This window comes from Schistocerca serialis, chromosome 3 (assembly GCF_023864345.2).
Source record: "Schistocerca serialis cubense isolate TAMUIC-IGC-003099 chromosome 3, iqSchSeri2.2, whole genome shotgun sequence".
In the NCBI taxonomy this organism is placed as follows: Eukaryota; Metazoa; Arthropoda; class Insecta; order Orthoptera; family Acrididae; genus Schistocerca; species Schistocerca serialis.
This window is the reverse complement of record NC_064640.1, coordinates 809071365-809359722: the sequence shown is the minus strand read 5'-3', so window position 1 is coordinate 809359722 and position 288358 is coordinate 809071365. Positions and strand designations below refer to the sequence as shown.

Below are 288358 nucleotides of genomic sequence, written 5' to 3'. Positions count from 1 at the left end.
GTCAGAACCAATCTGAAGGCGTGGAAGTGCGTCCGCGTTACCATGTTGAGCTGTCTGACGATACACAATCTCGTACTGGTATTGAGTCAACAACAAAGCCCATATTTGCTATTTTTGGGCAGTACGGACAGGAACCGGTTTCGTCGGCTGAAACAAAGAGTGCAAAGGCTTGTGATCCGTAACTAAGTAGAATTTTCTGCCATGAAAATAGTGGTGGAATTTTGTGACGCCGTATACAAGAGCCAAAGCCTCTTTTTCAATTTGTGAAATGTAACACTGAGCTTTGGATAACACTTTTGATGCGAAAGCAATAGGTCTATCTTTATCACCAATTCTGTGCGAAAGCACTGCACCGATTCCATAAGTTGAAGCGTCAACTTGCAATACAAATGGTTTTTCAGGATCAAAGTGAACTAAGCATCGATCACTGAGCAATGCAGCTTTAAGTTTTTGAAAAGGTACTTGGCACTCATTTGTCTCAACAAAGGGGACATTCTTGCTGTCTCAACAAAGGGGACATTCTTGCGACGCAAGTGGTGCAATAGAGCTGCGATTTGTGCAGCATCCGGTATGGACTGAATATAATAGTTCATTTTTCCTAAAACTGACTGCAATTCTGTGATAGTACGAGGAACTAGCAAGTCTCGTATGGCTAACAAATGCGACTGCAAAGGATGCACACCTTGACTGTTTATGACATGACCAAGACACTGTAACTCTGTTTGCAGTCTACTCTTTAGTACTGCATCAGCAGGTAAAGCAAGTACATTTGCAATATGTTCTTCAGGTGTACGACCTGCTACTACAATATCGTCCAAATAGTTTGAACAGTTTGACACTTGTGCTGTCAGCTGTTCCAAACACCGTTGGAAAATGGCGGGTGCGGAAGCACTGCCAAAACGCAAACGGATATGTTTAAATAAGCCCAAGTGAGTATTCACTACACACACTTTTTGAGATTCTTCATCGAGCGGTATTCGAAGATACGAACCGCGCAAATCAATTCTTTAAAAATAGCGTCCAGTGCCTAATTTGTCCATAAGATCTTTTGGTCATGGAAATGGATAACTATCAATGACTGTTTGTGGGTTGACTGTAGACTTGAAGTCAACACAGAGGCGAATGCGACCTGAATGTTTGGGGAGTAAACCCAGTGGACTTGCCCACTGACTAGCCGGTATGGGCGCAATAACTCCGTTATCTTGCAATTCTTGAAGTTCAGCAGCGACTTTGTCACGTAATACAATGGGAACAGTTCTGGCCCGGCAAAATTTTGGCTGAGCATTGTCTTTCAGCGTAATATGTGCAATAAAATTGTTAGCTTTGTCTAAACCTTCAGAAAAATGTTCCGGGAATTCTTTGAGCAAGCTAGCTAGACTGTCTTTTGCATTGAATGCAGACGCTGACAACACATTGTCTTGAATGTTAAAGGCAAACAAGTCAAAAGAATCAAGACCAAATATGTTCCCACACTTGCTTGATTGTAGCACTGTAAATGTCACTGTTCGCATATGCGAGCGATACATGGGAGGCAAAGTACATGTTCCGAGAACGGGGATGTCTTGTCCATTAAAAGCCGTCAGTTGCATACTAGTTGAAGACAGGCGTGGGGAGCCTAACAGTTCATGTGTGTGACGATTGAGCAATGTGATGGAGGCATCCGTGTCCAACTAAAATTTCCCACATTTCCCACACATAAGTAAATGAACAAAAAGTTTGTTTGACTGACATAGCACTTGCGAAACTGCACGCTCGATGGTTGCAGACGTAGAATATACTGCATTAATGACATGGGCCTTATGATGAGATTTTTATTAGTGCGCTGAATGCTGATGTTTGTTCCTTTGCAAAAATATGGACTGCACATGTCCTTTCCTACCAGCAGCGTAACACTGAGCTTGTCGGGAGGTGCAATCTAGACGTTTGTGCCGTGTATACCAGCGAGGGCAAGACTTAATTGCCGGCCGTTGTGATCGAGCGGTTCTAGGCGCTTCAGTCCGGAACTACGCTGTTGCTACGGTCGCAGGTTCGAATCCTGCCTCGGGCATGGATATGTGTGATGTCCTTAGCTTATTTTGGTTTAAGCAGTTCTAAGTCTAGGGGACTAATGACTTCAGATGTTAAGTCACATAGTGCTTAGAGCCATTTGAGCGAAGACTTAATTTTGTTTGCCCGTGTAGCCGCCTGTTTCGCGAACTGCTGTCAAGGCGTGGACAAGTGTTGTTTACGTGGTGTGACTAGCGCACACCGCCGGTGCGGAATGGGGCGATCACAACTAAGGGACTCAACCCAACAAATAGCTGACTGCTGAAATGTATGAACCAACAAGGCACCGGAATCGTGTTGTTGTTGTGGTCTTCAGTCCTGAGACTGGTTTGATGCAGCTCTCCATGCTACTCTATCCTGTGCAAGCTTCTTCATGTCTGAGTAACTACTGCAGCCTACATCCTTCTGAATCTGCTTAGTGTATTCATCTCTGGGCCTTCCTTTACGATTTTTACACTCCATGCTGCCCTCCAATACTAAGTTGGTGATCCCTTGATGCCTCAGAACATGTCCTACCAACCGATCCCTTTTTCTTGTCAAGTTGTGCCACAAACTCCTCTTCTCCCCAATTCTGTTCAATACCTCCTCATTAGTTATTTGATCTACCCATCTAATATTCAGCATTCTTCTGTAGCACCACATTTCGAGAGCTTCTATTCTCTTCTTGTCCAAACTATATATCGTCCATGTTTCACTTCCATACATGGCTACACTCCATACAAATATTTTCAGAAACGACTTCCTGACACTTAAATCTATACTCGATGTTAACAAATTTCTCTTCTTCAGAAACGCTTTTCTTGCCATTGCAAGTCTACATTTTATATCCTCTCTGCTTCGACCATCATCCGTTATTTTGCTCCCCAAATAGCAAAACTCATTTACTACTTTAAGTGTCTCAAGTGTCTCATTTCCTAATCTAATTCCCTCAGCATCACCCGAGTTAACTCGACTACATTCCATTATCCTCGTTTTGCTTTTGTTGATGTTCATCTTCCTCCTCCTTTCAACACACTGTCCATTCCATTCAACTGCTCTTCCAAGTCCTTTGCTGTCTCTGACAGAATTACAATGTCATCGGCAAACTTTAAAGTTTTTATTCCTTCTGCATGGATTTTAATACCTACTCCGAATTTTTCTTTTGTTTCCTTTACTGCTTGCTCAATATACAGATTGAATAACATCGGGGAGAGGCTACAACCCTGTCTCACACCCTTCCCAACCACTGCTTCCCTTTCATGTCTCTCGACTCTTATAACTGCCATCTGCTTTCTGTACAAATTGTAAATAGCCTTTCGCTCCCTGTATTTTACCCCTGCCAACTTTAGAATTTGAAAGAGAGTATTCCAGTCAACATAGTCAAAAGCTTTATCTAAGTCTACAAATGCTAGAACGTAGGTTTGCCTTTCCTTAATCTTTCTTCTAAGACAAGTCGTAAGGTCAATATTGCCCCACGTGTTCCAATATTTCTACGGAATCCAAACTGATCTTCCCCGATATCGGCTTCTACCAGTTTTTCCATTCGTCTGTAAAGAATTCGCGTTAGTATTTTGCAACTGTGACTTATTAAATTGATAGTTCGGTAATTTTTACATCTGTCAACACCTGCTTTCTTTGGCATTGGAATTATTGGTTCAAATGGCTCTGAACACTATGGGACTCAACTTCTGAGGTCATTAGTCCCCTAGAACTTAGAACTAGTTAAACCTAACTAACCTAAGGACATCACACACATCCATGCCCGAGGCAGGATTCGAACCTGCGACCGTAGCGGTCTCGCGGTTCCAGACTGCTTCGCCTAGAATCGCACGGCCACTTCGGCCGGCTTGGAATTATTATATTCTTCTTGAAGTCTGAGGGTATTTCACCTGTCTCATACATCTTGCTCACCAGGTGGTAGAGTTTTGTTGAGACTGGCCCTCCCAAGGCTGTTAGTAGTTCTAATGGAATGTAGTCTACTCCTGGAGCCTTGTTTCGACTTAAGTCTTTCAGTGCTCTGTCAAACTCGTCACGCACTAACATATATCCCATTTCATCTTCATCTACATCCTCTTCCATTTCCATAATATTGTCTCCAAGTACATCGTCCTTGTATAGACCCTCTATATACTCCTTCCACCTTTCTGCTTTCCCTTCTTTGCTTAGAACTGGGTTTCCATCTAAGCTATTGATATTCATACAAGTGGTTCTCTTTTCTCCAAAGGTTTCTTTAACTTTCCTGTAGGCAGTATCTATCTTACCCCTAGTGAGATAAGCCTCTACATCCTTACATTTGTCCTCTAGCCATCCCTGCTTAGCCATTTTGCATTTCCTGTCGATCTCATTTTTGAGACGTTTGTTTTCCTTTTTGCCTCCTTCATTTACTGCATTTTTGTATTTTCTCCTTTCATCAATTAAATTCAATATTTCTTCTGCTACCCAAAGATTTCTACTGGCCCTTGATTTTTTACCTACTTGATCCTCTGCTGCCTTCACTATTTCATCCCTCAAAGCTACTCATTCTTCTTCTACTGTATTTCTTTCCCCCATTCCTGTCAATTGTTCCCTTATGCTCTCCCTAAAACTCTGTACAACCTCTGGTTGAGTCAGTTTATCCAGGTCCCATTTCCTTAAATTTCCACCTTTTTACAGTTTCTTCAGTTGTAATCTACAGTTGATATCCAATAGATTGTGGTCAGAGTCCACATCTGCCCCTGGAAATGTCTTACAATTTAAAACCTGGTCCCTAAATCTCTGTCTTACCATTATATAATCTATCTCATATCTTCTAGTATCTTCTACCGGAATCGTACTGTTCTAATATTTGCACTACGTGCTGAAATGATGGATCTAACTGTTTCAAAATTTGTTCTCTGACTTTGACATTAGGCACATTGTACACGATCGCATCACGCAACATAATGTCTGAATGTAAAGCACAGCAAGCACATTTAAATTTGTGTTTTCTTGTGATACCCTGCAAATCTGTTATGCACTCGCGATATATTTGTTCTGATCGTTTCTTTGCAATTAAAGAATTGATACCTAGCTGGTACCACATTCACATGTTGGTCATAATAGTTCGTTAGAGAGGCGATAACCTGTTCGTAATTAAGTTCACTCGCAGTTGCGCTCGCAAAAAGTTTGTTGCTGCGGCGGAACACTGCACTTCCTACTGTTGATAATAGATAGGAATTTGCACAGTACCTGGAACATTGTGGGCGAGTAAATGTGCCTCGAATTGGGACAACCACTCGAGCCGTTTTTCTTCTAGTTCACTAAACTTTCGAAAAGGTGATATAGCAGCTGCAGTCGGTGGTTCTAACGGGCGCGCAGCGTTGGCGAGTAGTTGTTGCACCGTGTTGAGAAGAGTCGAAATCTGAAACTGAAACAACTGCATTAGCTGTGCGGCATCTAAGGCTTGCGGCTGCGGCGCCTCAGCAGGGGCGGGTCAGGTGGGGGTGTCATATTGGAAGACACAAATGCAAAAAGTATATATGGCGAGCAAGGTAATGAATGACAAAATCAAAGAAATCTTCTGCAACGTGCACCTGAAAACACTGATTAGCAAAACTGACAAGAAACTGTTAAAATCAAAGCGAGCGCAACTGCAAAGTAAAGACAAAAGAGAATTAAGGCGTCTGCACATAAAAAAACCAAGTCCGTGGCCGACACGCACATAGTTCCGCGATAAGACTCGTTAGTCGTTGCTAATAGGGTGCCTACGGGATGCAGCGTTCTCGGAATGCTATACAACAGTGCAGTGAAATAACATTAGTAAGTTTATTTCCAGAAAGTTAATTGAGAATACTTAACTTGACTACAGCAAACGTCGCCAGCGAGAAACGACATGAGAACAATACAGTCTGACAGCGAAGCACTGAACACGTTGCAGACTCGGGCCGATCTAAACGGGCGAGTCTAGCAGGAGCTGCGTATATACACTACTGGCCATTAAAATTACTACACCACGAAGATGACGTGCTACAGACGCGAAATTTAACCGACAGGAAGAAGATGCTGTGATATGCAAATGATTAGCTTTTCAGAGCATTCACACAAGGTTGGCGCCGGTGGCGACACCTACAACGTGCAGACATGAGGAAAGTTTCCAACCGATTTCTCATACACAAACAGCAGTTGACCGGCGTTGCCTGGTGAAACGTTGTTGTGATGCCTCGTGTAAGGAAGTGAAGTGCATACAATCACGTTTCCGACTTTGATAAAGGTCGGATTGTAGCCTATCGCGATTGCGGTTTATCGTATCGCGACATTGCTACTCGCATTGGTCGAGATCCAATGACTATTAGCAGAATGTGGAATCGGTGGGTTCAGGAGGGTAATACAGTACGCCGTACTGGATTCCAACGGCCTCGTATCACTAGCAGTCGAGATGACAGGCATCTTATCCACGTGGCTGTAACGGCTCGTGCAGCCACGTCTCGATCCCTGAGTCAACAGATGGGGACGTTTGCAAGACAATAACCATCTGCACGAACAGTTCGACGACGTTTGCAGCAGCATGGAATATCAGCTCGGAGACCATGGCAGCGGTTACCCTTGACGCTGCAGCACGGACAGGAGCGCCTGCGATGGTGTACTCAACGACGAACCTGGTGCACGAATGGCAAAACTTCATTTCTTCGGATGAATCCAGTTTCTGTTTACACCATCATGATGGTCGAATCCGTGTTTGGCTACATCGCGGTGAACGCACATTGGAAGCGTGTATTCGTCATCGCCATACTGGCGTATCACCCGGCGTGATGGTATGGGGTGCCGTTGGTTACACGTCTCGTCTCGGTCACCTCTTGTTCGCATTGACGGCACTTTGAACAGTGGACGTTACATTTCAGCTGTGTTACGACTCCTGGCTCTACCCCTCATTCGATCCCTGCGAACCCTACTTTTCAGCAGGATAACGCACGACCGCATGTCGCAGGTCCTGTACGTGCCTTTCTGGATACAGAAAATGTTCGACTGCTGCCCTGGCCAGCACATTCTCCAGATCTCTCACCAATTGAAAACGTCTGGTCAATGATGGCTGAGCAACTGTCTCGTCACAATACGGCAGTCACTACTCTTGATGAACTGTGGTATCGTGTTGAAGCTGCATGGGCAGTTCTAGTTTAATATATTTTTCCAATGAATACCCGTTTATCATCTGCATTTCTTCATGGTGTAGCAATTTTAATGGCCAGTACTTGTTTCACGCCTGGTGCGGCGCTGTCCGATTCCTCGCACCATTGGCCGCACTTTCTTCACCGCCTTCTCTGCTCTTGCGTGCCACTACCTTCGTTCCAGTCTTTGTGGTTACGCTGGGACACCCTACACCATATTAGGCAGGTGTATCAGTTTCTTTGGCTCTTCAATGTGTATTCTGAGAACATGCAGAGCTACTAAATCGTTCAGTGATGTTGGCATCCTCCTGGTTAAAATGCTCCGAAGGTAAAATAGTTCTCCATTCAAATCACCACTTGGCGACCTCTTCAGGACGATGTTATCATATGGACACAGATGTACTAAGGAAGCAGGGTTAAGGTTTAATGTCCCATTGACGATGAGGTCATTGGAGACGCAGCACAGGCTGAAGTTGGGAAGGGAGTGAATGGAAAACGGCCATGTTCTTTTCAAAGGAACCATGCAAACCTGTGGACTACAGGAGCAGCTGTATGGACATTAAGATCTCAGATGGCAAAACAGGACTAGGTAAAGATGAGAAGGTCGATTGGTGGAAAGAGCATGCAGAATGGCTATATAAAGAGGAAAAACGTAATGACAACATTATACAAAGAGAAATTGGATGAAGATGAGATGGGTGATGCAATAGTATGGAATTAATTTGACAAAGGACTGAAACACATAAATCTAAACTAGGCTACTGGAGTAGACGACATTCCTTCAGAATTGAGTCTCGGAAGAACCAATTATGGTGAAACAGTCCTACCTGAAATGAGGGGTGTACGAGAGACGCGAGATACCCTCAGGCTTGAAGAAGAAAATACCAAAGAAGCAAATTACTATACCGTCAGCTTAATAACTCGTCGTTGTAAACGCGAATTATCTAAAGAACGTCTACTAGAAGCAGATCTGAGGAAATATCAGTTTGGTTGCCCCTATATGGGACGTTTCTTATTTATCCTCATCGAGATGTAATCACAATTTAAGGCTCATACCCTTCACTTGCTAAATGACACTGCAGCACTTTGATACAGTCAAGCTAAGGTTAGTTCTAATTGTAAATTTTGATGATTTATTCAAGTGAAAGAGATTCACAAATTGAGCAAGCCAATAACACGTTGGCCCACCTCTGGCCCTTATGCAAGCAGTTATTCGGCTTTTCATTGGTTGATAGAGTCGTTGAATGTGTTCCTGAGGGGTATTGTGCCAAATTCTGTCGATTTGGCGTGTTAGATCGTCAAAATTCCGAGCTGGTTGGAGAGCCTACCCCATAATGATCCGAACATTCTCAACAGAGGAGAGATTCAGCGACATTGCCGGCCAAGGTATAGTTTGGCAAGCATGAAGACTTGTAGTAGAAGCACTCGCCTTGTGGGGGTGGACATTTCTTAGCCGAAATGTACCCCCTGGCTTGAATTGCCATGTAGGGTAACAAACCGGGACATAAAATATTGTTGACATGTCCCTGTGCTGTAAGGATGCCACAGATGACAACCAAAGGTGTCCTGCTATGAAAAGAAATAGCATCCCAGACCATCACTCCTGGTTCTCAGGCTGTATGGCGGGCGACAGCGAGATTGGTATCCCACCACTGTGTGGCGCATCTCCAGGCACCTCTTCGCTGGTCATCGGTGCTAATTTGGAAGTGGGATTCATCACTGAAGACAATTCTACACCGGCCAATGTGATGCCAGGCCGAATCCGTGCCTGTAGACGCCCCAGACAGCGGTGGGATACCAACCTGACACAGGCCAACAATCAGGAGTGATATTCTGGGGTGCCATTTCATTTCATAGCGGAATCCCTTTGGTCTTCATCCACAGCACCTTTACAGCACATTGGTATGTCGACGATATTCTACACCCCAAATATGTTGTCCTTCATGGCAAGCCATCCTGGGGTTACATTTATTAGGCTAGGGCTCACTCACACACAGATACAGTGTCGACTGCTTGTCACTGTGCTTGCCAAACCCTATCTTGCCAGCAACGTCATCGGATCTCTCCAAAATTGAGACCATTTGGTGCATTCTGGGCAGGGTCCTGCAATCAGCTCATGATTTTGACGATCTAACGCGCCAGTTGGACGGAATTTGGCACATTATCCCACAGGAGGGCATCCAACAACTTTATAAATCAATGCCAAGCTGAATAACTGCTTGCATAAGAGTCAGAGGTGGACCAACAAGTTACTGACTTGCTCAATTTGTGAAGCTCTTCCTCTTGAATAAATCGTTGATTTTTTATGAAATTATAATCATTTGTTTGTCTGTACATGTACCTCACATCTGCCGATTTCGTCCCATTTGTATAATTCCTTCATGATGGGTCTTTTTTTATTCTTAGAGTGTGTTTTGACTTAGTTAATGAACATTTTCCCTTTAATTCTGAGTTATCAGGGATAAAATACAGAGAGGGAAAGGTTACCCTTAACTTGTATAGCAACCAGATTGCAGTTGTAAGACTTTAATGACAACAAAAGGAGGCAGAAATTGAGAAGGAAGTTCGGCAGAGTTGTTCCCTGTCGCAAAAGATTTGAAAGATTAATAGAATGGTATGCATAGTGTCTTGAAAAGAGGCTAGAGAATGAAAATAAAATAAGTTAACCAAGAGTAAAGGATAGTATATGAATTAAGTGAGAAGAAGCTGAGGGAATTAGATTAGGAAATGGTATTCTGAAGGTCGTGCGGTAGCGTTCTCGCTTCCCACACCCGGGTTCCCAGGTTCGATTCCCAGCGGGGTCAGGGATTTTCTCTGCCTCGTGATGACTGGGTGTTGTGTGATGTCCTTAGGTTAGTTGGGTTTAAGTAGTTCTAAGTTCTAGGGGACTGATGACCATAGATGTTAAGTCCCATAGTGCTCAGAGCCATTTTTTGGTATTCTGAAATTAGTATACTAGTTTTACTATTTGGACAGAAAATTAACTTGTGACAGTAGAAGTAAATAGAATATAAAATGTAGACTGGCAATAGTAATAATGTATTGCTAAAATAAGAAATATATTTAACATCTAATACAAATTTAAATTTTAGAAGCCGGCCGGAGTGGCCGAGCGGTTCTAGGCGCTACAGTCAGGAACCGCGCGACCGCTACGGTCGCAGGTTCGAATCCTGCCTCGGGCATGGATGTGTGTGATGTCCTTAGGTTAGTTAGGTTTAAGTAGTTCTAAGTTCTAGGGGACTGATGACCTCAGAAGTTAAGTCCCATAGTGCTCGGAGCCATTTGATTAAATTTTAGAAAGCCTTTATGAATTTATTTGTTTGGAGTGTAGCCCGATAGCAAAGTGAAATGTGGATGATAAACAGTTTTGACAAGAAGAGAATTGAAGTTTTTGAACTATGGAACTACTGAAGAATACTGAAAACTGGAGTTGTAGATTAAGTAACAAATGAAGAGGCAGTAGGAGAGCAAAGCACTCTTTGGATAAAATATGACCTTGAACTCCCTTCTGCACTCTACCTCTTCTCTCCACTCCCCTTCCCTATCCTCCCCTCTGTTTCCCTCCTTTCTGTTCCCCCTCCCTTTCCCCTCCTCCACCCCCTAATCAGATGTGTAACATACTATATACGGAGGCACCTGCAAAAATAAAAGTCCGAGCCCCCTAAAATAAAACGTATAACCCATCAGTAACTAGCTTAACTACATAATTGCAGCAGGTAGAAATAGCGATTTGATGCAATGTATTGTATAATCCCACATACGAGAGGAGTCGAAAAGTTTCTAGCCTAACGAATAAAGAAAGACAGAAATTTCATAATACTAATTTATTTTTCAATATAATATCCTTGTACATTAATACACTTGCGGGCACTTTCAGATAACTTCTGAAAACCATTCAAATAAAAGGTCTTCGATCTCGAATTCAACCAAGCGTTCACAGCATCAGTCACTGCATCATCACTGTCAAATCGTCGTCCTTTGAGGTCCTTTTTTAGGCATGGGAAAAGAAAAAAAGTCTGGTGGAGTCGAATCTGGAGAATATGGAGGATGACGTAGTAATTCGAACCCACAGTCACGCAGTTTCCAGTGTTGCGAGGGCTTTGTGCGCCGGTGCATTGCCCTAATGCAAAATAACTCGGCACGGCAACTTTCCGCGCCTTTTTTCTTTATCTATTCTCTCAAACGGCGCAGGAGGGTGCAATATATGATGCACTGATAGTTACGTCCTTTTCCAAGTAATCCACCTTGATTACCCCTCCTGCATCCCAGAAGACCGATGCCCTCACATTATTGGCTGATTTTTGCATCCGGAATTTATTTTGTGGTAGAACGAAGGATGTTTCCGTTGTGATTGTCACATACCTTGCAAGATAGCCGTCTTTATACGCTTCAGATTAACGGACGATTTCTTCATAACATCGCACACACTCTCATCTCTGATCTGCATTCAAGTCTTTCGGGACCCACCTAGATGAAACTTTCCGCATTCCCAAAATATCCACAACAATGTCATGAGAACGCTCATGGGAGATTCCAGATGTGGTAACAATGTGCTGCAACGTTATTCGACGATCCTGCAAAATCGTATCGTGAACTGCAGTCACTGTTTCATTAGTGTCAATGGTGACAGCCCTTCTGCTCCTTGGAGCATCTTCCACACTAGTTCTTCCACGTTTGAAGTCGGACACCCAGTTTTTCGCTATTGCATAAGACGGAGCTCTGTCCTTAAGTGTATTCCGCATGTCCTCCGCAAATTTCCTTGAGCTTGTTTCCCTTCAAATGAAGATATTCAATCACAGCATGGTTCTTGATTCTGTCTATATTCGCCATTTTACTTACACTTCGGTATACAACGCATCCTAGAGGCAAAACTAACGACGCTGTAGCCGCAAAATTTGACCTGCACACCTACAAACGGTCACCATAAATGTGGGTACTGTTGTTTGTGCCAGACATTACGGTACCTATCTCGGGCTAGAAACTTTTCGACCGCCCTTCGTAAGTGGGAGCGACGGTCAGCCTACTTAATTTAGATATGTACAGCCTCTTGGGGTGCCTGGAGTTACAATGGCTGCTCCATCAGGTTGTGCGTTGTAGTACATACTGAATTCCTTTGCATGTGCAGTTCTCCATCTCTGAGTGTTATAAGTATTTGGGACAGTAACTTACATTGTCAGTGGTCAACTCACTAATGACGCAAAATATCGTTGGGCTTGATGTGCCTGTTTTTTCTTTTGGGTCGTTGATGAAGTGCATTTCTTTTCACGACTTGGACTCACTACTGTGGTCCTACAGCTTGCAGCTTGAGAACACATTAGGCTAAGCAGAAATTTTCGTGGCACAAATGTCTGTTAAGCCATTGTCAGTACCCAAGTTTTGTCATCTCGTCAAATTCCCTTTGTTATGCATGTCCAAGTTTCGTTGTTCCCGCCCTATTCCCTTCACCATACGTGACAAGGTAAAGGCTGTGTTGCAGCAGTGGCAGGATCACGGCGTTGTTTCTCCTATTTCGTCGAGTCAGTGGGACACCCCTTTGGTGGTGATTCAGAAGCTCGAAAGTACTGTGCGGCTTTGTGGTGATTTTAAGAAATGTTCAAATTTGTGTGAATTCCTAAGGGACCAAACTGCTGAGCTCATCGATCCGTAGACCTACACATTACTTAAACTAACTTATGATAAGAACAACACACACACCCATGCCTGAGGAAGGACTCGAACCTCCGGCGGGAGGGGCCGCGCAATCCGTGACATGGCGCCGCAAACCTCGCGGCCACCCGTGCGACTGGTGATTTTTAACAGATGATCAGCAAGCAATGTGTTGGCATAGCTGTCAGGGAGGGAGTATATTTCCTGCATAAACTAGCGCGGTGCTGACCTGTAGTTGCGGCTGGATGCAGTTTCCCAGACTTTCTTGGTCTTCAGTATCTCTTTTGGACTTTTTCAGTTTAGGTCACAGACACTACTTGGGAGGAGCCAGAATGGCGATAAGTTTCTCTGGTCTGCGAATTGTCAATGGGCTTTAAGTCTCTCAGACAGCTTTTGTTCAAAATGGTTCAAATGGCTCTGAGCACTATCGGACTTAACATCAGAGGTCATCAGTCCTCTGGAACTTAGAACTACTTAAACCTAACTAACCTAAATGAAGCGCCGGCTCAGACAGCTTTGGTGCCCTGTTACTTATCTGGCTTCCTTTACACCTGGCAAGTCTTTAACCCTGGCCTGCGACGTATCCCAGTATGGAACTGCAGCCATCCTGTTCCGTCACATTCCAGACAGTACTGAACAGAAACAGCCCATTGCTTACCTCTTTCTCAGTAACTATTGTTATGACATTCATTGGCGCTCCACCATCCAGCATGCCAATGCTGATGTGCTATCACTGCTACTGTTGCTGCATGTGTCCCACTAGGGTATGACTTGTATGAAGGCATTGGTGGATGTCACATCTACTGGCTGGCGATTGATCATGATCCTGAACATCTTGTGGCTTGTGGGGCTTCTTCACAGAACCACGGCGCACCACTGCACCAGTTCTCTCCTTGGCTGATCCCAAAGCATCCTTGGGACATGGTGCATGTCGATTTCTCCAGCACCTTTCTGGCAAGATTTGGTTATTGGTGGTTGATGAATTGTCCAATCTCCCATACATAGCCAAGCTGTTCTCCATGTCATCCACTACTGCAGTTCATGCATTGTCAGTTATTTTTGTCATTAAGTTATCTCCCAGGACCCTGGTACACTATAATGGTCAGCAAATTGTGTTACTAGAGTTTGAGGACTTTTGCGTTTACTGTGATGTCCAGCATGTGAATACCACCCCGTCTGACCTAGGTTCTAACTTGGAGATGGAGCACTTCCTGCATACATTTAAGCCCCAAATAAAGAAGTCTGTTTTTGCTGTTTCCTGTGATGATGCATTATCGAGATTTCTGGCTACATACTGGGTGATGCTGTCCAGTGAGCGCAGTTTGGTGGAACATTTGCACAGGTGCCAGCCATGGGGTGTTCTGGATTTACTGCATCCTGAATCTTGTCCCACAGATCGCTGTGGACTACTGTCTTTCCTCCTGGGGCTGCCATTTGGGTCTGGTCCTTCGGTCAGCAGCAGGAATGGCTGCCAGGTGTCGTGGTGGGCCACAAAGGTCAGCAGTTGTTTGGGTGATGCTGGTAGGGAACAAGTTACCCGCCATGCAAACCAGCTATGCCCATGCCATGTTGGGACTTCACTGCCATGGTATGCTGGTCTGCCGGGCAGCAGGCTGGGTCATCATGTTGTTCTGGTTTATGTCTCCCACTTGTGGCGGCGTACTTCCCCATTCTGCCCCACCCTGCACTCTCCAGTACTTCTGTTGTCTGCAGCAGCGGCACCCAGTGGAGCCTGCATCTATGCCTGCCAATGTGCAGCCCATGGATTTTGAGCCACCCTTCTCCTCCTATACCCTTCCACCCCTCGTTGATGGAGGTGGCATTGTCTCCACTGCCATTGGTGGATCCCCCATTACTGCAGCCCCCATGCCTTTCTGCCTTTTCGGCTGAGCCATCAGCGTCAGCATTGTCCTCTTTGGTGCTTGGTCTGCCCCTGATTTCTCCAGAGACCTCTCCAGTTTCATGCTGAAGTTGCAGCACAGTCCTCGCATTTTTGGCCCTACATGGCCTTTTTAGGGAGGCGGGAGGCGAAGCCACCTGGGATATCGCACAGGGCACTGAGACACCTGGCAGTCATCAGAAAGTAAGCTCATGTAGTTCCGCAATTTGGGCAATGTCAGCTAAAGATGGGTCAGAAAAGGTCACGCCTAAGTCTTAACCATATGATGAGGACCCATCCAGGACAGTCATATTGTGAGTTAGCGAGTCTACATAAGAGGTAGCGCATTTGGGACATTCGAAACGACACTTGTGTGAGAGGGCCTGCAAATCAGTGATCCTGACCATATGTGACTTCCCAGGGCCCTTGTGGTGCTGGTTAACCTGCAACAACACTGCCACCACATGGGTTTGATAGCCAAAATACTGCATAAGCAACAGTCATAGCTATCAAAGGAAAGATTTTAGGCTAAGACGAGGAATTCAAATTTTCAAAAACTTTGTATAAACCTGCTCTGCTGGACAACTCCAAGGCGATCTTATCATCTTGATAGACTATACTTCTTACGTGGCAGTGCAGGAAGAATAGGTGCAGGTAATTCTCCCGCCTATCTGTCGACTCACGAAAACCAGCAAAATGCGTTGTAATTATTATTATTATTGTCATTGTTATTACTATTGTTATTATTATTATTATTATGTTATTGTTTATGGCTATCCATTATTGCTTCACATCATGCCCTAGTATTACACTGAATAAACCCGTATGCCGTATATTAAAGCACAAGGGCCAACCTTCTAAAAATTTGGCCTACTGAGCGATACTGGATACATGGAAAATATCAGTTACTGGTTCTACATGACTGACCCTTAACATAGACAAATGTAATGTATTGCGAATACATAGAAAGAAGGATCCTTTATTGTATGATTATATGATAGCGGAACAAACACTGGTAGCAGTTACTTCTGTAAAATATCTGGGATTATGCGTGCAGAACGATTTGAAGTGGAATGATCATATAAAATTAATTGTTGGTAAGGCGGGTACCAGGTTGAGATTCATTGGGAGAGTCCTTAGAAAATGTAGTCCATCAACAAAGGAGATGGCTTACAAAACACTCGCTCGACCTATACTTGAGTATTGCTCATCAGTGTGGGATCCGTAGCAGATCGGGTTGACGGAGGAGATAGAGAAGATCCAAAGAAGAGCGGCGCGTTTCGTCACAGGGTTATTTGGTAACCGTGATAGCGTTACGGAGATGTTTAACAAACTCAAGTGGCAGACTCTGCAAGAGAGGCGCTCTGCATCGCGGTGTAGCTTGCTCGCCAGGTTTCGAGAGGGTGCGTTTCTGGATGAGGTATCGAATATATTGCTTCCCCCTACTTATACCTCCCGAGGAGATCACGAATGTAAAATTAGAGAGATTCGAGCCCTCACGGAGGCTTTCAGACAGTCGTTCTTCCCGCGAACCATACGCGACTGGAACAGGAAAGGGAGGTAACGACAGTGGCACGTAAAGTGCCCTCCGCCACACACCGTTGGGTGGCTTGCGGAGTATAAATGTAGATGTAGAATAAGGACGGTATTAAAAGTTCCGGTACTCAAAGTTTTATTTACAATTAAGGTCGATTCTGCGATCCTTCTTGTCGAAAACTTCAATCATGGACCATGGAACAGGTCCTTCCAGATGTTAAGAAGAGCACTGGGTGCAGCCAACTGCAGGTGGTGACTCAAACTGTACCAATGATGTGTGTCGCTTGTGATCAGAAGAGATTCTTTCTGGTTTCGAGCGGCTATCAGAAATGGTAAAGACTGCCAGTCTTGCAAGCGAGGTGAAAGCACAGCTCGCCATTTGCAGCATAGTCGTCAGGACAGATTGCGGGCCTCTGGTACAGAGCCGAGTCGAGGGTCTGAATCAGAGGCTCATACGGTTCTACGACCATGTAGGCTGCAGATTCCTCGACTTGCACCATAGGGTTGTGGGGTTTCAGATCCCGCTAAATAGGTCAGGAGTCCATTACACGCAGCAGTCGGCTACACGGGTAGTGGGGATTGTGTGGAGTGGACTGGGCGGATTTTTAGGTTAGAGGGCCTTGGGGAAACACAGAAAGGGCTTCAGTCTCAGAGGATGCAGGTCGAATACAGGAACAACGTAGATCGAGGAACCAGCGGTATAACAGTTGTAAATTGTTGTAGCTGTGTTGGGAAAGTTTCAGAGCTCCAAGTGCTAATAGAAAGCACTAATGCTCAAATCGTTTTAGGCACCGAAAGCTGGCGAAAGCCAGAAATTAGTTCAGCCCTAATTTTTGCGACGCACCTAACGGTGTTCAGAAAGGATAGGCTAAATACAGTTGGCGGTGCCGTGTGTTGTGCTGTTAGAAGTAGTTTATCTTGTAGTGAAATCGAAGTAGATAGGTCCTCTGAGTTAGTACGAGTAGAAGTCATTCTTGGCAACCGGAATAAAATAATAATTGGATCCTTTTATCGACCTCCCAACTCAGATGATACAATTACTAAAAGATTAAAAAAAAGCTTGAGTCTAATTTCAAACATGTACCTGACTCATACAGTTATAATTGGTAGTGACTTCAATTTACCCTCGATATGTTTGCGAAAATACACGTTGAAATACGTAGGTTCGCGTAAAACATCATCCGAAATGTGTCAAACGCATTATCAGAAAATTATTTCGGGCAATAAGTTCACGATCCCAGTGGACTAATAAATGGTTGTGAAAACACACTTGACGTCTTAGCAACAAATAATCCTGACCTATTAACGAGCATCAAAATGGATACAGAGATTAGTGAACACAGGGTTGTCGTAGCGAGACTGAATACCATAACTTCCGAACCCACCAAAAATAAACGAAAAATATTGCTATTCAAAAAAGCAAGTAAAAATTCGCTTGGCGCCAACTTGAGAGACAATCTCCACTCCTTCCAAACTAGTGTCGACAGCAAGTGAGATATTAATTAACAAACGACGGAGCTCATCCCCCATGGTACTCAAAACAGGTCAGGACACTGTTGCGTAGACAACGTGAAATGCATGCAAATTTAAACGTTTACAAAAGTCCCAAGATTGATGATCTTTTACATAAGCTCGAAATTTAGCGCGGACTTCAATGCGAGATGCTTATATTAATTTCCACAACGAATTTTTTTCTCGAAACCTGGCAGAAAATCCAAAGAGATTCTGGTCGTATGTAAAGTATGCTAGCAGCAAGAGACAATGTCTCTTCTGCGCGATAGTAATGGAAGTACTATCGATGACAGTGCTGCTAAAGCAGAGTTACTGAACACAGCCTTCCAAAATTCTGTCACCTAAGAAGACGAAGTAAATATGATTCGAATCAAGAATGGCTGTCAAGGTGAGGAACTTAGAAGTAGATAACCTCGGTGTAGTGAAGCAACTTAAATCACTTGATGAAAGCTAGTCTTCCGGTCCATATTGTAGTCCTATTAGGCTCCTTTCAGAGTATATTGATACAATAGGTCTGTACTTAACAGTCGTATTCAGCCGCTAGCACCGAGCGAGGTGGCGCAGTGGTTAGCACACTGGACTCGCATTCGGGAGGACGACGGTTCAATCCCGTCTCCGGCCATCCTGATTTAGGTTTTCCGTGATTTACCTAAATCGCTTCAGGCAAATGCCGGGATGGTTCCTTTGAAAGGGCACGGCCGATTTCCTTCCCCATCCTTCCCTCACCCGAGCTTGCGCTCCGTCTCTAATGACCTCGTTGTCGACGGGACGTTAAACACTAATATCCTCCTCCTCCTCAGCCGCTAGCTCGACGAAAGATCCGTACCCAATGGCAGGAAAGTTGCACAGGTCACACCAATATTCAGGAAAGGCAATAGGAGTAATCCACTAAATTACAGGCCGATATCATTAACGTCTGTATGCAGCATGATCTTGGAATATATACTGTGATCGAACATTATGAATTACCTTGAAGGGAATGGTCTATTTACACACAGTCAACACGGATTTAGCAAACATCGTTCTTGTGAAACAAAAAAAAAAAAAAAAAAAAAAAGGTTCAAATGGCTCTGAGCACTATGAGACTAAACATCTGAGGTCATCAGTCCCCTAGAACTTAGAACTACTTAAACCTAACTAACCAAAGGACATCACACACATCCATGCCCGAGGCAGGATTCGAACCTGCGACCGTAGCGGTCACGCCGTTCTATACTGAAGCGCCCAGAACCGCACGGCCACACCGGCCGGCTCTTGTGAAACACAACTAACTTTTTACTCGCTCTAAGTGTTGAATGTTCTCGACAAAGGATTTCAAATTGATTTCGTATTTTTAGGCCTCCAGAAGCCTTTTGACTCCGTACCTCACATGCAGCTTGTAATGAAATTGCCTTGCTTATGGAATATCATCTTAGATATGCGGCTGCATTCGTGATTTCCTGTCAAAGAGGTAACGGTTTGTAGTAATTGATGGAAAGTCACCGAGTAAAACAGAAGTGATTTCTGGAGTCACCAAGGTAGTGTTATTGGCCCTCTGTTGTTACTTATCTATACAAATGATGTAGGAGACAATCTGAGCATCCGTCTTAGGTTGCTTGCAGATGATGTTGTCGTTATCGTCTAGTAAAGTCATCAGAAGATCAAAACCAATTGCAAAACGATTTAAATAAAATATCTGTATGGCGCGAAAATTTTGAAAAGTGTGAGGTCATCCACATGAGTGCTGAAAGGAATCTGCTAAACTACAGTTACACGATAAATCAATCAAACCTAAACGCCACAAATTTTAATAAATACCTAGGAATTACAATTATGGACAACTTAAATTTGAAAGAACACAAAGAAAATGTTGTGGGGAAGGTAAACCAAAGTTTGCGTTTTGCTGGCAGAGCACATAGAAGATGCAACAGGTTTACTACTAAAGAGGCTGCCCACACTATGCTTCTACGTCCTGTTTTGGAATACTGCTCCGCGGTATGGGATCCTTCCCACGTAGGATTAACGGAGGACATCGAAAAAGTTCAAAGAAGGGCAGCACGTTTTGTATTATCGAGAAACAGGGGAGAGAGCGTCACGGACACGTTACAGGATTTGGAGTGGACATCATTAAAACAAAGGCGTTTTTTGTTGCGGCGGAACCTTCTCACGAAATTTCAACCGCCAACTTTCTCCTCCGAATTCAAAAATATTTTATTGACGCTGACCTACATATGGATAAACAACCATCATTAGTAAAATAAGGGAAACGACGAACTTTTAAATGCCTACTGTGAAACTTTGAAGAAACTTAAGTGAGCCATTCAAAACAAACTTCGCGTTATGTTGACATCTGGTGTTGTGCTTTTGCATGACAACACTCGTCCCCACAGTGTCTGGGAAACTCTAGAGGTTCTGAAGCAATTGAAATGGGTTTTTTTTTATTATCCCCCATACACACCAGAGTTGGCGCCAAGTGATTTTCATCTCTTCGCTCACATGAACAAGTTGCTTGTGTCAAAGTACTTCGATAATGATGAACTTCAAAATGTTGTGAAAGATTGATTGTGCACCTAGCGGGCAAAAATTCATGAAGAAGGAATTTGTAATTTACTGTTACGCCATGACAAATGCTTAAATTTAAATAGTGACTAAGCTGGAAAATAGCAAAAAGCTGTAGTTTCAAGATGCATATAATAATTTTTTTTCCATGCCCACTTTTTATTTACAGCCAAGTGGACGTTACTTTTTGAACCGTCCTCACAGCATTAAGCATGTACGAATTCTTGCAGATAGGAAGGTTTCCGAAAGTCCTACTAATTTCATTAAGAGATTTCTTAGAAAAGTACACATGCATTTTGCTGTTCAAAAGCGATGTTTCTTGTGGTGTGCAAGCGCATAGTAAATTCCTGTAAGATCCTGTCAGCATGCTACTGGTCCCACCTAAAGACATATGAAGTATCAGCATTATATTATATATGCTTAGTGGCTGAGTACCAAGCATTGCTCAGGTATGTATTTATTGCACTCTTCTGTTAGTCCATCTCCTCCTTTCCTCTCTCTCTGTGCACCTCCTCTTCCCCCCCCCCCCACCTCTCTGTCCATCTACTCCTCCCCACTATCTGTCGACCTCCTCCACTTCCTCCTCTCTATCCCCTCCTGGCCCTCTGTCTGTCTCCTCCACAATCCTCTCTCTGTCCATCTCCTCTCCCCCCCTCTCCCTCTTCACCTCCTCTTTCCTTTCTCTGTTCATTTTCTCCTCTCCCTCTCTCTGTTCAACTTCTCCTACCTGCTCTATCTGCCTATCTTGTCCTTCCCCTTTCTCTGGTCACCTCCTCCTCTTTCCTTTCTCTGTCCATCTCCACCTCCAATTTTCTGTTCATTTCCTCTTTCCCCTCTTTCTGTTCATCTTCCCCTCCCCCTCTCTATCTGCCTATCACTTCATCCTCCTGTCTCTGTACGTCTCCTCCTCTTTCCTATCTCTGTTCATCTCCTTCTCTCTCCTCTCTCTGTCCATTCCCTCACCGCCTCTCTCTGTCCATCTCCTCTTTCACCTATCTGCATCCATCTCCTCCTTCCCCCTCTCTGTCTGTCCATCTGCTCCGCCCCCTTCTCCCTCCGCCTTATCACGCTCGTCCCAGTAGTAGGCTGGTGGTTCTTACCCCCACAGTACTTCTTTCCAGACCGTAACTGGACGTGTACTAAATTTGGTTGAAAGCGCTCCAGGGGTTTATGTTGAGCTTTTTACCTGTGACTTTGTCCATGCACGTACATATCAAATATATTTCACATAGTTCATATGTATTTGTACGAATATTTCACCTGTATCTCTAGCGAATTTCACCCTACAGTTTCATTTCCACACAGCTCAAAGTTTATGATGTTGCCTCTCCTGAAAAATTTGTTTTTACAATGACGTAATTTTGCAGGTACATTCAGTGGTACGTGTGGCTATTGTCTGCGAAATGTGTTGTGAATACCGTCAGTAATAAAGGATTAATAAATTAAACCGTCATGCATGATGCAGCAGTTTTTCTATTATCTCAGTAATTGAAGTCTTATCTCCTGAACTATGTGTCGTACAATTATATATTTTTGTAGGTACATTCAGCGACATATATGAATTTTGTCTGCGAATCGTGCCGTGAGGAGAGTTGGTAGTAAAGAAGTAATAAATTAAAAAGTCAAGCATAATGCACCAGTTTTTTTGCGCGTCTCAATATTTGACATCATATCTTGTGAATTATGTGTTGCAAAATGATATATTTTTGTAGGTACATTTAGCGGTATATGTGGATACTGTCTGCAAAAAATGTTGCAAACAGATTTACTAGCAAAGAAATAATAAATGTAAATGTCTGTAAGTGTTGTGTTGCCAGAAGAGCCAACACCGTGTTACTAGAGGAGGCCGAAATGCACGCGTTTTAGCTCACGCAGGCTGGCGTGAGGAGGGAAGTACTATACTGACGTGAGGTCTGGAACATGACATGGAATTAGAATTCAGAAAGCGGACGGAATTAGTTTGATACTTAACTTTAATCCATTAATGATGAACGTCGCTCTTGACGGTACATGATTCACAATATTATCTGTTCAGATACTGAATATGGCGCCTCACTAGGTCGCAGCAAATGACGTAGCTGAAGGCTATGCTAAACTGTCGTCTCTGCAAATGAGAACGTATGTAGACAGTGAACCATCGCTAGCAAAGTCAGCTGTACAACTGAGGCGAGTGCTAGGGAGTCTCTCTAGACCTGCCGTGTGGCGGCGCTCGATCTGCAATCACTGATAGTGGCGACACGCGGGTCCGACGTATACTAACGGACCGCGGCCGATTTAAAGGCTACCACCTAGCAAGTGTGGTATCTGGCGGTGACACCACAGTAAGAATGTGGCAGTTTTTCACACACCTCAGTGTTTGAAAAATGAAATGTGTGTGAATTCTTAAGGGACCAAACGGCTGAGGTCATGGGTCCCTAGACTTACACACTACTAGAGCTAATTTAAACTAACTTACGCTAAGAACAACTCACACACCCCATGCTCGAGGGAGGACTCGAACCTGCGGCAGGAGGGGCTCATCTCAGTGTGTATGATGTCATATCTCCTACCCTACGTGTCGTGCAGTAATATCATTTTTCTGGCGCATTCAGTGGTATATGCGAATGATGTCTGTAAAATGTGTCATGAATGTAATTAGTAGTAAAGGAGTAATAAATTAAAACGCCATGCTTCATGCAGCAGTTTTACTGCATGGACTGCAAAAATGTTGGACCATAAGTGATTAACTTTTTTTTTCCTTTCGTCATTTTGTGTTGATTGTCAGCGAATAATTTCTGTTAGGGGTTTGAAATTACGTTTAAGGTTTGTTGCAAGTTACTAAGTATTCTCATTCTCAAATACTGCAGCCGCGCGGGATAGCCGCGCGTTGTGAGGCGTCTTGCCACGGGTCACGCAGCTGCCCCCTCGAAGGTTCGAGTCCTCACTAGGGCATGGATGTGTGTGTGGTCCATAGCATGAGATAGTTTAAGTTAGATTAAGTAATGTGTAAGCCTAGGGACTGATGACCTCAACAGTTTGGTCCCATAGGAACTTACCACAAATTTCCGATTTTCAGACACTGGATGACTAAAATATGGGCATTCACACATCATGTGCTACACTGCTTTTTCACTCCAAACCCACCTCTTTGATAAGTCAGTGATTCTTACCCCCACAGCGATATTTTCCAGACGGTAAGTGATACATGTGCCAGGTTTGGTTGAAATTGGTCCAGTGGTTTAGGAGGAGATGTGGAACATGCATAAATACACACATACATATACACCCATGTTTATAATATGTATGGTTCTCGCATTGGTGCCTCAACGGCACCCTATACATGTTTATTATGCATTGGTGTCTCGCTGACACATAGCCAGCTGCGTCATGATTATTGTGAGTGGTAACCTTAAGTTAATTTTACTATACAGTGTAAGGCACTAACTATTGCCACCAAGAATAACTCTGAAAGTATGATAGGAGCTGAAAAGTTTGTGGGACAGAAGTTGCATGAGACAACGGGAGCCATAATATGATATTGGTTTTTTTATTGCTAGGTGGGGTCGCTTCAGAGATATGAAGGTCAACTTTGTTTTTTCAAATGTGATGCTATAGTTTGGTACATATTTTCAGATAGCGGCTATCGAGACGAATCCAATGATGTGCAACGGTAAGGTCTTTGAAGGTCAACGAAGGTCACAAAGGTGGCATGAACGTCCATTTACAGAAGGTGTTCGAAGTGATGACCATTGGTATCGCTGCAGTGCTGCAGGTCTTCTTATCATGGATTGAATGGTAGTCCTTATCACTTCCGCACTTCTCGAAGCACATGCTCGGACAATTCTCTCTCACATATCTTCAGATGTAGTTGGAACCTCTTGATAAACAATGTCTTTTACGAATCCCCACAAGTCCTTCTCAGACGCACAGCCGAAGGCCTTCCTAGAAAATGGCCGCACGGTTAGTGAGGTCTCCTTATTAGGGTGATTATATTATGCAGTTAAATGATTGTTATGCTATTTGGGTGGTTATCTGTGTTTAGGAGTGGGGATGGTGGGCGGGTATTGTTTGTTATGTACATTTCGCATCTTAATGCGGGTGACCTTGAACGGGACTTAGTCTCTGGCGAGCCTGTTGCAACGACACGATCTCTGGTTTTACTTAGATCGTGTTGCAGAATAATTCACTTCCGGTTGCGGTAGTGTGTTTACATTTTTCGGCGTGCATTGCAGCTGTAGCGGTTATAAGCTAAGTACTGACAAACTTATTTGTGCTCTGTAATACAGTTATTAAATTTAATAGTTTTCAACTGTGTTGCGTGCCGTTTGCGGCGAAATAATCGTTCGCTCGCTGTGTTTTAGAGAGTTTTCAGTGTGTTGAAGACGTTAGTAATTTTCGTGCTTTAGTTTTCTACTGACGTTTATTATTCTTTCTAGTGAAATATTTCAGTAAAATTTTCATATAGTGCTTTAACTTCGCTTAGTGTTACAGTGGTAGTTTTAATTTTTTGGTTGTAGCTAATAATTTTGTGAAGTTTTGCTGGTATTGGTATCGGCTGTGTTGTAGTAGTATTAATACAAGTAGCTGCTTTCTTAGTAGGCAGAGAATTTCGAGACCATTATTGCTAGTTCTTAAATAGTTCTACTGGTGTAACTGAACTTTGGTAACGTAGACGTATAGTTTTTTTTCAGTAACTGTGTAATTTACAATGAGTGAAAAGTGTGGGCTCTGTCGTAGGTTTGTGAGTAGTGGATTACGGTGTGGGATTTGTTCAAAGTATTTTCATTGGGGGGAATGCAGTGGGGAAGCCAGTGGTCATTTTAGGGAGATCCTCTCCTGGGAATGTAGAATCTGTAGTAGAAACAAATCAATAGAGGAGCAGGAGCGTAAGATATGTGCCCCTCAGGTGCAGTTACAATGTGCAAAGGAGGAACTAGATAGGTTGAGGAGGGTGAAGGGTGGTGGCAAATGGGAACTGGCAGTTGGCAAGAAGGTATCTAGGAGGAGGAGGTACTCAGACAGTTTTACTTTGCATACATGCAATAGATACGACCAACTGTCAGAGTTGAGTGGAGAGGAGCCTCGTGTAGCCGTAGATGTAGGTAACTTGCAGCAGTCCTCAGCAATTAGGAGGCCTAGGTTAGTTGCAAAGTCTAGCAGAAAGAAGGTTCTGCTGCTAGGTAGTTCCCACGGTAGAGGTGTGGGCCAGCAGTTGCAGGAAGTGTTGGGGAGTGAGTACCAGGTCACCAGCATTGTGAAGCCTAGTGCAGGGTTGGCTCAGGTGACTGAAAGCATAGGGGAGTTATGTAAGAATTTTACGAAAGAGGATCAGGTAATGATAGTGGGTGGAGCAGGGAACAGTCTCGATAGGGACGGGGAATATGATGTCAGTGGTGACTTGGTTAAGATAGCTACTCAAACTGGTGGTACTAATGTGCATTTCGTGCAACTGTTTCAACGTCATGATCGGTCTCACCTTAATGCGGCTGTTCGGCGCGTTAATGTGGGGCTGGGGAGGGCACTGATGGCGGAGGGCATGGATCACATCTCAGTGGTGCCAGTTTGGTCTATCAGTAGATGGGGTTCCACTAGGCATGGCCTGCACCTCAATAGGTATGGGAAGGGGAGGCTGGCAGGCTGGCTAAGCTTATAGGTGACAGTGTAGTGGGTGGTGGTGGTGGTAGTGGTATCACTCATGGAAAAATTCTTATAGTAGTTGGTGTTAGAGCTGCACCTTTGACTGAAGTCAGCTGATAGGTATAACTGCTGAAAGGAAGTGCCTCTAACTAAGGGCTCACCTCCAGAGGATGTAATGTTTCCAAGTAGAGAAGGAATTAGCATATTTCATCAAAATATGAGAGGTATTAGAGATAAAGTTAGTGAACTGCTAATAGATGTTAACTCTGAAATTATTGGTATATCAGAGCACCACTTAAATAATTTGATAATTCAGAGGCTTCCTTTACCAGGCTACAGATTAGCTGGCTGTTTCTCAAGGAGTTCCTTGCGGGGTAGGGGAGTGGCTCTGTACGTAAAAAACAGTATTTCATTTGAATCCATAGACGTATCACGACACTGCACTGAACAGATGTTTGAAAGTTGTGCAGCATTAGTTGAATTTAGTGAAACTAAACTTCTAATTGCTGTTGTTTATAGGTCCCCTAACTCCGACTTCAGAGCATTTTTGCTTATGCTAAAGAGGGTTCTTGATTCACTTTGTAGGAAGTACCAGAAAGTACACTCCTGGAAATTGAAATAAGAACACCGTGAATTCATTGTCCCAGGAAGGGGAAACTTTATTGACACATTCCTGGGGTCAGATACATCACATGATCACACTGACAGAACCACAGGCACATAGACACAGGCAACAGAGCATGCACAATGTCGGCACTAGTACAGTGTATATCCACCTTTCGCAGCAATGCAGGCTGCTATTCTCCCATGGAGACGATCGTAGAGGTGCTGGATGTAGTCCTGTGGAACAGCTTGCCATGCCATTTCCACCTGGCGCCTCAGTTGGACCAGCGTTCGTGCTGGACGTGCAGACCGCGTGAGACGACGCTTCATCCAGTCCCCAACATGCTCAATAGGGGACAGATCCGGAGATCACAGTAAGACTCAGTTTTTACAGTTCCTAACACACAATTCAACAAAACCTGACGTTTTAATCTCACAGAACGGGCATATGATTAGTGAAACTGAACAGTTCAAATTCCTAGGTGTTCAGATAGATAGTAAGCTGTCGTGGAAAGCCCACATTCAGGATCTTGTTCAAAGACTTAATACTGCCATTTTCACTATTCGAACGGTATCGAAAGAGAGTGATATTTCGACACGTAAATTAGTCTACTTTGCTTATTTTCATTCACTTATGTCGTATGGTGTTATGTTTTGGGGTAACTCTTCCTATTCTAGAAGAATATTTTTGGCTCAGAAACGGGCGGTTCGGGCAATAAGTGGTGTGAGTTCACGAACCTCTTGTCGACCTCTTTTCACGAGTCTGGGTATTTTGACATTGGCCTCTCAATATGTATATTCCTTATTGTCGTTTCTTGTTACCAATATTAGTTTATTTCCAACAATAAGCAGCTTTCACTCGGTTAATACTCGGCAGATATCAAACCTCCATTTGGATCGGACTTCCTTAACTCTTGTGCAAAAAGGTGTGCAGTATACTGCTGCATCCATTTTCAATAAGCTGCCACTCGAATTAAAAAATCTTAGCAGTAATCCACGCGCTTTCAAATCGAAACTGAAGAGTTTCCTCGTGGGTCACTCCTTCTATTCTGTCGAGGAGTTCCTTGAAAAATTAAGATGATTCTCATTGTATTGCAGATAGCGTTTGCTTAAAGTTATGGACTGGTTTTCTTTCAGGTTCATGAGCATTTATTTTTATCTGTTATTACTTTTTATGTTGTAAGTTCATGTACTGACACGTTCCATGACCTTGGAGATTTGCTCCTCAATTTGGTCCTACGGAACTTGACATTTAAATAAATAAATTAAAAAAAATCCAGAGGCGTCAAGTCTGGCGAACGAGCCGAGCCGACCACGACACATCTCCTCCGCGTTCAGTCCAACGATTTGGGAATTGTCTCTGAAGCTCATTTCTAGCCATCAGCAAAAAATGTGCCGGACACCCATCGTGTTGTTACCGAATTCTGTTCCTTGTTCCTAAAGGTATTTCTTCCAACAACAGACCTAATGTTCCTTGCAGGAATATGGTGTACTTCCTACCATTAAGCTTTCCTTCGATGAAATAGGGGCCTATAATTCTGTCCTCCATAATCCCACACCATACATTTACCGAACACGGTTTTTGGTGTGCAACGTGCTGCAGTCAACATGGATTTTCAGTTGCCCAATAATGCATGTTACGCAAATTAACATTTCCATGGTTCGTGAATGTAACCTCGTCTGTAAATAAAATCAAATTAATAAATGTATCATCCCTCTAAATCTGAAGTTGAGCCTATCGGCAGAATTCAGTGCGATGCATACAACCCGTACCAGTTAATTCTTGGTGGAGACTGATATGGTAAGGATCATGTTTATGGGGATGCAGAACACGAACAACACTACTCTGCCTCATGCCAGATTGCCTTGCGATTTGACGCGAATTAACACAAGGATCTCGAACCACAGTGGCAAGAGTACCAATTTCCGTTTCCTCGTTAGTAATTTTCCTTTGCCGGATATGTTTCCGATGCGTTGTTCTCAATTTATCATACACATATTTAAATGTACGACGTGTAGGGTGAGTACGTTGAGGATATTTTTCAGCGTATAGGTCTCTAGCTCTCACTGAATTTCGTTGGCAATCTCCGTAAATGAGAAGCATATCGACTTGTTCTTGGAAGGAATACATCATTTAAAAAAATGGCTCTGAGCACTATGGGACTTAACTTCTGAGGTCATCAGTCCCCTAGAACTTAGAACTACTTAAACCTAACTAACCTAAGGACATCACACACATCCATTCCCGAGGCGGAATTCGAACCTGCGTCCGTAGCGAATACATCATTCACATTCGCTTGATTCGACGATACTAGTCTTACCGTTCCTGTTAGTGTTGTATTGCGAAACCGTAGAATGATGTTTACATGTATGTGGCACGGAAGATGGACACGCCGTATTCGGCGAATACTTGCTATTTGCATGATATACAAGAGAGAATTGTCGGAGCATATGCTTCGGTAAGAGCCGAAGTGATAAGGAATACCACTCAATCCACCATAAGAAGATCGCAGCAATGCAGCGATACCAATCGTCATCACTTCGGACACCTTCTGTAAATGGACGTTCATGCCACCTTTGTGACCTTCGTTGACCTTCAAAGGCCTTACTGTTGCACATCATTGGATTCGTCTCGATAGCCGCTATCAGGAAATAAGTACCAAACTATGACATAACATTTAAAAAAAAACAAGGTTCACCTTCATATGTCTGACGTGACCCCACCTAGCAACAAAAAAAACATCATATTATGGCCCCCGTTGTCCCATGCAACATTTGTCCCACAAACTTTTCAGCTACTATCATACTTTCAGAGTTATTCTTGGTGCCCATAGTTAGTGACTCACCCGGTATAATGGAAGAATGTCTTGACATTTTTATAAGACATCAGCGTTATATACTGCAGAGGAGCTTCATCTACTATGAGGAAATAAGAGTACACACAATTATTTCAGTACAGTTAAACACTAACATTACAGTGAGAAAACATTATTTATATTTCAAGACAAGAATTCTTCTTTGCAGAAACTTAACGCTATTGGTAGTGGAGTCAGCCTTTGGCAACCTGTCACAAGGCTTTCAGTACTACCCATAAACAAGACGTTTCAAGTCATGAAAGCTAAAAAGTAACCACACCATATGGACATGCTGTACTTGTGGAACTGATCATGGAAAAAGTGTTTCTTCTCTCACGATTTTCCAAGACGAGTGAGGAGGAATCAGTATTCCTCAATAATGGAAATATGTTTTATAGTGGAAGAGTAAATGCGATGGAGACTACGGATTTTACCTTGTAGTAGTAAATGTTCCTGAATCATGAAAAAATGTGAAATACACATTTGGTGTTAAAACTTTTTATTTCTCTCTCCGTTCTAATTTTTTACACATCGCCTCCATTTCTCAATATGTAATCATCTTACTAAAACATTTTCTTCATGTCGCCTGGCTTTCTGCAGTCTTGACTCTTTCGAGTGTATACATAAGAAGCTTCGAAGGTAACACTCTCCCTAACAATGGATGTCTGAGTCACAGCTATTTTGAGTCAAATATTGTACGTCACTTGTAGTCTGTGCAGAATCGGTATACACCTGCATTCATCTTTTGAATCAGCACCGTCGTGCAGTGCAATACACTGGGCTTGTTCGCCCTACATTTTGAACATATGATGTGAGGCTAGCTTTCTTCGATGGCTGCTCGTTCACAATACTCTGTGTGATTTATCTGACATTCTGTAATATATAATGTTGCTAATACTCTCATGTGAACATACCCATTTGTTGGACATGTTGATGTTAAGTTAATTTCAGCTTAGATTCTCATAAGATCATTATTTCCAATGTGTTGAGGAAATATCATTGCATTTCAAGCTACTTGTTTGCAAGGGTACTGGAAGTGGAGCTTAATTTTTTGTGAACATCTGACTCGATACAGAAGACCAGAAGAGCACGAGTCACTGAATAGACAGTATCGTGTCAAAGACAGTTATGTCCATGGATTTCAGAAGAGTAATAAACGAGGTACTATTTGGCAAATGCTAGGCATTTGTATGAAGCATTATAGTATGTTTCGCAAAACAGGAGTTGCTTCGTTGACGTACATTCTTCTCCTATACATTATGACATGCAAATTTACAGTCTCAACGAAATAATTATAAACACAATGGAATGGAACATGGCAAGGACGGCATGTGTACATATTAAGGTCATTTACAGTGTACCTGCACTGCAGTAGCTCAAGCTTCAGGAATAACATTATTCCATTAATATTTTCCTGGTATTTGTAGGGCTAACACTTTAGTTGGTTGGTTGGTTTGAGGAAGGAGACCAGACAGCGAGGTCATCGGTCTCATCGGATTAGGGAAGGACGGGGAAGGAAGTCGGCCGTGCCCTTTGAAAGGAACCATCCTGGCATTTGCCTGGAGCGATTTAGGGAAATCACGGAAAACCTAAATCAGGATGGCCGGACGTGGGATTGAACCATCGTCCTCCCGAATGTGAGTCCAGTGTCTAACCACTGCGCCACCTTGCTCGGTCAACTAACACTTTAGTCATAAATCGAAGCGTAACATACAAACAAACACAATAAATAGTGTAATAAGATCAGACACATACTGCAAAACGTGGTAGCACATCCTATACAACAGTGACATACAAACACACAAAAGAGTGTAATAAGATCAGACATGTGCTGTAATACGTAATACCACCTCCTATACAACAACGTCTTGATTTCCTCATTAAATAATTAAAATGGCTCTGAGCACTATGGGACTCAACTTCTGAGGTCATTAGTCCCCTAGAACTTAGATCTAGTTAAACCTAACTAACCTAAGGACATCACAAACATCCATGCCCGAGGCAGGATTCGAACCTGCGACAGTAGCGGTCTTGCGGTTCCAGACTGCAGCGCCTTTAACCGCACGGCCACTTCGGCCGGCTAGACAGATAACAGTTGGCATTAGATCACACTTGTTAAATGCAGTGGTTTAAGCTTATTCTACATACTGGTTATTTCTCTTAAGACTTACGGAATAACATGCTGATAGGATTAAATCATAATTCATTAAGAGTCTTTATTTGATGGTATTGTGGCGAAAAATATGTCTGTCATGTTTCTTTAATATAACACTAACGCAATGGCATTGGCATACTCTTCATTTTTTAGTTTACACAAGACATTTGATTCGATCAATAGACGAAATGTCCATACGCATTTTCATATCAACGAGACCTGATGAGTTGAAGGCTTGCAAAAGGCACTTAGTCAGCGAGTCAACACTTTAGCAGTCATTGGTAGAGAAGAGTTTGCTTTTCACAATACAGACTGAGACGTGTAAAAATCCTAGTTCAGGATTGTTGCTACATAATTGGCGTGTATGCCAAACAAATACTCTACAGAGTCATACCTATCATTCAAATACCAGTGGCTCAAGTCTCTCTCTCGTGACTGCTGACACATGATGTAGACCACAGCACTCTGATGTTTAGTGCAAGAGAGTGTGCTGAAAAATAGTGCGACCTAATTTTTTATGTGAAAACTCTTAAGCTTTTTAAATAGAACAAACTTTATTAACTATCTACATCGTTATTCTTCATGTCCATATATTTATTTCTCAACATACGATGAGCACACCTCTCTCGGTGAGAGATCAGTTTGTTGATACCGTCACTGTAGAATTTTGGACTTTGTTGACGGAGCCACAACCTTACTTCTGCTTGTATTGCTTCATCATTATCAAAGTGAAGTCCTCAAAGGTGTTCTTTACGTTTTGGAAACAGATGAATATCGGAGGGGGTCAAGACGGTTTGTATGAACGATGATCAATGACAGTGAACCCAAGACGTTGGATTCTTGCAGATGTCGCAGCGCTTGTGTATGGTGTGGCGTTGTCATGCTGAAGGAGATAGTGCACCATGAGTGGAGGCACGTTTTCTGCTGTGAGAAACTCGATTGCCTCACGCTGTTTCTCACACACTGACATTGTTACATTACACACCACCATGTTACACACTACAATTTGAAACCCTCTAGTGACAGACTGTCACTAGACTGGCAATGGCAAGGAAAGCGTTTCTGAAGAAGAGAAATTTGTTAACATCGAGTATTGCTTTAAGTGTCAGGAAGTCGTTTCTGAAAGTATTTGTATGGAGTGTAGCCATGTATGGAAGTGAAACATGGACGATAAATAGTTTAGACAAGAAGAGAATAGAAGCTTCCGAAATGTGGTGCTACAGAAGAATGCTGACGATTAGATGGGTGGATCACATAACTAATGAGGAGGTATTGAACAGAATTGGGGAGAAGAGGAGTTTGTGGCACAACTTGACTAGAAGAAGGGATCGGTTGGTAGAGCATGTTCTGAGGCATCAAGGGATCACCAATTTAGTACTGGAGGGCAGTGTGGAGGGTAAAAATCATAAAGGGAGACCAAGAGATGAATACACTAAGCAGATTCAGAAGGATGTAGGTTGCAGTAAGTACTGGGAGATGAAGAAGCTTCCACAGGATAGAGTGGCATGGAGAGCTGCATTAAACCAGTCTCAGGACTGAACACCACAACAACAACAACAACTAGTGACAGAGGGTTGCAACGTCTATCAGCGAAGTAGGAAAGTCGACTGAGTAACATGCATCGCATTTAACACCTCAACTGATATTGAGAACAGATAAAAAATTCGGAAGCATTACTTTTCAGCACGCCCTCGTAAATACACGCAAAAATGGTTCAAATGGTTCTGAGCACTATGGGACTCAACTTCTGAGGTCATTAGTCCCCTAGAACTTAGAACTAGTTAAACCTAACTAACCTAAGGACATCACAAACATCCATGCCCGAGGCAGGATTCGAACCTGCGACCGTAGCGGTCTTGCGGTTCCAGACTGTAGCGCCTTTAACCGCACGGCCACTTCGGCCGGCTAAATACACGCAGAAGGCAGTGCAAAATGTGTTTACACACAGGAACAGTTTATTTGTTGAACTTGGAATGGGTATTTGTGTAACAAAATCAGCCACAATTATAGAAAACTGCAGAATGTGTCCAGTACTTTACTGCTAATTGTGTCGATTAAGTTAGAAAACTTGAAGGCAGTCATTAATTACGGTAATACTGGCTAGGATCTTTAGACAAGATAGCACTCAGCTACACACAATTTACCTAGATGATTAACTTTTTTGCAGAATGGACTGTGACAGCCGTCCGGGGTGGCCGAGCGGTTCTAGGCGCTACAGTCTGGAACCACGCGACCGCTACAGTCGCAGGTTCGAATCCTGCCTCGGGCAGGTTTAATAGGGGACTGAAGACCTTAGAAGTTAAGTCCCATAGTCCTCAGAGCCATTTGACTGTGACATCATCAAATTATGCCCACGCTGTAATATCAAAGTATCTTACTTCAATATTTACTACCATTTTGCAGAACATGCTATGACGTTATTAATTTTGTTCTGTGAAAGTGTCTTACCTCATAACATTTGCAGTCATTTTTTAACTCTGATGCTGATTGTCTTCTCACTGCAGCGTACTGACGATGAATGACAAGACTCACATAATATCAAAAAAATTAATTTGTTTTAACAAATACTCACAGCCTGATCCTCTTACTACGGAGCACAGACATATAATGGAGATCAAATTGCCTGAGAGCAGTGGAGCACTGCAGCCACTAGCAGAGAACAACAGCGCATGATTGGTAAATAATTCAGATAATTTTGAGCACAGGCTACAGTGTAACTGGTTCTCGCTTGAGAGCAGAGGACCGAGTGGGGCAGTGCAGAGGTTTGCACATTGGACTCACATTCAGGAGGATGACTGTTCAAACCTGTGTCCAGTGATCCTGATTTAGGTTTCCCGTGATTCCCCTAAATCGCTTAAGGCAAATGCCAGGATGCTTCCCTCTCCATCCGACCTTGTGTTCCGTTCCTAATGAACTCATTGTCGATGGGACGCTAAACACTAATTTCCTCCTGCCTCGAGAGCAGTGGGTTCTCCGCAGCGATTACTGGAGAGCACGATGGTGACGTCAGTGGAACACGACATTGACCTAATGTGCCATGCATGTAATGTGACGTTGATGTCAGCATGACATTGTCATTAACATTACTCTGATGTCAGTGTGATGTTGGTGTAACGTGAGCCTGATGATGTGAGCTAGGAGCAGACACTTAAAGTCAAGCAGTTAATTATTTATAATGTCCAGTTACATCCTATTGTACCTGTCTTTTCTACAGGAATGCACGCATTTACACAATTTGCAGAAGAGAGGTACATATCAGCATGGAAAGTTAAATTTTTGGACAGTTACATCTACATTTCTGGTTTATCCTATGAATTTGACAAATAAATTTCCAATTAATTATGGTCCTCCAACTACAGAGTACAAAGCTAGAAAGGACAGAAAATTTGCCTGTAAGCAGTCGAGCCCCCCCAGAGGTTGGCTCCGAGCATGATGGCATTTACACGGAGAGAAGTGGCGAGTGATCTTGAATATGACAAGAAGAATTGCCTCAGCGCATTGGAAGTGCAGTTCCTAGAATGCTGATACCAGAATGTGCTGACATCATCAGTTCCTGAAATGCTGACACCAAAAAGTGCTGACATTAGCTATTATATGCCCAGAACTGCGAGTGTTATTCTACTTACAATGACAATCATATGAAGTGTTCAAAATGTTGATCTTGTGCGTTGATACACCATATAAAGCGATTTAAGACAGACAATGCTACATGTTGAATTTGATTGGAGTTATTGCAGCACAAGCTCATGTTGTATGGAATTTCATATCTTTATGAGACATCTATGTTTCCTTGTCGATCTCTCGTGTTCCTTTTCCTTCTTTTTTCAGCCTCAGATAAAAGTACAGAGGTGTTAAAACTGATGAGTGTGCAGGTCATTTTGTGTTTCCTATATGACTTGTCCAGTGATCTCCAAATGTTCTGTTAAAAAGGTATTTTATGATTTGTATGGAATGGGCAGAACATCTGTCATGTTGGCACAACATTAATTGCCTTATGACTAGTGCTATGTCTTATAATAACTGTGGAAGCATATCTGTTGAGTATTGTAGGTACTTGGGAGTCCAGTCAACAAACCTGAGACCGGTTAATCCGCCCCTGAATAGCCTGCACCACACATTGACAAGCCGAGCTCATTGCTTACCCACTTCTCTCAGCCAGTGTGGATTTTTAACTGGCTAGTAGTTGTGAAGATTTATCTTCCCATGGTTTGCTAACGATGCTTCATTTGTAAACTATATATTGCATAGAAACGCTGCATCACTTTCCAGTTTCCGTGAACGTCATACTGAGCACTGTAACTGTTTTTGAAAGTCATTGCAATGAAACTGTTGTTGGAGTAGAGTGTAAAATGGATGAAATGTGTCTGAATGTAGTATTCACAATACACTCCTTTGTGTGATCCTACTTATGCGCTCAAGTTTCCTCGTGTGGGATACAAATACACACAGAATACATAAAACAGCTCACAGATTTATTTGCGTAACTTTATGCATGCGAAATCTGTTCAAAAAATTCCGGAACGTTCGTAAATGTGTTGTTGCGAAATGCGGTTAACAACGCCTGTGTTTAATGTGTAACTGCCAGAATTTTCATTATTGTATGCCTGTTAGATATTGTTCAGTGCTGTATTGAGTGCAACGTTGTGTCGTACAGTTTGCGAATTTCAACATGGTCGCGTTAGAAGAGCAACGCGTCCGCATTAAATTTTGGGTGAAACTCAAGAAAACCTTTACAGAGACGCACAAAATGATGCAGGAAGCCTACGGTGATGAGTGTTTAAGCCACACCCGGTGTTATGAATGATTCATATAGTTTAAAAATGGCCAGACGGAAGTTGAAGATGGCCCTCATCCAGGACGCCCTTCGACGTCTACCGACGTTCTTGTCAGAAACGTCACGAAATTGTGCGTGGCAACCGAAGACTGACTGGTTGAGAGATTGTAGAAGAGTGTAAAATTTCAGTTGGATCATGTCCTGAAATCCTATGAGAAGGAAATGGCCTGAAATGGGGAGAGACTATTCATGGTCCTTGCAACACGATAACGCACCAGCACACGCGTCCCTGTTGGTGCATGACTATAGCACAAAAAACGAAATCACTCCGCTCATCCTTCGTAGTCACCAGACCTACCCCCTGCGGACTTTTTTGTGGTCAAAGTTGTAAACGCCATTGACGCGACGAAGATTTGCAACGACAGACGTGACAAAAGAAAATTCGCAGATGGCGCTTCCCGTGATCCAGCAGGAGGCGTACCATGACTGCTTCCGGAATTGGAAACGGCTTTACGAGCGGTGTATCAATTGTCGAGGACAGTCTTTCGAAGGAGACCGTGTACAATAAGTAAAAGGTAAGCGTAGAAAAATTTTGTGGACAAAGTTCCGGAATTGTTTGAACCGACCTCGTAGTAGCGATTACAAACAGCATCCAGATTGGTAACCACATAGGTGCAGACTGCCCATCTTACATCTACATCTACGTACATAGTCCTCCAACCACCATACTGTGCATGCCGGAGAGTGTCTTGTGTCAGTATTAGTCATTCCCCTTCCTGTTCTCGCAAATGGAGCAAAGGAGAGACGAATGTCTGTCTGTGCTACTGTAAGAACCCTGATTTCTCTTGTCTTGAATTTGTCGATCTTATATGAGACGTTCCTTGGTGGCAGTAAAATCGTTCTGCTGTCTGTCACAGATGCGATTTTCTTACACTTCCTCAAGATTGTTTTGTGTAAAGAACTTTTTATTCCCTCCAGGGTTTCCTATTTGACTTCATGTAACACGTCCATAATATCAGCTCATTAACTGAATCTACCAGTAAAAAATCTAGAGGCACCCTGTGAATTGCTCCATTGTCTTCCTTTAATTTGACCTGGTGAGCAGTACTGAAAAATGGGTCACACAGGTGTTCTGCACGAGACATATTATATAGATGAGCTACACTTTCCTAGAATTATTTCAATAAACTAGAATGTACCATTCGCACTTTCTACAACTGACATTATGTGCTCGTTCCATTTCATGTCGCTTTGCGAGTTACACCTAGATATTTAATCAGCATGACTGTGTCAAGCATTACAACACTAATAAATACTGTATTCGAGCATTGAAGTGTTATTTTTCCTACATTTAGAGCATACTGTGATTCATCATATCTAATAGAAATTCTGTTCAAGTCATCCTGTAGCTTCCTACAGTTGCTCAACGACGAAACTTTCTCGTGTTCTACAGCATCATTAGCAACAGGCTCAAATACAAAGAGCAAGAACGGTCTTATCACATTTCCCTAGGGCATTCCTGTCGATGCCTTTGTCTCTGATAAGACTTGCATCTCAGAACAAAGTTCTGTGTTCTATTACTTAAAGAATATTAGAGCCATTCAAATACCTAAGAACCTATTCTATATGCTTGGACCTTCGTTAACGGTCTGCTTTGTGACACTGTGTCAAACTCTTTCCGGAAATCTGAGAATATGGCTTCTGCCTGTTGCTTGTAATCCATGGTTTGCAGAATATCATGAGAGAAAATAGCAAGCTGAGTTTCGCACGAGCGATGCTTTCTATATCCGAGCGGAGTTTTACATAAACGCTTTTCCCCATAAAGAAATTTATTACATTTGAACATAGAATATGCTCAAGAATTCGCAGGCAAACCAGCGTTAAGGATATTGGTCTGTTATTTTGTCGATATGTTCTTGTACCCTTCTTTTATATCAGAATCACCTGTGATTTTTCCATTTGCTTGGATCTTTATTCTGGACGAGAGTTTCACGATAAATGCAAGTTAAGTAAGGTGCAAATGCTGAGTAGTACTCTCAGCAGAACCGAAAAGGATTCCATTCAGACCTAGTGACTTATTATTTTTCAACTCTCTCCGTTGCTTTTCAACGTTAGGGATGTCTACTTTACACTGATCAGCCAGAACATTATGACCACCTACCTAAGTGCCGATATGTCCACATTTGGCAAGGATAACGGCGGCAACGCGTCGTGGCTTAGAAGCAGTGAGGCTTTGGCAGGTCGATGGAGAGAGTTGGCGCCACATCTGCACACACACAAGTCACCTAATTGCCGTAAAATTCCGGGGAGAGGATTGATGACCTCTGACGTCACGTTCAGACGTGTTTGACCGGATTCAGATCTGGCGATTTGGGGGGACGGGAGCAGGGGCAGCACATCAATTGAAACTCGCCACTGGATTCCTCGGACCATTCTAACACACTTCTGGCCTTGTGAAATGGCACATTATCTTATTAAAAAGTGCCACTATCGACAAGAACCATGGCCGTCATGAAGGGGTGTATGGGATCTGCAACCAGTGTACGATACTCCTTAGCCATCATGGCACCTTGCACGAGCTCCAAAACCCATGGATGCCCATGTGGATGTTCCCCAAAACATAATGAAGCCGCCACTAGCTTGTCTCTGTCCCATAGTACAGGTGTCAAGGACCTGTTCCCCTCGAAGACGATGGATTCACACCCTCCCATCGATATGATGAAGAAAGTATGGGGATTCAGCAGACCATGCAGTGCTCTGCCACTGCACTAACGCCCAATGCTGATGGTCAAGTGGCCATTGCAGTAATAGTTGCCGATGTCGTGGTGTTAACATTGGCCCGTGCATGGATCATCGGCTGCAGAGACCCCTCTTTATGAGTGTTTGGTGCGCTGTGTGTTCAGACATACTCATATTCTGCCCAGCATTAGAGTTTGATGTTAGTTCTGCCACATTTTGCCGCCTGTCTTGTTTTACCAGCCTGCCCAGCCTACGACGTCTGACATCTGTAATGAGAGTTGGGCACCCAACCCCATGATGCCTGGACATGGTTTCACCTTAGTTTCACCATATATTGAAGGCACTCACCCCAGTACTCTTCGAACATTTGACAAGTGGAATTTGCGAAATGCTTGTACCGAGCCTCTGGGCCATCACAATCTGCCCTCGGTCAAACTCAGATAGATCGTCTGCCTTCCCCATTCCACACGTGGGCAGCACACTCACTGATACTTACATACACCGTGTGTGTGTCTGACTAACAGTCATTCCTGGCCAGGTGATGTTTCTATCGCCTGGATGGGTTTATATCGATAGTAGGTCAGTGATCATAATGTTCTGACTGATCAATGTATGTCCTCCATACAGTAGTCAAATGGTAGTATGTCTGTACAGTCCTTCTGCATGAATGATTCTTTAAACCTTTAAACACGAGATTTTAAACGGCAGCTTTCCTTCACTGCGGGTGGTCTCTCGTAATACCAGGTAAATCTGTGCCCTGATGTTGCTGATTCCGCAAAGTTTAACTGTGGGGCATTGCACTACCACACCACTTCCTGCGAAATGAGAAAGAAATCATAATGGCAAGCGCATAAGATCGCTCATGGGTCCAAGTGGAATTGCACTCTTCATCCATATTGCATCATCACCGTTGCGCCCTTGTCTTCTGGGATCTATCATGATGCAGTGCCCATGTCTGGATGTGGCGTTGGTGCTGACTGAATTGGTAAGGATGAGAAGTGCTGTTGGGCCTGTGAAGCCATGGAATGTGATCCAGTAACATCAATGGCATTCAGGTATGCCACTTTAAATCGATCAATGGGCACGATTTTCTTTCTTCTTTTACATGGATTGTCAGTGCTCCATCAACCTGAATTATGGCCAGGAAGGGGCCTTAGTAAAACAGCTCCAATGCTTAACACACTCCAATCTAGCCACAGTCACTGTTACAGCCCCCCAGATGTCATACACCTTTTGGACTTCTTTGTGTGGCGCCTGCTTATAAATGAAGTATCAAGCAGAATACTGTCCATTTCAGAAATACTGTCGTCGATTTCAAAAGCATTATCATCAATTTTAGAACCAGACTCTTCAAGCAGCCTCAGATATTCATCAGTCAAACTGTCTCCCATTTTACGACATACTTTTGTGATCGAGACAACCACGGAAGCGCACAGCAACAACGATTATGCGGGAGGTTATTATGCCCATAATGTGTTTTTTAAGTCGTGTAGCACTTTGTGGAAGCACGAACATCCATTTAGCGGCTTTCAAAATTACTAAAAGAGCGAACAACTAACTCCACACCTTTACTGTTCGGAAATAATGCATCTAGAATTAACGCTTACGGAAGTCACATGCGGAAATTCTTCGTGCGTCGATTATTAGGGAAATCACAATGCGCCCATAGTTTCTGGGGGCAGCGACCAGAATGTGTTAATATAGTGTAACTCAGTGTAAGAAGACATGTTTCATCGCGGCCAGGTCTTTGAAAACAAACATGAGTTGTTCATTATGGTGCAAGGCAGGCGTTGGTTGCAAATCGTCCTCTGGAGGTTCGTTACAAATCTAGGTGCTGTACAGCCTGGTGTGACAGATTGGAGGAAGAACTCATGTGGTGACTACAGGGTCTCACCATACATGAGATCTACCACAGATGCCTGAAATTCCTCCTTCCATGCCATTAGAAGCTGCTTGATATGGTGTTGTTCTGCTGAACAATAGTACCATGATACAGAAGCTCTCTGCCTTCCATTGGTGACTCTGTTTCATATCACCTATTCTTGACAGCAGAAACATGCTATCTGGCCTAAGCTAAAGGCACAGTCCATAATTTCCACTGAATGATCTTGTAGTGGCCAAACTTCTGGTCACCTTGTGAACCTTTTAATCATTGTGAGGCAGTTTCAGGAGTTGCTGGGAAGAGGTAGTGGGCCAAATGGCTCCACATACAGATGTGCAAAATTATATTGGTGTTAACAAAGGTCCCAGTGGCACTTGTTCGTAACATGTCTCTTTGCCCTTCTGACAGGGGGCTGCATTCCTGGGTCCATGAATGGCAATCTTGCAGCACACCAGCTCACACAAAGCATTGTGGCATGTCATTGTAGAGCAGATGCCTATTTGATGCCTTTTGGCTTAGTCCGTGCAAGGACTAAGTTTTTGGCAGCATAGTGATGCAGGTACATACAAAGATAGCCAGCCTGTGGTTTTGTCACATGAAAGGGTGACATTGGTGCCTGGCGGTGGCAAGCAACATTCCTTGCAGCAGCTACGTCAGTTCTGCATTGTTGTTCTGTGCCATTATCAGCTCATTAAAATCTATTGTCTGAGATATGGCACCAACTCTGGGCAAGACATTAGCAATCACATTTTCTGCGCCTCTAATGTGGGTTGTGAAGTGGACAATTAAATTCAGGTGGTTAAGTTAGACTGGCAGGTAACTGCTCTGGGACAGAAAAATGTGAATATCAGCAGTTAATAGATGGTATGTATGGTGAAAATATGGCCTTCGGCTGTAAACAAGTAACTTTTTATGGCTTTATAGGTAACGGGGAACTGTGTATATGATAGACAAGAACACCATTTTTCAGGCGGTTATTTGGAGAAAAGCCCAAGGGTTCAAATGCTTTGTTCATACGATGTTGCAGAACCACACTGAAAGAACGAATTAAAGCATCTGAAAAAAATTGCCATGAGCAAACGGATGCGCAAGAAAAGCAACTTGTGTGAATCTCTCCTGACATCAGCTTGAGAGATATGGAAGTGTGGGGCCAGCTGGCAAGGACCATGTGGAGTGACATCTTGACACTCGCAGCCCGAGGTATAAGATGGCGATAGAAGTATACCATGCCTAGACATCCATACAGTTCTCACATTGTTGTTGTCACCAGATAATCTCCAAGGGCAGCAGATATCTTTAATCCGATGACGATCACTTCTATAGTGCCACTAACACATTTGGTGGAATCCAGTAGTTTTCTATAGTAGTCAAAAAGACGAGAAACTTCTCAGAGAAGATGTTTGTGTTCTTTTAGCGGAGATGATACTACCAGCATGCCATCATTGTAGGCAATACAGAAGTCTAGGCCCCGTAATACTTCATTAATAAACATTTGGAATGTGTGCAGCGTTGCACAATCTGTAAGACAGATAAGGGAGTTCAAAGGCTGAAAATGGTGTTGTAATAGCCGTTTTTATGTGTCCTTTGGGGCCACTGGGATTCGGTTTTAGTCCCTGACAAGATCCAGTGTGAAAATTACCAGATAACCGGAAAGGTGACATGTAGAAATCCAATGTTTCACTACAGGTAACAGTCGAGAATCGTAAGAGCATTAATTACTGGATGGGCGCCAACAAACAGGCTTCTTTGCTACCAACAGCAGTGGCAACATCTACTTGCTTTCTGACAGTTGTTCGGTGGCTGTGTGAATTATTGCAATGAGTACCGCTTTGGTGAATTGTAGCTTGTCAGGAGTAAGATGCCATGGTTGAGAGAAGACTGGAGGACCACTGTAATTTTTTTGTATTTTGTAATATTCCTTAAGACAGCAAATTAATTGTTGTAACATGAAATCAGTCCCACTTCTTTGTTTTCCCTAATCATTTCATTTCATTTCCTTTTCCTTCCATATACTTTAATTACATTTGTAATGTCCACCTGCTTAGCTGATTAACGGGCACGGCAGCACAGCGTGTTCAGTCAGACGGTTAACCGCCGTCTATAAATAAAAAACTGAGTTAATGGAACTACATGAACTTGAACAAGCTTCATGGGACGTTCGCCCCTAACAAATAGAACGAACAATCACGAAATCCTGGCCAACAATGCCATACGATCATTTCATTTCATTTTTCCGTTTGTAATCCGAAACTTTTTGATTTTCATGAGAAATCAGCTCTTAAAGACTGACAGAAACCCATCTATAGATACATTAAATTTGGCATTAATAACTGTCATGTTGTAAAAGCTCGTCTAGTCAGCTTCCTGTAAGGCTGTCTTGAAATATTCCGTTGCTTTTTTGGTAAGTACTGAAACTGTTTTCCACAATACCACTTCGTTGTAATCAGTAAAGTTATTTAGTATAGCTAGTTATTTAGTATAGCTAGTTATGCACTATGGACAGAGAATCCATTCCCTACTGGCTGAACACTTATATTATCACTGATTAAATGTATCATGTACAAATACGTTGCCTATTAGTTTACTGTTTTCCAGTGAAATTAACGAGGGATAATTAACAAGGGAACTACGGTTACAAGTGTTGAATAACGTTTCGAAGTCGTTTCTTGTTTAACCCTTCTAATACCGAGTATTTTTTGTTACACTGAGTACCATTGGGGTCTTTAGTGACCCCAACGGATTTTTTTTTATTAGGATAGTTTTAATAATGGTAGAATAAAATCACATTCCTTATTTTTTCCACAATCAAAAACATGATGTCAGTGACATTACATTAAATTAAAATGCATATTTTTTAAATTATTTATTTCTGTAAAATTTACAAACGATTCTAATGAATCTACAAACATTTTTGTTTAAATTCCGAATTGACATTTATGACGCATTACACTTACAGCAATAAATTGCAGAGTGGTTTTTACACACAGAACATCAACATTTTGAACATTTATCTGTGAATTTTCTGTGCTCAGACCTTTTACAAAACGGACACCTTCCTCTTTTTTTTGTCTGTACTGTTGATGGAAGTGATGAGGAAATAATTTTGTCTGGCTTTCTTCCGACGAGCTGCTATCCTAATTCTATGATAAATGCCCGTCTCTTGTAGTTGGTCGTTTCTGCCCAGTCTGGTGTAAGATGTAGCCATATGATAAAAGCATTCAGTGCACTGATATCAATCATGTTGTAAAATAATACCACTGGCCACCTTCTGCTCATCCTCTTTGTAGTGTACGTTCTAACCAGCTTGTCCATGGTATCTACTCCTGATTTTGTTTTATTATAATCCAGAATCATTACTGGCTTGCATTCTTGATCTCCACTTCCTTCCTTGAATGCATTGTACTGAGCAAAGTTACAACTTTTCCTTTTTTGGGCAATATGAAACAATTGAAGCATACTCTTGGAATCCAAAAATAGATGAATATTTGACTCGACCTTTGGTCTGAGTGAAAGCTTGTGGTACTCCTTTATTTTTTCTAATTGTTCCTAGGAGTGTGAGGTTGATTTTCAGAAGTTCTCTCGCCAAACTAAGGCTAGTGAAAAAATTCTCAGTTGTTACATTTCTGCCACTGTTTTCTAAGCCTTTCACCATATCTAAAGCAACTCTCTTGCCTTGACCAACTTCACGAGATTCATTCTCTTGTCGACCAGTGTAAATTTGGAGATTGAGAACTTAAGACGTTACACTATCACATACAGCCCATAATTTCAACCCATATTTTCCTGGTTTTGAAGGAATATGATGCTGAAATGGACATCTACCACGAAATGCCACAAGTTGTTCATCAATTGTTACGTTGCTGTGAGGAACATATGCTTCTTGAAATGTGTGTACCCACATTTCAAATATTTCTCTAATGGGAGCCAGCTTGTGAGGAGCTTGGTTGTGATGTCTCACATCTGCGTCATCAAATCGGATGCACCTTGAAATTTGCGTAAAGCGATTTCTAGCCATTGCTTCACTAAAAATGCGTCTACCATCCTCTTTGTTCTACAGATGTGTAACTGCTTCATTATGGGCCTTGTAAGCATCTGCTAGGGTCAAGACACCGATAAAGGACTTCAGTTCAATGGCATCTACTGGTTTCCATTTACTGCCATAAACAAGACTACCCTCTTTGTTAGTCCACTTTAGAATTACATCAACAATGTTTCTCCTAAGAAACAACTGAAAAGCTGATTCTATGGAGTCTACATTTTTCACTGCGAATTTTGTTGGACCTAGCTTTACAAGCATTATGTCCCATCTCTCTTCTCTTCCACAAGCTCTTCTCAACTCGTGTTTGTGCCACAATTCTTCTTTGTTTTAAGACATACACAAAATAAAAAATACGAAGGGTATATCTTGGCGCTAGACCCTAATGCACATTTACGAAAATACAATGTGTACTTACATATGTCAGAAATATGTGTTACTTCCTGTTCAGGCTGGACATTTGCGCTGTCCAAATCTTCTTCTGAACTTCCGTGTGATTCAGGAATATTCTCTTCTAAGACATCAATTTCTCCATCGCTGCATGAGACATCAGAAACTATATCGCTGATATCACTACTTGTTCTCCAGATAGAGGATTATCCTGCAGTAATATTTCAAGCACTTCGTCTTCGGAAAGGTGACGAGACTTTTTCACTAAATGCAAAACACACAATAGTAGTCTCCACTTATATGGAACAAATAACTGTCGGCTTATAAAGTACTGGCAAAAATCACACGTTACAACAATATTTACAAGAATAAAACAAAGGAAATATAGCAACAGTTAGGGATTCAATGCAGCATTATTACCCAATAATACCGCAAGAGAGAAATGGGGTCGCATTTAACCCCAATGGTATTCAGTGGTTCTCTCTTGATTTTCTTCAAAACTAAATATTTTCAAAAAGTTATATTAATATATTACGAACCCATTACTTAATTCAGGAAATGTCGGAATTTTTCGTAATTTTTAGGAATAGGAAATAAGGTATATTTTACAGAAAATTACGGCCTGGGGTCATTATAGACCCCATGGTATTAGGAGGGTTAAGAATCTTTCAGAGAATTAATACGAAAATTTGCACTATCATTTTTTTCTGTCTGTCTGTCTGTCACTCTACTTCCAGTAGAGATTTATATACTGTAATAATTATGCTATTGATCTAAGCAGAAACTACCGGTTTCAGCAGAGTTGAATTTCATGTTATTTTTTACATGCACAACAAATTTCATTTGCGTGTGACCTATTATCCGGACTTCTTTTACGGCAGTCTCTTTAGGTGAAGCAGAAAACGCTTACCTATAACATCTGAAATCAGAGTAGGCTACTTCTGTCATTTTGACGGTGCCCCCATTCCCCTTATCTTTTCAGCTACCAGTTCAGCTACTCTCCCTCCTCCTATCATCCTTACATTTTCGGCAATACAACATCTTTCACGTCGAATTGGCATTTACGCACTAGAAGTGATACCCATTAGTTCAGCCCTCACGCTTTGTGAAACGATTTGCAGTACTTGCTTCATGTGGGATTTCATTTGTGTCGCTGCATTTCTTCTCTGCCAATTGTTTTGACAGTAAAACTCGTCCAGCGCATTCCATCACAACAGACATCTCATTTCTTTAGGTGTTGATCATTTTTCCTCGTTCCTCTTGCAATTATTTCAGAGAAAATATAAGCAATTTTGTGTTGGCGCCGTCTTGCCTAGTACGATTGAAGTAAGTATCGATAAGTTATAAGATGACCGAGAGCCAAGTATTTGTACAGTGAGATTCGACCAAAGTCCAAACCACAAATACATCAAGAAACCAATGAAACATATCAAGCTGACTGACAGCATTAAAAAAAAATTCATTAGAATGTTTGTAGGTATGTTACCTTAGTTGTTTACTCAACCACAGAACATTTTACACTTGTTTTATTTAATTTGGGTATAAGCAACATTGACCATGCAACCAGCAGTAATCATTTTACAATTGTATTAGAAATGTTAATTTGGTACAACAAGAAAACAATTAAAAGTTAATAAACATGCGAGTATATAATACGGTAAGTTAAGGGTCTAGTAAATCCTTAAACTAATTTTACCCCATTTATTCAGATCTTCCCACGAATCACTGCACACATTGCGCTCAGTCCAACTACTTCTTCACAACTCACTGGACATATTGGACTCAGTGCAAAAGTACACTGGCAGAAAGTATAAAGAATAGAACTAATCATGTTTTTTTTCTCAAAGAATTTTGATTGAAATTGATTCAATGATTGAGCTCTTAAAAACTTTTGGAAACAGTACGTCGGCATGAAACACAGTTTTCTGAGTATTGGCTGAGAAACCGCTGCTGGCAAGAACTGTGACGTTTGCACAAACACAATCAGTTCGATGATGAATCGCTCCAAAATAATGAAAGCTTACAAAACAATATAGGATTACGGTCTGATACAAAACATGCTTATTGGTAACGGGCCCTTATAGCACGATATACAGTGAATTAGCAGTGTGCAAACTGACTGGTATTAATCGCAACCATCTCATGTATTTGTTTTACGGCACAGCTGCACATTAATTATAAAAAACGACTGCACTTTAGAAATGAGTTTCGCGCCACAGAAGTAACTGGCATTTGTTTAACTCCCATCGTTCAGTGTCCGACTGAGGTCGGAAGGAGGTACACGCGGGTTGTAGTCTTGGATGTTTATTTTGTGCTTATTTATATACGTCCATGTGTTTATTTCTATCATGTTGTATCATCCATATTGTTTCAATGTTAGATGGCAACATTTACGTTCAATCACGCCTTTTAGCTGGAAAATATGACGCATTCAATCATCTTGCGAAAACTCTCCGCCATTCCTCATGACGTAACCCATCTAGCGTCGTGTGAAGGTTTTTGTGAAAATTGTACTCAGGACGGTGGTGTATATTTGTTCCCAATAATGAAGACTCCAATATATGTATTATTTCTTATAATTAAGTGATGAACAAGTGTACTAGTGTTATTTTAATTATATTAGTAGAATGTTAAAGACGTGTAAGGAGTAATTTACAATTATTACAATGTCCTAAAGAAAGAAAACCATGGATTCAGTCCGAGCATTCAACGCAGAGGTTAGTTAAATTATGTAAATAGTTCTGAAGTGACGTATTTATTTGTTTTTATTGTTTGTACACTTCTTTCGAAATGTCCTGCCTCGTGTTGAAGCCCGATAGATTATACTCGGTTGCCAGTCAACACATCGTTAATTGCCCTTTCTCTGAATTCTGTTTCGTGTAAAAAGATGTTTTGTACTCTTTTAAATAGTAGAGTATTTGTTGCACCTTCAAATTCCTGTCTAATTGTTGAATTCAAATGTACGTAACGCTGATCCGTATTTCCATGTCTTGCCTCGTAAAACAAATTATCTGTAGTCTCATTGTGGCTCCGTTAATTTATATTTAAATAGTTGCATGTCGTATTTTTTATTCACCTTTGTATTTAATCACTTAAAATACCTAGTATAGAGCAGTTTCCATACAGGATACCGTACAGTGTCTATGAGATGGTGGAATACATGTACTGAAGTAATTCACCGCCATGGTTCCGCAAAGAAAAACAGACTAAAATAAAAGATAAAAAATTTATCTTTGCTTCCCGTGTGAAATGTATACTCTGTACTATTTCATGACCCCCCACGCATAAATTTCCCGCGTGGTTTTTGTTTTCAACAGCTGGTCAAGTGCAAAAATTCTTTGCAACGTGGAGTATTGTGCCCTATTATAATTACTAACCCCGCCCGGGCAAATTAAAGTATTTTTTTCAGTTGTCGTTGATGATTTTCGTATAAAGAAACGGTGATAGCGTACTGCATATTTTATACCTTGCCCAAGTATCATGGTTAACGTTTATTTAATTATTCCGTTGGTTAATCTTTATTTACTTACTGCATTAACATTTTTCATATATCATCTGTCTTGTGCTAATTAATACATTACGAATTTCTTCCCCCTTCTCACCTTTCGTTACCTTTTATAAATCTTCATTAGGCCTAAATGGTTTTCAATTGTGTGCTGTGCATGTCACTGCCCAGGAGAGTACTTTGAAATCACAATATATGTCCAAGACTGACTGTGTGTATTGGAGCAATGTAGAGTTTTGAATCGACACCAAAAGTCGGTCGCAGTAAAAGTTGAATCCTTTGCTTTGCCATGTTACTTCAGTTGTCTGTATTGATACTGTAAAATGTAGTATTGTAAATATTGACAAAAATCATGGTGTTCACTTTGTGCATTATGTCGTGAACTTAACAGGCACTTATTTAGCTTCTATAAGCATTACAGATTTTATTTCTACAATTTAACACACTTCTAAATACACATCATTGGTGTAGCGTAATGTTTAGAAGATACTTTTTCTGTGTAGAAGATACTTTTTCTTGCATTGATTAATGTTTTCTGGTATACACTACCCTCTCCCTTTTCATCAACTAAAATTCTCCTTTGAGTTTCTGGATGCAGCTTCTGTATGTGGAGACTAGTAGTAAATTATTCAGTGTTTTATTGCTCTTGGATCACCAAAACATTTGTACCAGTATCCTGTTCAGAGTTACAGGAATACCAATTGGAGAAAACCTGAAAATTTTGTGCTAATGTGAATAAACCTGCATGAATGCATGACTTTGTAGCGAATATGATTTACTGTTGTATTGAGGTCTTACACAAGCAGGAAATGTGGCAACTGTTACACAGATGTTAAAATATCAAACACTTCATGTATGGCAAATGAGGATAGTGTTCTTCGGCATTTGGTGGGATTATTGAGGTAAAATACTTTAGAAACTCATTGAGCTGTCTAACAGTGTTGTATCCATAGAACAGTGTGATACGGTAGAGATCAGCACTTAGTTGTAAGTGATATGATATGAACTACTATAATATTTAGCCTCTGCACAAACCCAGAAATGAGTAATATTGAAACAAGTGTTCCTGGAATTGAAATCCAATTTATTCAGAGCAAACAAGATACCATGCCCTGACAGAATTCAGATAGGTTTTTATACCTAGTAGACTGTTGAATTAACACATTGGCTTGTATTTGTTGAATAGCCCCATGTGATTGGAAAAAAGTGCATGGAATTATTATGTATAAAAATCGTTTTGAGACAATTTGGGCAGTTTTGCAGAGCAGTAATACTAAAATCAGTTTTGCATAATCTTGGAGCATATTCCTTGCTCAAAAATATCGTCAGCACTAGAGGAAAACAAGCATCTCAAAAAATCTCAGCATATGTTTGCAAAACCAGCTTTCTTGAAGCACTGCTTCCCCCCTCCCTCCCCCCCCTCCTCCCCACAAACACACACACACCCCATGTGTTGAAAATATTAGGTGGAGGCAAACATGTAGACTTTGTATTCTTAAATTTCTGATTGTTATTTGTCAGAGCGTTAAGTGTCTTAGGGCTAATAATACGAAATGGACTGAATATGAGGAATCAGTACTAGGGAAGAGAAGGGAAAGACTAATATTTTTGAGGATGGGGAAATTACAAATAAGTACTGCAACAATAAAGGAAACTGTATATGGCACCAATAGGAAATACTATACAAGATTAAAAACAACTTAAATTCTTAAGTACGTATATTGATGGATGCTCAGAATTGGAAAACAAACATATAGCCTCTTCCAGTCCAACTACTTTTGCTGTAAGAATAAATAAGACCACACACAAGAGGGTAGTGTGGCCATTACTCTAGCATTTGGAGTCGTTAACAGATACAATTGCCAGCAGACGACAAACTAATTGTGAGGCAGGCTTCTATGGTCATAAGATTCATTCAGCTCGCACAAAAAGTGTGTAACACAGATACTTAGGGTACGTCAATAGGAGTCTTTATAATAAAAGTTACACTTAAAACTGCTGGGTAAATATAACAAACAGTGATTTGAGGAAGACTGTTCATAGTTTTGCTTCCTCCATCGTACATTCCACAAAGGGACCATGGGAATAAGTTAAGAGAGAGTAGGACTCATACCAAAGTGTATGATGTCATTTTTCACCTCACTCCATGTGCAAATGGAAGGGAACAGGAAATCTGATACTGATACAAAATGCTTTATGCAATGCACTGAAAATTGAGTATGGAGTATATGTTCAGTAAGTGTACAAATGTGACTAGCCTCTCAAAACACAAAGCTTGTGTTTTCGATACTAAGTAACAGCTTTAATGTAGTAATCAGTTGGTAGATGAATGCTAATAATGGTGCTTTGTGTTAATAATCACACCTTTCAAATACTGACTCAGTAGCTGAGTGTTATTTGTAATAACTTTTATTCCACTACCATAGGTTAACTTGTGAGATAATGCATAGTTCCTAGAAGAGAAGAGAAAAGAAAATACAATGTTAACTTATATAGTTAATTTGCTTTTCATTATCCGTAGGCACACATTGATCTTACCTGGTTTTGAAAAATTGTCTTCACAGTACTGAACTACTGTGGAGCAAAATATTAACTTGTATGACCAATATATTAGTACTTAAAGATGGACACAGTCTGTTCTCTCTCCCCCCCCCTCCCCTCCCTCTCTCCACCCCCCCCCCTCTCTCTCTCTCTCTCTCTCTCTCTCTCTCTCTCTCTCTCTCTCTCTCTCTCTCTCTCTCTCTCTCTCTTTCTCTCTCTAATACCAGAGAAATTATCATTGACAAAAATTGCCAATTCCTGAGGACTTTCTATTGTTTTATCCCCATCTTTCACTTGTATGTTGTGTGCCCCGATAGCTGAGTGGTCAGCGTGACGGATTGCCATCCTACGGGCCTGGGTTCGATTCCCGGCTGGGTCGGAGATTTTCTCCGCTCAGGGACTGGGTGTTGTTTTTCATCCCCATCCGGAGTGCAGGTCGCCCAATGTGGCATCGAATGTAATAAGACCTGCACCAAGTTGTCTGGTCCTGCCCCGCAAGGGGCCTCCTGGTCAATGATGCCAAACACTCATTTCCATTTCATTTGTATGTTGTTATTCTTGTGTCTGCCTTTTTCAGTTTCTTGTTTTATGACCTCCCACACTACTTTGCCTTTATTTTCTGCATTATATATTAATTTTACATTGAATGATTTTTGCTTCAAGCAGTATCTTCCTGTATATTTTTTTATACTTATGATAGTTCTTGAGAACTGAGAAATTAAAATGTGTCTGAGGAGTTCTTAATATCCGCAATTATCCATCCATTTTCCTTAGCTGCAGCAGTAGAAATGGCTACTTTTGCAAATATCACCTCAAAAATTGATTTAAACAATGAGCAAAATTTAAGTTTTATTTATCTGAAAACCATGAATTTCTTTTGAAATTATAGTGCAGCCAACACTGTAGTTACTATATTTGTTGACTTATGATGGACCTTTACTACCTTTCAATATCTGCCACATACTTATCCAGTATCTTCACCATGCTTTTATTGCCAGTGATGCATGTTTCTTTTGGACACTTCAGCTGTTTCATGATTATGGTTTTAACAGATCCAGCCAACAAAAAGAAATTTTTCCTGCTTTACTTTACAATTATGCAAGCTTGGTAGTTAATAATTTATCTGTTGCTTTATAATTTTACTTCAAACTAAACGTGCTTTATACAGTAAGCATTTTTGTATTTGGAGGATTCATTGTTTATTTTAGAAGTAATATTCACATGAATGACAATGAATTGCGATCATTCAATTCCATAGAGCCGTTATGGGCAAAGTTTAAAAAGATTGTAAATCGTCCTGTGGACAAGTATTTGCCTAGTAAGTGGATTAATGATGGGGAAAAGACCCACTGTGGCTTAGCAACAAAATTTGATTTGGAAAATGCTGAGGAAGCAAAGATTGTTTGTAGACTCTTGTCAAAAGAGAACACGCACATGATAAGAGGCAAAGGTTAGTAGAAATTCAAGCATCTGTGAAAAAATCTAAGTGCAAAGCATACAACTTCCACCGTCATATCTTAGCAAAAGATCTGGCCTAGAACCTGAGAAAATTCTAGTCCTACGTAAAGTAGCTAAAGGGGTCTAAGGCTTCCATCCAATTACTCATTGACCGGTCTGGTGTGGCAGTTGAAGATAGCAAAACGAAAGCCAAAGTTTTAAATCCCGCATTCAAGAAATCAGTCACGCGTCATTTGACCATCACCCAGAGTCCCGTGTGAACAACATAGTAATAAGCGTCCCTGGCGTAGAGAAACAGTTGAAAACAAATAAGTCACCAGGACCCGGATGGAATCCCAATTTGCTTTTGCAAAGAGTACACTAAAGCATTGGGCCCTTAGTTTGCATTATCATGAATCTCTCGCCCAGCACTTCTTAAAGTCCCAAGTGACTGGAAGAAATGCAGGTGACTCCTGTGTACAAGAAGGGCAAGAGAATGGACCTGCAAAGATACATGCCAATATCCTTAACATTGGTTTGCTCCAGAATTCTAGAAAATAATCTGATGTCGAATATAATAAATTTCCTAGAGATTGAGAAGCTTATGTCCACAAATCAGCACGGTTTCAGAAAGCATCTCTCTTGTGAAACACAGCTTGTCCTTATCTCACATGATGGACTGTGAACTATGGATGAAGGGCAACAGGCTGATTAAATATTTCTTGATTTCCAAAAATCAGTTGACACGGTACCTCACTGCAGACTGCTAATGAATGTACAAGCATATGGAATAGGTCCCCCAATATGTGAGTGGCTCAGAGACTTCTTTGTTAATATAACCCAGTATGTTGCTGTTGATGGCAAAGGTATTGCCAGGACTGCCCTGGCGAAATGTGATAGGACTGCTCAAAAGCAAACCCGTAATGCTCTGATACAGTGTTAGTAGGTCCTGCTTGACAGAGTCACGTCATTTAAATATCTGGATGTAATGTTGAAGAGCGATATGAAATGGAATGAGCATGCCAGTGTTGAGGTAGGGAAGACAAATGGTCAACTACAGTTTATTGGGAGAATTTTTAGGATACTGTTCTTGAGTACTGCTCGAGTGTTTTGGATCTACACCTGGCTGGATTAAAGGAAGACATAGAAACAATTTAAAGGCGGGTTGTTAGATTTGTTACCAGGAGGTTCGAACAACATGCAGGTGTTACGTAGATGCTTTGTGATCTCAAATGGGAATCCCTGGAGGGAAGGCGACGTTCTTTTCGAACAGAAAAAGAGAAGACTGCATAGCTGTATAGGGTATCCTCCGCCACGCACCATACGGTGGCTTGCGGAATATGCATGTAATTTAGATATTCACACTGTTGTCCCTTTCCTTCCTTCCATTTATTCTCTATGAGTGATGCATGTCTCTTGAGTTAATATCTTGTAGATTGAAATTATTATTATGGTTGAGTTAGGTAATTTATTGTTAGCACTCTGTAGAGACTGTAAAAAATTTTTCTGTGGTTTAGACATTTATTGGGGAAAGAAAGTTCAGGTATCCACATACAGTTTTGCTTCTGTACAATTGACACCCACACTATAGTATTATGTATTCTCAGTTGGTATTGATAATGACCCCACACAAACTAATTTCCTGCCAGCATCTAGGGAACTACCCCCTCTAGTGTGCCACTTAACCATCCTGAAGATTTCTTGGTTACTGAATTTGGTTTTAAGGAGCTCATTTTATGTAGAATTCTCCTTTTTTTTCATATTTCTGTTGGGTCATTCAATGCCAATTTGGAACATTGTCTTGCTCGACCATCGTGGATTTCATTGAATTTTTGTGTGATCATTCGCACATGGCCCCAATAAACATTTGTAAACTTTCATGTTCGTCAAAGAAATACTCATTGAGATATAGTCACTTCTTTGACTCCATGCGCGACTTCGCGCAGACCGAGGATGAATTTCTAGTGAATATGAACTGTTATATCTCTGACAATGTTTTCTTGAAAAAAATAACATTTGATAATCTTGTATGGCATCATGCATTTTGTTGGAAATAATAATGGAAAGAATTTTACAGGTCATATTCAACCATAAAATTTTGGACAAAGTTGTTGAAAAAATATTAAAAGTTTGGCTTCTTATATCTCTGGAACTAAATGTATGACGCACGTGAAACTTGGCATGTAGTAACCAATCAACTCAAGGTTCTCAAATACAAAGTTCCATTTATGTACCACTTTCTCATACTGAATAAATGAAGTGCAGAGTTGAAGATCCTGTGAAAATGTAAAAAAATGCAATTTTTTCGACCTCATTTTCCCAAAAACTTGTGTACTGTAAGATTTTATAAACCGGGCTCATTAGAAAGACCATAGTTTTAACCGTCAAAACAAGTCACACGCTAACAATGCTAGATAGTGTACAACAAAGTTGGGCACGAAAATTCAGCACAGAAAAAACATAAACTTCGGATTCTTTTATCTTGTAGAGTAAATGCATGACGAACATGAAACCTAATATGCAATAGCTTGGCAGCACAAGGATGTGGCATACAAAACTTCATTCACCTTCTGTGTTCCAGTAATCTGTAAATTAGTCGAAAAGATGATCTTTGTGAAAAGGTGAAAATAGAGTGTATTCAGCACTTCATTTTACTAACACAGTTTTATGTTGAAGCTACAGAAAAGTCTTATTAGAAATGATGTGTTTTAACCCCCACCCCACCCCACCCCACCAGGTTTGATTTCCAACATGGGCTAACAGTGCTGTGTAAATTGAGGCAAACTAACCGGTAAAATCACACTGCTGATAAAGTTTTAACTTTGGCTTGTTATATCTCACTATTAAAGGCAGGATAAACATGAAACTCACAACAACTTAATATCGTAAAGTATTCCAATAAAAAACATCATTCACACATTGCTTTCTAAATTTCTACAAAATCAGTTCAAACTTGAAATTCGTAAATATTACAAAAATAGATCATATTCAATTTCGTCTTAGAAAATCTGTTTTTTTGTAATCAATTTCAGACCAATCAGAGTTGGAAAGTGTGTGTTTTCAAGCATTCAGAAAATCATACAAATTTGAGGGAGCCCGTCAAGCCATTCTACGTTATAGCAACCTGTCTCTGTGTGTCGTGGAATGTTTTTTTTTATTTATTTATTTTTTATTTTTAAAATAAGATATATAAATGAGGTACATGACAAATGACTTTGTAAGCAGGCAGATATCTCCACAAGGTTTTGGAACCTGAATTAAGAAACCAAATTACAGGCTTGGGAACCTGGATGAAGAAACCCACCAGTGGCTTGTATTGCACAGCTATTGGGCATGATCCCTGTGGCATTGGGGTTGTTGGTTTGTGTTATTGAACTGGTAGTGACAATGTCTCCATGGACTAATGTGATATAGTGATATATTACTTAACAATTTAAAAATAAAATCCACATGCAACAAAGCATGGACAACAGGTTGTTGCAATATAGCCTGTTTGCTTGATAAGAGTCCCTCAAATTTGTCCGTGATTTTCAGGTATTGTTAACCCACATTGAAAGGTAGAATGAGATTTTCTGATTGGTTGAAAACATACTCCTTCCAACTGTGATTAGTTTAAAATCATTAATGAAAAACAGATTTTCTAAAAGCAAATTGAATGTGACCTATCATTGTAATATTTACGAAAATCAAGTTTGCCGGCCATGGTGGTCTCGCGGTTCTAGGCACGCAGTCTGGAACTGCGCGACTGCTACGGTCACAGGTTCGAATCCTGCCTTGGGCATGGATGTGTGTGATGTTCTTAGGTTAGTTAGGTTTAAGTAGTTCTGAGTTCTAGGGGACTGATGACCACAGCTGTTAAGTCCCATAGTGCTCAGAGCCATTTGAACCATTTGAAAATCAAGTTTGGACTGACTTTGTAGAAATTTAGAAATCAGTACGTGAATGGTATTTTCTATTTGAAAACCTTATGTTACTAAGTTGTTGCCTACAAAGTTTCATGTTTATCATACCTTTAATCAACGAAATATAAGAAGCAAAAGTTAAAACTTTATCCACAGTGCAATACTTCTGGCTGGTTTGCTTCAATTTATGTAGCATTGCTAGTCCATGTTGGAAATTAAACCCTCTCTTTGGGGCTGAAGGCATGGATTAAAACATGTTGTTTCAAATGAGACTTGTTTTGAAGCTTTAATAGAAAATGGTATTTGTAAACGAGGTGTCGAATATACCCTATTTTTACGTTTTCACAAAAATCATCTTTAATTGTAAGTGAATGAAATTTTGTATACCACATCGTTATGCCGCCAAGTTATTGTGTATTAAGTTTAATGTTCAGGATGTGTTTACTCTACAAGATATAAGAATCTCAAGTTTACATTTTTTCCATGCTGGGATTTTTGTGCCCAACTTTGCTTTACACAATCTAGCATTTTTAGTACGCTTTGGATAATCAAATACACTATTTTGGTGGTTAAAACTATGGTCTTTCTAATAAGCTCAGTTTATAAAATTTCACAGGACATAGTTTTTTGGAAAAATCAAGTTGAAAATACAGTGTTTTTTTTTGTATTTTTCCAAAATCTTTCATTTTGCACTTCATTTATTCATTATGGGAAAGTAGTGCATACATGAAACTTTGTGCTTGCGAACCTTGTGTCATTCGCTTACTACATGCCAAGTTTCACTTGCATAATACCTTTAGTTCCTGAGATATAGGAAGCAAAACTCTGATATTTCTTCTGGCGATTTTGTCTAAAATTTTCTGGCTGAATATGGCTTGTAACTCTTTATAGTATTATTTTTAAGAGAGCGCATAAAGTTGTAAAAGGTGGCAAAATTTCGTTTCTTTCAACAAGTTACTGCCCGAGGGATAACAGCTCAAAGACTCCAGAAATTCATACATTGCTTCATCTTGTCTTCTCCAGTTTTTTCTGCCATCTTAGTCATTATCTCATCCAAGATCACAATGAAGAGGAGAGGTGGCAATGCACTGCCCTGTTTCCCACCAGTTGTTTGCTAGAACCAATCTGTCCTTCATTTCCCACTTTCACACAAGTCATACGTGGAGAGACATCTCTTCCACTACTCTGCTTGTTGTCTCTGTTTCCACTCCCTTCTTTTCTAGTCCCTGCTTCTTCTGCAGATGCTATCAAATGTTTTTTCTGTATCGAGAAAGGCCATCAGAAGGTCTTCCCCAGATTCATAATGGTGCTCTTGGAGCTGCCTCTCTGCAAATATATCAACAGTTCACTTGCCAGATCTGAAGTCGTGCTGTTCCTCCCTCAATCTGTTCTCGATTCTTGTTCAACTTCTGCCCTCCAGGGTCTTTTCATACACCTTGGCACTACCCTGTAGTTTCTTCTATCCTTCCTACTACCTTTCTTGAATATAGGGACAGTTGGTGCCCTCTTCCAATCTTCTCATTCCATACTACCATCATCACATGATACAGCTACTGTTTCCCAACCTCTCCTGCTGCCTTCACCATTTCGACACTTCGCCCATCCATACCTGGTTCTATTCCTCCTCTCATCTTGTGCGTTTCAGGTCCCCCTCCCCCCGAGTTTACTTCTACCTCCTCTAGTTTGTTATCCTCATCTCCAACTCTGTTTGGATTTAGCAGAATACTCCTTCCACAATATCTTCAGTGTCTCTCTGTTATTAAACTCCTTCCCATTTTTATTCATCATAGTTGCATCCTCTCTCAAACATCTCCTCTTACTTTTGACCATTCCATATATAGTGGTTTCTGACTTCCTCTGCTAGCTGCCTCAGTCTTCTTTGTCCATTCTTCCATCCACTTTCTTCTCTTCTCAGTGACCCTCTTACTTGCCTCTTTGTTCTTTTTCTTATACTCCTCTCTTGCTAATTTGGTACTTTCGTGGAACTACAGCATGAAGGTCTTGGTCTTCTTTCCCACTACCTGCTTGACTCTTTCATTCCGTCATGGTGTCTCCTTCTACAGTTTTCTGCCACTCATCCTTCTGCATACAGCTACTGCACTTTCTACCATAGCACTTTTAAATTGTCCCCATTCCTCTTTTCAGGTTTTTGTTCATCCTTTGGTAATCTTTCCCTTATAATCTCCTGATATTCTTCCTAGATTTCTTTTTTTCCTTCAGTTTCTGTACTCTAGTCATCATTTTCTGGTTATCTGTTGTCTATGATTCCTTCATGATTCTCATACTCTTCACCAGTAGCCAGGGGTACCAGCCATTAGCCGCAGACAGTAGTAGCTTTATATCCGTTACAGTCCTCTTCATTTCCCAGTCATAGAGCATGTAATCCACCAAATATTGTTGCCCTATATTCCTGCTGTACCTCATTACTTTGTGGATCTGTTTCTTCCAAAATCAGTGTTACTAAACCATTCCACTTGCAGAATTCCTTCTTCATTTCTACTTCCCCATCCTTCTGTTCCCAGTACATTTCATACCCCTGTCTTTCACTCCTTACACGTGCATTAAAGTCTCTGATGACTATTATCCTTTGTCCATTCACCTGCTTTTGCAGTTCTTCAGAGTTCTGCTTCTCTGGTGGAGGTATACAGCTCACTTGAGGTGGCTACATCTGAACCACCTGATGTCACTTCTGTGCCAGCCACTTAAATTAGGCAAAAAAAAAAAAAAAAACAGATACTTGGGGATGGGCACTAGCTAGTGGCTACAGGAGCCACAGACTGCCAGTTTCGGGGCTTCACTGCTGCCGCCGCCGCCGCCGCCACCACCACCACCACCACCACCACCACCACCACAATCATCATCATATCATCATTACCTGAAACTGATTCAGAGAAGCACTCACAATCATACAAATTCTCTAAGGAGAGGAAAGATAAGAAGTAGACTTCCAAGAAGAAGGAGATTCCAGTGGCCCCTACACCACCAGATCCCACATTTTCCACTCCTGTAGTCCAGGCGGAGAGTTCGGCAGCCCCTGAGTCCCCGGGTCGCACCACACAACGGAAGCCAGAACCTGTGTGTGTTGATGCCATAACCCCTCAACCAGTGGCAGCAGGTGACCCTGTGGCATAACCTGCCTCCTTGATCTCTTCATGGCCTCACAGTAGAGTGACAACCTTATTCTCCAGTGGAATTGTAGTAGTTTTTTTCATCATCTGGCTGCACTAAGACATATTTTAAGCATTTCCCTTGCCTTCTGCATTGCCCTTCAGGAAACTAGGTTTCCAGCAATGTGGACCCCAGCCCTTTGTGGATGCTAGGTCTATTTTAAGAATCGTGCTACATATGACAGGGTGGCGGGCAGTTTCTGCATGTATGCTCTGGACACTTTATATAGCACACTTGTGCTTCTTAATACATCTTTGGAAACTGTGGCTGTTCAGGTAAGGGCATTTAAGGATATTACTGTCTGCAGTTCTTACCTCTCTCCCAGTGGTGAAGTGTCTCAGAACATATTATTTGCATTGGTTTCTCAGCTTTCCCCACCTTTCTAGTTTTGGGTGATTTCAATGCCCATAGCCCTCTGTGGGGCGGAACCACGATCACTGGCTGTGGTCAAGACCTTAAAAACTTACTGGCAAAACTTGACCTTTGCCTCTTGAGTACTGGAGCCCACACACACTTCAGTGTGACACATGGAACTTTTCTGCCATTGACCTTTCCATCTGCAGTCCTTGTCTTCTCCTATCCATCCACTGGAGGTTCACGATGACCTGTGGTAGTGACCACTTTATGATCTTTCTGTTGCTCGTTCAATGTCACTCCCCTGGATGCCTGCCCAGAAAGGCTCTCAATAGTATTGACTGGGGTGCTTTCACCTCTGCTGTCACCCTTGGCAGCCCACCACATGGAGATATCAATAAGGCAATCCACAATACAATTACAGACATTCTTTCAGCAGCTGATTTAGTGATCCCCTGTTCCTTGGGCCCACCCCAACTTAAGACAGTACTTTGGTGGTCATCAGTAATCACAGAAGCCATTAGAGATCTTAAGGTGGGGCTCTCCAACACCACAAGTGTCACCTGTCAGTGGAGCACCTCATTGCCTGTAAGCAGCTCTGTGTCTGGATCCGTCACCGAATAAAACGACAGAAGCGAGAATGTTTCAAACATCGGGCTATGCACATCTCCTTCACAGGTTTGGGCCAAGATTGGACATCACTACAGATACCAGACACCTGCAGGTGTACCTCGTATTAGCTTGAATGGGCACTGTCTACACTGACTTAGATGCTGTCAGCAAACATTTTACTCTGCATTGTGCTCGAGCCTGTGTGTCTGAGAATTATCAACATGCCTTTTGTGTCCCAAAACAGTGTGTAGAGCGAAAGCAATTATCTTTTACTGGGCGCCATCTGGAGCCATATAATGCTCTGTTCAGCAAATGGGAATTTGTCAATGTCCTATCCCACTGCTCTGATACAGCCCCAGGAAGGACCACATTTACAACCAAATGACTAAGCACCTATCGCTGGATTGTCAGTGTCATACCCTTGCCATCTTTAACCGCATTTGGAGTGAGGGCGAGTTCCCATTGCAGTGGCGGAAAGCAGCATTGTCCCAGTACTGAAACCGGGTAAGCACCTTATAGGGATGGGTAGTTATCACCCAATTAGTCTCACCAATGGTCTCTGTGATATGGTGAGCTGACAGCTTTGTTGGATCCTCGAGTCTCGGTGTCTTGTGACTCCATCCCAGGGTGGTTTTTGCTGAGGCTATTCCACTACTGATAGTCTGGTTTACCTGGAGTCTGCCATCGAAACACCTTTCGCCTGACGTCAACAGCTTATAGCCTCCTTCTTTGACCTGCAAAAGGCTTATGACACCACATGGTTACACTGAATCCTATCTACCACACATGAATGGGGTCTCCAGATTCTGCTACCGATTTTTATCCAGAACTTCTTATCACACCGTACTTTCCGGGTTTGACTTGCCGCTTCCCACAGTATCATCCTGTATCCAAATCTCCTGCAGTGGCAACCTAGATCAGGGATTACAATCGCAATCTGCATTGAGTCCTTCCTCTCTGAGCTCCTTTTGTTCCCTCTACCACCTCTCCTCTTGGCCGACTCATGTACACCTCTGTGGCACATCCCTCACCCACAGCTTCATCTTGACCTATCACAAGGTCCGAAAGACTTAGTTCATCTTGAGGCCCTCCACCGCCAATTTTTCTCCATTTTTGGCACATCCCGGGGTTCGGAAGTAGTCTATACTGATAGGTTGGTGGTTGCTGGTCATGTACACTTTGCTTATACTCAGGTGGGACGTACTGAACTGCACTCCTTGCCGGATGGCTGTACTGTTTACACTATGGATTTGGTAGCCGTATTTCGTGTTCTTGAGCATATCCACTCCTGCACTGGTGAGCCCTTTCTCATCTGCAGCGATGCCTTGAGCAGTTCACAAGCTTTCAACCATTGTTACCCTCGCCATCCCTTGGTCATGGCTATCCTGGATTCTCTGTATGCCCTTGAACAGTGTGGACACTAAGTGACTTTCGTCTGTACCCTGGGCCGTCTTGGGATCCCGAGGAATGAACTTGCTGATAGCTTGGCCAAACTGGCTACCAGTGAGCCAACTCTTGAGATCAGTATTCCAGAAACAGACTTCTGGTCTACATTACACCATCAAGTATGAGGGATCTGGGATACAGAATGGCTCACTTTGACTTTACGGGTGATAAATGAGACTACACAGTCTTCTATGCAGGCCTCTTGCAAGAACTCTACCGTCCTTTGTGCACTCCGCATCAGCCGTACTTGGCTGACTCGTGGTAATCTCCTCCATCACGAGGACCCACTTCACTGTTGTTGTTGTTGTTCTTGTTTGTTGGTGGTCTACATTTTTCTGGACTGTCGAGATATAGCCACCCTGTGGCAAACACTTCAATCTTCCAGACTTGCTACTCCTGGTGTTAGGAGTCGATGCCTCAGCAGCTGACTTAGTTTTATGTTTTATTCATGAAGGGGGCTTTTACCAGTCTCTTTAAGGGAGTGCCACTTAACCTTATCGGCCCATTGAGGGGTTGGTAGAACACTTTGATGCCTCCTCTTCTCAGACTGGGCTGCTGCTGTCCAGGCTTCCTGGTCCACCCCGGCCCTCACACTGCCTGCTATTTTACTCTTCGCCCCCCCCCCCCCCCTCCTTTTCCCTTCTTGGATGATCTGTTCAACTTGTTCGTCTTACGTCTATCCATGCTTGGTACCTCTGTATGCTGCTTTCTGGGGGCTTCCGGCTGCTCCCTAGATGGGGCACCTTGCCTGTCTTTCTTCCCATATCCCCCCTTTCTTCTTCTTCTTCTTCTTCTTCTTCTTTTTTTTCCTAGCCTTTGTTGATCTGTGGTAGACCTTGGGGTTTTCTTCCCCTAGGCTTTTCACGGTGGGCCATCTCTGATATACAGTCATGTAGGGCTGATTACCTAGTAGTTTGGTCCCTTTAACCAACCAGCCAACCAATGAATGGTTAAAAGATATACTCGAGGCTCGTTTTGTCCCCCTTGGGTGACAAGAGTAAAGAAACCTTACTGAGAAGTACAAAGGAAACATTGTAACACAACTGATACTTTTTTTTTCCAGGAAATGCATATAGCATGCTGCAGTTGATAGCCTACCCCCCCACTCCCCCTCCCAATTCCTATAAAAAACTCAATCAGTCTGTATAGTCGGTGCAAATACTTGCATTTCAATGTGAGCGTATAACTTTCAGTTTGTGTGTTTTATCCAGCAGCATCAGAAAGAAACAGATTGTTGTTTACTTGTCCCCCTCACCCAGCATAAAAGATTCAGCTTTGAGAATAAATATGTGGAGTAACTATATCTCCACATAAAACGTATTTAAGCTATGTGAAAGATAAATACATGCTATAAAAGATAGTGAAAATGGGAGACAGGTTGAAAATCCCATTGGTATTGTCTAAGATTGAGCACAGGCTGGAATTGGAAAAGACTGGGTAATGAACTCAGCTGTGTCTTTTTTAAAAGAATCATTTTAACATTCATCCACTGCAGTTTAAGGAAACTGTGGAAAACAGAGTTGTGGAAGGCCTGACTGGAATTTTGAACCCTTTTTATCCTAAATCCAGTGCTGTAAGAAGTGCCATTCTCACTTTGTAAAGAAAGTGAATAATGAGAAAAATTAACCATCGTTTCCCAGTGAGATTAGGAAGCATAGAGTAGCAAATACACACATCAAAAAAAGTTTTGCATTGCCCCGGTTCCCAGAACTCCTGAAGGTAGACGTTGACGTGGATATTGTATCACAGACACAGTCCCTTTGACTGTTCAGAGATGTCACTAAACCCGTCCAAAGATGTAAAAACCACGCATGAGCAGTGCCTATTATACAGAGGGTGTCAGACAGCTGATCGGTCCCCCCCCCCCCCCCCCCCCCTTCGCCCCCCTTCCCCTGCGGGTCCGAGGGTTAGAATAGGCCCTAGGTATTCCTCCTGTCGTACGAGGCGACTAAAAGGAGTTTCACACGTTTTGGCCTTTATGTGAGGGTCCCCTGTACGGTTTGACCTTCATTCTTCAAAATTTTCCCGAAGAGCGAGCCAATTGGGGAAGGGTGCCTTACAAGGTGCATTGTACCCATTGTGGACTGAGATCCTTAGCCGATTTTCTCGTCGTCGCATTACAGTCCTGCCCATTCTCCATCTCTTGGGCAAGGACACCTTCCTGGGTGCATCTTCCACCATGCACTATGCAGTGCCGATTTCTGTGTTGACGATGACCATGGACTTCTTTGCACCTGATACCCAGCACGGTAGCCAGTCCATTGTGCTGGGGCGGCCATGTACCCTGTTGGTTGTAGCCCCCTGACAACACAGGCTCGCTCTACTGATGCCTGCGCTGTTAACTCCCCACATATGCCAAGGAGTGGATGCCTGTCTCCCTGGGGCATCGGGGCTCCCGGCAATGGCCATCCTGCCAGGTGGCCCTTGCCGTGGCTGGGTGGCACCCGTGGGGAGGGCCCTTGGTTGGTGTAGGTGGCATCAGGGTGGGTGACACGCAATGAAGCATGGCACATCTTCTCTTGCCGGTGGCCAACCACCAGCAGTCTCTAAGCGTTTGAGGGCTCACTGTAATGCAAACTTGTATGACCCCAAATCGTTCTCCTCCCTGGCCACACCATGGGAGGAACGAAAGGCTATGGATGACAGCGAGACATATTCGCCCTGGTATCTAGTCTGTACGAGAGCTGGTGGGGAATCTTTTGTGTCCATAAAGCCTCAGTTCGTTGTAGAGCATGTAGAGGACAAGTTCGGGGAGGTGGAGGGCTTGTCAAAAATGCGGTCTGGGTCAGTCTTGATAAAAACAGCAGCCTCTGCCCAGTCACAGGCATTACTCGCTTGTAAGAATCTGGGGGATGTTTCTGTTACTATCACACCACACAAGAGCTTAAATATGATCCAGGGCATTATCTTCCACAGCGACCTTCTTTTACAGTCCGATGATGAGCTGCGTGCCAACTTAGAGGAACGAGGTGTCCATTTCATCTGGCACATTCCCCGGGGTCCGAGGGATAATCAGGTTGCCACCAGTGCCTTCATCCTGGCCTTTGAGGGTGACACATTACCCGAGAAGGTGAAGGTGATGGTGTACCTCTGTGATGTTATGCCATATATCCCTCCCCTGATGCCGTGCTTCAGGTGTTGAACGTTTGGCCACATGTCTTCCCATTGTGCTTCCAGCCTCATATGTCGCGATTGTGATCATCCATCCCATCCCGATACTCCATGTGCCCTGCCTCCCATCTATGTCAACTGCCGAGAGCACCATCCCCCTTGCTTGCCGGACTGTAAGATTCTACAGAAGGAACGGAAAATAATGGAATACAAGACCCTGGACCGACTGACCTACACTGAGGCTAAACGGAAATTTGAACGGCTTCATCCCGTGCGTATGACGTCATCTTATGCCGCCATTGTCACTCCTGTTACAGGTCCATCTGCTGCACCACATAGTCAACTCTCAGAGCCGAAGGATCACACCTGCCTCTTTGATGGTGAGGGGCTCTTCCCTCCCTGTTGCTCCCACACTACCTACCTTGAGAGCAGCATCCCCTCAACCGTCAGGGACATCAGTCCCCACTTCTAAGCTGGAGAAGCGTAAGTCTTCTCCGGCTTCTCTCGGTAGGAAGGGATCCCTTGGTCCCAGGTTCCTAACAGTGGCAAACCAGACATCCGCCAGGGGCTGAAGGAGCCCCTGGTAGCTGGTTGTAGGGCTTCGCGGTCCTCTTCAGTCCCGGAGACTGAATCAAAGAAGCCCTCCCAGCAAAGGCAACCAAGGGAACAGCATGAGAAATCAAAATCAAAGACCCCTAATACCAAGGGAATTGTGGTGGCACCCACTTCACCGCTACCTACAAGCTCTGCATCTGAGGACGCGGTGGAGATTCTGGCATCTGCTGAGGACCTAGATTTCGCTAGTCCCTCAAACATGATGGACGTCGCTCCCGTCGGTACTCAGTCGGTGGCAGCAGGTGACCTAGCGGCGTAATCTGCCTCCTCGGTCCAGTCACACCTTCCTCGGCCGTGGACAATGTCATCCTCCAGTGGAACTGCAGCGGTTTTTTTCCATCATCTTGCTGAGCTCCAGGAAACATGGTTTTTGGTGATGTGAACCTCTGCCCTCCGTGGCTATCGGGGTTGTTATAAGAAACGGGCGGCTTAGGAGAGGGTATCTGGTGGCGTCTGCATCTATGTCCTTCACTCTCTTTACGGCGAGTCTGTACCTCTACAAACACCTTTAGAGGCTGTCGTTGTTTGGGTGTGGACGCCTCAGGCTGTAACTGTCTGCAGTCTCTATCTTCCACCGGATGGTGATGCCCCGCAGCATGTCCTGGCTGCGCTGATAGACCAATTGCCGCCACGTTTTTTTGTTACTGGGCGGCTTCAATGCCCATAACCGTTTGTGGGGTGGATCAGTGGCAACAGGCCAAGGCAGCATTGTTGAGCAAGTATTGTCACAGCTCGACCTTTCTCTTTTAAATACTGGTGCCTTCACACATTTCAGTGTGGCACATGGCACATACTCAGCCATCGACCTTTCGATCTGCAGCCCTAGCCTATTACCATATGTCCAATGTAGTGTGCATGATGACTTGTGCGGTAGTGACCACTTTCCGATCTTTCTGTCACTGCCACAGCATCACTCTCCTGGGTGCCCCAGCAGATGGGCTATGAATAAGACTGACTGGGACTTGTTCACCTCCATTGCCACTATCGAGCCTCTTACCAATGACGCAATTGATGTGGTGGTTCACTCGGTCACCACCGGCATCGTTACTGCCGCAGATTCTACCATTCCCTGTTCTTCTGGGTCCCTGCGATGGAGGACTGTGCCTTGGTGGTCGCCCGATATCGCTGAGGCGATTAAAGATTGCAGGCAGGCACTCCAGCATCACAAGCTGCATCCCTCGTTGGAACACTTCATCGCCTTTAAACGACTCTGTGCGTGAGCCCGCCACCTCATTCACCAACATAAGCAGGAGTGCTGGGAAAGGTATGTCTCCACCATTGGCCTCCGTACCTCTCCATCGCAGGTTTGGGCCAAGATCAGGCAACTCTATGGATATCGGACCCTCTTTAGCGTACCTGTGCTCTCACTGAATGGAGCGGTGTGTACTGACTCTGACACAATTGCAAACCGCTTAGCGGAGCATTTTGCTCAGAGTTCCGCTTCTGTGAATTACCCACTGGCCTTCTGCTCCTTGAAAGAGCGGTTGGAACATTGGAGCCTTTCATTTCACACGCGCCACCCTGAATCGTATAATGCTCCATTCAGTGAGTGGGAATTCCAAAGTGTCCTAGCTGCTTGTCCTGATACAGCTCCCGGGCCAGATCGCATCCACTGTCAGATGCTCAAACACCTCTCGGTGAACTGCCAGCGACGTCTCGTAGACCTTTTCAACCTTATCTGGGTTAAGGGTGGGTTCCCGTCGCAATGGCGGGGAAGAATCGTAATCCCTGTGTTGAAACCTGGCAAGAACGCACTGGAGGTTCACAGCTACCGCCTCATTAGCCTTACCAACGTTCTTTGCAAGTTGCTTGAACGCATGGTGAGCCAGAGGTTGAGTTGGCTACATGAGTTTTGGGGCCTTCTGATTCCGTCTCATGGTGGGTTCCGTAAGGGCCGCTCTGCAACCGATAATCTGGTGTGCCTGGAGTCTGCCATCTGTACAGCCTTTGCCCGCCGTCAGCATCTGGTCGCCGTCTTTTTTGACATGCGGAAGACATACAATACGACATAGCGACGTCACATCCTCTCTATGCTTCATGGTTGGGGTCTTTGTGGTCCGCTCCTGATTTTCATACAAAATTTTCTGTCACTTCGTTCCTTCCACGTGCAAGTTACGGCCTCCCATAGTTCCTCTTGAGTTCAGGAGAATGGGGTACTGCAAGGATCTGTCGTAAGTGTCTGCCTCTTTTTAATTGCAATTAATGGGCTCGCTGCGGCAGTGGGAACGCCTGTCTCAGCTTCCTTGTATACTAACGACTTCTGCCTATACTATAGCTCCACTGTCATTGCAGCTGTTGAACGGCAACTGCAGGGTGCTATCCCCAAGGCACAGTCTTGGGCTGTAGCGCATGGCTTCCAGTTTTCGGCTGCCAAGACCTGCATTATGCATTTCTCCTGGCGGTGCACTGTTCACCCTGAGCCATGGCTTTATCGTGACGGTAAACCTCTTGCTGTGGTGGAGACGCATCAGTTTTTGGGATTGGTTTTTGAAACCCGGTTGACTTGGTTCCCTCATATTCGGTAGCTTAAACAGACGTGCTGGCGGCACCTTAACGCACTCTGTTGCTTGCGCCACACCAGCTGGAGTGCCAATCGGTCTACCCTTCTACAGCTGTACCAGGCGTTAATTCAGTCCCGTCTAGATTATGGGAGCCTAGCTTACGGTTCGGCATCCCCTTCCATGTTGCAGTTGCTGGACCCCATCCTTCACAGCGGGATCCGACTCGCCACTGGGAGCTTTCCATAGAAGCCCTGTCAACAACATACTTGTGGAGGCAGGTGTCCCTTCATTGCGATTCCGCCGCCAACAATTACTGGCCGCTTATGCTACATATGTTTGTAGCTTGCCTGGGCATCCCAATTATCGTCTCCTGTTCCCTCAGCCGGTCGTCCATCTTCCGGAAGGGCGGCCCCAGTCAGGGTGTACAATTGCAGTTCGCGTCAGAGCTCTTCTCTCTGGGCTTGAGGTTTTCCCTCTTCCACCTCTATTCTGGGCCCCTCTGTGTATACCCCCATGGTGTGTGCCTCACCCATGCCTTCGGCTCTATTTGGCACAGGGCCTGAAGGACACAGTCCCTCCTGAGGCCCTCCGTCGCTGCTTCCTTTCAATCCTTGCCGTGTTTCAAGGCTCTGACATCTGTACTGACGTTTCGATGGTTGCTGGTCGTGTCGGTTATGGTCTTACTGTAGGGGATCATTATGAACAACACTCATTGCCGGCTGGCTGCAGTGTTTCCCCTGACGAGCTGATCGCCAACTCTTGCGCCCTGGAGTATATTCGCTCCTGTTCAGGTGAGACCTTCGTTATCTGTAGTGACTCTCTGAGTGGTTTACGAGCTATTGACCAGTGTTTCTCTCATTCTCGTCTGGGGATGGCTATCCAGGAGTCCCTCCATACTCTTGCCCGTTGCGTCCGCTCTGTGGTCTTTGTGTGGACCCCGTGTCATGTCAGCATCCCGGCAAATGAACATGTTGACACGCTGGCCAAACAGGCTGTCGGTGCACCAGCCTTGGAGATTGGTATTTCGGAGAGTGACCTCAGGTCAGTTTTGCAGCAGAAGGTACTTCACACCTGGGGTGGAGAATGGCACACTCTTCCTTCACCCAACAAACTTTGGGCCATCGAGGAGGCTACCGGTGTGTGGTGCTCCTCCTTGCGGGTCTCTCGCAAGGACTCTGTTGTCCTGTGCCGGCTGCGCATTGCCCACGCCTCGATGACACACAGCTATTTACTGCGCCGCAAGGACTCACCTTTATGTTGCTGCAGGTCAGTTTTGACGGTGGTCCACATCTTGTTGGACTGCCCGCTTTTACCTCCGCTCAGGCAGACGTTTGCGCTGCCTGATACGCTTCCTGCACTTATATCAGATGACGTTGCGATGGCAGATTTAGTTTTGAGTTATATTCGTGTAGGGGGTTTTTATCGCTTGATCTAATAAGTGTTTGGCCCTTTTTTTTGTGTTGAATGGCCATTGGCCTACGACTTAAGACTGGGGTTTTTAGTGCGTTTCTTGGTGGTCGGCTTTTCCTTTTTTGTTTCTATGGTCTGTCAACCACTGTTACACTCAGTGTGATTTTAATTCCTTTTTTCTGATCTCTGTCTGTGTCTTTCTTGTCCTGTGTCGTCTCTTGTCATCTCCATTGCTGGTTCTTATTCTTTGTGGGTGTTTCAAGTTCGTGGAAAAAGGGACTGTTGGCCCTAGTAGTCTGGTCACTTCAATTCCACAAACCAACCAACCAACCAGCTGATCGGTTCCAGTCATTCCACCAGGAAGGAGGTACACGGCTCGTGATGTATGTAGTTCAACCATGCCTAGATGGTCAATACGGTGGTCTGATCGCGTCCGCATTGTTACTTTGTGCCAGGGAGGGCTTTCAACAAGGGAAGTGAACCAAAGCGATGCTGTTTGGACATGGAGGAGATACAGAGAGACAGGAACTGTCAATGACATGCCTCACTCAGGTCACCCAAGGGCTACTACTGCAATAGGTGATCGCTTCATACGGATTATGGCTCGGAGGAACCCTGACAGCAACGCCACCATGTTGAATAATGCTTTTCATGCAGCTACAGGACACTGTGCAACTCAAACTGTGCGCAATAGGCTGTATGATGCGCAACTTCATTCCTGACGTCCATGGCGAGGTCTGTCTTTGCAACCACGACACCATGCAGCATGGTACAGACGGGCCCAACAACATGTCAAATGGATCACTCAGGATTGGCATCACATTCTCTTCGCCGATGAGTGTCGCATATGCCTTCAAGCAGACAATCGTCGGAGACATGTTTAGAGGCAACCCGGTCAGGCTGAATGCCTTAGACACACTGTCCAGCGAGTGCAGCAAGGTGGAGGTTCCCTGCTGTTTTGGGGTGGCATTATGTGGGGCTGACTTACGCTGCTGGTGGTCATGGAAGGTGCAGTATTGGCTGTACGCTACTTGAATGCCATCCTCCGACCGATAGTGTAACCATATCGGCAGCTTATTGGCGAGGCATTCGTCTTCATGGACTGGGAAAGATTGAAAAGGGCTGTTTATGGATGACGTGACCCACTAACCACTCTGAGGGATGTATGCCGAATTGCTATTGAGGGGTGGGACAATCTGGACCAACAGTGCCTTGATGAACTTGTATGTAGTATGCCATGATGAATCCAGGCATGCATCATTGCATGAGGATGTGCTACTGGGTATTAGGGGTACCGGTGTGTACAGCAATCTGGACCACCACCTCTGAAGGTCTCTCTGTATGGTGGTACGACATGCAGTGTGTGGTTTTCATGAGCAATAAAAAGGGCAGAAATGATGTTTATGTTGATCTTTATTCCAATTTTCTGTACATGTTCCAGAACTCTCGGAACCGAGGTGATGCAAAACTTTTATTTGGTGTGTGTATAAATGACTTAGCGTGGTGATTCTCCTGGAAAACTCTGAATTCTCAGGGAATTATGTTTTACCTGGAAGAATCAGGGAAATCTCAGGGAATTCTGCACTTTTACCCTAGCATTGAAACTGAATTTGATTGACTTACAAACCACAAATTTTAAAATACTTACTAATTCAAAGTGTGTTAATTATATGAGTATTATTTCATATAAATTATCAATGTTTGAAAACTGCAGTTAATCTGCTGCTTGTGGATGCCATATAGCTCAGAGCTGAGAAGAAACTAAAAGTCATTACTGTCATATGCTGGACCCCCACCCTCTGCCCCCCTCCCCATCGCTGCTCATGATTAATTTATCAGGAACTTCTTGACACTATCTTCCTTCTCGCATCTGGAATTCTCAGGGATTGTTTTCTTTCCCAAGTTCGTGTAGCCACTCTGGTATATAGTGAGGCCGTGGTACATGATGGGACACCTAGTAGATTCTATATTGATTACACAACAGAACTTGTAGCCAGCATTTGTTAAATGTTGCTGGAAAAACTAAAAAAGACACAATTATTGCCAGTTATGCATATATAAGTTTCATTCATATTGGTTTGTTATATAATTACTGAACTCATTTTTAATGACTGTGATGACTTTTGGGGACGAAAGAATTGTATTAGAGCCAACATGGATTTAGGAGCTGTAGCTGTAAGATTTTTAGCTCACCTATTTCATTCAACACACTAAGAAAACTGTAGAAAGTGACAAGATGTTTGCACGTTGTTACTCACCTTGCAGAAGGGCTGTGATTCACTTTTTCATAATTATTTTATAAACAAAATACAAAAGGAAAATCGCACTCGATACATGACTAAATTGAAGATTTTCTAACACTCAGTGTTCAGCATTCTTTTCTTGATTGCAGAACCTTCATTAATGTGAAAATAGTATTGAGCGTGCAACAAAAAAGTGTTGAAAGACTTTCACAATATATAATAATAATGTAATAGATGATGATTGTCTCTCTCTCTCTCTCTCTCTCTCTCTCTCTCTCTCTCTCTCTCTCTGAGCTGGTTTGGAACAATATTGCTGCACAGAGAAGTGGCATTGGCACATTATTGTTGCAAATGCCAGAAGCTGTACAGATTATCAGCAGTTCATCAAAGGGTGACATATGAATCTCAATATAAACAAATGTAATGTTATATTGAGCCATTGTCATTTACAGCAGATTAAGTTGGAGTGACCACATAACTTTAGTTGTTAGGAAAGGATACGCCACACTATGTTTCAGTACAATAAACTTCAAAAGAAGTTGCTTAAGTAATGTTTTTCTGACATACACTTCAGTATTGTTTCATTATCCGAGATCCTTAGCAAGCAGAAGTAATAGTATAGAGAGAAAAAGATTCAAAGGACTGTGTGATTCGTCCCAGATTTATCTTGTTAAAATGAAAATGTTACAGATATTCTCAACAAACATCAGGGCAGATGCTTAAAAAAGGACATTGTGTATCACCAAGGTGCTTACTCATAATATTCTCAGTTATAACCCTCTTTTTGATAAGACACAGTACTTCAGACATATACAGGGCACAGAAAAAAATCTTGGTACTTACATCATAGCAGCATAATGGGGAATCAAATCAAGCAAATTTGGTCAAATAGCTGTAGACCAGAACTTTGCAATAGTGCAGCTGCAGCCATAAAATGCCAGCCAGACAGTGACAAGTGCACAGTAGTGTGTCTGGTCAGAGGATAAGGTTGACCATGTTCAGTGTTATAGTCTTGTTTCAGTGAGCTGTTGTATTGTGTTTTGCTGCAGTTGCTGTGCTGCACTTCAGATGAAATTTCATTGCTGTTACCACTATTATGGCAAAAATTAATACATGCTGCCTGTAAATTTCATTATTAACAGCATTGTAACATACAGTATTTTATTTCAACACTCACTGTTTTGCTGTTTCTGTTGTGCAGTGCAACAAATTTTTGGAGTTATGGTGCTCCTAACATAGCTAATTTAATAGATATACACTATGTGATCAGAAGCATCCGGACACCTGGCTGGAAATGACTTACAAGTTTTTGGTGCCGTCCATCGGTAATGCTGGAATTCAATATGGTGTTGGTTTACCCTTAGCCTTGATGGCAGCTTCCACTCTCGCTGGCATACGTTGAATCAGGTGCTGGAAGGTTTCTTTGGAAATGGCAGCCCATTCTTCATGGAGTGCTGCACTGAGGAGAGGTCTCGATGTCGTTTGGTGACGCCTGGCATGAAGTCGGTCTTCCAAAACATCCGAAAGGTGTTCTATAGGATTCAGGTCAGGACTCTATGCATGCCAGTCCATTACAGGGATGTTTTTGTCATGTAGACACTCCTCCACAGGCCACGCATTATGAACAGATGCTCGATCGTGTTGAAAGATGCAGTTGCCATCCCCGAATTGCCCTTCAACAGTAGGAAGCAAGAAGGTGCCTAAAACATCAATGTAGACCTGTGCTGTGATAGTGCCATGCAAAACAACAAGGGATGCAAGCCTCCTCCATGAAAAATATGGCCACACCATAACACCACTGCCTCTGAATTTTACTGTTGGCACTACACACTCCAGGCAGATGATGTTCACCGGGCATTTTCCATATCCACACCCCTCCATCAGATCACCATATTGTGTACCGTGATTCGTCACTCCACACAATATTTTTCCAGTGTTCAATCGTCCAATGTTTATGCTCCTTACACCAAGCAAGGCGCCGTTTGGCATGTACCAGTGTGATATGTGGCTTATGAGCAGCCACTCTACCATAAAATCCAAGTTTTCTCACCTCCCGCCTATCTGTCATAGTACTTGCAGTGGATTCTGATGCAGATTGCAATTCGTGTGTGATGGTCTGGATAGATGTCTGCCTATTACACATTATGACCCTCTTCAACTGTCGGCAGTCTCTGTCAGTGAGTAGACGAGTTCGGCCTGTACGCTTTTGTACTGTACATATTCCTTCCCATTTCCCCTTCACTATCACATCGTAGGGATGTATAGGAGTGTGGAAATCTCGCCTACAGACGTATGACACAAGTGACACCTAATCACCCGACCGCGTTCGAAGTCCGTGAGTTCCACAGAGCACCTCATTCTGCTCTCTCATGATGTCTTATGACTACTGAGGTCGCTGACATGGAGGACTTGGCAGTAGGTGGCAGCACTATGCACCTAATATGAAAAACATATGTTTTTTGGGGGTGTCGGGATACTTTTGATCACATAGTGTACATCCCAGAAAAAATTGGATTTACTGTTACCAGCCTTGGCTACAAATCTGAAATTTTCCTGACTTTAACTGTTTGGTTTATGCAAATTAACCATTATCTGTGCTTCTTAGCATAACAGGCAAGTTACTTCCATACAGTGGGTGAAGAGGAATATTCAGTACTAGTCATTGGCATTGACCAGTGATGTAATGTCAGTGGCTGCTGTTACATCACCTTTTGGTGCCTACTTTCACAATTTGATTGTTAGTTGTTGAAGCTGATGTATGTGAAACCAGAGGAATCTGGTTGTGGTGACTGATTTGTAGCTTAGCCAATCCGAAAATATCGCCACTGGTATCGTATTATAGTCTCCATGTTGTTTACGATGTTTGTCATATGTTTCCTATGTCACTCGTAAGATGCTGAATAGTATGGAACATTCATCTTTATACCATACACTTGTTAATCTGCAGACAGCTGTTTTATGGCTGTAGCTCCAGAACAATACATTTCCAACTTATGCATGTTTTGGGAAATTTATTCTGTTTGGTGGCACCTGCCTTCTTCTGGTCATGCTGTAGTTTTTTGTGTTTTAATTCTGTAATGAATGTAATGCTAAAATTAAAGAAATTAGATCCCCAGAAGGCTCTAGCATTTTCCAGAGTCATAGAATAGTGTGATCATTTGTAAAATGCATTTCTATATGCGATTTTTACTCTTAGTTACCATAAATGTTAAAGAATGCACTTTGGGTGTATGGTATACATACAACAGTCATAATTAGTTAAATGTTTTGTTGATAATTTACACGTTTTTATCATAATGATGGAGAACAGTCAGTTCACATGCTACATACATATGATTTTTTGTGAATATGGCTGGCTGCTGGCCATTTTCAGGTTTTTAATAGCTCACTGACCATAGGTTAATAACAAATGTATTAGCCTTTAACACTTGTCATTTAACTACCAATTTTTATTTTTTAACCTACATTTACTATCACTTTTTAATTAAAAATTAATCTATGGGATAGAAGTTATCAAGAAGAAATTATTTTAGTCTAGATTTGAAATTTGTTTTGCTATCCATCAGACATTATAGATTGTTGGACAAACGATAATATTTTTGCCTTTGTATTAATCTCCTTTCTGAGACACTGATACCTTTAGTGGTGGGTAATAAATGTAACTTTTTTCCTTATGTTGTTGCAGCTGTGAACAACATTGTTCCTATCAGTTTGTCATCATTGACAGATTTCATTAGGGGATGGTCAAAAAGTATATGACTTTGATTTTGTAAATAAATCTTTATTCAGATAAAATTGTTTGTCATCAGTCACCTTCAAAGTAATCTCCTTCAGCTTCTACACACACCTTCCAATGTTGCTGCCACTGCTGGAAGCAATGCTGGAAAGTGCCTTTTTGTATGATGTGGAACTGCTCCATTGAATTCTGTGCATAATATCTTCCCTGTTAAAAAATCTGCTTCCTTTCACATTCTTTTTCAGTTTAGGGAAAAGCCAGAAGACACCCGGTGCTAGGTCAGGGAAAGAGCTAGGCTGGCAAGCTACAGGTGTGTTGTGTTCGGCCAAAAATAACCCCTGAATTAATTGAAAATGATGAGTGTGTTCCAGTGTATAGCCTGATCGAAGTGGTGACACTGATTTGCAGTTGAGTTTAAATCTGGGGAGTTTGGTGGCCTCGAGAGTGAGGCAAACTCATTGTGGTGGTGTTCGAACACATCGTGTACATTGCGAGCTGTGTGACATGTTACATAGTCCTGCTGGTACATGCCGGCATGCCAAGGAGAAACAAACTGCATGTAAGGGTGGACATGATCCCTTGTGTTGATCCAGTGCGCCTTCCGGAATGACGAAATCACCTAAGAAATGCCATGAAAACATTCCCTAGACCATAACGCTCCCTCCTTCCAGCTTTCATTCCTGATGAACAGCAGTCAGCATGTCATCATGGGTACATGAACCAGGTGCCTGCTGTGGAAGCCCATACACAGCTACACTCACCGAATGGTCCTTGTGGAGACACTGATGGCAGTTCCTTGGTTCATGTGGGTGGTCAGTTGCTCAACAGTTACATGTTGACTTGCCCTACACATCTATCATGCACTCTTGTCATCTATGGCCTGTAGTGCATTGCAGTTACCTCGTTGCCAGTTTTGCATGGTGCCATTTTGACATGTATGGTATATGTTACACATGATTATACACGAGCGGCCTACAAACTTAGCTGTTTCTGAAATGCTTCCACTGGCCCAAAAGCCAATGATCATGCCATTTTCAAGGTCAGCTAAATCACTCCGTTTCTGCACTACAAAAACGACTGCACTGTTTTCCGCGACCCCCCAGCACACTTTATATACCCTCTACTGCTAGTGTCACCTGCGTGTGGTTATTGCACGTTGACGTTGAACATAGTTGGTGCTCACATTAATGTGACTGGACCATGTTGAAGTAGAACTACCTTTATGAGGCTCTGCGTGTGAAGCTCATAGGCATCCAGACGAATAATACACTGAGATGACTCAAGTACATGGATAAGTTAATGGAGAAAGTTCAGTTCTGCTTGATTTGCATTTAGAAATCTCTCTTTGTGTTGACCTGCAGAAGTGATTTACTGGCACACATTTCAGACTTTGTCAGTACTGTCCTATTGCATAATTGTCAAGAGCAATACAGCTAAGGATAAAACTAGTATTTATTCTACAGGCTGTAGAAGCTTTGCCAGGGACCTTGCAATTCTTACACTAATGTGAGAATACATTTAATCCCTAATGGTCTTTGTTGTTATTATAAGTGTGAATTTAGGGTGAAGTGTAAAAGTCACATCCACAATACTAGAAGTAAAAATAATTTCCAAATAGACTGTGCACTTACATTTAGAGTTCAGAAATTAGTATTCTTTTCTGTTGTTAAACTCTTTTATGGGTTGCTGGCAGGCATCAGGCAGGGAATTATAACTGCTCCAATATTGAAAACTAAAGTAAAAGAAAATGTTATTTGCCACTCTTACTATTATTGGTTGGATTATTTGGACACTGGTAAGTAAATTCCAGTTTACATTAACATTCACCTTAAACATGTTTTTAACTTTTTCAGTGTATAGAAAGCTGGTAGTGTTCTCAGTAAAGTTATTATTTGCTTTGTTTGAAGTTTTAGATAGAAACACCAAGAGAAAGAGCTGTGTTTTTATTTTTTTATCTCTCTTTAATGTAGCTGCTTTTCTGTTGAGGTACAGTTTAATTAATCTAGAAGTTATTCTCATAATTACCAGTGTGAGTAGATTAACGTTATACAATCAAGGCTTTCACGACTCGATGTTTCAGCTGCTGAGAATTCTTCCAGGTTGTATGGCCGTGGTCCATGGAACTCTTCTATCCCTGACGTTTCGTCCAAAGCTACATTGGACATCTTCGGAAGTGCTCCTGGTTGTGCTGAGTCTTGCTGACTGACGACTCATATGTCGAAGAATGGCCCAAATACCGTGGAAAGTGGGTGTGTTCTGTATTTCACTTGATAGCAGTGATAAACCTTCGGACTAACTAAGAAAATAGGCCAAGCACTTTGTTCCGTTAAGAATAAACGCCCCCCCCCCCCCTTCCCCTTCTGTAAGTGGTGTATACAAGATTCTTTGTACATGTGGTAGGGTCTGCATTTGGAACTACAAAGAGAAGTGTGAATATAAGGTTGAAAGAACATAAAAGTCTTTGCCAACTAGGGAAAACAGTCAAGTCAGCTGTGGTGGAACATGCTCTTCAGTCAGGTGATCACTTAGTGAAGTTTTCAGAAACTGAACAAACTATTATCCACGTCAATATAGAGAAGCCATCGAAATCCACGTCAATATAGAGAAGCCATCAAAATATATAAACATGGGGATAATTTTAACAGAAAAGAAGAAGCTATGAAACTCAGCGATATATGGACAGTGGCGCTACAGAATCGATGACAAGTTTTTATCTTTGATGTACTATGATTGATATTTACATTTTATCCTTGACGAGGTTTATCTCTGCTATCACGTGAAATCCAAACCACAACCACTTTCCACGGTATTTAGGCTGTTCTTTGATGTCCAACTCGTCAGTCGGTAAGACTCGGCACAACCAGGAACACCTACAAAGATGTCCAACATAACTTTGGACGAAATGTCAGGGATAGAAGATTTCCATGGACCACAGCCATACAACCTGGAAGGATTCTCGGCAGATTAACGTTAGTTGTAATAAATCGTTGCTATAGTTTACAGAAGCTGCTAATTAACCTATAATTAGACTTGATGAACACTCTTGAAGGCTCTCTTTTATTATGGAATTTATAGAGCATAACGTAGAAATTAATAGGTGAAAACCAACCTTTCTTCCTTCCACATTGAGTGTGTTATAGCAAGCCCTTGTGTGGTTTACTTTCCATATTCTTACAATCAAAGTGTATTTGTAAAACGTGGTTTATAAACCATGTTTTACAAAATACTTTTACAAATACCTTCAACATCTTTGATTTTTTTATGTTATTTGGTCCATGCAAAATGTTCTCAGAATCCTTAGAGGAAAGGATTCCAGTCCCATTCTGAGTGTTCAGCTATAATTTCTTGTGATTTTCTAGAGTTAATATAAATACACACCGAAATTGTTTGTACAAAGCTTTATTAATTTCTCCTCCACCTTTGCCATGAGAGGCGTATACTGCCCTCTTAATGTATACATTTGATACAACATAAAAAACTAAAGATCATTGTTTGGAAATTTTAATCATCATCCATTTTCCAGGTAGTACTACCAGTGCTAGACAGAGGACCTTGTCCATTAAACATCTCAAATTTCCTATTGACTTACCAATTTTCACATGTAACACATGAGATATTATTTCCAAATACCTTGGTGGTGGTGGTGGTGGTGGTGGTGGTGGTGGTGGTGGTCTGCAACCAGAAGTTACTCTAAAAAGTAGTTACGCGATGTATAGATAAAACTTATTGAAGAGCTCTGTTATTCATTGATGAGCTTGGCTTATCATAACGTACAGGGCCCCAAGTTCAGTACCTGATTTTCCCAAAAATTGAGTTCTGATGAGGGCGCCCATTCTGCATTGCGATATTAACTTGAGGTGCTTCAGTGCAGATGCAGTGGATTCATTAACATGTTCAGGGCAGGAGGTATGGTACTGTATTTACTCGAATATAAGCCACACCTGGAAAATGAGACTCGAAATCAAGGAAAAAAGATTTTCCCAAATCTTAAGCCACACCTGAAATTTGAGACTTGAAATTCAAGTGGCGATAAAAGTTTTAGACTGCCCCTCCAAATTGAAACAAAGTTGGTCCATTGTAACGTGACACACAATTGAGGTCGAATGGTTTGAAGCTACAGTAGTTTGGTTTGAGTTATAAGCTTAACAGTTAAGCTTTATCAAGTAGCCATTGCTATGTGTCAGGCGGGCGCCCTTCCTTCTGCACGTGCTTCGTCTGGTTTGAATCGATTGCTTATTTTGCTTTGATCTGATAAGTGCTGTTCTCTTTGTTATAGGTGTTTACGTCACTCTAAGCTGAAAATGCATTATTGTACTGTGTCATGCATTGTTTGTCGCATTCTGATAATGAGTGTTTACGACCTGTCGCTGCTCGCGGCATGGCTTGCTTTTGTGCGCTCTACCGCAGCTTACAATTAAAAAAAAAAAAGAGAGAGAGAACTCTCCCCGAATTTCAATAGTAATCCTCTCCATGATGCACATCATCTCTCACTTGTAGCATTTGCCATTAGAGGTTGTGGAGTATCTCCTTAACACTCTCAAGCTCAAGAAGAAACATATTAGTCATCATTGGAGCTTCTCTGGTTCTTCTATTAACCCCTTAACATATTGATATTTGTTTCAAATTATGTGACAAAATATATTATTTTTTTATTAATGAGAAACATCGTACAATGAACAGCATTACATATAGATGTATAAAGATAGCTTTTAAAGTTCAAAATAATGAGTTACAAAGTTTTGAACATCACCGGTAATAAAATCTTGAGTATACTCGTGCGCTAGACTTTGACTATAATAGCCTGAAACTTGAAGTCAATTTTTTAGTTTATGTGTAGCTGTGAAGACTAACCTAACCATTTATTTCACAACAGTTTCCTGAAACCATTGTCTAAACGACAATGCAGGAGAGAACAGAAAGTGCGCATTTCGTTGTCTAGTATCCAAAGCTGCACACAATAAAGACAATATCTAGTGGCAACCACCTTAATCATAAAATGACAGCCGGTCTACAAATGTAGGACCAGATGCTATCTAGTGGCCGAACACATAACTATCAGTGCTGAAATGGTTATAAGCAAGGGTTTATTTTTTCAAAGCTCTGTTCTTAAGTTGTCCAAGTATACTCCGGATTTTAAGTTTCTGTCAAAATAATAAAAAAGACATAACTCTGGGTTTTGTGTTAAGGTAAGGGTCCCAGATTGATGATCTGTTCTCAAGTATAGGTTGAACAAGTGGTTTGTAAGCCACTTCGTTCTTGGATGAAATCCATTTCCATGAGATTCTTTCTATGAAACTGTCTAGCATTTGCTTTCCATATAATTTTTTTTATGTTGTCATTCCACCTTTATGTTACTTCGAATGGCTACTCATAGGTATTTTATAGTAGTTATCGTTTATAATGATTTCTCGCCAATAGTTGAAGTATATGGTAGTGGATTTCTTTGCATATTAATGCAAAATATGTTACATTTATTTATGTCCATGCTAAATGCCAGTCCCTTGCATCAATCATTGATCTCTTCTGCGGGTCCTCCTATAATTCACTTCAGTTTTCTGGCTTTGATACCTTGTTATAAGCAACTGCACAATCTGCAAACAGCAATATGGAGCTTCTTCAAACTACCTCTACATCTGTAGATTTTATCCTATTAAGAGTCACATGTTGATGTATCTGCAAGGAAGTCTTGAATTCAGTCACAAATCTGGGCCGATACTCAATAGGCTCATATTTTGTTCACTAAACAGCAATGCAGAACTGTATTAAGTCAAGGAAAACAGCAGCCACCTGGGACTCTGAAAGTCATAGTAGGGCCTAAGTCCTATCACATATGCAACAGTTTCGAATTCAGAGGCTCTCTGCCATCTTGTCGATAAACGGATATTTGCAGATGCATTGAGCTTCATTGACACAGGGTTTTCCATATTTTTGGCATGGCTTTTATCTGTTCATTGCTTAATGATAAATCATTAAACAGCGTATCTAGAAAGAATAAATGTCAAATTATGCTTTTGTGTCTTTCGTATCAACATGTAGAGTTTTCATAAGTTACTCACAAAATTACCATTTTGTAGCTTCTTTCTTAAGCTTTGTATTGTGTGGTTTGCTACATCACATAATGCTTTTGTGATATAGTAATGCAGCAGTGGTGGGGGCAGTATACAATCATCCAAGAGAGACCACTTTATGTATGTACCCAGTCTGGGGGTTGCTTTCTCAATTTGATTTATTTGAAAATAAAGGCAGCCATAGCATGACAGCAACACAAGGATCTTTGTAAGAAATATGCTGTTGGCATTTTTGGTTTTTAGAACAGCAATTTGCTGTAATGGAATCTTCGTCAAAGTCCCATACTCAGGTTTCATCCTTTCTCAATATTTAGTCGTGCCTTGCATTGATTTGTTGCTGACAACTCTAAAATTGGTTTGTTTGCAAATATAGCCATTATGCTTGTTTCACATTCAGGTAAGAAAATGAATAACATAATCTCATCTTTTGGAGGGAAGCAACTCTTGATTCACAGCTAAGAGGCTGGCTTGTAAGTGCAGTAAAACTCAGAACATCTAGTTTCTTATGCAAGTTGCTTTTTACACTGTCCTTCAACACTCTTACAATGGTAATCTGATCATTTAGGTAGAGGATACCAGATATATGGCATTGATAGTAGATAGAGATCCCTTACTAAAGGCCCATCTTCATGAACTGTTGCACAAACTGAATGCCACTATATTTACAGTTAAAATGTTTTCAACAGTTAGTGCCAGTGACAAACTAAAACTTGTTTATTTTGCATAATTTTATCATCTTGTGGTGGTGCAGTTCTTCTTACGTCTTTGAAAATAGGACAAGGAATTCCGCCTTATATAAGACACCTTTTCAGTTTCATTTTACCCAGACATGTTTCAGCACTTTTTGTGATATCTTCAGTAGGTTATTTTATTTTCTTAAATTACATGAACCTATTGGGTATTTATGTTGGTAGCTAATCTGCTACACAATCTACAACTTGTCATGGCTTTGATGTTGTAGTGTTTCCATTGAATAGTGACAAAACTCTTCCCATGTTTGAAAATTCATAGAAAGTGCATTATCAAACGACCATAAGTCACAGAAATCAGCGTATTCACCTCGCCAAAACATATGAGAAAACACTATATTATCAAAGCCATGACAAGTTTTACATTGTGTAGCAGACTAGTTATCAACATAAATACCCAATAGCTTCATGTAAGCTAAGAAAATAAAATAACCCACTGAAGCACAAAAAGTGCTGAAACATGTCTGGGTAAAACAAAACTGAAAAGGTGTCTCGCATAAGATGGAATTCCTCATCCTATTGGCATACTTTTATTCCTTGATGTGGTAGAGGATATCATCTTGTGGGCAATTCTGCTCAACCACAAAGAATAGTTTTAACCAGAAAGTGAGCAACCTAACCTCTATATAATAAGCTTAAACTGACACCACAATAAATCTTCTCACTTATGAGATTTGTGATTGACAGTAGGAACTTGGTTAACAAGGGCAGTGATAGCTATTCAGTTCGTCATAAGATGACGAATAGTTTTTGTCGTGAGCATATCTTTAAGTAAGGTTAAAACATTGCACAGCACTTTGCTGTATACAGTTTCAGTAGACAACTACAACAGATGAAGGCTGTTCGAGAAAAACTGCAGGTTTTTTAAATTGAAACTGAAAGCTTTTCTCTGAGCAGGTGACTTTTATTCCACCCAGGAATGCTTAAGTAAAGGTTAATTGTGATTTATTAATGAATTCACTAAAATGAATGGATTAGTGGACAAAAATTCTAAATATTTTAGTATCATTCCATGAAAGTATGGTTACTGTTAACTATTAAAATGAATTCAAAATTTAAAGAAAATGTTTATGTAAAGAAGATTCAGGCTTGTTTATGTAATCCAGTTACGCCAATTGGGGTTTTCCCCGTTAATTCCAAGTGAATACCGCTATAGTTCCTAACATTGGGCAAAGGCTGACATGTTTCCCTTTCATATCCCATAATTAAGTGTGAGGAAATGAGGTACATTCTTATGCTGTATGTTTATTATTATTATTATTTCATAGTCAGCATTTTGTTTTTATATTTCTATTTTAAACGATTCTGGGTATATTACATACCTTATGTGACTGACTAAATGAAAAATAAATGTTTTGGTAATTTGATTGTAATATCAGAATTTTATTCACTTTGCTTCTTTTCTTTCAACTAAGTGCATTTCGTTATTGTGAACATTAAAAATTATTGAAACCTATATGCCTGGAATCCCCCCCCCCCCCCCCCCCATTCACAAGCACATTCACTTTCACTAAAAGTGTTGACACACAACAAATAGTAAAGGGTGCAGTAGTCAGTCACAAATAATGTTTATTGCTTATCCAGTCTTCAGTCACTGTGTGGCCATGTTCACTGCTCAAAGAACCAATTACAATAAGTTAACTGTTAACTGAAAAACATTAGTCACCTTTTGTAGTTACACCTTGTTTGTTTTATGTAAATAAGTTTTTAAAAAAGTATAAAATAATAGCATGGGAGTTTACTAATTGTAAAGTAAAGTAAAGTTTTCAACACATCACACATGTAAAGAGGTCATTGTAGATTCATATGAAGAACACTGAATCCATCTGCATTGTAACTGTAAACAGCAATCTCAGTGCAAAATTGGCCTTTGACATGAATAGTCTATTTGGGACTGTGCATATAAAGTGGTTTTAAACTTTTAACTTGCATTTATTGATATGTATTTCTGATTGACACATTTAAAGCTTATACAACTCTACATTTAATGAGGCATGCACATTACCTTATTGTAACGGTTTCTTTTTATGTCTTTTTTAGCACAGATGATGGCCATACTGTGACCAAAATCTGTATATGCAATCAACGTCATTTGACTAACTACTTCCCTATGGAACCAAACATAGTTGACATATAAATATCCTTTGATGTCTGTTTCTTCTGTTGCAGCTGTCAGCTCTGTATGAGGTGAAACCACCTATATCAAAAGCCAAAATGACTAGCATAACTAAAGGAGCTATCAAAGCCATAAAATTCTACAAACATGTTGTTCAAAGTGTTGAAAAATTCATTCAGAAGGTATTTAGAATGATAATCAATCATGACCTTTTTTGCTTTATTTTGTTTTTCACATCTCTTATCAAGCTGATATATGTAGAAAGTACGCTCATTGAGTTAGAGTAATATTAATGTGTGGTTAATAATGAAGAACATGTTCTGTTAATTGCAATGGGACAACATTGACAGACTGATATACTTAGTAGTGAGGTATTTATTACTGAGATATTAAGTTTTATATTTAACTTTCCTAAAGTAATTTATGAAATCATGTTTTTCATGTCAGTACCATTTGCCCAGATAGGCACACTCAAGACACGTGTGGTCTCTATTTCATTATACGGTAAAAGTTAAATAACATTATTTTAAATGTGATACTATTTTTCACTGATGTAACTGAATTTTTTTTAGTGCCGGCCTGAGTATAAGGTTCCTGGACTATATGTTATTGATTCAATTGTTCGGCAGTCGAGGCATCAGTTTGGAGCTGACAAAGATGTTTTTGCTCCCAGATTTGCAAAAAATCTGCAAAATACTTTTGTACATCTTTTCAAGTGCCCACCAGAAGAAAAGGTTGGTTGTCAGCTATTACTTCATGGCTACTTTTAGGAGGGGGAGTAGTCCTCGAATTATTGTTATACTATTTGTGAATGTTGACTTTTTTGTTACAGAGCAAGATTGTCAGGGTGCTGAATTTGTGGCAGAAGAACTCAGTTTTCCAATCTGAGGTTATACAACCTCTTTTTGATCTTGCAGATCCAAATCATCCGATACACAAGGAGCAAGCGCAAGTAAACACCCCAAATAATGGCTCAATAACAACTATGAATAATGTTGGGAAAACACCACCTCAGTTAAACAGAACACCAAACAAGACTCCTTCATCAAATAATAAATCAACCGATAGCAGCACACCTTTGTGGACATCTCAAAGTGATTCAAGCAACAGTTCTTCACTTCAAGTTTCAAACCAAGCTGTTGACACTGCAAGTTTGAATAGCAATCAGGTGTGTGCAGAAGTGGTGAGTCCACAGACAATTGGCAGTTTTATGCTATTAGTTATATTTGGTAGTACACATACTTGCTATTTGAAAAGGAGCGAAGGAAGTATTGCTCTCACAGTTCAGTCCAAAATTATGACAGCTTAAAAGTTAGATGTGAAATGAACTATCTGCAGCTGGAAAAAAGCAAATCCCCATTCCCCATCATTTCCTTGTCTGGCAATTAACTTATGCTGCCTGTATCTGGATCAGAATAATTACATGATTGATAATGGAACCTGGTTAAGCATGAAGAAAGGCAATGTTGTAAGTTTGCTATTACTTGCTCGTGCAGTATAACTTGTGGTCACAGTTGTTTGGTTTAGTACTGAATACTGTCAAAAGCTTCCTTTTAACAAGCAGTTTTGCATAAAGGGATCCGACTCTTAGTAAAAACACAATTTTATTCTTATTTATGCACAACCATTTTTCACCACTGTTGTGGCATCTTCAGGGGTCATTTTTTTCTACTTTCATTACATAACGTCTTTCCTGTGATTTTATTATTGCTTTCCATTACAAGTCTAAGCTACGTGCAGCATAGACCTGTGCCTGCAAGTGGTAACCAGGTACAGGAAAGACTAAGTGTAATATAAGAAGTAGTAAATACACACTCACGGAAGATGTCACAACAGTTGGAAACGTGTTCTTGCAGAAATGCAGACCATGTTAATCATTATTTTCTGTGAACATTAGAACAGAGCATAAAAATTTAAGATGATGATGGAATTTCACTTTGTGGATTCATAATATCCTTATCACTTTTCTGCACATTTTTATTGATACCGTCAAGACATGTTGTTATACGAGGGCGGTTCAGAAAGTAACCTCCGATTGGTCACAGTGCGGGTTGTGGGGGGAGTAGCGACGCCATCTGTGCGTTCACGCACTCAACAGGTCAGTCGGCATCAAGCCGTGGTCGAGTGAATGTCGTACCTGCGCTAGTTTAGTTTTTGTGGCAGTTTGAAATGTGTGCTGCAATAGAAAACCCCGCCAAATGTGAAGTGCGTGCTGTCATAAGGTTTTTTACAGCCAAAGGATATTCTGCAGCAGCTATTCATCGTGAGCTTTGTGCCGTGTACGGACCAAGAGTTATGAGTGAAGGAGTTGTCCGTGAATGGGTACGTTTATTTAAAAGTGGACGAGAAAACGTTCATGATGAAGAGAGGAGTGGTAGACCATCATTGGTGACTGACGAACTCGTTCAGACAGTTGATGCAAAAGTTCGTGAAAATCGACGTTTCTCAATGTCGGAGTTGTCTACTGGTTTTCCACAGATTTCTAAGACTCTCTTGTACGAGATAGTGACAGCAAGATTGGGTTACCGTAAGTTCTGTGCATGATGGGTGCCCAAAATTCTTACCGACCACCACAAAACTCAAAGAATGGCCTCTGCATTAGATTTTCTGTCACGTTATGAGGACGAAGGAGAACCATTGTTAAACAGAATCGTGACCGGTGACGAAACCTGGATTAAGTACGTGAACCCTGAGACAAAAGAACAATCAAAGATGTGGGCACATTCAAATTCGCCTACCAAACCAAGAAAAGCCTCGCAAGATTTTTCTGCCAGAAAACTGATGGCAACGGTGTTTTGGGATGCCAAAAGGGTGTTGTTGGTTGAATTCATGGAACGTGGTACGACCATTAATCAAGACGGGTACTGTGAAACAATAAAAAAGTTACGACGGGCTATACAGAACAAACGCCGTGGTATGCTGACTTCCGGTATCGTTTTTTTGCACGATAACGCCCGTCCTCACTCTGCTCGCAGAACAACGGCCCTTCTTGAGTCCTTCAAGTGGGACGTTATCAACCATCCACCTTACAGCCCAGACCTGGCGCCAAGTGATTATCACCTCTTCATGCATTTGAAGAAATGGCTCGGGTCACAGCAGTTTGATGACGACGAAGAGCTCAAAGATGCAGTCACAGGCTGGCTCCAGGCACAAGCGGGTGATTTTTATGCAGAAGGAATTTCAAAGCTTGTGAAGAGATACGATAAGTGCCTCAATCGCTATGGAGACTATGTAGAAAAATAGTGCAAAGATGTAGTTGTAAGATGTATATATTAAAATATTTTTATTTAACTTGGTGTATTTTTTTAAATCAACCGGAGGTTACTTTCTGAATGGCCCTCGTATTAAATGAAGATACTGCACAAAGAGTCATCAGCTTGTGGTCTTGTGGTTAGTATTGCTGACTTGATCTCGGGGCCCTATGTTTGATTCCTGCTGGCTTGGTTGGGGATTCTTTGCACTTGTGTGCATGTTTTTTGTCTTCGTGATGGTGGTGGTGGTGATCATCGATGGGCAAGTTGCCAAAGTGGCATCAACTAAAAAGACTTGCACCTGATTGCCAAATACCCCAGAAGGGTGATTCCAGCTTCAAAAGCCTTAGGCACATTTCATTTCATTTCATTGCACAGAGAAACAAAGCACATGACAAAAACAAATTAGATCAAATACTGTGCAGGGGACCAATCCTGTTTTGTCAACTTTTGAGCAGCTCCCCTTTTTATTCTATTTTAAATGCAGTTTGCTTCCTTTTCTGTTATATCCTATTTTTCGTTTTGGGGGTACCACCCTGTTGAATAGTGGGCACTCTTTAGCACCTTGACAATAATGTATCAGTGATGGGATGGCTATAGTGTTGCATGCAGAGCCCCAAGAACACCCACTTAGTGTTTTACCTACTTCTCTCATTTTGTTTTTATTATTGGTAGTCCAGTTGATAAATCTGCCGACTAGAAGGCATTCTTTGTTCTGTAACTGCCTTCGTACTTCATCGGGTTGGCAGGGGTCAGATGCGGCAAGGGGTTTCTCTCATCAAGAATGAATCCTCGGAGACTCCTCATCTGCTGTGACCTATGTACTGGCTATGGCATCAGCTTTGCTTTAAAAGCCTCGATTTTACCGCTTCTGTGTGGTTTCATCATCAGAACGTGTTCCTTGTGGATGTCACTAACTCTTGATGAACTACTCGTAGATTGATTGGTTGATGAGCTTGCTGTTTAGACCCTTAACTCCCAGTGAACCAATCAACCAAATACTTTTGCAGCTGTAAGTATTTTCAGGAACTGACAGTGGCAACTGGCACCTGATATAGCATACTGTTATGACACTGTTCTACAGAACAGAAGGCATAGCCAAGTTCATTCTCTGATTGGCTGCTGCTGGGGTTCTACATCTATATCTACATATATATTCCGCTAGCCACCAAGCGGTATGTGGTGGAGGGCACAATCCGCGCCAAAGTCATATCCCCCCCCCCGTTCCACTTGTGGATCGCGTGAGGGAAAAATTACTGTCTGAACATTTCAGTATGCGCTCTAATTTCCCTTATCTTTGCACAATTAGAAAGTTGGTGGTAATAATATATGCTCTACATCCTTGGCGAAGATCGGATATCGGAATTTAGTGAGCAGCCCCTTCCATTTAGCAGGCCGTCTGTCTGTCACTTCAAACTATCTATAAGATTTGTAACACTCTTGTGATTGCTAAATGTACCAGTCAAGAATCTTGCTGCTCTTCTTTGGACCTTTTCAGTCTCTTGAATCAGACCCATCTAGTAAGGGTCCCGTACAGATGAACAATACTCTAAGACTGGACGAACTAACGTATTGTAAGCAATTTCCTTTGTTGAAGGACTGCATCACTTCAGGATTCTACCAATAAACCACAATCTAGATCTCGCCTTGCCCGTAAACTGTGTAATCTGATCATTCCATTTGAGATCATTTCGAGTAGTCACTCCCAGATACTTGACGGATGTTACCGCTTCCAAAGACTGGGCATTTTTGCCTTGTTATATGCAGTATGATACACTTACTAATATTGAGAGATAACTGCCAGTCATTACACCACACATTTGTTTTCTGCAAATCCTCATTGATTTGTTTACAACTTCCATGTGATACTACTTTCCTGTAGACTACAGCATCACTGGCAGACAGTCTAATGCCTTTGTTGGTACCATCAACCAGATAGTTTATGTAAATCGTAAAATGCAGTGGACCTATTACGTTGCCCTGGGGCACACCTAAAGTTACGCTTGTTTCTGTTGAAGTCACCCCATTGAGGACGACATACTGCTCTCTGTCTGTTAGAAAACTTTCTATCCAACCGCATAGAGTAAGCGACAGTGCAGAACTGAGTTGAACGCCTTTCGAAAGTCGAGAAATATGGCATCAGCCTGGGAGCCAGTATCTAGAACCTGTTGTATATCATGCACAAAGAGGGCCAGCTGTGTCATGCATGACCGCTGTTTCCTAAAACCATGCTGGTTTCTAAAGATGCGCTTCTCAGAGTCTAGAAGGGTCATTATGTCTGAACACAAAATATGTTCCATGATTGTACAACAAATCGATGTCAGTGAAATTGGCCAGTAATTATGTGCATCCGATTTTCTCCCCTTTTTATAGATTGCTATGACCTGGGCCTTCTTCAAGTCCCTTGGAACTTTTCGCTGTTCCAGTGATGTTTGATGGATGATGGATAAGCATGATGCTATATTTGTAACATAGTCAACATATAATCTTACGGGGATGCCGTCTGGGCCAGATGCCTTCCTGGCGTCTAAGGATCTTAACTTTTTTACAATCCCAGATAAACTAACCACTATGTCAGCCGTCCTTGTGTTTGTTCGATAAATGAAAGGGGGACTGGTGCTGCAGTTCTCTACCGTAAACGAGTTTTTGAAAGGTAGGTGTAGAATTTCGTCCTTCTGTTTATCATCATCTGTTACATTACCCGTAATGTCAGCAAGAGAAGGTATTGAATTATTTGTAGTGTTGATAGATTTTACATATGCCCAAAATTTTTTGGGGTTATTTTTAGAAACTGCAGAGAAAATATGGCTTTCAAATTCATTAAAAGAATCTCTCATTACCTTTTGACAGCTGCTTTCATTTTGCGTAATTTCTGTTTGTCAGCGGGGCAGTGACTACATTTAAAACGACTGTGCAAAATTCTCTGCTTTCTCAGCAACTTTCTAATATGTTTGTTGTACCAAGGTGAATCCTTTCCCTCCCCTATATTTTGCTAGGCACATACTTCTCTAACATGTGATGGACAATACCTTTAAATTCCGACCAAAGATGCTCGGTATCTTTGTGTCCTGCAGTGAAAGCTTGGAGCTGAGTATGAAAATATTCATTAATGACACTTTTATTTGCTCTCCCAATACCTTCTTCTAGATTAACTTCCTTAAAAAGATCAGGTCTGTTTGTCGCCAAGATATCTAATATGTTCCCATCCCGAGTTGGTTTTCTAACCAATTGCTCAAGGTTGTATGTTGTGAGCGTTCCCAGAATAACTTCACACGAGTCTTTGCTTCTGCCCCATGTGATGAACATGTAATTTTCCCAGTCAATGTATTCCAGATTAAAGTCTCCACCTATAACTAATGGATAATTTGGATATTTATTTCCTATGTACTCTAGACTTTCCCTGAAACATTCTGCGACATTTTTTGCGGATGCTGGTGGTCTATAAAACATCCTAATACAATGGTCACTCCTTGTCTGATTGACAGCTTTATCCAGACTATTTCACAGTCTGACCCAGTATCGATTCCAACTGCGTTTAAACAGCTTTTAACTGCAATGAACACATTATCTCCCGTAGCATCAGTCCTATCCTTCCTAAACATTGTCCAATCCGAGTTCAAAATTTCACTGCTATTCTTGTCTGGTTTCAGCCAGCTTTCGGTATCTAATACTATATTGGCATGGCTACAGTTTATTTCAGAGAGTAACTTGGGGAGCTTGTTACAGACACTTCGACAGTTTACTGACATGAGTTGTAGCATATTTAAATCCTCTGGAATGACCTGTTTAGGTGAACTAACAATTTTTACAGTTGGCAGACCCACATCAGTGTCATGAACTGGTAATTTTTCAGGCCAGCTGTTTGTTTCCCGTGGGGAGGAACCTAATCTAAAAACCCACAAGTACTGTGCTACCCAGGTAGCTGCTTCCTGTGTGTAGTGCACCCCTGATCTATAGAGGGGCATCCTACAACCTTCCATTCCAAAGCATAGATCGAGGAATCTACAACCATTTTTGTCACAGAGTCGATGTAGCCTCTGGTTTAGATTCTTCACTCGACTCCAAACCAGAGGACCGGACTCCAAACCAGAGGACCCCGGTCCACCCTGGATACGATGCTGCAGATCGTCACGCTTGACTTCCACTCCTCGGGAGATGGAGGCCACCTTCACCAATATAGCCAGTCGTAAGGACCCAAGAATTTCCTCAGAACACCGACGACAGGCATCGTTGGTGCCAACATGTACAACAATTTGCAGCTGGCTGCACCCTGCATGCTCGATAGCCGCTGGAAGAGCCTCTTCCACATTCTGGACAAGGCCCCCCAGCAAGCACACAGAGTGAACATTGGACATCTTTCCCACCCTAGTCATTATGTTCCTGAGGGGCTCCATGACCCGCCTAACATTGAAGCTCCGAATAACTAACAAACCCCTGTCCCCACATGCCTGTCCAGACCTTGCTGAAGGAGCGGCCACCATCGTGGCAGAAGGTGCATTCTGATCCGGCTCAGCCCCCCCCCCCCCCCAACCACCAAGCATCAGATAGCACACTGGATTTATTATCAAAGTGCATGGGATTTGGCAGGCGCCTGCGTCCCCCATGCAGCCTCAGCCTTTGCCTTGAGGCTCGAGACCTCGACACAGTCCACCACCCACACTGAGGTGAGAGTTGGCCGGCCGGCTCAGTCGCACCTGAGGTTGGCTCAGTGACACAGAGCTGTGACATCCCCCCCTGCACATCTAGTACAGCAGAGGCTGCCCCAGGCGCCTCATCCCCGTCACACCTCAAGGTGGCACTCTGGAGCTTGTTGACTGTGGCCAACAAAGCTTGCAGGTGCGTTTGGACTTTGGCCACCTACTCCTGCATCTGCAGACAAAAGACACAGTCCGTACCCATCCAGCTAATAACTGATTTACTATAAGAAACTTCAGGAAACCTCCTGCCACACAAGGTTAACAGGTACACTCTAGTTGGCAGAAAGGACACTCAACAATGAAAAACAATAAAAATGTATGGTAGAAGCTAGATCTGGTGCTTATTTTCCTGCTAGTGGCTGTCTAGTGAATACTAAAGAATAAGACAGTGACCTACAATAAACTGCTAGGGGCTGTCTAGTGAATATTATTAACAACTTAAACAGTAACCTATGGTAAGCTACACCTACTGATTATCCCTCGTATTTATAATGTAAACAAGTGTTTACGTACATACGAAAATGACCTAATAAAACTAATAACTGTCAATCACTTTTACCATACTGATCTACGTATAGTATGTAAAGTTCAGTGCTTGAGATACGTGATTGTGTAGTATTGTGTTGTCTTTGCACCCTACTATGTGGTGCAGTTTATTTCAGCTGCGTGGTATCAGTAGTACCAGCTGAGGGTAGGTAATCTTACAGAGCAAATTTCATATTCGCTCTATATGTTATTTACAGATCTTTTTAGGCAGATAAATCAGTAAGGAGAAATCTAATTCAGTTTGTGCAAATTTTGTACAATGTACACATTACAAGAGACACATGTATTAAGAAGTTTGTGGGTAAGCTGGTTCAAGGACATTGTGTGATCTTGTAAATGTTTAAAGTACAGAACAAAAGAACACAGGTAGCAGTCCAAATTTCTTAAGTATGTGGTCAACTTTTGTTATGTAAGAAATATTGGTTTTTAATTATTTTTTCAGAGTCTCCTTTACTTGGTTGACATCGCATTTTGTATACAGTAGTTCAAGAATGAAACAATGGAAAATCCAGGATGGAATGATGACAGAATTATGAAAAGGATAGTTGCTACTCACCATATAGTGGAGATGCTGAGTCACAGATAGGTGCAATAAAAAGACTATTAAACAAATAAACTTTCGGACAGAAAGGCCTTCATCGGAATCTCTCTCTCTCTCTCTCTCTCTCTCTCTCTCTCTCTGACACACACACACACACACACACACACACACACACACACACACACACACAAAATAATAATAAAAAAAACCGCAACCACAGTCTCTAGCTGCTGAGACCAGACTGCTAGCAGCAGCACATGATGATAGAAGCAACCTGGGTGGTGGGGGTAAAGAGGAAGCTGGGGTGAGTAGGGTGGAGGCCAGTAAAGTGCTGCTTGTGGGAGCATATGGGGATGAGGTGAGGAGGGGGTAGGGCAGCTAGTTCAAAAATGGGTGGTGTCTTGGTTTTAATGTAAGTTGGCATTCCTGTTGTTCTATTTTATACTACAGTTTTTTTTACCTGGTAATCATTTTGCAAGGAAGTTATCCCACCAACCATAGTTAGAGTGTTTCATTTTCTTATACACTGATGTTCAAGGTGTTTTGTAAATGCCAGCATCAGAGTGTTGTGATCGTTGTGGTTTGTATTGTGGCCAGGTCTCCCATATTAGTATGATGTGACTGAAATCTGAATTTACCTTCTCTCTTATGACCTTCGTAAAGTATGCTTTATCCAGTAACCCATAACATTTTAATATTATCCATTATGGATGGCTGACACTTTTATCAGTGACCTAGAAGATAGAGTTTTAAACTTCGACCAATCCATTATGGGTAAAATTGTTTATTGTAAATGTTGTGTAGCTGCAACTTTGTTACTCATTGACAATTATGAGGAAGATATACAAGAAATAGCAAAGCAGTTCAGCAATGCCAATAGAAACAGTAAGTTTACCGTGGAGCATGAAATTGACAGCAATTTGTAATTCCTCGATTTGAAAATTAAAGGCCAGTGTAATAAGCATGTGTTCACCGTTTATAGGAAACTGACAACAACTAACTGTTCCACCATACATAGGGCTCATAAAGAATGTTCCTTCGGTAGTTTAGTGGACAGGACAATCAACATGCCAATGAGCAGGAGGGGGCACCATTAAGACAGTAGTGGTCAATAACAGTTACAGTATAGGAATTGTTAATAAATTGCTGTGTAAAGGTAATAACAACGGAAAGAATAAACTTTGTGAAAAAAATGAAAAGGGTCACTATGCTGTGTTATGGAACAGATCAAACTTGGTGGAAGAATTGGAGATCACCATTTATAAAGAAACATGACAATATTGTGGGTGCATAATGTAATGAAAATGGAATGAGATTTCTTAATGTAAATAGTAATTTTGTAGAATTATTTCAAGGCAGATTCATAATTATAAATACACAATGCCTCTTCAACAAAATAGCTGGAAGCTGACAACCGTAGATGTAGGAAATGAGTAAAAGAAGGTGACCAATAGAAGAGAATTATGATTGAGCCAATAGCTGCGCTTACTTGGTAGTACTACAGGCATGTCAGTTCACAACAAACAACCCTTGGACCTCTGCATAAGCATGAAATGACATTCTTGGAGCCCAGAGCAGATCAGTAGGATGTGGCCTGATGCATTGCGCAGTGCCAAATGGGACAGCCACAGACAGAACTCATCAGTTTTATTATAAGAGGAGGATCTATAGTCCACTGTGTTTTGATTCCATTTTATTTTATGAATACCACAATTGTGTTGGTAGACATGTTAGGGTTTTAATGTCATGGGCAAAGTTTTGCAACCTGAGAGTATCGTGTCTTGAAACACATTATTGAGTAGTTTGTAGGGCAAAAATATGGGTAAATTATTACTGTAGACACAAAACATACTTTCTTCTGTGGTCTTTATATCAGACACTAATTTACAGAATGAAATTACAATGAAATCCAGACCATTAGCTGCTTACAGGCATTGATAAATATCAACAGGGCCAGTTGAAAATGTGTGCCCCGACCAGGACTCGAACCCGGGATCTCTTGCTTACATGGCAGACTCTCTATCCGACTGAGCCACCGAGCACACGGAGGATAGTGCGAGTGCAGGGACTTATCTCTGGCACAGTCCCTGTGAGACCCACATTTCCAACTTACAGCCCACACACTACACTTGCAGTGCCACTATTCTCATTACTAGTGGCAGCCAATCTACTGATTCCCATAAGTGTTTGAGCAGTGTGAGTGCATTCTCACTGAAAAAAATCATTGGCCGATAAGACTTACGTATATATGAAGATAGTACCTGTTCTTTCGGACATGTTCCCATTGATAATTATCAATGCCTGTAAGCAGCTAATGGTCTGGATTTAATTGTAATTTCATTCTTCGAGAGCTGCAAGACCATCTTCATATATAGATAAGGCACATGTCTGAACATGTCCGAAAGAACAGATACCATCTTCATATATAGATAAGGCTTACTGGCCAGTGATCTTCAGTTGGATGCACTCATGTTGCTCAAACACTTATGGGAATCGGTAGATTGACTGCTGCGAGTAATGAGTATAGTGGGCAGGGGCACTGCAAATGTAGTGTGTGGACAGTAAGCTGGAAATGTGGGTCTCACGGGGAGCATGCCAGAGAGAAGTCCCAGCAGTCGCACTATCCTCTGGCTCAGTCGGATAGACCATCTGCCATGTAAGCAGGAGATCTTGGGTTCGAGCCCTGGTCGGGTCACACATTTTCAACTGTCCCCATTGATATTTATCAACACATGTAAGCAGCTAATGGTCTGGGTTTTATTGTACTTTCATTCTTCCAGAGCTGCAAGATCACCAATGGTATCTGTTCTTTCAGACATGTCCGAAAGAACAGATACTGTCTTCATATATAATTTACAGAATGGCTGACACAAATTCTGCTATACAGTTGCCTTTTGATTAGTAGTATGGATTTCAAAGCAGATCAGTATCATGATTTCAGGCCAAGTGATGTTGATTGTTGGCAGCAGATCAGTGAGGAACGTGACTGAAAGTAAAATAAGAAGCTTTTTATGCCATGGTGGGAAGTGAAAATGAAAGAAAATGGCTGTGAGAAAAGGTAGTCATAGGGGGAAGCAGAAGTGATGTGTGCGGAAGTAAACAGTGTATAAAATTCCCGATGATATGTGTATTTTTTAAAGTATGGAGCACTTATTATCATTCTATAGCAATCAAGATTGCCGTCTGCTCAATTTGTTTTGTGTTATTTGTTTGTTTTTGCTGTGGCTGTCAGTGTTTACATGCTGACTGCGAGAGGCGATGTGTTCGGCATCAACAATTCTGTTTATTCTCTGACTTGATACTACTACATTCATTGATGGTAATTGCTTGTTTTGTTAAGGATCCATTACTCTTCAGAAGTGACATTTCTACATGGATGTAGATATTTTCTTTCTGTGTTATGCAGAATAAAGGTAATTTCCTTGGTGTGTGGAACTTAAATATTGTTTATAAGACAGGCTGAACATCATGATACCCATACAGTTAAGTTGTTCACACGGCCCTCACCTTAGCGTTCTGAAACTGATGCCTCCGACATGATTGGCCTGCATAAACAGCACAGAAAATGCAAGAATTTCCATAAAATCAAGTCAAAAGATGATAGATGAACCGACTGAGACAATTCCTTCAGTGTCCAAACTTGCCATGCGATTGCTGCCTTGCTGGCTGTACAACCCCACACTATGGTTTGCGCAAGTCAAGGCAAGTTTGCATTATGCTGGAATCTCCACAGATTACATGAAGTGTGCCTTAGAGGTCAGTCAACTGGATCACCATTTCACTGCAGAGGTTCAGGACCTGTGATTAACTCCTACAAAAAAAACTAGAGGCAGAACTGCTCTGCCTCACAAGAAGAATGCATATGCCAAGTTTTGACACAGGAAGGCGTCAGCGAGAGGAAACCACCAAAGTACCTGAGATTTTGAGAAGCAAAGTTAATACTGACGTTGTGCCAGACAACCTACTACTCATGTTCTGCAGCTGCCACCTCCACTGCAAGTCAAGGCTATTATAGCATCACAAGCTGAGGTGCCCTTAGACACAGTCATAGACCTGGCTGACAAAATACAAGAAGCCATGATACCCACTTCTATCCGTATAGTGACAGTGCCATGTAACAGTGTATCAGCATCATTTTTACACACATGGACAATGATTCTCTTACAGCCAAGGTCCATGTGTTAACGAAACGAATTGGTGAAATGTTGTCTCATTGTGACTCTAGAAATGATAGGGGACACTACCGCAAGAGGTCACTTACCTATTCCTCAACAAATTCTTCAACTCCTGGTGCAGAACAGCAGTCCATTTATTTGTATCACAAAAAATTTGGAAACCAGACTTGCAAGTGCACTTCACCTTGCACAGTGCCGTGGGATGTAATTGTATCTGCAGCCTATTGCCAGGCAGTCATGGCGCTTATTTATCAATGATTGAAGGTCGGGTTAGAGATTCTTGGTGGACACTGGATCACACTTGTGCATTGTACCTTGTTACATGGTTGGTGACGACAGACTTTGTTCTTCTTGTCTGTGGCAAATAGTTCTTCAATATCAACAATATAGTACGCAGCAGTTTGAGTTAGATTTTGGATTATGCTGTGCCTTAGCATGGGACTTTGATTGCTGACATCACAGAACTGATAACTAGAGCAGACTTCCTAGCATACTACCGCCTGCTGCCACACATAGCGAATGCAAAACTCGTTGATAGTGTTACCATCCTGACCGCTATGGGTTTCCGGTGCAGTGCAGCAATGCACACCGTTAAGTTTGTCCAAGTGGCAAGTGGTGCATAGCGTTGTTCACTGATGGACCACCTATCTCGTGTAGACCCAGCCAATTAGCTCCCAACCATTTGGACACTGCAAAGACAGAATTTGATTCCATGCTCAAGGAAAGCATTATTTGTCTGTTAATTAGTCCATAGTCAACTCCTCTCCATCTTTTGCCGAAGAAGTATGGTGCATGTCACCCGTGCAGAAACACAGGCACAGTACCGGACCATTCTATGTTACCCCTGTTGTAGGACTATAATTATGCTTTACATGGTGCAACTGTGTTCAGTGTGCTTGAGTGTGCTGAGGCTCAAATCTCACTGGCAGACGAGGACATTCGTAAAGCAACCATCATCACACAAATTGGTTTATTTGAGAGTCTTTTCATGACATTGAGCCTAGGTAATGCTGCAGTCATGACAACAGTTTATCGACCAAGTACTGCAGGGTCTACCATTTTGTTTCACCTATCTGGATGGCATCCATGTCTTTTTGGCCACTGTAGTGCATCACTAACAATGCTTAATCGACATTTTCAAACACTTGGAACAGAGTGGAGTGGTTCTGAACACTGCTGTGTGTGTGTGTGTGTGTGTGTGTGTGTGTGTGTGTGTGTGTGTGTGTGTGTGTGGCCAGTTGCAAATTAACTTTTTATGCCACTGGATTTCCTTTTCAGTCTCACTGGCATTACCAGAAAAAGTAGAAGCCAATTTGAAGATAACATGACCAAACAGTTAAAGAATTATTCCACTTTTTGTGTATGTCGAATTTTTATCGTCACTATTTGCCACATTCCACTGAAGTACAGGAGTTGCTGACTGCAGCACTTGCTGCTTCCAAAACCAAAGTAAATTCTCCAATTCAGCCGATAGATACAATGAGCTTTGCCTTTGAAGTGGCAAAACAGAGCATAGTGATTATAAACAGAGCATAGTGATTGTCATGCTCTTGGCACACCCTGAAGTGGATGCATCTCTTGTGTTATTGGTATGTGCGAGCCGGACTGCTGTCAGTGCAGCGTTGGAACAATTACACAGTGGCCCATGAAAGCCACTCGCTTTAATTTGCATAAGTTGTCACCATTGCAGCACAAGTGGAGCACATATGATCAGTAACTTCTCACTGTCTGTGAGGCAGTTGAGTACCTTTGCCCATAATTAGAAATCAGTGTGTTCACCAGCTTCACAGATCATAAGCCACTCACTTACTCCTTTTGACAAAACAACAATTGCTCCCCATATGAATAAAATCATTTGCAATTTATTGCCCACTTCAGTACCGATATCAAGCATATTTTGGGCATCAACAATGTGGTAGCTGATTGTCATTCTTGCGTCATCAATATATCAAGCACCATTCATTTCGCACAATTTGCCAAGGCACAACATACAGACAAGGGGCTCCAGAATCTCTTCAGTGACATATCATCAACCTTGGAGTTGCAACTAGTTGACATTCCTGGCAGAGATGTCAAGTTATACTCTCCTTTTTACCAACTACATTTCACAAGTGCACCTTTGACTGCTTGCATGACTTGTGCCACCCAGGAGTCAGACCATCATTTAATCTGGTCTTGAAATGATTTATTTGGCCTAAAATGCAAAACAACTGCTACAAATGGACTTGTGCGTGTTTCCAGTGTCAACACTTCTGTCACTTGCATTCATCAGTGGGAGACTTTTACGACACAACTTAGATAACTTCACGATTGCTGCATGTGCACATCGATGTTGTAGGTTCACTACCTTCATCAAATGGTCAACTTTACCTTCTAAAAATGATTGATCACTTCGCCTGCTGGCTGGAAGCAGTGCCAGTTGACAACATTTCAGCCGAAATGCTAGCCTACCTGCCTCTATGGCCGAGATCACTGATGCATGCTTGAATGGCACCTGACCCGGGGGTAGGCCGGTTTGAATCCTGGTGGTGGAAAAAATGATCGCTGCTGGTATTTGGTCAGTGAGGGGAGGAGAGGTGGTGGCGTAAAGTTCCTACTCACCATACTTTTGCCGGCCCGTGTGGCCGTGCGGTTAAAGGCGCTTCAGTCTGGAACCGCGTGACCGCTACAGTCGCAGGTTCGAATCCTGCCTCGAGCATGGATGTGTGTGTTGTCCTTAGGTTAGTTAGGTTTAACTAGTTCTAAGTTCTAGGCGACTGATGACCTCAGAAGTTAAGTCGCATAGTGCTCAGAGCCATTTGAACCATTTTCACCATACTTTTGCCAGTTCCTCATTTAAATACCAAACCTCTCCACAATGTCTCATTAAGTGAGGACATATGACACTGTTGATGGTGATCAGTCCATTGGATGGGGACATTAAGCTTGGCGGCCCCCTTCGTGCTATTAGCGAGGAGTAGGCTATGTGTTGGCACTGGGGTTCCCCCACTCCCTTCTCTCACCAACATCACTACACACACACACACACACACACACACACACACACACACACACACACACTACGTATTACAAATATTATGTAATTGAGCATATTGTAACTAAACAAATGCTAGTCTCTGCCTGTGCATAAAGTTGGATATTTCGTTTTGATTGCCCACTGCACATCACAACAGACTGCTGCTGACAATACGAATGTGATCTGTGTGCCCCAACTTGCCAAACTTCCTGGCAGTGTGCACACAAAACTACAAGTTATTATCTGGCAAGCAACAGAGTGATTGAATGTTGGCACCATTCCATAAAAGCAGCACTGATGTGTCATAAACTAATTGGATGACAGCTCTAGCAATAATTCTACTTGGTCTGTGGAACGCGTGCGTACAAGCCTGACTTGGATTCCTCATCAACAGACCTAGTCTACAGTGAAGTGCTACGGCTTCCTGGAGAATTTATTGACACAAAGTTCCTGCAGCCTTCTAACCAAGACAAGGCAGAATTTGTTCATCAATTGAGGGGTCATATAGCCAGCATTTGCCCTCGCAAAGCTTGGAAATGTGCATGCATGTTATGCTACATAGGGGTTGTGTTAAGCTCTCAGCACCTACCTTACACAGGTCTGTAGTGTCTCTGACAAAGAGGAGCACAAACACTGGACATAACAGTAAACAGCAAACCCTCTACAGTTTCCATTGACAGAGTCCAACCAGCGTCTGTGTTCCCAGATGCACTGCCAACTGATGCACCACAGAACCAGCCTCAGCAACAAGTACCGATACTCCCCAACCCAGATCTGCTTCCACAACACGCAGCAAGTTCCAGATGATGCACACACTTCCATGCAGTTTTTTTGGATGATGCTCCGCTTCCCCAAAGAGACTGTTGTAGCAGTCAGTTTTGCCGTCTGCTGCATTTGAGTTGTGTGTTTCTTTTTGCTGCAGCTGTTCAAAATGGTTCAAATGGCTCTGAGCACTATGGGACTTAACTTCTGAGGTCATCGGTGCCCTAGAACTTAGAACTACTTAAACCTATCTAACCTAAGGACATCACACACATCCATGCCCAAGGCAGGATTCGAACCTGCGACTGTAGCGGTCACGTGGTTCCAGACTGTAGCGCCTAGAACCGCTCGGCCACTCCGGCCGGCGCTGCAGCTGTCAAAGTGCTTATACGCCAACCGCTGCAGGTGTTGTATTCAGCATTGACAATTCCATTTATTCTCTGACTTGATAATACTACATTCAATGAAGTCAATAGCTTATTTAAATACAGATTCATTACTTTTCTGAAAAGGGTGTCACTACTCACATGTAAGACTTCTCTCAACTATTTTCTCCTAATGAGATATTTTTTGACTGTGTTATACTGAATAAAGATATTTTCCACAGTCTGAGGAAGCTATATTTCTGTCTCAGACAGGCTGGAATTGTGACATATAGTTAAGTTGTTCAGGCGGCCCTTGTCTTAGCCTTCCAAAAATTCTTTGTATCCATTGTGGATGACAAACTGCAGCTATAATGTATTAATATAATAAAATAAAAGACCAATAGCTGTATGTATTCATTGCAGAAAGTTCTCAGGTGTGGGCATGCTAAATCATTGTTACACCAGGTATTACTTTACAGCGTGTATTTGTATGTGCCAGTAAAAAGAAAACTTGTAACCAAGAAGCATTGTAGCGATAATTCAGCTGACTATGTACTGTTGAAAGAATTATGTATTGTCACTGCACAGTTAATTTGGAAAATTACTTACCTTCATTTGAGGTGAATCATTCCACGTTTTACTGAAATTAGTTAATTTCCTTGCTAGGCATGTTGAGCGAAATCTTTTTGGGTTTCTTGGCACGTCAATTCATATTTGTGTTTGTGACCCTTTTGAAAGCATATACTATCCTCCATTTTTTGGTAGAAAATAAAAAGAGAGTATATACATTCTGAAACATGTAAACAGAAAGGATAATGTTTGGGTTCAATTGCCTGCCATGCTGATGCAGTTAAAAGGTATCATATAAGGAGAATTTGTGTATAATACAATGAAAAATTTTAGAAACCCAAAAAATGCAGTTTTTGACATGAAAAAGTTCAATTTTTCACATAAGTGTAGTACTGAAATGGAGAAACATCAGTTGCTGAAGATACACTGTGAAACCATATTTGTAAATGTTTAAAATGGTACCAAAAGGAGATGCCAAAGTATTGCTACTGTCACCAAATGTCAATGAAAAGGAAGCGTAGGTGAATATAATTTTGGAGAGGATGTGTGCAATACTATTAGCTGAGAATGTAGCTAATACTGCGGACAGTTTTAATAGCAAATCTTTAACAAATCATTTACAGTTACCTCTTGTTTAGTACAGAAGTAACTGAGGTATGTGTTATGAAGAAAGATAACGTATGTTGTAGAAGCAACATTGAATAGTATTTAGGCCCAGAAACCACACATTGTTGACTGGAGCTCATTTCTTGGTCTTGCGCACTTTGTTGGTTTGTGGTAAGTGGAGGAAGAGGTGGCGGGGGAGGTAGGTTTGTTGTTCCACTTAAGGTAATTGTTGCTTTTTCTTTGGATTGAATCATTAGGTCTCTGGCAATGGAGCATGTGACCCGGCTCTTATACGACAGCTACAACACTTACAGTTGTTACTGCTACAACAACAACAACAACAGCAGCAGCAGGAGTCTGGTTCTCGATCTCAAACTGATCAGGTAAGTTTCCTTGTATGGTAACATTCAGTTCTCTTTTCTGTAATATTTCTGCACCACTAACTGAAAAATAAATTGAAATACATTTTTTCACATTTGGTTCTTGAGTGACTGTATGCTGTTTTATTTAGTTACTAACAGGAATCTTTTTTATTTCTGTAGGCTCTCCAATTACATATAATGTAGTATTAGAGTGAAATTTTTATCGTTCGTTTTGCATGTAGCTTTATACTATTACATTTTAACATTTACTTAATAGAAATTTTGTTTCACCTCAGTGGAGAATGTTATAAATGTTTAACAAGATTGTGAATGGTGTCATGAGTAAAACACCATATCTTGTGTGTATCCACTTTCAGTTTTGATGGTAATAATTTCCTCCTTGCTTTAATCACTTCTGGTTGCAAGTGACCAGACCACTTTGAGACTCAAGCGTAAGCTTATTGGTTCAAGGGTTTAATATGTTGTAGAGTAGCAGGCTCATATATTTTTAAGCCATGAATCTGCATGCCACATTTTTCTGCTTTAATATTTTAGGTAATTTAACTGAATTCTTGCTTTTTATCATAGTCTGTATAACAGACTGGAAACATAATTGTAGTATTTAAAAGATTTTAGTATATGTGCGTAAGACCAGTGGGACAATAGGACAACCAATTCTCGAAGACCAAAGAGAGAATGGTCTGCTTCCTCTTTGGGAAATGTAGTATTGTATTTTAGATTTTAGTACAGGTGCCCAAGGCCAGTCGCACATATGGACAACCAGTGTTTGAGGACCAGATAGAAAACAATCTACTTGCTCTTTGGGAAGTGTAGCATTGTATTTTAGAGTCTGTGTAATTACAAGATGGATGAAATGGCGTGGGAAAAGATATATTCCTTTGCATTAAGAAACAATATTCTTACATACCAAGTTACTGAAGAAATTATGAAACGTTATTTTTAATTCAGAAACTTCAGAGCACCACTAGACGTCCAGCATAAAAAATGTTTGTACTTAAAAATTATTATTAAGGGCCACATTATGAGCTCTTTTCAACAAGAGTGGTGTGATATGGAGGGACATCATGCACAAGCGGATGAGTAATTGGAGAAATGAATTATTACATGAAAAGAGTACCATGATTGAAAACATAATGAAAATAGTCAATGGTTGGCTAGAGAAAAAAGCTTGATATGAATTTACTGTAATACATGAAACAAAGTTTGTTCACCTTAAAGCATAGCTCTGCTCCCACATCAGTTTCTAATGCCATTTCTGGGGCTATACCACCTTCACATCTATAAAAAGGATGCGACTAGGGAAAAAATTGTTGAAACGTCTTATGAGTTAGGAGTGCCATATTATTTTTTAAAGTCTGCTACTGCTTTAACTTTATTTTCTCATTTGCTTTTCTGGGGATGGCCTTCATATTTTTAGAAAAAGAAAATACTTTACATATAGGAGATCTACCAGCATACATACCTTGAAGTGAAGAAAACTGTACAAAGCTTTGTAACTGCCAATTTTTACATCTCTGTTACACCAATATTGAAAGATTCAATCTTTAATTTAGTTGTAACAAAACCTACACTGATGTAGCATTAAGTACAGCGACTGTCAATTCATCTCTCCCCTTCAGAATTATGCCACTGAAGATAGTTACCAACCCTCATTCCAATGTGTGCTCCATGTCATGCATAAACAGAATACCTTGTGCCTACCTCTCTGTGTTCACTACCTCCCACAAACAAAATCTTGTCAAAATTGAAACTGAGTTGGAGGAAATGGGACCAAAAATGCTGATTTGACAACATATAACATAACAAATGTGAGCAACTAGAACAGAAATACAAATCGTGTTAGGCAGAGACAAAATCTCTAACTCAGCAAGGCCCTTGTGCTCCCTGCCGCCGCTGGATAAGCAGCTGCAGCAGCAAGTCGTATACTCCTAGGTCACTCATTTGTTACATAGTTTAATTCTTAATTTCTTTGCGTGTTTTTGGTACTTGCATTGCTTAATTCATAAATTTCGGGCGTATTATAGTATTTGAAAGTTGTAGCATCGCGTTTTAGTACCTGAATAGTGTAAATTCGTGTAGTCGTTTGTCTTCTGTTTTTGTTTTGAACGGCCAGTGTCGGTTGGTCACAGTTAGTGTGCTCCCTGCCGCTGTTGGATAAGCAGCTGCAGCAGCAAGTCGTATACTCCTAGCTCACTCATTTGTTACATAGTTTAATTCTTAATTTCTTTGCATGTTTTTGGTACTTGCATTGTTTAATTCGTAAATTTCGAGCGTATTATAGTATTTGAGAGTTGTAGCATCGCGTTTTAGTACCTGAATAGTGTAAATTCGCGTAGTCTCCTTCCGCCGCCAAGCAGTGTCAGCAGTGCGCAAGTAGCAGCATTACTGCATTTACTAGGCAATCTTGTATTTTAATAACCGTTTAAATTTTGTCTATTTGTTTGCGCTCTCTGTAGATTAGTTCATACGTTCTTTGCAAAACAGTTTTTAGCATGGATAGGGACTGCAACTGCTGTGTTTGGATGCAGGCTGAGTTGGCATCCCTTCGCTCCCAGCTTCAGGCAGTGTTGGCTTCGGTCACACAGATTGAGGCTGTTGCCAATGGGCATCACTGTGGGGGTCCGGATGGGGGTTTGTCGGGGACGGCCAGCTCGTCCCACGCATCCCCCGATCGGACTACGACTGTGGTTGCCCGGGATACTGCCCGCATTGAGGCTGATCCCTCACCTGTGGTAGAGTGGGAGGTCGTCTCAAGGTGTGGCAGGGGGCGAAAGACATTCCGGAGGGCTGAACGGAAGGCCTCTCCAGTTTGTATGACGCATCGGTTTCAGGCTCTGTCTCAGGCTGATACTGATCTTCGGCCTGACATGGCTGCTTGTCATGTTCCAGAGGTTGCCCCTCAGTCTGCAAGATCCGGGCGGTCGCAGAGGGTGGGCTTACTGGTAGTTGGGAGCTCCAACGTCAGGCGCGTAATGGGGCCCCTTAGGGAAATTGCAGCAAGAGAGGGGAAGAAAACCAATGTGCACTCCGTGTGCATACCGGGGGAGTCATTCCAGATGTGGAAAGGGTCCTTCCGGATGCCATGAAGGGTACAGGGTGCACCCATCTGCAGGTGGTCGCTCATGTCGGCACCAATGATGTGTGTCGCTATGGATCGGAGGAAATCCTCTCTGGCTTCCGGCGGCTATCTGATTTGGTGAAGACTGCCAGTCTCGCTAGCGGGATGAAAGCAGAGCTCACCATCTGCAGCATCGTCGACAGGACTGACTGCAGACCTTTGGTACAGAGCCGAGTGGAGGGTCTGAATCAGAGGCTGAGATGGTTCTGCGACCTTGTGGGCTGCAGATTCCTCGACTTGCGCCATAGGGTGGTGGGGTTTCGGGTTCCGCTGGATAGGTCAGGAGTCCACTACATGCAACAAGCGGCTACACGGGTAGCAGGGGTTGTGTGGCGTGGGCTGGGTGGTTTTTTAGGTTTGATGGCCTTGGGCAAGTACAGAAAGGGCAACAGCCTCAACGGGTGCGGGGCAAAGTCAGGACATGCGGGGACCAAGCAGCAATCGGAATTGTAATTGTCAACTGTCGAAGCTGCGTTTGTAAAGTACCAGAACTTCAAGCGCTGATAGAAAGCACCGAAGCTGAAATCGTTATAGGTACAGAAAGCTGGCTTAAGCCAGAGATAAATTCTGCTGAAATTTTTACAAAGGTACAGACGGTTTTTAGAAAGGATAGATTGCATGCAACTGGTGGTGGAGTGTTCGTCGCTGTTAGTAGTAGTTTATCCTGTAGTGAAGTAGAAATGGATAGTTCCTGTGAATTATTATGGGTGGAGGTTACACTCAACAACTGAGCTAGGTTAATAATTGGCTCCTTTTACCGACCTCCCGACTCAGCAGCATTAGTGGCAGAACAACTGAGAGAAAATTTGGAATACATTTCACATAAATTTTCTCAGCATGTTATAGTCTTAGGTGGAGATTTCAATTTACCAGATATAGACTGGGACACTCAGATGTTTAGGACAGGTGGTAGGGACAGAGCATCGAGTGACATTATACTGAGTGCACTATCCGAAAATTACCTCGAGCAATTAAACAGAGAACCGACTCGTGGAGATAACATCTTGGACCTACTGATAACAAACTGACCCGAACTTTTCGACTCTTTAAGTGCAGAACAGGGAATCAGTGATCATAAGGCCGTTGCAGCATCCCTGAATATGGAAGTTAATAGAAATATAAAAAAAGGGAGGAAGGTTTATCTGTTTAGCAAGAGTAATAGAAGGCAGATTTCAGACTACCTAACAGATCAAAACGAAAATTTCTGTTCCGACACTGACAATGTTGAGTGTTTATGGAAAAAATTTCAGGGCAATCGTAAAATGCGTTTTAGACAGGTACGTGCCGAGTAAAACTGTGAGGGACGGGAAAAACCCACCGTGGTACAACAACAAAGTTAGAAAACTACTGCGAAAGCAAAGAGAGCTTCACTCCAAGTTTAAACGCAGCCAAAACCTCTCAGACAAACAGAAGCTAAACGATGTCAAAGTTAGCGTAAGGAGGGCTATGCGTGAAGCGTTCAGTGAATTCGAAAGTAAAATTCTATGTACCGACTTGACAGAAAATCCTAGGAAGTTCTGGTCTTACGTTAAATCAGTAAGTGGCTCGAAACAGCATATCCAGACACTCCGGGACGATGATGGCATTGAAACAGAGGATGACACGCGTAAAGCTGAAATACTAAACACCTTTTTCCAAAGCTGTTTCACAGAGGAAGACCGCACTGCAATTCCTTCTCTAAATCCTCGCACAAACGAAAAAATGGCTGACATCGAAATAAGTGTCCAAGGAATAGAAAAGCAACTGGAATCACTCAATAGAGGAAAGTCCACTGGACCTGACGGGATACCAGTTCGATTCTACGTACGCGAAAGAACTTGCCCCCCTTCTAACAGCCGTGTACCGCAAGTCTCTAGAGGAACGGAGGGTTCCAAATGATTGGAAAAGAGCACAGGTAGTCCCAGTCTTCAAGAAGGGTCGTCGAGCAGTTGCGCAAAACTATAGACCTATATCTCTGACGTCGATCTGTTGTAGAATTTTAGAACATGTTTTTTGCTCGAGTATCATGTCGTTTTTGGAAACCCAGAATCTACTATGTAGGAATCAACATGGATTCCGGAAACAGCGATCGTGTGAGACCCAACTCGCTTTATTTGTTCATGAGACCCAGAAAATATTAGATACAGGCTCCCAGGTAGATGCTATTTTTCTTGACTTCCGGAAGGCGTTCAATACAGTTCCGCACTGTCGCCTGATAAACAAAGTAAGAGCCTACGGAATATCAGACCAGCTGTGTGGCTGGATTGAAGAGTTTTTAGCAAACAGAACACAGCATGTTGTTATCAATGGAGAGACGTCTACAGACGTTAAAGTAACCTCTGGCGTGCCACAGGGGAGTGTTATGGGACCATTGCTTTTCACAATATACATAAATGACCTAGTAGATAGTGTCGGAAGTTCCATGCGGTTTTTCGCGGATGATGCTGTAGTATACAGAGAAGTTGCAGCATTAGAAAATTGTAGCGAAATGCAGGAAGATCTGCAGCGGATAGGCACTTGGTGCAGGGAGTGACAACTGTCCCTTAACATAGACAAATGTAATGTATTGCGAATACATAGAAAGAAGGATCCTTTATTGTATGATTATATGATAACGGAACAAACACTGGTAGCAGTTACTTCTGTAAAACATCTGGGAGTATGCGTGCGGAACGATTTGAAGTGGAATGATCATATAAAATTAATTGTTGGTAAGGCGGGTACCAGGTTGAGATTCATTGGGAGAGTGCTTAGAAAATGTAGTCCATCAACAAAGGAGGTGCTTACAAAACTCTCGTTCGACCTATACTTGAGTATTGCTCATCAGTGTGGGATCCGTACCAGATCGGTTTGACGGAGGAGATAGAGAAGGTCCAAAGAAGAGCGGCGCGTTTCGTCACAGGGTTATTTGGTAACCGTGATAGCGTTACGGAGATGTTTAATAAACTCAAGTGGCAGACTCTGCAAGAGAGGCGCTCTGCATCGCGGTGTAGATTGCTCGCCAGGTTTCGAGAGGGTGCGTTTCTGGATGAGGTATCGAATATATTGCTTCCCCCTACTTATACCTCCCGAGGAGATCACGAATGTAAAATTAGAGAGATTAGAGCGCGCACGGAGGCTTTCAGGCAGTCGTTCTTCCCGCGAACCATACGCGACTGGAACAGGAAAGGGAGGTAATGACAGTGGCACGTAAAATGCCCTCTGCCACACACTTTTGGGTGGCTTGTGGAGTATAAATGTAGATGTAGATGTTGATGTAGAATCTCATGTCTTTCTTACTCATTATAGTCTCAGCACAAAGTTGGAAAGAAAAGGGGAAGTTGGAGCTCGATCATGAAATGCCTCACATGTTTATTTGGTATACAAATAGGTTAAAAGTTCACATGCTAAATTGTGTACAGAAGATAGATTTATTTACGTTCCCCTTAACAGTAACTGACTCAGCAAGGCCCTTCTCTTGTTTGTGATAAATGTATCTTTATTTTGGGGGTAATTGCAATAACCTAACCATTTATAAAATTTAACACTTTTCTCCTTAAACTTGTTATAACAATTTTGTAGGTAAACATACCAAGCAATGGAAAGCACTCTTAGTTACATTTACCACTACAATGTTAACTCTGTCACTTGAGAGATAAATAGTTAGATGCCAATAGCCTGCAGTTTTTTCCTTCCCTTCCTTTGTCTTCCTCTACTTCAGATGGTTGGAGAGAAAACCTATTTTATTTCTTATTTGTGTTATTCGCAAGTTCAGCTAGAACTCTAAAATGAAAAAAATCCGGAGTAAGAATAGTAGTTACTTGGGGCCTTGTTCTGTTGAATCTCCAGATTAATGTACAGCATTATTTGTGAATATTGCAACCCCCTGAAAGAATGGTCTCATTCGATCCAAACTGTGAAGATATGTGGAAGAGTGTACCAGCAATAAGTGTTCAAGATGACTGAGATCCAGTAGAACTCCCTCTAATATTATGTGGAAGGTCAGTGTTATGCCATTCTGTCATTTAAAAGATATCAAAGGGGAAATGAAGCAGCAAGTACCCTTATTCCTCTTTGACATCAAAGGCTACAGTCTCAGAGAATGAGGGAGTTAAAATGGGACAGTGATAAGCATGTGACAAACTGACATACCATAACATTTTTGGCTTATACAGGGCACATTCCTACACTCATATTTGCGGAACCAGCAGTGTAGTTGGGGTGGGTGTATATGTGTTGATTATATGCACAACACTGTTGGGGTGGATAGATGGTATGCATGCTGTTGCATCAGCATGCACTCTCTTCAATGCTGTTCCTGATATGCTGCACGTTTTGTTTTCAGATGGATCCCACTTTCACCTGTTCCACAGTGATAGGCACACAGGCGATAGACACTACTGTGTTGAATGCTATCGAGCAGTCTGGGTTGCTGGATAGTGTAGCAGAAAAATGCAAATGTGGTGGTTTGGCACGATGTTGTGTGTGTAATCTGTGTTATAAAATTCTTTTCAGTCATACACTCCTGGAAATGGAAAAAAGAACACATTGACACCGGTGTGTCAGACCCACCATACTTGCTCCGGACACTGCGAGAGGGCTGTACAAGCAATGATCACACGCACGGCACAGAGGACACACCAGGAACCGCGGTGTTGGCCGTCGAATGGCGCTAGCTGCGCAGCATTTGTGCACCGCCGCCGTCAGTGTCAGCCAGTTTGCCGTGGCATACGGAGCTCCATCGCAGTCTTTAACACTGGTAGCATGCCGCGACAGCGTGGACGTGAACCGTATGCGCAGTTGACGGACTTTGAGCGAGGGCATATAGTGGGCATGCGGGAGGCCGGATGGACGTACTGCCGAATTGCTCAACACGTGGGGCGTGAGGTCTCCACAGTACATCGATGTTGTCGCCAGTGGTCGGCGGAAGGTGCACGTGCCCGTCGACCTGGGACCGGACCGCAGCGACGCACGGATGCACGCCAAGACCATAGGATCCTACGCAGTGCCGTAGGGGACCGCACCGCCACTTCCCAGCAAATTAGGGACACTGTTGCTCCTGGGGTATCGGCGAGGACCATTCGCAACAGTCTCCATGAAGCTGTGCTACGGTCCCGCACACCGTTAGGCCGTCTTCCGCTCACGCCCCAACATCGTGCAGCCCACCTCCAGTGGTGTCGCGACAGGCGTGAATGGAGGGACGAATAGAGACGTGTCGTCTTCAGCGATGAGAGTCGCTTCTGCCTTGGTGCCAATGATGGTCGTATGCGTGTTTGGCGCCGTGCAGGTGAGCGCCACAATCAGGACTGCATACGACCGAGGCACACAGGGCCAACACCCGGCATCATGGTGTGGGGAGCGATCTCCTACACAGGCCGTACACCACTGGTGATCATCGAGGGGACACTGAATAGTGCACGGTACATCCAAACCGTCATCGAACCCATCGTTCTACCATTCCTAGACCGGCAAGGGAACTTGCTGTTCCAACAGGACAATGCACGTCCGCATGTATCCCTTGCCACCCAACGTGCTCTAGAAGGTGTAAGTCAACTACCCTGGCCAGCAAGATCTCCGGATCTGTCCCCCATTGAGCATGTTTGGGACTGGATGAAGCGTCGTCTCACGCGGTCTGCACGTCCAGCACGAATGCTGGTCCAACTGAGGCGCCAGGTGGAAATGGCATGGCAAGCCGTTCCACAGGACTACATCCAGCATCTCTACGATCGTCTCCATGGGAGAATAGCAGCCTGCATTGCTGCGAAAGGTGGATATACACTGTACTAGTGCCGACATTGTGCATGCTCTGTTGCCTGTGTCTATGTGCCTGTGGTTCTGTCAGTGTGATCATGTGATGTATCTGACCCCAGGAATGTGTCAATAAAGTTTCCCCTTCCTGGGACAATGAATTCACGGTGTTCTTATTTCAATTTCCAGGAGTGTATGTATCATACTTGACCTTATGTATTGTACTTGATTGTGTTGCCATTTTCTCGAACCTGCATTTTTTATAAACTATCGTTCTTTGTTAATAGTGAGATGTTGCCATTCTAGACACTGTCACTTTAATGTTATGAAGTTTTAAGTGGTTGAAATTTGTGATGGTAATATACATTCATGCAGCAGCTGGTACAACAGCAGACACAGCAGCTGCCCATACATCAAATACAACAGTCACAGCAACAGCAGCAGCAGTTGCTGCAGCAACAGCAACAGCCACAGCCACAGCTACAGCTACAGCAACAGCCACAGCTACAGCCACAGCAACAACAGCAGCAACAGCAACAGCAGCCGCAGCAGCAGCAACCACAAATACAGTCTCCATTGTCTCAACAAGTACAGCAACAGAATCAGCAGCACCAAACAACAGTGCAGTCAGTTGAAATGCAGGCTGTGCAAGTGCCGCAGCAGACGCAGGCTCAGTCTCAAACTCAAACTCAAACTCAGACTCACACAATATTATCTGCCGTTACTTCACAGCCATCAGCTACTGGACTTGACAGGTTTGGTACTTTGTATTTTTTTTAACTCGCAACAGTTTCGTTTGGAGTTATAGATTCAAACAATTAGCTGAACTCTAATTTCAGTTCCAGGTCGTTATTTCTTTTTTCTGTGGAAGCATCTAATTTTGACTTTTTAACAGGCATAACTGATATTATGGGTGATATACACTGACAAGCAGAAACTGTTTGCTGTTCTGTTTTGAAACTAGTCAACCACATATTGTGCAAGATGAATAATTGTCATCTCCTTACAGTTTTGGCTAACAAAAACTGCCTTCAGATAGTTATATTTGAAATTTATAAATCATGCTTGTAAGGAACTGAAGTAATTTTAATTTTTAATGAAGTGAAGCAGTGATTCAGTTACTTGTACCGTAAAGGAGTATTTACCGTCTAATAGAGATACTTTTACAGCATTTTATCAAACCCAGAACTCATACGGCAGCTTCAGAACATACAGCAGCAGATATCACTCCAACCAGTCAATCAAGAATCTGAGGATAACCTAAGGAAGTTACAAGAAATGAAACAGCAAGAAGAGGAATTTGACAAACATTTGAGTCAAACAGTGCAGGTAATTGTGAACAAAGATCATGAAAGCTGCACGCATTAGCAGTGTGTTGTCGTCCGCGAGTGTGTGCCGCAAAAGAGCAGTACTGTGAACTTCCGATAGAGCCTGTCACAGACGAGTGTCTATTTAAACCCTGCCGCGCTACGCTCTCGCTCAGTTATCATGTTATTACTGCTTAAATACATTTGCCTTATCTTATTGTGTTCAGTGTATGTTATGGTGATTGGCATACATGGCACAGTCTAATAAAGTTGTATTAACGTTCTTAGTTGTGTTGTGCGTGCAAGTTACAACACAAGTGAAGATGAGTGTGAGATTGTTGTCCGTGCGGTTTTCAATATCTGGTTAGTCCTCTGTTGCGCCTACAATATCTGACAGTACCACTGACGAGTTTTTACGCTGGCTGGTTGATCAGCAAGGGTTTCTTACTGCAGCGTTGCAGCATCTCTGTCATAAACAGTAGGTGTTCACCACAGCGTAACACAATCAAACCCAGGTATTCCAAATGGTTGCCTCTGTTTGGGTCAGTCTCAGTCTACATCACCCGCTGTCACCCCTTGCACCTCCTGTTCCTGTTTTGCCTGTCACTACGCCGGTCGTTTATCCCCACGGTTTCCAGCTTACGATGAATATGTTGAAGAATGGGAAGCCTACGAAAAACGGTTCCAGCAGCATTTTCACGCATTTGGATTGATTGACGGATCTTATGCCGAGCTTTCTATTTGTCTTGGTTGCTGCCTCGCATTTATCAGCTCCTTTGTCAACTGTTCCCCCTGCGGGATCCATCTTTACACTCTTTTGATAACATGTACGACCTACTTTCGAAGTACTAATGTAAACAGCCATTCGAGTTGATTTCTATTTATGCTGCAAGAAATTGGAACATACATATAAAACTTGGGCAGTTAAACTTCATGGTTTAAGCCGTCTTTGTCGCTGATGTACGTAAGGAGTTGTACGATGACTAAACGGTTCGTGATGCAATCATTTGGTTGGCCCCCAGTCATGAGGTTCGTTCAATGTGAAAACCCTTTCCTCTCCAACGTTCTGACTACTGTACAATCGTTTGGGATTTCTAGGGCTGCGGGTACTCAATTTGAATCGCAGTGTGAGGTTGCAGAAGTTGAACCCACTTTCCCCCGCCATTTGTCAGACGTTTCACAGGGGGACGATACGGTGGCAGTGGTTCGCACGTAAGTGAAACGTCTCGACAGCCGCCCCAACTCACTGCGGCGACCACACCTGCAGCAGTAGCACAGCAGGCCCAATAATGAACGACAGCGCAAGCGCTCCATGTGTTCCTCTTGTCCATCGCGTTTTGTCACTCATGATAGGTGAGATTGTTCTAAGCAGTGCACTGTTTGCCGCCAGTACTAGAAAACGGTCCTCATTGCTCCTGTTTGTAACGCAAAATTCCAACAGCCTATTGCAGACGCTGACGTGGATGTCAGTTGTGTATTGGCAATGTCCATTGCAAATAATAGTCTTTTTATTGATGTCAGGATTTATCAGAAGGTTTTGCAGATGTAAGTTGTACATGGACTTGGTTTCTCGCCCTTTACCACCAGTGTCATGTACATCAGTCACCTACAGTAAACAACTCATTCTGATATTGTGTAGTTTCTCGGCCCCAATCACATAGAATTCTGTGGTTCATCCACTGTCTTTTCTGGTGGTGAACAATGCATGCACCGGAAATTTGTTTGGTTTGGACACCCTTAACTTTCCAGGTTTACTATTTCTGAAGAAGTTAATCTCGTCTCTGATCAAGAGCCTTATACACAACTCAACTCTTTATGCTCTGAATTTCCTGCTCTGTTTTTTGTGGGCTTGGGTTTTGCCAATAATTTCAAAGCCCACATCACTATGAAACCTTCGGCCAGGTCCAGTTTCTTTCGGGCTCGCCCAGTGCCAATGGCACTCCATGACCAAGTCAAGGCAGAGCTCGACAGCCTCACGGCCTCTGGGGTTGACCAACTGATTAAATCCAGCAAATGGACTACTCTCTTAGTCATTGTCATTGTCAAGAAGCTGTCTGTGGTTTCAAAGTTTCTGTCAATGTACAGTCGATTGTTGACTTGTATTCTTTGGTGTGCCCTGATGAACTTTTTGCTAAGCTCACTGGTGCTCAGTATTTTTCCAAGATCATCCAAATTGAAGTCTGTGTTACAATCTGCACTTTGACTCTTAATGACCAATTGGTTCAATATTTAGTGTTAGTAACAGATGTGTCCTAGCATGAGCTGGGGGCGATATTAGCTCATAAATATTCTGATGGCTCCAAACGCGTATTGAATACACATCGAAGACACTTAATTCGGCTCAGACTAGATATTCACAAATAGAGAAATAAACCTTCGCCATTATTTATGCTTTTAAGAAGTTCCATGTTTTCCTGTGTGGTGTAAAATTCCATCTCGTCATGGATCACAATCCGTTTGTGTTGCTGTTTAACCCCTCAGCGTCATTGCCAGACAGCAGCGCATCTCCTTCAACATTAGGCACTATTCCTCTCTCAGTACAACTGCAAGATTCACTTCCGCCTCGTGGCTAAACATGCAAATGTTGACACGCTTGCCCATTTTCTGGTTGGTCCAGATCCATTTTTGATTGGGAGGAGCTACTCTGTTTCTGCGTTGACGAATGCGCTCGACAAACTGTCGATTGTTTTCCAATCACCAGTGCTTGGATGGTACAAGATAGTGGTACCGATCCGATTTTGCAGAAAGTGATACATTGCATACAACATGGCCTGATGTGCCTCCATCACGGGCTTCCGAACCTCTCCGTAACTACTATGTGTTTTGGCATCGTTTCTCTGTCATTTGATGGTGTTCTATTCTTTGATATGGACTATTGAAGTCCTCGTGTAGTGGTTTCTTTGGCTCTCTGTTTGGAGATCCTACAGTTGCTGCATTCTGATCACTGGGAGGTCTCACGCACCAAGGCATTAGCCCTTGGTCATGTTTTTTGGCGTGGTTTCTACAGCGACATCACTGGTTATGGTATGTTCTCAGTGCACATGCAGCAAGCTGCCCCGTGGCTAGCATTGTCTCTGTGACCCAACCTTCACAGACCGGAGACTGTCTCCACATCGATTTTACCAGCCCTTTGCTTAATGCGTATTGGTTAATAGTAATTGATGCATTCTCTCGATTCCCATATGTTGTTTTTTGCCTGTCAACTTCGGCCTCTACCACCGTGTAAGCCCTGTCAAAAAAAATTTTCCATTGGAGGTCTCTGATATCGGCCCTCAGTTTGTATCACAGGGGTTTTGTCTCCTTCTGCAGTTCCTGTGGGATTCACCACATTTTCGCCCCGGCCTTCCACCTGCAGTCCAATGTTGAGGCCAAAAGGTTAGTTAGAACATTCAAAATGCAAATGGAAAAAGTATGTGACTTGGTCACTGTTTGACGTGGCCTTGGATCAGTTTCTGTTTTCCTATTGGTTCACGCTGTTCTGCGAAGACAGCCTCACCAAACTGCTCCACGGGTGTCAACCCCGGGAACTCCTGCATCTCCTGTAGCCCAGCCAGGTACGCCAACGTGTGCAGCCATTGGCCCATTTCCAGCCCAGTGTGGCTGTCTGGGCATGCAGGTTTGGTTGTTGCCCAAAATGGATTCTCACCGTGATCTCCTGATGCTGCGGCCACCGTCTCTTGTGATGTCTGTACGGAGTAGGGCCTCTGTGCATGTGATTATGACCAGTTACGCCTGCGTGTGGACAAGGACGACCCTGGCTGGGACACTGATTTCGCCATGCCAGTCTGCGTCATTCAATGGATCACCTGATATGGCTCAGTCCCTGCCATGACATACAAGGGATCCCTTATCACTGGTGGATGAACCTGGTGCAGCATCTCCAGTACCGCAACCAGTAACGGTGCGGCTGCTGTCTACACTGGAACTGTGTTCTCCGCCTCAGCCTGCCAACTGTGGGGGCACCACCACCAGCAGGCCCTGGACATTATGTGGACATGAAGCTCACTCCACCAGCCATCCTACCATCTGGGTTGACGTTAGAAGGCAGACTGTGACACTACTCACACCACATGTACTCCCGACGATATGCCCCAGTAGCAGCATGTCGTCTCAGTCAGAGCCTTGTGGAGGAAGATGCCATGGACATCTCAAGAATTGGAGCTGTTCCTCAAGGGAAGAGGAATGGAGTATTTCTTGCATACTTGATAGCCGTGCACATTAGCAGCATGTTGTCATCCGTGAGAGTGCGCCGTGAAATGCAATATTGTGAACTTCCAATAGAGCCCACCACAGTCAAGTGCCTATTTAAACCCTGCCGCACTACGCTCACGCTAAGTTATATGTTATTACCGCTTGCATACATTTGGCTTACTTTATTGTGTTCAGTGTATGTTATGGTGATTGGTGTATATGCTACAGTCTAATAAAGTTGTACTAACTTTCTTGGTTGTGTTGTGTGTCCAAGTTATAACATTAACAAAAACAGTGAAATAACAATATGAATTTGGATAAATTGCTACCTACCACATAGAGGAGATGTTGAACATCATTCAGACACATTTGAAAGTAGACTGTTAGTGATTTTTAAAATAGATATCAGAGAAAGTCCTTTATCACTCTGACATACTTGCACGCACGCGCACAGGGCCACTGTTAAGTTTTGGAGCTGTGACGAGTACCAAGCTGAGATGAGGTAGGTAGTGGATCCAGAAGAGCTGAGGGGAGGTGGAGAGATAACGGGTTAAGGGTGGAGTAAGATGCTGCTGCACAGCCTGTAGGAATGAACTGAGGCATGGCTGGTACATGATGTTGGGCTGCTAGACTACAGCATTGGGAGTGGTGTGCTGGGGGGAGGGGTGGAGGGAAGTGAGACGAGAAGCATAGAGAGGGAAAAATATATACTGATAATCTGGGTGGGGCTAGTAGACATGTGAGGATGAAGTGGGAACAGGGAAGGGTAGGATGTGTGCATGCTTTATGTGGATGCAGTAAGACCTGGCTGCAGTTCGTGAACAGGTGAATGTGCTGTTACGTTTGGTCAGTCACCTTCAGGCTGCTGCCTCGGTGTGTAGTGGTGAAGGAGAACCTGGTGTGTTGCATGGGACATTTCAGGTGTCACTTGTTTTGCTCACGGGCTCAGCTCCTGAGGCACCTCCTAGCACGCACGATGCAGTGGATCTGCCCTCACAGCAGGGTAAAGTGGCGGGTGGTAACGCGTTCGCGTCGCTTGAAGTGGAGGGCCAATGTGGAGGCTGGCTGCCTGGTCTTGCCCATTCACCCTGTTAGTGGACAGTTGGCCGATCCTTCAGCAGGGTCTGAGCAGGCTCACAGGGGGAGGGGTTTACTGGTTATTGGGACTTTGAGTGTAATGCGTATTATGGAGCGCCTTAGGCAGATAGCGTTCAGGGCTGGAAAGAAAGTCAATGTGCACTTTGTATGTCTGCCAGGGGGGCCTCATCAAAGATGTGGAGATGGCCTTGTTGGTGACTATTGAGCGTGTAGGGTGCTGTCGTCTGCAATTTGTGGCTCACATCAGCACCAACGATACCTGTCGCATGGGTTCTGAGGCGATCCTCAGTTCGTACAGGTGGTTGATGGAGGTGGTGAAGACTGCTGGCCTCGTCCACGGGATGCAAGCAGAGCTCGCAATTTGCAGAATTGTTCCCAGAGTTTATTGGGGTCCTTTGGTTTGGAGCCAAGTGGAAGATCTTAACCAAAAACTTCGTCGACTCTGTGATGGACTTTCCTTGATAGGTCAGGAGTGCACTACACAAAGGAAGCAGCTACTTGGGTAGAAGAGTATTTGTGAAGTGCACATGAGGGTTTCTTAGGCTAGGCGGTAGTTTGCGTTGCTCATCAGCTGATTTACAGCAAGTGAAGTCAAATGGCATTCAGAATAAAGACACCAACTGTCACAATTTTATTTGTAAACTGTCAAAGTATTTGTAATATAGTTTCTGAATTTACTGCCCTCCAGGAAAGGTCTCGTGCTCGGATTATTCTTGGCACTGAGAGCTAGCTGAAACCCAAAGTGGAAAGCTCCGAGATATTTATCGAATCATGGAACATATATTGGAAAGACAGATTAAAGGCCATAGGAGGGGGTGTGTTTGCTGCAGTTGACAAAATCATTTTCTCTATTGAGGCCAAAGTTGGGTGTGACAGTGAAACTGTCTGGTCACATATAATAGGTGTAAGTGAAACTTAAGTTAATTTTTCAATGTTTTTACTGGCCACCCGATTCCACTGTGGCAGTTTTAGGGTCATTCAAAGAAAGTCTACCGTCAGTAGCGCGTAAATACTTAGATAATGCAATAGTAGTTGGTGACGACTTTAATCTACCGGTTATAGACTGGGATGTCTATGGATTTATTGTGGGTGGGGTGGGGGGTACAGATAGACAATCATGGGAAATACTTTTGAAAATGTTTTCTGAAAGTTGTCTAGAGCAGCTAGCTCAGCAATCCACATGCAATGGAAATATCTTAGACCTTGTAGCTACACATAGGCCAGATCTTAGCAACAATGTCAGTATAGAAATCGAGATTAGTGGTCATGATGTCATTATAGTGACTATGATTACAAAAGTTAATAAATCGGTCAAGAAGGTTAGGAGAGTGTTTCTGATAGATAGAGCGGATAAGAAGTTATTAACATCTTACTTAGACAGCATCACGTAGCACCAGTAAGACGGATGTAGAGGCATTATGGACAAAGTATAAGCAGATTGTAGATCCTGGTCTGGAGAGTTATGTGCCTAGTAAGTGGATAAAGGATGGAGAAGACCCACCATGGTTTAATAACAAAATTTGTAAGATGCTGAGGAAGCAGAGCCTGTTGCACTCTAGGTTCAAAAGGGGCTGCACAAATGATGACTAGCAAAGGTTAGTAGAGACTCGTGTGTCTGTGAAAAGATCTATGCGTGAAGCATACAACTGCTACCACCATGACACCTTGGTAAAAGACCTGGCAGGGAACCCAAGAAAATTCTGGTTGTGTGTAAAATTGCTAAGCGGGTCTAAGAGTTCCATTCAGTCCTTTGGTGACCAGACTGGTGTGGCAGTATGTTGTCTTTGACGGTGAGTATTCATCAGAGACAAGGGTATTGTTTGGAGTGCTCTAGAGAAGTGTGATAGGACCTCTGTTTTTCTCTATATAAATAAATAAGTTTAAAAACAAAGATGGTGGCAGGTCGATAGACACACAAACAAAATGAAAGCCGAAGTTTTAAATTTTATGTTCAAGAAATCGTTCACACAGGAGAACCATAAAAACATGCCATCATCACCATTGGACAGACTCCCGTGTGGACGACATAGGAATAAGCACACTTGGGGTAGAAAACAACTGAAAGATGTGAAAACAAACAAATTACCAGTTCTGAATGGAACCCCAGTTCGATTTTAAGAAGAGTACACTATGCCATTGGTCGCTTACTTAGCTTGCGTTTACCATTAATCTCTCGCCCAGAACCAAGTCTCAAGCGACTGTAAAAAGGTGCAGGTGACTCCAGTGTATAAGAAAGGTGAAAGAACAGGCAAGCATAATTACAGACCAGTATCTGTTTACTGCAGAATCCTTGAACACATTCTCAGTTCGGATATAATAAAGTTTCTTGAGGCTAAGCAGTTTATGTGCCCAAATCAGCATGGATTTAGAAAGCATCACTCTTGGACACTTGGCTTGCCTTTTTCTCACATGATACACTGAGAACGATGGGTGAAGGTAAACAGGTAGATTCCATATTTCTAGATTTCCAGAAAGTATTTAACATGGTGCCCCATTGCAGGCTGTTAACAGAGGTACGAGTATATGGAATAAGCTCACAGATATGTGAGTGGCTCAAAGACATCTTAAATAATAAAACCCAGTATGTTGTCCTCGACGGTGAGTATTCATCAGAGACAAGGGTATTGTCTGGAGTGCTCTAGAGAAGTGTGATAGGACCTCTGTTTTTCTCTATATAAATAAATAAGTTTAAAAACAAAGATGCTGGCAGGTCGATAGACACACAAACAAACAAAAACATACGCACAAAATCCAAGCTTTCGCAACCAACGGTTGCTTCGTCAGGAAAGAGGGAAGGAGAGGGAAAGACGAAAGGATGTGGGTTTTAAAGGAGAGGGTAAGGAGTCATTCCAATCCCGGGAGCGGAAAGACTTACCTTAGGGGGAAAAAAGGACAGGTATACACTCTATATAAATAAATAAGTTTAAAAACCAAGATGCTGGCAGGTCGATAGACACACAAACAAACACAAACATACACACAAAATCCAAGCTTTCGCAACCAACGGTTGTTTCGTCAGGAAAGAGGGAAGGAGAGGGAAAGACGAAAGGATGTGGGTTTTAAAGGAGAGGGTAAGGAGTCATTCCAATCCCGGGAGCGGAAAGACTTACCTTAGGGGGGAAAAAAGGACAGGTATACACGCGCGCGCGTGCACACACACACACACACACACACACACACACACACACACACACACACACACACACATATCCATCCGCTCATACACAGACACAAGCAGACATTTGTAAAGGCAAAGAGTTTGGGCAGAGATGTCAGTCGAGGTGGAAGTACAGAGTCAAAGATGATGTTGAAAGACAGGTGAGGTATGAGCGGCGGCAAATTGAAATTAGCGGCGGATAACGAGAAGAGAGGATATACTGAAGGGCAAGTTCCCATCTCCGGAGTTCTGACAGGTTGGTGTTAGTGGGAAGTATCCAGATAACCCGGACAGTGTAACACTGTGCCAAGATGTGCTGGCCATGCACCAAGGCATGTTTAGCCACAGGGTGATCCTCATTACCAACAAACACCCGCTAATTTCTAATTTCAATTTGCCGCCGCTCATACCTCACCTGTCTTTCAACATCATCTTTGCCTCTGTACTTCCACCTCGACTGACATCTCTGCCCAAACTCTTTGCCTTTACAAATGTCTGCTTGTGTTTGTGTATGAGCGGATGGATATGTGTGCGTGTGTGTGTGTGTGCGCGCGCGCGCGAGTGTATACCTGTCCTTTTTTCCCCCTAAGGTAAGTCTTTCCGCTCCCGGGATTGGAATGACTCCTTACCCTCTCCCTTAAAACCCACATCCTTTCGTCTTTCCCTCTCCTTCCCTCTTTCCTGACGAAGCAACCGTTGGTTGCGAAAGCTTGAATTTTGTGTGTATGTTTGTGTTTGTTTGTGTGTCTATCGACCTGCCAGCACTTTCGTTTGGTAAGTCACATCATCTTTTTTTTTAGATATATTTTTCCCACGTGGAATGTTTCCCTCTATTATATAAATAAATAAGTTGGCAGACAGGGTGGGCAGCAGTCTGTGGTTGTTTGCTGATGATGCAGTGGTGTATGGTAAGGTGTCGAAGTTGACTGACCATAGGAAGACACAAGATGACAGACAAAATTTGCAGTTGGTGTGATGAATGGCAGCTAGCACTAAATGTGGAAAAACTTAAATTAATGTGGATGAGTAGGAAAACGAAACCTGTAATTTACAATACAGTATTACTAGTGCCACGCTTGACACAGCTCGTTTAAATATGTGGGCATAATTTTGCAAAGCGATAGGAGATGGAATGAGCATGTGAGAACTGTGGTAGAGAAGGCAAATGGTTGACTTCAGTTTATTGGGTGAATTTTAGCAAAGAGTGGTTCACCTATAAAAGAGACCGCATATGGGATGCTGGTGTGACCTATTCTTGAGTACTTCTCGAGTGTTTGGGATGTGTACCTCGTCCAATTGAAGGAAGACATCAAAGCAATTCAGAGGAGGGGTGCTAGATTTGTTAACGGTAGGTTCGAACAAAACGTAAGTGTTATGGAGATATGTTGGGAACTCAAATGGGAATCCCTGGAGGGTAGGCAGCATTGTTTTTAGGAAACACTATTAAGAAAATTTAGAGAACCGGCATTTGAAGCTGACTGCCAAATAATTCTGCTCCTGCCAACATCCATCACACATAAGGACCATGAAGATAAAATACAAGAAATTAGGGCTCATACAGAGGCGTACAGACAGTCATTTTTCCATTGCTCAATTTGTGAGTGGGACATGAGGGGAAATGACAAGTAGTGGTACTGGGTACCCTCCGCCACGCACTGTATGTTGAACGTGTGAAATATCTATGTAGAAGTAGATGTGATGTAGATGAAGGGTATGTGGGCAAGTGAAGGTTTAGGCAAGGAGTCTTTTAGGGATCAGGGATACGTTACAGGAGAGTTTCCACATGCACATTTCAGAAATTCAGAGAAGGTGGTGTTCACAGGGACATAAGCTGTGATGCACCCTTTGAAGCCAAGCACAAGCACACCATGTTGAATGGCATATGCGGCAAGTCGTTGGCCACAGTTTGACATGTTTGCATATTTTGCTAAATCTTAAGTGAAATATGATACATGATCATTATTTTCTCCCCTTTAAAGATTTAAACTGCAGGTCCACATGTGAGACTCAATAGCACAGATGAAATAGTGAAAGAAAGAAAGAAAGAAAGAAACATGTTCAGGACACTTGCAACACTTTTGGTAATCATCTGCGTACTGGTGTTGCAAAGAAATGTGATTTTTTAAACAAACACAACTGTACTAGATGTATTTAAAAGAAATTGAAACACTAGGTGAAAAAAGTTAATATTGTTAGAGAAACTGCTAATAGAAAAAATAGCACATTTGTGTTATTTAAGGATAAGTACTGAATTAATTTAATAACATCCTTGGAACTATTCCCATTCTGTCAGGCCTGAATAAATTAATCTGCCTATGTGGAGATTACTTCACTCATCAATTCCCTCACAACATGGTGTAACATGCGAATTTTGCTATTGCTGCTTTTCATGTGCTACATCGTACAAACCATACATTGTCATGTCAGATACTAATGGTATGCTAGACTATATAAGTGCTAGAATAATTTGACAATTTTTGTATCAATTTATACATTTACTCCATTATGTGTTATGGATTACTGAGAAGCACGTAACTTTCAGGAGTCGAAATTCTTTGTACTGACAATAGACAGATATGAAAATGGGTTGGGGGGAGAGGAGATACTATCCTAGCTTTTGAAACCATTAGTTTCTTCCTCAGAGAGGAAAGGAGGATTGGTTGGGGAAGGCCAAATAGACATCAGGTTGAGTGAGATCTGCCTACCTGGAGGTTGAGGGGAGATAATCTAAAGGGTGAGACATCGGGGAAAGTAGAAGTTCAAAGGCAGTACATTAGCAAGCAATGTCCTGGTTTTATTCCAGATTTAATAGAAGGTGAAGTAAGGAGAAAAAAAAGTATCAAAAGAATGAGAAATGAAATGAATAGTGAAATTAATCCTTTCATGGTACAGACATGCTGTCTGCATTCCTTGCTGAGGGCGGCTTTAATTATGGCTGTCCTGCTTGCGAAATGCTGGTGCCTGTGCTGAGGAGCAACGTTCCAGCTTATATGAAATACATATCATCCAATTTTTCTAAAAACTATTTGCTGAAAAAAAAATATTTCTGCATATCTTTACAAAATTTTAAAGTGTTTGCAGAGGAAAAAACGCATTGCGTAAACTTTGAATGTGATTGATCTTAGCTCATACATTGCAGTGGATGACGTGTAGACAAGATATCAAAATTTTATACAAAATTGTGAGCAGAATGATATCTCATTTCATTCACAAGTTATTGGATTTTGTATCTGACAGACAGTTGCATGCAATGTACGCATTCACGTCCTTGCACATCACAAATCATGTGGTCATAACAATTTTTATATCTCATAATCATTCAAGATATTGAAGCAAGTTTTTGTTTTGTTTTGTTTTGCGTGTGTGTGTGTGTGTGTGTGTGTGTGTGTGTGTGTGTGTGTGTTTTATTCAAATGATAGGTCACAATGAGGCACAGATGTTGTATGACAAATACTTGAAACTTAGTGTTCACTGAGACATGGAAGTAACTCACCTGTAGTGGTGAGAGGTCAGTGGCTCAAGATGCATATGGATGTCCATAGCAGTGTAGGAAAACCCGAGCGGTGCAAGTCTACATGTCCACAACACCTGGGGAATGACGTAGCAGGATGTGTGTACACGTCCACAGCAGTGAAAGGGTTAAGAGTTAGGATGGAAGCGAGAAAGAAAATGAAAAAAAAAATGTAAAGAAAAAGTGGGGTTACAAAGATGAAAAACAAGAAGTAATTGAGTGAATAATTGAGAAAATAACTGAAGAAAATTATAATGAAAGGGAAAAGAAAGAAAAATTGGGAAAAAGGGAGTTATGGGGGGGGGGGGGGGGTGGTAGTAGTGATCAAGTTCAGGAGGGTGACAGTATATGAGGATATGTTGGAGAGCAGATTCCCATCTGTGAAGTTCAGGAGAGCTAGTAGTGGGTACCTTCAGTCAGGAGGGTAGAGCATGCACAACAACTGGGTAGTAGGTCTGGGATGACAATAAGTTTTTTTTAGATACTTCCAGGTGATTTCCAGGTGAAAGAGGAGTGGGATTGGATTTGAGGCTGATCAGAGCTTGATTAGCGTCATTTTTGTGTAATGGGAGGCTCCGTGTGAGGGGTTTGGAAGGTTTACCAGGCCTGAGATGTGTTTGACAGGGACTTTGAAACCTGCTACAATGAGGATTTTATTTCACACACACACACACACACACACACACACACACACACACACACACACACACACACACACGGTAGAAGTTGTGACATGGATGATTTAGTGTCTATGGCCAAGGCAGGTCACAATTAAAATGCACAGCTAGTAATAACAACTGTTTATTCTTAACTAAGAAATGGAACTTGGTACACTGTTTCTGTGGGTGAGTGTCCAAACTGAAAAGCCAATTTCTAATGTTGCCTTATAGGTGCTCACAATGATGAGGTCCAAGAATGCCGTAGTCGGCTTGGCTCTAAATGGTTCTAAGCACTATGGGACTTAACATCTGAGGTCATCTGTCCCCCATAGTCGGCAGTGAGCAGATTGGGTGATGGTGGATGATTAGCAATAAGGTCCCACAGGGCCGTAGGCTTGTGGGCAGTTGATAGAAAAGTCCCTTGTGTTGAGCTTCACTATGGCAGTGACACAGGTCCAATGTAATGAGGCACTCCATGGCGTTGACGGAAGTCCATTGATATGTTGAACAGCTGGTGTTCATGGCGGGGCAATGGCGAACATGATTCCATTTGATGGGCTGCAGATGCCGCCAGCCTTGAGCCCAGAGTCTGTTCTAAATACCCACCAATGGATGCATACTTGTGGGGCATTCATAGGGCATGTGATTTCCTGTAGGAAAGTGGTGCCTGTGACTGCAGCACTGTTTACTCCGATCTGTGCACTGCGTATCGGCATGGCTGGCACCACCCAATGCCGTGGAGGCTATGTGAAACTTGGTTGAAAGCAGCCTGATTTGTGTTGATGTATGCCATTTTTGTGCGATCTTAGGGGTTTGTGTTACTAGTGGGACAGGTCTGTGGCTACCTGCGGTACATGTATGTAAGAATGGTGGCTGCCCGGTGTGTATGGTATATGCGGGGGAGGGGGGGGGGGGGGGTTAGGGAGTTCTGTGTAGACAGATATGATCACCTTTTGAGGAGCCCACACTTTCTGGCATTCCTGCAGGTTGGTCTGTATGGAAAGAATAGAGTCATTAAGAATAGTTTTGTGTGTCGAGGTGCTCAAAAGCTAAGTTTCTTTGCCATGTACTCCCCTCAGTGGTGCAGCTTTTGTCTGCAGGGAGGGTGGTGATAAGAGTGCCTTTGGATCTCAGATGTCTCCGTACTCATTGTTTTTTGTCATACCTTTAAGGAAGGGTTGGAAAACTGAAAGAAGTGAGGAATTCCCGAAATCCTGGGGGGAGGAGGAGAATCCCAATGGGATTTGGGTTGAAACTGTTCGTCTCAGTTATTTGATTGTGGGTTAAAATTGTTTAGTGAAATGGTATTTCCAGTTGATGTTGGACCTAGATAACAGATCTTTGGCTCCTCTACTTCATGTTCCCATACAAGAGATGAGTCACCACCAACATTGTCTCATGCTCTTCTACATCTACATCTACATCCATAGTCCGCAAGCCACCTGACGGTGTGTGGCGGAGGGTACCTTGAGTACCTCTATCGGTTCTCCCTTCTATTCCATTCTCGTATTGTTCGTGGAAAGAAGGATTGTCGGTATGCCTCTGTGTGGGCTCTAATCTCTCTGATTTTATCCTCATGGTCTCTTCGCGAGATATACGTAGGAGGGAGCAATATACTGCTTGACTCTTCGGTGAAGGTATGTTCTCGAAACTTTGACAAAAGCCCGTACAGAGCTACTGAGCGTCTCTCCTGCAGAGTCTTCCACTGGAGTTTATCTATCATCTCCGTAACGCTTTCGCGATTACTAAATGATCCTGTAACGAAGCGCGCTGCTCTCCGTTGGATCTTCTCTATATCTTCTATCAACCCTACCTGGTACGGATCCCACACTGCTGAGCAGTATTCAAGCAGTGGGCGAACAAGCGTACTGTAACCTACTTCCTTTGTTTTCGGATTGCATTTCCTTAGGATTCTTCCAATAAATCTCAGTCTGGCATCTGCTTTACCGACGATCAACATTATATGATCATTCCATTTTAAATCACTCCTAATGCGTACTCCCAGATAATTTATGGTATTAACTGCTTCCAGTTGCTGACCTGCTATTTTGTAGCTAAATGATTTAGGATCTATCTTTCTGTGTATTCGCAGCACATTACACTTGTCGACATTGAGATTCAATTGCCATTCCCTGCACCATGCGTCAATTCGCTGCAGATCCTCCTGCATTTCAGTACAATTTTCCATTGTTACAACCTCTCGATACACCACAGCATCATCTGCAAAGAGCCTCAGTGAACTTCCGATGTCATCCACAAGGTCATTTATGTATATTGTGAATAGCAACGGTCCTATGACACTCCCCTGCGGCACACCTGAAATCACTCTTACTTTGGAAGACTTCTCTCCATTGAGAATGACATGCTGCGTCCTGTTATCTAGGAACTCCTCAATCCAATCACACAATTGGTCTGATAGTCCATATGCTCTTACTTTGTTCATTAAACGACTATGGGGAACTGTATCGAACGCCTTGCGGAAGTCAAGAAACACGGCATCTACCTGTGAACCCGTGTCTATGGCCCTCTGAGTCTCGTGGACAAATAGCGCGAGCTGGGTTTCACATGACCGTCTTTTTTGAAACCCATGCTGATTCCTACAGAGTAGATTTCTAGTCTCCAGTAAAGTCATTATACTCGAACACAATATGTGTTCCAAAATTCTACAACTGATTGACGTTAGAGATATAGGTCTATAGTTCTGCACATCTGCTCGATGTCCCTTCTTGAAAACGGGGATGACCTGTGCCCTTTTCCAATCCTTTGGAACGCTACACTCTTCTAGAGATCTACGGTACACCGCTGCAAGAAGGGGGGCAAGTTCCTTTGCGTACTCTTTGTAAAATTGAACTGGTATCCCATCAGGTCCAGAGGCCTTTCCTCTTTTGAGCGATTTTAATTGTTTCTCTATCCCTCTGTCGTCTATTTCGATATCTACCATTTTGTCATCTGTGCGACAATCTAGAGAAGGAACTACAGTGCAATCTTCCTCTGTGAAACAACTTTGGAAAAAGACATTTAGTATTTCGGCCTTTAGTCTGTCATCCTCTGTTTCAGTACCATTTTGGTCACAGAGTGTCTGGACATTTTGTTTTGATCCACCTACCGCTTTGACATAAGACCAAAATTTCTTAGGATTTTCTGCCAAGTCAGTACATAGAACTTTACTTTCGAATTCATTGAACGCCTCTCGCATAGCCCTCCTCACACTACATTTTGCTTCACGTAATTTTTGTTTGTCTGCAAGGCTTTGGCTATGTTTATGTTTGCTGTGAAGTTCCCTTTGCTTCCGCAGCAGTTTTCTAACTCGGTTGTTGTACCACGGTGGCTCTTTTCCATCTCTTACGATCTTGCTTGGCACATACTCATCTAACGCATTATGTACGACGGTTTTGAACTTTGTCCACTGATCCTCAACACTATCTGTACTTGAGACAAAACTTTTGTGTTGAGCCAACAGGTACTCTGAAATCTGCTTTTTGTCACTTTTTCTAAACAGAAAAATCTTCCTACCCTTTTTAATATTCCTATTTACGGCTGAAATCATCGATGCCGTAACCGCTTTATGATCGCTGATTCCCTGCTCTGCGTTAACTTTTTCAAATAGTTCGGGTCTGTTTGTCACCAGAAGGTCTAATATGTTATCGCCACGAGTCGGTTCTCTGTTTAACTGCTCAAGGTAGTTTTCAGATAAAGCACTTAAAAAAATTTCACTGGATTCTTTGTCCCTGCCACCCGTTATGAACGTCTGAGTCTCCCAGTCTATATCCGGCAAATTAAAATCTCCACCCAGAACTATAACATGGTGGGGAAATCTACTCGAAATATTTTCCAAATTATCCTTCAGGTGCTCAGCCACAACAGCTGCTGAGCCAGGGGGCCTATAGAGACATCCAATTACCATGTCTGAGCCTGCTTTAACCGTGACCTTCACCCAAATCATTTCACATTTCGGATCTCCGTCAATTTCCTTCGATACTATTGCACTTCTTATCGCTATAAACACGCCTCCCCCTTCACTGTCCAGCCTGTCTCTGCGGTATACATTCCAATCTGAGTTTAGGATTTCATTACTATTTACATCTGGTTTCAGCCAACTTTCTGTCCCTAGTACTATATGGACGTTGTGACCGTTTATTAATGAGAGCAGTTCTGGGACCTTTCTGTAGACGCTCCTGCAGTTTACTATTAGCACATTAATATTGTTATTCCCTGTTGCATTTTGCCTACTCCTACCTTGCTGCGTCTCAGGAGGCGTCTTGTCGGGCCTAGGGAGGGGATTCTCTAACCTAAAAAAAACCCCATGTGCACTCCACACGTACTTCGCTACCCTTGTAGCCGCTTCCTGCGTGTAGTGCACGCCTGACCTATTCAGGGGGACCCTACATTTCTCCACCCGATAGCGGAGGTCGAGAAATTTGCACCCCAGATCTCCGCAGAATCGTCTGAGTCTCTGGTTTAAGCCTTCCACTCGGCTCCAAACCAGAGGACCGCGATCACTGCTACAGGAAATAGATTTTAACCCAAGACATTGTGCACAGTCTGCTGATTAGAAGGTAAGTCACCATGTCTCTCCCTGTATTATCAGCTCACTGATCATATTCTGATAATGAAAATTTCTTACACTACATAGATATGATTTAACTGTCTAGGGTTTAAATGCCACCAAACTGACATGCTAAGTCACCTTGGCTGTGGTAGTGACTTTAATTTTTCGAGAAACAAACTTCTGAATGATTTTCTGAAAACAACATAAAAGTTTCAAATTTTTGAGTGTTTACTGAAATTTAGTAAAGGCTGTAGATGAGATCACAAATAAGCGAGAGAAGTAGCAGGAGTGCTTGTAGATTGCCCTTTAGCTACCCATATTCTAACAGAACCACAGAATAGACTCTTGTTACTTATTTTATGTAGGGTGAAGTGGGTATTATTATTTTGTCTTGTTTGGCGTACTGAGGACCACATGAAACATCTTCCTTTCGTTCTTTTTCTTTCCAGTAGTTTTTTATTGTTTCCTATGTTTTTCTTTTTTCTTCTGTCCATACTGCACTTTTTCTTTGTTTTCTTGGGGAAGCCTGTGAAACGTTTTACTTTTGCCCTGAACTTTTCATTTTCTCCTATTTATTCTTCCATTATTTCTATTTCCTCAGGTCTGCTGAGGATCCACGTCATTGATGTTTTTGAGTTTCTGTCAGAAAAGTAAAAAAATTGTTTTTGTTGTAATTTTTTTTTGTTCTTTTTTTTCACCTAGGCTTTTTAGGTATCCATAGAGTACAACTCTCCTCTTCCTCATTGTGTCCAATATTGGATTTATTCTTTTGTAAACTTCTTTATTACTCATTAATTTCCATTTTCTATTGTCATGTTTTGATCCCAAGATTTTCCTGATTATTTTCCTTTGCTTCTTTTCTATTTCACCAATTATGTGTCTGTATTTAACAAAAAGCATCCTGAAGCATAAGGGCATTCTTGTCTAATGATAGTGTTGTAGTTGTTGTAGTGCCTGAGTGTGGCATTTAAATAGATTTCGTGTTACATAGGTGTTTTGTTAATTGAAAAGCTACTTCCATTTTCGTTGTCCTTGCTAAGTTAGTTTCATTGTCCAAAGCATTTGGTTGTATTAGTTCACCTACATAATTAAATTTTGTGGCCTTCTTTATTCTGTCATTATCAGTTTTCATGTATTTTGGTGCCTCATTCACATCTGTCATTATTATTATTATTTTGTAGATTAGTTCTCTAAGGACCACAATCAGATGTTTTTCATAAATTCACTGCATCTATCATGTTGTTCATTTTGATAGCTGTCATGAAGAGGCTTTAGATCTGTCATCTTCAGGTCAGATACTCATTCTTCTTGATCGTTTTTAATATTTATGTATCAGCTTATTACTGTTCTACATGTTGAAGATGTAGTTCATCTATCTGCAGGCCTTCATTCTTTGTAGTTTACCATAAAACCAAACTCCATATTTTCATGTTGTATTTTGATTTTCTCTATTTTAGAATTACATTATTTTGCTATTTATGTGAAAGCACAAATGTTTATTGAAGTTTGGAAAGCTATTTCCAGTTTTCTGACTATTGATTTCGATGCTTCTATATCTATCCTAGTAGCTTCCATCCATGTGCTCAAGAACCATTCGCACATTTTATTGTTTTGTAAGTCCTTGATTCTGAATAATTCCAGTAACAGCTTCATTGTCAACTCTTATCGTTGTCACTGTGATCAGTTTATTAAGCCCAGTTGGGAGACATGTAGTCCAATGATTTCTACAGCTGCTTTACTATCGGCAATAATCTCAGCTGGTATTCTGGATACTGCAGCTGATGTTTGCTGTCAATTAGTACAGATAATCGGCACACCAGTGTAAAGACAAAACTCCTCTGGATGTGGGTAGTTGTGTACAAAGATCACCACTGTGATCAGTGTTACTATAACACACCAGAATCTCTGTGCTGGCATTGGTTTTGTTCATTATACTTTGATCAGAAATGCCCTACAGATACTGAAGGATTCCTTTGTCTTGGATTACGTTGTGAACTATTTGATTTTCTAGCTTTCTAGGTATTGTTATTACTGCATATGCTGTATTAGGTCAAGTTCCACATATCAGGAACACAAAAACTCCTGCTGCTTGCCTGTAAGGGAATCATTAGGTGACCCTTCTTCTGTATCACTGTCCTCAATGAGTTTAGTTTCTGTAGGCTTATGCTCACTCACAATAAAGCATTCCAAAATTTTCTTCGTGCAAGGAAACAGACCCATTTGTAGATATCCATCTTACATTTGATGAATTTTCAAGCCGAATTTAAATGACACTGGCTCTGAAGCAATTCTGAACTCTTTCATCAAATCACATATGAAGGGAACATTGTCCTATGCTGCCAATGTTAAAGTATCAAACTTTGTGACCAATTATCTTATAAAGTTTTCAAGACAACTACTTCCTATTTTTCACAATTAATGACTGTACTTTTTTAGATAAACTGAACTAGATTTATTACAAAAATTCTATATGAGGTGTGTTACAATATTTTCCACAAACACTTAATTCTCCAGGCAGAATTTTATAAATAAATGAACATAAAAACTAAACAAAATAGGATATTTTTATTATTTTAGTTCCCGTATGTTTTAAGTCTTATTCTTGACATGGTTTAAAAATTTCATTTATCTATGTACAGTGCTTTTTGAGGTAATGGGTCATTTACAGAAGAAAAATAAAAAGTAGTTCAGGGATGTTGTACAATTTTTTTTTTAATTACAGACATTTATACACACTACCAGCCCTGACTCTGTCATTCCAGAATTGTTTGGACAATATTCTGTGCCCTCTTCAGTGTTACAATCACCTAATGCTAGCCTTCTTCTTTACTGTCGTGTTTCCTTTGTCATTTACTGAACAGCAAACTCTGCTTGACACATGTGAAGCACATGTAGTTTTCACAGTCCTTTACGTGTGTTATGCCTTAACTTCTCCATAACCCCTGTGTTTTGCCAGAACTTCTCCAGAACCTTCAGTATTTCATAGTTCCCAGCGTTCATGTTATTACAGCAATAGACACTGCTAACTTCAGAGTCATGAAACCAACAATAACATTGTAAGCATGTGGCACTACACATTACTGAAGGAAACAATCACATTCTATGTCTTCCCATGCAAACATTTCTATAGTAGTTCTGGATTTGCTAAATCTGTGAATATAGGTTTGATTGCCACCATTACTGTCAAAGGAAGAGAATGTTTATGTATACATACATTTAGGTTACCAGAAAATTCGGCTTTCCTATACTTTATGCCAAACACTATGGAACATGGTCACTCCAGAAACATTATTCTTGTTATTTATGCTCCCTTCACTGCTTACACACAAGTTTTCTACAAATAAAGATGCAATTTCAATTCTCACATATCTGTTACCCACAAATTGGCATTTCTTTTGTGCTTAGTCATTATATAGAATAACAATATATGCAAGTAAACTGCAGAAATCACTGGATAGGACATTATTTTCTGACAAACACATGCCAGAAATGAAGGACTGATTAGTTTATTTGTAATGTCAACTACTGAGACATAACAGTGGCATGGAAACATGGCATTCTCAGCCTTCTAGGCTGTGTAGTTCCCAAAATACGATTTTTCAATTCTGAAAATGTATATGAGGTGGTGAAAATTGTCAGTCACATGTCAAATTTAAAAACATTATTTGAAGATCTTAAAATTGTCTGTCTTCAATGAATGATAAACGAAAATGTTCAGGAGATAAAGTACATCATGGAATAGAAAACAGGAAATGTAAAATTTCGTCAATTTTGACATACAGTCCCATCTTAATGTATTAAGTTCTTTCTCACTGTTACCTGCTATTAAGTCACTGTCACTGTAAGTGGGGGAAAGTGACTGGAGTGTTTGAGCTTCACAAAGTGACGAGGATCAGCTTCATTTCTTTCAAAACCTAGCTCAGTAATGTGGTTGTTGGATATTCTATTCCAAGAATCAGAAGCTTTTTTTAGTCCATATAAAATGTTCTGTAAATGATACACCTTATCAGAGCCATCATCTCAGGTTGTTTCACATCATCTTGGATTGTTTCACATAGATGGTCTGCTCCAAATCGCTACACAAAAAGTAGTAGACACATGTATTTGGGTAATATTAAAATGCTCATTTGTAGCCACAACTGCTAATGTGCAAATAGTGGCTGTACATGCCACTGTATTAAAATTCTAATCATAATTAACAGTTTTTTGTTGTGAAAAACCCTTAATTACCAATCTAGCCTTAAGTTTATCAACAGAACAATCAGTGTTCATTTCTGTTTTGTAAATCCATTTGCAAGGAATGGTTCTTTTCCCTGAAAGAACAGCTTCCAAAATTCAGCTCTGATCATCTTGCAGTGCATCTGTTTCTTGGTCGAGTGCTTCCTTCCAGTTGTCTTGTTTATCTAATCTCATGATTTTGTGAAATGTTTGTGGCTCTTCACAATCTTTTAAATCAGAAGTTATATAAACTTTGTGTGTTATTTGCTGTATGAGTGCTGACCAATCATGTAACTGTATTTCTGTTATTTATTGTCTTGTAGCATCATTGTCAGTTTTATTTTGCAATCTTCACGTTGAATGCCAGCTTCAGGGTTATCTTCAGTTGGAGTTTACCTGAAATTCTTGATAAGGAGTATCCATAGTTACTATAACAGGCACGCCTTTCTTCTGAAGTTGATGTCTTTTCCCGAGAATGATATCTCTTGATCCAATTAATTTATTTTTTGATGACATATGATAATCTTCCATGTCTTAATGAATCAAGATTTCTTTTCCAGCTTCCTGTTTTCTTTCTTATTTTCCATTAAACATGAGTGTAGCAAACAGATCCATTTATACTGTCTGACAAAAAAAGTGAAGCACTGAAAAGAGGAGGAGGAAATAAAATGAAACTTGATGGTTTGTACAGATGTTGTTGTTGTTGTTGTTGTTGTTGTTGTTCTTGTTCTTGTGGTCTTCAGTCCTGAGACTGGTTTGATGCAGCTCTCCATGCTACTCTATCCTGTGCAAGCTTCTTCATCTCCCAATACCTACTGCAGCCTACATCCTTCTGAATCTGCTTAGTGTACTCATCTCTTGGTCTCCCTCTACGATTTTTACCCTCCACGCTGCCCTCCAGTACTAAGCTGGTAATCCCTTGATGCCTCAGAACATGTCCTAACAACCGATCCCTTCTTCTAGTCAAGTTGTGCCACAAACTCCTCTTTTCCCCAATTCTATTCAATACCTCCTCATTAGTTATTTGATCTACCCATCTAATCTTCAGCATTCTTCTGCAGCACCACATTTCGAAAGCTTCTATTCTCTTTTTGTCTACACTATTTATCATCCACGTTTCACTTCCATACATGGCTACACTCCATACAAACACTGTCAGAAACGACTTCCTGACACTTAAATCTATACTCGATGTTAACAAATTTCTCTTCTTCAGAAACGCTTTCCTTGCCATTGCCAGTCTACATATTATATCCTCTCTACTTCGACCATCATCAGTTATTTTGCTCCCCAAATAGCAAAACTCCTTTACTACTTCAAGTGTCTCATTTCCTAATCTAATTCCCTCAGCATCACCCGACTTAATTCGACTACACTCCATTATCCTCGTTTTGAGTTTGTTGATGTTCATCTTATACCCTCCTTTCAGGACACTGTCCATTCTGTTCAACTGTTCTTCCAAGTCCTTTGCTGTTTCTGACAGAATTACAATGTCATCGGCGAACCTCAAAGTTTTTATTTCTTCTCCATCGATTTTAATACCTACTCCGAACTTGTCTTTTGTTTCCTTTAGTGCTTGCTCAATATAGAGATTGAATAGCATTGGGGAGAGGCTACAACCCTGTCTCACTCCCTTCCCAACCACTGCTTCCCTTTCATTTCCCTTGACTCTTATAACTGCCATTTGGTTTCTGTACAAATTGTAAACAGCCTTTCGCTCCTTGTATTTTACCCCTGCCACCTTCAGAATTTGAAAGAGAGTATTCCAGTCAACATTGTCAAAAGCTTTCTCTAAGTCTACAAATGCTAGAAATGTAGATTTTCCTTTCTGTAATCTATTTTCTAAGATAAGTCGTAGGGCAGTATTGCCTCATGTGTTCCAACATTTCTACGGAATCCAAATTGATCTTCCCTGAGGTCGGGTTCTACCAGTTCTTTTATTTGTCTGTAAAAAATTCGTGTTAGTATTTTGCAGCTGTGACTTATTAAACTGATAGTTCGGTAATTTTCACATCTGTCAACACCTGCTTTCTTTGGGATTGGAATTATTATATTCTTCTTGAAGTCTGAGGGAATTTCTCCTGTCTCATACATCTTGCTCACCAGATGGTAGAGTTTTGTCAGGACTGGCTCTCCCAAGACTGTCAGTAGTTCTAATGGAATGTTGTCTACTCCCGGGACCTTGTTTCGTCTTGAGTCTTTCACTGCTCTGTCAAACTCTTCACGCAGTATCATATCTCCCATTTCATCTTCATCTACCTCCTCTTCCATGTCCATGATATTGTCCTCAAGAACATCACCCCTGTATAGACCCTCTATATACTCCTTCCACCTTTCTGCTTTCCCTTCTTTGCTTAGAACTGGGTTTCCAACTGATTTACACCTCGTGAGATAAGCCTCTACATCCTTACATTTGTCCTCTAGCCATCCCTGCTTAGCCATTTTGCGCTTCCTGTCGATCTCATTTTTGAGATGTTTGTATTCCTTTTTGCCTGCTTCACTTACTGCATTTTCATATTTTCTCCTTTCATCAATTAAATTCAGTATCTCTTCTGTTACCCAAGGATTTCCACTAGCCCTCGTCTTTTTACCTACTTGATCCTCTGCTGCCTTCACTATTTCATTCCTCATAGCTACCCATTCTTCGTCTATTATATTTCTTTCCCCCATTCCTGTCAATTGTTCCCTTATGCTCTCCCTGAAACTCTGTACAACCTCTGGTTCTTTCAGTTTATCCAGGTCCCATCTCCTTAAATTCCCACCTTTTTGCAGCTTCTTCAGTTTTAATCTACAGTTCATAAGCAATAGATTGTGGTCAGAATCCACATCTGCCCCTGGAAATGTCTTACAATTTAAAACCTGGTTCCTAAATCTCTGTCGTACCATTATATAATCTATCTGAAACCTTTTAGTATCTCCAGGGTTCTTCCATGTATACAACCTTCTTTCATGATTCTTGAACCAAGTGTTAGCTATGATTAAGTTACGCTCTGTGCAAAATTCTACCAGGCGGCTTCCTCTTTCATTTCTTAGCCCCAATCCATATTCACCTATTACGTTTCCTTATCTTCCTTTTCCTACTGTCGAATTCCAGTCACCCATGACTATTAAATTTTCGTCTCCCTTCACTACCTGAATAATTTCTTTTATCTCATCATACATTTAATCAATTTGTTCATCATCTGCAGAGCTAGTTGGCATATAAACTTGTACTACTGTAGTAGGCGTGTGCTTCGTGTCTATCTTGGCCACAATAATGCGTTCACCATTCTGTTTGTAGTAGCTTACCCGCACTCTTATTTTTTTATTCATTATTAAACCTACTCCTGCATTACTCCTATTTGATTTTGTATTTATAACCTGACCAAAAGTCTTGTTCCTCCTGCCACCGAACTTCACTAATTCCCACTATATCTAACTTTAACCTATCCATTTCCCTTTTTAAATTTTCTAACCTACCTACCCGATTAAGGGATCTGACATTCCACGCTCCGATCCGTAGAACGCCAGTTTTCTTTCTCCTGGTAACGACGTCCTCCTAAGTAGTCCCCGCCCGGAGATCCAAATGGGGGACTACACTCCTGGAAATGGAAAAAAGAACACATTGACACCGGTGTGTCAGACCCACCATACTTGCTCCGGACACTGCGAGAGGGCTGTACAAGCAATGATCACACGCACGGCACAGCGGACACACCAGGAACCGCGGTGTTGGCCGTCGAATGGCGCTAGCTGCGCAGCATTTGTGCACCGCCGCCGTCAGTGTCAGCCAGTTTGCCGTGGCATACGGAGCTCCATCGCAGTCTTTAACACTGGTAGCATGCCGCGACAGCGTGGACATGAACCGTATGTGCAGTTGACGGACTTTGAGCGAGGGCGTATAGTGGGCATGCGGGAGGCCGGGTGGACGTACCGCCGAATTGCTCAACACGTGGGGCGTGAGGTCTCCACAGTACATCGATGTTGTCGCCAGTGGTCGGCGGAAGGTGCACGTGCCCGTCGACCTGGGACCGGACCGCAGCGACGCACGGATGCACGCCAAGACCGTAGGATCCTACGCAGTGCCGTAGGGGACCGCACCGCCACTTCCCAGCAAATTAGGGACACTGTTGCTCCTGGGGTATCGGCGAGGACCATTCGCAACCGTCTCCATGAAGCTGGGCTACGGTCCTGCACACCATTAGGCCGTCTTCCGCTCACGCCCCAACATCGTGCAGCCCGCCTCCAGTGGTGTCGCGACAGGCGTGAATGGAGGGACGAATAGAGACGTGTTGTCTTCAGCGATGAGAGTCGCTTCTGCCTTGGTGCCAATGATGGTCGTATGCGTGTTTGGCGCCGTGCAGGTGAGCGCCACAATCAGGACTGCATACGACCGAGGCACACAGGGCCAACACCCGGCATCATGGTGTGGGGAGCGATCTCCTACACTGGCCGTACACCACTGGTGATCGTCGAGGGGACACTGAATAGTGCACGGTACATCCAAACCGTCATCGAACCCATCGTTCTACCATTCCTAGACCAGCAAGGGAACTTGCTGTTCCAACAGGACAATGCACGTCCGCATGTATCCCGTGCCACCCAACGTGCTCTAGAAGGTGTAAGTCAACTACCCTGGCCAGCAAGATCTCCGGATCTGTCCCCCATTGAGCATGTTTGGGACTGGATGAAGCGTCGTCTCACGCGGTCTGCACGTCCAGCACAAACGCTGGTCCAACTGAGGCGCCAGGTGGAAATGGCATGGCAAGCCGTTCCACAGGACTACATCCAGCATCTCTACGATCGTCTCCATGGGAGAATAGCAGCCTGCATTGCTGCGAAAGGTGGATATACACTGTACTAGTGCCGACATTGTGCATGCTCTGTTGCCTGTGTTTATGTGCCTGTGGTTCTGTCAGTGTGATCATGTGATGTATCTGACCCCAGGAATGTGTCAATAAAGTTTCCCCTTCCTGGGACAATGAATTCACGGTGTTCTTATTTCAATTTCCAGGAGTGTATTTTACCTCCGGAATATTTTACCCAAGAGGACGCCATCATCATTTAATCATACAATAAAGCTGCATGCCATCAGGAAAAATTAATGGCTGTAGTTTCCCCTTGCTTTCAGCCGTTCACAGTACCAGCACAGCAAGGCCGTTTTGGTTAGTGTTACAAGGCCAGATCAGTAAATCATCCAGACTGTGGCCCCCGCAACTACTGAAAAGGCTGCTGCCCCTCTTCAGCAACCACATGCTCGTCTGGCCTCTCAACAGATACCCCTCCGTTGTGGTTGCACCTACGGTACGGCTCTCTGTATCGCTGAGGCACGCAAGCCTCCCCACCAACGGCAAGGTCCATGGTATCCACTGCGGCAAGGCCGTCTCCCTCAGAATTCGTATATTACTAATGAATCAAGCAGGTTCTCATTTGCAGATACTGAAATAGCAATCAGTCGAGGAAACCGACCGAACTTCCAATCGCATAAATTAGACACATCGCGAGTGCATAAATTACCCTAAATCTTCGCTGTCTTCACTTACAAGGGATATGTGATGTTATTCCAGTGATTACTATATTGAGTGAAATCTAGAAATAATATGGTAGTATGAGCCAACTTACCAAAATGACATTGCACTCAATCTGGCACGGATGAATGAATTGATTTGGTAAGCCATTGTATCCTCTCCTTAGGCAAACTTGCCCACAACTGTTGTAACTGGTACCTGATATTTTGGTACTGGCACTGGGATGTAGTTGATGCACGAGACAGTAATTCCTTAGTCCAGCTGCTGCTGGTCTCTGACCGATGGTGCAGCATAATACAGAATATAGCTGGAGTCCATTTTTTGTTGTTGGATGAAAGGCACAAATTTAAAGAGACTATGACATGCTTGGTGCACAATATGCCACTCCTCCCTTGTTGTGGTCAGATGTGGTTGACTGGAACCTTGACAATGACACAGATGTGCAGCATCTTCATGTCCTTCAAAAATGCTGTTCACACCTCTTAAATGCCATTCCAGGTCTGGTAAAAACAGAGAACTGACATCCAGCCGTGTCTTCAGATATTTCACGTTCCTTGTCAGGCAGTGTATATGCAAATGCTTTGCTCTAAATTTCTTAACATAACACAGTTTGTATGGAGATACCTAAGATACATTTGAAGAATCTGTTAGATTTAAAACGTGTGTTGTTGAATCCCATTTCAGAGAACAGACACTGGATGTTATCATGAGCATGGGTCATGGCTATAACGGTTTTGAGAAGAGTATGGCTTTCACAGTAGCCATTTTTCTGTTGAGTGTGGGGCATTGTCAAATGTCGAAGTGTGCTCTCTTTATGAAGAATTCCTCTAACCTTTTTTATCTAAATTTCCTGCTATTATCATTCAAAAGCACCTTAACAAATATTGGTCTTTGGTTCAGCTATAAATTTCCTCAAGTCACAAATAACCTTGTATCTTCTTCTGATCAAATAAACATTGAAATATTGTGTAATCATATTTAAAAAGTACAGAATAATGATATCTGGACCCAGAAATTTGAACTGGACCACAAACATATGAATATATAATTTCTCCTGGTTTTGTAGCTTTTTCTGTTCTGCCAAAAGGAATTGTATGAACTTTTCCATAAACACAACCTCCTAAGAAGCCCAGATCAGCATTGAGATTCAACTCCTTGTGAATAATTTATTTCACGTGATATTTATTTTGATGTCCAAATGTTTTGTTGATGCAACTGTAGTACATTATCTTGATTGGATGCATTCACTACAGCAAGAAAATGGGCTGTAATACTTTTCATACCTGGTTTGAATAAGCCATTTACTATCCCCACTAGTAAGATATTTGAGTCAATTTTGAAACTGTATTTTACTACTGATGTTACAAATTTAGTATCTGGATTTTTGTACTGTGCTGGATGAACAGAAAGCAAATGACTTTGAATCTTTGGCACATACTACTCGTCTCCCAGTGTCAGTTTCTACCATTTCTATTTACCTCTGCTTCAATATCCGGTTCTTTACCACTCACTTCATCAGTAAGCCCATCTGCGGACATAAATTGTTCAAATGGTTCAAAGTTCTGTTATTTCATTGGTAATGTGGCTTGTTGCTCCATTAGTTACTTACACATCTATATACTGTAAGCCACATTATGGTACCTGGCAAAAAGTTGTTTTGGTACCATTGTCATCCCCTCCCACTCACTTTTCCTTGTTCTGTTTTGAATGGTGTGTGAGAAAAATGACTGTCGATAAAAGTCTGTGTGAGCCCTAATTTTTCTTGCGATGGTCATTTTGCAAGGTGTATGTGTGAAGAGGTAATTTCCGTAATGTAAGAGTATTTTGTGAAGTATAAAATTTTGAAATTTGTGAAAAGCTGCACCACAGCTCAAAAACAATTTATCCACAATATTGTTACAAACATTTTTCGTGGAAGTTCTGGCAGTATCAGATTTTAAATTGAGGTTGAAGTTTTTAAAAATAGTAAGAAATTTAGTAAATACTATTGTATTCTATGCTTGTACACTAAGGTGAACACAGAGAAAAGTCAGTTTAGTAACACCAACAGTCAAATAATGAAATACTTTATTTAATAGAAAATCGAACTAATCTTTATCGCTCTTCACTGCTATGACTGGAGTAAGCGCACGTGGAAGAGTATATACAAATACAATTCACGATAGACAAGAAACAGCTGTAGGCACAGAGCAGCATATAATGATCAGTGTGTGTCTTGAATTCTGAATGTCTGAATATAGATCAACATTCCTTGTCCATAGGGCAAAAGTTAACACACTGTATAAATACAAGTCTGTTAACACTTTGAGCACTGCAGATGTGAAATTCCGCCGCACTCCACCTTTCTGCAGGAGCTGTGGACACCATTAGTTGCTGCAGTGATATTTCCCATGGGCACTGCAGATTGCATTCACCATCATGACCTGGCCAGTACCTGAGTCCTAATGATGGCATTTACCATCAGCCGGTTCTGCTACCTGTGGTCTTGCGGATGTCTATTGCCGCTCAGTGGTGTTTCCGTCGGATTTCACGGTTGCTGTTTGACATTCACGCTAGCTGGTTCGTGTGACCATCTGCATTCTGCTTCTGTGATGTTGTTTAGCTTTCTGCCTATTCCACAGGATTTTTAGAGTGCTGCCACTTTTTGAGTTCCACAAAGAAATGGCACATTGGCATGGTTGCACTGGCAAAGAGATACTGGAGATGCACACAAGCAGTGACAGTGACATTGGGTGTGGCATCTCCAGAGACTGTAGTGATGGTGATGGTTCTTCAGAAGAATCTCGTAATAATATGCGTCCATGTACTTCACCTAGTACAGTTCCACAAAGAAATGGCACGTTGGCATGGTTGTACTGGCGAAGAGATACTTTAGATACGCACAAGCAGTGACAGTAATATTGGATGTGGCATCTTCAAAGACAAATTTGATTGGCAAAAGCATGATTTCAGTTTGGCACTGCACGCATTTGATGACTTATCTTCAGGGCGTAATTGCCAACAAGCACTTGATTCAAGCGTGATATCCTTCTTCATGCTATTTCAATCAAAAAGTCTGGTGGAAGTTGTAACACTTGAAACAAACCAGTTTTACACTTTTGCCATGGAAAATATATCGGAATTAGTTCATTCTCGACTGTCCAACTGGGAAGATACTGGTTTTGAGACACTGTATTGCTTTATTGGTATTTGGCTTCTCGTGGCCTGTGGTTAAGAAGTTGAGGGTAAGGAATTATTGGTCCAAAAATGTACTACTGAGCACTCTAATTTTCAGCAAAGTTATGTTCCGTGACCATTTTATGTTACTTTTGAGAATGTTGCATTTTAGTGACAACTGTGCTAGTCATGGAGATGACAGTTTGTTTAAAATTAGGAAAATAATTGAAACAGTTTGTATGGTGTTCCACAGTGTGTTTAATCTGTACAAAAATTTCTGCAACAATTAAAGCCTATTATTGTTCAAAGGTCACTTATCTTTTAAACAATTCATTCCTCTGAAACGAAGTAGACTTGGAATCAAGAAATTCGTGTTGCGCGACTATAAAAGTGGATATGTCTCACATTGTATACATGGGCACAACAGTAGGAATTGAAGTCCGTAATTTGGGTGCATCCCGCTGTATAGTGGCGACACTAAAGGAGCCATACTGTGAACGTGGACATACACTGTATGTCAACAATTGGTATACAAGTCCAGACTTGTTCCTCTGGCTGCACAACCATAGAACAACAGCATGCAGAACTGTACATAGCAACAAACACAATTTGCCGAAGCTACAGAAGAAATTGAAACGGGGAGAAATTGAATTTATGTCAGCTGACACAATGCTTGCCATCAAGCTATGGGACAAGGAAGGAGTGTTGATATTGACTACCTGTAACACTATAGAAATGTATGCCATGGGAAAGAACATCAGGAAGACTGTCGAGAAAGTAATGAAGCCGCAATGTGTTGTCGACTACAATGCAAGTGTAGTCGCTGTGCGCTGACACACACAGACCGGATGCTTTAACAATAATGAACAAATATATAAAAAAAAAACAATTATTCGCGTCGATCGTTTCAATTGCGACTAATGAAAATCGTTAAAATCCTCAACAAAGAAAGAAGTGACGTTTAATTAGGTGGTGTAGAAACTTCAGTATTTCTTTATTGATTTCTTAAACAAAGGTTGTAGATCATCATCTGTTTCTACTGTATAAAAAGAATTCAGAAATGTTGACTTTTTGATTTTGAAGTTTTTCTGGAGGTAATTTATTGAGTTAGTGGCCCCAAAATATAGCAATTAGCTTAAAAAGTGTGTCTTGGCATTCAGTCTCTTCTGTCAAAAGTTGTTTGTGGGCAAATTACAGACGAATGTCAACGTTTGATCGTTACGGATTCTCCAGCGTTTACATCATAAGTTATGTACAAAAAACTGACAATTAAGTATCAGTATACTGATGACCTCAGAAGTTAATTCCCATAGTGCTCAGAGCCAGAAGTATCAGTATATCAAATGAAACTCAGATGTATACAGAAACCTTATGTGGTTCCCAAGAACTTCATGCAGAAGAAAGAAAGCCTTTGATGAGGAGTTAGCAGCATTGGCCGTCTCAGTGTACATTATATCAGCCGTGCAATTCATCTCCAGATTCAAAGCTATGGAATAAATATCCAGATACACTGTGTTTATTTGTAATGTCGGTGATCTCTCAGACTGCCAGACAATCGTGATCACACTGGCTCCTGAAATACTCAGCACAGGGCGAGGTCAGTCAAGCAGAGAGCTCAGGCAGACAGCAGTCTGCGAAGATGGCTATCAGCACAGACAAACGGATTAGGCGACCTCAAGAGCACGCTCGACAGGCCAGTCGCACATGCAACTGCGGCAGCCAAAGGGTTATAGCTCAGTAGAGTGCCAATGTGTTGACTCTGTGCTCTAGAGGCAGAATTAGAACACCAACTAGAGATTTTGCCGAAGCTGGAACTCACACAGAACTCTCTCTCCTGATCCTTGCAGTTATGTTTTTTAACACTCGCACCATAGTGGCGTCTGGCAGCTCCGGGAGGCACGGCTCTTGCCTCGTCCAGATTTGATCTGCCAATGATGCTACTTGGACTTGCAGCATCTTTGCAGTGGTTTACCTTGGTGCGGCATTATCCACTATCGGCAACACCGCAAGTAGGGTTTATTTTAAAAAAATCTCTGTTTGTTTTTAGAAAATAATTTTGTAATAAAGGCTAGTCACTTAAGTCTAAAGTAAGAATATAAGTTATTTGAGGGAGAGAGCTGAAGTTAAAAATATTAGCATAAAATAATTGAGACCATAGTCACAGCCCTATAAACATAAAGTCTCATAACAAAAAATTTAATTATTATTAACACCATAATAGTAATTTCGTGTGTTTGTAGGAACCATATGTTCACTTCTTATTTCACAAATTTGTAACTTCCATTACCAAGCGAGGTGGCATGGTGATTAGCACCCTGGACTCACATTCTGAAGAGTGACGTTTCAAACTCGTATCCCTAAATTGCTCTGGGCAAATGCCAGGATGGTTCATTTGAAAGGGAATGACTGATTTCCTTCCCCATCTTTGACACAATCCGAGCTTGTGCTCCATTTCTAATGACCTCGATGTTGATGGGATGCACACACACACACACACACACACACACACACACACACACACACACACACACACAGTAACAACAAATTTTGTGAAACAGGTTTCTATTACTACACAGTGTCATTTTTGAGATACATGAAGTTGTACATTATGTATGAGATCCAGAATAAAACTGCTCAGAGATGCAGCTGTTGCATCTGGTTGCTTCGTAAAACACCTAAATGTTTATTTTGAACACCTGTGTATGGTAATAGTATTACTCACAGTTAGGCGTGTCAGCAATTCACCTTGTAATCTCATCCTCCCACACATCACTCTTAAAATTCCCTGTCTTTGCACAAATTTTGCAAGCTTTGAGAGGCATAAGATATATGAAAGAATAACTATTTACTTATCTTCATTATCTCTGGTTGTTGTTGATGGCTCAGAGTCTTGTCTAGGGGTACATTCTTGCAGCTGAAATTTCGATTTTGTAGGTTCTTGATGACTAAATAACTGATAAAGATTTGTCTATATTATTCTTGAATTTTATTCTTTGTCACATCTTTCAACATCACACTGTTTTTACATTTTCCACATTCAAAACAACCAGTAATTACATTGTTGGTGACGAATTTAGAAAAGTCTACTTTCATCAGAGGCATGCTCACCACTACTTACATTCTGCAGTACTCAAATTATTCCAAAGAATTTACAAGGCAAAAGAGTTTACAAACTGTCTTTATCAAAGAATAAACTTCACCAAATTATAAATTATTTTATACATAAATCCAGAAATAAATTCAATAATCAGAGTTAGAGTGTACAATTAATAATATGAATTTTAAATATACCAGAAATTTTGTAATTTCTAATATTTTTGAAAGAAGAATAATTTTGACTGTTAGTACATATCGATTGTAACACATTAATTTCTTTTTTTATACATTTTAGTCTGAAATTCAATACACCGTATACAAAATCGCATGAATTCTTTTAGTGAAACAGCTGAGATAAGTTTAACCTATGCAAGAATCAGTAGTACACATGGTGTCAGTTATCTCTATAAAAAGAAAGGTGGTGATAGAGTAGGGTGATTCGTTGTAACCTTCAAGGGAAAAAGAAAGAAAGAAAAAAAAAAAGTTTATTAAGAATATAATCTGTCAGTACTTCATGACTCTTGGCTTATTGTTTCAGCAGCATCCATTTAACTAACTTCAAGTAATTCAGTAGAATGTTACAAGTAAACAAATGTACTGCTAATACTGATTGAAGAAGAAGAAGAAGAAGAAGAAGAAGGATCAGCATCAGCACTGTTACTGCTGCCAAGTACAAACTTACTATGCAGCCCCAAACAACGTTGCTAATGTATCATGGAAGTCCTGATTATATATGTAACCTCATATTAAGCATGCAAACAAAATTATGCACATTATCTACCAGAGGTTGGGCAATGACATTCTATCTTATCAAAAGAAGTTGAGCTGGAACATGCCACACTCCATGTGATTGTTTTTAATTATGGCAGTAAGGACCTTAGGAATAAGTGATACGTTATTTCTGTCAGTAGCGCAAGTGAAATGTTTGTAGATCTATTTACAGCCTTTATTTGTATAAAGATTTTCAGATTTCATCTGTATCCAATTACCATCTTTTGTTATTGGAGTCAGATTACATCACAACTGATATTACAGCAAGCAGCTCCATATTCAAATATGTGCAACATTGTCAACTTAAAGAATCACAGCTACTTTCAAGTTTGCTGGCATTTCATCTGCTATCCACTTTCAACATCAATCACATGAATTGCCTTTTTGTAGCAATTATATTATTTTCTCCTTCTGCATGAGATCAGTACAATATTTCTTCTGTATTTTTGTGTCCCTTGTGATGTAGATATATTTTTTTTTTTTATGAAGTCATTTCATAAGCTACCAGCTGTGTTGTCAGATTATCAACTGTTCTGTCACATAACCATCTAACTGGATTTTTAAAAAAAAAAAAAAAAAAAAAAAAAAAAGAGGCAGATTTATGTACTGATTTTTGTCAGGTATGTACCTTCTGCAACTACGTTTGGGTTTTACTAACTTACATTCAACATAATCAAATACTCTTGAAATAACCTCTCAAACAAACACTTGTTTTGTACCTCAGTGTGTTCCAATTAGATTCTTCTTTCAACTTACCTGATGTTTATGAGTCTTGCTGTATCCATTTCCATGCCACCACTGAAACTGCAGTTTTTTGACAGCGTATTTGTACTTAACAAATTGTTAACATCAAGTACTCCAAGACATATTTGACTGGGCCAAAAACCTACTGAGGTGTTTTTTTTGCAGAGAACATGTTTTCGTTTTGTGTATGGTAACACAGTGACACACATTCAGCAAAGTATAGTATAAAATGAAAACCAAGGCAAAGATACTAGCAGTGGAGAATCGAATAAACGAGATGCATGAAGTTTGAAATTGTACACAAGTTGTTAACATCTTTAAACATCAAGAAAGGACTTACATCGATTGTATCACAATTATTGTTATTGTTGTTACTGCTGTAATTGAGGACATTCTTGTACTTAGGTGCTTAGAAATCTGTATCTTTACTTTCAGAGCCACCCCTTCACTTCAGACTGTGATCCTAGAACGGCAGGTGACATTAAAACCACTACTCCGACTCCTTTTGAAAAAGTTGAAATAGAGCAGCACAAACCTGCATACACATATCCAGTTCTCAACATGTCTCATCCTCCACCAGGATTCATATCAGAAACCAGTAATGCTGCAACAACTGATAATCACAAAAGTCCACTGGAAGATGGTGAACATGCTGATTCTGAAGTGGAGTTTGTTGACAGAACTGTGTAAGTAAAAACATGTAAATATTTTTGCTCTGTTTTAAAATTTGTTCATGGGCTGCAATAGAACTACTTTTTCTCAGTACTTCATCTTGTTTTGTGAAAATGTAAGCTAAATTTCTATTGCAGATTTCTATTGCTGGTGTGTGAAGTAACTTTCCAGGTAGATGTAAGAGAAAATAGTAATACTTTTGTATTTGAAATTATTTTTAGTGCAGTGCTAAGCATACCCAATGAGCATTATGAGAGCCAAGGCATTTGTAATGGCTATAGAGGTGTCACACATCTGTAGAGATCAGAAAAAGAAAATGTAAACCTAATGTGAGATTGCTATATAAACATTTAGAAAAGGTCCCAAAATTACTCTCACTTAGTAACACTATTAACAAGTATACAATAGTTTGAACAGAAAGCTACCTGGGATTACAAATAAACTGCAGCAAAACCTTATATTCTGAGTGGAATATATTTCTGAGAGATAAATTGGACCCTAATTATGGTAATGTGCGTACGGCTGTAAAAACTCAGTAATGGGACAAATACAGAGTTAAATCCAAATAATCTGGCTGAATTCAAGTGAAAAAAGTGGAGCCAATAATAGTTACGTTTCTCTTGGCCATTCACATCACACATCGAAGCTGTGGAATTCTTTAGAGACAGCTTGTAATATATTATATAAATTGTCAAACCATTTTATAATAATAGGAAAGAGCCGCACGGGATTAGCCAAGCGGTCTACGGCGCTGCAGCCATGGACTGTGTGGCTGGTCGCGGTGGAGGTTCGAGTCCTCCCTTGGGCATGGGTGTGTGTGTGTTTGTCCTTAGGATAATTTAGGTTTAGTAGTGTGTAAGCTTAGGGACTGATGACCTTAGCAGTTAAGTCCCATAAGATTTCACACACATTTGCACAATAGGAGGAGAGAGATCAATTTGCTAGCTATATACAGAGATAAGCACCTGTTTAGAACAAGTGGAAGGCTAATAATTCAGGTTACTGTGTACTAAATTTCTTTCTCAAAAATATACTCTGGAAATTTTCAATACAAATGAGGGAGCAGCATTAGATCGATACAGATAGCAGTACTGTAGGTGCATCCATAATGCAGGGGTATACATGGAGAGGCTAATTTGTTTCCTGGAAGAGGGGCAGCAGCCTTTTCAGTAGTTTCAGCAGCAGTCTGGATGATTGACTGATCTGGCCTTGTAACATCAGCCATCGTGGCCTTGTGTGCTGGTGCTGGTACTGCAAATGGCTGAAACCTAGGGAGAACTACAGCCATTAGGACATGCAGCTGTACTTTACACTTAAATGAGAATGTGAAATGTTATATCCCTTAATCAGGTAGATAGGTTAGAAAATTTAAAAAGGGAAATGGAGAGATTGAAATTAGATGTAGTGAAGATCAGTTAAGTTTGATGGGAGGATGAACAGGACATTTGGTCAGGTGAGTACAGGGTTGTAAATATGAAATCAGATAGAGGTAATGCAGGAGTAGGTGTAACAATGAGTAAGAAAATAGGAATGCAGTTAAGCTGTGATGCAGCAGCATAGTGAACACTTATTATAGCCGAGATAGACACAAATGAAGCAGGTGAGAGGGCATACAAACGTTTAAAAATGAGAATGACAAAAGGTGCAAAATGGCCAAGCAGGTATGGCCACAGGACAAGTGTAAGTATAACTAGGGAAAAGATAGATACTGCCAAAAGGAAAATGAAAGAGGCCTTTCTAGCACAGAGAAGCAGCTGTATGAATATCAAGAGCTCAGATGGAAAATCAGTTCTAAGCAAAGAAGGGAAAGCTGAAAGAGGGAACCATTATACAGAGGTGCTAAAAGCAAATGAACTCGGAGACAATGTTACTGAAAGGGAAGAAGAAGTAGGCCTAGATAAAGATGAGATTAGAGTTATGACACTGTGAGAAGACTTTGACAGAGCTCTGAAAGGGCTAAGCCCAAACAAGTATAGTAGATGGCATTCCATCTGAAGTACTGATAGCATTGGGAGAGGCAGCCATAGCAAAAATATTCCATCTGATGTGCAAGAGGTATGAGACAGGTGAAGTACTCTCCTACCTCAGGAAGAATGTAATAACTATAGTTTCAAAGAAAGCAGGTGCTTACAGGTGTGATTGTTACTGAACTGTCTAACAAGTCATGGTTGCAAAAATACTAATACAAATTCTGTACAGAAGAAGGGAAAAACTGGTAGAAGCCAACTTCAGGGAAGATCAGTTCGGATTCCGGCAAAAAGTAGGAACATGCAAGACAATACTAACCCTGTGACTTCTCTTAAAGGGTAGGTTAAGGAAAGGCAAACCTACATTTTTAGCATTTGTAAACTTAGAGAGAGCTTTTGATAGTGTTGACTGGAATATGCTCTTTGAAGTTGTGAGGGTTACAGGTGTAAAATACATGGCGCAAAAGCCTATTTACAACTTGTACAGAAATCAGATGGCAATTATAAGAGTGGAGGGACACGAAAGGAAAGAAGTATTTGAGAAGGGAGTGAGACAGTGTTGTAGCCTATCCCTGATGTTATTCTGTCTGTACATTAAGCAAGCAGTGGAGGAGGCCAAAGAACAATTTGGAGTAGAAATTAAAGTGCAGGGAGAGGAAATGAAAACTTCGAGTTGTGCTGCTGATATAGTAATTATGCGAAAGATAGCAAAAGAACTGCATTTGAATGGAATGGATAGCATCTAAAAAGGAGGATATAAGAATAACATTAACAAACGCGAAACAAGGGTAGAGGAATGAAACAATTAAATCAGGTGATGCTGAGGAAAGTAAATTAGGAAATTAGACACTAAAAGCACACTGCACAACACACTTAATGAGTCATTTCTTTGAAACCCTGTATTTGTCTCCCATTGCAATGCAGCCCCTCCCCCCAGTTTGGCAACGCAATTGGTGCCACCCACACACCTTTGTCGAGCTCTTCAGAGACAGTCAGTCACTGATAATAGGGTGCCAGCATGACAATCATCCTGTTGGACAACCGCTAGATTTCACATTTGGCTAGCGGCTGCTAGTTCAGCAACATAGGGCCACTCAGATCAAGGGTGTTGAAATAGTTGTCTGTCACACCAGCACTTAATAATCAGTGACTACCTGTCTTTGTACAGGTACAGTTTTAAAGTGCTCATCAAAGGTGCGTGAGTGGCATTGAGGATGTTGCCAAACTGGTGGATCTCAGAGGGACCCTTTAACGTTTTAGTCACACATGTGTCAGTGTTGCACACCTCAGCCTCCTCCACGATCTCCACAGGGAGGGTGTGAAACAGGAGGGCTGAATAAGTATAAACACCCTTTGCTGTTTTAGTTCACATTCAAATGTTGTCAAATGGTTTTGAATGCCCCTAGTAATTCCACCCTGGGTGTGATCACTTGGCAGACCCATAACGTCCTTAGAGAAGGGTTGAATTGTCCAGGTGGGGGACGGGGGAGTTGTTGGGTGTTAGCAATGTCAGAGATTGTCAAGAATGTCATCTTTTTGCTCGTTTCACTGAGAACTGTGTGGGAATCAATGCCCCCTAGGAAAGGGGTGGCTTTATCGATGTCCTTTATGCGACCCTCTGAGGCCTTTTCATGTTGAAACTGAGCAGTGGTGTATCTGAAATGTTTTCCTCAGGCCACCAAAAAGAAAACTGTGGTTTCAATGCTGGGTGTTATAGTACTGACCTAAATCATAGAGGCACCAAAAGAAGGTGTGAAATGTGGGTAAGAGGGAATGTGATGACCTTCTTTTCGTGTGACATGTCCACAGTGGCATTGGGCAGAATTGTGGTGAATTTGGTGCCAGTGTGACATGATTAACCCATCTTACACCTCACTTGAACTTCTGAGCTCTGGCTTATTTTTTGCATGTGTTGAAACCCAACTTTTTGGAGCATTGTCACGTCTGAGGGTGATGTCACAGTACTGCGCTTTTGCGCCATTACAGAGGAATGTTGTAGGCAACCTTTGAGCCAAGTTTCGAACTTCTGTGTTACAGTCGGACAGAAGAGAGAAGAGATGGATTTTCAAAAAAGTGGCCCTATAATTGTGTCGCGCAGTGGAGTGTGTTTGTTGTGATTTGGGCAGTAAAATAACTGATGATGGCCAAAGTAGAGACGATATAAAAAGTAGAATAGCAATGAGAATAAAAGTGTTTCTGATGAAGAGAAATTTGCTAACATTGAATATAAATTTAAGAGACAGGAAGTCTTTTCTTGAAGACATTTGTCTGAGGTGTAGCCTTTTAGGGAAGTTCAATGTGGACGATAAGCAGTTCACACAAGAAGAGAATAGAAGCTTTTGAATTGTGGTGCTGCAGTAGAGTGCTGAAGATTAAATGGTTAGATCGTGTAATCAATGAAAAGATAGTGTATAGAATTGGGAGAAAAGAAATTTGTGGTGCAACTTGACTAGAAGAAGGGATTGGTTTATAAAAAGTATTGGGAGACATCAAGAAATTGTTAATTTATAATCAGAGGGAGGTGTGGGGGGGGGGGGGTAAAAATTTCAGAGAAAGACCAAGAGATGATTACATTAAGCAGGTTCTAACGGATGTGAGTTGCAATAGTTGTTCAAAGATGAAGAGGCTTACATGAACATAGTAGCAGGGAGAGCTGCATCAAACCAGTCTTTGTACTGAAGACCACAACAAACAACATGATACATAAGTAAGGATCCTTTTGGCACATTCAAAGCCAAATTTGTGCTGGCAAACCAAGCTGAATAACATAAGGGCAGGTAAGTGCAAAACATTCAGCAAATTTGAAAGCAAGATTTGACCTGCCAAACTATCAAGAAACCGTAGACATTTGGCTCTTATGTAAAATTGTGAATTGTCAAAGTTACCTGTTGGATTGCTTGTTGATCATGATGGCACCAAAGAGAAAGATCATAAAATGGATGGTGAAATACAAAATTCTGCCTCATGAAATTTATGTTTTGGCCTAATTCCCAGTCACTGATCACTGTGCAAATGCAAAAGTGACATACAGAAATAGATGAAAATTGGAAGAACAACAGGTATCTACAGAGTTGACAGCACACTCAGTACAGCTGGTCGCCCTATATGGGAATCACATTTTGATTTAGAAATACCATGCACCTTGTTGACACCAGCATCATTGTGCCCGTTGTTAAACGAGCAAGTCTCCTCACGATGAATTTCTGTTTCAGCATTGAAGTTGTATACTGAACTAAGTTTAAATAAAACTATCATTTGCAATTTGTCTGACAATGTAACCAACGACCTGCGCCAGCTTCACATGGGCAGCACTAAGTACCAATAGCCGGACAACTTGTCTGGTGTAGCGCTAATAAATTTTACTCACAAACCTACCTCGTGAATCACGCTGTATATTAGTGAAAACAATATAAAAATTGCTGCAGTAGTTCCTGAGATTAATCTTCACATACAAACAGAAAAATGTGGCAGGAGATTTTAATTTATAAAATATAGTGATGTACTTTCACGTCAGTTGTGTTGCAGTGCTTGATTTTTTAACTGATTCTGATTGACATTCTCTGTGGCCACACCCTTCCAGTTTTACGTGGGAAATGTAATGATACAGGATTCATTTCAGCATCATTTATGCTGTGACAGTGTCAGCAGTCTTGACAGCAATGAACCGTAGTCGGATTAGATATGCCACATTAAAGCTTTCTTTGTATGTCACTTACACACTATTTTAGTTCAAGTGGACACTTTAGGTTGTGTAATGTTATTAATTTTGTTTTAATGCTGATAGTGAAACTTTGCATCTACTTGTGGCAAGTGACACATTTTATTGAGATGTTATCAGCTACTGCTCAGTGTAGCAGATATTTGTTATTACATCTCCTTCTATATTTCACTACAGCTTCATTGTCAGCCTAACACCACAGTAAACAGAATATATATATATATATAACACACACACACACACACACAACCGAGCGAGGTGGCGCAGTGGTTCCACACTGGACTCGCATTCGGGAGGACGAAGGTTCAATCCCGCGTCCGGCCATCCTGATTTAGGTTTTCCGTGATTTCCCTAAATCATTCCAGGCAAATGCCGGGATGGTTCCTCTGAAAGGGCACGGCCGACTTCCTTCCCCATCCTTCCCTAATCCGATGAGACCGATGACCACGCTGTCTGGTCTCCTTCCCCAAGCAACCAACCAACCACACACACACACACACACACACACACACACACACACACAAACTGATATTTAAAGTGATCTCTGTTGAATCAGTTGTGTGTAATGTGAATATCAGCACCCCTTTGTATTTTCTTGGAGCACTCTTATAGTTACATTTGTTTCTGGTGATCTGCCTCCATGGTAATTTATTGGATTCTTTCAGTCAGTAAGTTCTCAGTACAGTAAATTTATTCAAGCTCATAGTTTTATTTATTCCTTATGAGAGAAACTAGGGTAGAATAGCATAAATTTTACGGTCTTTCTGATAATTTTATCATTGTATTACCTGTATTTGTTGTGGAATCTATGTAGATCATAGTAATTTAAGATGATGATGCAGTTATAGAGCCATAAAATTGTTGGCTATAGTGTTTATTCTGAGAGATGTGGATAGCTTAATGCCACTTCATTTTTTTTTTTTTTTTTTTTAAATTAAGGCCTTACTTTCTATTAAGTAAATTGCAGATGATTGTGACAGTAATCATTATAGTTCACGTGGGATGATTCTGAATTCCATTTAATTGATATAGAGACTGTTCAGTGATGATCTTGTTCCCCATGGCAGGATGTCATGTAGTATTTATAGATAATTGTGAAGTCTGTGTTTCCATCATGTAGTTTGTGTGAGTGAACCTAGCAAGAATGTGTGCTTAACATCTAGGTACTTACAATATCTTTTATTTTGTATTTATTTTTACTTGGGAGATGCAAGAAGTGGTGGGGCGAAAAAAAATGGTCGACCTATAGTTGACCTCGTGTAGGTGAAATGATGGGGCTACTTTTGCAGATTTGATTTCCTGAATTATTTTGGGAGGCTTTATGAAATGCAGAGAACTGAGTTTCTTACATTTTAACTGTACCGACTCACTGACTCTACAACAATTGGAAAATGCAGGTTGTAATAAACAATATTATGAAAAGGAAAGTTGCTACTCAGTGTAGTGCGGAGATGCTGAGTCGCAGATAGTCTCAGATACACAACAAAAAGACTGTCGTAAAATAAGCTTTCAGCCAGCAAGGCCTTCATCAAAAATAGATGACACACATGTGACTGCAGTCTCTGGCAACTGAAGACACTGTCATGTGTGTATGTGTGTGTGTGTGTGTGTGTGTGTGTGTGTGTGTGTGTGACTGACTGACTGACTGAAAGCTTATTTGTGACAGTCTTTTTGTTGTGTATCTGCGACTCAGCATCTCCGCAGTATGCTGAGTAGCAATTTTCCTTTTCATAATATTGTTCTACAACAATTGACAATTTTTTATAATTATCAAGTGCAAAAAAATGTGATGTGTACAAGGAGTGCTTAAGTTACAGGATTTTTGAGAGATAGATGGTACTCTATATATATTGGCAGTGTATACCATGTTTACCTGATTATAAGATCAGGTTTTTCTCTAAATTTGCCATGCAAAAAATGTAGGGTCATCTTACATTTGCAGATGAAGCTTTGGCAATTGAGGTCATGTGCTGATTTATTTTGAAGAATTTGGAAGGACTGAAAAGGTAACTAGGACACCAGCTTGGCAGAGAACTAGGGCAAATGTGAGGAGGGGAGGGATGAACAGATGAATTTCGTAATGCTGCCAACCATGTAACACATACCTCGGCTTTTTGTTAACATCTGTCATGTTTAAACTGCAGTTTACCTGAACCTACTTGCAGTCATAATTGAAATGACTTTAAAATTGGACAAATTCTCAACAATAGTGTGTGTTTCTGCAGGAGATGATAAAAGTCTAGGTAGGGGCCAGTGGCATACTTTCTTGCCCTGTGTAACACAGTTGTCACTGTGAGATATGATGGGAACAAAAGAGGATCTGTCAACTGCTGGGTCTATACAGCCAGTGAGAGAGCAGTGGGCAGATGATATGTTTGGAAACAAAGACGAAGTAATATTGTCACATTCTCACATCTGTAGAAGGTTTATCAAAATCGACTTTACAACTTCGAAAACTGATATTGATGTATTCAATTAACTTGTAGAAATGGTTTGGTGTCCATTTATAGCAAAATACATAAAGCTTTTTAACCTTTCACATAAACAGCTTCAGTGTGACTTTCATTGGTTATGCATCGCATATCCCATCTGAAGTTGATTTCTTGCGAGACTTGCTGCAGTATGACAGGCATGACTTGTTCAGTTGCGAGATAGTCTAGCTGTGAGCTCTGGTAGAGGAACTGGTAATGGTGGAAAAAACATGATATCTTCGATGAATCCCCAAAAGAAAAAGACAAGAGGTGTCAGGTCTGGTGAACATGGGGACCATGCAGTTGGCACATCTCGACCCATCCACTTTCCTAGAAAGCGGACATTTAGAAAATCCTGGATGTCGTCGGAGAGTTGATGTGATGGTGCACAATATTGCATAAGTTGTACACTGCGTTCTTGGTCACCAATGTCAGTCTGGAGGATTAAAAAGTTCTCCAGCATATCTAAGTACATAGTTATGTTGACAGTTTTGTCTTGGAAAAAGAACAATCCATTAACTTTGCTCTTACTTAATGCACAAAACACGTTCAATTTTGGGCTGTCATGTACCAGAGATTTCCATGGATTTTCACAGCACCATATCGTACAGTTGAGTGTATTAACTTTACCACTTAGGTGACAAGTTGACTCAGCACTATAGATAATTTTTCTATTGAAATCTTCATCCAACTGATGTAACATTTCCACACAAAAGTCCTTAAGAGTCATCCTATCTGTGTCATGTAGATCGTGCACCATTGTAAGCTTGCATGGTTTGAGATTCAACCATTTTCTTGGCACGCGTCAAACAGTCACATGTTGGGTGCTCAGCTCTCACAAAGCACACAGGGTTGATTTTATTGGACTTTTCACAAAGCTGTGTCTCACTTGCTCTACAATGTCGTCAGATGCATGGGGACAACCTGAGGATTTGTTATGACTTACTGAACATCCAGTTTTAATAAAACATGTACGTCACCCATAAATAGTAGGCCTACTGGGAGGATCTTTACCACACACTGTATGAAAATTATGTTGCACAGTTGTCGCAAACTTCCTCTTCAAACCAGAACACACAACGAGAATACTCGGGACCGGTAAAGGCAGTCATCTTTGCTGCTGCGGCCACTAGTGCTTGCGTTCGTGCAGTTCTATAGTAGCATACCACGGGAGTCAAAACTTGATCTATTTTCCTTGATGATGACATCAAGACTAAATGTGTAAGTCATTCATAATAAGTTTTTACTAATTTTCAGAGTTGTAAAGTCTTTTTTGATACATCGTGTACAGATGCAAAATCGCTAGGTGAAACTGTCATCCCATTGACAATGCATACCTGACACATTGCCAACCTGTGAGCATTAGACACACTCTTTCATGACTGGTAGTGGCCCCAGTGTAAGCTATAGCCCAGGAGACAAGTTAATGCTAACAAAAATGTGTTCATACAGAACACCTGAAACACAACACAACAAATAAAAGTGCAACAGCTGTACAGCACTGTTGATTTTCATGATTTATTACAGTATTATAGAAGTCTTGAGAATTCTGCCCATTCAACTGTAGGGAGAGCTGAGAGGATGAGTTACGGTATTGTTGTTATTCAATTTGCTTATATTTCCAGTGCTGCAAGAACTCTATAATTAATGTCAAATTACAGCTGTGACTTTTGAGAAATACGGATCTACAAGTTCACAGTTCGCCGCTAGTCCACACAGACAATATGACACTAATTTTAAGTTAATAATGGGTGATTCATGAAGCAGAAGCCAGAAGCAACTCTGTTACTGCCACAGATGCAGAATAAATGAAAGAGCACCAGACCTATGTACCGAACTTTAAGGTGACCAAAGCAGGCAAAGTTTCACAAACTGTACCAGCAGATTTTTCAGTATTTGCAAGAGAAATGCAATGAAGGTATCCTGGTTACTAGAGAAATTATCAGAATGAAGACCCTGGAGATCAAGAAGAATTTTCCAACTGCATGTGTTGCAGGATTCAAAGTGAGTACTAGCTGGTGCATAAGGATGATGAGAGTGCAGGGCTAACATTATGACGCAGAACAACACTAGCCCAGTGACTTCCCACGGCGTATGATGAAAAACCAGTTGTATATCAGTGTTGCATAATCAGTCTGAGGAAACTGTACGACCATTCGCTAGGCCATATGGTCAGTGCCAATCAGGTGCCCCCACGGCGTATGATGAAAAACCAGTTGTATATCAGTGTTGCATAATCAGTCTGAGGAAACTGTACGACCATTCGCTAGGCCATATGGTCAGTGCCAATCAGGTGCCTGTTTATTTTGATATGCTGTCAAATGTTGCTGCCACTGTGAACAGCATTAAATGTTCGTATAAGGTCTGGAAGTAAAGAGGACAGAATAACAGTAATGCTGGGTGTGCTAGCGGATGGAAGAAAGCTCTCCCCATATGTGATTCTTTGCAGGGAAAAGATAGCGAAAGTAAAACTGCCCGCAGAAGTTATCTTTAACTGCTGAAGAAAGTGTTGGATGACAAATGACCATTAAGATTGGTTGAAGGTGCCTTGGAACAGAATACCAGGGTCTTTGCTTAACAGAAGGAAAATGTTGGTGCTGAATTCTTTCAGGGGATACCTCACCCAGGAAGTTAAAGATCTGATAGCAAAGAACAACAAAGACCTGCCAATAATTCCTGGGGGCATAATCTCATAATTTGAGTAATGGATGTTGTCGTGAATAGACCTTTTCAGGCTCACCTGCAACAGCCTTACGATGAGTGGCTGCTTCAAGGAGACCGTCACCTCTCTCCAGGAGGGGAAGTTATAGAAAACTGTCAATATCCAGACTGGGCTGGTGGATCCTTACTGCTTGTGGTAGAATCTTGAGTGAATCTATTATGAAAGGATTCAAAAAGTGCTGCATATACGGTGCTCCGGATTGCTCATAAGATGACATACTGTGAGAGGAGTATCAGGAAGAAAGAAATGCCAGTAGGCTTAAGAGGAGGAGGAAGAGGAGGAGGTGGTGGTGGTGGTGGTAGTAAGCCATTTGTTTTTGTTTCTTATTGTATTATCAGAATGTACACAATCAATGAACAGCATTAATATAGAATAGTTATAATGTTAAAATTTTTAGCCACGTACTTTATACCAGTAAAACAATTTGTACCTTTGATTAGTTGGAATATGTTAAAAATAAAACTTTCTTCAGGATCCTTAAAAAAAAGGGGAGGGGGGTGTGGTCTTATATTCAGGGTCGTCTTATACTCTGGTAAACATGGTAAATCACTTTGCTTATTTCTGTAGTATTTTAGTGTCAAAAATGTTAATCATAAAATAGGTGTATTTCCAAGTGTGTGTGTGTGTGTGTGTGCCAATAACAGGCAACAGGAGAATGGGAACTCAGTGGAAATAATAAACCTCGATCGCAGCAGATCTGGCAGTCCATCAGTCAACTCAAAGAACTACAGGCGTAGGCACAGTCGCTCTCGGTCACGAGATCGTCGCCATGGTAGAAGATCCAGGTCGAAATCATCCGACAACAGAGCACGATCACAGTCAAGGCAAAGGAGGAGAAGGTATAGTGTGATAAAATTGTTTTTTTTCTATTTAGATAATATTCTGAGAAAATTTGTGATACTTAGCTTTTTAATAATAGGTCAAGGTCACGAGACAAAGAACGTGATCGAGAGAAGGACAAAGAACGAGAGAGGGAACGGGAGAAGGAGAGGGAGAGAAGAAAAAAAGGTCTGCCACCATGTAAGAAAGAACATTTGAGTGGTAAGAATTCATTTCATACATTGTGCATTTGTATGAATGGAAGTGTATTTAAAAATGTATTGTGAAAAAATTTTTGCTTTTCAGTTTGTAGCACAACTCTTTGGGTTGGACATTTGTCAAAGTTGGTTCATCAGGAAGAATTATCAGACACCTTTGGAGAATATGGTGATATAGTATCAATAGATTTGATACCACCTCGAGGTTGTGCCTTCATATGCATGAATCGACGACAGGATGCTTTTAGAGCACTACAAAAACTAAAAAATCACAAACTACAAGGAAAGGCTATTACAGTAAGAAAACTAATTCATCTTTTGTCACAATATAACTTTCATTTAAAGGCTGTGCTTACGTGTGTGGAGAATATTTGGCCAAAAACAGGTTTCCAAAGCTGTTTCAGAAAATCTCCATGTGTTTACATTATGAAGGAAGCAGAGAGTTTCAGTGTGTAAAAACCTTGACATTATCGTTTATATACAGGGTGAAGCGAAATTCGCGCACTCGGGCTTCGCAGCACGATTCTATACATGCCAGCGATAAAAAGAAGTGTCTCTCAAAATTTCGTCCGGCGAGTACATCCAGCAGAAAACGGACATTAAAGAGTGGCAGTCTGGCAACACTGTAACCACAGTATGGTAACTACCTCTGTCAGCACACATTACTTGTGCTGTACAGTTGGTGCAGTGGGTAGGGTTTTGGGTTAGCATGCAGGAGGTCAATGGTTCGATCCTGGTTTGAGGCATATGTTTTAATTTGGTAAATGTAGTGCAGGTGGTACGGTACTTGGCATCTTAATTGTCAACAATGACTACAGCGGGTCCTCTAGAAGACATTTGCAGTTCCAAACGGCAGTCATAGAAGGTGGAAGATTGGTCAGTTTTTAAAGCAGCCCTTTCCACATTGTGGGTGTGAATTTCTTCTCACCACTTCATTTACTAGATGCGAAACTTGTTTTCTTTGTATCGTTCTCCAATGGTACCATAAATTAATACTGAGTATTATTCCTGCCTCGTTCAGGTCCATTACATTTCGTTAGGGTCTTATGTTACCAGTAGGACTAACAGCATGCTTTGCGAATACTGTAAGTGGTTCCAACAAGAACAGGAAGCCAATGACAACTTCGTGAACACTGTAATATGGCCAGATGAAGCAGCATTCCCTCTTGAGGGTGTCTTCAGTTCGCACAATGCCTACCATTGGTGTGTGGTTAACCTGTACGTCACCTGCGACTGTGGATATCAAGTTTGCATTGGTATCAATGTCTGGGCCGGAATATTGAGTAACAGGTGTTTGGGCCATACATATTGCCTGACTAGTTGACTGCACGAAGATATCATTCATTCCTCTCAAACTATCTTCCTGATGCACTGGAAGATCTTCCACTACATGTTTGGCAGAGTATATGGTTGCAGCACGATGGTATGCCTCCACACACTTGAATTAATGTGCGACAGTATTTGGACAGAACATTTCCAGGGAAATGGTTTGGACGTGGAGGTCCAGTTGTATGACCACCGTGTTCACTTGACCTAAATCCCCTGGATTTCTTCATGTGAGGACACCTGAAGGAGCACGTATACTCTACTCCGCCAATGAATATGGAAGAATGGGTAGTGCTTGTTCATGCTGCTCTTTTTACTGTGGATGCAGATTTTCTGTGAAGGGTCCAGAGCTGCGGCAGATTGCAGAGCGGTTGGAGGTCGCTTTGGGAATCTGTTGTTCTGAGGACAAAGTACTCTATTGTGAAGGTCATGCGGTCATTAATTTGGACATTGTTACTGTCACCGCTTGCTAATGTGCGTCATCTGAGCGCTCATATTACCTGTAGTATAAATGACAAGTAGATGTGTTATTTTACTGTGCTGTCGTCTTTAGCGTCTTGAAATTGATAATGTTTTTGTAGTTATTTTGCCCTATGACAAGTCATTTGTTTCAACTGTCTCTTTCTTATTTGTCTAATCACATATTTGTTATGTTCAACATTACAAAATGTTGTAAATTTAGAATACATGTGACCTAAGGAATGGTGTATATTATAGTATGAAATGTCAGAATAAAATTTGCAAATAAGAAAAAAATGCGCCCCAACCCAGGGTCGAACCCTTGACCTGCATGCTAAACCGAAACTATCCACTGCACCAACTGCACAGCACGATTATTGTTTGCTGACAGAGGCTGTTAACATACAAATGGTTACAGCGTTGCCAGATTTCCACTTTTTAACGTCCGTTTTCGGCTGGATGTACTCGCTGAATGAAATTTTGTGAGAGACCTATTTTCATCACTGGCATGGAAGGAGTCACGCTGCGAAGCCGAGTGCGCGAATTTCGCTTCACCCTGTGTAGTAGACTTAGGGCGAATGAGATATTGTTACTGTAGATTTAATAGTAAGGCCTACGCCCGAACTTTGGGGAAAGTAATGCAAATGTCTGCTTCTTTTATATAGATAAAAATCCTTCATATCTTCTGAAAATATTTTTCTTAAATGAACATTATTTATTGAAGATGATTTGCAACAACAGTAATATATTTCAAAAAATTCATCACACAAAACTGTATTAATACTTTTTTATTACTACTACTGATTTTGGTAATATACCATCTTCTCAGTATCTGTATCAACCAAAAGAAAGCAAAGCCAACTACAGAAAAATATGGACATATATTGTTAGGTTAATGGCTGTATATAAAGTAGTACATACGAAAAAGATTAATAGTACTTATTTGTTACCACAATTTCTGCCATGGAAATCCTCATTTTCATATAAAATCTTCACAGTTGTCTATATAAAGAAAAGTAATAAATGCTATAAGCATAGAAAGGCATAGGACTCATTAGGACAGTGAGTTCAAAAAATTTAAAATTCTTGGTTCTTTAAATTGTTTGTGAAGCTAAATTCGCTACATACACTACACAGTAAACATTACACTGTCTTAAACCATGTAGTGAACACACTGTGATGTGATTTTCCAGATTGATTTGAAGGCAGAAACATTTTGTTCCAAGGATTCTAGCAATCTGTACTGTTGGTTATTTTGTTTTAGCACAGAGGGGGAGCTTAAGGGGGCAGATATCTTGTGATGTAGATGCAGAAGTATATGGATTTTGAGCTTCCAGCTACTTGTTTGGAAAGCTGAAGGAAGCTCACTACAGCAGACACAGTTAGTTTTTATTGCTGTCTCTTCTTGTAGTGTAATTTTGACAGTTAAGTTCTGTTGCCTTGAAGAAACTACAGTGTTCTTTTCTTTTGCTAACACTCTTCGCTCTCTTCTCTTGTGTTGGATAAGTGTCCTTCGATGACTCCTGCTTCATTTCAATAACAAATAGATACATCCGTCTTTAATTACCGAATATCATAATTATACCTGTTGAGCGTCTGTTATTGTTCTTAGGTCTTCAACCATCAGGTTGGTTATCAGCAGTTCACTATGTACAGGGTGTTTCAAAAATGACCGGTATATTTGAAACGGCAATAAAAACTAAACGAGCAGCGATAGAAATACACCGTTTGTTGCAATATGCTTGGGGCAACAGTACATTTTCAGGCGGACAAACTTTCGAAATTACAGTAGTTACAATTTTCAACAACAGATGGCGCTGCAAGTGATGTGAAAGATATAGAAGACAACGCAGTCTGTGGGTGCGCCATTCTGTACGTCGTCTTTCTGCTGTAAGCGTATGCTGTTCACAACGTGCAAGTGTGCTGTAGACAACATGGTTTATTCCTTAGAACAGAGGATTTTTCTGGTGTTGGAATTCCACCGCCTAGAACACAGTGTTGTTGCAACAAGACGAAGTTTTCAACGGAGGTTTAATGTAACCAAAGGACCGAAAAGCGATACAATAAAGGATCTGTTTGAAAAATTTCAACGGACTGGGAACGTGACGGATGAACGTGCTGGAAAGGTAGGGCGACCGCGTACGGCAACCACAGAGGGCAACGCGCAGCTAGTGCAGCAGGTGATCCAACAGCGGCCTCGGGTTTCCGTTCGCCGTGTTGCAGCTGCGGTCCAAATGATGCCAACGTCCACGTATCGTCACATGCGCCAGAGTTTACACCTCTATCCATACAAAATTCAAACGCGGCAACCCCTCAGCGCCGCTACCATTGCTGCACGAGAGACATTCGCTAACGATATAGTGCACAGGATTGATGACATGTGGGCAGCATTTGGTTTACTGACGAAGCTTATTTTTACCTGGACGGCTTCGTCAGTAAACAGAACTGGCGCATATGGGGAACCGAAAAGCCCCATGTTGCAGTCCCGTCGTCCCTGCATCCTCAAAAAGTACTGGTCTGGGCCGCCATTTCTTCCAAAGGAATCATTGGCCCATTTTTCAGATCCGAAACGATTACTGCATCACGCTATCTGGACATTCTTCGTGAATTTGTGGCGGTACAAACTGCCTTAGACGACACTGCGAACACCTCGTGGTTTATGCAAGATGGTGCCCGGCCACATCGCACAGCCGACGTCTTTAATTTCCTGAATGAATATTTTGATGATCGTGTGATTGCTTTGGGCTATCCGAAACATACAGGAGGCAGCGTGGATTGGCCTCCCTATTCGCCAGACATGAACCCCTGTGACTTCTTTCTGTGGGGACACTTGAAAGACCAGGTGTACCGCCAGAATCCAGAAACAATTGAACAGCTGAAGCAGTACATCTCATCTGCATGTGAAGCCATTCCGCCAGACACGTTGTCAAAGGTTTCGGGTAATTTCATTCAGAGACTACGCCATATTATTGCTACGCGTGGTGGATATGTGGAAAATATCGTACTACAGTTTTTCCCAGACCGCAGCGCCATCTGTTGTTGAAAATTGTAACTACTGTAATTTCGAAAGTTTGTCTGCCTGAAAATGTACTGTTGTCCCAAGCATATTGCAACAAACGGTGTATTTTTATCGCTGCTCGTTTAGTTTTTATTGCCGTTTCAAATATACCGGTCATTTTTGAAACACCCTGTATTTCTGTCTTTGACCTTCCTCTTGACAGCAGTGTAGGTGGTGCAGTTGGTATCCTACATGATCTAGTTGATGTATTCTAGTTTCAATCTTCCTCTCATACTTTTCCCTTTTACTCTCCTTTCAACAGTACTTTTAATGATACTATCATGTCTCATTAGTTGGCCAACTTAATAGTGCCTTCTGTGTTCACTTACCTTCGGGAGAAAAGGCTTCTCTTCATCCACTTTGCAGAGCACTTCTTCATTGGATATCTTGTCTACCCAGAAAATTTTGAGCATTCTGCGGTAGCGTCACATCATGAAGATTGTTATTTTACGTTTTCTGCTTCTCTGAGTGTCCATGTTTCACTTCCGTACAGCAGCACACTCCAAACAAACGTCTTTATTAGGTTTTTCCTAAGATTTTTGTCTTTGCTGCTGGACGTGGAAAGGTTTCTCCTCTTGTTAAAAGCAGCTTTTGCCTGGTTTGCAATATCCTTCCTTGACCTTCCATATTATGTATTTTTACTCCCTCTGTGAGCAGTGTCCAGTCACTCATTGTTGTGTGAGCACTGGGCAACTGTTTTGTCTGTTCACCACTAAGATTTTTGTTTTACCTGTATTTATTTTCATATTATAGGAAGAGCTGAGAGTGGTTTCCATCTGCGCCAGCACCATTTCTAATTGTTCTGCATATTCACTTAACACTGTGATATCACAGCAAATCTCAGCATGTTTCTTTCGGACCATGAATTTCAATTCCTCCTATGGCTCCCAGTTTCTCCATAGCTTCATCTGTTGCCCCCTGAATGTATCCATTGAACAAGACAGGAGAGAGTGAGCAACCCTGTTGTACACCCTGCTTAATAATAGTAGCTTCTTCTTGATGTTCTCCACACCTTATCTCACCCACCTCTTCTCTTCTGTCCTTGTACTTTATGCCAATCTCTCTCAGCTTTTTAAAAGGCTACGTGACCAGTCTACCCTATCAAATTCTGTTTCTAAGTCGATGAAGGCGATATGTGTATCTTGACCATCCTTTATTCTTTCCTCAAAAATTAATCAAGAGCTGAGTATTGCTTCTCTAGTGCGTACACCTCTTCTAAAGCTAAACTGGTTGTCCATTATCAATGCATCTATCTTGCCTTCTGTCTGCCATAAAATGATAGAGATCAAGATCTTCGAGGCATATATTACCGAACTGAGAGTCCTGTGTTGTACACATCTGTTTGCAGTGCTTTCGTTGCTACTCTTGATTTTCTTAGCATTCTCCAGTTCCAGATCTTCAGTATTTCCTGCATAGAGTTTTTCATGGTATTGTTTTCACCTTCTAAAATGCTTCTGGCTCTGTTAGAGAACATTATATACAGAGCCTTCTATTCCTGGAATAGTGTGATGTGCATGTGCAAATGTTCTGGACATGAAGGTTTTACAGGCAGCTGCCATTGATTCCAAGAGCAGATTGAATGTACTAGTAGGTGTGTTGGATAGACACAATGTGTTGGCAATAGAATGCATGCTTCTTTGTCTCAGTCAGCTGAAAACTCTTGTTGTGGTTCCATGTTCATATAAGTGTCTCTGAAGCTTTATAAGTACAAAAATTATTATTTATTTAACAGATGTGTGTTCTTCAACCTTACATTGTATTGCAACCTGTTCTGTGGTTTATTCTTTCCTAGTGCTGGACTGCAGTTCTTTCCATTCAGGCCTAGTTGTGCAAGGCATGTCCAGAAAGTGAGAGTACTGTGCCTTCTACACTCAAAGGGAATTTTTTCAACAGTTGCCAGTACTGTTCTCAAGGATAATGTGTTGGCAGTAGAATGCATTGTTGTTTGTCTCAGTCAACTGAAAACTCATGTTTCGGTCCCATGTTGAAAGAAGTGTGTCTGTTCTGAATCCCACCAGCTGTGAAGTGAAGAGCGTAATCCAGTCTCTTCTTGCAAAGGGAAATGTGCTGTTTCAGATTTTCAATGAAATTGGAACTGTTTATGGGTGTGGTGTGTTGAATCATACTGATATGTACAAGTGATATTGCGAGTTTAAAATTGGCAGAATGATTGTTCATTATGAGCAAAGGAGTGGGTGTCCGTCAATTATGACCGATGACATGAAATTTTTCCTAAATATATTGCCTTTTCAATTGACTTTAGACAAGATGAACACAATGTCTCTGCATTAAGTCATTACTGAAACATATGGTTTTCAAAAATTATGTGAGAATTGAATACCAAAACAATTTACCAATCAATACGAAATCAACAGTATTGTATCTTCAGGGATACTTCACAATCGGTTCAAACTGGAATATGAACAATTCCTTGACTACTGTTACTGGTGATGAAAAGTAGGCGATCCACTAGAGCCCTGAGGTGAAAAGACTATCCATGTATTGGCGACATCCCTCCTCTCTGTCAGTGCAAAATTCAAAACCCTTTTTTTGACCTTAAAAATCATGGCCTCAGTTTTATGGGACTGTAAAAAGGTTTCTCCTCTCTGAATTTTTTGCCCAGGGGAAACAGTTGATACTGTGCAGTACTGTGAAAGCTTAAAAGAACTTTGGAGTACAATACAGGACAAAACAAGGGGATGGTATCAAATGGATTGTGCATGTTGCGTGACAATGTACGTCCGCACGTAGCCAATAGTTGAGACATCATCAGCTACCCCATTCACAGCTCTGATCTGGCATCTTCAGGTGCCTGAAGTTGTTTCTATTGACACCGAGGTCCAGAGTACTGTCAAACAATTGGCCAAAGTGGTGAAGGGAGACTTTTTTAAAAAGGTATAAGAAATCTCATCCCTCAGCTCATGGATTGGGAATGAAGCTGACACTGTTGAAAAACAATATTTCATGTAAATTTGTAAGTTTTTCCTAAATATATTGTCTTTTCAATTTGTAAACAATTGCGTATTCGTAATATCTGGACAAGCCTCATACTCAGTTTTTGAACAGCTTCAGTGAAAGGAATGTAGTAGTCTAGCATGTAAGGCATATGGACTGCAGAACTGACACAAAGATGTTATTTAATATATACTGCTCAAGTCCAGTAATAATAAAACGATTGTGAAAGTTGGAACTAACATTCTGGGGATGAAGTTTTCCTTTAAAGAATGTATGATTAAGTTAGTGCAATTTTTCTGTACCAGATCAGATATTTGCCTCTCTCTCTTTTTTTAAAAAAACAGAGCGATTTACTCCAAAAAGTTTCTCAGTTTTAACCACAAAACTTGAAGGATTACAGAAAGTGTGGATTGTATACATTGTTGTACATGCTTTTTAACTCTTACTGTTATTCTGGCTTAATAGTCACAAATTTCCATTACCAGCATTCTTACAAGAAGAAAAATTGTGTCCTGGTATATAAGGGGAATATGCCAGGAACATGAGCTTATTAGCTGTGTAGAAATAATAAACATGAAAATGAAGAGTTTTGTTTTTCAGGTATCGTACATATGCATTTCATTTTTCTATGTAACCACACTTTAATTCAAAAGCTCTTTGCTTCACAACAATTCTTTTCAAACCCCCTGTTAAACATTTTCTTTTTGCATTCATACACTGATTTACATTTGTTGGCTCTTTAAAGTAACCTATTGGCACGAAACTGGCTATTAATGTAGATCCAATAAATAGAAATTAGCAAATAAAATGGTAGTTTTAGCGTAAACAAAGTCATTAACCATTGACTTAGAAGTGTGTTGCCTGGTATTTTTGTCAACATGGCACTGAAATGTTCAATTTCTTTTTCCTCAAACTGTTAAAATGTAATACATGTGTTGTGATGCTGGAAGAGATTGGTGATACTCACAGGGTACATGATCATTGTGAAAACAAAATTATGCTGGCGCATGCAATTGTGAAGGATTGTAATTTCAGAGTAACCATTGTTAATTGAGTGTATTTTGTTTCATTTTTCAAATTGTTTAAAAAAGTGCTTGCAATGTGAGGGATCTATAAAGCCTTCCAGAAACCCACAAAAGGCACATTATACACTGAAGAGCCAAAGAAACTGTAACAACTGCCTAATATAATGTAGGGTCTCCGTGAGCATGCAAAGTGCCTCAACATGACGTGGCGTGTCTGAAGTAGTGCTGGAGAGAATTGACACCATGAATCCTGCAGGGTGGTCCATAAATCCATAAGAGTACGAGGGGCTCGAGATCTCTTCTGAGCAGCACATTTTAAGGCATCCCAGATATGTTCAATGATGTTCATGTATGGGGAGTTTGTTGACCAGCAGAAGTGTTTAAACTCAGAAGAGAGTTCCTGGAGCCACTGTGTAGCAATTGTAGACGTGGGGTGTCACATTGTCCTGCTGGAATTGCCCAAGTCCATCAGAATGCACAGTGGACATGAATGGCTGCAGGTGATCAGACACGATGCTTACGTACAGGTCACCTTTCAGAGTCATATCTACATGAATCAGGGGTCCCATATCACTCCAGCCGCACACGTCCCACACCATTACGGAGCCTCCACCAGCTTGAACAGTTCGCTGCTGAGCCATGGTGAATCCATGGATTGGTGAGGTTCTCTCAATACCCACACATTTCCATACGCTCGATATAATTTGAAACAAGACTCGTCTTACCAGGCAACATGTTTCCAGTCATCAACAGTCCAATGTCGGTGTTGATAGGCTCAGACGAGGCGTAAAGCTGTGTGTTGTGCAGTCATCAAGGGTACGTGAGTCTGCCTTCAGCTCCAAAAGCCCATATCGATGATGTTTCGTTGAACGGTTCGCACGTTAACACTTGTTGATGGCCCAGTTTAGAAATATGCAGCAATTTGCAGAAGGGTTGAACTTCTGTCATGTTGAACGATTCTCTTCAGTTGTTCTTGGTCCTGTTCTTGCACGATCGTTTTCCAGCCGCAGTGATGTCGGAGATTTGATATTTTTACCAGATTTCTGATATTCGTGGTACACTCTTGAAATGGTTGTACATGAAAATCCCCTCTTCATTTGCTATCTCTAAGATGCTGTGTTCCATTGCTTGCGTGCTGACTATAGCACCACATTCAAACTTACTTCAATCTTGATAACCTGCGATTGTAGTACCAGTAACCAATCTCGTGATCAAAAGTAACCGGACACCTGGCTGAAAATGACTTACAAGTTCGTGGTGGCCTCCATCGGTAATGCTGGAATTCAGTATGGTGTTGGCCCAACCTTAGCCTTGATGGCAGCTTCCACTCTCACAAGCATACATTCAATCAGGTGCTGGAAGGTTTCTTGGGGAATGGCAGCCCATTCTTCATGGAGTGTGGCACTGAGGATAGGTATCGATGTCTGTTGGTGAGGTCTGGCATGAAGTCGGCATTCCAGAAACATCCCAAAGGTGTTCTATAGGAATCATGTCAGGACTTTGTAGGCGGGTGTCGTGTAACCACTCCGCCACAGGCCGTGCATTATGAACAGGTGCTCAATCGTATTGAAAGACGCAATCGCCATCACCGAATTGCTCTTTCACTCCACACAACGTTTTCCCATTGTTCAATTGTCCAGTGTTTACACTCACTGCACCAAGTGGGGCGTCCTTTGGCATTTACCGGCTTATGAGCGGCCACTTGACCATGAAATCCAAGTTTTCTCACCTTCCGCCTAACTGTCATAGTACTTGCAATGGATCTTGATGCAGTTTGGAATTCCTGTGTGGTGGTCTGGATAGATGTCTGCCTATTACACATTACGATCCTCTGTCAGACAACAGATGAGCTTGGCCTGTACACTTTTGTGCTGTATGTGTCTCTTCACATTTCCACTTCACTATCACATCGGAAACATTGGACCTAAGGATGTTTAGGAGTGTGAAAATGTCGCGTACAGACATATGACATGACACCCAATCACCTGACCAAGTTCGAAGTCCGTGAGATCTGCGGAGTGCCCCATTCTGCTCTCTCACGATGTCTAATGACTACTGAGGTCACTGATATAGAATACCTGGCAGTAGGCAGCAGCACAATGCACCTTACATGAAAAACGTATGTTTTTGGGGGTGTCCGGATACTTTTGATCACATAGTGTATCTGTATTTGAATATGCATGCCTATACCAATTTCTTTGGTGCTTCAGTGTAGGTTCTTGAACATAAGTTTTTCTCTTGAGACTAGTTTTTGTAGGTGGACCAGGGTTATTATTTTGCAGTGTGAGTCTTCTGTATGAACAATGACATTCGAAAATCACACGTCGTAAACCTGTGCCACATGAAGTAAGATTTCCTGTAGTTTACTTGACAGCATGTGACCCCATCCAACCAGGCACTGTAGGCTATATTCGTTTCTCTCAGTGCTATCTGCATTGGCCAGTGAGGAGTCTTGTCATTATATTGCATCACAAACTGCAAGTGGGGCCATGCTACAAAGGTGCTCAGTAGGCAGTGCTTGACCTGACAGGGCCTTTTAATTATCTCGCTTGGCTCCTCAGTGCAGTGATCTTCAGTCCAAACATTGGTTTGATGCAGCTCACGATGATAGTCTGTCATGTGCAGGCCTCTTCATATATGCATGACTACTGCAAACTTCATTCACTTACTGTAGCCACTCCTTGGTATCCCTCTACAATATTTGCCCCCAACACTTCCCTTCATTAATAAATTTATGATTCCTTAATGAGTCCGGATGTGTCCCATCAATCTAGCCATACTTGTGGTAAAGTTCTTCCACAAATTTCTTTCATACCCAATTTAATTCACAGCCACCTCATTAGTTATTCGATCTACCCATCTGATTTTCAGCATTCTTTTGTAGCAACACATTTCAAAAGCTTGTATTCCCTTATATAAACTGTTTATAGCTCATGTTTCACTGCCTAACTAGGCTGCACACAATACAAATACCTTCAGAAAAGACTTCCAAAAATGTTATTTTATGTTCAGTATTCTTTCTCTTTTTCAGAAATGCTTCTCTTTCTGTTGCCATTCTGAATGTTATATTCTCTCTATTTTGCCAATTGTTTGTTATTTTGTTTCCCAAATAACAAAACTCATCTACTACTTTTAGGGTAGAATTTCCTAATTTAATTCCATCAACATTGCCTGACTTGATTTGGCTACATTCCATTACCTTTGTGTTACTTTTGTTGATGTCCATCTTAAAACATTTTCCCAGATCTTATCCATTCCCTTCAACTGATTTTCCAAGTTCTTTTGCTGTCACTGTCAGAATTACAATGCCATCAGCAAACCTCAAAGTTTTTATTTCGTCTCCGTGAACCTCAGTTGCCTTTCCTAATGTCTGCTTGGTTTCCTTAACTGCTTGCTCTATGTACACTTTTTGTAATATTGGGGACAGGCTACAATCCCCCCCCCTCTCTCTCTCTCTCTCTCTCTCTCTCTCTCTCTCTCTCTCTCTCTCTCTCTCTCTCTCTCTCTCTCCCGCCCCCCCCTTTCCCTCCCTCCCTCCCTTCTCGACCACTGTTTCCCTTTCATTTCCTGTAGCTCTCAGTCTGCTTTCTGTACAAGTTGTGAACCCCCTACTCCCCGTATGTTAACCCTACTGCCTTTAGAGTTTCAAAGAGTGTAGTGCACTCAACTTCGTCAAAATCTTTAACTAAATCTACAAATGCTATAAACTTACATTTGCCTTTCTTCAACATATCTTCTAAGAGAAGTCATAGGGTCAGTATTGTGTTACGTGTTTCTATATGTCTCCGGAACCCAAACTCGCTTGGCCAAGATCGGCTTTTATCAGATTTTTTTCATTCTTCTGTGAATAATTTGTGTCAGTACTTTGCAGTTGTGATGTATTAAACTGATAGTTCGATAATGTTTACACGTCACTGCTTACTTTCTTTGAAATTGGAATTGCATTCATATTTACAAAAAAATTAAGTATTTCACATGCCTCATATATCTAGCACACCAGGTAGAATTGTTTTGTCATGGCTGGTTCCTCTAAAGTTCTAAATAATTCTGAGGAAATATTGTTTATTCCAGAGCTCTTGTATTGATTTAGGTCTTTCAATGCTCAGTCAGATTCTTCACACTCTGTCATGTCTCCCAGCACATACTCATCTGCTACTTCTTACCTTTCTATGATACTGTCTTTAACCTTGTATACCTTGTATAAATCTTCTATATATTCCTTCCATCTCTCAGTCTCCCCATCTTTACTTAGTACGGGCTTGTCATCTGAGATCTTAATATTCGTACCAATGCTTCACATTTCACCAAAGGCCTCTTTGATTTTCCTTCATGCATGCTTCTATAGCTTTGCATTTCTCCTCTAGCCATTCCTGCTGTGCCACTTTGCACTTTCTGTCAATCTCATTTTTTTTAGATCTGTATTCCTTTTTGTCTACTTCATTTGCAGCATTTTTATATTTCTCCTTTTGTCAGTTAAATTCAGTACTTGTTTGCTATCCATTTATTTCTACTGAGTCTTGTCTTATTCTTCGTGTGATCCTCATTTGCCTTCACTATTTCGTATCTGAAAGGTACCCATCCTTCTATTTCGCTACTAGTATCCCCTGTTTTCGTTACTCATTGCTTAATTCTATTTTTCAAACTCTTCAACAACCTCAATTCTTTCAATTTATCCAGGTCTCATCTCCTTATTTTCCTACCTCTTTGCAATTTCCAAGTTTTAACTTACACTTCATAACCAATGAAATATGGTCAAAGTCTACATCTGCCTCAGAAAATGTTTTACAATTTAAAATGTCGTTTCAAAATCTCTTTCTTTTTCTGTCTGAAACCTTCCAGTGTCTTTCAGATCTCTTCCACATATACTAACCCCTTCCATGGTTCTTAATTCAAGTACGAGCAATGATTAAATTGTACTGTGTGCAAAATTCTACCAGGTGCCTCCTCGTTTTATTCGTTTCTCCTCGGTCTATGTTCCATTACTATTTGTACTAAAGTGCAGAAAGAGAGGATTACAGCTTCAGTTAAAGTGCTTAGTGTGTTGTCATTATTATGCTGAAAAAACTCTCAGTTATTATAAGATACATCTGCACCTGCAACAGCATTTTACTGCCAAACAAATTGCTGTAGGCCGTTCACTATGATAGCTTTGGCAGGTGAGGTAGTCAGCCACATTGAATGTGAGTAAACTTAATGGTGAAACTGCACCATGTGGTAAAGACTACAAATGAGGAAAAATTGCCCCCAGCGCTTCATAACATTTAAAATTTTGAACTGTTTTGGAATTGAAACTTCCTGAAAGGATAAATGATTCAGGGTGAAAATTTCACTTTCCTGGTTGTACACACCATGAAATTGAAATTGCCAATTTATATTCAAAGCTTGTCACATTTTTCATCATGAAAATTTGACTGACTTTCCCCAATTCATGGTGCCATGGCATCATTTCTCATGTAATAAATTTTGTATAGTCATATGTTTCACACAATTTACAATGTGTTACACAGTCACACTAATACACCTAACTGCTGATCAGACTTCATTACTGCTAGGAGTTCCAACTTTCCCGATTATTTTAATGTGCTGTTACTCAAATGCAAACAACTGTATGATGATTATTTGGAAGGTATGTGTCCAACACATCATTTGAAGTTTGTTGTCTTCTGGAATTTAATCAGGATTGCCAATCAGTTGGGATTTTTAAACTCTCATAATTTTGGAGTGCTCCTATTATGATCGAGCTTAAATCGCAAATGAACCAAGAATTTTACTTAAAAGCATGGGTCATGCCCTGCTTTGTAGTATTTCATTACATTATAGTCTTTCATGTACATAGATGAGTTTTAAAGTGTGAATTTCATTTTTAGCTTGCGTGGGCCCCAGGTAAAGGAGTGAAGGGGAAAGAGTGGAAGGATTACTGGGAAGTTGATTTAGGAGTATCTTACATTCCTTGGGATAAGCTCACTCAAGCAGCAGATTTAGATGCTTTAGAAGAAGGTGGCATGATTGATGAAGAAACTGTGCCTGATTTTCTGAAAGGTATGTATTAATATTTTCATAATAATTGCACCATAAACTACACTACATTTGATGTGATACCTTCAGAAAGTGCTATTCTAATGGTAACATGTGACAGGTTTCTTCACTGTTTGTGCCTCAGGTCAATTTTCATACAGGGTGTACACAATTTTTTGGGGGAGGGGGGGGGGGGCGGAAGAGGAGGAGCAGTAGTCCTTGGACAAAAACTAGAAAAATGAGTCATTATGTCTTTGTCATTCCTTAAAGAGTCCATGGGAACATAATGTTCCAAAGTCCTTCATTTTCTTAAAAGTTATTGATGATAGAGTGTTTTATATAGTTCTCAAATCAGAAATTTGTAACAGACAATAAAAATGTCCATTTGCTTCAACATACGAATTAATTTATTGGTTTATGTATTGTCACACTATTTTGAAGAAATCCAGGACAATGTCAGATGGTTTCACAACCTTTCATGAGTGCACAACCAGTTGTTTCAATTGTCTGACAGGTACTTGAAAGGATTGAGGTCAGTTGAATGTGCAGGCCATAAAACTAATCTTCTTGTAACTGTCTGTCTGTCATGGTAGATATCATCTAGAGTATCTCAAACAATATGACCAAAATGTGCTGGAGTTCCATTACATGCAAACCATATCTTTCCTCTTATTATAGTGACAAATTGGGAAGAGGGTTCCAAATATGTTCTTGTACACCACATCAAGATGTGATGGAAGAACATTTGGATCTACCCAACAGTGAACCAGCATTTCTGCAACAAATTAATCTTAAATTGCTGCTGATGTTCAGCTTAAATTGTATCAGATATTTTGATACGTCATGAACCTGGAGCAGAGTAATGTAAACTTAAGCAGCCTGAGTTGAGGTTTTCCTCTAAACCTGTAGCGCACAAACCATGATATATCTGATTTTTACTAATTTAAAATTTTGTTTTTGTAACCGGTAGTGCTATCAGTCACATTTGTCATTGGACGAGTTGAGGATATACATCAAATTCTGTGTTAGATGTGGAAGATCAAGAGTATGCTTTAACAAAAACTACTGAGAGAGAATTTTGTCTAACTACTGTGTACATTATTTTTCTTGCCTCTTGTCATTTTCCAAACAAACAAGAAAAGGATGAAGGAAACTTTGTTCAAGATTGTTACTGGATTGTCATGGTAGCTTTCCATTATTTCAATAATTGACTTTTAAAACATTGTTTTGAGCAGTGGATACAGTGGTGAGATCAATATGTATCATAAAGAATGAGCTCTATTCAAGATTATTCACAACTCCTGTAGTTTTTTAAAGTAAATCTAGTAGTTAATATCAGATGCTATATGTGGTTTCAGTTTCTTCAGATAACTAAATTACTAAGTTATATTCCAGTTGCAGTTTTGTTTTATTTACACTACATAGTATTTTATAATCTGAAGAAAGAGTTGTGTGAGATTTCTGGCGCACTACAGCCTCAAGGCTGTATGAAAGGTTTCTGCATTCAGTAAAAGCTAAATATTAATGTGCTATTTGCATAATGTGTATATCTGCAGGGGGAGGGGGGGGGGGGTACCTTCATAGTCTCAGATGTTATTGAATTTAGCATATGTTAAAATTCAGGCATAAGTAAAAAACAGTGTTTTTTTTGTTTTCTCCACAAAAGTGCCCTGAGATACAGGCATCCAAAGATGACACTACAGACACCATTTTGAAGATGCGAATTTCGGAAAAATTTTTAAAATGCTGTATCTCTGTAACAGTTCTAGATATTTTGTTAGAGTTTTTTTTATTTGAAAAATAATTGCTTTTTGATTTCAGTGGTATCCTCCATTTTTTCAAAAATGCCAATTCAGGAAAGTTAGATTTTTTTCTGTTGGTTGGTACCATGTAGTACTATATTCTCTGTAAAGGAGAGCTTCTACTTTTAAGTTGGACAGGTTTTATTTTTAAAAAATCATTTTTTTTAACTTTCACTGAAGTTGTTTCTTACTAATTTCTTTGTTACAACGTTTATTTCTATTGTCTTTGTTGCAGTTATTTCTTATCACTTTCTTTGTTGCATTTATTTCTTTTCACTTTCATTGTTGCAGATATTTCTTACACTTTGTTGTAGTTTCTTGTCAGTTTCTTTGTCATGTTTGTTCACAGTAAGTTTCTGTATTGTAGTCGTTCAGTGCTAATTTGTTTACTGAAGAGGCTTTTAAGAAAGCTGAGACCATCCAATGGGTTCAGTGTTTTCGTGAGGAATTTGCCAGTGGACACAGTTGCAGTGTTTTGTGGAAAGGGCTGTTCAAAATGTTTTCTGATTGGGTCCATAGGAGAGTGGAGTGTGCTGACTATTTGCACATCCATAAAAGAGTGATATTTAAGAGAAACAAAAAACCAGACTTTGTTCAGGTTGGGAATAAAGTGTTCTCATTTGAAGACTGTTTCAAATTGAAGGTGTTTCCAGTGACGACTTTTGTGTTCTAAATGTCTTGACAGAATAACAACAATGATAGTATCTGAAAAGAGTGAAGCCTCCAATGGTTCATATGATGCAGATTTTGCATCAGTAGAGGAAGAATTAAATACCCTGAATCAGTCAGCTACAGAGGTAGGTGTTAGTCTTGTTAAGAAACTGTGATCAGTGAAGTCAAGTCGTAAGCTCTATGCATCAAGAAAGTACAGAGAAATGACTAAAGTGTGGATGAATACACTACAGCAAAACTGACCAAACTCTTCACAGTAGAAATTCCATCTTCAGAAGAAAATGAACCAATGCACTCTTGCACCTCTTGCCAGGAATTTTTCACAAATATCAATTCAGCTGTTGAATATTGTGCACCCTACAATGAAAAGATGCAAGTTTTAACTGTTATTCCAGAAAAATTTTCAAAAAAAAAAATTTTTTTTAATCACATTCCATCAGTATCAAAGTAAATGGTAGACAAATCAAGAAATGTGAGGTCTGTAAAAGGAGTCTTTGGAAGACCAGATCCCTATTATGGTATTCTGTAGCTCAAGTTCAAATAGTGCAGTCATTTTACCTGGAAGATAAATGGGACTCTTCTCGTTAGAGTGCCAACAAGGACGACATTATAACTGTAACAGTTGAAGGTCAAAAAGTTGTGAAAGCGAAGAGGTACATGACTCTCACTATTAAAGAAACTTTTGCAATTCATAAGAGCAACTATACAACTTATCATTCTGGAAGATCACAATGTTATGCACTACTACCTAAGAGGGTAGTTCCACACCCATCTAGAGATGTCTGTTTATGTGTGTACTGTGCAAATTTTGAACTTTGTGTGGTAACTTTTAAGACCTTACTTGGTTGGGTGTGTGAAGTAATTAGTAGTCTGTGACGTAAAACGAGAGACTTGTTTGTTTCAAGAATCTGACTGCCCTGGAAAAGGAGGAATGTCTTTACAGACACTTGGCCTGGAAGACGTAGTAGATAACTCTGCAAAAATTACATATGCGACATTGAAGGAAAATAAAGGACAGTTTCATTGATGAACCTGGTAAATGGTCAGTGAAAGTAGTAACACACCAGCATCTGAAGAAATTGCAACGACAGCACATTGCAGAAGTGAAAGGGTGTGTACAGGCTGAAGAACTATGTTTAGTGCTTCACTGTGATTTTGCTGAGAACTGGTCTGTAATTCTCCCAAAAGAAGTACAAAGGGTATCATTGAAGTAATGACCAGGTTTCAATTTTTACATATTTTCAAAACAAGACCACAAGTGTTGCAGTTATGAGTGATGGCACAGAACATGACTCAGCCCAAGCTTTGCAAGCAATGCGCAAAATTCTTCAACTGCAAACAGGGGCAGAGAAGATCATTATTATTCCTGATTGTGCTCCTAGTAATTTTAAAAATCATTACCAGCTGTTTGAATTGAGTAAGTAGTTTGCAGAAACTGACTGGGTATACAGTGCTACTGGTCACAGGAAGGGGTCATGTTATGGTGTAGTGTACTGAAGCACCATACTACAAAACATAATCTTTGCAGACCCAATACAGCTGTGATTCAGAATGCTGAGGATTTTATGAGAGTCCTGAAATCTTACACATCCACAGCCCTCATTCTTTTGTCCAAAGAGGATATTGAAGAATTGCATGAGCAGAAAAAAGAAGAATAGTCCAAACAAACTAATCCTGTAAAAGAAACCCAAAATACACATTTTTGGACTCGAAGTGATTGGCAAATTCATATTGCACACACTTGAAAGAGCAAAATACAAGAAATTTCATTCATTTGACCAACACCACAGAAACAGTAAGGTAATATTCAGATTCACAATCTTTGAAGGGGGATGTTTGTGGCATGTGTGTATGACTGTGAGTTGTGGATTGCAGTGAACTTAATGCTACCATTTGGACTAGCTGCTGGATATAGGTTTCCAGCTGAAGGACAGCAACAACTCCATCAGTGCTCACTTCCTGTTCACAATGTTTTGAAGTTCGTAAGTGCTCCAGTTCCTATTGGTTCAACAGGAAGGCATCACTTTATACCAAAGAAAGATACTGCCCCCCGTCGGGTGGACCATTCGCTGGGTGCTGGTCTTTCAATTTGACGCCACTCGGGCGACCTACAGTCGATGAGGATGATAGGATGATGATGAGGATAGCACAACACCCAGTTCCTGGGTGGAGAAAATCCCCAACCCAGCCAGGAGTTGAACCTGGGCCCAGAGGATTGACAGTCCGTCACGCTGACCATTCAGTTACCGGGGACGGACAAGGAAGATACTGAAGCAGTGGAACACAGAGTGCACAGAAGTTGTGTAAATTGAAACCTTTAAGTCTTTGGACCTTTCACATACATTTTGGAACTATTTAAAATTCTTGAAAAATGAGTCTTTTTCTCATCTTTCAAAACTAAAATTATGTTAAATAAGGCTATGTTTTGATTTTTATGAGCCTGTTATGTGATAATGTGGTACTAAAATAGGTTTTATGTATGGCAAAGATTTCAATTGTTCATAAAAGCTGTTCAGCCTAAAAGTGGAAGCTCTCCTTTTGAGGGTATGTAGAACTATATGGCACTAACCAACAGAAAAAAATCAAAATTTTATGGATTGGCATTTTGAAAAAAAAAAATTCTTTTCATAAATTATGAAAAAAGTTCAGAATGCTATAGTAAAAGAACTTTGGCAGATAAGTCCACATGGAGGATTTCTTTGTAATCATAAAGCAATTATGTTTCAACTGTTCCAGAGAGACAGCATTTTAAGATTTTTTCCAAAATCCACATCTTCAAAATGGTATGCGCAGTGTCATCGTTGGCGGGCTGTATCTCGGAGCAGAAATATTTTTGCAGAAAACACGTGTTCCTTACTTTGTCCTTCATTTTAACATATGCTAAATTCAATAACATCCGAGACTATGAAGGTAAGATTTTTTCCTAGCCTGCCTGAATTGATACGGACTATGCCTGTTAGATTGTTCAGGCTCATAGGACCTTTCTTTCAAGGCAAGAGGTTTATTGTTATAGCCTGTTAACAACATTATGCTGCTACTTTGCAAACTTTTCTTGTGCCCATGTAAGTACAATATCTTATTAAAGTTAGCAAATTTCTTCAGTAAGGTAATGTAGTCCATTTTAGTTGAAGAATTTCATTGGCTATTTCGGAAAACTTTCTTCATAATGTGAGCTATCTGGACAAAATAATAATAATAATAAGAATAAGAGCAAAATTTTGAGTTGTTATTCCAGAGGAAAACAAAATTAAGTTAAACTTAGTGTGAGACATAATGTTTTTGTACTCGAACCCCTATTACGTTTTGAAAGTGTATGCTATGCTTAATAATTTAATAATTGTTACCAGTTTTAGTATCATAACTCGGAAAATATTGACACTATAAGTAACTCTTCAGAAAATATACAAAGTTATCTCATTGGGTGATGCATTCTATGTGGGAATGACCAGCAACAAACTGTCCGTTCGCATGAATGGATACAGGCAGACAGTGTTTGTTGGTAATGAGGATCACCCTGTGGCTAAACATGCCTTGGTGCACGGCCAGCATATCTTGGCACATGTTACACCGTCTGGGTTATCTGGATACTTCCCACCAACACCAACCTATCCGAACTCCGGAGATGGGAACTTGCTCTTCAATATATCCTCTCTTCCCGTTACCCACCAGGCCTCAATCTCCGCTAATTTCAAGTTGCCGCCACTCATACCTCACCTGTCATTCAACATCATCTTTGCCTCTGCACTTCCGCCTCTACTGACATCTTTGCCCAAACTCTTTGTCTTTAAATATGTCTGCTTGTGTCTGTATATGTGTGTGTGTGTGCGCGAGTGTATACCCGTCCTTTTTTCCCCCTAAGGTAAGTCTTTCCGCTCCCGGGATTGGAATGACTCCTTACCCTCTCCCTTAAAACCCACTTCCTTTCGTCTTTCGCTCTCCTTCCCTCTTTCCTGATGAGGCAACAGTTTGTTGCGATAGCTTGAATTTTGTTTGTATGTATGTGTCTGTTTGTGTTTCTATCGACCTGCCAGCGCTTTCGTATGGTAAGTCACATCATCTTTGTTTTTAAATATATTTTTCCCACATGGAATGTTTCCCTCTCTCTCTCTCTCTCTCTCTCTCTCTCTCTCTATATATATATATATATATATATATTTTTATGGTGCCAGGAAACGACAACTATGGTAGCACATAGCAAGCAGCAAATGCCTGAGGACGACAACTAGGGAAGCTGTTGACATAGCGTGTAGAGGGAATGGGAACTTTACTTAAACACAAAATCCTGTGCATCATCTAAACCTTTGTCCCATTCTCACACACATTTTATTCAGCGCATATGGTGTTTAATTCATTTCTACGACGAAATCCTCATTTCACTAAATTTTTTACTCTAACATTTTTGTATTTTATCTTAATACTTCTTGGTGCAAATTCATCCTATGATGACTAAAATGTAGATCCTAATCTACATCAGAGATTTTAAAATTGGCTCCACCCTGTAGAAAACTGTCACTCTCTGGTTTTCGTGGTACTGTAAAAGTTTCTTGTGGTCAAACAGAAATTTCTGCCTAATGACCCCTTAACTTCTTCCATATGAAGACACAATAAAGATAATTAAAAAAGTAACAGTTGTTTCTTTGCATCAACACTTGCCTTATTATTGTTATGGACAATGATCAATATATTATAAAACAGTCAGAGGTTTTGTGCTTAATACGGTAATAAACTTTGTATTTGCTTAGATATAAGAGGCAGAATGCTCAGAACTAATGTGTTGCCCACAATCTGTTATTCTGCAGGTTTTATCCAAAAATAATGGCATTGTTAACTATACAATGAAAATAAATTTGTAGCTCAGACTCAGCAACAGCAGCCGCCGCCGCCACCGCCGCCGCCGCCACCTCCCCCGCCACCTGGACCACAGCAGCAGCAAGAACAGCAGACCACCGCATCAGACCCAGCAGTATCTTCAGCTCTGTCTCCAGCTCCAACCCCAGCTCCAGCCCCAGCCCCAGCTCCAGCAGCTTATATTCCGCTACCAGATGGAATTCCTGTACCGAGCACAGCTGCCCAAAATGTTGACACCTCCCAGCCACCTCCACTGCGAACTGCTGATATAACTGGTGTAACAGCTCCAGCTGGAGTTCCTGGGCTGCCTGCACAAATTCCTACTGCCGTTCCTCCACCCTCTGGACCTCCAGTGCCCATTGTAACACCGTTTGGGATTCCTAATGTGCCTCGTAAGTCATCTTTTTGTCGTATCGATGTCACTGATAAAAATCGTATTTGCATTTTTGCAGATTCTTTTGTAATCGATTATTAATGAATAGTCATTTAAGTGAAAAATGCTTTTTGATGTGTGTAAAAAGCACTGAGGAATATTTCACAGTAAGTTATCTTTAGAATAAAGTGGAAAATTTCAAGTGTTTTAGAGTTAAAACTGTCATTTCAACATCTGATTGATGTTAGTAGCAATTCGACTTTAATGTCCCTTAAAATGAATCCCCTTATAAGCATTAATTGGGTACACAGTAAGGATAATAAGGCAATCTAATCGGTGATGTTCAGTTTACCTACTGATTTCTCTTTGATTTTGATATTTCCAAAGCCAAATTTTTGCAATATTTACTTAAAGAATTTTTCCCCCCTTCAGCTAACTGATGATGAGATAGATATGAAGATCAGCTGTACTGATGATTTGATGTAATATTTTGTATTTCTTCAGATATTGTTTAGAGAAAAATCATCCTCCATTATTCATACTTTACATTACTGCTGTTAATGACTGTTGTCCGAGGCAAGTTTAGATATTTTTGCCCGTCTGTTTATTGAGTGTTAACGGGTATTGGTAACAAAAAACCTGTTTGCACTGTGTTCTCAATATAGTTGTGGTGCACAAAAGTAATTGGTAATAAATTGTATAATTTTTTGAATGACAGAAATTGAATAATAATATGTTTAAAGACTGATAAGAGAGAATAAACCAAGATAAATCAACCTAATGGCAGAAATGTGAGTGAATTAACATAGCATTATGTTTTGCTTATGGATCTGTTGAAAATTTCCTATTGCATTTAATTAATTATATGCTATTAATACCTGTGGGGGATATACTTTTCATGTGAACTTAGATTATTCTGCTAGTCGTTTTGTAAGATTATAATGTTCACTTTTTGTAGCAGTTCTAATGTGTGATGTTTCCTCTCACAATTCAGCACCCATTAGCATGACAATGGGACATGGTATTATGCCTAGTGTGCCAATTGGAGTACCACCACCAGGTATGCAGAGTTTGCTGATGCCTGGGAATCAGATGGTCCATCACCAGCAGATGATGGGTGGGGTACCTCAACCAGTGAACTCCCCATTTACTTCAAGTGAGTGAAACAGATGTACAAAGAGGCATATAGTGCTGTCATATTGTTAGTTTGTATCATTGTAAAATTTAGAATCATAATTTGTGAGTGCTGTATAGGTACGGCATTCAGAAAATAATAGTGACATCTACAAATTTTAGGAATGGGAATTCTCGTCCAACTCTTGATGTAAACAATGACAATCTGTAGTTTGATAAATTTGTGGACAGTTTTTATATGTCTCCTCATGTTGGCATTGATGTATGTGGTTTTCTGGTGATTTAACATCAGTCATTGGTTTGAATACCATCTGAAATTTTGTTTTCCTTGCCTGTAAATTTCTAATAAAAAATAGCAGTGCAGTTTTCTAATATTCAGCAGAATATGGTGAAATTGTTCCAGAATTTGTTGAGAAATTTGTGCTGTCACATGTTTTTCAGGTTTTCTTAGTGTCTGATAGAGTTCTATTTTTAGAACTGACTGGCCACTATCTGCGTTTATTGTTGTAGTGATAGTATTGGTGTAATAAGTGTATTGTGTCATAGATAAATGAGTAAGAGGAGGCAGTTACGTCAGTTAATATGTGTCTTTATCAATTTCACTGGTGGCAAAAGTGTTAAAAGATGTCACAGTTGGGAGCTGCATAAATGAAATGTTTATAATGTGTACATTTGGCAATTTTTATTATCACATGCCCAAACCATGCGCTCTTTATATGGATATACTTTTTCATCCCTAGAGTTCTGACCTTCAGGAAGTAAAGACACCTTAAGGATTCATCACACCTGTGAAAGTGTTTTGTGTGTTAGAGAAAATGTATTTGTTATGAACATGTTACACATGGAAAGAACCTTTGTAAGCAGTTATGCTTATACAACCAAAGATCATGTCTTGTTGTAATGCATCTTCGTTATGTAGGCAATAATCATGATAAAAATAGCAGAAAGGAACAAATTACTGTGTTAATCATAAACTCAGATGAATCAAGGTAAATCATGTCTATTCATCTTGAATATGTAGCTACTTCATTGATCGTTAAGTACTCTTCTCACTTTTTTGCTGCCTTACTTTTATGCCACATTTGACTGAAGATATGAGATGGGCAATAGGACAGTACCATTATCTGATTGAATAGAGATATGGTGGAAAAAGATGAATTGTGTGTTGTACTGAGTTGAAGTGTTTAGCCAGAAGGGAACTTGCAATGGAAGAAAACCCAGTAAACACATAAAATAGGAGTAACACAACTAAGCACAGATACATTAAAGTGGAAATTGTCCCATAGGTAATGTATGTGCATAAGCATTTTAAAAAGTAACAAATAATATCTTTTCTACGTAACATGCAACTCCACACCAAGCCATAAAGGCTGCTCCAGAAAATATTAGGCATTGTACCTGCAAAAGTTTCAACATTTTCATTTGAATGCTGCTGATTGAAGATAAAACAAAAGAGAATAAATATTTTTTTAAATCCTTATAGCAACAGCGTTTGGTGCTTCTACAAAACCTTTAACACTTTTTTTTTCTTTTTCTTACATGGTTTTCTGAATTCAGGTTCTTCTCAACATTATTCATCTTTTTGCATCTTTTTAGATTATTTAAAGATCTGTAGAACACTGATTATGAACCAGTAGAATATAGCCCCTGATTAGCATATTAGAGAGCCTTTTCATGGTGATTCAAAGCTGTGCAACTCATAATCGACATTTGACAATGCTACAGACAGAACTGACAAGGTACTTAAGTATAAGTAGGACCAAAAAGTGTTGATTTACGCTTACAGAAAGACTCGGTGTGGTCGAAATACATTACCAGTTTTGTCTCTGGACTGTATAGTACATACACTATAATCGGTCACTAGCATAACCAAATGAGAACGTCCACCATCTGTGGGGCAAGGAGCAGCGTGGAGAAGCTCCACCTCTTCCTCACCTGATAGAGCCCTGCAAGCTGGCGGCTCGTATGTACTTGGCAGTGTGCAAGTGAGAGTGTGAATACACTTCGCATACATTGGTGGAAGTTGCTGAAGATAGACAATAATGACAATTGCGTGAGCACATGTACACCAGCTGCGGGGCAGTCACAGTGCATGAGGGCTTGTCCGCAGTCATGGGAATTTCACATGCCTCCACTCACTTACGCATAGGTTGTGATTTTGTCGTGTGCACATGCTCAGTGCACTTTGCTTAGCACCAGACTATGGCAAAATTTATGCGAATACTGAAAAGAGGATATAAATTACTCTTTGTTATTTGTGAATAACAAATGTTATTCAAAACATTATTCACTTACACAAATGAAAACACTTATTCGTATCGGTGAACAAAAAGTGTTAAGAATAATAGATAAAGTTGAAATCCAACTGCATTTATTGCTTCACTTCTTTATCATTTATTAAATGAATGTACTTCTCATTTCTTTTAAATTAGTGGTCATAAAAACTCTTACTTTGAAACACCTCATCAGAAACTTTGATTGACAGAGATTTACTGTTGTGACAATAAAGTAATACATTCTACACATGCAATGCACTTTGGAATTCATCTTTAATCATGACTTCATTGCGTGACTTTCAGCTCGCGAGCTTCTTCAGCAAACATTGAGAAATCATCGATCCCGCGGTAGTTTTCATTGAATAATTTGGTATGATGCCACTTTAACTTTGCTGCTCAACTCACATTCCAAACAAAAACTTATTTTTACATCATAATGTCGCTCAGAACTCGTGACCCAATTTCTTTGACATTTCTTTGGCTATTATATGCTGGAAGTTTGTTGTAATACTCCATTGGTCATAAATGGCAACAGAGGTGAACTACAACTATTTTGAATCACATGTAAGACTTTACTTCAAGAATTTTGTTTGGTATAGAATGGTAAAAATGTTTTTTAATTGTATCTTGACACTTTCACAGTACACAAGTTGCAAGTGCAATATTACGAACTCTTTTATATACTTGAACTCAGAGTCTCTTCTGAAATTTTTGAATCTCAGAACTCTGCGTAATTGCATAAACAGATGTTGGATCAAAAAAAACTATTCCATATTCTAACAGCAAACTTACTCAGAGTTAATCCTAAAAGACTTTGGGTGACTTTGAACTTCCAAGGGCTTTCCATAACATTTTAGGAGACATTTATTAAACGTCTGACGATGTTAATCATTAGGAACCACTGTGCCCTTGCTTGGTTCACCCATTTTGTAGCATTACAACCATGATTTGCATAATTATACTAAGGAGACACGCTTATCTGATGTTGTTAGCAATCTAAGAAAGGTTCTGAAGATGGAGAGTTATTGTTGGCTGCTTGTGTAGAGTACTTGCACCATGTGAGCAGTGGGAGGGGGAAATGTATTGGGAGATGCAGAGATAGCTGAAGGGTTCTGAGCCAGTAGTGCAAGGGCTGTAAAGTGCTTGCCAGGCTGTCTACAGCAGCCAATAAAAAAGTGACGTGCATTGTAGTCTGTGTGCTGGGCAACTATAGTTTCCTGGCTGTGGCAATCACTAGCACACATCAGACTGCACAGCAGCCACATGGCTCTGTACAGGTGGTTGTGACCAGGGTGTCTAGTGCAGAACGCATGTGGGAATTTCCAGTTCCAGAGGATGTTCAATGTGTCTTCAAATTTGTAGCCATCTCTCTGGCACATAATTTTATAAAACACAGCACACACGTATTATGGAAGCTACAAATTCTTTTCGAACATCCATTGGGCGATGGAAAATTCTGCATTCTCCATTTATTTGCCAGAGTGCCAAAAGTTCATTCTGTAAAATACTTAGTCTGAGATAAATGGTATGTAAAGGTTCTTTTATTGTTTGTTAAACTCCTTCCTCCATAAGGATGCATTCAATTTTCAGATAACCCAAATGCCTCATCTCCGAAAACAGTCTAAAGTCCTTCCACAGTTGCAAAAAAACTTGGTGTTGGTGAGTCCACATCTTCATCATCATCATCCTCGTCACCACCAATTTCAGTTTTTACACCAATATCAGCAACAAACAGCTCACTCATGTCCATAGTGGGTATAGAAGTAAGGACATTATCATCACACAAAATAAAATCTTCGAATGTCACAGTCTCAGGAATATGTATAACATTCCAATCTTCTTCATGGATATCGTCCTATACAAATGATGTTGCACCACAGCCAGAATTTGCAAAGCAGTTTATGACAGTCTGCTGTGTGACTGCATTCCAGGGGGCAACAAACATATGCATGGCCTGTAAAATATTCAATTTCGTAACTTGCTTCTTCTGCGAGAATGAAATTGATTTCTGCACTAGAGCCATTCTATATTTAGCTTTAGCTAAATGGATTATGCCTAAGTCCAGTGATTGCAAGTGACTTGTACAGTTAGTAGGAAGGTACACAACATTTATATTTCTTAAAAAATCAGGTATCTTTGGGATGAGCAGGGCATCTATCTAGGATAAGTACTATCTTTCTTCCTGCTGCACCCATCTTTGAGTTCAAGATCCTCAGAAACCTTATAAAAATATCTGTCATCATCCAGGAATTTTTGTTAAACTCATATTTGCATGGAAGTGTCTTTATGTTCTTAAAACACCTCGGAGTTTTAAATTTACCAATAATTAAAGATGGCAACTTTTCACTTCCATCATTGTTCACTCACAATAATGCTGTCATTCTCTCTTTACTTTTTTGTCCTCCATGACATTTTTCACCCTTAATTGAAAGCGTTTTAGATGGAAGGAGGTTATAAAATACACCAGTCTCATCAGCATTAAAAATATTTTTGGAATCATACCGTTGAATCAGATGTGGCAAAATATAACTTTTCCAGTGCTCCACACTTTCATTGTCCACAGACGCACTTTCTCCACTTAAATTTTGGGTTGAGAGATTGTCATGTTTTTTTAAAAACGATCTAGCCAGCCGTTAGATGCACTGAAGTTCTCATGTCCCATCCTCAGTGCAATTTCTCGCCTTCTCACGCAACACATTGGCACCTATGGGAATATTTGCGGCTCTTATTCCGTGAAACCAGTCTAAAAGAGCAGTTTCTACGGCTTTGAAAGACGACTCACAAATATTCTTCCTTTTTGATGAACATGAACTGTGTGCTTCTAAATTTAATAAAGCCTCCTTATTTTTTATTATTCTGCACTAAGATGATGGCAGCAAATCGTACTTCTTTGCAACATCGCATAATTTCATACAGGTATTGCGATTCTCTTCAAAATCCCGAATAATTGTTAGCTTCTGCTGTATTGTCAGTTTTCTTCGTTTGCTGGCCATATTACACGTACAAAAACACTATTGTAAGTAGACTACACAACTACCGTATACACTTAATGCTTTCACTTTATAGCGTCAGACACGTCAGCTGGAGCGCAGTAGTGCGGAAGAATTGTGTTTTCAAATCTCGATAACTTCACAGCTATCGATATGAGACCAATATCAGAACGCTAACGCGGACATTGATTTTAAGAATGCAAATGATCAAAGCCTAACGTTACGGTTTAATGTCCGAAAACAAGAAATGCAGCTGCAGACCATATTTTAATATGCGAATTGTAACACACTTATTCCTTAAAAGCGGGATTTAAAAGAAAGTGCAATTTGTTAAAACTGAATTTCAGGAACACTGTTTTTATGGCGTTATCGCCGGGACCAACAAAAGTATTCCTTAAAAGCGGGATTTCCTTAAAAGCAGGTTCGTTAATACGGGGTTTTACTGCAGTTAATTTGCTCAATTTACTCATGAAAGCATATGGTGTTGCTAGATTGAAGTTTCTTTTGTTAATTATAAACAAAGTTGACAATTATAGTCTATTGTCACACTCAACATAATTATTTTGGCTTTATTCTGTTCAAAAGTCCAATGTGATTTTAGCAGCTGACTGAAAGCTCACTAGCTATTATTTCATGGAAATATACAGTTCCATAGCTGAAACAATAACATTCAATATTTGGTTATCACTTAATTTTCATGGTACTGTTGTAACACTTGGTGAATCCCAGGTGTACAGCACACACCTTCTCTATATAAAACATGGAAAATTGACAGCTTAAAAGAAACTCTAATTCTAAACACATTTGATTACTTACCAGGCCCATTAATGCTACTACGTTGTGTCAAAGCTGTATAGGTAGAGGCTTTGGTTCCTTAGCCCCATGGCAGGACCATGCAGCTGTTGCCTGTCACTCCATCAGTGAGCACAACGTGTTACCCAATGAGTGAACTGCCAGCCACATAATTTTGCATGCTCGTGTGCAGGGATTGATGTAAATGAAAGCTGCTCATACAGATTTGCCATTCAGATGCAGCGCTCTACTGATGGGCAGCCAGCATACATCTGTGTTCTCTGTTTCTGCGAAAGCAGAACTGTCACATGGTCAGTGGTCACCAATCCCTCCTGCTATTGTGTGTGCCGTGCTTGAACCTCATGGTTGGCCATTATTAAGAAAAGAAAATGACACACAACCCAAATCAAAACAGAGTGTGTGTAGCATTTGGTAATGAACTACCGGGTTGCTGAGGTTTGCAGCATTGTAAATGAAGTAGTTCAGGCCCAACCTCTTCTGGAATGTTACACAACCACAATTCAAAATATCCTCACCTAAAACTGGCACATTGAAGAGCCTGCTTAAATACCAGGTTTAGCCAGCAGCTAGATGTATGTGTTTGTTTCTTCTAAAATGCTAAATCTCATGGAATTGTTGTGGCAGCAGTTTATAACTTAAACAGGTGCACTGATATGTCCTTGCTTTCGTGTACAAGTGCCCTCTTTATTTTGCAAATGTGTTCATACTCTTTCCTAATTGAGCTTTGCCAAAAGTTGTGAGATACCAGTAACTGAAAATTTGTTCCTTTTTTATATTTGCATTCTGAAAATAAATCTGTTTCAAAGTATCTCTCATAAAATAGTTCCTTAGTACGATTTGCTGTAAATTAGTATTTATTAGGTAATTTTGCATTTTTTTTATTTTGAGGTAGAATTCTTATTTATATTTGCATTTACTACAAACAGATTTTCCAGGTCTCTACCAATGATTGACTGATAGACGAGCTATGCAGAAAAATGTTTGTACATCTATTTGAGCAACTGAGTTGGTATTTTGGGAAGCAACACGAATGGTGGTGTGATACATAACAAATCGAACTGTATCATCATTTTTAGGCTTAAGTTCATTTTTACAACGGCTTGTTGGGTTCCTATGATCACTGTGGGAAGTCACAAGAAGTTGATTGTGGATGTATTACACCATATATCTACATCTATGGTGCATGACGGAGGGTTACACGTGCCATTACTGGTCATTTCCATTCCTGTTCCAATTGCAGATTGAGCAAGGGAAAAGTGACGTTCTGTAAACCTCTGTGTGAGCCCTAATTTCTTACGTCTTATCTTTATGATTCTCACGCAAAATGTACATTGGAGGGCAGTAGAATCAATCTGCAGTTGACCTCAAATGCCGATTCTCTAAATTTTCACAATAGTGCCTCTCAACAAGAGCTTCATCCTCCCTCCAGGGATTCCCATTTTAGTTGATGAGGCCTTTCTGTGATACTTGGATGCTGATCAAACCTACTGATAACAAATCTAGCAGCACGCTTCTGAAATACTTCGATGTCTTCCTTTAATCCAAACTTGTGGGGATCCCAACCCATTGAGCAGTACTCAAGAACAGGTTGCACTAGTGTTCTATAGGCTGTCTCCTTTATGGATGAGCTACAGTTTCCCAAAATTCTCCCAATAAAACGAAGTTGAGCATTCACCTTCTCTGCTACCAACCTAACGTGCTCATTCAATTTCATATTGCTTTGCAACAGTAAACCTAGATATTTAATTGATGTGACAGTGTCAAACTGCACACTACTAATGCTGTAATCAAACATTACAGGGTGTTTTTCCTATTCATCCACATGAGCAAGCTGCCGTTCATCGCACCATCTATAAATTTTGTCTAATTCATCTTGTTACCTCCTACAGTCACTTAATGATGACACCCTCCTGCACACCACAGCGTCATCAGCAGACAATTGTAAATTGCTGTTCATCCTGTCCAGCAGATAATTTATTTATATAGAGAATGAGAGTGATCCTATCACTCTTCCCTGCGGCATTCCTAACAACACCCTTGCCTCTGATGAGCACTTGCTGTTGAGGAAAATGTACTATTACTTGAAAAGTCTTTGAGCCACCCTCATGTCTGGCAACATAATCTGTATTCTCGGACCTTTGTCAATAGTCTGCAGTGGGGCACCGTGTCACTCACTTTCCAGAAATCTAAGAATATGGAATCTACCTGTTGCCCTCCATCAATAGTTTGTTGAATATCATGTGATAAAAGGGTAAGCTGAGTTTCTCACGAGCAATACTGTCTATATCTGTGCTGATTTGTGAACAGAAGATTTACTTTCTCAAGGAATTTTGTAATAATTGAACTCGGTATGTGTTCAAGAATTCTGTTAAGGGTATTGGTCTGTCATTATGTAGGTCTATTCTTTTACCTTTCTTTATAACAGGAGTCATTTGCACTTTTTTTATCCCGCTGCATGGGACTTTGCTCTGGGCAAGAGATTCGTAATAAAAGCAAGCTAAGTAAAGGGCCAGTGCTGCAGAGTATTCTCTGTAAAACGTACAGTCATATGACAGAATGTTTGTACATTCCTCCTGCTTAAATGATTTCTTAAACATGAAATTTAAAACTTCAGCTTTCCTTTCCCTGTCTTCTATTGCCACATCAGACTGATCGACAAATAACTGGATAGAAGTCTTTGATCTGCTTAGCGATTTTATGTGTGACCAAAATTTTCTGTTTCTTCGCACCATCTATTGCTAACATATCATGGTGGAAATTATTGTATGCTTTCTACATTGATCTTATGGACGCATGATTTTCTACTTTTACCTGTAAACATTTGTGCATTCATTTTTTAACAAAGAGTGCAACAGTCTCTCTTTCCTAAGATTTTCTGAATTTGATCATTAAATGATGCAGGGTCTTTCCCATCCTTAATTCACTAACTAGGCACATACATCGCCAGAGCATGATTTGCAATCAGTTTAAATGTTACCCTTAAATCTGCTACATCCATTGTATTTAGCTAAATAATGTGCATTTATTGTCTAAGTGGGATGTTAACAACTGCTTATCTGCTTGTTCTCGCACAAATAGTCTCCTGGCCTTCCTTATGGCTGTATTAACTGGAATAACCACCATCGCTATAGTGAAATTGTGATCACTAATCCCTGCCAACAAGGTTAGGCCTGCTGTCAATCCTGGTCCGAGCTGCTGGAGATGGCAACCGTGTGTGTGTGTGTGTGTGTGTGTGTGTGTGTGTGTGTGTGTGTGTGTGTTTTTTTTTAAGGAGGCTTTGTCTGAAAGCCAAATGTGTAACAGTCATTAAAGGTTGATTGATGTATGTCTGTTTTCCTGAATTTATTTGAAAATGTGCAGTGTGTTTGTAATATTGCTTTTTAAAGGCACCACCAATCATCTCAAGTAGGTAATAGGATGTTTCTCCCTTCATGTCATATATTTGTAAAATTTGTCTGGTTGTCTAATAACTGACAAAAGATTGTATAGTAATCGTCATGTTCTTTTCAAGGCTAATATTGGTTTGAAAAGATTGTAACCTCCTTAGTCTTGCCAAAACTGACGACTGGGATTGGACGTACTGTGACTAAACTGTTGGCCAGTATTATCAGGCAGCCTGTGGTGACTGTGTCTGCCGACCGTTGTCAGAGCCACTGTTAACACAGCATAAGTTATGATTTATATCTTTTTCATGTATGAATTCCTATTTATTTTAATTGCTTTCACCTTGGTCATCACCATCATATTCTGAGTCCAGAATTGCTAAGAAACCTACCAGAAAGAAGGAAATACCGCCTACAGATACATAGTGTTTCGAATAATAATGACAGAATCCACAGAGGTGACTGATAGTCAGTCAAGATATGTCCAAGGACATCACATTTTTGCAGTGTTCACACAATACTATTTGCAAGTTGTAGCAAGCTGCGTATGATGTGATGGTAAAGGAGGAAACCTCCCAAGCGCTGCAGGATGATTGGTGTACCTCAGGCATTAGCCAGCTTGGCACTATTCAGAGTACTGCTGTGGAGTTTGGATGTTATGAATGTAGGGCTTGAACTGACCTCAGCCCACATCATGCAGTATCGCCTATGGCCAGTCTCGTGCTCCAGTGAGTATGTAAGAACAATCTAAGACCAGTGTGCTTACGGTTGCCAAGTTATGTGCAGTTGTTAAAGATTTGTAGTGTATGTATTTTGCCCATAGTGAAAATTATATATAACAAGATAATTTACTGTACTGTGTATAAAATGGTTAAGTGAATCTCCAGTGTGATTGACTTTCCAGCTGCTGGTGGCCCAGTGGGAATGATGACAGGCCCAGTGCATGGACAGCTTTCACAGATCCCATTGCCTGCACCTGCTGCTCCACAGGATAAAACAGCAACTGGTCTTCCACATGCTACTCCTCCTGCTCCTGTTGGAGTTCCACCTCCCACATCGGAGGCAAACCTTCCAGGCATTAGTGAAGCTTTGCTCAGAGTTCCTTTTGGGGTACCTGCACAGATGCAACAACTAGCAGGTAAGCAGGGCATCTCAAACATTAACTGACTTGTACTGTTGTATAAATTTTCTTATTGAAGCATCCAGATGTTAAATAATGAGGGACAAAGAAAGAGGATATTTTATTTATATGATATTACACTGTCCACTGAATTCAGTCACTATGTTTATGGTAAAATTTTTTGTTGTGGCGTAGCAAGACAGCCACGCCACGGAAGTAGCCGAAAGGCACGCGTTTAGTTCACGCAGGCAAGAGATAGGTCTGTAACAGGATACGTAATGAATGCTATAAAGAAAAGTATGTAGCTTCTGGAATACTTAACTTTAATCCATCCTTGGTACATCGCTATTGACGATATAAGTGAGACCCCATAGATACATGCAATGTTACTAATGGCGCCTTGCTAGGTCGTAGCCATGGACTTAGCTGAAGGCTATTCTAACTATCTGCTCGGCAAAGGAGCGAGGCTTCGTCAGTGTAGTCGCTAGCTACGTCGTCCATACAACTGGGGCGAGTGCTAGTCAGTCTCTCGAGACCTGCCTTGTGGTGGCGCTCGGTCTGCGATCCCTGACAGTGGCGACACGCGGGTCCGACATGTACTAATGGACCGCGGCCGATTTAAAACTACCACCTAGCAAGTGTGGTGTCTGGCGGTGACACCACAGTTTTGTTTCTGTAATTATCTGTGGTAAGTAGAGCAGGGGAGATTGCTAAGCCTTGTCAACACTATACTGTACTATGCGGTGAGTTTCTAGAATTTTAAACAGGTCAAATGTTTAGTATTTTCTTAATATGATTCATGGTGGTGAAATGGTGGCATGTGTGACTCACACATCGATGAGCCAAACCATTATGATCATGTGCTAGTACTTGGCAAGGCAAAGTGGTAATTCAGCAATATCAGGAACTAACGTAACCACATTATTAGATACAACCACGTTCCAATTAATGTAGTATGCATTGTTTCATCACAGTACAAGCATAGAAGATGGATGCTAAAAAAAAGTCTTTGTGGGCTGGCATGACTGCTTGTTGTTAATGTGATTAACTTTGTTGACAATGAGAAAGAGAAGGGACATACTGTGCTGTTTGAGAAGGCGATGGAACGTACAGCCAGAAAGTTAAAAACTAAGCAACAGAATGGTTTGCAAATTATGGAAGAAGGTACTGGAATTCAAGTTTTGGTGCTAATGAAGGAGAAGCAAGATCCTTGCAAGAAGTATTCCATTGACAGTGCGAAGAAAGGTATCATTAGGCAGCAATTTCTACGCTATTACAAACAACATAAAAAGATAGCAACTTTGCAAAAACCACACAAGTTTTGTTATACATAACCAAACTTCAAAGCTAGCAAAGAAACTTGTAGAAAAATTGTTTTCTGTATGAGATTTAGCGTTAAAAGGTGCCAAAATAAAAGTGCTATTATCTGTGAATGAGAGGACATAGTTGCTGAAAGGACATATTATATTAGGTTTTTATGGGACCTAATGTAGTATGCCATTTCTGCAACAATCAAAAGCACCAGAAACGAAATGGACAGAGATTTACTTTGATGGAACACGGGCTCACTCACATTGCTCTGTAAACAAATGTTGGCAAAGTGACAGTGTCAGGTGAGTATTGTTGAATAAAAGTGCTGGTCAGTATTCTATTGTTCTGCATGCAAGGCAGTGATGTGGGTTTCAGTTTGGATTCACTTCTCATATATGAGTCTAAAAACAAATTGCCTGCAACACGGCAGTTACAAGATTTCTTCTTGCCTTTTAAACTCTTGATTATTTGGAGGAAGTGATTTTGTGGGGAATAAAGGGAAGAAAAGCATTTTGCTAATTGTGAAGTCTTTACTTTATCTATTTGAGGAGAATCAAATTTTCTCTTTCTTTTACAAAACAAGATACACACATGCTGAAATACCTTCTGAACTAACAAAATTAGACTAATTGATGACAGCTGTATTATCCTTTGTTGTGGGTTAATTTGTAAATTATTATACCCACTTTCTCTTACTGGCAAATGCACTTGTCCACATTCGTTTCCTGGTGACAAAATATCCGGTAACTTACAAGTGAAGATGTGGAGTCGACTTTTTGAAACCATCTGTAGCATAATGGGCAAATAGAAACTTAACACAGTGGTTAAATGACATGACAAAGGATTGGAACTAAAATAAATACAATCAATTGGGTAAAAATAATTAATCAAGTCATTTTCCTAAGGATTAAAAAGTAAAAATTTCACAGCACCTGACACTATTCCAACCCACAAGCCGTTGCTTGTTATGATTGTATCTTAACTACCATGCTGTGCCAATGCTTTGAACATGAATATTAATTTTAATTATGTAGAACATCACGTGAAATAGTTTTTGTGATTAGTGACAATATTTATATCCATTTTGAAGCCGGCCGCTGTGGTCTAGCGGTTCTAGGCGTTCAGTCCGGAACCACGCGACTGCTACGATCGCAGGTTCGAATCCTGCCTCTGGCATTGATGTATGTGATGTCCTTAGGTTAGTTAGGTTTAAGTAGCTCTAAGTTCTAGGGGACTAATGACCTCAGAAGTTGAGTCCCATAGTGCTCAGGGCCATTTGAACCATTTTCCATTTTGAATATTTTTGGCCATTGTAAGTGTCCAAAATTTTTCATTACAATAATGTTCAGTTTCCATAATGCAAGTGATCTGGTGAGAGCAATAAAACTATCTTGCATGGATAAGACTTTTGAATATATCTTCTTGCTCCTCTCTCTGTTAAAAATCATATTTGACAAGTGACATTCAAAAACCGATATTTGATTGGTTTAGCAAAATAGTTTCAGGCCTAACATGTAAACACGATAGCAGACATCAGATACTGATTTCAAAACTAGATTTTCATCTTCCACAGATTGTGTCATGTATAAGCAGTGATAAACAGACTACATGGAACAGTGCTCCACTTGTAAGAATACTGGTATGTGCACAAGTATTACTTCCCCTTTTTGTTTCTTGGGCATAAGTGCGACAGTGTTGCCACCTTGGTGAGATTGCCACTTCACTTTGCCAAGTAATAAATACCATGTTGGTCCACCTTTGGAATGCAATACAGCAGCGAGACTACGTGATGTGGATTTGACAATTCTTGCTAGGTTTCTGAAGGTATGTGGCACTAGATGTCTATGCACAGGTCACGCAATTTTCGTAAATGACAGACTGGTGATTTGTTAGTGTGGAACTGACATCTGATAGTGTTCCAGATGTTCAATTGGGTTCAGATCAAGCAAATTTGATGGCCAGGACGTAAGTGTCAGTTTGCTATTGTAGCATGATTGTGGCATTCTGAGGCATACAATTATTCTGCTGGATGATGCCATCTCCATCAGGAAAGAAATAAAGCATTAAGGTGTGCAGATGGTCTGCAATAATGTTCACACAGTCCACAGCTGTTGAGGTGTATTTGATTACTAGCAGAGGTCTCACGGAAGCTATGGTGAACATCCCTTGTAGTATAATGCTGTTCCCACTGCACTGTGTCCATGGCATAGTGCGTGTTTCGAGTAACCATTCTCCAAGGTGAAAGGGTGTCCATAAACTACTATTAGCCTTGTGTAACAAGAAACATGATTTATGCAACCAGGCAACATCTTTCCATTGATCCATGATCCAATCTCAGTGATCCTGTGCTTACTGCCATCATAATTGATGATGCTAGTGGGTCACCAAGGGAACACACAGTATTTGTTTGCTGCAGGCACCCACTTTCAACAGTGTACACTGAAAGGTGTGCTTCAAAACACTTATGCCTGCACCAGCATTGTACTCTGGCATCAGATCTGCCACAGATCACCTACTATTTTGCTTGGACAGCGTGTACAATCCTCAGACCTCCACATTCTGTGATGATGCTTTGAGTCCAACATCTAATTGCCCACTCATGGTTTCACTGTCCTTAAACCACTTTTCATAGATGGTCATAAGAATAGAATGAAAACTGCCAACCAGCTACACCATTTCAGAGATGCACATTCCCAGGAGCTGGGCCAAAACAATTTACTCTTTTGCAAAGTCGCTTATGTCAGTGGATTTCCCCATTCATCCCTGCTCCTCTTACATACTTTCTGTACTGCATCATGTACCGACAGCGACACTAGGCAACAGTCAGTCTTGCAGTGGGCAGTGGTCATAGTGTTTTGGCTCATCAATGCAGTTGTACTCTAGTGATAGGTGTATGCATGAGTAGAAGATGGGTTGAAGTGAACAGAAGTTTCAAAATCTTCATCTTTATTATTGGCACAGCATTGGTGCACTGCCTCAAGTGTCACATTGTCTACAACCACAGTTAGGTAGCAAATTATTTCACTGTGAACTGAAGTTTCAAAATCTTCATCTTTATTATTGGCACAGCATTGGTGCACTGCCTCAAGTGTCACATTGTCTACAACCACAGTTAGGTAGCAAATTATTTCACTGTGAACTGAGTATACACATTCCTTTAGTCCACCAACACCAAACCAAAGATGGCACCCGGTAGGGGGTACATTAAAAATGGCTCTGAGCACTATGGGACTTAACATCTGAGGTCATCAGTCCCCTAGAACTTAGAACTACTTAAACTTAACTAACCTAAGGACATCATACACATCCATGCCCGAGGCAGGATTTGAACCTGCGACCATAACAGTCGCGCAGTTCCAGACCGAAGCGCCTAGAACCGCTTGGCCACTGCGGCCGTCTAGGGGGTACATTAGTGTGTACGGTGCTATACTAATTGGTAGCTAGTAATCTTTTATTTACTCATCCAGGGCTCATCTCACAATAATACAGGATTTGTCATAATACCCACTGGTTACTCCAGGACCAAGAACATGTATGTCCCGACACACTCCTTTCAGACCAGCTGAGTTTCCTCCTCCTCTGAGGAGCGAGATTTTGAATTCAGAGGATTGACAAGACATTAGTTATTTGGCACATTTTCTTACAGGAGTATTGCATTGTCATTATTTAGTATAATTTGACGGTGTTATAGTTTTCTCTTTTCATCATTAATCTCTACTCTGAGTCCTCTAAGTAATCTTTTATTGTATAATGTGTATTACTTACGTGCCTCCATAGCCAAGGTCGCTAACTCGTGCCTCTGGGGTAGCACTCGACTCAGAGGTAAGCTGGTTCAAACCGGGGATGAAATTTTCACTGCCAATATTTCTCCGTCAATGAGAGAAAAGGTGGTGGTGTAAAGTTTCCGATCACCAGTCTTTCCACCATTGTCTTGGATTAAATTCCAAACCTCCCTGCAGTGTCTCGTGAAGTGAAGTCATGTGACACTGTTCTATGTCTACATCTATACTCTGTGAACCATTGTGAAGTGCGTGGCAGAGGGTATGTTCCTTTGCCTCTGTCCATGCTGTAATTAATCTAATCTTATCCTCATGAGCCCTATGGGACTGATATGTAGGAGGCTGTAGTATATTTCCAGAGTCATCATTTAAAGCCTGTTCTCAAATCTTAATTAGTAGACATTCTGGGAACAGTTTCTGTGTATCTTAAAGAATCTGCCAGTACAGTTCTTTCAACATTTCCATGACACTCTCCCACATGTCAAACAAACCTATGACCATTCTTGCTACCCTTCTCTGTATACGTTCAATAGCCTCTGCCAGTCCTATTTGGTACAGGCCACACACACTTGAGCAGTATTCTAAGATGGGTCACACAGTTGCTTTGTAAGCAGTATCCTTCGTAAACGGAGTGCATTTCCCTAGTATTATACCAGTAAACCAAAGTCTGCCACTTGTTTTACCCATGACTGAGCCCATGTGGTCATTCAACTTCATGCCCCTACTAAGTCATTCATGCAAGTATCTGAGTTTACAGATTCCAGCTGTGACTCACTTATATTACATTCATAGGGTACCTTATTTTTGTGAAGCGCACAATTTTACGTTTTCAAATATTTAATGCAAACTGCCAATCATTGAACCGCTTTGAAATATTATCAAAATCTGTCTGAATACTTGTACAGCTTTGTTGAGACTGTATTTTGTTGTAGATAACTGCATCATCTGTGAAAAGTCTGAGGTTACTATTAATATTGTCTGCAAGATCATTAATATACAACATTAACAGCAAGGGACTCAACATGCTTCCGAGCAGTACACTCAAAGTTACTTCTATATTTGTTGATGATTCTCCATCCAAGATAATGTGCTGTGTCCTCCCTACCAAGTAATCCTCAATCCAGTCACATATTTCATCTGGTACCCCCTGTTATAGAACTTCTGATAAAAAGCATAGGTGTGGTACAGAGTCAAATGCTTTTCAGAAATTGAGAAATACTACATCTACCAGACTGCCTTGATCCATGGCTTTCTGGATGCCACGTGAGAAAAGTGTGAGTTGGGTTTCTCATGATCTACGTTTGCGAAATCCTTGCAGGTTGGCATGGAGGAGGTCATTCTATTCGAGATACCTCATTACATTGGAGCTTGTCAGTATCTTATATAAACTAAAAGATATCTGAGGTGAATAAGTTTAGTCCTTGCCTCATAGGACCAAAAATATGGTGTGAATTTTTCATATTTCTCAGATCATTGAGGTGTAGAAAGTAAATACTTCGCTAAGTTTCAATACCATGTTCTAACATAGCAGATTATTATGAGTTGTCATCTTGCATGGATGTCTAGGATATAGGATGGTACTTTTGTGGGCCACTTTTGTTACCCTTCTTGTAGACAGGTCTGACCTATGCTTTCTTCCAACTACTTGGCACAGTTTTTTGTTTGAGGGATCCATGATAGATTACAGTTAATGGAGGGGCTAACTCAGCAGTGAATTGAGTATAGAATCTAATAAGGATTCCATCGGACACTGGAGCTCTGTTTATTTTTAACAATTTCAACAGTTTCTCAACACTACTGCCACTAATATCTATTTCATTCATCTTTTCAGTGGTACAAGAATTAAGTTGGGGCAATTCTGGGTTTTTCTTTGTAAAGAAATATTTGAAAACAGAGTTGAGCATTTCTGCTTTTGCTTTGCTACTCTCAGCTTAAGTTACAGTCTTGTCAGTGAGTGATGGGACATTAACTTTGGTGCCACTTAACAGCCTTTACATATGATGAAACTTTCTTTGGGTTTTGTCAAAGCTAATTTGACAATATTCTGCTACAGTAAGTCACTGAAGGTTTTATGCATTGCTCTCTTGCCTGACAAATGTGTTTCATTCAGCATCTCTGTCTATAGCCCTATGCTTTGTTTTATACCTATTATGTAGTAGTTTCTGTTTCTGTAGAAATTCATCAGGTTACCTTCCATAAGGAACGTGGGTACACTCAGCGACAGTGATCTGATTTATAAATGATAGAGCACAGCAGTCAGTCATCCTTTTTTGCAGGTTTCATTTGGCAAATCCAGATTTTGGCTAGTGCCTAGCCATTATCAATGCACTATTTCGTAGTCTCAATGCATGTCAGTTCCCTGTTGTTTGGGTGTCTGTCACAGTTCTTTCAATATTCAGTAACTGCACACTTTTTCAATGGAAATAAAATGTTTTAAGGGTCATCAATGGCTGATGAAATGAGAATTAGTGTGCCTTGCAACAGCAGAAGTGAAGAAATTACTGATACACATTTATGATAATAATTATTTTTTTCTGAGAATGTTCTCTTTCATAAGCTGTTGATCTGATTTCCGCTTAGTTCCTTGTTTAATTGAACTCTCTCTCAGGATTTGTCATTATCACAACAGCGGTAGCATGTTAGTGAGGAGACATTATGTAAATTTCACTGTGTTGTGGCAGAATAAGCAAATTTTAATATGGCAACAGGAGAAATGTTAGTGTTACTCCAAATTCACCACTGATGTTGCTTCTCAGAAAGTAAAGTAAGTTCAGTAAGTTGAGCGAAAATAAATAACTCCTGTTGCAGTTTTAGTCGACTCTGGTAACCCAGTGTGTGTGTAATAATGAATAGTGGCCGAGGGATTTTATTTCTATGCTCCAGTGAGAAATACGAAAACAATTCGCAGCACACAGGTCTTATCCCCATTTAAATGGTGTTGCTGAACTATTTCACCTAAAAGATCTTTTTGATACATTAAAGATATAATCTGTTTTGGCCTTGATGAGTAGTTACAGCAGCATATAAAAGGAATTAATGGTGCTTTAACAAATAGAACTATGCTCCTCTTTGGCTCCAGAATAGTACTTCTTGTTGAGACAATGTATGTTGCAGCTTTGAAGCTGTTATCACTTCACCGACTTGCAGCATCATGCCAACTGCTTGTCAAGGGGAAAATAGATTGTCAGTATCTTATATAAACTAAAAGATATCTGAGGTGAATAAGTTTAGTCCTTGCCTCATAGGACCAAAAATATGGTGTGAATTTTTCATATTTCTCAGATCATTGAGGTGTAGAAAGTAAATACTTCGCTAAGTTTCAGTACCATGTTCTAACATAGCAGATTATTATGAGTTGTCATCTTGCATTGAAAGCATAGCTTGCCGTGGAGCTGGGAGGAGAGCTGATGTTTTGTTCTCACACTGACACAGCTGGTGCTGGCTACTGGGCTGAGCGAGCCAGATACTTACTTAGCACTGCGTGCAGTACATTACACATACACTCTGTGCATCTGAAGAAGTACCATTAAATATTAATCGAACTTTTTCACACTTAGTATACCAAATTCTATGGGTAACACAACCCTATTGTTAAAATTTCAAATCAATAACTTCAGTACTTTCGGAGATGTAATTCTTTACGTAAAACACACAATACCTGTGCTGGCATTGAGAAACTGAATAAGGAACTGTAATGTATACATCTATAGTTTCATTTGAAACTACAGCCAAGAGGATAGGTTCCTATAATCTGATTTTTTGGAATTATGTTTGGTTTCATTACCACAAATTTCTGAAATCGTTAAAAGTACTTTGGAAAATTATTGTTTCATCGTGTTGTGGTGGTGTGAGTGTTTTGGGGAGAGTGGGAGAGTGAATGAAGGGCATACTTAAAGTGAGGGTGTGGTATTTTATTGAAACTGTGTAAATGTATGTGAGAAGGTTGTTGTGCAATAGGAGGATTTGTGATGTATGTTTGAGTCAACGTGATTTTGTAAAAGGCAGCCAGAAGGGGTGTTGAGTATTAAATTTATTAGTAATTTATTTTGTGGAAAGTAATTGTATTTTATTTTTTCATTAAATTTTATTTAGCTTCAACATTATGAGATTTGTAGTCTAAATTACTTGTGATAATTAGATTTGCTGCTTCATATACTAGCTAGTAGGAATTTAGCATTTTCCGCACATTCAAGTCGGGCTCTGTGCCTAAAATCTATGAGTCAGTATAGTCACTTGGGAGCAATCTTCTGGTAAACACCTACGTTAAACCATGCTGATCAAATTTATACCAAAATTAAGAAATTCGCACAGTTTGATTGGTTCTACGTGTCGTTGATGAAAAGCGAGTACAGTATCCAGTATTTTGGGAAAGTTTGAGCTTTGAGAGTAGTTGATTTTAGGAGATATTCACATTTGAACATCACATGTCGTACATAAACTCCACGTGGTGTGTTTCCTGCTGATTACGAGACATTATAGTGAGCACTTCTTTACTAACAGAGACGTCAGTAGAATTGCATAATGATGTCGGGATATTAAATATGGGCTTGAAAGGTATTTACTGTGTTTTAATGACAACAAACCAACTTAAAGGAAATTGTAGACATTTTTTCAAATGAATCGTGCAAGTTTAGCCAACTTTCAGCTACTGCTCATGGACTGGAGTTATGTGGCTTTTGCGTAGTAGGTATGTAGTCGAATTTTCATCAACACTGCATTTGTCAGCTAAACAAGTATCTACCATTGCAGCGTGAAGGGGCAGACAACCTTAAACCTATCTAGGCATATGGACTGATTGTTTAATGGATAATGAGAGAATAACCCACCATGCCCCAAGCTGTTCATTATTAGAAACTTACTGGGTTACAGATTCCATTGAAATTGAAGCAGGAGCTGTTTATTTTCATTTGACTTATTAACCTTTCTTTACATTCAGAGAAGTGTCGTCAGTGGTGAATTTTGAGTAACATCTACATTTCTCTTGTTGTCACATTAAAATTTACTGCTTGTGCAAAACACAGTGAAGTTTACACAGGAATCCCACTAACATGCTATTGCAGTTGCAATTGTGATGGAATCATGAAACAGTGGTTTAATAAAATAAGGAACTGAGGACAAATCAGGTGAACAGCTTATGAAAAACCACATTCTCAGGATAAAAATAAGTATGTAATTTCTTCACTTGTGTTGTTACAAAGCTACACTAATTCTCATTCCACCAGCTATCGCTGTCCCTCCAAAAAATAGATTATTCCATTAATTATGATTTTGTGTTACTCGTATAGTGAAAGACTCCCCTCTTTGTGTGCGAGAAACCCATTTCAGTATCTCAAACAAGTTAGGAGATACAACAGATGTTATGAATATTTCATTACTACTGTACTTTTAAGAGTGCATGAGTAGAAGTGAACCCGCTACTTAAAATCCATTTTCATGAGATTGGAGTTAGATATAGATTTCCTCCCAAGTTTAAAGAAAAATTGAGTATGTTAGCTACATTTCATTTATAGCAGTGTATGACCTAACCTGCACAAAGTGTAAATTCATAGCAACTCCTATTTTTTGTCGCAATCTATTTGAATTTTGTGCAGTGTGTTAGTTCATTGGGAAATTTCACAGTAAGTATGACCATTAACTAAATGATGGGCACTTCACTGTGAAACTGAAGACTGAAGCTACATGATAAAAAAGAATAATTTTTTTTACCAAATAGTTTCTTTAAAATGGTGTAAGAAAGATTGCAGAACAGCCAGTGTGCCCATGCTATCAGTCCCTCTGTGGAGTGTATCAGCCATCTGTTGTGTCAGAGTGGCCAAACAATGTTTCGTTCATTCTGGCTTGCTGGTGGGCTGGTCCACTACAGTCAGTGCTGCCACCCAGCAGTCTCTGTTGCTGTCTTATTAGATATGCCTCATGCTGGTCTCCATGATGTGTGTAATCTGTTTGCTTTTGAATGGGTGACCTGAAACTACTGATGATGATTATGATGTTTGGTTTGTGGGGTGCTCAACTGCACGATCATCAGTGCCCGTATGAAGTCCCAATTTTTACACAGTCCAATTTTTTCACAATCCAGTCTAGCCACTGTCATGGATGATGATGATGATGATGACGATGATGATGATGATGATGATGATGATAATAATAATAATAATAATAATAATAATAACACAAACACCCAGTCTCCGTGTAGAGAGAATCCCCAACCCAGCCAGGAATCGAACCCAGGACACCGTGATCCAGAGGCAGCAACGCTAGCCACTAGAACATGAGCTGCAAACCCTTAAACTGATGCTGAATCGTTCTGATATTCAAGTAGCAGTGTTAACCAGAAATGTTCAGCATTTTTAGGAATTGTCACTGTTTTCACTCTCAACGTCTGTATTGTCATGGTGGCCAAATGTATTTTTTACTTTATCTTATATTATTTAATGTAGATCACTGTTCATGTGAATTTACATATAATAATGTTGAAGTGATTAAGAACATTTGGATGAGGAAGAAATGCTGTAGTGAGTGGTGTATTTTACTTTGACACTCTCACTATTTCCGTCATAGTGTGTCATAGATTTGTCATATTGAAAGAGCTACAGTCATTGCTGCAAATCTCAGCAGCCAACGTTTTCGTACATAGTTGTTTGTGTGTATGAGTCCACAGCCGCTGCAAATATCGTGAGGGAAGTTAGTGTCCTGTGTAGGCTGTTTTTATACTGGAAATAAACGTGTTATTTCATGCTTTTACACTATTAGCTAATTTTCTCTCTCTCTCTCTCTCTCTCTCTCTCTCTCTCTCTCTCTCTCTCTCTCTCTCTCTCCCCCCCTCTCCCCCTCCACCCCCCTTTCTCCTCCAAGTATTTTCAAGCTACCTGGTAGTGAAGCAAACCACAAAAGTTACAGCAGCTTCAAGAATAGAATAATGAAGTCAGAAACATACATAAAAACTATTTATACACCTCTGCCACAGTGAAAAACAGTAGTCACGTATCGTATCTTCCACACATTAGTGTGCAGGAAGCTCCATCTAATGCTCTCTCTAATGAAGACTACTAATGAAAATTGTGATAATGGGTACAACCTGCATGTGCATCACTAGTTAGCAAAATTCACATAAAAATGTAAAAATATAGCTTATGAGATATGAATTCTGGTATGTAAAATGATAAACTGCAATCCTTATGCGGGTCTTTGTCACTGTGCCATTGTAAACCACACTAAAATCTGTTAGTTCACATTTCAAATAAAACTAAACATAATATGGTCAACGACAAAAATCAAATGACATGCATTTGAACGAATTTTAATGCATGGTTGTATCATCAGAGATATAAAAATAGCTTAAACAGTGGAAATACACATTTGGTCAAAGGCATTACTAAAAGTTATTTAGAAAATCTCATAAGTGAAACATGCTAATATTGGGGACACATGAAGCTTTGAAGCTTCCAAAAAATTTTATGATTTAGACGGGGATTGTGCAGGCCTTTATTGCACATTTTAGGGTGCAAAGAGCTAGTCAAAACACTATAAAAACATGGCCCAGTCACAAAATTGCTACAGTGCATACGTGGAACAAGGGACTGCGTTCTCAAAGTCTTCTACCGTCTCAGTAAGTGATGGCATGCAGTCCTCCCTCAGTCGTTGGGACCATTTCATATGACCGTTGCATGTTACCTTGCAAAATGGGATCTCTTAAAACAATAATACAAATAATAAACAAAACATTGAAGCATGGATATAGGTATGGTCACAGTATAATGAAATAAAATTGTCTCAGATATCTGGGAATTGTCTACTAATTGTGGCAGGAGATCATTACAAATGGTGATAATTACATCTTAGGAAGGTCCATTATAAAAGAGGTACATCATATACATTTACAGATAGGGAGATGCGTTCCAAGTGAGACGGAAGAACAACATAATATTATTACTGTTTCAAAGTTGTATAAAAATTGTCTAAAAACCATCTGTTTTTCAATTCTGTTGATTTAAAATCTTTTGTGTGTGTTTATTAAAATCATTATAAGTCTCGATCTCTTCTAAAATATTCATGAGACATCCTTTGCTTACCTTATGTGATAGATCCACAGCAGCATCAGTATCTTTAGTGACATAGCTCTTACTATGCAGGTGAGACTTTTGATGAAGTGTTGCTGTTGCTAGAAGAATATGTTCCCTCAATCTTGTATTAAATCATCTCTCTGATTTAGAAATTATCGCATGTGTCACAGCTGATTTTGTAAATCCCAACTCGGTAATTTTCTTTTTAGCACGCCTGATTGTCTTGCCTAAAGAGATGAGTATTCAGAAACTGACGTGCACGCCCATATTACTGAGCAAACGAGCTATTCTGTCAGATATTTTGTTGTAGTATGTCAGTACAGCATATCTTGGTATTTCTTTACTCTTTTCCATTTGTGAATGCATCTTATAGTGACCATGTTTCTTCATTGTGACCAACTGATCAATATATTGCTTTCATACCCATTCGTAACAGTGACTTATTTCAATATAATACTCTTCCTGTCTGATGGACGTTTTCAGGGCTCTAGCTTTCTTATGTAATTCTGGCTGTGGCTGACAGTGTCTGTTGTTTGTTTTCAATAAACACTGAAATAGTGGCTACTATTAATGTTGGTGAGGGTCAGGTCAATGAAGGTAACACTACGATGCTGCTCTATTTCCACTGTAAATTTCATCTTAGGATGCAAACTATTCAGTTGAGCCACCATTGTATTAATTTCATGTGTGCCTCAGTTGAATAAGACAAGTGCGTTGTCTACATATCTTTTGTAGTAAATTATCTTTTCACCTATGCATGTGTATTCGTTAAAAATTTTGTTCTTAGTGTGTGTTACAAAAATATCCACTAATGTGCCAGCTATACTGTTACCCATGTCAACACCTTCATGTTGAGAGTACACCTCATTGAATAAAAAGTAGTTAAATGATAATATCAACTGCCCTAATCCTACAGTTTCATCTATCTCTGCTATGATAACCTTTCTGTAAGGAAGTAGATCATCTTTTATAATATTAATTGTTTCTGGCACATTGTAATATAAGTTTAAAATATCAAATGAGACAAATTTTGCTCCACTATTTTTATTTCATTCACTGTGTACACAACATTTTTATCTGAGTAATTTGTTTCAAAAGTGTACTCATTTTTATTATATTCAATTTTTTACTAATTAGATATGCAGGACTGTTAATGCAGTTTGCTTGTGAATTTTTGATTGAGGGTGGGAATTCTGGGATTGATTACTACACAGACCCTAACCTATTGTGCTGAGAATAACATTCCACAGTTTTGCTGGGAATTTTTTAATCATTGCATTAAATTTGTCAAATCTTTCTCAAGATTTATAACATTATTATTATTATCAAAAGCTTGTACTGTGGTACTACATTCTTTTTCATACCACACTACTTTGTTTATGTAATCTCTATTATGTTTGGTATTCCTGTCATGTTTTAGCTGCTCTTCAGTTAAGATAGCGATTTTGCTTGTAATTCCATTTTTTTGGTAAATTCGTGGGCGAGTCTTGTCAAGTGCTACTTTTGTGTTAGCTGTTAAGTGGTTGATCACACTGTCTTTAAATGTGGGCTCTACATTAAATTTAAGGCCTTTCTTGAGTAGGTTAAGCTCAGATTGAGAAAATATTATGTTTGTTAGGTTTTCTCCTTGTTTACGAAATTTAAGTTGGAAACATTATTTTCTCGTCCTTAATGTCACTAACTTGTATACATTTAGTGGTATAGAGATCATCTAACTTCCTCTTGTGCCTAGAACTGACCTCTTTGTTTACCAGATGTACAAAGTATTGGCTCCATTATTTGTACACGTGTCAACTTGTGTGTCTGTCAGAGATGTACCCGACGCCATATGAGCTAAATACAAATCACAATGTAATCAGTTTTACATTTAAATTGATAACGAATCTCCTCTTTAAACCACTTAACTTCACAGTACATTTTTATGCATTTTACTGTAACACACAAAACCAAGGAAGGAGGTTCAGTGCAGCATGGCGTGTGCATTGTTCACTTGAAACTGTGTAACTCTGCACAACAATGAACAGGTTTTGCACTGTGTTGGTATATCAAAGGAAATTTTTTGTTTTGTTCATGTGTGCTCTGGACGGCTCTTCTAGTTTTCCAACTTTATTGATGCTCATTGGAACATTGCTGCGCAACAATGAACACTCTGCTCCATTCTGTGTAGTTGTGCCCTGGCCTGCATCGTGTGTCTGTGCTCCACACTACGCAGTAACTGCAGTGTAATTAGGAACAAGCTTGTCTTTCAAACACATCTTATTAAAATGAATATTCTCTATACGCTGAATTATTTTAACTTTTTTTCAGTGGTATTTGAGCTCCTTACCCAATACCTCGTGAGGTAATGCATGCGTAGTGTTTTGTATACGTGTGTCCAGAGCTGCTGCTAATTTTGTGAAGGAAGTCACTGCCCTGCATAGGCTGTTTTTATTTTGTAAAGAAAACACTTTATTTCATGCTTTTGTGCTATTGGCAAGGGACATCCAAGAAGTAATGCAACACATTTTTTCTCAGCCAATTTCAGTTGAAGAAATGCAGAATTTTTTGTGTGGCAGTGTGAAATAGTCAACTCATATAGTTTCATAAAATTTAGATAGATAGTGGTGTTAAATGTAGTCTGCAAAACGGTGGCTGTAATGGAGGTGTGCTCCGAGCAAAGAGTGATCATTCAGTTTCTGTTGTTGGAAAACCAGAGCATTGCAGATATTCAGAGGCTCGCAGAATGTCTAGAGAGATCTGGCAGTGAACAAAAGCACAGTGAGTTGTTGGGCGAGGTGTCTGTCATCATTGCAACGAGGTTGCATAAACCTTTCTGATCTCTGGCATTCCGGTGGACACTCTAATTCGAGGTGGTCAATGCATCACAAGCAAACACCTCACTGCAGAACTGGACATCTCTGTTGGTATTACTGCCACACTTGTCCACCAGTTGGGGTATGCAAAGGTGTGTGCCCACTGGTTTCCTCTCCACCTAACAGAGGACCATAAAGAACAACAAAGGCCTATCTGTGTGGAATTCCTTGCACATTATGATGCTGATCATGATTATTTTTTGTCAAACATCCTCACGGGCAATGAAATATGAGTTCATCACTTCGAAACAGGGACCTAAAAAGCAATCCATGGAGTGGCGCCACACTGCATCTTATTCAAGAAAAAGTTTACAATCACACCCTCAACTGGTAAGGTCATGGTGACGGTCTTCTGGGACTCTGAAGGATTATTCTGATTTACGTCTTTCCTCATGGTGCAGCAGTCCGCTCTGAAGCATATTGTGCTACCTTCAGGAAACGGAAGAAACGATTTTGGCATGTTCATTGCCACAATAATGTAAACAAACTGCTCCTCCGTGTGGTAACACAAAATTGCACACCCGAGAGGAACTCACAAAACTTCATTGCACTGTTCTTCGTCATCTGCCCTACAGCTGTGATCTTACGCCTTCCGATTTCCGTGTGTTTGGGACAATGAAGGATGCACTCTGCAGGAAGAAGTATGTGGATGATAGGAAGGGTATTGATGCAGCAAAACATTGGCTCCTACGTTAACAAGTGGAGGGCTACCCCGTGGCCATGCAGGCCCTCCTAATAAGGTGGTGTAAGGCCATCGCATTGAATGAAGATTGTATTGAAAAATAGGGTTTTGTAGTCAGAAGAGTGGAGAATAATATAGTGTATTGGAATCCTGAATAGAACTAACCTGCTAAAAGTGTTTAACTGGTTATTGAACACCCCTTGTAGTTCAGGCATATGCCTTTGACCAAGTGTTTATGTATTTTGTTTAAGCTATTTTCATATCTATGATGACACAATTGTGCCAGTAAAATTCGACATGAATGTCTTTTGAGCTTTGGATTTTAAACATGTCATGTGCAATTTTATTTGAAATGTGAGCTAACGGATTTCAGTGTAGTTTACACTGACATAGTGACAAAGACCTGCATGAGGTTTGCATTTTTCATTTTACACGTGGAATTCATATCTGTGAAAGTAAGTTGTAACTTAATTTGACAGTAATACCAAATATAATGCATATTTTTTATGTGAATTGTGCTAGCTAGTGATGTATGAGCAAGCTGAGCCCATTACCATGTTTATTACTAACCTTTATGATATGATATGTGACTACAGTTTTTCACTGTGACGGGAGTGTAAGTAGTTCTATGTATATCGTGGACTTAATTTTTCTATTCTTGAAGGTGCTGTAACTTTCGTCATTTGTTTCACTACCAGGTATGTTACAAAAAGTTAATCCTTGCTCTTCCCGTGCAATCAGTTTTCATCACTATCCTCCACATATGATGAGTCATTGGCAGTTAATAGTTGACTGTTATGATCATTAGTGATGACACATTGTAATTGTCTTAACTGATAACTGGCATTTAAAAATTTCATCTGATAAATTCTTTCTGGAGACGATATACTTAACTGAGACTTCAAGCGGCAGAGAAACTCTTTTATTATTATTTGTGCTGTCAGTTGTTATTATCAAAGAAAATCTCTGGAGTGGAGAAGTAAGTTGGGTCTTTGAGAGTTACACACGTTAAGAGTGTATAACATTTTTGGTTTATTTGCAGGTGTTCAGGTGCCTAGAATTAGCCGTGATGACACTTCCAACATGGATATGGATATGGAAGATATTGATGGTAAAGCAAACAGTTCTGCAGACTCATCATCCAGGTAGACATCTAATTTTGCTGTGCATCTGCCCCCCCCCCCCCCCCCTCTCTCTCTCTCTCTCTCTCTCTCTCTCTCTCTCTCTCTGTCTGTCTGTCTGTCTGTCTGTCTCTCTCTCTCTCCTCTCTCTCTCTCTCTCTCTCTCTCTCTCTCTCTCTCTCTCTCTCACACACACACACACACACACACACACACACACACACGTCTCTTCAAGCTTGTCCCTTAAATTAAAAGTTTTATGCTTTAAGGCTAGACTGTGATAATTTACTGTTGAGATCATAAGGATATTTTTATTTTAGCCACAAGCAGTTTACACCTCATCTGCTGATATCCTTTGTAGGAGACATACATGCAAAGAAACTATCATAAATAGTTTGGATTTTTTAGTCTGACATAATTTTCCAGTTAGCATTAAGAAGTCTGGAGCTTGTAGTATTCAAGCAATACTGTTAAGTCTATTTTATTTAAGCACCAAACTATCATCAGGTATTGCCTGTAGTGCCCAAAAGACTATATACAGGATCAGGGGAAACATTTCATGGTCTAAAACTGTGTGTCTTAAGTGAAAAATGCACTTCTTTTCCGACACAACCCCCTTTGAGGTAAGTGTATTTTGTTCAACCACTTCTTTCTCATTGTGAACACATTCATTGATATGTTATTTTGGAAGGTGCGCTGAATACCCATTCATGACTGCCATAACTTCTTCATTTGATTCATAACAGCTTTCTGGACACAAATTTCATTTTATGTATCAATAACTGGGAGTTGGAGATTGCCAAACCTGGTTAATAAGGTAGATGGTCCAGCAATTTGTACATCAGTTTGCTTAGTTTTACCATTGCCAAAACAATTGTGGTCGCATATTTTCATCAAATTATTCCAGAAAACGTGCTTAGTATATTCCTCTTTCTGTTTCAACTGTCATAAAGTAATCATTAAGTGTCACAGAAAACAAAGGCTATATTCTTCCTGGCAGATCAACATTGGTGCAGGGGCACAACATCCACACACAATTATGGTTGCTGTTTTGTTTCTAATATTAAGTAATTAATCTAAATGTTATCTACAGTAGCACATTGGTACATAAGGTCAGTTGAATTATTTTAAAGCCTAACATTGCTGGGAAATTCTTTTTGCATTTGTTTTGGGTCAGCATTCAGCAAACGCAACACCCAACTTACTGAAAGCTATCAATTCTTCATGTAAAATAAATCATACTCATTGTTTTAACATAGCTTTGCTGTAAGGTTTTTCATATATATTTAGTCACAAATTGTTCAATACCATATTGTGCCCCGTTATAATGAATTCACATGTGGTGGTATTTTTGGGTTGTCTTCCATGCACATCATATTCTGAGCAGTAAGGCCACATTTGATTTCAGTGGTCATTTCTTATATGTTCCAAGTAAAGGTGAAGATTCCTAAAAAATATTCACAGACTGTGGATAAATTTGCATTAGTGATAAAATATATGGAGCAAATAATTTTTTAGTGGCCTGGTGTTCCAGTTTATTTTTTGCACAAAGTAGACAGTACACACAAAAATTACAAACAAATCTATTCCATCAATCAAGTTGACATGTTACTGCAAAATGTGCCAATGTAACAAAACTTACATTTCATCCATCTTGAAAGTATATATCTGACGTGAAAATTTTTCCGTAGAGCTTCACATATCCCACTCCATCTCCACTTGAGAGTGAGTGGGGAGGGGGAGAGAGCTGGGACGGGAGGAGAGGGGCCAGAGAGGAGTATAGGGGAGGGGAGGTGAAGAGGAGGTGGTGCGGTGAGGGGGAGGTGAGAGGAGGGGGAGGTTATGTGAAGCCCTCCCAGCTCTCCCCTTCCTCCCAGCCCTCCCCCTCCTCCCAGCCCTCCCCTTTCACTGCCCTCCCCCCTCACAGATCTCCCTCCCCCTCCCACCCCTTCCCCTCACCCATCCCTGTCCTGGCTCCCCCGCCCTACCCTGTCCTGGCTCCCCCGCCCATCCCTGTCCTGGCTCCCCCGCCCCCCTCCCCCACCCGGTTCTCTCGCTCCTCCCCTCCTGGGTCTCTGGCACCTCCCCCCCGGCTCTCCCGCCCCTCCTCCTCCCAGTTCTCTTGCCTCCCGGCTCTCCTGCCCTTCCCCCTCCCAGTTCTCTCGCTCCCACCTCTCTCTCCCCGCTCCCGCCTCTCCCCCGTCCCCCACCCGCTCCCGCCTCTCCCCCGTCCCCCACCCGCTCCCGCCTCTCCCCCGTCCCCCACCCGCTCCCGCCTCTCCCCCGTCCCCCACCCGCTCCCGCCTCTCCCCCCTCCCCACCCGCTCCCGCCTCTCCCTCTCCCCCTCCCCCACCCGCTCCCGCCTCACCCCCCTAAACCCCACCCGCTCCCGCCTCACCCCCCTAAACCCCACCCGCTCCCGCCTCACCCCCCTAAACCCCACCCGCTCCCGCCTCACCCCCCTAAACCCCACCCGCTCCCGCCTCTCCCACCTCCGCCACCCGCTCCCGCCTCCCCCACCCGCTCCCGCCTCCCCCACCTCCCCCACCCGCTCCCGCCTCCCCCACCTCCCCCACCCGCTCCCGCCTCTCCCACCTCCCCCACCCGCTCCCGCCTCCCCCACCTCCCCCACCCGCTCCCGCCTCTCCCACCTCCCCCACCCGCTCCCGCCTCTCCCACCTCCCCCACCCGCTCCCTCCTCTCCTCCGTCCCCCACCCGCTCCCTCCTCTCCCCCGTCCCCCACCCGCTCCCGCCTCCCCCCCTACCCCACCCGCTCCCGCCTCTCCCCCCTACCCCACCTGCTCCCGCCTCTCCCCCCTACCCCACCTGCTCCCGCCTCTCCCCCCTCCCCCACCCGCTCCCGCCTCTCCCCCCTCCCCCACCCGCTCCCCCCTCTCCCACCCGCTCCCCCCTCTCCCACCCGCTCCCGCCTCTCCCCCCTCTCCCACCCGCTCCCCCCTCTCCCACCCGCTCCCGCCTCTCCCCCCTCTCCCACCCGCTCCCCCCTCTCCCACCCGCTCCCGCCTCTCCCCCTCTCCCACCCGCTCCCGCCTCTCCCCCCTCTCCCACCCGCTCCCGCCTCTCCCCCCTCTCCCACCCGCTCCCGCCTCTCCCCCCTCTCCCACCCGCTCACGCCTCTCCCCCCTCCCCCACCCGCTCACGCCCCCGCCTCTCCCCTCTCCCCCACCCGCCCCCGCCTCTCCCCCCTCCCCCACCCGCTCCCGCCTCTCCCCCCTCCCCCACCCGCTCCCGCCTCTCCCCCCTCCCCCACCCGCTCCCGCCTCTCCCCCCTCCCCCACCCGCTCCCGCCTCTCCCCCCTCCCCCACCCGCTCCCGCCTCTCCCCCCTCCCCCACCCGCTCCCGCCTCTCACCCCTCCCCCACCCGCTCCCGCCTCTCTCCCCTCCCGCCTCTCTCCCCTCCCTCACCTGCTCCCGCCTCTCTCCCCTCCCTCACCTGCTCTCGCCTCCCCCCCTCCACAACCCTCACCCGCTCCCGCCTCTCCCCCCTCCTCCACCCGCTCCCCCTCTCCCCTCCCTCTCCCCCTCCCGCCGCACCGCCTACCCCCCTCCCGTGCCTCCCCCGTCCCCCGCCAGCCCCCTCCCCCGCCTCCCCCCTCCCCTGCCTCCCCCCTCCCCCGCCTCCCCCCTCCCCCGCCTCCCCCTCCCCCGCCTCCCCCCTCCCCCGCCTCTCTCCCCTGCCTCTCTCTCCTCTCCCCCCTTCCCGCCTCTCTCTCCCCCTCCCGCCAACTCTCCCCCTCCCGCCAACTCTCCCCCTCCCGCCAACTCTCCCCCTCCCGCCAACTCTCCCCCTCCCGCCAACTCTCCCCCTCCCGCCAACTCTCCCCCTCCCGCCAACTCTCCCCCTCCCGCCAACTCTCCCCCTCCCGCCAACTCTCCCCCTCCCGCCAACTCTCCCCCTCCCGCCAATTCGGCCCCTCCCGCCAACTCGGCCCCTCCCGCCAACTCGGCCCCCTCCCGCCAACTCGCCCCCTCCCGCCAACTCGCCCCCTCCCGCCAACTCGCCCCCTCCCGCCAACTCGCCCCCTCCCGCCAACTCTCCCCCTCCCCGTCCCCTTCCGCCTCTCCCCCTTCCGCCTCTCCCCCTTCCGCCTCTCCCCCTTCCGCCTCTCTCTCCTCCTCTGTCACTCCCCACCTCCCCCCTCCCACGTCACACCCCTCCTCCCCCGCCCCCCCTCACCCCCGCCTTCCCTCCTCCTCCGTCACTCTCCCCTCCCCTGCCTCTTTCCCATCTCTCTCCTCCCCCCTTGTCTCTCTCTACCCCTCCCACCTCTCTGCCCCTCTGGCCCTCCTGCCTCTCTGCCCCTCCCGCCTCTCTGCCCCTCCCGCCTCTCTGCCCCTCCCGCCTCTCTGCCCCTCCCGCCCCTCTGCCCCTCCCGCCACTCTGCCACTCCCGCCTCTCTGCCCCTCCCGCCCCTCTGCCCCTCCCGCCTCTCTGCCCCCCTGCCCCTCTGCCCCCCCTCTGCCCCTCCCGCCCCTCTGCCCCCTCTCCACACCTCTGCCCCCTCTCCGCCCCTCTGCCCCCTCTCCGCCCCTCTGCCCCCTCTCCGCCCCTCTGCCCCCTCTCCGCCCCTCTGCCCCCTCTCCGCCCCTCTGCCCCCTCTCCGCCCCTCTGCCCCCTCTCCGCCCCTCTGCCCCCTCTCCGCCCCTCTGCCCCCTCTCCGCCCCTCTGCCCCCTCTCCGCCCCTCTGCCCCCTCTCCGCCCCTCTGCCCCCTCTCCGCCCCTCTGCCCCCTCTCCGCCCCTCTGCCCCCTCTCCGCCCCTCTGCCCCCTCTCCGCCCCTCTGCCCCCTCTCCGCCCCTCTGCCCCCTCTCCGCCCCTCTGCCCCCTCTCCGCCCCTCTGCCCCCTCTCCGCCCCTCTGCCCCCTCTCCGCCCCTCTGCCCCCTCTCCGCCCCTCTGCCCCCTCTCCGCCCCTCTGCCCCCTCTCCGCCCCTCTGCCCCCTCTCCGCCCCTCTCCGCCCCCTCTCCGCCCCTCTGCCCCCTCTCCGCCCCTCTGCCCCCTCTCCGCCCCTCTGCCCCCTCTCCGCCCCTCTGCCCCCTCTCCGCCCCTCTGCCCCCTCTCCGCCCCTCTGCCCCCTCTCCGCCCCTCTGCCCCCTCTCCGCCCCTCTGCCCCCTCTCCGCCCCTCTGCCCCCTCTCCGCCCCTCTGCCCCCTCTCCGCCCCTCTGCCCCCTCTCCGCCCCTCTGCCCCCTCTCCGCCCCTCTGCCCCCTCTCCGCCCCTCTGCCCCCTCTCCGCCCCTCTGCCCCCTCTCCGCCCCTCTGCCCCCTCTCCGCCCCCTCTGCCCCGTCTCCGCCCCCTCTGCCCCGTCTCCGCCCCCTCTGCCCCGTCTCCGCCCCCTCTGCCCCCTCTCCGCCCCCTCTGCCCCCTCTCCGCCCCCTCTGCCCCCTCTCCGCCCCCTCTTCCCCCTCTCCGCCCCCTCTCCGCCCCTCCGCCCCCTCTCCGCCCCTCCGCCCCCTCTCCGCCCCTCCGCCCCCTCTCCGCCCCTCCGCCCCCTCTCCGCCCCTCTGCCCCCTCTCCGCCCCTCTGCCCCCTCTCCGCCCCTCTGCCCCCTTTCCGCCCCTCTGCCCCCTCTCCGCCCCTCTGCCCCCTCTCCGCCCCTCTGCCCCCTCTGCCCCCTCAGCCCCCTCTGCCCTTCCCTCCTCTCTGCCCCCTCTCACCTCCCCCTCCCCCCTCCCCCTCTCCCACTCCCTCCGCTGCCCACTCTGTTTTGAATTTTTATTTACAGGAAACTTTGACTATGAGACACTGTTTTCATCATTGTGGTGTGTAAACATTTTTAATTCTTGTGATGTATTCATTTTATCAATTTGACAACTCTCCCACAATTTTATTTTTTGCTTTACATCCTTTTTTTTTTTTCAGGGTTGCTGGTCAAATTCTTGCAGGTGTTGGCCATGGAATGTCACCATTTTCGGCACCTCCGCCAAATCACATGGGCCCATTGTCACACCATCAGAACTCTGGTCAACATCTTGGTGATCATAATAGTCGTCAGAATAATTCAGTGCTTGTAAATGAATTGGATTCCCTGAAAGAGGGCAGTGGGGATTATCCAGGACAGGTTCGCGGCAGAGAAAGGAACCGTGACAGAGACAGAGATAGGGAAAGAGATATAAGGGACCGTGAACGTGATCGAGATCGTGATAGAGACAGAGGTCGTGACAGAAATCGTGATCGTGATAGGGATCGTGATCGTGAACGTGACAGGGATCGAGATCGTGGCAGTAGATGGAGTGACAGAGATAGGGATAGAAGAGATCGTGACCGTGATCGTGATAGGGATCGAGACAGGCCAGATAGGAAAGATCCGTCAGCTCCTGATACACCTTCTACACCATGGTCAGAAAGAGGAGAGAAACCAAGTCTTCTGGAACGCCTAAGGAGCTTAGCGAATGATGGAATTGCAACTTGTAACAAAGAGGAAGCCAGGTAAAGCAAAATTTTAATTGATGCTCCTTAATTTCAAGTATGTAGCAGTCATGGAGGAGGTAGGTGAGCTAAACTAGTTCAGATTTATTTGACTATGAATATGATAGGATAGTTTTCCATATTATCCCATTTATTTTACTTTCTTGAAATAATTGCATCTCTTCAATCTGCTGAACACATTCATTGTTTCACACTGGTAAGCAACCCTCCTTCATACAAAATTTTCACTTCTGAAAATGCAAGCAGTCACACCGGGGAAGATCAAGGAAGGGACCACAGAATCTTGCAGCATACTGAGTCAATATGAATTTTAACCAATGTGTTGGAACACCATTGTGACTAAAGATCCAACTCTTGGCTCTCGGTGTTAGTTGGATGGTGTTGAGGCATCTGCAACTCAAGGCAGGCATTGTCCTGCACACCACTTTCTAACAACTTTAATTATTGTTATAATAATAATAATAATTATAATATAAATAATATATTATAATAATTGTTGTTGTTGTTAGCACTACATCTCTTTGACATAACATTTTATCTTCATTAGTTTCCCTTCAAGAACCGGTGAAGGCGGTTGTCATTGAACCATTGGAATATGGTGGAACAATGAAGGCAGTTTTCTGCAAACACAGGAAATATTTCCCCTAAGCATTGAACAGCTGTCAGTCTGTTGCAAATTTTGAAACTACTAATTTATCTTCTTTCTTCTTCTGTAACGTTACTCGATCTTAACCAATAATAGCTGTGGCAAAACTGCCTGGAGAAGGTAAAGCTTCTGGCTGCAGTGCATTTATGGATGGCCCAAACAGAAACAAAAAGTTGCTTCTGCCTTGTTCATCTCAAGTCATATTGCAAAACTTTTCCTTGATGTACTTCTGTGTAACATTAAAATACTGTAAATTGCAGTGTTCTTGATGTGAATGATTTTTAATTTTCATGTAAACAATGACTGACTAGCTCATACTTCCGCTGACAGGCATGGTTTCAACATAAGAGAGGGTAAAGCAACACAAGAAAGAACATCTGCTGAAAGAGAACGGCCTAAGGATCGTGAGAGGGACCGTAATCGTGGTCGGGACCGCGATAGAGAAAAGGAGCGTGAACCAGATCGTGAACGCAGTCGAGACAGGGAACGTGATCGGGATCGAGACCGTGAACGTGATCTTGACCGGGATCGAGAAAGGGATGGTGAGTAGTCTAATAATATGCTGTTTACTTCTCATGAATTGTTGTGACAATGCTATGTGAGTAGTTCAATAGGTCTGCTTGCTTTTTAACAGTGTATGTAATCTAATGCCTATCCATCATATCATAGGCTACTTTATTTTTTTGTTGTCTCCACTCATCTTCATCTTTAACTGGTCTGAATATCCTTGTCATAACCCTTATATTGAAGAAAGCAAGTGTTGTTCTACATACTTATCTTTCTACATATGAGCTGTATGTCACAATGGGTTGACGATGATGTCTTATCTATCTTTATCTTTGTTGTATGTGCCAGGACTTAGAAATCCTGGGGAAGGGTGTTCGACAGTGCCCCGTTGGATAAGGGTGCACATCAGCTCACTCATGGGCAGACACAGGCACTGTATTCTAACTACCAGGTGGCCCAGTTGCACATTTTGCAGCATGCTATATGATTTCTTCTGTCATATTTTTCAGCTCATCTTTGTCTTGACATATTCCTACATTATAATTTACATACATCCACCACGTACGGGGCACGTTCAATTCTGAACCACTGCATTCCTTATGGCCCACTGCAGCTTTAGATTGGGGAAAAGAAGGAGAAGAAGAAGAAGAAGAAGAAGAAGAAGAAGATTTGTGTCACCCTCTCTGAGCTGTATTTCATTTAAAGTGTCTGACACATTTCCATCACACTGCAAACCATTGTATGCACATTCTTGTTAGATTGTCCAGATTTTTGTGTCATTAAACACTCTTGCAGTATTATTTAGTCTCTCTATGTGAATTCTGTTTTGTTCCTTTTTAAAGTCGATGTATAGGGTGAAAAGTTCATGTTATACTCATAGTGTGAATACATTGCCCTTACTTGTATATGTAGGCAATATTTTGTATACTATGTTACAGAGGGAATGCCTTGGTAGTTGTAGCAGTTTGTCTTTTGGCCTTTTTTGGAGAATGTGTATTTCAGAGTTATTTCTATTATTCAGACATTTCCTCCTGTATTTCATATCTTATGAGTGAGATGCAGTATTTCACTTTGGATCACAAATTTCTTTTCTTTCAGCATTTCTGCCACAATTTCATGTTCTCCAGATGTCATGTTGTTCTTTAACCTCGTGATTCTCTTCTTCAGTTTTTCTGTATTGACTGCTGGTGTCTCATCTCCCATCTCACTTTCCATTTTCTCAGTACATTATATTGATCTTAGTGGAGCTTAATTTAAGTGGTGAAGTGTTGTCTTTAAAACTTCGTCTTTACTGGCCACTAAGCAACTATCCCTATCTAGAATAAAAGTGGCTCTCATTTCAGTTCTTCTTCTTGAGTTTTTAATTGATTAGAAGAGCTGCCTCAATTTGTCACCGACTTACTTTTTCTGATTGTATTAATCTTCGTTTCCCCCTCTGGCCTCCCAGAAAAGTTCTTTCCTCCTGTCAATGATTGCATTGGCTAGTCATTCAACTCTCCTCCTTCTGAATCAGTTGTGTGTTGACATCTACATCTATGTAGATACTCTGCAGGCCACTGTACAGTGCATGGTGGAGGGTACCCTGTCCCACTACTTTGGATTTAATTTCCTGTTCCGTTCACAGAGCAAGAGAAAAACTACTGTCTAAGTGTATGTTGCAGCAGGAGAATTATTTGGCAGTCAGCATCAAATGCTGATTCTCTAAATTTTCTCACTAGTGTTTCTTGAAAAGAGTGTTGCCTTCCCTCCAGAGATTCCCATTTGAGTTCCCAAAGCATCTCCATAACACTTGTGTGTGTGTTCAAACCTACTGGTAACCAATCTAGCAGGCCGCCTGTGAATTCCTTCGATGTCTCCTTCAATCTGACCTGGTACGGGTCCCAAACACTAGAGCTGTATTCAAGAATAGGTCGCACCATTGTCCTATATGCAGTCTCCTTTACAGGTGAACCTGTCTTTCCTAAAAAATTTCCCAATAAACTGCAGTTGACCATTCACTTTTCGTACCACAGTTCTCTCATGCACCTTCCATCTCATATCGCTTTGCAACATTATACCCAGATATTTAAACAAGTAGACGTGCTTTTAATTAATTTCTCTTCTGTTGTGTCCAATAGTTGCCTTCACTGTCTTCGTCATCAAATACCTTATTCAGCATCTTCACCCTCTGGTTGATTTCTTTCTTCTGTGTTATCAAACTGATTCCTAATTTACAATTTGTAACCAAGCCTTACTTTATTGTGGTTCAGTTTCTTTCTTTTAATACCAGATAGTCTATTGCTGTTTCTCCTGTACTTGGTTTTCAATTCAATATCCAGCTTGCAAATGACCAGGAAATGGTGTATGTTTAAGACCTTGGACTCTAACAGCTATTAATGTCTACAATGGCTACCTGATTTATGGTTTTGCCACGTGGTGAGACTAAATGTTTGTGTGGGATCATGGTTGATTTTACATAAACACACCCAAAACTTGTGTTAAATTAAAAAGTTGTACCCTATTCACAGTGAGTTTTTTGTTTGTTTGTTTTTTGTTTTGTGAAATATATTGTGTTTCTCAGCTTTTAAGTTAATGTAAGAACCTAAATAATTGCAAAACCATTTTTGTAATGAAAATTACACAATTCTTCCATATAACTTTGTTGTGCCTTGGTATTAAATTCCATCAAAAGTTTTGAAATTGTCATGACACCTGACAAAATTATCTTGCACAAATAAATTTCTCTACATTACATTTCATAAGTCTAATAATATATTGCCAGTTTGTTTTTTTGTGATCCCTCAAAGTCTTTCAAATGTCATGATACACTCTTAGAAAAACTCTGGTTTCATGGAACTGAAAGCTTCACACACAGTTGATTTGAATCATATTTGACAAACAGAATGCAAGAGGTTTTCTGCATAATTCAGATAGTGTTGGAAAGGTAGAAAATTTTGGTGGCTGGGGAAAAATTTTGGATCCACTCCTGTTCTTTGTATATGTGAATAACCTTCCACTTACAAGAAAAATTTGTATGTTTTGCAGACAATACTTGTGTTACAGTAAATCCATTTAGAGAGAAAGAAACAGAAGAGTTGTAAATTATACTTTCCAAATAATTATTAAGTGGTTCTCTGATATTGGACTCTTATCAGAATTTTGAGAGGAGGGGGAGGGAAAAAAAGAAAGAAAAGAAAACAAAGACACCCTACATCAGTCAGTTCTGTACAACAAATACTCATACCAACAACTGATGTAGCACATGAGTGTGTGTCAGTAAGTAGAGTAGAATGCTCCAAATTTTTGGGTATACACTTTGATGAAAATATGAACTGGAATAAGTGTATTACTGAGCTTCTCAAACAATTAAGTTCAGCTGCTTCTGCTAATCTTGGAAACAAGACATATCAACCTCATGACATATTTTGCATATTTCCACTTGATAATGTCATACAGAATACTTTTCTTGTAACTCATCTTGTTTCTTGTAACTCATAACTTAGAAAGAAAGTATTGCCTGCGCAAAAGCGAGCAGTAAGAATAGTATGTTGTGTTCACCCATGAATGTCGTGTAGGTACCTGTTGAAGGAGCTAGGCATTTTAACTATGCCATCAGAGTACATATTTCCGCTAATGAGATTCGTCATAAATAATCCCTTACGGTTTGAGAGGAATAGGAACATACACACAGTACTAGAGGGAAAAATATCCTTTATTATTAAAATTGTTGTCAGTGTCTCAAAAAGGAAAATTATTTATCCTGGACAACTCGTCCTATTCCACTGGCAAATTTCTACTTTAAAAATGCAGCTTGTTTTCAAGCATGAGTAGGAATAAAATGATAAATATGATCATTCATGTTAATACTAATCACGTATACATATCCCACAAACTGACTCGTTCCACATCATTTCCATAAAAGAATCATTCAAATGACCTACAGAACATATAACTAACTACAGAAACTATGATTTAATGATGGTTTTATTATTTATATATATACACCAATGAAGGTGATTACCACCACAATTGAAGTTCCATAATAGTGATATTGTAACTTCTGTGAACACTGCTTGTATGTTGTGATGAGTTAACTTGTTCCATAGGTGTTTGAATTACTCAAGATGAATGTGAGGATGTGCTTTCTGAAAACTATATGACTAATTTTGTTCCACTCTCTTGTACAATGTGAGCTTGCACTTCAATCCTAATTATCTCTTCATCAATGACATCTTTAACAGTAACCTTGCCTCTTTGTTTCATAGCCATCAGAGTTATGATTTTGATAATCCTATGGAACTGTAAGTAAGAATAAGTGACAAAATCACATAATTCTGTATTTTATGATTGCCAGGGCATATACAATGATATGTAGATTATTTTATGTACTAGGATAACTAGATGTGAGCTGTACGTTACCTGCAAATGACTTCTCATATCATCAGTCACATGAAACTTTGTAAGTAAAGTGCGACTTCTTCCATTCATGGCTTCTACTATTAGAGAACTTATACAGGGTGTCCCAGGAGGAATGGTCAATATTCAGGGATATGACAGGAAAGCTCATTCAAAGCAAAAAAGTCGAGTAAATGTAGACTCTAAAGCACATACTTCAAGTTTTATGAGCACTTTTTCAGTGGAAGAGGTGTTTCATAGTAGGGAAGATATATATGTGCTCATAGCTCTTAAGGTATGCACATTAGAGCCCATGTTTATTGGACATTTTTTCCTTGTTTTGGTCCATGCTACCATCTCTCAAAATATGGAAAGCAAAGAGCATGTAGTAGAATGGATTTGTTTCACAGTCTCAAAGACATAGTAGTGCTTATATCTCTTAAGGTATACATTTTAGAGCCCATGTCTATTAGACTTTTTGCTTCAAATGATCATTCCCCTCTTATCCCTGAATATTAATCCTCCTTGGACACCTTGCATAATCGATAATAAAATATCATTCTTCTTTATTGCAAAATTTAAAAACAGGAAGATATAACAGTATCTAACAATCCATGTAGAAATGGAAGTAACTTTGTAAAACATACTGTTCATTTCAGCAAGTAATAAAAAATTTCTGCAATAATTCATTTAGTTTTTAAAGTGACTAGTCGCCATGATGACAAAATCATGATATTTATTAACTACTTGTATTTCACAGTCAGTTTGAGAAGACATGTCGTGTGTCACAGAACCTTTGTAAGCAATTATACAATATTTATTGACACCTATTTCATTAAGCAGTGATAATTTGGTAGCTAGTTTAATCCTATCATGACCAAATTATTTACAAAACTTGTGGACTTTTTATGAGCACTTTATTGAGCTAAGAAATCACTCATAAAATCACTTTTTAAATCTTGAAAATGAGAGATTAGTCTTTTGGAGGAAAAAAAAAGAATGTAGATTATTGTTCCCACTAAATGCTTGAGTACCTCAACTTGAGAATTTAAAAGAAAATATTTATTTCTAAGTACAGAAAACGTCTTTAATATTACATTTTTTGTGTTAATTTCTGTTTTCCTTTGAGCCCACTGAGGTGATCTACCATGGAACTTGGAGAGGCGTAGTATTGCACACAATGTACTTGACAGCTACAACATGTTATGTTTGTTGTCTTTTCTTCATTATTTGTGCTATATTGGTGGCATATTCTGTTTGTTGCATCTTTTTTGGGCAAATGAGTCCTTACTTTCTGCATATGGAACTCCATGCATTCCTCTTGTCAGCATTCAGAAATGCACTCTTCGCTTCTGACTTGAGAAGCCAAAGATGAGCTGCCTTGCCAAGTGCAACCTTAAAGGTACCGTATTTACTCGAATCTAAGCGGCACTTTTTTTCCAGTTTTTGTAATTCAAAAAACCACCTGCGGCTTAGAATCGAGTGCAAAGCAAGCGGAAGTTCTGAAAAGTGTTGGTGGGTGCCGCCACAACTTACTTCTACCGTTGAATATATGTAGCGCTACACAGGCATGCTTTGTAGGTACAAAGTTAAATACTGGCGCCAAAACCTCTGCGTCAGTAAATAAATTCTAAAAAAAAAAAAAGGCTGGAAGACGAGCTTTTTTCTCCGCCCCGAGTTTCAACCGCTGCATTTTCATACATTATCCAACGAAGTAAATACAAATTCCGTATTGTTCATCTTCGAATGTAGCAGCATTTCAATGTACTACGAAAACCCGACTGGCAAGACTGTTTGGGATGTTTGTCAATATGGCCAACTCTACATTCTGGATTTTTTCCTACCTGTGAGAAGAGATGGTTGCTAATAGAAACTTTTATAAATTGAGAATCAGATGCATTATTCTTGTCATCATAAGAATAATACGAATACAAACATTTTGCCATGTATTGTTTCGTGTTTGCTGCTATCTCATTTAAATCCTGTCTGCCTAATAAACCACAAAACTAGAGTGAGACAACAGCAAACGCGGAAGAATATACATATCATGTCATGTTTATATTCGTATTATTCTTGTGCTTAACAGTGATACAGTCAGAAATGAAGTACGGCAATTGACTAGATTTTTAAATCTGAGATGACTCTAATTTCTGTGCAGAACGTAATGTACTAAAGAGGCGCCTGTGAAGATTTTCAAACGGAGAAAAATTTTCGCTAAACTCTCGTTCAGAACATCTTCTATCATACACAGTCTATTATTTGGTTCTTGTTGATCATTATCAAAGAAAGCAGCAGTATAATAACAACGAGTAGAAGTCTCTTGCCATTGTTTTGCTAATGAGACAATTCCTCTCTCTCTCTCTCTCTCTCTCTCTCTCTCTCTCTCTCTCTCTACACGCACTATCAGAATGCGACAAACAATGCATGACACAGTACGGTAATGCATTTTCAGATTAAAGTGACGTAAACACCTATAACAAAGAAAACTGCGCTTATCAGATCAAAGAAAAATAAGCAATCAATTCAAACTAGACAAAGCATGTGAAAAGGGAAGGGTACCCATATAAATACGGACGGAGCGCCTGACGCATAGCAGTGGCTACCTGGTAAAGCTTAACTGCCAAGCTTACGACTCTGTAGCTGTATCGTCATTCATTTGACCTAAATTGTGTCTCATATTACAATGGACCAACTTTGTTTCGATTTGGAGATGCGGCCTAAAACTTTTCTCTCCCCTTGAATTTCGAGTCTCAAATTTCAGGTGCGGCTTAGATTCGGGAAATTTTTTTTTCCTCGATTTCGAGTCTCATTTTTCAGGTGCGGCTTAGATTCGAGTAAATACGGTAGCTTGTCCATCTGTGTCCTTTGAAGTTTCCATGTAATGTAGGAACAAAGTGTCTGTGCCACCATTTCAATGAACGATGACCTACAGCATACCATTCTTGCAGCTGATCATATCTATCAACTCCTCCCATTATTTTATTGTACTCTGACACAGCCGGAGGTTAGAATACTTCACTTCTGCTACCATTTTCATTTGTTCTCAAAACGATAGTTATGTTTTTGGTTTGTGATAATTTGATAGTATACTCACACAGGTTTACCATCCTGTCATTTGACTGCTGCTGCAGTGCAGGACCTGACAGCAAATTCAAATTCTCTTCTGCTAAGTTGTGATTTTTTTTTTTCAGCATATCTGGCAAATCCTTCCTGTTTGAATGAACAGTTCCAACATCATAAAGTCTGAGAGACTGTAACTCTTCCATTATTCGATATATTGTAAAATAGTTGTTCATAAATTGTAAAATAATTACCAAAACCCACCGAAGTAGGTGGGTGTGTTAATGTGACCACTTGCAGAACAGGAAGGTGTGCCAACTCCGGATCAAATTAACCTAGCAGATTAACAGTGAGGGGTCAGTGTGCCAGCCAGTATAGATGTGGTTTGTAGGTGGTCTCCCACATTCCACTAGGTGAATACTGAGTTGGTTCCCATGTTCTGCCTCAAATACATGCTAAGTGTACACTTAAAACACTTTTTCACACTTCCACACACAATTTATTCTATACACAGACAAATTGGATACATTGCTTGTGTCCTTGGGGGGGGGGGGGGGGGGGGTGAATAGCTGTTTGGTCTCCTTAAATGCTTGCTCAGCATCTGCAGCATAATTATCAAATGCCATCAGCCTTTTGCTTCCAACCATTACATTTGGTTAGTATAAGCAACTTCTTCATCCAACAAAAATTCAGACCTATCATCTTTTGTCTTCTTTTTCCAGTGTAGATGTCAAAGTGTATAATGTGCCCAGCCTAAAGCTAGGCACCACTTTATAGCCATGCATGGTTGGTTTTATTGACATATATTATTTGTGTTGAATGTCCTTTGAAGGCCACCCTACATTTGTAAAGTGCCAAAACAAGAGGTGGTAGCCACAGTTGGCACAATTTCTTTGATAGAGCGGTGATGACATATCGGACTGTGTGCAGCTTGTAATACCCCAGATGTCCATTTTTGACAGACATGCTGTTGTCATTGGAGTGCAAATGCTTAAACCCCCCCCATGCTTTGTCATCATTGATAAGATTGCAGAAACACCAGCAATAGGATCGTTACTCCAATAATTTCAGGAGTGTGGGCTCTGATGTATATCCATAAAAAGTAATAATTCCCATAAAAGCTTTTAGCTCAGGAACAGTAATGTATTACCTGTTGGAAGTTACATGATTTCTTCCCTGACTTACCTACACACCTTTTCTGTTCTCCAGATCAGTTCATTTGATTGCAAAAGTGTGACAAAATATCTCTGTAAATAAAGGCTGGAAATATATTATTTCAATATCACGTTCTCAGAAGCTAGCTTGATTTTCTGTGCCTCCTCCTAATGTCATTGGAAGATTTGCAAAATGAGAAGTATTCTCACTCCATTGTTAGCACTGGGAGAAAATGTGGAAGCATCTCCTTCCAGGGCTGAGTTGGATACATTATGACAAGGAGACACATTTCCAGTTTCACTAGCTTCTGTTTTCAAATCAAAACCCATAACATCACATGGTACAATAATGTTATCATTAATTTCATTGGAAACCTGTTAACTATTTGGTGAGTTAATGTCTTCATGAGAATCAAGTCAGTATGGCAGCCTGAGTCTTCTACATCGTCTGATTTCAGAGTGCAAAATTACCAGAATGTCATTTGGTGTGCACACATTCTAAAAACGAGAAACGTAAAATAAACACAATGCTGATTCCACAGCCTCACCCCTAGCACCTCACACACAGTTCAGTGGGATAAATAGTTCCCACTAACGTACCTTGCGATATTTCTGTGATTTTCAGTGAAAGTTGGCAAATATAGGCATATACTTTTAAAAATTTAAAACAGTGTTGAATGCATAAAGTATTTATTAAAATTGTGCCGGTTTCAGTTGATTATGATCATCTTTAAGACAGATCTATGAAATACAGATAATGCTGCAATTTAGAAGGACACAGAAACAATGAGGTCAAAAACACCGATAAAGGAAAACAGAATTAATGAACAGGTGTATACCCTGAGATGGTGAGTGAGTGGAGACAGCGGTAGAGTGCAAATCATTTGTGCAAAGACATAAATGTTGAATGCTGAAGTGTCAATACACTATGGCTTAAATAGGAGAAGCCTCTCAGACAGCCTGCTGCGTGACAATGGTAAGACCCATTGAGGCGATATGTGAGGTAAAAATGTCAAAAATATTAGAAAAATAGATTTGAGTGTTAAAAAATAGAAATAATACACTAAATTATATCAACAGTAACTGCAATGGGCAGTAGTTAATCAGTGGAATAATGATAAAAAGTGAATACAGAAACCGGTCATAGTCAGTTATGGGATTATTAGCTGTCCTCTATGGGCAGTAAGTAACAGAATAAAACTAATTGTAGAATACGACTGCAGCAAAGATGATTAAAAGTGAAACCATGGATTGTCATGGAGATGGCACAAAGAGTACCGATGTGGTACACCCTCGGTAAGCTGACGACAAACCGAAGGTGTAATGCAGACTGTATACAGTGCTACACAAACGAAGTTTTGGTGAATGACTAGTGTGTCGAAAAGCAGATGCCATTAGTTGCTGTGGAGATGCGTACAGTCGATGAGCCGCCACGAACAGATGAATGTATCTGTGATGATGCACATGTTGTGCCATTAAGATTATGCCACTGGACACGGTGGAGGTGTGAAGATAGGTGAACAAACTGAAGTATGCAGGTTAAAAACTTGTTGGCCTGGAACTTGAACATAGAAAACATATACCAGCAGCCAAAATATGCTGCCTAAAACTGGTCAGCCAGGAATTGGAAAAAATATACAAACAGACAAAAATAATAAAAATTACCAGTACTTGGCAAATAAGTACAGTTTGAGACTCTATATACCATCTATGGACCATGTAGCCCAAGAAATAAAATGATATTGAAACCAGTAAGTGAAAAATGTAAAAATACAAGTTATGCCATAAAGAGAGACTAAGATAAAAAGGGAAAGAAAGAGCAGGAATATTTAATAACAAGTCATGAAAAAGATCATAAAAATGTTTTTCTCATAAGACCAGTTGCTCATTTAGTAAGGAAAGAGGGCTCATTTCTGTAATGTGCATAAATCTCAATATCCTCAAGGGTATTATTTTCAAGTACCCTTTGGGTGCATTATGCAGAATTTTTAAGTTATTCTGGATAGAACTTTCAGAATGATTATTTTGCATAAGGTGTTGGCTAAATAATGATTTACCACAGGCACTGCCTGTAATGTGTTCTGTAAAGTGGATAAGAAAACTTCGGACCACTTGCCCGATGTGTTGTTTACCACAGTCATCACAAAGAACTTTGTAAAAACCAGAATCTGAGTATTTGTTATTGTAACTACCAGTTGTGAGTTCACGCACCTTCTGTAGAAAGGTATTAGTAAAGTAAGTTACGGTGGTGTCAGTATTGTTAAAAAAATTATTTATATTACCCATATCAGTAATTTTGCTAACTTTTAAATTTGTTCCATTAAGAGACTGCCAATTTCTGTAATTTATTGACCAAATCATCAACTTCATTAGTAATGAAATTGTTGGCCCTAGCAATTTGTTTAAGAATAGCTAGTTCTTTCTGAATTTCTTCCGACTTGAGCAGAAATTTTAATATTCTAGGTATCATTGAATCAGACAACACTTTTTTGTATTTATGATAACATTTGTTGCAGTTTGTTTTCTGTAAGTAGCAAAAAGTTTATCATTGTGATTAGAAATGGTAAGATCAAGAAAACTGATTCCTCTTACATTTTTATGTCGTACAGCAAATGAAAGTTTAGGATCAATGTGTTGAAAAGTTTGGATGAAGTATCTGTTTCAGCCAGTTTGAAGCAACAGTGACACCATATTTCCTATTATTGTCACACCATATTTCCTATAATTAATTATTTTACTGGTAATTTCAGGATTTTCTTTAAAAAGTTTAATTCCAACGTGACGGACAAAAAGTCTGCTTAAGTCCCAGTTAAAGAATTTCCCACTGCTAATGCAGTGCTAATTTTATCACTGAAAGAAACTAATATAATTAAAATTTTGCTGTTTAATGTGTTCTAACATGGAAACTAACTGCTGTATGAGTACCAAACTTGGTAGCACTAATGACCAGCGTATGGGGTGCATGATTTCCACGTGTCACAGTGCTACTTTCCATTTCCAACTACGCCTACCAGGTGCCGTGACCATTCATCGTAATTCATAGCCTTACACATGTGACAAGTCACAGTGCAATTGTTGACGTGGCACCATGAGCTTGGAGAAAAGGAGTAGGGCATTTTTGGTGAAGCTCTGTTATCAAAACAACAGTAATGCTGCAGATGTACTTCGAGACTATTGACAGCTGAAAAGATTACAGGAGGGTCCTCTTTCTCACCTGCTGTACAGAGCATGAAGTAGTAGTTCAAATCAACTGGAGAACTGGGCATTGCTCTGGGAAGAGGCTGATGACCGGTTGCACCACAGGTTCCTGATGAAATTGCTGTTGCTGTGGCAGGCAGCGCTGCCCACAATTCCCGATCATCAGGCAGTGCGCATGCTGTGTCATGACAGTTGAACAGCCCATGATCCACTGTACATAAATGTGCTTTGGAACTTTCTCAAGTGGTATCTGTACAAAATCTATTTTGTACAGCAGCTTGCACCACAGGATGTGTGATAACATGTTGATTTTGCTCTCCACTTTCCCGCAAGGATTGGAGTTGACGAGGGCTGGCAGTGGACCATCCTATGAACAGATGAAGTTCATTTTTCTCTGATGGGAGAGGTGAACACACAGAATTGCCGAGTGTCGGGATCTTCATCCCCAGTCACTGTGCATGAAGTTCCTCGGTGTGGTGAATGTGTCACCATATGGTATGGCTTCACGGCTACATTCATCATTGGCCCATCCTTTTTTGAACAGGTTCGTGCTCAACGACCAAAGACGTGCAGTGTGACTGGCCAGCGTTACTGCGATATTCGTCACCAACATATCATACCTGCCCTAAAGGAGAGAGACGCATTGAAATCAACAGTTCTCATTCAAGATGAGGCCCCACTGCACTTTGTTTGTGAAGTTCATCTGCTTCTCCGAAACACATTTAGAAATGATCGACTTATCAGCCGATTGTTTCCAAATTCTTGGCCGACATGACCACCTGATCTCACGCTGATTTTTGGTTGTGGGGCTACCTGAAGAACAGGGTTTTCCAGGGGAACATTCACACAAGTGCTGATCTGAAACGCAGCATTTCAAGACAGGTAGCCAGCATACCTATGGACATGCATCGTTCTGCTGTGCAGAATCCAATCCTGTGCTTTCAGACTCTTCTGGACACTGATGGCCACCATATTGAGCCCCTTTTGTAGCAGCAATGGTGCAGGTATGTAATGGTATGATGTACCATAGCAGCACATTAAAAGTATTTCAATTGAATTGATTCTGCAGTATTTCTCTTCCCCATGTCCTTGACATTAATGCTACCGAGTTTGGTCCTCGTACAGTAATTAGTTTCTGTGTTAGGGAAAGTTTAATTATAACCATCTGCTATTATTTTTAATGCTTTCAATAGCTTACGAAATTGGTAAGTTGATGTATAAATTTGTCATGTCTGATGATGCAAATCTAGCATCATCGGGAATGTTATAAATTGTTTGGGCAACTTCATAGCTATTCTTAATATTAAAATTTTCTTCATGAATGGAAACAGATTTTAAAATATCAATTAGGTTTTTGTTTTATGTATAGGTTCCCGCTTCAATGCATACACGTATTTTGTGAGTGTCACTTGAAGTGTGACCTCAACTTGGGTATTTCTGGACTCATAATTTTGAAAGAAATCTCCTGTGGCAAAAATTTAAAAATGCTGTTATCAATTAGCTTTGTAATTGTAGTTTTAAGTTTAAGCTGTTAGATCTTTATTAATTTCCATGATATCATTATCATTGAAAAATTTTTAAGTTTTGGAAACATATTAGTCTTTAGTAATCACTAATGTAGTCTCTTTGTCTGCTTTGGTTGTAATTGCTTTAAGTATTGTCAGTTCATTATTTACACTTTTTACTGAGTGAAAATCATTATTTAATTTGTGTTTACTTATTTATTTTGTAATAAGTTCTTTGCTTTCTGAAGTTGTGAAACTGGAGAACTTATTACAAAATAAGTAAGTAAACACAAATTAAATAATGATTTTCACTAAGTAAAAAGTCTAAATAGTAAATTGACAAAAGATACAACAACTGTAACCAAAGCAGAAAAAGAAGGTGAGTGTATTTCCATAATTTTTCAATGAAAATCGCATCATAGAAATTAATAATGATGTATTATCAAAATTTAAAACTGCAATTAAAATGCCAATTGATCATAGCAATTTTTTTTATTTTTATTTTTATTTTTGTGAGAAGAGATTTCTTTGAAAATTATGAATCCGTAATCATCCAAGTTAAGGCCAAAAATTAAGTTACACAAAATATGCAAATAGTCCAATTGTGAACAAATAAGATGTTCTCCTTACAAGTTGAACAAAAATCTTAATGATGTTTTATTATCTGTTGCATTTATGAAGAAAATAACATTAAGAATAACTATGAACTTGCCCAAACAATGTATAACACAGACATTCCCGATTTTGCTACATTTGCCTCATTAGCCATGACAGGTTTATACACCAGCATACGAATTTCAGAAGCTATGGACATCAGTAAAAATAATTTGATAAGACATAATATAATGAGGCCTCTTAACAGATACCCCTCTATTGTGGTTGCACCTACACTATGGCTATCTGTGTCACTGAGGCACACAAGCCATTCCACATGGGGCAAGGTCCATAGTTCATAGTTGCAGGAGCAAAAGCCTGGATGATTGACTAAACTGACCTTGAAACATCATCCAAAACTGCCTTACTGTGTTGGTACTGTGAACGGCTGAAAGCTAGGGGAAGCTACAGCTGCAATTTTTCCCGATGGCATGCAGCTCTACTGTATGGTTAAATGATGATGGCGTTGTCCTGGGTAAAATATTCCGGAGGTAAAATAGTCCCCCATATGAACCTCTGGGTGGGGAATACTCAGGAGGATGTCATCATCAGGAAGAACAAAACTAGTATTCTACAGATCGGGGCATGAGCATCTCTTAATCGGGCAAGTAGATTAGAAAATTTAAAAAGGGAAATGGATGGATTTGAAGTTAGATATAGTGGAAATTTGTGAAGTTTGGTGGTGGGAGGAAGAGGACTTACGATCAGGTGAATACAGGGCTATAAATAGGAAATCAAATAGGAGTAATGCAGGGGTGGGTTTAATAATGAATAAGAAAATAGGAATGTGGGTAAGCTAATATGAACTGCATAGTGATGCATATCATAGCCAAGACCATGCTGACTAGCTCTTCAGGTGATGAAGAGATTGAAGAAATATATATGATAAAAGAAATTATTCAGATAGTTAAAGAAAGGAGATGAAAATTTAATTGTGATGGGGGACTGGAACTCGACAGCAGGAAAAGGGAGTGAAGGAAAAATAGTAGGACTCGGGGGGAAATGAATGAAAGAAGAAGCCGCGTGGTAGAATTTTGCACAGAACATAATCTAGTCATCGCTAACACTTGGTATAAGAATCGTAAAAGAACGTTGTATACGTGGAAGAGAACTGCAGACACCAGAAGGTTTCAGATTGATTATATGATGGTAAGATGTAGATTTAGAAACCAGATTATTAATTATAAGACATTTTCAGAGCCAGATGTGGACTCTGACCATAATTTGTTGGTTATGAACTGTAGATTAAAACTTAAGAAATTGAAGCAAGATGGGTTATTAAGGAGATAGGAAAGACCTAGAGGGTGTTGAGAGTCTCAGAGGGAGCGTTAGACAACGGTTGACTAAAAAGGGAAAGGAAAACAGTAGAAGATGAATAGATAGCTTTAAGAGATGAAATATTGAAGGCAGGGGGCCTAGTAGAAATCTTTGGGTGACACAAGAGATATTGAATTTAATTGATGAAAGGAGAAAATGTAAAAATGCACCAAATTAAGCAAGCGAAAAGGAATATGAATGTTTAAAAAATGAGGTCAACAGGAAGTGCAAAATGGTTAAGTAGGGATGGCTAGAGGACAGATGTAAGGATTTTGAAGTGTATTTCACTAGGTGAATGGCAGATACCACCAACAGGAAAATTAAAGAGGCCTTTGCGGAAAAGAGAAACAGCTGTATAATCATCAAGAGCTCAGATGGGAAACCGGTAATAAAAAAAGGTTCAAGTTTCCATGAAAAATGGAAGGAGTATATAGAGAGTCTGTGCAAGGGAGGCAAATTAGAAGGCAAGATTATAGAAAGAAAAGTGGATGTAGAAGAAGATGAACTGGGAGACATGATACTGCCAGAAAAAATTTGGCAGAGCTCTGAAAGGTCTAAGTTGAAACAAGGCCCCGGGTGTAGGTGATACTCTGAACTAGTGATAGCCTTCGTAGAGCCAGCCATGATAGAATTATTCCATCTGGTGTGCAAGATGTATGAGACAGGCGAAATACCCTCAGGCGTTAAGAAGAATATAATAATTCCAATTCCAAAGAAAGCAGTTGCTGACAGATGGGAAAATTATGGAACTATCAGTTTAATAAGTTATGTTTGCAAAATTCTAACATGAATTCTTTACAAAAGGGTGGAAAACTGTTTTAAGCCAACCTCAGACAAGATCAGTTTGGTTTCCGGAGAAATGTAGGAACAGGCGAGGCAATGCTGACCCTGCAACGTATCTTAGAAGATAGGTCAAGGAAAGGGAAACATACATTTATAGCATTTGTAGACTTAGAGAACGCTTCTCACAATGTTGACTGGAATACTCTCTTAGAGATTCTGAAGGTAGCAGAGGTAAAATATGGGGAGAAAAAGTCTGTTTATAACATGTACAGAAACCAGACGTCAGTTACATGAGGTGAGGGGTGTGAAAGGGAAGCAGTGGTAGAGAAGGGATTGAGATAGGGTTGTAGCCTGTCCTCGATGTTATTCAATCTGTACATTAAACAAGTTGTGAGGGAAACCAAAGAAAAAATTGGAGTAGGAATTAAAGGTCAGGGAAAAGAAATAAAAACCTTGCAGTTTGGCGATGATAGCAATTCTGTCAGAGACAGCAAAGGACTTGGAAGAGCAGTTGAACAGAATGGAAAGTGGCTTGAAAGGAGGATATAAGAGGGACATCAACAAAAGCAAAACAAGAATAATGAAATGTAGTAGAACTAAATCAGGTGATACTGAGGAAATTAGGTTAGGAAAAGAGTCACTTAAAATAGTATATGAATTTTGGGCAGCAGAGCAACTGATTGTGACTGAAGTAGCGAGGATATAAAATGTAGACTGGCAATGGAAAGAAAAGCATTTTTGAAGAACAGAAATTTGCTAACATCGAATATCGATTTAAGTGTTAGGAAGTCTTTTCTGGAAGGATTAGCCTGGAATGTAGCCATGTATGGAAGTGAAACATTCGTGGCACAACTTGACCAAAAGAAGGGATCGGTTGATAGGACACATTATGAGACATTGAGGGATCACCTCTATAGTATTGGAAGGAAGTGGGTGGGGGGTATCATAGGGGGAGACCAAGAGCTGAAATACAGTAAGCAGATTCAGAATGATGTAGGCTGCAGTAGTTATTTGGAGATGAAGAGGTTCGCACACTATAAAGTAGCTTGGAGAGCGGCATCAAATCAGTCCTAGGCCTGAAGACAGCAACAACAACAACAGCAATATAATTAGCATAGGAGAAATAATTGAACGTACTGAACTGCTTGAAAATACACTTGCTTTTGATTACATTTATTTCAATGATAAAATTTATTTTAAAAAATGCGTTAGCAGTGGGGAATTCTTTAACTGGGACTTAAGCAGACATTTTTGTTAATCATTTTGAAATTAAACTGTTTGAAGAAAATCCTGAAATTACCAGTAAATCATTAATTATAAGGACTATGTCGTGACAATACACTGTTGCTTCAAAAAAGATGGAACAGATACTTCAGCCTGACTTTTAAATACGTTGGTCCCAAACTTTCATTTGTTGCAGGACATGAAAATATCAGAAGAATCAATTTTCTTGATCTTACACCATTTCTAATCACAATCATAAATTTATTTTACTATTTACAGGAAACCAACTGCAACAGATGTTATCATAAACTTTTTTTCCCCACTCAAATATAAAAAAGTGTTATTTCATTCAATGATTCGTAGAATATTAAAATTTCGGCTACAGTCAGACAAAATCCAAAAAGACATAGCTATTCTTAAACAGATTGCTACGGCCAACAATTTCAATACTAATGAAGTTGATGATTTGGTCGATAACTTATGGAAATTGATACTCTCAAAATGCAATGAATTTAAAATTTACTTTAATTACTGATATGGGTAATATAAATAAATTATTTAACAGTACTGACATCACCATATTTTTCTCTGCCAACAATTTTCTACAGAAGGTGCATAAACTTGCAGTTGGTAGCTAGAATATCAAAGTCTGGTATTTACAAAGTTCTTTGTGATGGCTGCGATAAACAACACATCGGGCAAACTGTCCGAAGTTTCCGTATCGACTTCACAGTACACACAGGTAGTGCCTGTGGTAAATCATTATTTGGCCGACACCTTATGCAAAATAAGCATTCTGAAGGTTCTCTCCAGAATAACTTAAAAATTCTTCATAATGCCCCCAAAGGGTACTTTCTTAATATCCTTGAGGAAATCGAGATTTATGCACGTTACAGAAATGAGCCATCTTTCTTCACTAAATGAGCAACTGGACTTAAAAACATTTTTATTGTCTTTTCGATGGTCTGCTAGTAAATATTCCTGCTCTTTCGTTTCCCTTTTTTATCTTATTTCACCTTTATAACATAACATATTTTTACATTTTTTAGTTATTGCTTTCAGTCTTATTTTATTCTTGGACTACATGATACATAGATGGTATAAAGTGTGTCAAACTGTACTTATTTCCCAGTTAGTGGTAATTTTGATTATTTTTGGCTATTTGTATATTTTTTCCAATTCCCAGCTGACTAGTTTTAGACAGCATATTTTGGCTGCTGGTATATATTTTCTGTGTTCAAGTTCCAGGCCAACAACTTTTCAACCTGCATACTCCGGTTTGTTCACCGATCTTCGCATATCCACCGTGTCCAGTGGCATCTTCTTGTTGCCACAACAACAATGGCACAACATGTGCATCACCACAGATACCAGAACTACGACTTTCAAACTCATCAGTTCCTGGTGTCTCATCAACTGTATACATCTCCACGGGGATCAGTGGCATCCATTTTTCGATGCGATAGTGGTTCACCGAAACTTTGTCCGTGTAGCGACAGATTGTGTCACCTGTCGGCATTACACCTTTGGTTTATAGTCTGCTTACCAATGACGTACCATATTGATACTCTTTGTGCCATCTCCACGACAATTGATGGCTTCACTTTTAATCATCTTTACTGCGTATTCCTTTGGTTTGTTTTACACTTTTACATACTGTTCACACAGGGCAGCTAATACTCATATAACTGATTGTTACTGGTTTGTTTTGCATTTACTTTTTATCATTGTTTTACTGATCAACTACGGCTTGTACCAGTTAATGCTGATGTAATTTAATGTCTTTATTTTTAGTGCTCAAATTTATAATTGTGGTGTATTCAAGCTTTTCAGCAACTGACATTTGTATCTTTGCATATATGTTTCGTGCTCTGACTGCCGTCTGTACTCACCACCTGAGATAAACATCTTTCCATTAATTTTACGTTATTTTATTGGTATTAGTTTTTTAACTTCATTATTTTCTAAGTTGTTACATCATCTGTAATTCTGAGATTTTTTCTGAATATGATTGTAATTGATTGAAACCGCTGACCATTTTAGTAAATATTTTATGCAATGAACACAGAATTCAAAAAATAAGTTGTTGCCACCAAAATAATCAATCCAGTTCATTCACAAATAATACTTTTGCATTAATTGATCAAGAATGTAGATGTACAAAAACATCTGCATGCCCCCTGACAATACTACACACAGCACACCATAACAAATATAGGTACTCAAGCTATAATTTGGAACGTTGATTGTCCCTGAACTTAACAGTGAATATAACACAGTGGGAACTATATATAGATTCCACTGGTATACATCAAGTGCTTACCTTCAGTGTTGGGAATGTGATCCATTTAAGTGTCATATTTACCCATTGGTTTGGTGCACAAGTGACCCTGTGTGAATTTTATGAATTCGCCTGTGCCTAACTCTCCTCAACATGCAGGGTAGATCAAACTAATGTTGAAGACTGGGAAGAGGTCTGGTTGCAAAACCTACAGCCGAGATTATTTTGAAATGGGAAAATATACCAAGGAGCAGGAAAAACTGAAATTTTGAGTAAATTTTCTGACCTCATATCGGTGTGTGTTCTTTCTAACAAATTCCTACTATTTTGTGGACTGGGTCATCTAATACACCATATTAAACTCTCACCAACTGTTTGTGATGGGCACTTGGAGTAGTAACTTATTAGGATGTAAATTTTGCTGAACTCTCTTTACATCATATGATAAAATAATGTCAGTTTCTAAGAATATTGGTAGTTTTTATTGTCATTGTGAACACCTCCTTTCCATTTTCTTTCAGCTACTGGACCACCAGTGTTTCCTGGTCCTAGAAGTGACTTCAGGCCTCCAGGTCCTGATGGGTTCATTCCTCCAGGACAAATGGGTTTTAGGCCACCAGGTCCAGGACAGTTTTTAGCAAGAGGGGTTACTGAACCGTTGCCACCAGGACATGAGAGAGAGAATTTTGATCCTAGGGGACCACCACCTCATGAGATGTTCGAAGGTCGACAGAGACCTGATGACTTTGTACAGAACAGGGAAGACTTTGATCATAGAAGAGGTCATGAAGATTTTCCTCCAAGGGGGCCACACCATGCAGAAGATTTCAATATGTCTTTGAGAACAGACGATTTTGAACGCCGAGGGCCTTCCCGTGGACCGCCTGTTGAAGAGTTTGAACCGAGAGGCCCATATCCTGATGACTTTGGCCGTGTGCGAGGTCCTAGACCTGACATGTTTCCACCTCGAGGCCCAGAAATGTTTGGACCAAGAGGAATGATGGGCCCCAGAGGTCCAATGCGACCTGAAGGCTTTGGACCTCGTCCAATGCTAATGCGTGGACCTGGTAAGTTGAAATTCTTACAATTAAAATGTTTATCTGTTGTTCTTTCGTATATAAATTCCAGCAAATTTAGAAGGAACGTGTGTCAGTAATGGTTGGCAAGATTATTTTTGTTTATCTTGTAAGAAGAGGTGGTTATTGTACCCATAGTAAGTGTGTTTTGCCTAGCTTGACTTTAAAGCACTCGATAGAGAACTTAAAAAAGAAGAGGGGAAAGAAAAGTGTAATCTAGTTGTAATCACGCCTCTCTAGATTATCCTTTTGGTAATAATAATATCAAACATGACATTAGCAGTCTTGCTTTTGTATTTACTACATTTTATGAAACTTGTTTGATTTCTGTTATAAGGTGCAAGTATTACAGAGGGTAATATTATAGAGAAAAAAGAAGTAGTGAAGAATATATGTGTTTACAGACTAAGATTCTAAGTGTAATTCCCATTGAGTTTGTTCCCTGCTTATGAAAAATTGATAGTGACGGGGGTGCAACATTTGTACTTGATGTCAGCGGATTTTCGTTTTCTCGTTGTGTTGTGAAATCATGCAAGTCGTGCATCATTAATCATTTAGAACTCTAGGTGTAGGTGGGTGATGCCAAATACTTATGGTTCCTTTATGATGTCCACTACCATCACTCCCACAACATTCATTTCTATTTCTGCTGCATTCCAGGCAAAATTTCATTCCACTGCTTTCTGTATTCCTTTGTACAGTTCTTAACTGTGTTGACCCTTGTTCTAACAAATCTAGTGTAGAACGAGAATGAGTTTTTCATTCTGCAGCGGAGTGTGCTGATATGAAACTTCCTGACAGATTAAAACTGTGTGCCGGATCGAGACTCGAACTCAGGACCTTTGCCTTTTGCAGACAAATGCTCTACCAACTGAGCTACCCAAGCGCGACCCGTCCTCACAGCTTCAATTCTGCCATTACCTGGTCTACTACCTTCCAAACTTTACAGAAGCTCTTCTGCGAACCTTGCAGAACTAGCACTCCTGGAAGAAAGGATATTGCGAAGACATGGCTTAGCCATGTGAAGTTTGGAAGGTAGGAGACGAGGTACTGGCAGAATTGAAGCTGTGAGGGCGGGCCGTGAGTCGTGCTTGGGTAGCTCAGTTGGTAGAGCACTTGCCCTTGAAAGGCAAAAGTCCCAAGTTCAAGTGTCGGTCTGGCACACAGTTTTAATCTGTCATGAAGTTTCAGATCTAATGTAGTTATACACAACGATGTAAACACAACGCAATGACACTCTTAATTACATTTAAAAAGTCCACAGCTTTAGCCATTCTGTTATTCCATGATTTCGTACCTTTTTTGAAAATTGATCAGGTGGTAGGCATACTTTGTTTTTTATGCTGGGCAGTTGTGTCAGGATGAAATAAGTTCCCATAGAGCTTACAAAGCAGAGTTCAGGAATGTAAACTTGTTTGTGGCCTTAGTGTAAGATAGTCATTTATAAGAAATGGAAATATTCTGTCACTATTTCAAATCCAGGTTTTTCAGCTTTCAGGACTGTTCATAATGACAGTTGAAATCTTTCATGTTAAGTGGTGGGAACTTTTGGTGGCTAATGTGTGGTGGTAGTATGTCAACAGTCTGTGTGATTTGAAGTTGTATTTCACCATTTATAATTTTTACTACATGCCTGAAGTATGATATTGATAGAAACAATAAGTAAGGGCTGTATTTTCAGTGTAATGTTTTTCTAATTTGGTCATTCTGTATGTTTTGTGGGATATCACGCATAATTAGGAACGTGTGGATTTTAACTGGCATGAGATCAATTCGCCATTACTTTCCTGCATCTGCATCATCCCAAAAAGCCACATTATGGTGCACAGCAGAGGGTACTGAGTGCACTATCATTACTTCCTCCCTTTTCTTTATAAACTGTGGATAGTCCATGGGTAGAATGTTCATTGTTTAGCTTCTGTTTGAGCTCAGCTCTCTCTAATTTTATCTTCGTGGTCTTTCCACAAGATACAGTATATGGAGGTGTAAGTACTATACTGATTGACTTTACTAGGAGTGTACACTCCTGACATTTTTACAGCAAACCACACCATGATCCACAATGCCTCACTTATAGCATCGAGCATCTGCAGTTGGAGTTTACCGAGTGTCTTTGTGACACTCACACATACTAAATGAACTTGCAATGAAACATACTTTGTGGGTAGACTGCAATTCTAGGGGACTCTTACAATGAATCTATGTGGCATCTGCTTTACCTGTGATTAGTTTTATGTGGTCTTTCCACTTTAAAATTGCCCCATGCATATATTCCCAGGTATTTTATAGAGTGACTGCTTTCAGTGACTGGTCTGCAATCATGTACTCATACAATAACAGGCCTTTTTGCCTATTTACGTGGAATATATTACATTTATTTATGTTGATGGTCAACAGTCAATTCCTCCATCAAATATTGGTCTTCTGCAGCTCTTCCTGCAGTTTACTACATTCTGGTTTCATGGTTAATAACTACATTGATGACTGTACTGTAAATACTAGCATTTATATCTCCCCTACAATCGTCTTAATATAGTAAATTAAATGTTACTACTAATGATATTTTTGTGAGAGTCTGCATCAGGAGAAATTTTTCATTTAATTAACGTTAATTTGATATCTCATTGGTGTAAATCTCTTGTCATTGTAGTGCTGCTGATATAGAGCGTTATGCATTGTGTTAAGAGAACAGAAGGTTATTTTTGTTATTATTTATCATCATCATCATTATTATTAGCCAAACGATTGCTGTCTCGTCTGTCAAAATTAAGAGAATATTGAATCAGCTTACAGCATTTTATCATAAAGTGGGAAACCAGAACATGTAAAGACATAAATGTCGGACTGTGTCCTGCTGTCAGTATGTTTATTAATGGTCTAAAATGACTTCCAACTTATTTGTCCATTATTTCTGCAACTCTGTAGGACCCATGTTCCACCCAAGAGGACCACCTCATCCAATGGCAATGAGAGGAATGGGACCAGGACCGGGACCGGGGCCAGGACCAGGGCCTGGTCCAAGACCTGGTAAATATAATTATTCAATGAATATTTTCTTTAATAATATTGTTTTCTTCTATAGTGTGCATAGGTTAGGAAAACAAATTTCATTTATAGGAAGCTAGAGAGCAAAGAACATTGTGAAATTTTTTAATGATTTCATTTTTGTTGTTCTGTTAGTAAGAACATTTATTACAATTGTAACAGATTTAAGAGCTTGCATGATATCTGCACAATTAGGTTATGGACTGTCACTGTGTTCTGTTGTATAGAAATGCAAAGAGAGAAATTATCAAACTGTTGCAGTTTTCAACTACAGCTATTGAAATACAAAATTTTTAATAATTTTATAATCTCATATGAAATAGACAACTGTATAATTTAGTGTTTATGTGTTTTTAGGTATGTGGATGGATAATCAGGGACCTCCTATGTATCCACCAAGAGGATTCGAAGGACCTCCTGGCGAGGGCCCACCGCCAGATGGATTCTTTCAGAGACCACCATTTGATGACATGGAGCGGCGGCAGTGGGAAGATGGGAGGCATGCACGGGGCCGTGGACAGGGTCCAAGAAGAGGTCCTGGAACACCTGGACCTGGATTTGCTCCTCATGCAGGAAACCGTAGACGTGAGGAGGAGTCACCACTACTTCAGAGTCCAGCAAAGCGTGCAAAAGCTGAGGATTTGCCATCCACAGAAAAATGTAAGGAGGAGAAGGTATTTAGAAAATCAGAAAGGGATCGTAATAGGCGGTCCCGGTGGAGTAGTGCTTCTCCTAAAGAAGACAAGTTTGAGGAAGTTAGTGTGGAAAATAATAGTGACATTACGTTTAAAAGGTCAGGGGCAGTAGATGAATCATCACTGTGTTCTATAAAATCTGAAGAGCACTGTGAACAGAAAGAAAGTGTTAATTCTGAGAAATGTGTGACTTCAGAACCTGCAACAGATCTAGACTGTGGGGAAAACACTCCTTGTCCAAGTAACAATCAGTCGGACCACCAAAAGCAAGTCATGGATAATGAATCACATGTAAGTTCCCAAGGTGAACCAGGAAATGATCAAGAGTCATCTGCTGCAGTGAATTTTGATAATACCACAGAAGTGAGTTTTTCTGGTGCCAGAGAAAAGAATTTTGGTGACACCTCCAAAGTGTTTCTCAGCACAGAACTGTCTCATACAGATACCACCGAAGTCAATTTCCCTGATGGAATTGAAATGATTCACACCAATGAAGTGATTCATACTGACACCAGTCAGATTAATTCTCCTGTCGCCTCTGAACTAGTTCATTCTGACACCACTAAAGTGACTCACACTACTGAAGTGGTATGTACTAAGACCACTGAGGTGCTTCATACTGACACAACTGAGGTAGTTCGTACCGACACCGTTAAGTTGGTTCATACTGAGACCACTGAGGCATATCATAGAGACACCGCCGATACATTTCCTACAGATGCCACTGGGGAATTTCATGAAGACACAAATGAGGCATTTTGTGAAGACACAAATGAGGCATTTTGTGAAGACACAAATGAGACATTTCGTGAAGACACCAATGGGGCGTTTCACGAAGACACCAATGGGGCGTTTCACGAAGACACCAATGGGTCATTTCACGAAGACACCAATGGGGCGTTTCACGAAGACACTAGTGAGGCATTTCATGAGGACACCAATGGGGCGTTTCATGAAGACACCAATGGGGCGTTTCATGAAGACACCAATGGGGCGTTTCATGAAGACACCAATGGGGCATTTCCTGAAGACACCAATGGGGCGTTTCATGAAGACATCAGTGGGGCATTTTGTGAAGAAACTAATGGGGCCTTTCATGAAGATCCAAATGAGGCTTTTCCTGCAGACTCTACTAGTGCATTTCATCCAGACTCTACTGAAGGGTTTCATGCTGATTCTACTGATGAGTTTCATGCTGATTCTGCTGATGAGTTTCATGCAGACTCCACTGAGGCATTTCAGACAGATGCCACTGATGTATTTCAGACTGACACCACTGAGCCGTATCAGTCAGATGCCACTGATGTGTTTAATACAGACACTACTGATGTGTTTAATACAGACACTGCTGATGTGTTTAGTACAGACACCAATGAAGTGTTTCAGTCAGAATCTGCTGATGTGTTTCGTACTGAGGCCACAGAGGTATCTCAAACTCCAAGCACTCAACTATCTGATAATGACACCACTCAAGTGTCTGATGCTGATGTCACTCAAGCGTCTCATAGTGATGAAACTTCAGCGTAATAAGCTACATATTTACAAATATTTTGATACATTTCTCTTACCCCGCAAAATTTTTTGAAACACTCTTATTTTCAGATATTCCTGTTCCTCAACTACTAAATGTGAATGATGTTTTAGTCTCAAGACTAATTCACAGAAACATGGGGAATGAAAACTGATAAAAGTGTTTAACTGAAGTAATAATGCACAGGTAGTCTCCGACTTACTGATGCCCAATCATTCAGTATTTTTAAGAATCAGATTACTGTAAATTGGGTTATAGGTCACTCCTTATTGCTTACTTTTGATAGTTATTGTCTTATGTTAACAATGTCTCTTTTTGGTCACCAATCACAAGGTTGATTCTTGTCACTTATCAGCTATTCACTTCATTTCTGTATAACTGTTGCACCTCATGTCATTAATGGCTTGCCTTTTGCACTCATATCTAAACCTGTCTGTGAGATTCTTTCCCCCTTTTGTTCCTTCAACTATGGTTTTTAGAAACAACAAATTTTGTAATGTGTGCCAACCATCCTATTTCTCTGTTTCATTATGCTCTTTAGTATAATTTTTTCCTGTTGACTCATTGCAATATGTTCCATTTTATAAAAATCATTTGAAAGGAAATGTAATGCATTTGCTTAGTCTCTGTTTCTGTTGCCTCCAAAATAGAAATCTCAATCTTGTCATCCTATGAATGAAGATGTTTTGCTGTATCAGTCACAGATTTTGTTTACATTTTTGAAAGGTATTACGCATTTCAAAAACGGTCCACTTGTCAGGTGTCCTTACAGTTAGTTGCATTTACGTGATAGTTCTCTGTATTTAAATTCAGTTAATTTCATCAAAAAGTTGGTGCTGCTCACCGGGAGCACTTCCTGTGAATGCGTCAATGGTAATTCTGTAATTTCAGTATCTTCTTTTAAACAACCCTCTCTTACAAAAGAATACAATGCTTGCATGTAAACTTTTGTGGCTCAATGGCAAAGCATGTTAATAATCCCATGTTTAGATTCTCGTGTCACTTTTTCGGAAATGTTTCAAGTGAAATAAGTCAATTCCATGTTCAAAAAATAAGTAGGACACGTGCAGACCCAATTTATTTATTTATTTATTTTTCACTAGAAAACAATTGTGAATGCTCTAATTGTCAATTAATTTTTTCCTAAGGACTGCAGTGTGACTTTCTTTGTAAAAAGGAATCAAATACAACGTGATATAAGTAAAAGAAGGTAAACACACAGTGTCATTCAAAAATTTATTATGTTGCTCCTAATATATAACAGTGAACAGTTGTGTTCTTGTTCAGCTGTAATTTCATTTTCCCCAGTCATCATGACTCATTGTGCCCTTTCTCCTTTCAGATCTTTTTTTCCTTGAAGATTTCAACTTAGAGCATAAAATGACTTTTTTCTGACATGATGACGTAAAGCTTGCACTTTTTCTTCAGATCTACAAATTATACCTAGGAACCCATAATTTCATACGTATTTCAGTTACAGTATTTCAAGAGATATTTTGATTAGATATATGTTGTCACATTTTATCCATAGCTTAAGCCTGTATTAGGTTGAAGACTTCCTGTGCAGTTAAATGTGTGAGCACCCCATGGTGTTTGTGTGACACACATTTGTTATATCTGTGTTTTTCTTGTGTAATGTAAAGGAGTACTTGCTGAGGAGATTGGAACAAATATTTTAAAATATCGTGTACTAATAATTTTTGTATGTTTTGCTAATTTGTTGCTCCTTTAATAGTGTTTCTGTGTTGAAATGTGCACGTCCATCTTGTTTTGATTGATGAATGTAATGGTGAAGTACTATTAATTTACCATATTTGCAGTTAAAATTAATTATGTTGTTAAGTCTTATGATAGAATTATAAGTACAAGGTGCACGAAAATTGCCATCCTTAAAAGACTGTTTTTGGGCATGCAAGTGAACACAGGACAATTTTTGAATAAAGACAAAGAAATTTTTATCTGTGATATATACAAGCAACTCTTGTGGAGTTAGTTATTTTTTAGAATAACCACATTGGTTTATGATCAAGTTTTTATTCATAGTGTTTTATGAAAATGTTGTTTTATTAAAAGTTTTCATTTCCAAACTGTTCTGAGTAGTTGCAAAATGGCTGGTTTTCAACATGCTTTCTTTCCACATAGCATCTGAGAATCTGAACTATTTTTATTATTGACACAATGTGTTCCCTCAATAGAAAGACAAAATGTTGGGAGTGATATGTTATATAAATAATAAACCTCATTCATTTCCCTCCCTTTGTTCATCCAGAAGCTTTTTCCTTATTTAAAAGTTTTTAATGTCATCATTAGTTGGGACCCTTTCTTTTAATTGTTCAGTTGACATTATAAATTTCACTGTCGTGTAGGTCAGGCTTCCCAATTCATGTCAGTGTTCGGGAATGTATAATGAAAACAATGAGTACAATATTTACAAATCTATTTGTACATACCCATTTTTCTAATTCATTACAAGTTATGATGTTATGTATCAATTTTGCAATAAAGCCAGCAGCATTTTCTGTAAAAGTCAGGCTGTGTAAATAATTCTGTGTGCACTAGGAGTGTTATTTTAAAAAGTGAGAGTGGTCCATAAAGTGTAACGAATGAAGTAGAATAACCATATAGAAAATACCTCTTTATTTTTGTAATAATTTTTCATCTATGCTCTCTACTGAACACCAAACAAGATATGCAGTGTTGTGCAAGCACTTGGGAATGCTCTTGCTTTTCTTCTTATTCCATAATTGGGAACCTCAATGACATTACAAACCTTGAATTTCTCTTTCACTATGCTTAAATTCACTTACAAGTGACTGAAAGACTTCGCAAATTTCACAGTTGTATATGGCTGTGGTGATGTATCTACTGTAGCATAAAAATTACATTTTCATGCAATGTCGCCCAAAATAGTTTCCATTCAGTTGTAAATCATATCTACATATGTATGAAATTTTGCTTTACTTTTCATGGCTGGTAAAGTGGTGAAGTCTTGGTATAACATTGGACTCGTATTAATCATTGCCTTAGTTAATGCATACATAAAAGCAGCAACTGAAAAACAGAAACAGAGTGCCATTAAGTAGTATGATACCCATTTATCTTCAGAAAAAGCCGGAGACAGATTTAGCTATAAAATGTTACATGTAGTTCAGTGCTTTCTCATCTGTCATCAGATATACTCTAGTGTTACTGCAACACATGAAAAACCTGTGTATCATCTGCAAAAGTCTTCTGTTTTTAAATCTCTCCATGAAGACAAAATCATTTCTGAACTACAACTAATGGTGTGCAGTAGATCATTAATATACTTGTCCACTATTTTACTGCCCCTATCCTCAGCTCTTGGAAATGATGATGATGATGATGGTACATATAGAAAGTTTTTTTTTGTGCTCAATCCTCATTTCATTTTACCTGGTTGTTTCTTTTCAAAATATTGGTTGCAACAGTAGAAAATGTTCTCAATAATCCTAATTCAGCTTAACATTAGTAATATGCACACTATATTTCTTTTAATTTTTTAGATGACAGTATCATGTGCTCTAGTATTCTAGTCTCTTGGGTGGAGTGAGAGTTCTGATATTGTACATTAAATAGCTTTTACTAGGTGTAATTCTAGGACAGATTCTGATAAAAAATAACTTTATGATCTTTGCAGTATCATATTTACACAACTTCAGATAAAAATCCAATGTTTTTGTGCCTTTCTATTTGTTCTGAGCCTAAAAAACTGTTTTATTTTTACACTTCACTATTATGATGTTTTGACCACCATTTGCAACCCAGAATTTCTTTGTTTTAGGTAAATGGTGATGGTGGGAGAAAGGGGGTGGATATACACTTCATTTCTGAATGTACACCCATTGTTGGGTACTTTTTTTGTGTTCCAGTTTTATACATCTCATCTTTTATTTTCCACTAGTAGGAAATGCACAAGTGACCTGTTTCAAGAACTATAGCTTGACCATTGACACTCTTATGTTACTGCCAATCTTGACAACACTGCTTGGTGATGGCACTTTTCTTAGGATAGTGAAATATTTAGGGCATTACAAAATATTTATTTTGATACTGAATATAAAAGGTTCAAAAAAATAAAACAGTTGTTTGAGTGCACTAGAGATAGACTTGTACCAAAAACATTGTTTTACTGAAGTTGCAGGCCAATGATAAGCATCTGTGCGATTGGGTTTACAATTTATATAAAGAAATAGACAAATTAGTTATTGGTTAAGTGAAAGAAGTAGCTCTCAATTATCGTCTATCAGCCCATAACATTTGCTACACTCAGTTGATCAGAATAAGAATGGACACAATCAGATAAACAGAGGAAGAAATACGTATGTATAAACATTATCTGCAGCAAGTGGGCAATAGTGCATTTCTTATTTATCAATATTATGTGTGCTGTACATTGTGCTTATTGGGATTTTGTGCAATAACACAAATTTATCTGATGAAGTGACATGTTTTTATGGGTAGCAACTCTCTCTCCCTCTCCCTCTCTCCCTCCCTCTCCCTCTCCCTTCCTCCCTCCCTCCCCTCCCCTCCCCTCCTTTCTCTCCCTCCCTCCCTCCCTCTGTCCCGCCCACCCTCTCCCTCTCTCTTTCTGTCTCCCCACCCATCACCCCCCCCCATCAACCCCCCCCCCATCCCCCTCATCTCTGAGAGGGTCAGTGTTTTTGGCTGTCTGTCAGCATGTAACAACCCCATCTTTCTGAAGTATAATTTATTTTTGCAGCACATTTTCCATGTTTTCCACTTCATTTTGGTACCCTGCTGGTTTGGTCTTAGTTCATTCATGTAAATATTTGTCTGTTGTGGGTTTCTGCACTATGGCGACCTAATCCCAAGGTATTTGTTGGATTCAGTTTCAGAGAGAATCCATTACAATTCAGGCGCACAGTTTTTCTGTAGTTGGGTTTTTTTTTTTTTTTAGTTATAACTTTGTAAGCTAAATGTGTATGATAGAAGGGAAAGTTTGCAACGTATTAAACATGTTGGTGTAATTGATTTGTTATTGAAATTAGTACTGATAAATCCACAAGACAAAATTCAGTACTCATTAAATTTGAGGGACTTTTCTCTTTGTCAGTAAACAGTGTACATTTTGCTGAAATTGCTGCTGGCTTTATAGAAATGTCTATCTGTGTACACAATTAGTTTAAGTGACATGATTATAAAGGAAATATGACCAGTGCCAGTCATACACTTGTGGAGTGTTGTGTGAGATTAAGTAACTATCACCATTAATAATAGTGTGCATGGGAGTGAGATGAATGAGGTTTCAACAGGCAAATGCTGAAGTGACTAAAATATGCTGTTGAACTGTAAGAAGGTTTATGAGGTGAGAGACTGAAGATTTCTAGATACTGTGTTTTGCCTTTGTGAGAGTTGACTCATATTACTAATGTTAACTACATGGAACCTAACATGGATAATATATTATGAGCAAAATTGTGAAAATATACTTCAGGTGCATCTTTATGATCAGGACACCTGTTCTACATCTATGTTCATAAAATACATCAGTTTTTCTGATGAATTATACGATTCTTAGATGCTGATCTATATCTTTTTGATTATTGTAAAGAAAATAAAACTAATGACCTGCTTCTCAATCAGAAAATAAATATTTCTTTCATTTAAAAGTAGCTTCATTAAATAAATTGCTTTTAAATTAATTAATTTTAATTTGTTTATGTTCTAACCTCCAACTATTTCTTATAGTACTCGATCAGGTCATACATAGGCAAGTTAACATACTATGCTGTGCTTCAAAAAATTAAGCAAAACAAACCATTCATAGTACTTTTTGAAAGTCATGAAATTAAGAATATTTGAATAAGGATATTGGAGGACCACAAACTGAATGCCAGAAATGTTACAGGCATGTTTGTTGCCATTACTTCACACCTAAAGAATGGTAACCATCTGATACCACCTTCATTTTGTGTATTCAGAATAAATCAGTCATGCGTGTATATTTGTTAGGAAAAAATGTTTTACTTCATTTGCTGGCCTGTTGAACCTCAACTCCCCCATACAGGTAATATAAAAGATATTCCATAACACACCATAGACAGCAGGAGAATGTGAACTTTCTACTCATATTCTAACGCAGACATAAATAAAATGATTTGCCAAAAGGACACAAAAGGACCTTAATCGCAATGAATAACTTGACCTAGAATGTATTTTTTGCTCAGCTGCATCTGACAGTCTTTGTGAAGAAGAGCATTAATTCTCCATCCTGAATTATTAGTTCTGTCATTCATTAACTGCTGAATGAGTTTTCATTATTAAAAATTTTTCAGTGACTGCATACTTTTTGCACTCATTGGATCATCTGAAGCAATTCATTTTTATATTCCAACATAGTTAATCAAGAAACAGCATTTTGGACAACTGTGTGCTCAATATTATGTTGAGGCAGTATAAATCGAATAAACAAAACAATACCACAGTTTATAATTGAGAATCTACTGCATTTTTTCAATGTGTTAGAAGTTTATATTTGCTGTGTCACTGTGTGTATCATCTCATTGATTCTTTTTGGCAGAGAATGCGAATGTGTACACTCCTCTGATTAGCTTAAATCTGAAAGTAAAAAGTCTCTCCAGTGAATAGGTAATTAGTGGCTCTCTCGTTTAAATTCTACTAATTTCTGAAATACTTAATCCTCAGAAAAGAAATGGGACCCAGAAAAATGTTAAATGCAATTTAAAACATGATTTAGCACAGTGTGCGTAATTTTTAACTGTATTTAGTAGATAATGATAAAGACCAATTCATATCAAATGTACCATTGTAAGTAATAGACTTACTGTGACTATAAAATCTGAAGTTTTCGTGACATAATGGGTAGTGTAATAGCAGGCATTGTTCGTTGTTTGCTGTACTGGAGTTTGCCAATTTCCATGATGTACATTTAAACCAATCACAGTGTGGTTTTCTGTGTCCTTACAAACGCAGCTACATAGTTTTTGCAACTTTGTTGGTTGGTAAATACATAATTGCCAGATGCAGAACAATCTGTTGTCAAATCTTAAGTTGAATAACCAGCCATCATTTAGCTATCTCCTGAGTTGCATAAGTAACTTCAAAGGTAGGTGTTCCTGTGTTCACGTCTGCATCACCTGACACCGAGGAGGGGGATCTCGTGCTTGCACTCAAATTGAGTGACAAGTGCAAGGTACTGTGGCACTTTAATTTTCATTTATGGATGGGGTGCAGAATTTTGTTTAGGAAGTGCCCTTGTTAAAATTGTTTGGTAATAACTCTGTAATTGATGAAAACTAATAATTAATATCAATCTGTATGATTGTATGACTTACATGCATGAGCATTATGCAGAGTATACATGTATGTATAAAAATGTGCACACAGTTTGACATGTCTGTGAATTTGAACTAGAAGGGAAAAAAAATTGTGCACTATCTGTGATGCAGCACCCTAAGTTGTAAGAAGATTGTTAGTTCCTTTTTAATTTACAGTTTTGCATGAGAAATGTACTTTTGTTTATTCATTTGGTTTGATTTTCTTAAAAATATCATGAAGGTAGCGCTGCACTATATATATGGCTTTTGTATGTTAGTATTTTGCAGATGAATTTCTGTATTAATCTTCCATTTTATAGTTTCATAAGTATGATGCAGCATGGCTACATATATTTATTTCATATCAGCTCTTTGCAAAAATATTCTTGTTAAATAAGTCACCTGTTCATATTGTACCTTTTTTTAGATTTTTTTCTTCAACCTACAGCACCAGAAAAAGTCGTCTCATTGGTTTGCTTCAGTTGAGCTTACCAATCTTGGTATTGTAATTTGTGATCACAAATTGAGATTCTTATGAAGAAAACAGTATAAAAGACATAGTCACAACAGTGATATATATGGAGTGGATTTTTAATTGCTATTGTCAGAGCAATGTTCATATGACTGGTATGTGAACTGTATGAAAGGACTGTTGTGTGAGTTTTCTAATTTTTTGTTGCACTGTTTCATAATATTCAGTGGTGACAGACATTCAATAGCTGATGTAACGTGTTGTCAGTTCTGCATATCATAGTGAAAAATGAGCAACATTTTTATTCTAAATTGACATATTTTTTGTAGGCTGTAATCCTACTAATCTATGGAAACATACACTGTAATTTGATGTACATATTTAATGTGTCAGGATGGTATGTATGTTATGGAAGCTATTAAGAATATGAACAAGAAGCCGAGGTGCCTTTATTGTCAGTTCCATACTGCAGACAGCCTTATCTTCATGAAGAAAGAAATGCTATGATTAATAAAGTGGAAAGTGGAAGCTGTCATGTAGCCTATTAAGTCTTTGTATAGGATTTTGTGATAAAAGTACAAACCCCATGTTATTGTATGAAAACAACAACAAAACTCAGATTTGGTAGTATACTACATTTTTCTCAAATTTCTGCTGAGGATCTTAAATCATAATCCATTTCTGTACCAGTTGATGCATAGTAATTACAGGAATGGATAGTGAGATTCATTTATATTCATGCAAGACATCTGGTAACTTAAGCTTTGAAGTAGGTATAACTGAAATATGTGTACAGAAATCATATTTAGTATTAATCTTACATGAGAATGGATGACAATGCTTGAATTTTACAGTTGCCTTTCCTTATGAACTGCCTGCAGTTGAATGCTCATCCTGGCTTTCTCTTTTAGAACAGCTTGAGTTGGCAAACATATAACCAATCTCAATAGTATATTAAGTTAAATAGTGGGTTTATTAATAATTTATTGCAGATTATAGAGAGAGATGAAAAAAGTTTTTTTTTTCCTACCAGGTTTTGTAAAATAATTGGTATTTAATATGGCTCCTCTCTCAGCATGCATGATTATCATCATCCTCTCCAGGAATACATGCAAAACTTGTGATTTACAACTGATGTTTCAAACTGAAAGTACTGCATGTTTTGTGTAGTGTTGCAAGCTCTAGTGCAGTCTAAAAGTAAATTCCCTTCTGGATTAAAAGTTATGATCATTGTAAAAAAAGGTTCTGGTAACACTGTGACAGATTTGTGTATTAATATGCTATTATTATGAGGACAGTTTCCTATCAGCTATGATATTATATTATGGTTTAGAGTTCAAAATAATGAGCCCTTTAATACATTTTTTAAAAATTTCCTAGTCACTTTGAAACTTACTGCTGTGTTTACTTGAGTGATGTCACGGTTAGTGTTTTTATTGATGAATGGGATACATAATGTCAGGATTAGGTTTGTTTAAGTCACAGAGAAAGTCATTAACAAGTTCATGATACAATCTGCTGAAATTAGTTTTATCTGTTCCTAAACAGTTCAAGCAGGATATGTCCAGTTTTGATGAGTAAAGTCATGAGTGCTGTGTAACTTATATTATAAATATTTGCAGAGTTCAGTTTATTTTGGGCACGTATTTGTCATGATTTTTTTCCCCAAGGTGGCAGTATGGCTAACCAGTGCTTACCTTTGTGAGACAAAATTCAAATACTTCCAGTAAACACAATGAAGATAGGAAAAACTATTCTCAGCTTTCAGAACTGTTAAAGTTCCTTCTTCAGGGAGTAGTGATAGTTACATTTTGGAAAGTTGGAAAAGAGGGAGAAATCCCCTTCTCCTTGCATTGAATGGGTTCTTCTCATCGTGGAGTCTGGTTGACATACCCAGTCTAACTTAACCCATCCCTCTTTTCTCCATGAAATACCTGACCGTTCTGAAAGGTAGGAATAATTTTTTTTCTACTTGTATTGCGTCTATTGGCAGTATTGGTACTAGAATTTCACCTCCAGAATGTAAATATTGGCCAGTCATACTGCCATCTTGTAATTTTTCATGTTTCTCAGGTGAATTTTCCTTTTGATATTTGTGATTTTTTTCCCCCTAAATTCCCATGTGATTCATACTACTTTCCAATATATTCAGAGATAACTGACTGGTGTATACTAACAGAGAACACAAATTGTACATTTGTAAGTAACTGACAGCTGTATATCAGAGTTGTATCTACAAAATACGTGATTCAGTGAAGAAATCATAAATTAATACATTAGATGCTATCATGTAAAATACCATATTGGCTAAAATTTGGGAACGTATCATAAATTAGTTCTTATGCTAGAGCTTGCCATTATGGTAGTCTTCTCGTGAGGAAATTCCAGTGTGAATAGAAAACATCATGGCTGGTAGTTGTTTTTGAGGGTGTTAGCCAAATTGTAAATGTCATAAGTTCTGTATTAGTGCCCTTTTTATGATTCTCATATTTTATAATGTTTGGCATGATCTTGCACTTCTCCCTACCTGGGCCATTCCACAGAAATGGAAAACTTCACACAGATAAAATTTTTTCATTTTGTAACTTTATTTACAAGCAATTGGGTACTTTCCATGTCACAATTCTCTCTTAAAGAGCTTTTATTGTATTTATATCATCCATGTTGGCTCATTCCTTACATTAAGAGAATTAGGCCATTTATAGCAAATGTCTTGGCAAACACTCTTTATATTTTAAAAATGATTTTCAAGTTCCTTGCCACAAATTGCTATGTAACTGTTTGCAACAGCAATAGAAGATAGTGTTGCTCCATTAATTTGCCATTGCAGTGGAAGTGTTTTTCCCTCAGTAATTGACTCCTAAAGTCATTATTCATGTAAGAAACCAGGACTCTTAAATATTCATTAGTGTATTGTCCAACAGTTTTGTATCTGTGCTGTAATACTGTTTGATGGCCAGTGTTCACTCTTATGAACCACTGGCCATCTGCATTCAGTCCAGCTGAGAGTATAATTCCACTTAAAATAATTTTATATGAAAGTGGCATGAACAGTGTACTTCTCTAAAATCTTTCATCAATTCATAAGTGTTTTTTTTTGTAAACATCACCTAAACAATTGTCAAATATATTTTCCTAAATTTATTTTTAAACATTTCAAAATAATGATTTGGGTTGTGAATCCTAATGCTCCTTAACAAAATACTATGAAATGCATATTATTTACAGGATCTGTTTGCTATTTTGGCAGAGATCTTGATTGTAAATGGCAACTATATATCAATTTTGTTCTGCGTATATCCAATTTGGTCTAATACAATAACTACTTTCAGTTTTTGACATGAACGTGTTTTTGTAGCCACTTCTCAATGCATTACATTTATAGTAATGGATTTGTTTATTTAAATTTCATTCAACCTTTTGAGTACAACAAACTATTTCTGTAATGCTACATTTCCAACTGAGAAGCCACATGAGGTCACTTCCCACTTTAAATTCACTTCTTCTTATTTATCACTTTGGTGTATCAGGTTATTGCCACAATGCGAATATCTGCTCAAATAGTGGGCATGACTTGCTTTGTAAAGCCATTAATTTCTATTGTAACTAAAGATAATTATCCAAACTTCCTTTCCCAGCTGTTATTTTGCTTGGCTTCAACACATTTCGTTATTATTGTGATTATTACTTCTTCTTTCAGAATGAATGGTTACATATGGTTTGGTATTGGAAGCATCTTCGCTTGCCCATCATTGTACTATCACATATGTGTTGCTCATAGTATCTCTGCTTGTCATGCAGATGTCTAAAAGTGTCTAATGGTTTATAAATAATGTGGTTCCTAGCCTGAATTTTACATGGTATTGAATGATTGCTATAGGCTTATTTCATTTCCTATCTCAATAAGTAACATGGTGGGTTACAGTTAATTCTCACTATTATTACCTTAGGGGTTGTTTCAGTATAATTGGGTTCTTTTTTTGCAACATAAGTAGTGAATGATTTTTGGTTGTGGGTTTGCTGCAGTCTGAAAACTATTGAGAGGGTTTTTGCCACATGCTCATGTGTGCATGCACTACTCCTCTGATCCATGCACGTGACAGCTGCCACTACACCTACAAACCCCCCCCCCCCCCCCCCTCCTCCCAAATCTTCCCTCCTACACACAGAGAGGTTAACATCATTTGTCGTGAACCATTCATTATTTCTGCATCCATTGCTTGCCTGATGTGTGTGTGTGTGTGTGTGTGTGTGTGTGTGTGTGTGTGTGTGTGTGCGCGCGTGCGTGCATGCGCGGGCACAGCACTTTGTTGGGCGACATACCCTGCTGTGCTTGGAAACTATTTAATGAGTTCGTTACCAGATACTAGCTGAGGTTGTGGTGTGAAGTGCATGATTTGCTTTTAGATGCTACATATATAGTGGTAATATTAGATAGATGATAAATACAAATGATGAAATTAACTTTCACGATCTTAATTTGTGTTTCTACACCTTTGATTTTTGAGCAGGACACCTAATTTTATTGGGAACTGTACGCAGCTCATCAAAAAATATACTCACTTCTCCATTTTCTTCCTTTTAACATACCATTTTTGGAAGAACAAAAATTTCTAAGCAGTTAGTAGCTGTTGACCTTCAGTCTATTTAGTAGTATGAAAATGCCATTGAAACAAGTTAGATTTCTAGTCTGTTGTGACAAAAATATTTACAGCGGAGTAACGTGGTGAAAATGAATCCATCCTTTGAAGTCCGAAAGAGGCTAGAATTACAAGGAATTTAAAATGACATTTATGTTATTTTATAAAAATAAAAAAAAAAACACCACAAAAAAATTACATCCCATCAATGGAAGTGCCCACAAAAAGCAATAACTAGTGTAATATTGCTTATGAATATCCGAAAATACCAAGAGGAGATGAACCTTGTACTTTCTGTTATCAGGCACTGTTGTTCCATTTGGGGTAAACTGCAAAATTCAAATTAATGCTTCAATTTGTAAATACAGCTACAGATACAATTTTTAAGTAAGTGTGAGAAATTTTGTGTTTTAGAAAATAATGGTTTTACTGTCATCAATTTTTTAAGCCATTTTTAAGCTTGTCACACTCAAACATTGTAATGGCTAATACGAATCCCAATAGAAGTGTGCCGGATGGGGGAAGGATTAGAGGATACAGTGTATATTTAGTTATTCACAAAGTTTTCTGTGAATTTATGTGTCATTGTATTTTGGATAAAATTGTTGCACATTTTCTTTTCAACATACTGTTAAAGAAATGTATTTGTATTTGTCTCATGGAGATCACTGCCAGTACTCAATTTTTTGCTTGAGTGTCAAAGAGCACTAGTCATAGTGCGGCAATTGAATTCCAACTGTGGTAAACCTTGAGAACGAGAACTGTTGTTTTGCATTGCACGTCATATAGAACAAATTATTATAAATTTGAAAGATTAATGTGCAAAAAATTTGTAATAGTGAGTTTTCTTCATGCGTGCCATATCTTTCACACACATGTTAAATATGTAAATGTGTCTCATTGACTTTTGAAAGTTGCATTACGGGTTGTAATTATTTTAACCATGATTGTAGAATGATCCTGGGTGAAAATTTTATTTGCAGCTATGATTTAGCTTTTTGAGTATGAGGTCTGCATGAGTTTTCAGTCAGAAGTATGCATATTGTTGGAATGGTCAGTTTGTGTCTGAAAATAATGCAATATATATGCCTTACAGGCGAAGTCGTTCCATTCTGATGCATAGAATTACACAGATGTGAACAAAAGTTTAATATAATTTTAAACATCTGATTACCTAATTTGTGAAGACAACTCAAGTTTGTAATTAGTGTTAAATGTTTCATAAGACGATTCTGTGCCTTAATAAAACACCAGATAAGCAAGAATTGTTGATGTCTAACATTTAAAAGGCAGTGTGAACACCAGGGGGACAGGGAATTACTAATAGTTGTAGCAAATATGTCTTTATTAAGAGAAAATATTTTTCTCTCAGGTTTTGTGAATGTGAATGTCTTGGTGGTTTGTGATGCCAGTATGATAATTTTCTGTTTTACTTCTATATCTCAGTTCACATACAGACCAACAAGCCTATCATAAACATATTCTAAATGAGCAGTGATGAATGATCCATCGGAAATTATGTATGGTAATGTCAGTCTGTGTCTCAGAATTGCAACGGAAGCCAATTGAAATGCCATTTGACTGAAGGTAGTCTTTTCACTTTGGAGTCTCAAGGCGTATGCTGATACTAGTTTAAGACCATGTGATATCAGGAGCGATGGGTGAACAATGATCTAGGCTTCAGTTAGGTAGTATACCTGGCCAGTAAAGTGTTCACAGGGCCATTTTAAAATTCTGTGTGCCTGTTGGCCAACTTTAATTCGGGTAATAATCTCTAAATTGAATGGAAAACATGGGGACAGTGTGTGCAGAGTTTCAGGATAAATACCAGTTTGCTGTCAGCTGAGCTGCAGGTGTCCGTCAGGACCTGACAACCATTCATAAATAGTCTTCCATTATGTACAAATATAGTAACATTTTTGTTTAAAATTAAATGAGAGTTTTTAAATATTTTCTAGTTAGTCATTTGTGCCTTTGTCATTGTTCTTTGGGAGAAATATGGTGTCAGAATGTAATTACAAATGAAGCAAAAATAATAATATTGCCACTTGCAATGAGAATACTTGTTTGCTTTTAGAACTGTTGGCTTTTCTCAAATCATTATTTAAGAGGGAAAATGAACTTGATGCAGTTGAGATTTAAATGAAATAATAAACACTCTTGAAGGACAAATTCCACCCTCACTGGGAAGGTCATGAGTGTTGTCAGAATCAGTAGCAGTGAAATCAATAGTAATAGTTTTGGTGCCTCAATGAAACAAAAGTGATGAATCAGTCAACATTATTTTCTTTTCTTAAGTGGTGGAACATGTTGCTTAGTAATTAACAAATACCTTCTAATATTTAAACGTTTGTATGTATTGTGAAAGAATGATTCACCTCTGAGACTACTAACTTCCTACTGTTAAACAACAAAGTTGTAGATAATTAGTATACATTGCTGTGTGTAATGGTTAGAATAATCTTGAAACATTTTTGGGATGTACCAAATTTGCAAGAAATTTACTGCAGTTACTGGGATTAACAGAGACTGATGACGTCGCATGCTTCTGACAGGTGCTCCAATTTAGGTCCTGTAAAACGTTTATCCCTTAGAATGAAGCAATGGTTATGAATTAAGGAAGAGATATAATCCAATAATTGTTTTCAAACCTAATGTCTTTGTATTTAATATTAAACAAGACTAAAAGTGATTATTCAAATTTGTAATTACAGCCAGTATATGAATGCATGTATGCAAGTCAATAATTATCCAGTCTGGTTCCTTAGTCAGCTTTGCTATTATTCTGGTAGACTTAAATGATTAGTATACTGCTTGCTGTGCAAAATTTTCTCACACCAAGAATGGTTTCATCTGATCACCGGATTAATTTCACTTGAAAGAAAGGAGTCCCAATAACTGCTATTGGAGCTGATGTAGGGAAATAGTCTTTATGATAAGGAAAGAGGCAGATGTAGTGAGAGTCATTTCTTATAGTCTTGGAGAAAAGAATAATCTATTATAGCAGATGAAAAGCAATTTACATTGTTGTAGGAACCTTCAAATGAGTTGTTGTCCACAAATGTTACTTGTGTCAGAATTAATATTTAGAAAAAAATCATTGTAATGTTTTTCCTTTGTGAAAGAACCTGGCAACACTTGTGAACTTGTCAGCATCTGATGATTAATTAATGAAAGCCTACTGTTTTCACACAACAGAGCATGTTGTAAAGAGTTATGTGAATTGATTAAGAAATATAATTTATTTTATCTAGGAGTACACACACACACACACACACACACACTTGAAAAACTTTGATTATGAGGAGAAACAGGAAGGTGAGTGTAGTATGTAGTTATGCATCAGTGCTGAAGTTTACGTGGTATGACTTAACTGTAAGTTTTTGAAAATGTAATTTTTATTTCAATATAAATTGTCAAAAAGTGCCTATACAGGAGCAACACCAAATTGTCGTCTTAATTACTGACCAATGTTCAGTATATGAGTTAATAGTCATTAATAATGGAGTTCTGTGGTGCAATTATAAAACTAACAAATGCATAGTCCTATATGAAACGTGGAGTTTTAGGTGATATTTCACTTTTTTTTAAAAAAAATCTGTTTTGTATGAATGTGCAAATCAAGAAACTGATTCCTTTATTGGCAGTGCATATGTTTACAGCAGTGTGAACTGTGTGTTTGCTGCTGCTTGTAGTTTCAAGTGATAATATGTCAGTTGAGTGCTTGATTGCGATGTGGGCTAGAGCAAATCAGTGGATTAAATGCACATCATTTGTTTATTGATACGTAACAGGTACTTCAATTATTCATTTTTTAAAATTTCATTTTGTAAAAAGAACAATCAAATAAAATTATTGTATTGATAATTGTAGATTATATGTGTGATGGTTATAATACTTATTAAATGATGTGTAGCACATAAATAATACAAGAGTACTTATGAATATTATACTTGAAATTTTAAGATACATTGTTGAAATATAGATCACCATAAGTAGAACATTTGTATTTTATAAGCATTGTGTATAATTCGGGAAACCTTCTCAACTTCTCAGCTGGCTGAGACACTGAGAAGATTTTCGGAATTATATTTGCCCATCAGATTAAAAGAAAGAGTGTATGATAGTAGGTATTCAAGCACCATAGCTTCAATTTTGATAGTGACATACAAGCTTCTTAAGAGTAGCAGCTACAAATAGCTGATATTCATAAATTTAAGTATAATTAAGAGGACCAAATGTCAGTCCATGCATAATTAATATGAAAGAGTATACCTCACAAAATTGTAATAACTGATATAAATAAATACAATTTTAGAATAAGATACCATGTAATTCTAAATATATGCATATCGCTTAGCAGTAATTTTGACTATTACTGAAAGTTTTACTTTGGTAATGTATAGTTAAATAGCAGCATACTGAATGCAGTTTTCGAAATACTTGTCATTAGAGATTTGGGTCAAAAGTTTATTAGATTTGATATTATTTGATAGGACTTTGGTTTTCCACTAATGATAAAGCGGTTCATGTACAGTATGACAAAATTAATAAATTGTTGTGATGTAATATCTTTTCTATGCATTTTTTTATCAATAGTGGTGAAAATTTTATTTCAAAACCTCTGTTAACTTGGTTTTGAAAGTTTGCATTCACTGTGCGCAAAGCTGTTACTTATTGTTCTTTTTTTGTCAGAAATGAGGTATTTTCTTGCATGATATAGACTTTATAAGAAACTAGTGTACATTGCTTCAGATAGTCTTCATTAATTTTTTTTCTTTCTAAGTGCAGGGCTCTGCATGTATTAAAATGTAATTAAAGTGAAATATAAAAAATCTGTGTTTACTTCTCATGTAATTTAACTAACCATAATTTATTAAATAGTACAGGATGTCCCACTCAAACCTCCCTGATTTCAAAGACCCAGGGAAAAAAAAAAACCACACACACACACACACACACACACACACACACAGTGGATACGGCAGTGAAAAATGCACCACATTGTAGAGCATCTCAAAGAATTTATTTATTTATCATCAGTACACCTCTACATGTGAACCATTTGTAGCACAAAAAATATCGAGTCTATATGCAATTTCTTGCCAAGTTCTTTGTAACATTTCCTCTGTTATTGTTGCAATCGCATTAGTGATACGATGTCGCAACATAGGAATATTATCCACTTTGATCGCATACACACGGTCCTTCACGAATCCCCACATGAAGAAAACAAGTGATATAATGTTGGCTGAATGTGGTGGCCAGGCAACGGGTCCTCTGCATCTGATTCTACAATTGGGAAATTTCCTATTCAGGGATTTGCAAACAGCCGTTGACCAATGTAGCAGAGCTCCAACTTGCTGAAAAATGATGTTGGGTTGCAAGTCATGAATCTGAGGGTACATAAACTGCTCCAACATGTCCAGATACACTGACCCATTCACTGTTTGATCCGTGAAGAAGAACGGTCCAACAATCCTTTCGTGCATTAGCCCGCACCAGGCATTTAGTTTAGGGCTATCATGAACATGTTCAATGACAACATGTGGATTTTGCCAACCCCAAATCCGAACATTATGCCTATTAACCCTTCCTGATAGATGAAAGGTTGCATCATCTGAGAATAAACATCATTCCAGGAAGCTGGCATCCATATCAATACGCTGCAGCGTATCCGCAGGAAGTTGTTGTTGGCATGGTTTGTCATCAGATGTCGCAGAATTTGCACTTTGTAAGCACACATACGAAGACGCTGGTGAACTACACGATGCAATGTTGATCAAGGTCCATCAAGTTGCCTAGATGCATGACAAATTGACTTATGTGAGCTTCTGAGAAATGTTTGTCTGATGTCCTCCACTGTCTTCTGAAACTCTGTAACTTGCATTGCCAGAACGTTTCAGTACGCTTCCTGTTGCCAGTAACTTCCTATACCATTCCTTAATTGTTTTCACATAAGGTGGATCATATTCATACACGTGATGATAATTTCTCTGCACAGTAATCTGCGATTTTGTTTCTGCAAACCACACGACTGCTGGCGCGCACTGTTGTGGAGTCGCCATTTTCAGTTCATGCGACCATGCTGCACTCTGGCGATGATACTTGGCCCTTCTGATGTGTGAATATAAATTCTTTGAGATGCTCTACAATGTGGTGCATCTTTCATTGTCGTATCTTCTGTGGTTTTTCTCTCCTGGGTCCTTGAAATCAGGGTGATTTGAGTGGGACATTCTGTATATCGTGGTGAAAAGAAAAGAAACCAACATTATGGACACAGTGAGACAGCATAGTGTAAGGCAGTTTCCTGAAAATTTTGCAGACTTAACATTTACAGTTTGTTAAGACTAGTCTTGCAGTGCTAACCTTGTAAAGTTCATAAAGTTGAGTATGAAGTACATTCTAAACAACACTTCTGAGTAGGTTGTGTGAACAGATGTAAAGTTGAGTATGTCACGTGGGTCAATTAGCACAGAGATGTAAGGTAGTTTTTTCCCCTCCACTACCCCCCCCCCCTCCCCCCCTTTCCCATCCCTCCATTTTGTTTTCAGTTCAGAGGAGTCAGATGGAAATGTGTCAGAAAACTATTTATGGTTTCATCACAGCTTAATGCCCAACAGAAACAATCAGAAAATGAAACATTTACAGCAATTACTTTTTGCACTGCAGGTCAGCATCCCTCTTGTGCTAAGTGCCTCTCACCATTTTATACAGTTGTGAATTTTTAAATATTTCATTCAAATTTTTGAAAAATACTTTAGTGCATTATATCAAAAAACAAAAAATTACATGTTTTGCTGCCTACCACCTATCGAATATTCATATCAATATTGTATTTGTTTTGTGTACCAACTCTTGATGTTGCATGAGAAGACATTGTTGCATTTCAGATAGGTGGTTTATTTCTGTATTGAAGTATACAGTATAAATTTCTGAAACTAAACTTACTTTAAAACAGTTACAATAGTAATGGTAACCTAATTACCGTATAGATTTGACATTTTGCTTGTGTGTTATGGATGTAGGCTCTTTGTTTCTTACCTACTTGTGAAGTATTTTTCTCTGATACACTGTGATGAGGGAAACAGAAGAAACTGATTTAGATTCATATGGCATAAAATACTTTTAGAACGTAAAGTGCCTTTTAGGCAGAGATGTTACTCTAAAACATACGAGGGTTGGAACCTTAATAGTGGCATCTACTTGGAAGGGGTACAAAATAGAAATGTGTTTCAAAGGTTTACTGACCTTCAAAGTAGTCACCAGCATTGTGTATAACCCATAACCAGCGATGTTGAAGTGGTAGGATACTCTTAGCAGTGCCAGTTGTGTTGACAGTTTGAGCGGTGCAGTCTATTGCCCAACGAATTTGTAGCAGTTCTGAAGCGAATGCCGTGAAGTGTTTCCTTCAGTTTAGAAATCGTGTTGAACTTGCAAGGGCTTAAGTCAGGGGAGTGCAGTATGTGGATAGCCCCATCAATCAAACAAATCAGTAACAGCTTGCACTGTACATACTTGAGCTTTGTCCTGCAAAATGATGGTCAGGTCCTGCTGAAAGTTTCATCACTTCTGTCTCTATGCTGTTCATTTTTGGAACACAACCTATGACCAGCTTAGAGACAGAAGTGATGACACTTTCTCAAGGACCTGACCAACACTTTGTAGTACTATGCTCAAGCACATATATTGCAAGCCGTTACTGATTTGTTTGTACTCCCCTGACTTAAGCCCTCGTAAGTTCAACTCAATTTTTAAACTGAAGGAAACAGTTCACGGCATTTGTTTCAGAACTGCTACAAATTCATTGGGCAATAGACCCCGTTGTTCGAACTGTCAACTCAACTGGCACTGCTAAGAGGATCCTACGACTACCACATCGCTGGCAATTAGTTATACACAATGCTGGTGACTACTTTGAAGGTCAGTAAAACTTTGAAACACGTATCTATTTTGTACAAACTGTAAGTAAATAGTTACCACTATTAAAGTTCCAACCCTCGTATTTTTATCAAATTTCACTTACTGTCCATTGGAATATGCTGACTAAACTGGTATTGTGGTCGTGGTCAAGGCAGTGGACTCGGTTGCTCATGTCATTTCCTACCTGTCTGTCCAGATTCTTGTTTCCCAAGGTTTTTCTAAATCTGGAATCTTTGGAAAGTCCACAACTGATTTCCTGCCCACCGTTATCCACACCAAGCCACTGCCCTGTTTCAAATGATTAAATAATCAGAAGGATGTTCAACAGTTGTCCCTCTTAATCTTCCTGTCAATTAAAATTGCTGTGGAAATACAAGGTGCACTTGCTATTGAAGACAATCCCAGCACTTAATATACATTCTCAAGGTGACTGCAGTACACTAATTTACACAGATCTGTATTCTCTCGTATGTAAGAGAGTATTTATTTATTTTTATTTTTTTAAATAGTTATCTTTTAGAAAATCCAGTATTACGATAATATGACATAATAGTACAGAACACAATACCTGAACTTCAACACCTTAACATCATTTAACCTCATTTTCACCTTGTTGCAATTTCTTGATTACTATGGATTAGTGCTCCGAAGTGCCATAGTACGGGGGGGTTGACAACGACATTCTCCTCATTTAATAATGTTGATAAGAAATGCCGTTAACTTATCTGGTGGAAAAAAAAAAGAATATAATCACAGTCCAACCATCTGGATCCAAATTTTCATTTGCATTGATCTGAAGGAACTTACTGGTTCCATCAGGAACACAATGATAGATTAGTCACACAGTTTATGAACAAAAATGCTAATATAGTGTAACCTCATCACTCTTTCATGGAATATTTGAACACTGACAAATAAAAAATACTCAGCATACTGTAGTGGGAAGTGTAAACGTACAGGGAACTCGAGACCAAATTAATGGACATGTAAGCATCAAAATGTCAGTAATAGCAGTTAAATTGTGGAAGGGGTACATGAATATGCTATCCAGTTACTAGAAGAAGAGAGTAAGTGCGTGGGACAAGCGGGGAGGGGCACAAAAAGGAAGTGAAGATGTAAATGAGTTTGTACATGTGAGTTGAAAAGGGAACAAGTTAGTTGTGTTGAACAAATGAAATAAGAAAGAACATATCTGCTCCATTAAGACGAGACTGACACCTAATCTCGCATAGAAATCACCAGCAGTACATAAGGTGAAAGTAAAGTGTAAGTGTAAGATTTGTCAAGTGATTGACCAGAGGCAGGAAATTCACACAACCACTTCAGTAATTATCAACAAGAGAAATATTCTCCAAACCCTTTTGTTTTCACTGTGTTTTCCTAGCACTCAAGAACCAATTTTTACCTAAAAACGAGAATTCTCATTCTGTACTCATGGTTTCCTTACAGTGGAACTATTTCTTCATGTATTAATAAGTACAACCTATTAATATCTTTGCACATGCTTTTTTTTATTGTTTCCATACTAGTGTAGGGAAAAAACTGAATGCTTAATGAGATGCCACTCAAATATCTTGTTTTTGCCACAGCAGCAATTGCAGGTTACTCTGACTAACTGATGTAATCAACAGTTTTCATATACCACCCTAGGCAAATTCTGAGCAGATTCCTTCCACAATGCCTAATCAATACATTCCATGTTATGGTTAAATTTAACTGAAACAGTTTCTTCTCTGAGTGATTTTATTAACAGTGTTGTGCACTAACAAAAAAAAAAAAAAAAAAAAAAAAAAAAAAAAAAAAAAAAAAAAATTGAAAATTAAATTCTGGTTAAGTGGAAAATTTCTTTATAGCCATCATATTATGTTTCTGTTTTTCCATTCTCATTTAGGTCTCATTGTTTACAATTAATTTTCCTATCATAATTTAGGCCGAGGTTTCAATAACTTGGCCTTTTCCAGGAGTCAAATTATTTGTTTGTTCATAGTTTAATGTGAGTTGCCTTTGTTTTAGATTGTTTGCTGAATCAGACTCGATATAGGGAAGCTGGTCAGTCATTACTTTAACAGGTGCACAAATCTCTGTTGAAACCACATGTATGTTGCCAGAAGGCTTTTGATTCAGGTGTCCTTTCTTACTGCCTTGACCATCCTTTTATACTTGTTTTCAAGGTACAATAAATACTTTTACTGCAGTTTATACATTCTGCAATCAAGGTCTTTCTCTGTGTTTTAACTTTGGTTACTATTTCCATTGCCAAATTATGTATATCAACTTACCCCTCCGACAGTAAGGCATTCACTGATTTCCTCTCTCTGTTAACACCCCCTCTTTTTATTTTTCTGATCGCTTAAATTTTTACAGTTCTGTTCAGCTATGTCAGCATTTCAGCTCCCTTTTACAAGTTTATTTAGGTCCTTAATTTGAATAATAATGTTTCAAATTCAAATACAGAGCTTGTTTTATTCTCAACAGTTAAAATGTTGGTGATTCTAGTGACATGGAGTTAGAACTTTAGTGTCAGTTTATGAGGAGTGTTCAATAAGTAATGCAACACATTTTTTTCTTGGCCTATTTTTATTGCAAAAATGCAGAGTTTGTTGTGGAACATTATGGAATATCCCCTCTTCAGCCCCTACAGTTTCATGAAGTTCTGATAGGTGGCAGCACTGTATGTAGGCTTCAAAATTCCATTTGCAATGGAGGCATGTCCCAAGTGGAGAGCTGTCGGTGAGTTTCTTTTGGCAGAAAACGAGATCATTGCAGATATTCATAGGTGCTTGCAGAATGTCTACAGAGACAAGGCAGTGAACAAAAGCATAGTGAGTCGTTGGGTGAGGTGTCTGTCATAATTCCAACAAGGTTGCTCAATCTCCCACGTGCCAGTCGGCCACACACAGCTTTGATTCCTGCAGTGTTGGAATCTGTGGACACACTCATTTGAGGTGATCAATGGATCACAATGAAATGCATAGCTGCACAACTGGACGTCTCTAGTGGTGGTGACACACTCATCGTTCAATTGGGGTACTCAGAGTGTGTGCCTGCAGGCTTCTTTGTCACCTAGTGGAAGACTGAAATTGCTTGCACATTACATTGGTGGTCATTGATGCAGCAAGATGTTGGCACTGATTTCAACCAGTAGAGTGGTACCACATGGGCATACAGCGCCCCCCCCCCCCCCCCCCAATAAGGTGGTGTAGGGGATCACATTGAACGCAGATTATGTTGAAAAATAGGATTTTGTAGCCCAAAGAGTGGGGAATAATATGGTGCATTGGAATCCTGAATAAAACCAACCTGCTTTTAGAAAAATGTTGAACGCCTCTCATACAAGACTTGAGACAGTTTTAACATTTAAGTACAATGATTGGAAGACTCTTGCTCAAATATAGTCTGAGAAGACTGAAAATGTCCACTGGTTAATGTCATCTACATTTTGCTGTGGGCTGCAGAAGTCCCTGAACATTGTTCGTTCAACTACTAATACTTCTCAACATCCAATTTTGCGTCATTCAACTCCTTGGTATGCCATGCTGCATCAGGAAGTTCTACAGGCTTGACTGTGGACATTGTCATATGGTTTGAACATTTTCTGTACGCTGTTCTGCAGTCTTAACAGATTGTATTAGTGTGCACTGTTGTAATAATATCCATCAGAGTTGTCTTTTTTATATTGTAATTGCCACTACTGGTTTCTAGCAATGGTCCATTCTCAGGTAGTACATTATAAGATATCACTTGAGAATGAGCCACTGCTTCAAACTCATAGCGGCAAATAAAATTTTAAAAAAAATAAATAAAAAAAAGGTCTTGCTGATCTTATTACAACAGTGTGTATTTCATGCTATCGCGTGCCTTGCAGTGATTTGTTCAACTCCCAATGCTCCCAGATTTGTCTCATGGTAAATCTTTGCTCTATAGTTGATCCTCATGTATGAAGCAGTGCCTGGTAACCTTCAACTAATTGTTTAATCGATTTCTTCAATTTATATAATGAGATTAATGAAAGGATTTTGTGTTGCGCACTCAACAATGACATCCCTTTATATTTTTTTACAGTCCCTTTTGCTCTTCTTCTTGGGCATTAAGATAATTATCACCACCATCTGAATGAGATTAGAAGTTCGCTCTGCAGTGTTTTCTCTCCTGTCTTCAACAATTATACAGTTTATTTTTTTCTCATTGTGGCTGGGGGTCTTTCTGTGTTTCAAATTTTCTAATCACCACTCACATCCTATTCAGTGAGTTCAACTTCTTCTTCCATCTTGTTTACATCCTCAGAAACTGGGAACCTCTTAAGTGGATCCTCTACATTCAGAATATTCACACACCTGCTCTATATCTTCTCCTTACTAGTGAACATGTCTGCTTCTACAGTTATTAATCAGTGTTGGATTCCTTTATCCATTCATTATCTACTTTATGTTCTTTTGAACATTTGTCTGCCATCTTTCTTACTGCTCATTCTCTCTCTCTCTCTCTCTCTCTCTCTCTCTCTCTCTCTTTCTGTCTGTCTTTCTTTCTTTTGTTGTCTACAACCTGAACTTCCACTTCTCACTGTGCACTGTTTCAGCTATCTGCTTGTTTTGATTTTTGACTGCTTCCCTTTTACTCTCACACTGATTGTCATAGAGATAAGATATAGTTTTCTTGCTTTGCTTCCAGCTTTTACAGACTTTTTACTAGCCTAATCAAGCCATTTTTCTTTGTTCTTAACTTTTTCCTTAATATTTCTTCTTCTGCCTCTACTGTTGCTACTTGTATGTCTTCGTGTTTAATATAGCATAATAAGCAATTGATTGAAAGAAACAGTCGTCACAGTAATGTACTGTCTAGACTATACAGTTACATATCTGATGTGTGACACTCAGATTAATCACACTCTAGGCCACCTGCCTCTAACAGGACCTAAGTGTGATAGCAATGTGAGTTTTGATAAATTAGCAAATCATTAAATACTTCTCACACTTCAGTTTTTACATGTTGGTTTGGTCCTACAATTCTATTCAGTAATAAATTCACTGTATTCCGTAATAAATTAGCTTTTTATGAATTTCACTTTGATGATATTTTTGGTACTTGTTTTTATTTCATAAGAGTGTTAGTCATCTTTCAAGATTTGTATGTATTTGAACCCAGATTGGCTGACAGCATTCTAAAATATTGAGAAACTCTATTATTCTATTGCAAATAACAATTACTGTTGTTCTGTTATACAGGGTGTATCAAAAATGTATTACCCAATTTGGCACATCTACATTTCTGAAACTAATAAACATATACAATAATTATGTTTTTTGATGAACAGGAAACTCAAAAAATTATTTGTTGAATATGTCCCCCTTGAGACACATGGCATATTTCAATGCGGTATTCAAATTGTTCCCACACTGCAGCGAGCATGTCTTGAGTTACAGCCTCCACAGCTGCTGTTATGTGATGTCACAGTTCATTCATTGTAATGGAGGCACAAAACAGAGTCCTTTATAAATCCCTACAAGAAATAGTCGCATACAGTCAGGTTCAGTGACCTTGGAGGCGAGTAATGTAAGGCTGAATCATTTGGTCCAGTGTTGCCAATCCATCGTTCAGTAATTCTTTGATTTAAAAATTCTTGCACATTCAGATGCCAGTGTGATAGTGCCTCATCCTGTTGGTAAATGAAGTCATTCAAATCAGTCTTCCACTGTGGGAAAAGAAATTACCCAAGCATGCTGAGATGTGCTTCCTGTAACAGTGTTCTCGGCAAAGAAAAATGAACCATAGACCTTATCCTGTGAAACTGGACATAACACATTAAACTTTGGAGAGTCCCTCTCATGTTTTACAACTTCATGTGCATGTTCTGTACCCCATATTCTCACATTATGACGGTTCACTTTCCATTTAAATGAAATGTTGCTTCGTCACTAAACACTAAGTGTGGAAGAAAACTGCCATCCTCCATCTTGCCAAGAACAAAATTACAGAACTCCATGCATTGTTATTTGTCACCTTCACAAAGAGCTTGCAGTAGCCGAATTTTGCATGATTTCATGTGTAAACGTTGATTCAACACACACCAGACGGACATCGGGGGCATGTTAAGCTGTCAAGCTGCACAACGAATGGATTTCTGCTGACTCCTTGTGAAACTATGGCGGATGTGTTTGATGTCTGTGTTGGACACTCAGGGGTGCCCCAGTGATTTACGTTTACACAAACAACCTGTTTCTCGGAATTGTCCGTGCCATCATCTAATGCTCCACACTGTAGGAGGATCCACACCATACCTAGTACAAAAGTGACACTGAACAGGTATTACTGACCCGCACTGCACAAAATGTAGAACACAAAACACTTTCTGTTGTCCCGACACCATTTTTACATCGATGTTGTCGCCAGTGGTCGGCGGAAGGTGCACATGCCCGTCGACCTGGGACCGGACCGCAGCGACGCACGGATGCACGCCAAGACCGTAGGATCCTACGCAGTGCCGTAGGGGACCGCACCGCCACTTCCCAGCAAATTAGGGACACTGTTGCTCCTGGGGTATCGGCGAGGACCATTCGCAACCGTCTCCATGAAGCTGGGCTACGGCCCCGCACACCGTTAGGCCGTCTTCCGCTCACGCCCCAACATCGTGCAGCCCGCCTCCAGTGGTGTCGCAACAGGCGTGAATGGAGGGACGAATGGAGACGTGTCGTCTTCAGTGATGAGAGTCGCTTCTGCCTTGGTGCCAATGATGGTCGTATGCGTGTTTGGCGCCGTGCAGGTGAGCGCCACAATCAGGACTGCATACGACCGAGGCACACAGGGCCAACACCCGGCATCATGGTGTGGGGAGCGATCTCCTACACTGGCCGTACACCACTGGTGATCGTCGAGGGGACACTGAATAGTGCACGGTACATCCAAACCGTCATCGTTCTACCATTCCTAGACCGGCAAGGGAACTTGCTGTTCCAACAGGACAATGCACGTCCGCATGTATCCCGTGCCACCCAACGTGCTCTAGAAGGTGTAAGTCAACTACCCTGGCCAGCAAGATCTCCGGATCTGTCCCCCATTGAGCATGTTTGGGACTGGATGAAGCGTCGTCTCACGCGGTCTGCACGTCCAGCACGAACGCTGGTCCAACTGAGGCGCCAGGTGGAAATGGCATGGCAAGCCGTTCCACAGGACTACATCCAGCATCTCTACGATCGTCTCCATGGGAGAATAGCAGCCTGCATTGCTGCGAAAGGTGGATATACACTGTACTAGTGCCGACATTGTGCATGCTCTGTTGCCTGTGTCTATGTGCCTGTGGTTCTGTCAGTGTGATCATGTGATGTATCTGACCCCAGGAATGTGTCAATAAAGTTTCCCCTTCCTGGGACAATGAATTCACGGTGTTCTTATTTCAATTTCCAGGAGTGTATTAACGTCTTGCCACTCTGTATTCATGAAGATGCAAAGCTAGTTCTTTTTGCTGATGATACAAGTATAGTAATCACATTCAACAAGCAAGAATCAGCTGAGGAAACTACAAATGTCTTTCAGAAAATTATTAAGTGGTCCTCTGCAAATGGACTCTCACTGAATTTTGAGAAAACACAGTTTGTACAATTCTGTACAGTAAATGGCATAACACCATTGATAAATATAGACTATAAACAGAAGTCTGTTGCTAAGAGAGAATACTCAAAATTTCTGGCTTTGTGCATTGATGAGAAATTGAATTGGAAGAAACACATTGATGATCTGCTGAAACAGTTATGTTCCTACTTATGCTATTAGGGTTATTGCAAATTTTGGTGATAGACATATCAGTAAATTAGCCTACTATGCCTATTTTCATTCACTGCTTTCATGTGGTATCATATTTTGGGGCAATTCGTCATTAAGGACAAAGTATTAATTACACAAAATCGTGTAATCAGAATAAAAGCTGGAGCCGACCCAAGATCACCTAGCAGACATTTATTTAAGGAACTCGGGATATTCACAGTGCCTTCGTAATACATATGTTCGTGCAATGTGCCTGTCTTTTCTTTCCACGAATGAGTCTATAACTCGGTCTACAAAGATCTGATCACTGGATAACTCTCCAAGTAGTGCTCAAACACGACAGCCGGGTGTTGGACATTGATTTCTTTAAATAATTCTTCACTCGTTTAAGAGTACTCATGCTTCGTTCACTGCCTGCTGTAGTTGCAGGTAGGGTCAAAACCAAACGCAGGAACTTCCTTGTTTCTTCATAAACAGTGTCTAAATCATTGTTGACAACGTACTTTAAGAGTACTCTTGGAGATAAGTGTTTTTCACATCAGCGTATATGTTACACAGTGCATTTTCAAGTTGTCCTTGTTAGAAAAATGGATACTGTTCTAATAACTGAAGCAGTTTCAACTTTGGAAATTCTTTTTGATAGTTCGGGAAACACTTTTCGTTCCAAAGTTCACAAACTGAATTTGAGGAAACTCTTGAAATCCTCTTTCCATCTGAACAGTTTGCAAATCCAGTATCTCGTAAGTTAGTGCCCTGAGAGATGTCTTTTGACTGTCACGGAATGATAAGTTGCCATTCAAACACAAACTGCATTTAATGCATTCATCAACGAATGTTTCCGTTCTTAATTGCCGTAAGTTTCTGAAAACAGTTCTTATTTCGTCGTGGCAAGCAGTTATACTGACAGATTTTGACTGAAGAACATAAAAGAATTGAACAACATAAACAAAGCAGCATCGGTAGAAACAAAGCAAGTAGACAAACGTAGGCTCATCCATCCGTCGTTTCATTCTCACAGCACAGCTCAAAGATTCAGGGTCCCACTGAGAGTCTGCGTCATCAATTGTATAATTGAAAACACTATATAGCTCTGAGAAATGACTAGATATTGTTCAAACTGCCCTGGAATGAAAGTTCCAGTGAGTGTTTTTTGCATGTGGCAGTTTAAGTCCTTTCTCTTAGCAATACAGTTCGTTTTGAAGATTTGCTGAAAAACGAATGGAATGCAGTAAAATCACTTACAAACATGCGTACTTGTCGTATGATTTTGGAGGCATGTAACAGTACCAAAATCAGTTGGTGTGCGTAACAACGAATAAACAGCACATAGGGACAGAACTGCTTCACCAATTGTTGTAATCGTCTTTTTCTCTGCCCGCCATTACGGAAGCGCCATCATATGTTTGACTAACCACTTTTCTTTCCACATTCCATTCTTTCAATACTGCATGAATAATGTTTGACAAACCTTCAGCAGTTTTATCTCCAGAAACATCATAACATCCAACGAATCTTTCCTCAATTTTGTCTGCAATACAGTATCTGAATATTATACTCATTTGACTCTCGCATGACACGCCTAATATTTCATCAGCTTGAATCGAAATGAAATTGCAGTTCTGAATTTCAGATCTTATTTTCTCATTAACTGCCAGAGTTATCATTTCTATTACATCATTCTGTATATCTGGAGAAGTTCCTTTAAACGTTGAAGATGATAACAGATGGTCTTGGATTAACTGCTCTCCTTGAGATAGTAAATTCAATTCCAGATAGTTGTCTTTGTAGCTGGAGGATTCATCCTCTCAATGACCACGAAAGGCTAGTTCTTGTTTACAAGGAATTACAACTGCCTGAATAATACATGCCAATACTCTCCTGTTGTATGTAACTTGTTCGTTGTATTTTGTTGCTGTCAGACTAGCGGCTTCAGAAAGGGCGTGCTCAATTCTACTTTTGCCCAATAACTGAAATGATTCTTTGATCTGCAGGTGACGTTTTGACATCTGATGCTTTGGTGCTTTCCGGTCAAAATTCTTTATTGTACAAATGCCCTCATTGCACTATTCCTTTTCACCACCAAACAGAAGACACATATAACAATATAATCTGTTATTAACTGCATTCGCAGTCAGCCATGTATACTTTTCGTACCAGGCTGTCTGAACAGCGAGTTTTTGTTTGGCTTCGCTTAAAACTACACTGAGTATAGGAGTAGGTCTTTTTTTCGTACGGTATGTTAATGTAGAAAAAGGCGTTTTTAATAAAAATTCTATAAGGTATTCAGTTGCTCGCTCACTTATGTTGGCGACACAACGAAAATATGCACTAAAATCACACAAGAATGACTATGAACACAAACCGCGCTACTGTTCATTTCCGTGTTAAAATCCTGCATAGAAGCGGCAGAGACTAGTCTCGATACCTGCTAGCAAGTGCAGCGCACCGGCTTTCATGGAAGAGGGGAAGTGGAGGGGGCGCAGGCGCACACAGCCAGGTAAGGCAAGGGAGGCAGAGACTGAGAGCAGTCGAGTCTAAAGCAGGCAAATACACCAATACTCGGGGTGCTGCGCGGGCTACAAGACTGATGTCTTCGCACATTTAGAGCTCTTAGCAGAAAGTTATTTATATTTTTGTTATGAATTACTATTGAATCTTTTTTAAGCACGAATACAGGGGAGACTAAGTCTCAAAGTCTCCCCCCACGCTACGCCACTGGTATGATGTTCGTGAATGGCAGCCCAGCAGGTTGAATCACTAGAGTGACGTACACATTTTCAGTCAGGGTGTATCGGATAACCAAGAGACAGCTGCTACTGTCACATGAAATCGTAGCCTGGACCATAACTCCAGCTGTACGTCCATTTTTGTTGCAGGTGCTCACCTGGTCTCCTCCTACCCAGCAAATGGCCGTCACTGGCACTGAGGCAGAACCGCTTTCATCAGAAAACTTCCACCCTGCCCTCCAATGAGCTCTTGCTTGACACCAGCGAAATGGCGGCGGTTTGGGGTCAGTGGTATGCAAGCCACAGGGCATCTGGTTGGTAGCTGTCCTTGAAATAACCGATTTGTAACAGTTTGTTGTGTCACTGTGGTGCTAACTTGCTGCTCAAACGGCTGATGCAGATGCAGTACATTGCACCAGAACCATACTCTGAACATACCTAATCTTCTTACGATTGTACATTCTTGTGACCATCGCTGGTAGCTATCACGTGCAGTTGCTACATTCCTGCCAAGTCTTTCTGCAATATCGCAGAAGGAACATCCAGCTTCTTGAAGACCTATTACAAGGGCTTCGTTGAAACTCGATGAGGCGTTTATAATGGTGTCTTTGTCATCTTGAGGACATTCTTGACTAACACCCACACACCACATCTTACTAGTATACGCTGCACGGCCTATTAGGGCCACTCTTGTGCGACTGGCGCGAAATCTGAGAAGACATCAACTTTCACATGTGGAAATATGCCTACTAGCTTTCGTTTATGTTGCACAACTCCTTCTTGGTGTTGCAAATTTTTTCTGTCGGTATATTTACTTGTTGTCTGCACCAGTTTGTCTTACTGAAACAAGCTCTCCTTTCGAATTTTCATGTTCTTCACCACTTACTTTCTTCAGTTACAAAATATTTTTTCCAAATTTCAGGTCTCCGTTTCTTTTCCCGAAAGAATTCAGAGCGTGGTGTGTCACTGTCACTGCTACTGTCGGTCATCTTGCCACCACTAAAGCAAATGAAAGTGAGCACATGGCACTATTCCCATCAAGCGGTAGAGAACTTAGTGCAAGAAGAAGACTTGTCAACTGACAAGTCCTCTTTTTCAACTTAGTTCACGAATTTTCCGGTGAACATAGTGTGTAACAAGTCTCGTTTTTAAGCTAAATAATGCCAAATGCACTGGTATACACTGCATGGCTCTGAAGTTAGATACCGTAAAATAGCGGACAAGGCCGCTTCTTGAACTCAGTACTTCAATTGATAACCTAAATCAGTTAGTATATCATGAACCCAGAACAGACTAGCACCAGTAGGGCTCAATAACGTGGCTGCCAGACCCCAAGTACTGATCCTTAAAAACCAGTACCATTCAGAACACGTCATGTCGATTGCTCTTTGTTTCAAATTGCTGCCACCCTCAGTGGCCCAAAGTTGTGACACTGTAATTGCTTGAAGAAGTGGTGTTGTATTGTGTATAAGCTGATGATTACCTGATTAATAACAGTAGTTGTAACTGTATTTAAATTTTTTTATGCAACTTACACTGAAGAGCCAAAGAAAGTGGTAACCTGCCTAATATTGTGTATGGTCCTCGTGAACATGCAGACGTGCCACAACATGACGTGGCACAGCCCCGACTAATGTCTGAAGTAGTGCTGAAGGGAATTTACACTATGAATCCTGCTGCTCTGTCCATAAATTTGTAAGAGTAAGAGGGGTGGACATCTCTTCTGAACAGCATGTTGCAGGGCATCCCAGATATGGCCAATAATGTTCATTTCTGGGGAGTTTGGAGGCCAGCGGACGTGTTTACACTCAGAAGAGTGTACCTGGAGCGACTCTGTAGGAATTCTGAACTTGTGGGGTGTCACATTGTCCTGCTGGAATTGCCCAGGCCTGTCGGAAAGCACAATGGACATGAATGGATGCAGGTGATCAGACAGGATGTTTATGTATGTGTCACAGAGTCGTGTGTAGACGTATCAGGGGTCCCATATCACTCCAACTGCACGCAGCCCACACCATTACAGAGCCACCACCAGCTTGAACAGTTCCCTGCTGGCATGCAGGGTCCATGGATTCACGAGGTTGTCTCCATACATGTACATGTCTATATGCTCGATACAATTTGAAACGAGACTCGTCTGATTAGGCAACATGTTTCTAGTCATGAACAGTCCAATGTCAGTGTTGATAGGTCCAGGCAAGATGTAAAGTTTTGTGTCGTGCAGTCATCAAGGGTACACGAGTGGCCCTTCGGCTCCAAAAGCCCATATTGGTTATGTTTCGTTGAATGGTTCACACGCTGACACTTGTTGATGGCCCAGCATTGAAATCTGCAACAGTTTGCGGAAGGGTGCACTTCTGTCATGTTAAACAATTCTCTTCAGTTGTCATTGGTTCCGTTGTTGAAGGATCTTTTTCCAGCTGCAGCAATGTTGGAGATGATGTCTTACTGGTACACTCGTGAAATTGTTGTATGGGAAAATCCTCACTCTATCGCTACTTCGGAGATGCCGTGTCCTATTGATCATGCACCGACTAAAACACCAAGTTTGAACTTACATCAATCTTGATAACCTGCCATTGTAGCAGCAGTAATCGATCCAACAACTGCGCCAGACACTTGTTGTCTTATATACGCGTTGGCGACCGCAGCGCCGTATTCTACCTGTTAACATATCTCTGTATTTGAATACGCATGCCTATACCAGTTTCTTTGGCGCTTCAGTGTAAGACACTATCACGAATGTTTTGAATGTCATTTTTCTTCTACTCGTTGTGTTGTACTGCAACAGTTTTAATTTAATTTAATATTACGCATTTGAAGATGATTGTCTGTGTAATGCGCATTCATAAATCCATGTTATTACCATGTAAAAATTTATATCACAGTAGCTGATCGACACGAGTTGCACAAAACATTCCCTCTCTCATGTCCTTTAACCCTGTAGTGGCTGCACTATTTACCCCTCTTCCCTGAGTAAGCAGCCTACTTTACTTAATTTATAGCCGAATTCAACAATGTCAACTAAAATTAAGGACATCTTAAAATATTACCGTCTCCGTAAGTACTTTTTGTGACTGAGCAGGGAAACTACACTCTTAAGAAGCTTTCAACATTAACTGACCTTCTGCATTCAGGTGTTATTTGCTAGAAGTATACTATTATAAAATACGGCTGCGAACCACGGGGCGCACATATACTTGATTCGGGCCGCATGCAGCATGTGGACCACAGTTTGGCGACTACTGAGCTTAGGGTGACGAACTCTCCAGTATTTCCCAGGATCTCAAACATTATAGCAATTTCCCCATCTCCCTTATTGATCGGCTGTTTCTCTCGTATATTTCCTCTCCCTCTGTGATCACTGTTATGAATTGCAGCCCCACAAAGTACAATCGATAGTTCAAATTGCTCGACCAACAGATCTCGTATTGCTTTCATATAATAATCGACACTATAGTGGACATGTAGTCATTTTTGTGTTCATACTTCTGTAGAAATCAGAGAGTTTTTTGCTCAGAGGAATCCAACGAGTGGAGAAAGAATGACATAGCTTGCACGTAATTAGGTGTTGTGAGAGGGGGAATATTTCTTTGTTTCTTGATCAGTACTGGTAACTCATGGATGCGTTTGCCTTATACCAATCAGCAGTTATGGTATAAAAAACACACGGAAGCAAAAGTACTTGCAAAAGTGGATTACAGAGATGTTCATGTGTAACACTGTTAGGGTTATTGCAAATTTTGGTAATAAACATATCACTAAATTAGCCTACTATGCCTATTTTCATTCACTGTTTTCTTATGGGATCATATTTTGGGGGCATTTCGCCATCAAGAGAGAAAGTATTCATTGCACAAAATCGTGTAATCAGAATAATAGCTGGAGCACACCCAAGATCATCTTGCAGGCATTTATTTAAGGAACTCGGGATATTCACAGTAACTTCGTAATACATATATTCGCTTATGAATTTTGTCATTAATAACCCATCCCAATTCAAAAATAACAGCGAATTGCATAGCTACAACACTAAAAGAAAGGATGATATCCACTATTCTGGATTGAATCTCACTTTGGCACAGAAAGGGGTGAATTATGCTGCCACAAAAATCTTTGGTCATTTGCCAAATAGTATTAAAAGTCTGACAGAGAGCCAACCAACATTTAAAAGCAAATTAAAAGAATTTCTGAATGACAACTCCTCCTACTCAATAGATGAATTCTTAGATATGAAGCAGTAACTGTAAAAAAAAAAAAAAAAAAAAATATTTTGTGTAAAGAAAACTTATGTTAAAAGTGACACATTCCACATCATTACGAAATATCGAATTCATGATCTATGGAATAAGGATTAATGTATGTATGTGTGTTACACTATTTATTTCTCAGTTGACTCACACAACACAACAACATTTCACAATGCTTGAAAAGAGATAGTACTGATGGACTGTACAAGTTGACAGTAATCGGAAACGTGAGAACAGTCAACATGAAATATTCCAATTTGTATAGTCATCTTTCTGTAATTGTACCTACTATGCTCCTAAAATGAATCAGTTTTCATCATGCACTCTTACTGTGAAAATGAAGATATAAAAACTCCATGAAGTAAGAAGATTAAATACAGTACGGTACTCCTGTATTTATTTGAAAAAGTGGGAGGAACAATATTCTTGGTTAAAGCCCATGACTTCCGATGTAACTGAGCTTACTTTGGGCTATGCAGGTGTGACTTCAGTGTCGGTCATCGGGATAATGCTGACTTCAACCAGCATGCTAAATATCCCTTAAAAATCATGGCCAGATGTTGTTTACCTCTCTTAAAACAATGTTCAGATGTTGGTCACCCTATGAATAGCCCACATGTTTAGGATACACAGTGAGACATCACTGAAGCATGAATGGTGCGAGCAGTCAAATATAAAAGCCTATTAAAAAAAAAGTTGCATTCTGGTCAGTGGTAAGATAAAGGATATCAGGTTACATATCCACTGTCAGGTTACTCACCTGGCCGACTTACATTCAAGTCATCCCCACAGCCTCTTCCCTGGGGAACCACTAAGTATTGATCAAGTTCACTCAGGTGAATCACCTAGGCCCATCCCCCCTCCCCCACTCCCACTCCCCCCTCCCCACTGGACCAATGAGGATCAAGCAATCCCTCCTCACCTTCTTCTATTATAACTGGGACACTCTAGGGGGAGTGGGGGTGGGGGTCTGGAGCTGGACAACATAGGAAGAGGTTGCAGGCTGTAACTATTTGTTTATGACAAATTACGTTAAGTCATATCACTTAAGTTCTGTCTTTTAATATCAGTTTAATAATGCATCATTCGAGGCACCAGCAGAGACCACATCCAGGCAGATATACACTCCTGGAAATTGAAATAAGAACACCGTGAATTCATTGTCCCAGGAAGGGGAAACTTTATTGACACATTCCTGGGGTCAGATACATCACATGATCACACTGACAGAACCACAGGCACATAGACACAGGCAACAGAGCATGCACAATGTCGGCACTAGTACAGCGTATATCCACCTTTCGCAGCAATGCAGGCTGCTATTCTCCCATGGAGACGATCGTAGAGATGCTGGATGTAGTCCTGTGGAACGGCTTGCCATGCCATTTCCACCTGGCGCCTCAGTTGGACCAGCGTTCGTGCTGGACGTGCAGACCGCGTGAGACGACGCTTCATCCAGTCCCAAACATGCTCAATGGGGGACAGATCCGGAGATCTTGCTGGCCAGGGTAGTTGACTTACACCTTCTAGAGCACGTTGGGTGGCACGGGATACATGCGGACGTGCATTGTCCTGTTGGAACAGCAAGTTCCCTTGCCGGTCTAGGAATGGTAGAACGATGGGTTCGATGACGGTTTGGATGTACCGTGCACTATTCAGTGTCCCTCGACGATCACCAGTGGTGTACGGCCAGTGTAGGAGATCGCTCCCCACACCATGATGCCGGGTGTTGGCCCTGTGTGCCTCGGTCGTATGCAGTCCTGATTGTGGCGCTCACCTGCACGGCGCCAAACACGCATACGACCATCATTGGCACCAAGGCAGAAGCGACTCTCATCACTGAAGACGACACGTCTCCATTCGTCCCTCCATTCACGCCTGTCGCGACACCACTGGAGGCGGGCTGCACGATGTTGGGGCGTGAGCGGAAGACGGCCTAACGGTGTGCGGGACCGTAGCCCAGCTTCATGGAGACGGTTGCGAATGGTCCTCGCCGATACCCCAGGAGCAACAGTGTCCCTAATTTGCTGGGAAGTGGCGGTGCGGTCCCCTACGGCACTGCGTAGGATCCTACGGTCTTGGCGTGCATCCGTGCGTCGCTGCGGTCCGGTCCCAGGTCGACGGGCACGTGCACCTTCCGCCGACCACTGGCGACAACATCGATGTACTGTGGAGACCTCACGCCCCACGTGTTGAGCAATTCGGCGGTACGTCCACCCGGCCTCCCGCATGCCCACTATACGCCCTCGCTCAAAGTCCGTCAACTGCACATACGGTTCACGTCCACGCTGTCGCGGCATGCTACCAGTGTTAAAGACTGCGATGGAGCTCCGTATGCCACGGCAAACTGGCTGACACTGACGGCGGCGGTGCACAAATGCTGCGCAACTAGCGCCATTCGACGGCCAACACCGCGGTTCCTGGTGCGTCCGCTGTGCCGTGCGTGTGATCATTGCTTGTACAGCCCTCTCACAGTGTCCGGAGCAAGTATGGCGGGGCTGACACACCGGTGTCAATGTGTTCTTTTTTCCATTTCCAGGAGTGTATAAGTACTCTGATTTTTATGTATTTTTCCATATTAACCTGTTTTCCTCAATCTTAAGCATTTTCCCCTGGATTAGTATTTTTACTGAGTTTTCCACAATTTTAGGCATTTTGTCCACCTCAGTGTTCCCAACATCACATTGTCATCATAATGCTCTCAAGCAATCACAATACAGTTTGCACCTGAATTAGATATCACTGATACTGAAGCACACCTCCCAGCTCCATCTCTTATAACTGGGACAACTGAGTGGTCATCATAGAGATAGGTTGTAGGCTGTGTCTATTTGTTAATAACAAATTACGTCACTTGAGTTCTATTTGTAAATAACAAATTAATATTTCGTCATTAGAAGCACCAGCAGACGCCACACCTAGACAGACATATAATTACTCCAATTTTCCTTATTTTCCAAAATTTTACATATTGTATGCATAGCACATTGCTACAAAATACGCACCTAGAGATAAAGTCGACAAGTAATTGAAAACACCTCAATGAAAATCGTGTCGCCACAAGGTAGATCATCCCTCTGACTCAGAAGTTTGGCTGTATTGCAGAGATCACTGGTGCTTGGAGTATGATGGCGAACACACTAGCCAGCAATGACCGAGAAAATTGCATTATAATAAATGTAATACTCTACAGTCTAATGGCTGACTCTGCTACTATATCTTTTCTGGCCGAGGGATCTACCACCCATGGAAATAATGGCAAACAGATTCCAAGACCACGGTGGAAATATCACAGACAGCTAAAAATACACACCTAGATTATGAGGAACTCTCCACAGCATTCACATGTCTAATGAGGCAAGTGAGACGCTGGTGGGTTATGGAACTTCTCGAGTGGCCGCGGTGGCCACCGAATGCATGACTATGAACGGGATAGTCCATATTTCCGCCAAACACTACGCCAGACAATCTCCACAGGCATGGTAGAGAAATTTGCACAAAGTATGTGTAATTGTCTCACCTTCTGGCTGGCACAAAAGACACTCAATCATTCAAGGAAAGGGGATACACATAGGCAAGCCAGTCGTAGCTTGCAGACACCTACACACTCTCCAAAGGAAATTTGTGGATGCCTTTGCGGATAAACGTTTATAACAGTTTAAGCGTCAGGCACTACCCTCCTCCCTTCCCTCTGGACTCTGTAACTTGCAGACTACATGCTCGCCAGAGGAAATCTGTGCACACCTGTGCGAATAAACGTTGCTAACAGTTGAGCCGACAAGCTCTTCCCTCACCACAATCTATTCACTCTGAACCAATCAGAAACATGCTGTCCCTCCTCCACCAACTATCATGCTTTTAAAAATAACGGAGGTGACTTCATTTTCAGCAAGGCAGAACTCCCAGGGGGAATGAAGACACATAATTATGATGTCTAAACAAAATAAATCCTGTGGAATTATTAATATAGGCAAGTTCACTAGAATTCTTGTATATTAACTACAGGAAAATTCTAGTGTGGCCATCGCTATTAACGTAATTCTGACAGATCTGAAGAATCAGAAAAGACAGACGCTAGACACTGTACACCACAGTGTTTATAAAATTATTGCTACAAAAGCATATCTGTGCATTAATAACGAGTATCTTTAAAACGTGGGCAGGACTGGTATAAGTGACATATCCCTCCTACAATTGAACCCTACTGGGTTCATCAAGAAAAAAATTGGCTACAAAACACAATCCTGGAACCTCGTCCACAGTGGGCAAGATCTGCCTGTATTTCCAAACATGTAACTCTCGCAATATTACAGCGCAAAATCACTATAAGACTTCTAAATAGGTGTGGAAATAATCTGAAGTTCAGAGTGTCCATAAAATCTCGGTACATATTGAATTCTAATAAATAATAATGAGTCGCATTTTAGTCATTTTAATGTTAATAAATAACATTTCCAGCAATATCTCCATGCTCTTCAATGCATAATTTGATGTGCTTTGCAAGATTAAGGTGAGCTCGATGGAACAGGTTTACACTGTGTCGATTTTATCACACTGACTCGTAACGCATTCTTTCAGAGGATTTAAATTTGTAATCTTCATCAAGTAAACTTTCTCTTTCAGCGTACCCCAGAAAAAGAAATCAAGGGGAGAAAGGTCTGTCGAACGAGGGGATCACTCCACATGACCTTTCCTCCCAATCCACTGGGCAAACCTGTCATTCAACCAATCTCTAACAGCTGCAGGGGCAGAGGCCCCACCTACTGAGACCAGTCTGGAAGTCCCTCAACCAAGCATTCAATCTGAGGCATCAATTTGTCTCTCAGCATGTTCGATAAGTCTGATCTGTTACATGTTCATCAAAGAAAAACGGTCCTAACATATGAGCTTTCCACAGAACACACCACACCATTATCTTTTATGGCAGCCATGCTGTTTGGATGGACTTATCTAATGTGAAATGCCTTGAGACCGGTATTGAAGATTTTATCTGTTCACTTCACCATTAACATGAAACACAGTCTTTAGTGAAATTGATATTTTCATCCAATTTATTTGCAAACCATTCACACATCTACATGCATCTATAGGGATCATCTTCATTTGAGTGACGCAATATCAATATCTTGTATGGCTGAAACCTCTCCTCTGCCATGATTTTGTTGATGGTTGATCTTGGAACACTCAACTCCGTGGATGTCTGACAAAGCGATTTCTCTGGCCTAGCATAAACCTTGGCTAAGACAGCATCTTTCGTTTCGTCTGAAGTTTTTGGTCGCCTGGAATGGGGTTTGTCCATCTGCCTGTTTCTTTAAACTTGGTGATTAATTTCCAGATGGCAGTAAAAGAAATAGGTTGACGATGAGGATGTTAGAGGTTAAATTCGGCCACAATTTTGTGATATGACCATTCTTCTCGTCCACTTAAGAGTACCAACTCTACTCGTTCTTTAGACAGAGCAACCATTCAATCTGGAAAAAACAAAATCTATTAGAATTGTTAGAAATTATTTTATTGTTATTTATTTATTTATTGATATTTATAGAATATAGAATATTTATTAGAATTCCCTTTTTACCCAGACTTTGTGGACAACCTGTATATACCTGCTCGCCACACAGAAACAAGATAGAGCAAAGACAACTGTCCACCAAAAATAAACTCTTCATACATACAAAGTCACAATCGCATAGAGATCGTGATACATGTCGTGCTATACACTAAAAGACGCGACCTTACAGATCGAGCACTGTCTGTCGATAAGCATATTCTCGAAAGATCAATCATCTATGTATATATATGAACATGGTATCTGTTCTTTCGGACGTGTTCATTCGGACATTTCCGAAAGAACAGATATCATCGGTGACCATGCAGCTCGTTAGAATGAAATTACAATGAAATGAATACCCCTGGTTGCATACAGGCGTTGATATAAGTCAACGGGGACAGTTGAAAATGTGTGCCCCGACTGGGACTCGAATGCGGGATGTCCTGCTAACATGGCAGAGGCTCTATCCATCTGAACCACCGAGGACACAGACGAGAGTGCGAGTATAGGGACTTATCTCTGGTACGCCTCCCGTGAGACCCAAATTCGCAACTTATTGTCCTGCACTATATTCATAGTGCCCCTGCCCATTACACTCATTATTCGCGGCTTTACTGCCGATTCCCGTAAGAGTTCGGGCACTGTCTGTGCATCTGCAGAGTAGAAGATGGTCAAATGGCCGGTGAGCCATGAAGATGGATATATACAGGGTGAGTCGCGTAAGACGTAACACCCCCTTTATTCCGGGGTCGATTGCATGTATCGGGATGCGGTTTTCGGCGAATCATAGCGGACTATGGGGCACATACGTTGTTTCAAACGCTCTGGAAAAGACGCGTATAGTGATGTAACGCATGTTGCTATTGTGATTCAAACTTTGCTTAAAAGAGGGCGGATGAGGATTTACCTACGTAGCATAGGCCGTGCATGGTGCATAGAGCACGGCAACTCGGCCTGCGGGTCGCGCGAGGCGTGTTTACAGTCTGCAGCCGCTTCCGACCGCCTCGAGCTTCAATAGTACTACAATATTTCCCAGCGTCTTTTAAGCGAAGTTTGAAT

At 40.7% G+C, this 288358-nt stretch overlaps 1 protein-coding gene across 1 annotated transcript; it reads left to right on the top strand.

Annotated features, from left to right (window-relative positions):
• The first annotated feature begins 47580 nt into the window (after positions 1-47580).
• Positions 47581-248641, top strand: LOC126470662 (uncharacterized). Its single transcript, XM_050098653.1, has 21 exons — positions 47581-48023; positions 84874-85002; positions 85393-85554; positions 85653-86003; positions 103607-103732; positions 112932-113311; positions 113726-113885; positions 148956-149206; positions 160715-160909; positions 160990-161111; positions 161196-161404; positions 175798-175969; positions 183273-183659; positions 184635-184796; positions 195141-195374; positions 213083-213185; positions 219047-219613; positions 220590-220801; positions 240838-241383; positions 244318-244419; positions 244795-248641. The coding sequence occupies exons 1-21, from the start codon at positions 47994-47996 to the stop codon at positions 246657-246659; spliced, it is 6465 nt and encodes a 2154-aa protein (XP_049954610.1). The 5' UTR covers positions 47581-47993; the 3' UTR covers positions 246660-248641.
• The last annotated feature ends 39717 nt before the right edge of the window (positions 248642-288358 follow it).

Bases quoted from the DNA above. Each gene is read 5' to 3' on its own strand.
- LOC126470662 (XM_050098653.1), top strand. From the start codon at position 47,994: ATGGATTCAGTCCGAGCATTCAACGCAGAG. The intron at 86,004-103,606 runs GTGAGTCCACAG...TTGAATCATTAG, and splicing joins ATCAGGTGTGTGCAGAAGTG to GTCTCTGGCAATGGAGCATG. The intron at 241,384-244,317 runs GTAAGTTGAAAT...GCAACTCTGTAG, and splicing joins AATGCTAATGCGTGGACCTG to GACCCATGTTCCACCCAAGA.